The 288,358-nt window shown below is 47.5% G+C and overlaps 9 protein-coding genes, 5 long non-coding RNA genes and 1 pseudogene across 22 annotated transcripts in view; 9 read left to right on the top strand and 6 right to left on the bottom strand.

Moving 5' to 3' along the window:
• The first annotated feature begins 16,036 nt into the window (after positions 1 to 16,036).
• Positions 16,037 to 21,841, top strand: LOC140420096 (uncharacterized). Its single transcript, XR_011946185.1, has 2 exons — positions 16,037 to 16,356; positions 20,632 to 21,841. It is a non-coding gene; the product is annotated as an uncharacterized lncRNA (long non-coding RNA).
• A 13,890-nt stretch (positions 21,842 to 35,731) lies between these two features.
• On the top strand, positions 35,732 to 39,917 carry LOC140422062 (uncharacterized). The gene is made up of 2 exons (XM_072507054.1): positions 35,732 to 35,786; positions 36,324 to 39,917. The coding sequence occupies exon 2, from the start codon at positions 36,668 to 36,670 to the stop codon at positions 37,676 to 37,678; it is 1,011 nt and encodes a 336-aa protein (XP_072363155.1). The 5' UTR covers positions 35,732 to 35,786; positions 36,324 to 36,667; the 3' UTR covers positions 37,679 to 39,917.
• An 8,913-nt stretch (positions 39,918 to 48,830) lies between these two features.
• Positions 48,831 to 54,948, top strand: LOC140422092 (uncharacterized). Of its 2 annotated transcripts, none has more exons than XM_072507109.1 (2): positions 48,831 to 49,397; positions 52,908 to 54,948. In XM_072507109.1, the coding sequence occupies exon 2, from the start codon at positions 53,259 to 53,261 to the stop codon at positions 53,931 to 53,933; it is 675 nt and encodes a 224-aa protein (XP_072363210.1). In that variant the 5' UTR covers positions 48,831 to 49,397; positions 52,908 to 53,258; the 3' UTR covers positions 53,934 to 54,948. The 2 variants fall into 2 exon arrangements, with proteins under 2 accessions (XP_072363210.1, XP_072363211.1); XM_072507110.1 differs by lacking the exon at positions 48,831 to 49,397 and adding an exon at positions 51,427 to 51,462.
• A 1,606-nt stretch (positions 54,949 to 56,554) lies between these two features.
• On the bottom strand, positions 56,555 to 62,250 carry LOC140422103 (uncharacterized). The gene is made up of 2 exons (XR_011947249.1): positions 61,851 to 62,250; positions 56,555 to 61,477 (listed from the first exon to the last, which is right to left on the bottom strand). It is a non-coding gene; the product is annotated as an uncharacterized lncRNA (long non-coding RNA).
• Positions 62,251 to 72,825: 10,575 nt separating this feature from the next.
• Positions 72,826 to 85,916, top strand: LOC140422071 (uncharacterized). Of its 2 annotated transcripts, XM_072507066.1 has the most exons (3): positions 72,840 to 72,969; positions 75,747 to 77,860; positions 85,728 to 85,916. In XM_072507066.1, the coding sequence occupies exon 2, from the start codon at positions 76,099 to 76,101 to the stop codon at positions 77,032 to 77,034; it is 936 nt and encodes a 311-aa protein (XP_072363167.1). In that variant the 5' UTR covers positions 72,840 to 72,969; positions 75,747 to 76,098; the 3' UTR covers positions 77,035 to 77,860; positions 85,728 to 85,916. The 2 variants fall into 2 exon arrangements, 1 of the variants encoding a protein (XP_072363167.1); XR_011947242.1 differs by lacking the exon at positions 75,747 to 77,860 and having other exon boundaries at positions 72,826 to 72,969.
• Positions 85,917 to 91,034: 5,118 nt separating this feature from the next.
• Positions 91,035 to 246,007, top strand: LOC140417977 (uncharacterized). The gene is made up of 5 exons (XM_072501408.1): positions 91,035 to 91,128; positions 93,408 to 97,325; positions 197,700 to 197,998; positions 201,007 to 201,064; positions 243,996 to 246,007. The coding sequence occupies exons 2-5, from the start codon at positions 96,078 to 96,080 to the stop codon at positions 244,974 to 244,976; spliced, it is 2,586 nt and encodes an 861-aa protein (XP_072357509.1). The 5' UTR covers positions 91,035 to 91,128; positions 93,408 to 96,077; the 3' UTR covers positions 244,977 to 246,007.
• On the bottom strand, positions 143,068 to 151,286 carry LOC140422113 (uncharacterized). The gene is made up of 2 exons (XR_011947261.1): positions 150,469 to 151,286; positions 143,068 to 148,251 (listed from the first exon to the last, which is right to left on the bottom strand). It is a non-coding gene; the product is annotated as an uncharacterized lncRNA (long non-coding RNA).
• On the top strand, positions 152,416 to 157,429 carry LOC140422067 (uncharacterized). Its single transcript, XM_072507062.1, has 2 exons — positions 152,416 to 152,921; positions 155,875 to 157,429. Exon 2 carries the CDS (start codon positions 156,232 to 156,234, stop codon positions 157,183 to 157,185), a length of 954 nt encoding a protein of 317 aa, XP_072363163.1. The 5' UTR covers positions 152,416 to 152,921; positions 155,875 to 156,231; the 3' UTR covers positions 157,186 to 157,429.
• On the bottom strand, positions 160,065 to 163,274 carry LOC140422109 (uncharacterized). Its single transcript, XR_011947257.1, has 2 exons — positions 163,162 to 163,274; positions 160,065 to 161,798 (listed from the first exon to the last, which is right to left on the bottom strand). It is a non-coding gene; the product is annotated as an uncharacterized lncRNA (long non-coding RNA).
• LOC140422079 (uncharacterized) lies at positions 217,012 to 225,770 on the top strand. The gene is made up of 2 exons (XM_072507081.1): positions 217,012 to 217,085; positions 224,296 to 225,770. Exon 2 carries the CDS (start codon positions 224,654 to 224,656, stop codon positions 225,578 to 225,580), a length of 927 nt encoding a protein of 308 aa, XP_072363182.1. The 5' UTR covers positions 217,012 to 217,085; positions 224,296 to 224,653; the 3' UTR covers positions 225,581 to 225,770.
• Positions 236,762 to 242,327, bottom strand: LOC140422105 (uncharacterized). Of its 2 annotated transcripts, XR_011947252.1 has the most exons (3): positions 242,063 to 242,327; positions 241,482 to 241,863; positions 236,762 to 239,359 (listed from the first exon to the last, which is right to left on the bottom strand). It is a non-coding gene; the product is annotated as an uncharacterized lncRNA (long non-coding RNA). The 2 variants fall into 2 exon arrangements; XR_011947251.1 differs by lacking the exon at positions 242,063 to 242,327 and having other exon boundaries at positions 241,482 to 242,056.
• Positions 246,008 to 255,299: 9,292 nt separating the features above from the next.
• Positions 255,300 to 257,967, bottom strand: LOC140422094 (josephin-2 pseudogene; annotated as a pseudogene).
• A 3,896-nt stretch (positions 257,968 to 261,863) lies between these two features.
• LOC140422090 (uncharacterized) lies at positions 261,864 to 273,908 on the top strand. Of its 2 annotated transcripts, none has more exons than XM_072507107.1 (2): positions 261,864 to 262,101; positions 267,828 to 273,908. In XM_072507107.1, the coding sequence occupies exon 2, from the start codon at positions 268,156 to 268,158 to the stop codon at positions 268,912 to 268,914; it is 759 nt and encodes a 252-aa protein (XP_072363208.1). In that variant the 5' UTR covers positions 261,864 to 262,101; positions 267,828 to 268,155; the 3' UTR covers positions 268,915 to 273,908. The 2 variants fall into 2 exon arrangements, with proteins under 2 accessions (XP_072363208.1, XP_072363207.1); XM_072507106.1 differs by having other exon boundaries at positions 267,823 to 273,908.
• An 8,591-nt stretch (positions 273,909 to 282,499) lies between these two features.
• The window catches only part of LOC140422076 (uncharacterized), a 329,884-nt gene continuing 324,025 nt past the window's right edge, over positions 282,500 to 288,358 (bottom strand). For 2 of the 5 annotated variants that reach the window (XR_011947246.1, XR_011947247.1), the window contains one exon: positions 282,500 to 282,866. The gene's annotated coding sequence lies outside the window, so the exon portion shown is untranslated. Of the gene's footprint in view, positions 282,867 to 284,447; positions 284,556 to 284,577; positions 284,984 to 288,358 lie in introns of those variants that run through there. The other 3 variants (XR_011947243.1, XR_011947244.1, XR_011947245.1) reach the window with 3 other exon arrangements.
• Positions 287,537 to 288,358, top strand: part of LOC140417976 (uncharacterized) — a 7,866-nt gene continuing 7,044 nt past the window's right edge. Inside the window, exons 1-2 of the mRNA XM_072501407.1 lie at positions 287,537 to 287,559; positions 288,245 to 288,358. The exon at positions 288,245 to 288,358 is cut by the window's right edge and continues 7,044 nt beyond it. Coding sequence (XP_072357508.1) covers positions 287,537 to 287,559; positions 288,245 to 288,358 — 137 coding nt within the window. The remainder of the gene's footprint in view (positions 287,560 to 288,244) is intronic.

Here is a 288,358-nt window from a genome sequence, read left to right as displayed (position 1 = left end):
CACGATGAACAAGGCCTCCGGGTATTCTGCTTCATTGTTATTTATAGTGGTGTACAATTCATCAAGCGGAGTCTTCACTTCCGCCTGGGGTGGGATGCAGACCGCTGTGATGATGGCAGAGGTGAACTCCGTGGAAGGTAGTATGGACGGTACTTCACAGTCGGGTATTCCAGGTCCGGGCAGCAGTAGTTCATCAGGGTCGCCACATCCGAGCACCAGGAGTTGACGAGGAGACAAACCCATCCACCCACTCCAGGTTCAGTCCTGGATGTGATGAACAGCAGGAATAACAGCAGAATCCAACCCGTCATCACTTGTGAACCCTTTGGTGTCTCAGCCTGTTGGACGACTGAGTGAATCCCTCCCCACAGTGAGAGCAGGTGAATGTCTTCTTTCCAGCGTGAACTCGCTGGTGTCTCCGCAATGTGGATGATCTTTGAAATCTCTTTGTGCAGTGAGAGCAGCTGAAGTTTCTCCTCAGTGTGAATGCGCTGGTGTTCCATCAGTACCTGAGAGCTTTTAAACCCACTCCCACAGTCGGAGCATTTAAAGGGTCTCTCATTGGTGTGAGTGACATTGTGGCTCAGCAAGTGATGACCGAGTGAATCTTTTCCCAGTCGGAGAGGTGAACGGGCTCTCCCCGGTGTGACCTCGCTCGTGTTTCATCAGGTTGGATGAGGTTCTAAAGCGCTTTGTGCAGTGAGAGCAGCTGAACGGCCTCTCCTCAGTGTGAACGCGCTGGTGGGACATCAGTAGCGGAGAGCTTTTGAAACCCCTCCAGCAGTCAGAGCATTTAAAGGGCCTGTTCTTGGTGTGAGTGACATAGTGTTTCAGCAGGCTGGATAACTGAGCAAATCCCTTATCACACACAGTGCAAGTGAACGGCCTCTCCCCAGTGTGAACTCGTTCGTGTTTCCGCAGGCTGCTAATGTCAGTGAATCCCTTTTCACACTGAGAGCAGGTGAAAGGCCTCTCTCCAGTGTGAACTCGTTCGTGTTTCCGCAGGTTGCCAATGTCATTGAATCGCTTTTCACACTGAAAGCAGGTGAAAGGCCTCTCCCCAGTGTGAACTCGTTCGTGTTGCCGCAGGTTGCCAATGTCATTGAATCTCTTTTCACACTGAGAGCAGGTGAAAGGCCTCTCCCCAGTGTGAACTCGTTCGTGTCTCCACAGGTTGCTAATGTTAGTGAATCCCTTTTCACACTGAGAGCAGGTGAAAGGCCTCTCCCCAGTGTGAACTCGTTCGTGTTTCCGCAGGTTGCCAATGTCATTGAATCTCTTTTCACACTGAGAGCAGGTGAAAGGCCTCTCCCCAGTGTGAACTCGTTCGTGTTTCCGCAGGTTGCCAATATCATTGAATTTCTTTACACACTGAGGGCAGGTGAAAGGCCTCTCTCCAGTGTGAACTCGTTCGTGTCTCCGCAGGTTGCTAATGTTAGTGAATCCCTTTTCACACTGAGAGCAGGTGAACGGCCTCTCTCCAGTGTGACTGCGTTGATGCTTTTCCAACCCGTACGGGCCTTTGAACCCCTTCCCATAATCCTCACATTTCCATGGTTTCTCCATGGTCCGGGTGCTCTTGCGTCTCACCGATTTGGACGGTCAGTTGAAGCCTCGTCCACACATAGAACACCTATACAGTCTCTCCCTGCTGTGAATGGTGTAGTATTTTTTCAGGCTGTGTCGCCGGTTAAAGCTCTTTCCACAGTCAGTGCTCTGTAACAGTCTCACACGGGTGTGTGTGTGTGTGTCTCAGTGCTTTTCCAGACACACTGATGTTTAAAATCTCTTGAAGCAGACAGAAAAGACAAACATTTCTCCTTCTAGATTCAAAGGCCAATGATCCCAAGAATTGAGTGACTCAGTCAGTTCTTGACGTGATATTTAGTTTGAGATCTCAGCCTCAAACTCCTCTTGTTTGAACTTCCTGCAAACAGATTTTACAATAGTAATCATTGTTAGTACAGGATAGAAACTCAGAACAGACAATTCTAGTTTCTATCGAACATGCTTTCCTCTCTCTTTCCCTGAAATGCTCTAAATCTCAATCCCACACACTCCCTCCATTCTCACTCTGCTGTATCTAATGTTCCCCCTCCCAATTCTCCTGAAGGTAGCTGATTCAGGCTGATTGACAAATTCAAGCTCACTGCTTCCTGCCCTGGACAGAGAGATCTATATTCACTTACTTTCCCTCCCAATTTTCCTGAAGGTGCTGATCAACAAATCTAAATTCACTAAAACCTGTACAAGAGTACAGAATCTACATACTCCATACATTTATTGATTAGAGATAGGAAAATTCTGAGGAAGAACTTTATTTAGTCATGGAGTGGTCACGACAGGGAACTCACTGCCCACAAGCGTGGTGGAAGTCGAGATGATCAATAATATATGAAGAAAATAAGCTTTCAGGGGAACAGGGATATCGAGGGGGAATGGGACTGACTGGATTGCCGTACAGAGAGTCAGCATTGACTTGAGTTCCCAAATGGATTCTGTCATTGCTGCAATGACTGTATGACTGGAAATATACACTGTAGGTAGAACTAATAATACATGTATTTCATGCCAGAACCATCAATAATATATCTAATACATTCCATACAACACTAGATGTATCTCTATCCGATATAAAAAAAATTTAAATTCATTTACAGGATGTGAGCGTCGCTGGTTCAGCCAGCATTTATTGCCCATCCCTAGTTGCCCTTCAGAAGGTGGTGATGAGTTGCCTTCTTGAACCGCTGCAGTCCTTCAGTTGTAGGTACATCCCCTGTGCTGTCAGGGAAGGTGTTCCTGGATGTTGCCCCAGCAACAATGAAGGAAGGGCGATATATTTCCAAGTCTGTCTGTTGAGTGACTTGGTAGTGGGATTCCCAACTATCTGCTGCTCTTGTCCTTCTAGATAGTAATGGTTGTGGGTTTGGAAGGTGCTGTCGGAGGAAGCTTTGTGAGTTACTGCAATGCACATTGTAGATGGTATACACGGTTGCCATTGTTCGTCGGTGGTGGAGTGTTTGAATATTCGTGGAATGGGGAGCAGTCAAGCAGGCTGCTTTGTTCGGGATGGTGTAGAGCAGCATCTTGAGTGTTATTGGAGCTGCACTCAACCAGGCAAGTGGTAATTATTCTATTACACGCCTGACTTGTGCCTTGTATATGGTGGACAGGCTTTGGGGGTCAGGAGGTGCATTATTCACTGTAGTCTTTGGCCTGCCTTGATGGCCACCGTATTAATATGGCTAGTCCAGTTCAGTTTCTGATCAATGGTAACCCTCATGATGTTGGCCGTGGAGGATTCAACAATGCTAATGCCACTGAATGTCAAGGGGCGGTGGTTAGATCCTCCTTTATAGGAGATGGTCATTGCCTGCCACTTGTGTAGCACAAATGTAACTTGCCACTTATCAGCCAACATCTCGATACTGTGCAGGACATGCTGCATTTGGACATGGACTGCTTCATTATCTGAGGAGTCACGAATGGTGTTGAACATTTTGTGGATGACTGCACACATTCCCACTTCTAGCCTTGTGATGAAAGGGAGGTTATTGATGAAGCAGCTAGAGATGATTGGGCCCAGAAGTGTGCCCTGAGGAACTCCTGGAGCTGAGATGATTGACCTCCAACCACCACAGCCATCTTCCTTTGTGCCAGGTATGACTCCAATCACCGGAGAGTTTTCCCCGATTCCCATTGACTCCAGTTTAGCTGGGGCTCCTTGATGCCATACTCAGTCAAATGCTGCCTTGATACTAAGGGCAGTCACTCTCACCTCACCTCTGGCATTCAGGTCTTTTGGCCATGACTGAACCAAGGCTGTAATGAGGTCAGGAGCTGAGTGACCCTGGTTGGACCCAAACTGAACGCCCGTGAGCAGGTTTTGCTGAGTAAGTACCACTTGATAGCGCTATTAATGACTTCTTCCATCACTTTACTGATGGTGGAGAGTATTCTGACAGGGAAGTAATTGGTTGGGTTTGATTGTCCTGTTTACTGTTCCCTTTAATGTCAGCCATCTCCTGGGGAAACCAGCCCTTTAAATGTGAACATTAGGAAAGAGACCATCATTCTAGCCAGACAAATAAATGTGTCAAGTTGAGGGAGCAAAGGATGTCAATGTCTTTAAGAGAGAGAGAGAGAGAGAGAGAGACCTGGGCCAAGCATTGCAGAGTCTGCACCCTCCCTGGATTCACTTCCTGTCCCTTCAGTTGCTGCAAGTTACCGATTGAAGGTCAGAATGAGACAATAAATGGAAAGAGGGAGAAAAGAAAGTGTTTTACTCACAGATGTTGGAGACAGGAGTCTGTGTGCAGCTCAAGCTCATTCAGGGTTGGAGGAACAACAGCTTTGCTCGGCAGAAACCTCCACGTCCAGCTTCCGCATTGAGACAATGGAGGAGCTCTGATTGGTAGAGCAGCAGAATCCTTCCGGTCCTCCAATCATCCTATTGGTCAACACCTCAGCAGTAAGGTCAGCGGAAGTGAGCTCCCCTGCACATGCGCAGCCTCCCCTTCCCTGAGACATGCGCATCCCGGGTCAGGGGACGGGTAGATCACCGACGGCCGGAACTGTCAGCCGGTTGCCTGGCAACCTCTTCTGGAGAGTATGTGGGGGAAGGGGAACAATTGGGGGGGGGGTGGGGGAAGGGGAACAATTGGGGGGGGGGGGTTGCCGCGTCTGCGCGTTGGGCAGCGACGTCACCGCGGAGCGGACTTATTCTTATTGGTTGATTTTGAGGACGAGCTCCTTTGTGATGTCACAATGTGGAGGTTGGACAATGAGTTTCAGACTAAAACATCCTCCTCTGGGCAACATCTGGGAGCAAATCAGTGTCTCCCCCTTTCAATAGTTCAAAAGATACAGGAGCCGAATTAAGCCATTTGGCCCATCGAGTATAACCCTTCAACCCGATTAAAAATCTGTCTAACCCCTCCCTAAATGTACTCACTGTCCCAGCTCCACCACACTCTGGGGTAGTGAATTCCACAGATTCACAGCCCTTTGGGAGAAGCAGTTTCTCTTCATCTCTTTCGAATTTGCTACCTCTTTTGAAAAATAATCTTTATTGTCACAAGTAGGCTTACGTGAACACTGCAATGAAGTTACTCTGTAAAGCCCCTACGCTCCACATTTTGACGCCTGTTCGGGCACACAGAGGGAGAATTCAGAATGTCCAAATTATCTAACAGCACGTCTTTCGGGGCTTGTGGGAGGAAACCGAAGCACCCGGTGGAATCATAGAATTTACAGTGCAGAAGGAGGGCATTCAGCCCGTCGAGTTTGCACCAGCCCCTGGAAAGAGCACCCCACCCCAGCCCACGCCCCAACCCACGTCTCCACCCCATCCCCGCAACCCAGGAAACCTACCTAACCCTTCTGAACACAAAGGGCAATTTATCATGGCCAATCCACCTAACCTGCACATCTTTGAATGTGGGAGGAAACCGGAGCACCGGTACAAAATCTACAGAGACATGGGGAGAACATGCAGACTCCACACAGCCAGTGACCCAAACCGGAATTGAACCTGGGACCCTGGAGATATGGAGCAACTGTGCTAACCACTGTGCTACCATGCTGCCCATCTTATCCTAAGACTAATCCCTCTCGTTCTAGAATGCCTGAAAGACGTGCTGTTAGGTGAATTGACATTCTGAATTCTCCTTCAGTGTACCGTAACAGGCGCCAGAATGTTTGGGGAGTTTCACAGTAACTTCATTGCCGTGTTTTTTTTTAATTTAAAGTACCCAATTCATTTTTTCCAATTCAGGGGCAATTTAGCGTGGCCAATCCACCTCGGCTGCACATCTTTGGGTTGAGGGGGCGAACCCACTCAAACCGGGGAGAATGTGCAAACTGCGCACAGACAGTGACCCAGATCTGGTATCGAACCTGGTACCTCGGCGCTGTGAGGCAGCAGTGCTAACCACTGCACCACCAAGCGGCCCCATTGCGGTGTTAATGTAAGCCTACTTGTGACAAAAATAAAGATTATTATTATTAAGTGGGAGTAGCGTCTCCAAGGCGGCCTTCAGGACGCACGACAACGCAGAATCGCCGAGCACAAACTTATAGCCAGGTTCTGCACACATGAGTACGGCCTCAACCGGGACCTTGGATTCATGTTGCATTACATTCCCCCCCCCCCCCCCCAACCATCTGGCCTGGGCTTGCGAAATCCTACCAACTGTCCTGGCTTGAGACAATTCACACCTCTTTAAACTGTAATTATCCCTCTCTCCAGTCACTCTGTCTGGACCTGTAAAGACTTAATTATCTGCAAAGACTCACATTCAAAAGTATCGTCTTGCATCATTGACTTTGTCTATGTATATGTTTCTGGAACCCACCTCTTCATTCACCTGAGGAAGGAGCTGTGCTCCGAAAGCTAGGGATTCGAAACAAACCTGTTGGACTTTATCCTGGTGTTGTAAGACTTCTTACTGTGCTCACCCCAGTCCAACGCCGGCATTACCACATTAAAGTAAAAGGGCAAAGTGGCAGCACGGTAGAGCAGTGGTTAGTACTGCTGCCTCACAGAGCCGAGGTCCCAGATTCGATCCCGGCTCTGGATCACTGTCCGTATGGAGTTTGCACATTCTCCCCGTGTTTGCGTGGGTTTCACTCCCACAACCCAAAGATCTGCAGGGTAGGTGAACTGGTAATGCTAAATTGCCCCTTAATTGGAAAAGATAAATTGGGTACTCTAAAATTGAAAAAAAAAGTAAAAGGGCAAAGACTATTTATAGTTTAAGAGATACATTCCTAATAAAAAGAGTGTTCAGGCATTGTTACTTCTAGTTTTTTGTAGAAAAAGTCATCAAACTTGAGGTTTTTGCCTTACGACTCTTTAATTTGTTCACTGGGTTTAGAATTTATCTTTCAAAGTTACTGATCTTTTCAGAAATCTTACACAGTTGATTTAGAGCTACAAGTTTCAACTTCCTATATTCAGCATCAGGCAACTTCTGTCTCTCTATTGCTCATGTCAATGACAGCTCAGCAACAGAGCTGAGTGCTGGAGATGCCGTCACTCCTTTTCGGAGCTGAAATCAGTAGAAAGATGAACCACAGTATCTGGTTGAGCTTTGTGTGAGCTGTCCGACCATAATGATATATACAATAGCTAACCAGGTAATATGTTGTGATGAGGGTTTAGAAACAGACCCTGGGTAGACGAGTTCACTGAAGTTGTGGGCTTGTCAGCTGTACAATTAAACTAGGCATCCAACAGCCACAGAGACCTCTAATATTGGACACTGGGTTTAACCCTGTTCTGTATTGAACAGACCTATCTAATACTGGAGGTGATATAGTTAATCTGACCCTTAATTCATTCAATTCCAAAAGTGAATAACATTTATTCAAGTACAGTGATTACTCTGTTAATCTGTGAACAAAGTGGTGTCAATTCATGCAGATCCGTGTCTGAACTCAATTTCATGACTTATTTTTGTTACTGACTAGGGTGCCTCTCTCTCTCTCTCTTCTCTCCTCTATATTTCTCCTGCCTCTCAGTCTCTGGTGCTCCCCTCTCCCTCTGGTGCCTCTCTCTCCCTCTGGTGCCTCTCTCTCCCTCTGGTGCCTCTCTCTCCCTCTGGTGCCTCTCTCTCCCTCTGTCACTCTCAGCTGCCTCTCACTCTCTGTTATCAGTGCTTAGGAAGGCAGGTGGGATAGTTTCCTTTGGTAGCTGATGGCCAAGAATATAAGAGCAGGGAGATTGTGCTGGAACTGGATCAAACACCAGTTAGACCACAGCCGGAGCACTGTGGACATTTCTGATCACCACGAGAGAGGCTGCAGAAGGATGTGATCACACGAGAGAGGCTGCAGAGGGGATTTATGATGATGTTACCCAGGAGGGAGAATTTGAACTATGAGGAAAGATTGGAAAGGCTGGGGTTGTTCTCCTTGGAACAGAGGAGGCTGAGGGGAGATTGAATTGAGTTGTGTGTAATTCTGAGGGGCTCAGATAGAGTGAATATTCACCTCAGCAGAGTCCAACCCCTGCAGTCAAATATGAAGTCACTCGTGTGTCAGGAGGTGGGATGAGTGAGTGACTCTCTATCCGCACAGAGAACATGGAAACAGCAGCTCCCCAGTTTGAACTCGCTGGTGTCAACAGGCTGGAGGATTGGCTGAATTCCATCCCACTCCTGGAACATTTTTCAATGTCCTCTCCCCAGTGCCAGCAGGCTGCCTGAGAGAAGCTCTGTCCACAGACAGAGCAGATGAATGGCCTGTCGTTAATATGTTGATGCTGGTGTCATATTGATATTGTTCATTCCGGGGACTTCCGGTGACAACATGTCGGTGGATGTCGCACGTTTGGTGGCTCCTGCGAGAGTCTCGGATCTTTGGACGTTTATGCCCAGTTTTGGGAGAGTTTTTGGATGAGTTGTTGAGGGAAGTCATAAGGAGACCGACGAATGTTTAAGTCCCAGAGGAAAGGTGTTGGAAAGAAGAGGGCGAGCGAAGGTCGACCAGCGAGTGCTGCTGTGAGTCCTGCAGGAAGGAAGATGACGGGGGCTGGGTCGTCCGGGGGGGGGGGGGGGGGGGGGGGGGGGTGCTCCCCTCACCGGGGAAACTCTGACCACGGTGATGTCAGAGCTTCGGACACAAGTAGAAATTACCCCTTTGAACTGAATTGGCCACATTCTGTTCTATTCTCTGAGCCATCACCCATTTGATCCTCGGTCGTCGCTGAAACGGAATCTTCGAGGCTTGGTTCTTATTCTCCTTCTGACCCGTGTCCCAGACAGGTCAAATTTACTCTACTTTGAACTGTCGAATGACATCTTTCTTCCAACCACAGATCCATTCTTCAGACATTGTGGTTCAAGGTGTCAACTCAGGTTCTGCTTGGCATTTTATTGGTGGTTTGGGAGTCTCTGAAAGCAGTCGTAAGGGGGCAGGTGATTCTGTTTAAGGCCAAGGTGGACAGGAAGGCGAGGGAGGAACGCCAACAACTGATAGAAGAGATTTGGGAGATGGATGGGAGGTAGGTGGGGGACCTGGACCCAGGGCTCCTCGCAAAGAGGACGGAGTTGCAGGCGAGGTTTAACCTATTGTCCACAGGAAAGTGGTGCATCTGCTGAGAAGGGCGAGTGGGGCTGTCTGAATCTCGGGGGAAGGCAGAGTGTGGGTCAGCTACATAGGGAGGCCGCAGCAAGGGAGATAGTTCGGGTGCGGCACAGGATGGAGGAGTTGGTGGTGGCTCCGGAACAGATTAATAAGGTGTTCGAGGAGCTCTATAGGGACTTGTATAAGTCGGAGCCACCAGAGGAGCAGCGGGAGATGATGGAGTTTCTGGGTGGGTTAGAGTGCCTGAGGTTGAGGGGGTGGAGAGGGCAGGATTAGAGGAGCCGATAGGGGTGGAGAAGGTGAAGGTGGCGATTGGCAGGATACAGGCAGGGAAGACAGCGGGGCCAGATGGGTTCCCAGTTGAATTTTATAAAAGATTTAAGGGTAGGCTGGGGCCTTTGATGGTTAATGTTCAAGGACGCAATGGACAGTGGTGCCTTGCCGCAAACGATGGGGCAGGCGTCCATCTTCTTGTTGCTTCAGAAGGGCAAAGATGACTTCAGGTTGCGGCCATGGAGAGGTCGCTTATTTGGCAGCTCCGGCTCGTGGTGGACCTTTTCCCCTGACTTATTGGGGATTTGATCGGTAAAATTGGAGACTGGTGAGGTAGAGAAGAATCTCCCACCAGTTTATGGAGACGTGGATCAGAAGTGGTCTGGAAAGGAGAGATTGTTGGGCAAAGAAGGGAGTGAAGACTGCACAGGAAAACATGGCGGAGGCTCGGGGACTGGGATTGCCGGCCCAGTGGTCAACGGAGCAGCTGGTGAAATTCCTTCAGCAGAGCTTCGCCAAGTAAAGACAAGAGTACCTGGACCCGATTAAGACAGGGATTGACCAGGTGGGGCAAAGATTGGAAGCCCAGGGACAGGCGATCCAGAAGGTGGAAGAGGCGGTGGCTGAGCACGAGGACCAGCTAACCGCGATGGCAGTGGAGCTGATGAGGGACCATCAGAATAGGCTGCAAGAGAAAGTGGAGGATCTGGAGACAGGTCACACAGGCAGAACCGGAGGATCGTTGGCCTCTGAGGGCAGTGAGGGTTCGGGTGCAGGGGCACATGTAGCGCGTATGTTCGAGAATCTGCTGGGGGAAGGTTTACTCGACCCTTGGAGGTGGGCAGGGCGCACAGAGCACTTGCAAGGAAGCCAGGCTGATCACATGGAATGTGAGAGGGCTGAATGGGCCGGTCAAGAGGGCTCGTGTGTTCGCGCATTTGAAGAGATTGAAGGTGGACGTGGCAATGTTACAAGAGACACACCTGAGGATAGTGGATCAGACTAGGCTGAGGAACGGGTGGGTCGGGCAGATATTTCATTTGGGGCTAGACTCTAAAACTAGGGGGGGTTGCAATCTTTTTTTTTTTTTTTAATATAAATTTTGAGTACCCAATTAATTTTTCTCCAATTAAGGGGCAATTTAGCGTGGCCAATCCACCTGACCTGCACATCTTTAGGTTGTGGGGGTGAAACCCACGCAGACATGGGGAGAAAGAGCAAACCCCACACGGACAGTGAACCAGGGCCGGGATTCGAACCCGGGTCCTCAGCGCTGCAGTCCCAGTGCTAACCACTGCGCCACATGCCGCCCCTCAGGGGGTTGCGATCTTGATTAATAAGCAGGTGTCATTTGAGGTAGGGAACATCGTGGCGGACTCAGGGGGAAGGTATATCAACACGTCCTCGTGCCAGGGTCAGCCTGATACAATTCAAGGTGGTTCATCGGACACACATGAAGGTGTCCCGGATGAGCAAGTTTTTTGGGATAGAGGACAGGTGTGTGAAGTGCGCGGGAGGGCCTGCAAACCATGTCCACATGTTTTGGGCATGCCCGAAGCTTAGGAGACAGTGGCAGGGATTTGCGGACGTCATGTTCATTGTGCTAAAAACAAGGGTGGCGCCGAGTCCAGAGGTGGTGATTTTTGGAGTTTCGGAAGATCCCGGAGTTCAGGGGGCGAGAGAGGCTGACGTCTTGGCCTTTGTCTCCTTGGTAGCCCGGAGACGGATATTGTTAGTGTAGCGCACAAAGACTCACGAGAGACGAATAGAGATGAAGTCGATGAGGCTTCATTAAGCGTGACTTGTTCCCCGCAGTTCAGCAACAGACTGGCCTGCGGGGGAGAACTCCTGGTTCTTATACTCCGCCTTCAGGGCGGAGCTAGAGATCAGCAGCCAACCAGGACCCGGGATCTGTCAGTCAATGACATCACGGCTTCACAGTCCCACATGACCCCTAATGCATACTACCACAGTTAGCATGGAGGGACTCGAAGCCCCCAAAATCAGGGGTTTGAGTTAGCGACATGCCTGGGTTTCTTAAGACTTGAGAAAATTAAGTTCACCCTGAGAGGATCAACGTCAGGGTACGTTCGGAGGTGGCAGCCGTTTATCGACTTCTTCAGAGAAAACTAAACTGTCAGCCGAGGCAATAAAGGGAGGGGGGGGGTGATGGGATCGGGGGGAGTTAGGCTATTTTGTGTCTAGAGTAGGCGGGAGCTGTGGGAGATGGAGGGATGTTTACGCACTGAACTATGTTTACATTTGTCTTTGTATCGCTTATTGTTATAAAAGCATAAATGCCTTAATAAATGTTTAAAAAAACATTGCACCTCACGCCTTAAACCTATGTCACCTGGTTATTGACTTTTCCAACCTGGGAAAGAGCTTCTGACTATCCACTCTGTCCGTACCACTCAGAATTTTGTAAACATTTATCAGGTCGTCCCTCAATCTCCGTCGCTCGCGTGAAATAAATCCGAATTTATCCAACCTCTCCTGACAGCTAATACCCTCCAGGCCAGGCAACATCCTGGTGAATCTACTCTGTACTCTCTCCAAAGCCTCCACATCCTTCTGGTAATGTGGTGACCAGAATTGTAGGCAATATTCCAGATGTGGCCGATTTAAGGTTCTGTACAGCTGCAGCATGACTTGACAATTTTTATACTCAATGCCCCGACCAATGAAGACAAGCATGCCGTCTGCCTTCTTAGCTCCTTATCACTGAATGTGGCAACGCAGGTCGATATGTTTATTGTAATTTCCCAATCTACCACAGACAACTTGCCCCTCATACCATGACAGTTTCCTTCTGTGAGAAACACCCAGATAAATGAGACAAAAGAACCCTGTAACCACCACAGCCCATCTTCATGGCAACGTGGCTGCTTTGGGAACTAAATATCTTCCGACGTGCAAACACCTTTTCATTCTGTGCTCCTCGTCAAACTTGGAACCAGGTAATCGCAACAAGGCTCAAAAATGGTCAGCCCACTGGAGGCAGAGGTGTTAGACCGGCCAGTCCAGCAGAAAGAAACCCTCCAATCATCACCATTCACCAGATGTCAGAATGAACAAAATGCAGTCCTGGATGTCAGTGAGAGCAGAAACAATAACAACGGAGCCAACATCTGTAAGTTGTGAACTTGTTGGAGTCACAACAGGTGGGATGAATCACAAAACCTCTCCCCACATTGAGAGCAGATGAATGGTCTCTCCCCAGAATTAACTCGCTAGTGTCTCCGTAGTTGGGACGGATCATTGAATGTCTCCCCTGCTCAGAGCAGGTGAATGGCTTCTTCCAGGTGTGAACTCGTTAGGTGTTCCCACACGGTGTATGGATATCTGAATCACTTCTCTCACTAAGAGCAGGTTAACGCCTTCTCCCCAGTGTGAACTCGCTGGTGTCTGCAGGTTGGATAACTGAGTGAATCCCTTCCCACACTGAGAGCAAGTGAATGGCCTCTCCCCAGTGTGAACTCGCTGGTGTATGCACAGGCTGGATAAGTCAGTGAATCTCTTCCCACACACAGAGCAGGTGAACGGCCTCTTCCCAGTGTGAACTCGCTGGTGTTTCTGTGGTGTTTCTGCAGGTGGGATAACTGAGTGAAGCCCTTCTCACACTGAGAGCAGGTGAACAGCCTCTCCCCAGTGTGAACTCGCTGGTGTACACTCGCTGGTGTATCCGCAGGGTGGATAATTGAGTGAATTCCTTCTCACACTGAGAGCAGGTGAACAGCCTCTCCCCGAACTCGCTGGTGTGTCTGCAGGGCGCATAACAGTGAATCCCTTCTCACACACAGAGCAGGTGAACGGCCTCTCCCCATTGTGACTGCGTCGATGAACTTCCACCTGAGACGGGGCCCTGAATCCCTTCCCACAGTCCCCGCATTTCCACGGTTTCTCCAGGGTGCGAGTGTCCTCGTGTCTCTCCAGGTTTGATGATCAGTTGAAGCCTCGTCCACACACAGAACACGTGTACGGCCTCTCTCGTCTGTGAATGGTGTGATGTTTTTTCAGGCAATGTAACTGGTTGAAGCTCCTTCCACAGTCAGTGCTCTGGAACACACTCACTCGGGTGTGTGAGTCTCGGTACTTTTCCAGTCACACTGATGGTTAAAATCTTTTGAAGCCAACAGAAAAGCCAAACATTTCTCCTTCTAGATTCAAAGGCCGGTGATATTCAGTTCCAAGGAATTGAGAGACTCAGTTAGATTGAGACGTGATATTTGTGATTTCTGTCTGTAATTCCTCCTCTTCTAATATCCTGTAAAAACAATTTACAAAAGACATCACTGTCAGTACAGGATAGAAATTCAGAACAGACAATTCTAGTTCCTAGAGAACATTCTTTCCTCGCTCATTCCCCAAAAGCTGTAAACCTCCGTCCAACACACACTCCCCTCCATTCTCACACTGCTGTATCTAATATTCACCCTCCCAATTCTCCTGAAGGTGCTGATTCAGGCTGATTGACAGATCCATGGTCACTGCTTCCTGTTCTGGGCACAGAGACCATAACAAATAGGAGCTGCAGTTGGCTATTCGGCCCATCGATCCTGCTCGTCTATTCTGTGGGATCATTGGCCGATCTATGTCAGCGACATTCTCCGTGTTATTGACCAGAGGCTGAGTGCGCTGACTCAATATCTGTGAGCTCATGAGGCCGAGCTGTAAAACACCAAGGAAAGGATTGACAATCCTGAGGAGAGAATCCAGAATGTTGAGCAAGATGCCTCCTCGGCAGAGGCAAGAATTTAATCCTTGGAAACCCGGCTGAGTGGTGTGGTGGACTCCTGGAGAACTTGGAGAAGTGAGGGTCAGAGAATGAACATCTGAGTCTAAGGCCTGCCAGAAGGTGTGGAGGGTAAGGATCCCGTTAGGTTCTTCAAGGACTAGCTGCCACGATTTCTCAAGCTGGATGTGAAGCCTGGGTGTTTCAAATTAGAAAGGGCATCGGATCCTGTCTTGAAGGGCGAGGGATAGTTTCCATCCCAGGCCTGTAATCACTCACTCCACAACTTGAAAGATCACCAGAGGGTCCTGGAGACGGGCAAGGTTCCCACCTCACAATGAATTATGTTGCTTTATCCTGTGACCCTGAAAATTGTATCTGACAACTCTCAGGTCTTTCAATAATCCAACTACTGCCTTGGTCTTCACTAAATCCTTGAAGGGCAAGGATTGGAGCGATGATTTGCAGCTCAGACTAACTCAGGCTCTAATCTGAACTCTTTCCCTATCATGGTGTTGTTGTCTGAATTGTTATCTTTTATCCTGTTGAAGGGAGTTGTTATTCTGTGAGCACCGATTGAATGTCTTCTCCTCGAGTGTTCCAGGGACTCGTATTATCTTATCTCAGTTATGGTAGATGTGCCGTGAGCTTATTATCCATCATCTTTCTTCTATTATCCGAACGTTAATTATGGCAGAACCAAGTGGTGCCATTGCCGAAAGGGTGGTTCCACTGTGCTAAAGTGGATTGGTCACACTAAATTGCCTCTTAAGTGTCCAAGAAGTTTAGGTTAGGGGGCTTGACCATGATCAATGCATCGGGTTACGAGGATAGGATGGGGAGTGGGCTTCAGTGAAGTGTTCTTTCTGAGGCTCACTGCAGACTTGAGGGGTGAATGGCCTTCTGCACTATAGGAGTTCCATGTCATCTATGTTGTGTTAATCATTTTAATTTGTATATGCTGTTAGTCTTTTTGTAATATTTTACAAACTGAATTGTTATTCTCTGTTTTTATATAATCTTACCTCTTTCCCCACTCACTATTTTAACCTGTTAACTGGTTGTTCAATTGATCTGGCATTTCATCTTGAGGCTCTGGTCCCTCAAATATCCTGTTCCAAATTAATTCTGCAATGTGTTGCTCGGATTTATGTTGGCAATATCTCTTGTTCCGCTTTGTGCCCATTTTCCACCATTTTTTCTGTCGCACATTGTTTAAAAAATGATTTTAAAAATAACAATTCATTAAAAATCTGTCCAACTCATCCGTGAATATATTCAATGACCCCCACACCCCACTGGTCCCTGTGGAAGAGAAATCCAGAGATTAATAACCCTCTGGAAATATATAACATAACTACAGTACAATATTACAGGGCTGGAAATAAAAATAAATGTACTTTATTACAACCATAAATAATATCTCTAATCTGTACCATACAACACGAGACATGTCTCTGTCTGGTATTCATTTACTGGCTCCTTAAATGTCAGCAATCGCCTGGAGAAACCAGCCCATTAATTGTGAACATTTAGGAAATTAGCCAGACAAATAAATGTGTCAAGTTGAGGGAGCAAAGGATGTCAATGTCTTTAAGAGAGAGAGAGAGAGAGACCTGGGCCAAGCTTTGCAGAGTCTGCACCCTCCCTGGATTCACTTCCTTTCCCTTCAGTTGCTGCAAGTGACCAATTGAAGGTCAGAATGAAAAAAGAAATGGAAAGGTGGAGAAAAGAAAATGTTTTACTCACAGATGTTGGAGACAGGAGGAGGTTTCAGTCTGTGTGAATCTCAAATCTCCGTTCACACAAAGCTCGCGCTGATTGGCTGAAGGACAAGAGTCCTTCCGGTCCTAACTCTTCTCATTGGTCAACACCTCACAGGACGGTCAGGGGGTGGGCTTTGCCATGCGCGTGGGCAGCCGCTCCTCTCTCTTGGACATGCGCAGTCTCGACACGGAGGGATAGGAAATCACCGAGCTGTCAGCCGGTTGCCTGGAAACCTTGTCTGGAGGAAGGGGAACAAGGAGTGGCGCGGAGCTGCCGTGTCAGCGCGCCGGGCCTGCGCACTGGAACCCTGGGACGTCACCGCGGATTCCTATGCGTCCGCCGGAAAGTTGTTGACCAATGGGAAGAGGTGGTGAACCGGAAGGACTCTCGTCCTTCATCCAATCAGCACCTCGGTTGTCTGAATGCGGAAGCTGTACAATGAGGAAACCTGGGGCTTCAAACAAACTGAAAACCTCCTGTCTCCAACATCTGTGAGTAAAACACTTTATTTTCTCCCCCTTTCCGTTTATTTTCTCATTCTCACCTTCAATTGGTCACTTGGGAAAGGGAGTGAATCCAGGGAGGGTGCAGACTCTGCAAAGGTTGGCCCAGGTCTCTCTCTCTCTTAAAGACATTGACATCCTTTGTTCCCTCAGTTTGACACATTTATTTGTCTGGCTGAAAAGATGGTCTCTTTCCCAATGTTCACAATTAAAGGGTTGGTTTCTCCAGGAGATGGCTGACATTTAAGGGGACAGTAAATTAATATCAGACCGAGACGTGTCTCGTGTTGTTATATGGTACAAATTAGATATATTATTTATGGTTCTGTATTATTATTTCTAGCCTTGTAATATTGTACTGTAGCTTTATTATATATTTCCAGTTATCTCTTCCCTCAGAGGGTCATTAGACTCTGGATTTCTCTTCCACACGGACCAGTGGGGTGTGGGGGTCATTGAATATATTCACGCATGAGGAGGACAGATTTTTAATAAATTGTTATTTTTTAAATCATTTTTTAACCAATGAGTGCAACAGAAAAAATGGTGGCAAATGGGCACAGAGCGGAACACGAGATATTGCCAACATAAATCCGAGCAACACATTGCAGAATTAATTTGGAACAGGATATTTGAGGGACGAGAGCCTCGAGATGAAATGCCAGATCAATTGAACAACCAGTTAACAGGTTAAAATAATGAGTGGAGAAAGAGGGTAAGATTATATAAAAACAGAGGATAACAATTCAGTTTGTAAAATATTACAAACAGACTTAACAGCATATACAAATTAAAATTAATAACACAACATAGATGACATAGAACTCCTATAGTGCAGAAGGCCATTCACCCCTCAAGTCTGCACTGAGCCTCGGAAAGAACACTTCACTGAAGCCCACTCCCCATCCTATTCTCGTAATGCGGTGCATTGATCATGGTCAAGCCACCTAACCTAGACATCTTGGACACTAAGGGGCAATTTAGTGTGACCAATCCACCTTTGCTGCACATCTTTGGACAGTAGTAGGAAACTGGAGCAACCGGAGGAAACCCACAAAGACACAAGGAGAATGTGTAAACTCCACACAGACAGCCATCCAAGGCTTGAATTGAACCTGGGTCCCAGGCACTGAGGTAGCAGCATTAACCACTGTGCCCTACTCCCGGCTTAAGTTAAATTAAATTCACTCATGGAAAGCTCAGGAGGTGCAAGTCAGTCAAATTGGAGCCTATGTATTTGAGATAGGAATCCCATACTTTACCCAATGCATCAGACTTGGAATGAATTACAGACATTAAAAATTGCATGGAGATACATTCCGTAATCAGCCTATGCCAGTTTTGGATAGAGGGAGACCTGACTGGTCTGCTTCAGTATTGAGCCAGGTAAATGTTGGGTCCATCCTACCCCAATCCCTTATGAACCTAAGACGAGAGGCCAATTGATGAAGCCTGATTTTCAGGAGATCATACCCTCCCATAGCTCCTGGTGATTGTAGCTTAACAGACCTCAGGCGAGGTTTCTTTGTGTTCCAGATAGAGTCATAGATATTTTCAGCATGGAAACAGGCCCTTCGGCCCAGCTTGTCCATGTCACCCAGTTTCTATCACTAAGCTAGTCCCACTTGCCAGGATTTAGCCCATATCCCTCTACCCACTTTGCCCCTGTAACTGTCTAACTGCTTTTTAAAGGACAAAATTGTACCTGCCTCTACCACTGCCTCTGCCAGCCATTCCAGATGCTCACCACCTTCTGTCTGAAGAAATTTCCCCTCTAGTCTCTTTTGTATCTCTTTCCTCTCACCTTAAACCTATGCCCTTTAGTTCTAGACTCCTCTATCTTAGGGAAAAGGTGTTGACTGTATACCTTATCTATACTTCTCATTATTTTATAGACCTCTATAAGATTATACCTAAGCCTCCTACGCTCCAGGGAAAAAAGTCCTAGCCGATCCAGCTTCTCCTTATAGCTCAGACCATCAGGTCCTGGCAGCATTCTCGTAAATCTTTTCTGCACTCTTTCTAGTTTAACAATATCCTTCCTATAATAGGCTGACCAGAATTGTTCCTCATCACCCAGATGAGTTTTCTGCACTAAGGTTATCTCGACTTTCTCCTTAAGAAAGGAGAGGATCTTTTTCCTTCTGATAGGGTGATGGATGCCCCGTACATTCCCTGGGAAAATTTGAAGATCACCTGCCGCCATTAGTTAGACGACAAAGAACAGGAACAGATTTTCACACCACAATCGGGCGTGCACCATTACCCCCTCCTCCAACTCACTTTACACCAGAGGCACCAAAGTCTCCCCAAACTGCGCCTTTCACAGATAAAAGCCCCGTCTGTACCAGAGTAGGATAAAGTCAACAACACATAAACCCTCCCATAATAACAAAAATACAAAAGAATCACCACCACAATAGATCCAAGGGGACATTCCTCAATAAGACTGAGGACCCGGAGGATTAACCCCACGGCCAGACTGTCGTTTCCCTCAGGATACCTTCTCCAAAATGAGGAGAAGAAAAGAAGGGCCAACAAGGGAATGGGGATCGAATGTCCCTCCCACATTTTAGACCCACCCGTGAAGACCTGCATCCACCGCCCACCCTTCGGCAATGGCCCCACTCTGTTCTGCCATGATTAACGCTCGGATAATAGAAGAAAGACGACGGATAATAAGCACACGGCACATCTACCATAATTGAGATAAGATAATACGAGTCCCTGGAACACTCGAGGAGAAGAAGAAGAATTGGCGCTCACAGAATAACAACTCCCTTCAACAGGATAAAAGATAACAAATTCAGACAACAACACCACGATAGGGAAAGCGTACCGATTAGAGCCTGAGTTAGTCCGAGCTGCAAGCCATCCCTCCAAATCCTTGTCCTTTATGGATTTAATGAAGGCCGAGGCAGTAGTCGGATTATTGAAAGACTTGACGGAGTTGCCAGACACAATTTTCAGGATCTCAGGATAAAGCGACATAATTCACTCATTCAGCCTTGAGTTCCCTTCAAACTTCATCGAAGCCTCGATGCTTCGTTTGTGTGGCTGCCGAAAAGTCCTGGAAGCAGGAAATCCTCACTCCCTCATGGAGCCAGGTCCCACCTCACCTGACCCGTCTCCAGGACGCTCTGGTGATCTTTCAAATTGTGGAAGCGAATGATTACAGGCCTGGGATGAAAACTATCCCTCAGCCTCAAAGACAGGATCCAATGCCCTTTCTAATGGGGCAGCACGGTAGCATTGTGGATAGCACAATTGCTTCACAGCTGCAGGGTCCCAGGTTTGATTCCGGCTTGGGTCCCTGTCTGTGCGGAGTCTGCACTTCCTCCCCGTGTGTGCGTGGGTTTTCTCCGGGTGCTCCGGTTTCCTCCCACAATCCAAAGATGTGCAGGTTAGGTGGATTGGCCATGATAAATTGCCCTTAGTGTCCAAAAATTGTCCTTCGCGTTAGGTGGGGTTACTGGGTTATGGGGATAGGGTGGCGGTGTTGACCTTGGGTAGGGTGCTCTTTCCAAGAGCCGGTACAGACTCGATGGGCCGAATGGCCTCCTTCTGCACTGTAAATTCTATGATAATTTGAAACACCCAGGCTGCACATCCAGCTGGAGAAAACGTGGCAGCCGGTCCTCGAAGAACCTAACGGGAACCTTACCATCCACACCTTCTGGCAGGCCGATGACGTGGATATTCTTTCTCTGACCCTTGGTTCTCCCAAGTTCTCCAGGGGTCAACCATATCACTCAGCCAGTTTTCCAAGGATTTAATTCTTGCCTCCACCGAGGAGGCGCCTTGCTCAACATTCAGGATTCTCTCCTCGGAATCGCGATCCTTTCCTTGGTGTTTTACAGCTCAGCCTCATGAGCTCACAGCTATTGAGTCAGCGCACTCAGCCTCTGGTCAATAACACGGAGAATGTCGCTGACATAGATCGGCCAATGATCCCACAGAATAAATGAGCATGCTCGATGGGCTGAATGGCCAATTCCAGCTCCTATTTGTTATGATCTCTGTGACCAGGACAGGAAGCAGTGGGCATGGATATGTCAATCAGCCTGAATCAACACCTTCAGGAGAATTGGGAGGGTGAATATTAGATACAGCAGAGTGAGAATGGAGGGAGAGTGTGTGGGATGGAGATTTACAGCTTTTGGGGAATGAGAGAGGAAAGAATGTTCTCTGGGAATTAGAATTGTCTGTTCTGAATTTCTATCCTGTACTGACAGTGATGTCTTTTGTCAATTGTTTTTACAGGATATTAGAAGAGGAGGAATTACAGACAGAAATCTCAAACATCACGTCTCAATCTGGCTGAGTCTCTCAATTCCTTGGAACTGGATATCACCGGACATTGAATCTAGAAGGAGAAACGTTTGTCTGTTCTGTCGGCTTCAAAAACATCACTGTGACTTGAAAAGCACAGAGACACACTCACCCGAGTGAGAGTGTTCCAGAGCACTGACTATGGAAAGAGTTTTAACCAATTACACAGCCTGAAAAAACCTCACACCATTCACAGCGGGGCGAGACCGTACACGTGTTCTTTGTGTGGACGAGGCTTCAACTTATTGTCAAACCTGGAGAGGCACGAGGAGACCCAAAACATGGAGAAACCGTGGAAATGTGGGGACTGTGGGAAGGGATTCAGGGCCCCACCTCAGCTGGAAGCTCATCGACGCATTCACACTGGGGAGAGGCCATTCACCTACTCTGTGTGTGAGAAGGGATTCACTACTTCATCGAGCCTGCGGACACACCAGCAAGTTCACATTGGGGAGAGGCTGTTCACTTGCTCTCAGTGTGAGAAGGGATTCACTACTTTAAAGAGCCTGCAGAAACATCAGCAACTTCACGCTGGGGCGAGGCCATTCACCTGCTCTCAGTGTGAGAAGAGATTCACTACTTCGTCGAACCTGCAGATACATCATCGAGTTCACACTGGGGAGAGGCCGTTCACCTGCTCTCAGTGTGAGAAGGGATTCACTACTTCATCGAACCTGCGGAAACACCAGCAAATTCACACTGGGGAGAGGCCATTCATCTGCTCTCAGTGTGAGAAGGGATTCACTACTTCATCGAACCTGCAGATACACCAGCGAGTTCACACTGGGGAGAGGCCGTTCACCTGCTCTCAGTGTGAGAAGGGATTCACTCAGTTATCCAACCTCCAGAGACACCAGCGAGTTCACAGAGGAGACGGTGTTAACCTGTTCTTAGTGAGAGAAGGGATTCAGATATCCATACACCCTGCAGGAACACTAGCGAGTTCACACCTGGAGGAAGCCATTCACCTGCTCTGAGCAGGGGAGACATTCAATGATCCGTCCCAACTACAGAGACACTAGCGAGTTAATTCTGGGGAGGGACCATTCATCTGCTCTCAATGTGGGGAGGGGTTTTGTGATTCATCACACCTTTTCTGACTACAACAAGTTCACAATAAATTACAGATGTTGGCTCCGTTGTTATTAGTTCTGCTCTCACTGACATCCAGGGCTGCATTTTGTTCATTCTGATATCTGGTGAATGGTGATGATTGGAGGGTTTCTTTCTGCTGGACTGGTCAGTCTAGCACCTCTGCCTCCGGTGGGCTGATCATTTTTGAGGCTAGTTGCGATTTCCTGGTTCCAACTTTGACGAGGAGCACAGAATGAAAAGGTGTTTGCATGTTGGAAGATATTTCGTTCCCAAAGCAGCCATGTTGCCATTAAGATGGGCTATGGTGGTTACATGCTTCTCTTGTCTAATTTATCTGGATGTTTCTCGCAGAAGGAAACTGTCATGGTATGAGGGGCAAGTTGTCTGGTAGATTGGGAAATTACAATAAACATATCACTGAAAGTGGCCACCCAGGTGGATAAGGTAGCTGAGAAGGCAGACGGTCTTCATTGGTCGGGACATTGAGTATAAAAATTGGCAAGTCATGCTGCAGCTGTACAGAACCTTAGGCCACACGTGGAATATTGCCTACAATTCTGGTCATCACATTAGCAAAAGGATATGTCACCCAAGTCACATCCAAGGCTGGAATCGAACCTGTGTCTGTGGTATTGTGAGCAGCTGTACCACTCTGCCGCTGAACTGTATTGCTTGATTAAAGATGGGTGTACGGGAAAAACTTTATTTCGGAGTGAGTTGTCAGGAATTCTAACTTCCTGCCTATAAGGTTGATGGAAGCTACAATGATTATTGATTTCAAAATGAAATAGCTTGGGAGCATGAAGGAACTAAACCTGCAGGGGAACATGGATATAGAGGTACAATTGTACTGACTAGTTTGCTCAACAGATTCGGTATGGTTTCAAATTAATGAATGGACTCCTTCTGTGCTATAATCACTCTATGACTGGAAAAATATCACAAAACTAGAAATAATAATAAATATATTTTATTACTGAACCATCAATAATATATCTAATCTGTACCATATGACAACAGTAGACATATCTCTTTCTGATAATTTACTGCCCCCTCAATTGTCAGCCATCTCCCGGGGAAACCAGCCCTTTAATTGTGAACATTAGGAAAGCGACCATCCTTTTAGCCAGAAAAATAAATGTATCAAGCTGAGGGAGCAAAGAATGTCAATGCCTTTAAGAGAGAGGGAGAAACCTGGGCCAACTATTCCAGAGTCTGCACCCTCCCTGGATTCAGTTCCTTTCCCTTCAGTTGCTGCAAGTGACCAATTGAAGGTGAGAATGAGAAAATAAATGGAAAGGGGAGAAAATAAAGTGTTTTAATCACAGATGTTGGAGACGGGAGGAAGTTTCAGTCTGTGTGGGGCTAAATCAGTCACAGAAAGCCCGCACTGTGATTGGCTGGATGTCACCTCTTTCTATTGGTCAAAACCTGAGTGGAACGGTCAGAGGTGGGCACTCCACTGCACATGCGCTGTTTCTCCTCCCCCTTGAACATGCGCAGTCCTGGGCCGCCTGCCACATGGCGGATGGAGCGATTTGTGGGAGCAGCGGACGCCATTACTCATCCAGAGCCCAGTCTCCAAAAACTTGGGACCGTGTTCAAAATGGGGCAGGGCGCGGTGACCCCATCCTGATACAAAGTACATCTGGGTGGTCACTGGATTTGATTGTGACACCCCCTTACGGAAGGGGAGGGGCAGCATGGTAGCACAAGTGGATAGCACTGTGGCTTCACAGCGCCAGGGTCCCAGGTTCGATTCCCCACTGGGTCACTGTCTGTGCGGAGTCTGCACGTTCTCCCTGTGTCTGCGCGGGTTTCCTCCGGGTGCTCCGGCTTCCTCCCACAGTCCAAAGACGTGCAGGTTAGGTGGATTGGCCAACATAAACCACCAAAAAGGTTAGGAGAGGTTATTGGGTTACGGGGATAGGGTGGAAGTGAGGGCTTAAGTGGGTCTGTGCAGACTCGATGGGACGAATGGCCTCCTTCTGCACTGTATGTTCTATATTCTATGTTAATAAAACAATTCGTAAAGATTTAGACACCTGGGTGACATATTGGGGAGGACAATAGGTGAGGGTGAAACTTAACCCGAGACTCAGCATCTTCAGGGGAGGAGAACTGGGCATTGGAGGGTGGGGATAGGGTGGATGGGGTGAGGGTGAGGAACTGGGTGAGTATCTGCGTTTCCTTTGCTGTTTTGGAAATAAACCTGTTCAAGGTACAAGTCCGCTTTAGACCGATTCTTCCTCTGCAGACACGATTTTGAATGATGTGGAGATGCCGGCGTTGGACTGGGGTGAGCACAGTAAGAAGTCTTACAACACCAGGTTAAAGTCCAACAGGTTTGTTTCGAATCACTAGCTTTCGGAGTCACCTGATGAAATGATGTGGAACAAACCTGTTGGACTTTAACCTGTTGTTGTAAGACTCCTTACTATTTTGAATAACATGGTAGCAGAGTATCAACACTAAACTTTAGCGCTTTGTTGGTGTGTAAGAAGTTTTATTCTCTCTCTCTCTGAGAAGAAGCACATTGCTGCTGACATTTTAGTTACAGAATGGCAGAAGGACAGGTTTTAATTATCCATGAATTTTCTCGGAGGGAGAACAATATCAGGAATGGAACCGTGAAGCTGAGATGTGGACACGGGTCACTTCCTTCCCCTGAAAGAGGCTGGATAGGGCTTTGGCTTCATCATTAACAGCAAAATACAAGGTTATGAGGAAAGTATTTTCGGAATTCGTTGAGGATGATTTGGATACTGAAAACTGATTGGATATTCCATTACCGTTTTGGATAAGTCGTATAAAAACGATGAGTTGTTGGAAGCATATGAAGCATTGTTAACCTTTGATAGATTTCAGGAAATTGGTGGTCATCCATGGAGAAATATATTACGGACTCTGATAAGTCATGTAAGAGATGAAGGGGTTTCATCATGAAATCCCAGGGTCTGTATTCTCAGTTAAGTTGCTCGATTGTGGAGGCATTTTTCATGCCGATTGCATTTTGTTGCTGATGTGAATTTCAATTCCATGGGAGAGACTCTCTCCTCGTCATGCTGCTCTGTAAAAGCACGTGTTGTGGAAAATACTCATTTTCCAAGTACTTTCGTATTAAATACACAAGACTCACAATAAGGCAAAGGATGGAGGATTCCATTGTGGCCGTGTTTCAAGATCGACAAAATACTAGTCACAGATTCCAGAGGAAAGGTGTGTTTGCTGATAGGTGATGTGAAAATAGTCAAACTGGTCATCAGTTTGAAAGTTGAAACAAAATATGGGTCTTGGATGGTAACCGGGGGTGTTTGAACCCGGGAAATGCACTGGGGATGATTAATCAGTGTTTTCATCATTGATTCTCAGTATCATTATGTAATGAATTGTCTTCAGCGAAAGAATCGTGTTTTTGAGTAACTCATGAAACAGAAACTTCTGAGTCTGAGAATGACGATGGCGACCGTTGTGGGACAACCCAGTCCCCACCAGGAGATACTCAGAATCAGGTTTTAAAGCTTTATTCCGGTGTATGAAGGAAGAGACCAATTTTATATAATCTAAGACTGACTTTCACCATCCACATTAAAGACACCTCTTTTAGTCGCCTTCACATTCTATGAAGTTATTACTTACAATCATGTGTGAATCATCTGTCTCAAATTTCATTATTGTTTCTTATAAGTAAATGCATCAGACGTTGTTCATATAATTTACTATGAAGGGTGCTGATATTGCCACATTAAGAGATCAGAATGTGCTAATGGAAGAACAAAGGCACATTCTGATCTCTTAATGTGCCACTGTCAACACCCTTCTTGATTTGGAGATGCTGGCGTTGGACCTTTCTTAGTCATTATCACCACCTTTGTCTTTTTGTCCACTACGTCTTTGTCAATCCCCACCTGTCACTGGCCCTCTAACCAGCCCCACTGCTCCACGCCACCACCCCTCACAACAGGAGAAATCTCATCTTATTTCCAGTTCCCTCCAGCTTTAACAAAGAGACATCCAGACTCGGAACGGTAGCTCCATTCTCTCTCCACCGATGCTGGCAGACCGGTGGGGATGTCCAGCATTTTCTGTTTTGTTTCTGATTGAGCATCTGCAGTAATTTGCTTTTATCATAGGTGCATTTAAGGGTTCCCTGTGTGTGAAGAGATTCACCCAGTTTTCCAATCTGTTGATGCCCTGGTGAGTTCACTCCAGGGAGAGGCTGTTTAAATGTTGTGTGCGTGGTGCCATGCGAGTGTCCCTTGAAGAAAGATTATTGTCTTATCACATGGCTTCAGTGATGTCATTTTGTGTATGGAGCTGGGCTGTCGCTGCCAGGTGATTGGTCTCAGTTTCATTTTGGAGTGCAGAGGAGGAAATAAGTGTTTTTTGCCTATCTCTCTCTATTTTCATTTTAAATATCTTCCAGTAAAAAAAACATTGGTTGTTGGTACCTGCTTTGGTAACTTAAAATATATAGCATAATTTCCAGAAGGAGTTTGAATCTGCTAGTTGAAACTGGCTCAAAATTTCAGGAAAAAGACCAGTCCCATTCAAGTGAGAATGCAGTGTGCTGTGCCACGCCCTTGAGTAGGGCTCTTTGGTTTATTGGATTTTGTTATTGAATTGGAACAGTTAAAGGTGGAATTCATTAAGTGTTATACATAGATCACTGTAGCTGTGTGGTGTCTTTATGTTTGATCATTATTGCTGTGTGTTTATATATGTGTGTGTATATATATATATATATATATATATATATATATATGTGTGTGTGTGTGTTAACTGTATTCTTAGAATAAACCTTGTTTTGATTAAGGTGTCTAGGGAGTCTGTTGAATCACACCTGAGGCGAAGGCTTTTGTGCTCATCCTAGCCAAAGTCAACATAAAGGTTGTAGATCAGGTGAACTCCATAATGCACTTTGGAGTTTCGGAAGCTCTGGCCCATAACAGTGGGAAGGGAGTCACTCACTCCCTGACAATGTCCTGACACACCAGTGAGTTTCTGTTTGAATGTAGGGGTTGGATTCTGCTGCTATTGCTGCTGTTGTTCACATCCAGGACTGAACCATGTTCATTCTGACAGTTGAGGTATTTTCAGTTGTTGTTAATAATCCCTGTAACTGGGCTGGGAATTTAATATTCTGGATGAATTTCAAATAAATTATCTCCCGTGAATTTTTCAAGTCCTTGAAGTCAACGAAAGGAAAAAGTAGGTTTTAAGCAGAGTGTTGAAGGAGGAGAGAGAAGTGGAGGGGTCAAGGGAGGGAATTCCAGAGTTAGGAACCTGGCAGCTGAAGACTGAAAGAGAATCAGCCCTGGAGTATGGGGGAGTCGAGTCTCCGGAGAGGGGACTTGAACCCACGACATTCAGCCTCAGAGGTGAGAGTGTGAGACTGACTGAGCCATGGTGTTCGGGGAAGTGATGTGAAGTCTCAGTCTCATCCTTTCCCTGTCCCCACTTCAGGAACAGCAAATAGAGCTGAGAAACTGGGCAGTAAATAAAAGGGAAAAGACAAAGGTTACAAAAATAATCCTCTTACCAGCGAAGTGTAATTGTGGAACTCACTACCACGGGTAGTGGATGAGGTGGATAATATTGATGTATATCAGGGGAGACTGGATGAACAGATGAAGGAGAAGAGTGGTGAGAATGTGGAGTTCGCTGCAACACAGAGTGGTTGAGATGAACAGTACAGATGTATGTCAGGGGGAGCTGGGTAAACCCATGAGGGAGAAAGCTGGAGCTTGATGAAGTAAAGTGGGAGGAGTCTCGTGTACAGTATAAATGACAGGGACTGAATAGCCTGGTTCGGGTGCTGTACATTGAGTGAAGAACTTGTATCACACAAGATTCCCACCTCTTCAGCCAATTAAATACTGATTAAAAAAACATTTTGGCATTTGATGTGTTCAAAACTTTGTTTGAGATGCAGTGTTTTAACATAGAAACCATGCTCAAGTTTAGGGTGGGGATCTTAATGTTGAAACAGCACCACACTTATAAATGTACAAATAGCGAGGATCAGAGCATAGGGGCTAAGAATCAGGAAATAGCCAAGTTAAAACCTGCCCAGAATGCAGCAGAATAGGCTGAGCAAGCTGATACTGAGCTGAAAGGGACCAGGGTCTGGACAGACTCTGAGCTAAAGAGGTTTGTGTACACACAGATATTGATGTGAAGGACTTTTATATTCACAGACCCTGAAGCAGATAATTCCAAGTCGCCCTGAGGGAATTTCAGGTGGTGCTGTTCCCATGTGTTTGCTGCCTTTGTCCTTCATGACAGTCAAGGTTATGGGTTTAGAAGGTGATGTCGAAGGAGCCACAGGTCACTGAAAGGTGCAACACAGGTGGAGAAGGTAGTCAAGAAGGCATACGGCATGCTTGCCTTCATTGGTCGGGGCATTGAGTATAAGAATTGGCAAGTCATGTTGCAGCTGTATAGAACCTTAGTTAGGCCACACTTGGAGTATAGTGTTCAATTCTGGTCGCCACACTACCAGAAGGATGTGGAGGCTTTAGAGAGGGTGCAGAAGAGATTTACCAGGATGTTGCATGGTATGGAGGGCATTAGCTATGAGGAGCGGTTGAATAAACTCGGTTTGTTCTCACTGGAACGAAGGAGGTTGAGGGGCGACCTGATAGAGTTCTACAAAATTATGAGGGGCATAGACAGAGTGGATAGTCAGAGGCTTTTCCTCGGGGTAGAGGGGTCAATTACTAGGGGGCTTGCGTTTAAGGTGCGAGGGGCAAGGTTTAGTGTAGATGTACAAGGCGTTTTTTACACAGAGGGTAGTGGGTGCCTAGAACTCGCTGCCAGAGGAGGTGGTGGAAGCAGGGACAATAGTGACATTTAAGGGGCATCTTTACAAATATATGAATAGGATGGGAATAGAGAGATACAGACCCAGGAAGTGTAGAAGATTGTAGTTTAGTCGGGCAGCTTGGTCGGCATGGGCTTGGAGGGCCGAACGGCCTGTTCCTGTGCTGTACTTTTCTTTGTTCTTTGTTTGTTCTTTGAGCCCTGGTGAGCTCATAGATCATATAATTTACAGTGCAGAAGGAGCCCATTCAGCCCAGCGAGTCTGCACCGGTCCTTGGAAAGAACACCCCACTTAAGCCCACGCCTCCACCCTATCCCCGTAACCCCACCTAACGTTTTTGGACACTAAGGACAATTTACTTTGGCCAATCTACCTAACCTGCACATTTTTGGACTGTGGGAGGAAACCAGAGCACCCAGAGGTAACCCACGCAGACACTGGGAGAACGTGCAGACTCCGCACAAACAATGACCCAAGCCGGGAATCGAACCTGGGACCCTGGAGCTGTGAAACAACTGTGCTAACCACTGTGCTACCGTGCTGCTCCTCCCACTGTGCTACCGAGTTGCCCTGTCACTGTGCTAACATCCTGCCCTATCACTGCTACCGTGAAATATCTTGTAGATGGTACACTCACTGCCACCATTGTGCTCTGGAGAGTCCCTGTTTCGGGTGGTGGATGGGGTACTGAACAAGCAGATGCATTGTCCTGTATAAAACATGATGTGAAGATGCCGGCGTTGGACTGGGGTGGGTGTAGTAAAAAGTTTCACAACACCAGGATAAAGTCCAACAGCTTTATTTAAAATCACAAGCTTTCGGAGCACTGCTCCTTCATCAGGTCTCACTTCACCTGATGAAGGAGCAGTGCTCCGAAAACTTTTGATTTCAAATAAACCTGTTGGACTTTAACCTGGTGTTGTGAAACTTTTTACTGTATAAAACAGATTCCATAATTTAAATAAGACTGACCGATTAATAATAATTGTTGCCGAAAGGACTGTGACCGAGAAAATATAACCAATTCAGTCCACTTGAAAAATGATCTGCTCTTCAAAGATATATCAGAAGAAATCCCATTTGGTGTTTGTAGTTGAATTTATTTCCTCAGCAGCTCACTCAGACACCAAACTGACAAAGGCATTGACTGGACAATAGTGGAAACAATGATCTGAAATGTTCTGTGAGCGAAACTTCTCTCTTTAACCCGGAATGGACTATGTCAGAGTTAAAGGCAATACCAGGCTAAATTACATTGAATATAAAGCACAGAAACAGGCCATTCAGCCCAACCAATCTCTGCCAGTATTTCTACTTCACCTCATCCTCCTCCCATGCTTTCTCATCTGACTCTATCAGTGTATCCGTCTGTTTATTTCTCCCTCATGTGTTCATCCAGCTTCCTCTTCAATGTATCGATGTTATTCACCTCCACCACTCACTGTGGTAGTGAGTTCCACATTCTCACTACTCTCTGGATAGAAGATTCTCCTGAATTCAGTTTTGCTCTTATCCCTACAAGTGGGAAACACCCTCTGTTTATCAAAACCTTTGATAATTTTAATGACCTCAATTAGCCCCTCGACCCTGTATTTTGAAAAGAGAAAAGCCTATTCATTGTGAACATTGAGAATAGATGATTCACTGAGAATGGGTGGGCTGGTCTAGAACAAACAAAGAACAAAGAAATGTACAGCACAGGAATATGCCCTTCGGCCCTCCACGCCCGTGCCGACCATGCTGCCCGACTAAACTACAATCTTCTACACTTCCTGAGTCCGTATCCCTCTATTCCCATCCTATTCATGTATTTGTCAAGATGCCCCTTAAATGTCACTATCGTCCCTGCTTCCACCACCTCCTCCGGTAGCGAGTTCCAGGCACCCACTACCCTCTGCGTAAAAAACTTGCCTCGTACATCTACTCTAAACCTTGCCCCTCTCACCTTAAACCTATGCCCCCTAGTAATTGACCCCTCTACCCTGGGGAAAAGCCTCTGACTATCCACTCTGTCTATGCCCCTCATAATTTTGTAGACCTCTATCAGGTCTCCCCTCAACCTCCTTTGTTCCAGTGAGAACAAACCGAGTTTATTCAACCGCTCCTCATAGCTAATGCCCTCCATACCAGGCAACATTCTGGTAAATCTCTTCTGCACCCTCTCTAAAGCCTCCACATCCTTCTGGTAGTGTGGCGACCATAATTGAACACTATACTCGAAGTGTGGCCTAACTAAGGTTCTATACAGCTGCAACATGACTTGCCAATTCTTATACTCAATGCCCCGGCCAATGAAGGCAAGCATGCCGTATGCCTTCTTGACTACCTTCTCCACCTGTGTTGCCCCTTTCAATGACCTGTGGACCTGTACTCCTAGATCTCTTTGACTTTCAATACGCTTGAGGGTTCTACCATTCACTGTATATTCCCTACCTGCATTAGACCTTCCAAAATGCATTACCTCACATTTGTCCGGATTAAACTCCATCTGCCATCTCTCCGCCCAAGTCTCCAAACAATCTAAATCTTGCTGTATCCTCCAACAGTCCTCATCGCTATCCGCAATTCCACCAACCTTTGTGTTGTCTGCAAACTTACTAATCAGACCAGTTACATTTTCCTCCAAATCATTTATATATACTACAAAGAGCAAAGGTCCCAGCACTGATCCCTGTGGAACACCACTGGTCACAGCCCTCCAATTAGAAAAGCATCCTTCCATTGCTACTCTCTGCCTTCTATGGCCTAGCCAGTTCTGTATCCACCTTGCCAGCTCACCCCTGATCCCGTGTGACTTCACCTTTTGTACTAGTCTACCATGAGGGACCTTGTCAAAGGCCTTACTGAAGTCCATATAGACAACATCCACTGCCCTACCTGCATCAATCATCTTAGTGACCTCCTTGAAAAACTCTATCATAGATTATCATAGAATTTACAGTGCAGAAGGAGGCCACCCGGCCCATCGAGTCTGCACCAGCTCTTGGAAAGAGCAACCTACCCAAGGTCAACACCCCCACCCTATCCCCACAACCCAGCAACCCCACCCAACACTAAGGGCAATTTTGGACACACTAAGGGCAATTTATCATAGCCAATCCACCTAACCTGCACATTTTTGGACTGTGGGAGGAAACCGGAGCACCCGGAGGAAACCCACGCACACACGGGGAGGATGTGCAGACTCCGCACAGACAGTGACCCAAGCCGGAATCGAACCTGGGACCGTGGAGCTGTGAAGCAATTGTGCTATCCACAATGCTACCGTGCTGCCCCATTTTTATGTCATTTTTATAAATGACCTGGAGGGCGTAGAAGGATGGGCGAGTAAATTTGCAGATGACACTAAAGTCGGTGGAGTTAGGGACAGTGCGGGAGGATGTTACAAGTTACAGAGGGACATAGATAAGCTGCAGCGCCGGGCTGAGAGTTGGCAAATGGAGTTTAATGCAGAAAAGTGTGAGGTGATTCATTTTGGAAGGAATAACAGGAAGACAGAGTACTGGGCTAATGGTAAGATTCTTGGCAGCGTGGATGAGCAGAGAGATCTCGGTGTCCATGTACATAGATCCCTGAAAGTTGCCACCCAGATTGAGAGGGTTGTTAAGAAAGCGTACGGTGTGTTAGCTTTTATTGGTAGAGGGATTGAGTTCCGGAGCCATGAGGTCATGTTGCAGCTGTACAAAACTCTGGTGCGGCCGCATTTGGAGTATTGGGTGCAATTCTGGTCGCCGCATTATAGGAAGGATGTGGAAGCATTGGAAAGGGTGCAGAAGAGATTTACCAGAATGTTGCCTTGTATGGAGGGAAGATCTCATGAGGAAAGGCTGAGGGACTTGAGGGTGTTTTCGTTAGAGAGAAGGTTAAGAGGTGACTTAATTGAGGCATACAAGATGATCAGAGGATTAGATAGGGTGGACAGTGAGAGCCTTTTTCCTCGGATGGTGATGTCCAGCACGAGGGGACATAGCTTTAAATTGAGGGGAGATAGATATAAGACAGATGTCAGAAGTAGGTTCTTTACTCAGAGAGTAGTAAGGGCGTGGAATGCCCTGCCTGCAATAGTAGTGGACTCGCCAACACTAAGGGCATTCAAATGGTCATTGGATAGACATATGGACGATAAGGGAATAGTGTAGATGGGCTTTAGAGTGGTTTCACAGGTCGGTGCAACATCGAGGGCCGAAGGGCCTGTACTGCGCTGTAATGTTCTATGTTCTAAAGTACAGACCGTTTGCCAAAACTCTCTTCATAAGACAGAACCGCCATCCCTTGAACAAGAGTGGTGAACCTTTATTGCACTCTCTCTATGGCAATAATATCCTCTCTCAAGTAAGGGGACCAAAACTGCACACAGTATTCCAGGTGTGGTCTAACCAAACTCCTATACAATTGAAACAAGACCTCACTACTCTTGTACTCAAATGTACAAATATAAGGTGGTCAAGTTAGTGAGACACGACCTTCCCTTCACAAAACCGTGCTGCCTCTCACTAATACGTCCATTTGCTTCCAAATGGGAGTAGATCCTGTCTCGAAGAATTCTCTTCAGTAATTTCCCTACCACTGAAGTAAGGCTCACCGGCCTGTAGTTCCCGGGATTATCCTTGCTACCCTTCTTAAACAGAGGAACAACATTGGCTATTCTCCAGTCCTCCGGGACATCCCCTGAAGACAGCGAGGATCCAAAGATTTCTGTCAAGGCCTCAGCAATTTCCTCTCCAGCCTCCTTCAGTATTCTGGGGTAGATCCCATCAGGCCCTGGCGACTTATTTACCTTAATATTTTTTAAGACACCCAACACCTCGTCTTTTTGGATCTCAATGTGACCCAGGCTATCTACACACCCTTCTCCAGACTCAACATCTACCAATTTCTTCTCTTTGGTGAATACTGATGCAAAGTATTCATTTAGTACCTCGCCCATTTCCTCTGGCTCCACACATAGATTCCCTTGCCTATCCTTCAGTGGCCCAACCCTTTCCCTGGCTACCCTCTTGCTTTTTATGTACATGTAAAAAGCCTTGGGATTTTCCTTAACCCTATTTGCCAATGACTTTTCGTGACCTCTTCTAGCCCTCCTGACTTCTTGCTTAAGTTCCTTCCTACTTTCCTTATATTCCACGCAGGCTTCGTCTGTTCCCAGCCTTTTAGCCCTGACAAATGCCTCCTTTTTCTTTTTGACGAGGCCTACAATATCTCTCGTCATCCAAGGTTCCCGAAAATTGCCGTATTTATCCTTCTTCCACGCAGGAACATGCCGGTCCTGAATTCCTTTCAACTGCCACTTGAAAGCCTCCCACATGTCAGATGTTGATTTGCCCTCAGACATCCGCCCCCAATCTATGTTCTTCAGTTCCCGCCTAATATTGTTATAATTAGCCTTCCCCCAATTTAGCACATTCATCCTAGGACCACTCTTACCCTTGTCCACCAGTACTTTAAAACTTACTGAATTGTGGTCACTGTTACCGAAATGCTCCCCTACTGAAACATCTACCACCTGGCCGGGCTCATTCCCCAATACCAGGTCCAGTACCGCCCCTTCCCTAGTTGGACTGTCCACATATTGTTTTAAGAAGCCCTCCTGGATGCTCCTTACAAACTCCGCCCCGTCTAAGCCCCTGGCACTAAGTGAGTCCCAGTCAATATTGGGGAAGTTGAAGTCTCCCATCACCACAACCCTGTTGTTTTTACTCTTTTCCAAAATCTGTCTACGTATCTGCTCCTCTATCTCCCGCTGGCTGTTGGGAGGCCTGTAGTAAACCCCCAACATTGTGACTGCACCCTTCTTATTCCTGATCTCTACCCATATAGCCTCACTGCCCTCTGAGGTGTCCTCCCGCAGTACAGCTGTGATATTCTCCCAAACCAGTAGCGCAACTCCGCCTCCCCTTTTACATCCCCCTCTATCCCGCCTGAAACATCTAAATCCTGGAACATTTAGCTGCCAATCCTGCCCTTCCCTCAACCAGGTCTCTGTAATGGCAACAACATCATAGTTCCAAGTACTAATCCAAGCTCTAAGTTCATCTGCCTTACCCGTAATACTTCTTGCGTCTGTATAATACGTCTGTATAAATTAGATAGATAATCAGATTGTTCATGAACAGATACTTGGTATTTGGGAGTTGTCGAGCAGTTCAAGTGGCCATCTTCAATAAAGCATTAATTTTCATTTGGACAGCAGATTTAAATAAAAAATTAGAGTACCTAATTATTTTTTTCCAATTAAGGGGCAATTTAATGTGGCCAATTCACCTAACCGGCACATCTTTGGATTGTGGGGGTGAAACCCACGCAGACACAGGGAGAATATGAAAACTCCACACAAACAGTCAACTGGGGCTGGGATCGAACCAAGGTCCTCAGTGCCATAGGCAGCAGGGTTAACCACTGTGCCACCATGCCGCCCTATTGGTTAGCACATTTGACTTAATAAGAAATGCCAAGGATTTTCCAGGAACATTGTAAAACAAAGTTTCAGGAAGGTTGACGAAGATCGGGATGTGACACAAAATACTGCTCTCTCAGAAATTCTACATCTCATTCCCCCACATATTCTCTCCTTCCCATTCACTGCAACACTAATTTATCCCACTATCCTGCTTTTCTCCAAAATCTCATCCCCTGAAGGCGCTGACTCTCGAGTTCTGTTTCACACTAATCTATTGCCCTCCCCAATATTTCACCCAGGTGTCTAAATCTTTACACCTTAACAAACTGTTTTGCGAAGGGGGTGCCACATTCAAATCCACTGACTACCCATATGTACTGTCTCAGAGTGGGACTTCTTCTTCTTCTTCTCTCTCTCACTCTCTCCCCCCTCTTCTCTCCTCTTCTCCCCCCCCCCCCCCCCCCCCATTTCATCCCAGTACAAGGGGTTTGGAGACTGGAGTCCGGATGAATAATGGCGGCCACAGCACCCACAATCCCCCGCGGTAACGAAACCACTCTATTCACCGGGCGGGTTGCCCGGACTGCGCATGTCCCTGGGGGGCGATGGAAAGCTGCGCATGTGCAGGAAGAACCCACCCCCTGACCTTTCTGCTGAGGTGTTGACCAATGGGAGCAGTTGTAGGACCGGAAGGACTCTCGTTCTGAAGGGAAAGGAAGTGAATCCAAGGAGGGTGCAGACTCTGGAAAGGTTGGCTCAGGTCTCTCGGTGAGTGCACGGATTGTGCGAAAATTGGTGGTGGTAAATAGTGAGGAGGATAGTCTTTGGTTACAGGAGGACAATAATAATCTTTAATATTGACAAAAGTAACCCTGCAGCGTCCATCCAATTCAGTTAGAAATTATTGATCATCTCTGCTTGAGAACCTTCATCGGCAGAAAGTTCCAGATCATGATCAATCACTACCTCCTGTATCTGAACCAACTGATACAATCCTATACATTAAACACAATTTTAGTCCTGTTACATATTTCCGTTAGGCTGGCAGTCTGCATGAAGATTTCCAGGGCCCTCTGTCCACGATTGTAAGCAGTGAGCTTGGATCTGTCAATCAGCACCTTCAGGAGAATTGGGAGGGTGAATATTAGATACAGCAGAGTGAGAATGGAGGGAGAGTGTGTGGGACGGAGATTTACAGCTTTTGGGAAATAAGAGAGGACAGAATGTTCCATAGAAACTAGAAATGTCTATTCTGAATTCCGATCCTGTACTGATAATGATGGTTTTTGTAAACTCCTTTCACAGGATATCAGAAGAGGAAGAATTACAGACAGAAATCTCAAACCAAACCTCACGTCTCGATTTGACAGATTCACTCAATTCATGGGGACCTGAATATCATCAGCCTTTGAATCGAGAAGGAAAAAGGTTTGTCTATTCTGCCTCCTTCAGATCGTTTTAACCATCAGTGTGACTGGAAAATCACCGAGACACACAGACCTGAGTGAGAGTGTTCCAGAGCACTGACTGGAAAGAGCTTTAACCAGTTACACAAACTGAAAATAAACAGCAGGGAGAGACCGTACACGAGTTCTGTGTGAGCCTTCAACTGATTGTCCAACCTGGAGAGACACAAGGACACCAGCACCATGGAGAAACCATGGAAATGTGGGGACTGTGGGAAGAGATTCAGATTCCCATCTGTACTGGAAACTCATCGACGCAGTCACACTGGGGAGAGGCCGTTCACCTGCTCTCAGTGTGGGAAGGGATTCACTAAGTTATCCCACCTGAAGACACACCAGCCAGTCCATGTCGGGGAGAAGCCATTCACCTGCTCCACGTGTAGGAAGGGGTTCAGTACTTCATACGAACTGCGTACACACCAACAAATTCACACTGGGGAGAGACCATTCACCCACAGTGAGTGTGGGAAGGGATTTACTCAGGTATCCAATTTGCTGGGCCACACTGTCACTCACAGCAATGAGAGACCCTTTAAATCCTCTGACTGTGGGAGCAGCTTCAAAAGGTCTCACCAACTGATGAACCATCAGTGCATTCACACCAGGCAGAGACCGTTCAGCTGTTCTCACTGCACAAAGAGGTTTCAAAACTCATCCCATCTGCTGACACACCAGATCCTGCACACCGGAGAGAGGCCATTCACCTGCTGTCAGTGTGGAAAGGGATTCACTCAAATAAGCAACCTGCGGAGACACGAGCGAATTCACACTGGGAAGAGGCCGTTCACCTGCTCTGATTGTGGGAAGGGATTCACTCGGTTATCCCACCTACAGACACACCAGCGAATTCACACTGGGGAGAGGCCATTCACCTGCTCTGACTGTGGGACAGGATTCACCCGGTTATCCTACCTGCAGGCACACCAGCGAATTCACACTGGGGAGAGGCCGTTCACCTGCTCTGACTGTGGGAAGAGATTCACTCAGTTACCCAATCTGCAAGCACACCAGCGAGTTCACACTGGGGAGAGGCCATTCATCTGCTCTGAATGTGGGAAGGGATTCACTCTTTTAGCCACGTTGCAGGCACACCAGCGTCTTCACACTGGGGAGAGGCCATTCACCTGCACCGTGTGTAGGAAGGGATTCACTCGGTCAACACTTCTGCTGAGACACCAACAAGTTCACGAGTGATGACAGGGGTTGGATTCTGCTGTTATTGCTGCTGTTCATCACATCCAGGACTGAACCATGTTCATTCTGACACTTGGTGAAGTGGGAGGGTCGGAGAGTTTCTTTCTGCTGGACTGGCCGGTCTCACGACTTTGCCTCCAGTGGGCTGATACGCTTTGAGCTTGGGAGAGCACATTTCCACTGAAGTGATCCACAAAAGCTGATGAAGGACATTTTTTTCCCCCCATTACAGGTAGATCTAAAATAAATACAGAAAGAACTGGAAAAACGCAGCAGGTCTGGCAGCATCTGTGAGCGAGAAACAGAGTTAATGTTTCACGTCCAATGTGCCACAAGGTGCAATGATCCGAGAGGTGTAAAATACATGAATAGGATGGGAATAGAGGGATACGGACCCAAGAAGTGTAGAAGATTGTAGTTTAGTCGGGCAGCATGGTCGGCACGGGCTTGGAGGGCCGAAGGGCCTGTTCCTGTGCTGTACATTTCTTTGTTCTTTGTAACTCTACCTCAGAACTAAACAGAGGGGGAGAAATGTGATGGGTGTGATGCTGGTGAGAAAGGGGGAGGGTCAGGGATTGGTGAGATTAAATGACAAAAATGTTCTGAAATGACATCCAGTGGAGGCCATGAGTTTATCGGCTGCACACAAGGTGGCTCCTGCTTGGAAGCTTGGGTTTCTGGCCCTTTCTGCCCGGTTAATGGGGACTTGTTTGTAAAAAGTGCAGAATAAGTGGAGGGAGTTGGTTTCTCCTCCAAAGTGGAATATCAGCAGGTTACAACACCCGGAAAAAGTCGAGTAAAGCCTTGGCTTGAGATGGAGGATCTGTGTGGTGCAGCAACTGAGAGTATGACGGAGTTGGAGGGTGTTTCGGCAGCATCGGAAAGAAATGCAAAAGGACTGGTCCAGGGTGATTGAGGAAGCAGTAGCCCCTCTTCGTGGGGCTTTGGAGCGAGTGGAGGAGCGCCTGGAGTCACAAGGTGCAATGATCCGAGAGGTGGAAAGGACGGTGTTGGATCGCAGTGTTAAATCGTGTTGCTGGAGGCAGAGATGGTGATGCTGGGAGAAGCGTGCAAGGTGCTGAGGGCGAAGGTGGACGGCCAGGAGAATCAATCCAGGCGATAGAATCCGCGAATTGTAGACCTGAGGAAGGGGTGGAGGGAACAAGTGCCATGGGCTATGTATTGAAAATGTTCACGAAGCTGGTTGAGGCGGGGGTCTTCGATAAGGCCCCAGAGGTGGATCGGTCCCCCCGATCATTACAATGGGGAGCCGCCATGGGCAGTGATCGGCCGGATGCACAAGTTCCAGGAGAAGGAGAGGATTCTGAGGTGGCTGAAGATGACGTGAGACTGTAACTAGGATGGGAATCTGATCCGGATCTACCAGGACGTTGGGGCCGACCTGTCCAAATGGAAGGTGGGTTTTAACAGGGCCCAGGCGGCGCTCTTTCAGCCAAGGGGTGTTGTCCCTGGACAAACTCTGGGTGACTTTCACAAGGGCAAAGGACATTATTTTACGATGCCAGAGGAAACGGATGACTATGTCAAGGAGCATGGGTTGGGGGAGGACTAGTGGTGGGATCTGTTCTGTCTCGACGTGTATATACAAGTTTTGTAAATATTATGTTTTTTGCATGTTATGACTCGGGCTGGTATGGATGGGTTCTTCCCTGAGGTTGAGGACAGATGTGAGAGATACAGGAGGGGGCCTGTCAATCATGTTCACATGTTTTCGGTGTGCCCGAAGTTGGGGGATTCTGGCCTTTGATTTCCGAGACCCTGCCGCAATTGTGGAGGTGACGATGGCGCCGTGATCTTTGGTGGGGCTTTCTGGTGTTTCGGATCTGCCAGAGCTGCTGGAGGGGAAGGGGGTCTTCACCACTCTGATTGCCCGGTGGCGAATCTCACTGGGTTGGAGGTCAGTCACCCCACCGAAAGTATCGGCATGGTTGGGGGATTTGATGGAATTTCTACAGTTCGAGAAGTACGTTCTCCGAGGGTGAAGAGGTTCTACGTAAGACGGAGTGTCTTTCTGTCTGTATTTGAGGATCTGTTTGTTGCCCGGGGAAGGGGGGGTGGTCAGTTGGGAAAGGGATGTTGGGGTAGTTTAGGGAAGAAAAGAGGGAAAATTATAAATCGTTTGAAAGCCAATGTTATTTGATTGTTGTTTATTTGTATAATTGATTGTGTTTGGAATAAAATACATATATTAAAAACGCGAACTAAAAGTCTAATGATCTTGTCCATTGTTGGTAGAAAAAACCCATCTGGTTTACAAATTCCCGTTCGGGAAGGAAATCTGCCTCCTTACCTGGTCTGGACTACATGTGATTCCAGATCCACAGCAATGTGGTTGACTCTTAAATGGCCCAGCACAAAGCTGTAAGAATCTGCAAGGATGTTTATTCCATAGAATGGAATTCTACAGTGCAGAAGGGGACCATTCGGCCCATTGAGGCTGCACCAACCGTACCAAGAGCAGCTACCTCAGTCTATTCCCCCGCCATAGCCCCATAAACCCACTTAACCAGTATATCTTTGGACTGTGGGAGGACTCTAGAGCGATGGAGGAAACTCATGCAAACACGGGGAGAATGTGCAAACTCCACACAGATAGTCACCCAAGGCTGGAATTGAATCCGGGTCACTGGCACTGCGAGGCAGGAGTGATATTTGAATGAAACCAGACTATTTGTGTGCCAAACATCAAAAGCAGCAATCAATAGACAGAGCTAAACGATCCAACAATCAATGGATCAGATCTGAGCTCTGCAGTCCTGCAAGTATCTTTGAGCCACACAAATGCCAGGCAATGACCACCTCCCTCATGAGAGAATCTAACCACCTCCCCATGACATTCAATGGCATTACCATTGCTAAATACCCCACTATCAACATCTTGGGGGTTACCATTGTCCAGAAACTGAACTGAACTAGCCATATAAATACTGTGGCTACAAGAATGGGTCAGAGGCTGGGAATCCTGCTGTGAGTCACTCACCTCCTCATTCCTGAAAGCCTGTCCATTATCTAGAGGTCAAGAGTATGATGGATCACTCTCCAGTTACCTGGATGAGTGCATCTCCAAATTAAAGAAGCTCGGCACCTTGCAGGACAATGCAGCTTGTTTCATTTGCACCCCGCCCACAATCATTCACTCCCACCACCACCAAGGCACAGTAGCACAGTGTGTGTACCATCTACAAGATGCACAGCAGGAATTCACCGAAGCTCCTCAGGCAGTACCTTCAAAACCCCTGAACTACTATATACAAGGACAGCAGACAGACAGGAACACCACCACCTGGATGTTCCTCTCCACACACCATCCTGATTTGTAAATGTATCACTGTTCCTTCAGTCGCTAATAGCAGTGGATGTATCAACACCACATGGACTGCAGTGGTTCAAGAAGGCAGCTCACCAGTACCTTCTCTAAGGCAACTAGGGATGGTCTAAATGCTGGGTCTAGCCAACAAAGCCCACATCCCGTAACTATATGTATTTTTTTATTTAAAAATTCGATTGGGCCAATAATGAACTTGGGAGAAATAATACTGAGTAAGAACTGTCCACAAGTTGGACGGGGGTAAAGAGGGAGCTGGAGAATATTTTACATCCATGTTTGATCTGTGGCTTAAAGCATCTGTCCTTATGTACCAGCAACTTAGAACTCACGGCGTTCCTTCAGGAGAAAAGGTCGAGTAGATGTTACCCCAGGCGAGGCCAGAACAGAACTGGAAGACAACGGAGTGAAATTGAGTGAGGGGTTGGAGAGAGAGTTCTCGTCCCCCTCAAGGTGTGGACTGTAAGAATCCTGGGGGACTCCGTGCTTCGGGTTTTCTTGCTAATTAGTGAACATTAAATTAAATTAAATTCTATGACTGGCTGTGGATTTATTTTGAATTTGATTGGAACACTTCTTCTGTTTTTATTCCTGTTGTGATTACGCTCTGGGTAAGGATGGTCGACAGATGACAGGATGGGAAATTGTGGTTTGGGTCTTCACTGACCAAATGTTTTATTGATCCGAAAGGTGTAAAAGGGACCAAACTCCAACAGAAATCGAGCAGAGCTGAGAACAGACGACTTGCTGTGTGGGAACAGGGAGATAAACAGCTCCCAGAGGACAGAGAAAACAAGAGTGCCTGGAATCCTAGACAACACCTGGGTGTCAAGGCCACCATGTTTTCACTGCTTGGCATGGGAATGCTGACTCCCTGTACCGGGGACGGAGCGTGGGGAAGACAATTGTTTGACAGTTTGATGTGGCTTGGGCGGGGTCAGATGGTTCAATGACAGGTTTTGTAATTGGTCCATTCAAATGTTATCTCAGCAATGATTGGGTGAAATCAGTCTCCATAGACTTTGTGATGTAATAAAGTATAAGAAGGGATTCCCCGAGCACAGAGATTTGTTGAGGTTTTACATATTCCACTGACTGGGACCATGACATCTGGGGCAGAGCAGGGAGCATTTACCTGGAGATGGTGCGTCTACCCAGAGTGTAATGGGAATGCTGCTGCACTTTGATATTACTGCTCAGACATCGGGGCATGAGCAGGCCATTCGGCCCCTCGAGCCCACTCCACCATTCAATAAGATCAGGGCTGATCTGATTGTGGTCTTAACTCCACTTTCCTTCCTCCACTCTTTCACTCACTCGTCAATCAAAAATCTATCAAATTCAATCTGAAAACATATTCACTGACCCTGCCTCCAGCACCCTCTGGGGAAAGAGATTCACAGACCCACGGCCCTCAGGAGAAAAACAACATTCTCATCCACGTCTTAAATGGAAGACCCCTAATTTTTGAGCAGTGTCCCCTAATTCTAGTCTCTGCCACAAGGGGAAACATTCTCTCAGCAATCTCTCTGTCAATTCCACTCATGATCTTATTGAAACACATCAGATCATCTCTCATTCTTCTAAACTGCAATGGATACAGGCCCAACCTGTCAAACCTTTCCTCCGAGGATAACCCCCTCATTCCAGGAATCCGGGGGTCAACCTCCTCTGAACTGCTTCTAATGCTATTACCTCATTTCTGAAATAAGGAGACCCAAACTGTACCCAGTGCTCTAAATATGGTCTCACCAAGGCCCTTCACAACTGCAGCAAAACATCCCGACTTTTATATTCCAGTCCCTTTGCAACAAACAACAATATTCCATTGTGCTTCCCAAGCGATTTCAACTCACTCGATAAAGCCTGATTAAACTGTTCAAGGACTCGATTGAGCCACTTGCTGTACCTGCAAACTAACTTATTGTGACTCCTGTACATGGACACCCAGATCCCTCTGTACCTCATTGTTCTGCAATGTCTCACCATTTAAATAATATTGTTTAATTTAATCCTTCCTGCCAAAGTGGGCAATTCATATTTTCTCATGTTATCCTCCATCCGTCGAGTTTTGTCCATTCACTTGATGCCCTTTGCAGACTTATGTCCACTTCACAAATTACTTTCCAAACTAACTTTGCGTCATCAGAAAATTTAGCCGCCATACATTCAATCCCATCACCCAACTGATTAATATAGATTGTAAATAGTTGAGGGCCCTGCACTGATCCTTGTGACACTCCACTTGTCACATCTTACCAACCCAGAATTGACCCATTTATATCTACTCTCTGCTTCCTGTAAGCTAACTAATCCTCTATCCATGCTGATATGTTAACCCCCTACACCATGAGCTCCTATTTTGTGCAGTGACCTTTGATGTGGCCTCTTGGAAAATACCTTCTGGAAATCTAGATAAACCACATCTCCAGGTTTCCCTTTATTGACATTCCTTGTTACTTCCTCAAAGAGCCTGGATAAATGAGTTCATCCCTGAATATAATTTTGAAACATTGTGTGTCAAAATAAAAATCTAATCTCCTCCACCCCCTGGCTCCTTTGCTAATTACCTCAGAGGGGCTCACTCTTTGTTAAAGAGACTGCCAACCCCACTCACCCACTTTCCCCAAAGTGAATGAATTTAATCAGAAAAAGACCCAAAAAAACAAATATTTTTAATGAAACAAGTTTATTAATGAAACAGAACATGGGTTTAAAAATAAATCAGAAAATGACTTGAGGATCAAAGACAACCAGAGTAAAAGAATAACCAGAATAAAAACATGTTCACAATGTTCGAGACCTAAATGTTTCTCTTCAGCTCCGTGTATCCTGCTCCCGTGACTCCCCACATTGGACATGGGCACTGAACCTGGGGGTCACGTCCCCATTAACCCGTTACCCCACCGCCGAACCCGGATTGGTTGGGGGTCCATTTTCCAGTCAGTTCTCCAGCACCTTCCTGTCTCTTTATTAATGTCACACCCGTGGCAATTTCCCAACTGGGGCACTGGCTCCGTTATTCCCAGCAAAATTCAGTCCTCAGCTCCATTGCCTGGCTGTCATTGACACGAGCAACAGAGAGACAGAAAGGTGCCCAAGGCCCAAATGGGAAGTCCAAACTTGTGGATTAGGATCTCCGTAAAGATCAGTAACTAATATGAGAAAATCAAATTCCCTGTCAACAAATTAAAGGATCACATGACAAAACTTCTTTATGACTTTTGCTGCAACAAACAAAATAGAAGCAACATTAACTAAACATCATTTTTGAAGGAAACCTACACATTAAAGTGTAAAATATAACTTTTCCCTTTTACACAATCTAAAATTCCACTCCACAATTATTCTCTATTCTCAAATATACATCAGATAATCCAAAGGGACCTGATAGTAAAAAGATCAAAGATTGTGGGAGAATCTAGAAATTGAAGTCACTTTAAAAGTAATAACTTGCACATTTAAGGCAGAGGAGAAATTTTTCTCTCTGAGGGGCGTGAGTCTTTGGAACTCTCTTCCTCAAAGGGCAGTGGAAGCAGAATCTTTGAATATTTTGAAGGCACAGCTGGAAAGATTCCTGATAAGCAAGGGGGTGTAAGGTTTTTGGGAGGTCAGTGGGAATGTCGAGTTGACGTTACAATCAGATCAGCTGTGAACCTATTGAATGGTGGAGCAGCCTCGGGGGGCTGGGTGGCCTACTCCTGCTCCTAATTTGTATGTTATCACATCCTTTATAATAGATTGTAGCATTTTCCCTCCTACTGATGTCAGGTTAATGGGTCTGTGGTTCCTGTTTTCTCTCTCCCTCCTTAAATAGTGGGGTTACATTTACCACCTTCCAATCTGCAGGAACCATTCCAGAATCTATAGAATTTTGAAAGATGATCACCAATGTATCCACTATCTCTACAGCCACCTCTTTCAACACTCTGGGATGTAGAGCAGCAGCTTTTGGGGATTTATTAACTTTCACTCCCATTATTTACTCCAGTACTACTTTTTCACTCACACTAATCTCTTGCAGTTCCTCGTGCTCACTAGTCCCTTGGTTCTCTCGTGTTTTTGGGACAATTTCTGTATCTTCCTCTGTGAAACAGACTCACATTGTTTAGTTTCTCTGCCAAGATGATCAGAGGATTGGATAGGGTGGACCTTTTTCCTCGGATGGTGATGTCTAGCACAAGGGGCCATAGCCTTAAATTGAGGGGAGATAAATATAGGACAGATGTCAGAGGTAGGTTCTTTACTCAGAGAGTAGTAAGGGTGTGGAATGCCCTGCCTGCAACAGTAGTGGACTCACCAACACTAAGGGCATTCAAATGGTCTTTGGATAGACATATGGATGATAAGGGAATAGTGTAGATGGGCTTTAGAGTGGTTTCACAGGTCGGCGCAATATCGAGGGCCGAAAGGCCTGTACTGCGCTGTAATGTTCTATGTTATATTTCCTTATCCCCCATTATAAACTCTCCTGTCTCTGTCTGGAATGGACCCACATTGGTCTTTGCTAATCTTTTCCTTTTCACATTCCTATAGGAGCTTTTCCCATCGGTTTTTATGTTTTTCACCAGTTTGCTCTCATATTCTATTTTCTCTTTATCAGTTTCTTGGTCCTTTGCTGAATTCTAAAACAAGTTCCCAATCCTCAGGCTTACTACTATTTTGGCCACTTTATGAGCCTCTTCCTTTGATCTAATGTAATCTTTAACTTTTCTTGTTAGCCACGGGTTGCATCACTTTTCCTGTTGGATTTTTGCTCCTTAAAGGAATCTATGTTTGTTGTTTGTGTGTGAAATAAGAGTCGCCAAAGTCCCAGAGGACCAGAGTCTGCTTTGCCCTCTGAGAGAGAGAGAGAGCTGACTGGTGGTGATTGAATCTGACGGTCACCACACCTCAGGCGAGTGGCAATTTTGAAAAGGTGGGGCCTTCATGGATAACCTCAGTCAGTACGGGAGTTGAACCCCTGATGTTGGAGTCGCTGCGCATCACGAACCAGCCATCCAGCCAACTGAGCTAACGCTTCTTGTTGTGAACTCGCTGGTGCCTCCGCAGGCTGGATAACGTAGTGAATCCCTTAACACATCGAGAACAGGTGAACGGCCTCTCCCCAGTGTGAACTCGCTGGTGGCTCTGCAGGTGGGATAACTGAGTGAATTCCTTCTGACATTGAGAGCAGATGAAAGGCTTCTCCCCAGTGTGAACTCGCTGGTGTCTCTGCAGGTTGGATAATTGATTGAATCCCTTCCCACATGAGCATGTGAAAGGCTTCTCCCCAGTGTGAACTTGGTGGTGTGTCCGCAGGTTGGATAAATCACGGAATCTCTTCTCACACTGAGAGCAGCTGAATGGCCTCCCCCCAGTGTGAATGCACTGGTGTGTCTGCAGGGCAGATGGATCACTGAATCCCTTCCCACACTGAGAGCAGGTGAACGGCTTCTCCCCAGTGTGAACTCGCTGGTGTCTCTGCAGGCTGGATAACTGAGTGAATTCCTTCTCACACTGAGAGCATGTGAATGGCCTCTCCCCAGAGTGAACTTGATGGTGATCCTTCAGATAGGATAAATGATTGAATCCCTTCCCATACTGGGAGCAGCTAAATGGCCTCTCCCTTGTGTGAACCCGGTGGTGTGTCCGCAGGGTGGATGAATCACTGAATCTCTTCTCGCACTGAGAGCAGGTGAACGGCCTCTCCCCAGTGTGACTGCGTCGATGAATCTCCAGCTCTGATGGGGTTCTGTATCCCTTCCCGCAGTCCCCACATATCCATGGTTTCTCCATGTTTTGTGTCTCCTCGAGTCTCTCCTGATCAGAAAATCAGTTGAAGCCTCGTCCACACACAGAACACGTGTACGGTCTCTCCCCGCTGTGAATGGTGAGATGTTTTTTCTGGCTGTGTACCTGGTTAAAGCTCTTTCCACAGTCAGTGTTCTGGAACACTCTCACTCGGGTGTGTCCGTCTCGGTGCTTTTCCAGTCACACTGATGTTTAAAATCATTTGATGCTGACAGATTGGGCAAACATTTTTTCTTCCCCTTTTAGATTCAAAGGCCAATGATATTCAGGTCACAAGGAATCTGGTGACTCTGTCAGATTGAGACATTACGTTTGAGATTTCTGTCTGTAATTCCTCCTCTTCTCATATCCTGTAAAAGGAGTTTACAAAAGACTGTCAGTCCAGGATAGAAATTCAGAACAGAGAATTCTTGTTTCTAGAGAACATTTTGTCCTCTCACATTTCCCAATACCTAGTCTCTAATACCTATTTCGCCATACCTAGTCTCCAGGGAGTGGACTCGGAGGGCGGAGTGCCAGAGCAGTAAGTACAAAACCCTGACCTCGTGAATTCGAGGCCTAGTCTCCAAGGAGAGGATTTGAAGAGGCCGAGCATCAGAGTTGTAAATATAAAGACCTTTCCTAGTTTCCAGAGTGTGGATGGAGAGGTCCAGATTTTCGGAGCCAAGTAAAATAGCTTTCCCTGGGGATTCGCGGTCTACTCGCCAAGGACAGGACTTGGAGGGCCGGAATATTAATTCCTTACCTCGGGGATCTGTGGGCCAGTCTCCAGGGAGCAGACATGGAGGGGTGGGGTATCAGAGTTGGGCGTATAAACACCTTACCTCGGGGACTCCAGGGAACGGACTCGGAGAGCAGAGTATCGGAGATGTGAGTATAAAAACCTTACCTCAGGGACTTGCGGCCTAGTCTCCAGGGAACGGACTCGAAGGGGCAGAGTATTGCAGTGTTTTTCAAACTTTTTTGCTCGGGACCCATTTTTACCAACTGGCCATCCTTTGTGGCCCAGTTCGGCTGACCTTTGCTACGCATGCCGGCTGACCTTTGTGACCCTCGCCGGCTGACCTTCGCGACCCACCATTTTCACTGACCTTTAATGTGACAGGTGAGCCTGCTTGGTCCTCACGATCTCACTTTCTTTGTTATTCAATGTTACATTCCTGACAATGACTTCAGCTGATTTAAAATCTCACTGCAGCCGTTGAAAAAAAAGGTTTGTCCTCAAACTCGCCATGTTTCATCTTCAAATATCTTTGAAGTTTTGAGGGTTTTAAACTTTAATTTCCCAGTGCTTCCCTGCATATAACTCACATGAACTTTGAATCCTGATTTGCAGAGGCACAATGAATAACGCACACCTCAAGTAATCTTCTATATGCTGCTTTGTTCCTGTTTTCAGCTTCTTCTTCATGGGTTGTTCACCAGAGGCCCTGGAGTTCACACCAGCACTGCTAGCAGCTGCAAAATGGAGGAATTGCTCTCACACCCAGGACACGGACGGCACCGGACAGGGCACGTGATCTGCTCTCTGCCGCTGCTTCCGGTGGAAGGACTCCGTTGTTTGCTGAAAAAGACAGGCCCTGGACAGCACGCTGACATCAGGAGAAGGAGATCCACCCCACTGGGCTCCGGACCAGCCCACTGCTTAATAATAATCTTTATTAGTGTCACAAGCAAGCTTACATTAACACTACAATGAAGTTACTGTGAAAATCCCCTACTCGCCACACTACAGTGCTTGCTCGGATACACTGAGGGAGAATTCAGAATGTCCTCATCACCTAACCAGCATGTCTTTCGGGACTTGTGGGAAGAAACTGGAGCATAGAATCATGACAGTACAGAAGGAGGCCATTCAGTCCATTGAGTCTGCATCGACCCTCTGAAAGAGCACCCTACCTAGACCCATGCCCCCATACTGGTTATCCAGTAACCCCACCAAACCCAGAGGAAACCCACGCAGACACGGGGAGAACCTGCAGACTCTGCACAGACAGTGACCCAAGGCGGGAATCGAATCTGGGATTCTGGTGCTGTGAAGCAACAGTGCTAACCACTGTGTTATCGTGATCTGGCACACATCTGTGGGATGACCGGCAATCTCAAAGGTCCGTTGCAGCCAGCATTTTTAAATGCCGGTCACAACAGTTGGGCGTTCCGCTCACAATCGGAAATGCCGGGACCGAATGCCACGATCCTCCCGAAACCTGCCCACAACCTACCCGTGGGTTGCGACCCTGAGTTTGTAAACCCCTTCAGTATTGGAGCTGTAAGTACAAAACCTTACCTGGGGTATTGGAGGCCTAGTCTCCAGGGAGAGGACTCGGAGAAGCGGAGTACTGAAGCTGAATGTAAAAACCTTACCTCGGGGATTCGCAGCCTCGTCTCCAGGGAGCGGACTCGGAGGGAGGCGTATCGGAGATATGAGTATAAAAATCTTACCTCGGGGATTCGCAGCCTCATCTCCAGGGAGCGGACTCGGAGGGAGGCGTATCGGAGATATGAGTATAAAAACCTTACCTCGGGGATTTGCGGCCCAGTCTCCAGGGCGCAGACTCGGAGGGGCAGAGTATCGGAACTGTGAGTATAAAAACCTTACCTCGTTGATTTACAGCCCAGTCTCCAGCGGGTGCCTGGTCTCCAGGGAATGCACTTGGAGGGGCACAGTTTCGGAGCTGTGAGTATAAATTTGTACTGGTTGGAGACTTTAAACCAAGGGGACATAGTCTAAAAATTAGAGCTAAACTGTTCAGGAGCGATGTTCGGAAGAACATCTTCACACAAAGGGTGGTAGGGGTTCAGAATTCTTTCACACAAACAGCAGTTGATGTTCGATCAGTTGTTAATTTGAAATGTGATTTATAGATTTTTGTTAAACAAAGATTTGATGGGACATGGGCCAACGGCAGGTATATGGAGTTAGGCACATTCTCCCCCAGTCTGCATGGGTCTAACCCCCTCAATCCAAAGATGTGCAGGATAAGTGAATTGGCCACACTAAATTGCCCCTTATCATAAAACAAAAATTGGGTACTCTGAATTTATAGAAAAAAAGAAAAAAAAGATACACTGAGTTACGTCACAGATCAGTCATGGTCTCCTTGAATGATGGGATAGGCTCAAGGGACTGAATGACCTACTCTGTTCCTATGTTCCTAAAAGCTGTAAATCTCCATCCCACGCACTCTCCCTCCAATCTCACTCTGCTGTATCTAATATTCACCCTCCCAATTCTCCTGAAGGTGCTGATTCAGGCTGATTGAAGATCCATGCTCACTGCTTCCTGTCCTGGGCACAGAGATCATAACAAACAGGAGCTGGGTTCTATGTTCTACCTCAGCGCCATTTTCCCACAGTATCCCGCATCTCCCTTGACATCTTCAAAATCTAGAAACCTGATAATCTCGGTCTTGAAAGTACTTGATGACTGAGGCTCCACAGTCTTTGGGATAGAGAATTCCAAAGCCTCACCACATCCTCGGGTGAAGAAATCCCTCCTCATCTCAGCTTTCTCTCCATTTTCCTGCCGGTTCCCCATAATCCAAGACTCCCTCGTCAATCAGAAATCTGTCCAACTCAGCCGTGAAGGGCAGCATGGTAGCACAGTGGTTAGCACTGCTGCCTCACAGCCCCAGGGTCCCGGTTCAATTCCGGCCTCGGGTGACTGGCTGTGTGGAGTTTGCACATTCTCCCCATGTCTGCGTGAGTTTCCTCCGGTTGCTCCAGTTTCCTCCCACAGTCCAAAAGATGTGCAGGTTAGGTGGATTGGCTATGCTAACTTGCCCCTTAGTGTCCGAAATGTTAGGTGGATTTACTGGATAACGGGGATGGGGTGGAGGCAGACTCGATGGGCCAAATGGCCTCCTTCTGCACTGTAAATTCTATGATTCTATGACTCCCAGACTCCACTGGTCCCTGTGAAAGAGAATTCCAGAGACTAACAACTGTCTGAGGGAATCGATAACTGGAAATACATTACATAGCTACAGCACAATTCGACAACTAGAAATAATAATAAATATACTTCATTACAGAACAATAAATAATATATCTAATATGTACCATATAACAACTAGACATATCTCTGTCCGATATTAATTTACTATCCCCTTAAATGTCTGCCATCTCCTGTGGAATGTGTCAAACTGAGGGAGCAAAGGATGTCAAAGTGTTAGAGAGAGAGACCTGGGCCAAGCTTTCCAGAGTCTGCACCCTCCCTGGATTCACTTCCTTTCCCTTCAGTTGCTGCAAGTGACCAATTGAAGGTGAGAATGAGAAAAGAAATGGAAAGGGGGAGAAAAGAAAGTGTTTTACTCACAGATGTTGGAGACAGGAGGAGGTTTCAGTCTGCATGAAGCTCAATCTTCGTTCACACAAAGCCAGCGCTCTGATTGGCTGGAGCAACAGAGTCCTTCCCGTCCTGTACCTCTTCCCATTGGTCACTAAATCAACAGGAAGGTCAGGGGGTGGGCTCTCCTCCGCACATGCGCAGCTTCCCCTCTCCCTTGGACATGCGCAGTCCCGGGTCTGGGGGAAGGGGGAGATCACCGAGCGGCTTCTCGCTCAAACCAAAGCCATCAGCCAGTTACCTAAAAACCTTGTCTGGAGGAGGTTCTGTTGTCGGGTTTTTCTCCCTCAACCGACAGTAAATTAATATCAGAGAAATGTCCAGTGTTGTTAAATGGTGCAGATTAGATATATTATTGATGGTTATGTAATTAGGGCAGCACGGTAGCATTGTGGATAGCACAATTGCTTCACAGCTCCAGGGTCCCAGGTTCGATTCCGGCTTGGGTCTCTGTGCGGAGTCTCCACATCCTCCCCGTGTGTGCGTGGGTTTCCTCCGGGTGCTCCGGTTTCCTCCCACAGCCCAAAGATGTGCAGGTTAGGTGGATTGGCCATGCTAAATTGCCCTTAGTGTCCAAAATTGCCCTTAGTGTTGGGTGGGGTTACTGGGTTATGGGGATAGGGTGGAGGTGTTGACCTTGGGTAGGGTGCTCTTTCCAAGAGCTGGTGCAGACTCGATGGGCCGAATGGCCTCCTTCTGCACTGTAAATTCTATGAAACCTATAATGAAGTACATTTATTATAATTTATAGCTGTGTAATATTGTGCTGTAGCTACGTTATATTTTTCCAGTCATCTCCTCCCTCAGAGGGTTGTTAGTCTCTGGAATTCTCTTCCACAGGGACCAGTGGAGTCTGGGGGCCACTGAATATATTCACCGCTGAGTTGGACAGATTTCTGATTGAGAGGGAGTCGAGGGTTATGGGGAACAGGCAGGAAAATGGAGAGAAAGCTGAGATGAGGAGGGATTTCCTCACTTGAGGATGTGGTGAAACTTTGGAATTCTCTCCCCCCAAAGACCGTGGAGCCTCAGTCATCAAATAAAAATCCAGGATGGCACCGGAGCGAGGCAACGTCTTGCAAGCTGTGCCCAGCATACCCTCTAATTCTATCTTTTACTCTCGTTCTATGCTTCCAAAACTTAATTCTAACTGTTTTAAACTCTCTAACAATGTTCTAATTCAATTACTTACATCCCAGTTATGACTGTACCATTACATTCTGTAGTCTCTCTTTCCTTCCCTATGTACGGTTTGCGTTGTCTGTATAGCATGCAAGAAACAACACTTTTCACTGTATACTAATACATGTGACAACAATAAATCAAATCAAAGTATTTTCAAGACCGAGATTGATAGGTTTCTAGATATTGAAGATATCGAGGGATATGGAGGAAAGTGTGAGAAAATGGTGCTGAGGTAGATCGACTGATGATCCCACTGAATGATTGAGCAAACTCAATGGTCAAATGGTGCACTGCAGCTCCTGTTTGTTATGATCTTTGTCCAGAACTGGAAGCAGTGAGCATGGATCAGTCTATCAACTTTAATCAGCACCGGGAGAATTGCGAGAGTGAATATTAGATACAGCAGAGTGAGACAGGGGGGGGGGTTGTGTGTGGGATGGAGATTTACAGCTTTTGGGGAACTAGAGAGGAAAGAATGTTCCAGTGAAAGGAGAATTGTCTGTTCTGAATTTCTATCCTGTACTGACAGTGATGACTTTTGTAAATTGTTTTTACAGGATATTAGAAGAGGAGGAATTACAGACAGAAATCTCAAACGTCACATCTCGATCTAACTGAGTCTGGGGATTCATTGGGACCTGAATATCATTGACCTTTGAATCTAGAAGGAGAAATGTTTGCCCGTTCTATTTCAAAAGATTTTAAACATCAGACTGGAAAAGCACCGAGACACACACACCTGAGTGAGAGTGTTCCAGAGCACTGACTGTGGAAAGAACTTCAACCAGTTACGCAGCCTGAAAAAACATTGCATAATTCACAGCGGGGAGAGACTGTACACGTTCTCGCAGTGTCATCAAGGCTCAAACTGATTGTCCGACCTGTAGAGTCAAAAGGAGTCTCAAAACATGGAAAAACCGTGGAAATGTAGGGACTGTGGGAAGGGATTCAAAGCCCCATCTGAGCTGGAAGCTCATCGACGCATTCACACTGGGGAGAGGCCATTCACCTGCTTTCAGTGTGGGAAGGGATTCACTCAGCTATCCCACCTGCAGTTACACCAGCGAATTCACACTGGGGAGAGACCATTCACCTGCTCTCAGTGTGGGAAGGGATTCTCTCAGTTATCCCAGCTGCTGAAACACCAGCGAGTTCACACTGGGGAGAGGCCATTCACCTGCTCTCAGTGTGGGAAGGGATTCTCTGATTCATACACCCTTCAAATACACCAGCGAATTCACACGGGGGAGAGACCATTCACCTGCTCACAGTGTGGGAAGGGATTCCGTGTTTCATCGCACTTGCAGTCACACCTGCAAGTTCACACTGGGGAGAAGCCATTCACCTGCTCTCAGTGTGGGAAGGGATTTAGTGTTTCTTCCACCCTGCGGGTACACCAGAGGCTTCATACTGGGGAGCGGCCATTCACGTGTTCTCAGTGTGGGAAGGCATTTAGTGATCCCTCCCATATGCGGAGACACCAGCGTGTTCACACTGGAGAGAGGCCATTCATCTGCTCTCAATGTGGGAAGGGATTTCATGATTCATCGCACCTACTGGGACACCAACAAGTTCACAAGTGATTACAGAGATTGCATTCTGCTGTTATTGATCCTGCTCTCAATTAACATCCAGGACTGCATTTTGTTCATTCTGACAGTTGATGGTGAGTTTCTGCTGGTCTGACCAGCCTCACGACTTTGCCTGTAGTGGCATTGAGGCTTTTTGTGAATACTTGGTTTCAGATTTCACAAGGATCACAGAGTGAAAGGGTGTTTGGAAGTTGGAAGATCTTTAGTTTCCATTTCTGTTTGGTACCCCTCGAAAGCATGCCATGTTGCCATGAAGATGGCCTATGGTGTTTACATGGTTAATTTGTTTAATTTATCTGAGTGTGTTTCACAGAAGGAAACTCAAGGTTTCAGGGGCAAATTGCCTGGGGTAGATTGGGAACTTACAATAAAAGGTAAGACAGTAGGTAGGCAATTGCTAATAGTTAAGGAATTGTTACATATTTACATCAAATACAGATTCCTTTAAGGAACAATAATCCAACAGGAAAAATTGTGCAGCCGTGGTTAACAAGTAAAGGTAAAGATTCCATTAGATCAAAGGAACTAAGAAACCGATAAAGGGAAAATGGAATATGAGAGAAAACTGGAGGCAAACATAAAGAACGACTGGAAAAGTTCCTGTAGAAACGTGAAAAGGAAAAGATTAGCAAAGACCAATGTGGGTCCATTCCAGGCAGAGACAGGAGAGTTTATAATGGGGAATAAGGAAATGGCAGAGAAACTAAACAATGTGTGTCTGTCTTCACCTCGGAAGAGACAAAAATAATCCCAAAAATACTATAGAACCAAGGGACTAGAGAGCAGGAGGAACTGAAAGAGATTAGTATTAGTGAAGACACTGAGACACACACACATCCGAGTGAGAGTGTTCCAGTGCACTGACTGGAAAGAGTTTTAACCAGTTACACAGCCTGACAAGAACACTGCATTCACAGTGGGGAGAGACAGTAGGTATATTTGATGTGATCAAGGCTCTAACAGAATATCCAGATTGGAGAGATACAAGGAGACGAAAAACATGGCGAAAGTGTGGAACTGTGTGGACTGTGGGAAGAGACCGTTCACCTGCTCTCAGTGTGACATGCTATTCACCACTTTATCCATCCTGCAGAGCCATCAGCGCATTCACACTGGGGAGAGGCTGTTCAGCTGCTCAGTGTGGGCAGGGATTCACTTGGCTATCCCACCTTCGGAGACACCAACGAGTTCTCACTGGGGAGAGGACGTTCACCTCTCAGTGTGGGAATGGATTTGTTCAGTTATCCAGTCTGAAGTCACACTGGCACATTCACACTGGGGAGCCAGTCACCTGCTCTCAGTGTGGGAAGGAATTCAGATATTCATCTAGCCTCCGGGAACATCAGCAAATTCACACTGGGGAGAAGCCATTGTAGAATTGGGCCCAGGTACCTGTAATATATGTCTATATAAATATTAAACATATAATATTTGGACTATGTATTATTTTCTACATACCCATTAACAATATATAAACCTAAATTAAAATGTTGTGTAGCAGCCTGTTAAATTAAAATCCAGTAACCAAATTTTTAAAAAAGAATTTAGAGTACCTAATTCATTTTTTCCAAGGGGCACTTTAGCTTAGCCAATCAACCTCCCCTGCACATCTTTTGGTTGTGGGGCAAAACCCACACAAACACGGGGAGAATGTGCAAACTCCACACGGACAGTGACCCAGAGCCAGGATCGAACCTGGGACCTCGGTGCCGTGAGGCAGCAGGGCTAACCCACTGCGCCATTGTGCTGCCCATCCAGTGACCAAATTGACAAATGGTCATGTTACAACAGGCCCAACTCTGACGTGAGGTAATGGTCACTTTTGGGATAAAAGTAGAGGTTCTGAACTGCTGGCCAAGTACTGAAGACTCCCGAGGCCGAGTTCCAAGGAAATTACTGTCAAAGAAGGAGCCAGACTCCCGAGGCTGAATTCCACAAGAATTACTGTCAAAGAAGGAGCCAGAAAGGGTTACACTTCTACAGACTGATCACCCGCATGAAGTTGTAAAAGTCAATGTCTTAAAGTTGTTCAGAAAACTTTTCATTTAATAAACTTATTTTTAAATTTACTATCCAGAAGGTTCTGCCTTTGTCTTAATTGGTTAAAATCTTATCTGAACCAAAGTCAATTTATTCAATGGTAAGTTGGGGGTGGCTGAAATCAATTAAGTTCCAGATAACAAGTACGATATTACTTATTGATTTTATTGTTATTTTATCACTGCACACAGAAACAAATGATAAAATAGTTAGAATTGAGGGCAGCACAGTGGGTTAGCCCTGCTGCCTCACGGCGCCGAGGTCCCAGGTTCAATCCCGGCTCTGGGTCACTGTCCGTGTGGAGTTTGCACATTCTCCCCGTGTTTGTGTGGGTTTCGCCCCACAACCCAAAAAGATGTGCAGACTAGGTGGTATGGCCACGCTAAATTGCCCCTTAATTGGAAAAAATGAATTGGGTACTCTAATTTTTTTTTTAAATAGTTCGAATTGTCCACAGCAATCATCGACATTGTTGACAGAGATATAAAGTAAACAATATAACAAAGACACTTATAGTTTTGAGAATCAAGTTACACGTAGAGACAAGTGTTGACACAGCAGATAAACAAGAATTTGATGATGAAAATCGTTTATTGTCACAAGTAGGCTTCAAATGAAGTTACTGTGAAAAGCCCCTAGTCGCCACATTCCAGCGCCTGTTCGGGGAGGTTTGTACGGGAATTGAACCATGCTGCTGGCTTGTCTTGGTCTGCTTTCAAAGCCAGCGACTTAGCCCTGTGCTAAACCAGCCCCTACCAGATGATAACTGGCCCGTATAAATGTTGCTTCCTTACATAGAGCACCAGTGAAAAATGACCACAGAAATATATGGGAAAACACGGTTTAAAAAAAAAGGCAAAGATAATCTATATAATGAGTGGGGTTGGGTTGGGGGCGGGAGTGCTCTCTGTCGTTCATGTGAACAATATTCCTGTTACTGGGAGCCACCTTTGAAATAATTTTTTGCCCTATAAGCGGGATGCATGTGGGACTTTTTCCATCTCAAATCGCTCTCTGACTTTGGATAATCACGTTTCATAGTTTGGGCAGATGGGTTTCAGCTAATTGAAGGTGACACCTTAGTGACAGCTATCAGCAAAATTTGTTTAAAAATTGTATTGCTTCTTTCCATCCCTTCTGGAATTGTCCCTCACAGAGCAGCTGGAGGGGTGTCTGTGGGATGTCCATGTGCAACACCTCAGCCAATGTTTCGAATATCATATCCCAATACTCCCTCCACTTTGACCACGACCAGAATATATGTAAATAATGACCAATTGATTCCCCACAGTCTTTCCAGTAACTACTTGCAGAGGAACCAATTCTTACAGTAATATGTGGTGTTCTGAAGTAGCTCGGAATGAGCTTCCATTTATATTCCCTCAGTATATTTGGGTAGATGACGAGATCGGTCTCAGGACAAGTTTTATTCCATTCTTCCATTGGTATCTCCTGTTGCAGTTCAACCTCCCATTTCCTTTTAATGTGTAAGGAATTTCCGGACACCATGGAGAGCAACGTCTGATATGTACAGGATATTACGTTTCCCCCAGTGACACCTCGCTGAATGTTGACAAAGTATAACTCTATTGGAAATGGGACTTATTACTTTGTTTAAGACTTCGGATGCAAACAAGCAGCTGTAAAATCTTACGAGCGGCCAACGCTCATTACGTCTCACGAGATCTCGCTAGGCATTCCAATCTGGATCCCGTCCTCAATGGGCGGGATCCAGATTAACATATTCAATTGAGTAGTTAGTCTCACTTGAATATGCCTGTGCCGGAGTTACCCAATGCGTGGGATCGAAAGCCGCAGGGTGGTACCCTGGTGCTCCTGATGCCACCCACGCACCGTGGCACTGCCAGCCTAGCTTTGCCACCTGGCCACTCTGGATGGGGTGCAGGGGGCTGGAGGACCCCTTAATTGGTAAGTTGTGACATTGGGGGGAGGGAGATGTCCAGAGGCCATGGTGGGGGGGGTTCAGAGATCAGGGTGCCATTTAAAAATGGCGAGTTTAGCTCGATAGTGCAGGAAATGATTCTAAATGAGGGCTCGGTGAGGCATTCCTTGCCGAGGCCCAAAAAAGAAGCAGTTCTGTTCAATAGCAGAGTTGTTCTTGGTGCTGCAAGCCCTGGAAACCATCTTTTTTTTTAAAAAATATTTTATTGAGGCATTTATAATTTTAACATTTTAAACAGCAGAGAGACACAGGAAACACCTGCTAAACGTGTCCAAAATGGGAGTCTGTCTCTTCTCCATGAAATTGTGCCCTTCATGTTTGCAAAGAAAATGTCTGATCTGTAGGTATGCTAAAAGTGTCAGTATTTGGCAGGGCAAATTCCCCTCTGATCTGCTCAAATGATTTTGATCTGCTGAAATATCTGGTGAAGGAAGGTGAGACCATATTGAGACCATTTCTTAAAAAGTTCTTATCGTGCATGGAGAGTATTAAATATTTTATAGACCCAATAGTGGTCAGAGCCGAGATTGAACCAGGTAAATGGAATGATTTCTGAATTTCTTTCCAAATATTGTTAGTCAATCTGGCATTCATTCTGCAATCCTTTATGCTGTTACCCAGAAATGGCAGTGCTGTTAATGGAAGTTGGGACACAGGTTTCTCCAGGTTCAGCCACCGTGTGTCTCCTCTGTCTGTTAACCAAGCTGTCACAGATTATAGTTGAGCTGCTCAAAAACCGGATTTAAAATTGGGAAGTGCGGAACCTCCTTCCAACTTGGTGAGCGGTAATGTTTGAAAATCGCACTCTGGTCATTTTCTCACCGCGTGAAACGGGAGATCAGACGATGCAGCAAATTGAATGTAGATTCTGGAATCTGAACAGTGAACATCTGGAACAGGGACAACAATCTGGGGAGGTCATTCATCCGAATAACTTCAATCCGCCCTTACAGAAAGAGGGGTCGGCTCAGCCACCCATCCAGATCACTCTTCATAATGTTAATGATGCAAATGTAATTTGCTCCATATTCTATTGATTGATGGTGGGCCAAGAATACTGAGATGGGTTCGATCCCGACCCTGGGTCACTGTCCATGTGGAGTTTGCACATTCTCCCCGTGTCTGCTTGGGGCTCGCTCCCATAAAGATGTGCAGGTAGGTGAATTGGCCAAGCTAAATTGGCCGTTAATCAGGAAAAAAATAATTTGGTGCTCTATATTTAAAAAAAATTAATGCTAAGATATTTAGTGGCCTGACTGAGTAATTTAAAGGCACTTTGTAACATCCAAGTTAAAGAGTCTGCAACTTAAACAGTTTCATTTCATTCCCACTGATATCTGAGACATTCCCACTGATATCTGAGACAATCTCACCACTGCTTTAACACCGCCCTCCCTCATCATGTCTCTGAAGCAGACCCTCTACATCACAAACCTCGGGCAGCTAAGTAGGGAATCGCATGGTCGGCAGTGTGCCACCCGATACGGGATATGTCTCTCTCCATCCGCTCATCCGCCGAGAGGCTTGCGGTGATGCCCAGTCCCTCTGCAGCCTCCCATGCCAATGTAAAGGTCTTGCTTCCATCCTCAAGATGGACTCTCAGCATCGGCGGGTAAGGTGTTTGGAATCTTCTGTCCTTCTCCTTCAGCTGCTTCTTCATATCCGCATATCTGTGTCTTTTCCGCTGCTAATCCGGTGAGTAGTCCTGATCCAACCTGACTCGCCTTCCTTTCAATTGGAGATTTTTCTAGCCCCCCTCCCCCCCACCCCCAAGCCTGGATGAGAACAAACTGTTTCATCTGGAGCTGAGAAATTTCACCACAAATGATCTTGGGGTGAATTAGCATGATGACTTTTGTTGCAGTGATCTGTGAGCCCACTCTAGTTGTAGTGGGAAATCGACCGGGAGTTTAAGCAGGACCTTGAGAAAGCTTTCGACCCAGTGGATAATGTCCCACCTACTGAGTTTCTGGCAACCCATAAATTTGCAGGTTGTTCCGTCTCCTGAAATATTTGAGGTTCTGACATCTGTCCTCTAACTGCCTGTCTCTCCGGAGTAAATAGGAAAGGAACCTGAATCTGTGAATGTTCCTATCATTAACCGTACTAATTCTGTTCTCAGGCTGCACTACCCTCTTTCCCAAACTGCTGACAGCTTGTTCCAGTTCTGAGACTGAATTTTTCATTGTTCCAAGGGCGTCATTAATGTCTTTTCTGAATTTTCTCAGCTCAGTCAGGATAGTCTAAGCTCAGACTTCTCCAGACCTGAATGAGGTGTTGGGACGGGCCCATTGCTGCCATGTGGTGAGGGGCTGAGGCTTCTTAATTCATTATTTCTGTCTTCCTTAAGCAGTTTCCATTCATCTCTCTTCCATCTTGTACTTTGTCTCATTTTGTGTCTATATCTACACTCGATAAGTATTTATGGGTGCGTTAATTAGTGGATGGAGGTGGATACTTGTTGGGGGTGAATGGAACAGCATTCAACAGGCAGCCATTGGGTTCTCTAGCTCCCTCTGGTCTGTAATCACTTGTGAACTCGCTGGTGTGTCAGCAGATGGGATGACTGAGTGAATCCCTTGTCACACTCAGAGCAGATAAACGGCTTCTCACCGGTGTGAACTCGCTGGTGTCTCTGCAGGTTGCATAACTGACTGAATCCCTTCCCACACTCAGAGCAGATGAATGGCCTCTCCGCAGTGTGTACTCGCTGGTGCTTCCGCAAGTGAGATGAATTAATGAATGCTTTCCCACACTCAGTGCAGGTGAACAGTCTCTCCCCAGTGTGAATCCGTCGGTGTATCAGTATATTGGATGAATGACTGAATCCCGTCCCACACTCAGGACAGGTGAACGGCCTCTCCCCAGTGTGAACTCGTCGGTGTGTCAGCAAGCCAGATGAATTAATGAATCCCTTACCACACTCAGGACAGGTGAATGGCCTCTCCCCAGTGTGAACGTGTTGGTGTGTCAGTAAGTTGGATGAATGACTGAATGCCTTCCCACACTCAGAGCAGGTGAACGGCCTTCTCCTCGTGTGAAGTTGCAAGTGCTTCAGGAAGCTGGATGAATTAGTGAAACCCTTCCAACATTCAGAGCAGGTGAACGGTCTCTCCCCAGTGTGACTGCGTTGATGAATTTCCAGCACAGAGGGGGATCTGAATCTTTTCCCACAGTCACCACATTTCCACGGCTTCTCCATGGTGTGGGTCCGATTGTGTCTCTCCAGGTTGGACAATCAAATGAAGCCTCATGCACACACAGAAAACATGTACTCTCCCTGCTGTGATTGGGTTGCTGTTTTTTCTGGCGGTGTAACTGGTAAAATCTCGTTCTACGGACAGTGCATTGGAACACAGTCACTTTGGGTGTGTGCGGCTTGGTGCTTTTCCAGTTATACTGATGTTTAAAATATTTTGAAACGCTTAGAATGCACAAACATTTCTCTTTCTAGATTCAAAGGCCGATGATATTCAGGTCCTGATGCAACGATGACTCTGGCAGATCTTGACTCAACATCCAATCTAATGTCCTGTAACAGATTACAAAAGTCATCACTGTCAGTTGTGGATAGAAATTCAAACACACAATTCTAGCTTGTAATAATAATAATCTTTATTGTCACAAGTAGGCATACATTAACACTGCAATGAAGTTGATGTGAAAAGCCCCTAGTCACCACATTCCGGCGCTTGGTCGGGTACACGGAGGGAGAATTCAGAATGTCCAAATTACCTAACAGCACGTCTTTCGGGAGTTGTGGGAGAAAACCAGAGCACCCGGACAAAACCCGCGCAGACACAGGGAGAATGTGCAGACTGCACAGACAGTGACTCATGCTGGGAATCGAACCTGGGACCCTGATGCTGTGAAGCAACAGTGCAAACGCTATGGAATATTCTTACCTCTCTTATTCCCCAAAGTCTGTAAATCTCCATCCCACACACTCTCCCTCCATTCTCACTCTGCTGTATCTAATCTTCACCCTCTCAATTCTACTGAAGGTGCTGATTCAGGCTGATTGACAGATCCATGCTCACTGCTTCCTGTCATGGACACAGTGACCTGAAAATCTTCATGCAGGCGGCCAGACAGATATATGTCAATATTACGAGGCACAAAATGTGTTTAATATGCAGACCGTATTCACTTCCTTTCCATTCAGTTGCTCCAAGTCGCCAATGTCCCCCCAGAATGAGAAAAGAAATGGAAAGGGAGAATCATTGATTTCCTCGCACAGAGGAAGAAGCTCAGTGTCCAGCTTCCGGGATGTGACGTCACAATATAGCCCTGCCAAAATCAGCCAATAGGAATCATACCGCTCCAGAAGACGTCATCAGGTTCCAGCGCGCAGGCGCAGGACCCCCGGCAACAACCCATTGTTCTCCCTCCGTTTGCCCCTCCTCGAGACAAGGTTTCCAGGCAACCGTCTGACGGCACCGGCTGGAGCGAGAAGCCGCTCCATGATCTCCTCTTCCCCCGTCCAGGACTGCGCATGTCCAAGGAAGAGGGGAAGATGAGGTGGGGTGCTGGGTGGAAATGTCATGCTGACGCGTTGACCAATGGAACGCCTGGGCGACCGGAAGGACTCTGGTGCCTCAGCCAATCTTAGCGGGCTTTGTGTGAGTGAAAATTGAGCTCACACAGACTGAAACCTCCTCTTGTCTCCAACATTTGTGAGTAAAACACTTTCTTTTCTGCCCCTTTCCATTTCTTTTCTCATTGTGACCTTCAATTGGTCACTTGCAGCAACTGAAGGGAAAGGAGGTGAATAATGAATACATTTTATTACAGAGCCAATAATAATATCTAATCTATACCAGATAATAACACGAGATTTCTCTGTCTGATATCACTTTACTGTCCCCTTAAATGTCAGCCATCTCCTGGGGAAACCAGCCCTTTCATTGTGAACATTCGGAAATAGACCATCTTTTTAGCCAGATAAATAAATGTGTCAAGCTGAGGGAGCAAAGGATGTCAAGGTCTATAAGCGACGGAGAGAGAGACCTGGGCCAACCTTTCCAGAGTCAGCACCTGCCCTGGATTCACTTCCCTTCCCTTCAATTGCTGCAAGTTGCCAATTAAAGGTCAGAATGAGCAAATAAATAGAAAGGGGGAGAAAAGAAAGTGTTTTACTCCCAGATTTTGGAGACAGGAGGAAGTTTCTGTCTGTGTGAAGCTCACCTTTTATTCATACAGATTCCCGCTCTGATTGGCTGGAGTACGGGTCCTTCCGGTCTTCCAATTCTTTCCATTGGACAACGCCGCAGTAGGACGGTCAGGTTGTTGGCTTTTTCCTGCACAGGCGCAGCTGCCGCTCTCCCTTGGACATGCGCAGTCCCGTGCCGCTCGTGCGGCGGATGGAGCGTTTCCCCACAGCGGGGGGCTGTGGGACCGCAGATGCCATTACTCATCCGGAGCCCAGTCTCCAAACTCCTGGGACTGGAATGATGGGGTTGGGGGGGCAATGACCTCACAAAGTACATGTGGGTAGTCACCGGATTTGTCTGTGACGCTCTCCTTAACAAAACAGTTTGTTAACTTCAGGTGTGAAGATTTTAGACACCCGGGTGACATATTGGGGAGGGCAATAGGTGAGAGTGAAACAACCCGAGAGTCAACACCTTCAGGGGAGGAGAATTGCTGGATATTGGCATGAATTAGTGTATATTGGTTGGGGCTGGTTTAGCACACTGGGCTAAATAGCTGGCTATTAAAGCAGACAAAGGCAGACCGGCAGCACGGTTCAATTCCCGTACCAGCCTCCCCGAACAGGCGCCGGAATGTGGCAATAACCTCTATTTGTGACAAAAAGCGATTTTCATTTCATTTCATTGAGAGTGTGTTGGGGACAGAGATTTATTGTTTGAGGGAGATGAATGTTTTATGACAGCTTGAATTGACAGTTTTAGGTTTCTACACTTTACTTGGTGATTTAATGGCGTGCATATTGTAATTGATAATATGGAAAGATGTGTCATTTGAAACATGGAAGTCTGGCAATATCTGGTCTGAGAGAAACATGAAATGAAAAAATGAAAATCGCTTATTGTCACAAGTAGGGTTCAATGAAGTTACTGTGAAAAGCCCCTAGTCGCCACATTCCGGCGCCTGTTCGGGGAGGCTGGTACGGGAATTGAACCGTGCTGCTGGCCTGCCTTGGTCTGCTTTAAAAGCCAGCTATTTAGCCCAGTGTGCTAAACCAGTTAAACATGAGAGAATGTAGGGAAATATCCCACAAAGGGTTCACAGCAGCTGCAAAGAGCAGGATTATAAAATGTAGATTCTCCCAAGCAGGTTTAGCAAACACACAGGATTTTTGTATGAAGCTAAAAACAGTGGCTCATACCTTCATTAAAGGTAACTATCTTAGTAAGCATCTGGAAAAGCATGGATGAGAGTTTCAGTTGAGCTAGGTGATAAATGTAAACCTTTCACCTTATAACCAAGTGGATTTTTAGCATACAGCTAAAAGCAATGTTTCACACCTTCATTGAAATTAACTATCTTAATAAGCAGCTAGAAAGGAAAGGATGAGGTTCAGTTGAATTTGGTGACAATTCTAGGTGTGAAAGTCTGCTAACACCAGGTAAATTAAAAGAAAACTGGAGACTATCAGTCTATGAGAAACATAATTTAGAGCCAAAATCAAAGTCAAAATTATGAGCTGAGGACACAATTGGAAAATAAAACTAATGAAATGACAGGAACCAAACCAAATTCACACCCCTATTGAAACCAAAGCATTTTTGAATATCACAAAGGAACTTTGAACATCACAAAGGACAATGTAATCAGATCTGAGGGCTGAGGCCATGCCCAAAATGAATACTTAGTCGTGTTAGAAAAATTCAGATTAAAGGTACCTTTTACAATCCAAGGGAAATAAGAATTACTTTACAATGAAGTCTTAAAAACTTAAATAACTGTTAGAAAAATATATAAACCCGAAGAAAGGGTACAGTCAGCAGAGCCAGCTCTCACAGCTCGGTACATGGGAAAGATAGGACGTAGCAACCGAGCTCACCAGCGAATACATCTAAAGAAGACCAGATTTTAAAAAGAAGACTGATTGACAAGTTGGGCCTGAAGGTCCCTTCAACCAACCAGAAGGATCCAGAAGCAAGATCTTTTTACTTTTCTGTAAAGACAATGATTGCATCTTTTAAAAAGAAAAAAATAAATAAATAAAATAACATAGAAGTTTTAACCTGAAACAGTGGTTATTAGCCTACTTTACTTACTTAGCAATGCAGGACCCAGGATATCAATGCTACTAAGGGGTAAGTAGGTAAAATTCTTCGGTGAAGGTATGGGTTATACCGGAGGATAACTTGAAAATATAGTTTGACCTGAATAGAACATAGAACATTACAGTACAGTACAGGCCCTTCGGTCCTCGATGTTGCGCCGACCTGTGAAACCACTCTAAAGCCCATCTACACTATTCCCTTATCGCCCATATGTCTATCCAATGACTATTTGAATGCCCTTAGTGTTGGCGAGTCCACTACTGTTGCAGGCAGGGCATTCCACGCCCTTACTACTCTCTGAGTAAAGAACCTACCTCTGACATCTGCCCTATATCTATCTCCGCTCAATTTAAAGCTATGTCCCCTCGTGCTGGACATCACCATCCGAGGAAAAAGGCCCTCACTGTCCACCCTATCCAATCCTCTGATCATCTTGTATGCCTCAATTAAGTCACCTCTTAACCTTCTCTCTAACGAAAACAGCCTCAAGTCCCTCAGCCTTTCCTCATAAGATCTTTCCTCCATACCAGGCAACATTCTGGTAAATCTCCTCTGCATCCTTTCCAATGCTTCCACATCCTTCCTATAATGCGGCGACCAGAATTGCATGCAATACTCCAAATGCGGCTGCACCAGAGTTTTGCACAGCTGCAACATGACCTCATGGCTCCGAAACTGAATCCCTCTACCAATAAAAGCTAACACACCGTACGCAACCCTCTCAACCTGGGTGGCAACTTTCAGGGATCTATGTACATGGACACCGAGATCTCTCTGCTCAAGCCTGCATCGGAGTCAGGGAGTGAGTCAGGAGATACTTTGAGTGGATAGGAGATATGCGGAGGCCCCGGACACTGGACTCCTGAGGTACTGTCGGAAATTCAAGGCAGAGTTGGTGAGTTGTTGACCACAGGGAGGGCGGTGGAGCAGTTGAGGGCAAGTGGGTCTACGAATATGGGGAAAAGGCGAGCAGGATGTTGGTGCACCAGCTTAGGAAGAGAGAAGTGGCCAGGGAGATTGGGGGAGTAAGGAATAGAGAGGGCGACATGGTGTTGGACCCAGGGGGGGTGAACAACGTTTTTAAAGAATTTTATAGTAAATGATATGAGTCGGAACCTCGCCTGGTATAGAAGGGATGAGGCGATTCCTAGATCAGTTGAGGTTCCCAAGGGTGGAGGAGGACCTGGTGGAGGGGCTGGGGGCCCCGTTTGAGGCAGAGGAAATTGTTAAAGGACAGGAGGGTATGCAGTCGGGCAAGGCTCTGGGGCCGGACGGTTACCCGGTAGAATTCTATAAGAAGTTCTCAGAGGTGTTGTGCCTACTGCTGATGAGAACCTTTAATGAGGCGAAAGAGAGGGGAATCCTCCCCCCAACGATGTCACAGGCCTCGATTTCACTCATCCTTAAACGAGAAAAGGACCAAGAGCAATGTGGGTCATAGAGGCCGACCTCGCTTTTGAACGTAGATGCCAAGCTGCTGGCTAAGATTTTGGCCACTAGGATAGAAGACTGTGTCCCGGGGGTGATAGGGGGGGACCATAACGGATTTGTTAAGGGGAGACAGCTCAATGCTAACGTTCGGAGACCTTTGAATGTAATTATGTTGCCCTCAGAATGAGAGGAGGCAGAGGTGGTGGTTGCGATGGACGCGGAGAAGGCTTTTGATCGGGTAGAGCGTGAGTATCTTTGGGAGACGCTGGGAAGGTTTTGGGAGGGCTTCATCGACTGGGTGCGATTGCTGTATCAGGCGCCGGTAGCGAGTGTGTGCACGAACCGGCTGAGGTTGGGGTACTTTAAGCTACACCGAGGGACGAGGCAGGGGTGCCTCCTCTCCCCGTTCGCTCTGGCTATAGAGCCGTCGGCCATGGCGCTCAGAGCATCAAGGAAGTGGCAAGTGGCAGGGGCTGGTTCGGGGGGTGGGGGGGGTGGAGAGGTTTCGCTGTACATGGACGATCTGCTCTTGTACATCTCGGACCCGGTGGAGGGGATGGAGGAGGTTGTGCAGATCTTGGGGGAATTTGGCAGTTTCTCGGGGTACAAATCAAATGTGGGAAAAAGTGAATTGCTCGTGATCCAGGCAAGGGGGCAGGAGAGGAGACTGAAGGGGCTGCCACTCAGGATGGTAGAGAGGAGCTTTCGCTACCTGGGAACACAGGTGGCTCAGAAATGGGAGGCATTACACAGGCTCAAGCTAACCCTGCTGGTGGAGCAAATGGAGGGGGACTTTAAAAGATGGGATATGCTCCCGCTATTGCTGGCGGGGAGGATGCAGACCCTAAAAATGACGGTGCTCCCCAGATTTTTGTTTGTCTGCCAGTGCCTCCCCGTCTTCATCCCTAAGGCCTTTTTCAAGCGGGTAAACAAGATTATTTTGGGCTTTGTATGGGCGAATAAAACCCCGCGGGTGAAGAAAATGTTGTTGGAGCGCAGTTGGGGGGAGGGTGGGTTGGCGCTGCCGAACCTCTGCAACTACTACTGGGTGGCGAATATAGCGATGATTAGGAAGTGGGTAATGGGGGAGGGGTCGACATGGGAGCGGATGGAGGCGGCGTCATGCAAAGGCACCAGTTTGGGAGCACTGGTAACGGCACCTCTGCCGTTCTCGCCGGCCCGGTACTCCATTAGCCCGGTGGTGGTGGCGGCATTGAGGATCTGGGGGCAATGGAGGAGGTAGAAGAAGGTGGAGTGTGCGTCAGTAGGACCCCGATTTGCAACAACCACAGGTTCGCGCCGGGCATGATTAATGGCGGGTTCCGAAGTTGGCAGACAGTATGAATTAGGAGGATGGGAGATCTATTCATAGATGGGAGTTTTCCCAGTATGAAGGTGCTGGAGGACAAGTTCAAGCTGCCGCCGGGGAATGGTTTCAGATATTTACAAGTCCGGGACTTTCTGAGGAAACAGGTGTTGGTTTTCTCGCTGATCCCGCTACGGGGGATACAGGACAGAGTAGTGTTCGGTACCTGGGTGAGGGAGGGGCAAGTGTCGGATACCTATCAGGAGTTGTTGGAGGCAGAGGAGACCCCAGTGGAGGAACTGAAGGGCAAGTGGGAGGAGGAGCTAGGTGGGGAGTTAGAGGCGGGTCTGTGGGCGGACGCCCTAAGCAGGGTTAATTCCTCCTCATCATGTGCCAGGCTCAGTCTAATACAGTTTAAGGTGGTACACCGGGCACACATGACGGCGGCGAGGATGAGCAAGTTTTTCGGAGTAGAAGATAGATGTGCGGGAAGCTGAGCAAACCATGTCCACATGTTTTGGGCGGGGGTGCAGAGTCCAGAGATAGCGATCTTTGGAGTATCAGAAGACCCGGGAGTTCAGGGAGTGAAAGAGGCCAACGTTTTGGCCTTTGCCTCCCTGGTAGCCCGGAGATGGATCCTCTTACTGTGGAGGGACTCGAAGCCCCCGAGTGTGGAGACTTGGGTCAGTGACATGGCTGGGTTTCTCAAGCTGGAGAAAATAAAGTTTGCCTTGAGGGGGTCAATGCTGGAGTTCTCTCACACACAGCAATGTGATAAAGGGCAGATGATCTGTTTTTAGTGATATTGACCAGGACACCGGGGATAACTCCCCTGCTTTTCTTCAAAATAGTGGCTGTGGGAACTTTTACACCCACCTGAGAGGGGCAGACAAGGCCTCAGTTTAACATCTTATTTGAAAGAAGGCTGTTCTGACAGTGCAGCACTCCCTCAGTGCTGGGACGAGGAATGTTGGATGTGATTTTTGTCCTCAGGTTCCTGGTGTGGGATTTGAACCCACAACCTTCTGACTCAGAGAGCTGCCCACTGAGCCATGGCTGACACTATAAACAATACAAAGTTAGAAAGGAAAGTTATCCTTTAAAAACCCCACCCTTTGCCTCCAGTGCCTAAATCTAATAATAAAAACTCCAGTATAAATAACATGGATTTGACTGACAAATGTTAACGTGTTGGTTTAGAACCACAAATTTCGACTTCCCATTTGAGCCTCGGGCACCTTTCTGTCTCTGTTGCTCGTGTCACTGACAGGCAGTGACGGAGCAGAGGCTGAATTTAGCTGAGAATAACGGGGCCTGTGCACCAGATGGGTGTCGCCCTAATAGAGAGACAGGAAGGTACTGGAGGGCTGACTGGGAAATGGGCCTCCGACCGATTGTTATATCGGTCACTCAGTTAAAGCGAAACCTGTCTCTTTAAATACATATACAGGGAAGAGGCTGCAATGAAATCTGTCCCTTTTAACCTGCACAAAAGCAGGAGGCTCAGATTCACAGGTTGCAGGAGGAGACCATTTGGCCCATTGTGTCCCTGCTATCTCTTTGAGAGGACTCTCCCATTCATCCAACTGCTCTGCTCTTTCCCCACAGCCCTGCAAATTCTTCCCATTGAAGTATTCACCCTTTGGAAAGATACCATTGAATCTGCTTTCAAACAGATCAGAACAACTCACTGTGTCAAATAAAATAAAATCTCATCTCCCCCTCTGGCTTCTTTGCCAATTACCTGAGAGGGACTCACTTTCTGTTAAAGAGCCTGTCAACCTCTCACCCACATTCCCTGAAGTGCATCAATCCAATCATGAAAAGTCCAGAAAAATCAAATGTTTTTACTGATAAAAGTTTATTAATGAAGCAGAAGGCGGGAAATAAAAGACAAGAAAATGCCTTGAGGATCAAAGACAACCAGAGTAAAATGATATTCACAATGTTCTGGACACAAATGGTTTCTCTTTAATTCATCCTGTTCCCTGCCCTCTTTGTGGAACACCTCCGCTCAGTCCTCAAGCATGACCCTGACCTTCCGCTTGATGCCATTAGAATTCACCACCTTGCTCTCAGGCTCGCATTTCTGTGCTCGGCCTGCTGCAATGTTCCGGAGAAGCCCAATGCATATCTGTTTGCAAGGAACAGCTTGCAACGAGCTGAGCAAGTGCAACATTTCTATTGAAGGTTAGGTTGACATTAGAGTTCATATAAGCCTTCCATTGTCCGACAGAAGGAATCATAAGACAAAGCGCAGACCAGTGCAATGATAAGAACAGATTTTGCATACCAACACACACTAAAGAATTTGAAGATGCATCATGACTGATAATGTTGCATATTGAAGATTGACAACCCAATCATCGAACCAAATGTATTGAAGACCCATCCAAACCAATCAGCATATTACAGGGGCAGGAATAGATTGGCTTAGACTGATAACAAATTCCTTAAAGGTAATAGTTTTAGGGTATTATTTCTATTCTAGAATCATCCTATACATTTTGCCTAAGAAGCTATCTATTATCTTTCTTTCATATTTTCTATCTCTAGTTCTAACCTAGGCAGCTGTTTGCTTTGAGCAAAGAAACCATTACTGCTATTGTATTTTGAATTCAAGTCGTTCTGTAAGTTACTAAGGATAATCTGATTCTCAAAACAGTTTTTTGCAGGCAAGGGCTGAACTGAGAACCTTGTAAATTCTGTAACAAGAATTTCTGTTATAATCGATCAATAGATACCAAATAAAATTACTTGGCACCCGAAACGGATAGACAAGATTCTGCATTGTTAGTTGCATGGTCGGCGTTACTTAATATATGCAATAACAGGAAAGTGTAGATCTTACACCCTCCCCCCTTTCTCACCAGCTTCAAACTCATCACATTTCTCCCTCTCTTTAGTTCTGAAGTAGAGTTACATTAGACATGAAACATTAACTCTGTTTCTCTCTCCACAGATGCTGTCAGACCTGCTGTGTTTTTCCAGTTCTTCATGTATTTATTTTAGATCTACCTGTAATGGGGGAAAAACGCTATTTACTATCCATGATAAAATACATGTCCTGCATCAGCTTTTGTGGATCATTTCAGTGGAAATGTGCTCTCCCAGGCTCAAAGAGCATCAGCCCACTGGAAGCAAAGTTGTGAGACCGACCAGTCCAGCAGAAAGAAACCCTCCGACACTCCCACTTCACCAAGTGTCAGAATAAAGATGGTTCAGTCCTGGATGTGATTAACAGCAGCAAAAACAGCAGAATCTAACCTTTGTAATGACTTGTGAACACGTTGATGTGTCTGCAGATGCGGTAACTGAGTGAATCCCTTTCCACACTCAGAGCAGGTGAATGGCCTCTCCCCAGTGTGAACACACTGGTGTCTCAGCACGTGTGCAGACCGAGTGAATCCTTTCCCACACTCAGAACAGGAGACTAACATGGCGCCGAGGTACCAGGTTCGATCCCGGATCTGGGTTACTGTCCATGCGGAGTTTGCACATTCTCCCCGTGTTTGCGTGGGTTTCGCCCCCATAACCCAAAGATGTGCAGCCTAGGTGGACTGGCCACGCTAAATTGCCCCTTAATTGGAAAAAATGAATTGGGTACTTTAAATTTTTTTAAAACACGGCAATGAAGTTACTGTGAATCTCCCCTCATCGCCATATTCCGGCGCCTGTTAGGGTACACAGAAGGTGAATTCAGAATGTTCAATTCACCTAACAGCACATCTTTCAGGCATTCTAGAATAAGAGGTAATAGTCTTAGGAAAAGATGGCAAGCATGGTACCACAGTGGTTAGCACAGTTGCTTCACATCTCCAGGGTCCCAGGTTCGATTCCAGCTTGGGTCACTGGCTGTGTGGAGTCTGCATGTTCTCCCCGTGTCTTCGTAGGTTTTGTACGGGTGCTCCGGTTTCCTCCCAGTCCAAAGATGTGCAGGTTATGTGGATTGGCCATGATAAAATGTAGATTGGCCATGATAAATTGCCCTTGGTGTCCAAAAAGGTTAGGTGGGTTTACTGGGTTACGGGGCTGGGGTTAGGGCGTGGGCTGGGGTGGGGTGCTCTTTCCAGGGATTGGTGCAGACTCGATGGGCTGAATGCCCTCCTTCTGAACTGTAAATTCTATGATTCCACCGGGTGCTTCGGTTTCCTCCCACAAGCCCCGAAAGACGTGCTGTTCGATAATTTGGACATTCTGAATTCTTCCTCAGTGTGCCCGAAGGCTTTTCAGAGTAACTTCATTGCAGTGTTAATGTAAGCCTACTTGCGACAATAAAGATTATTTAAAGAAAGAGGTAACAAATTCTAAAGAGTTGAGGAGAAGCTGCTTCTCCCAAATGGCTGTGAATGTGTGGAATTCACTATCCCAGAGTGCGGTGGAGCTGGGACAATGAGTACATTTAGGGAGGAGTTAGACAGATTTTTAATCGGGTTGAAGAATTATACTCGATGGGCCAAATGGCCTAATTCTGCTTCTGTATCTTATGACCTTATGAAAGGGGAGACATTGATTTGTTCCCAGATGTTGCCCAGAGGAGGAAGTTTTAGTCTGAAACTCATTGTCCAACCGCCACATTGTGACATCACAAAGGAGCTTGTCCTCTGAATCAACCAATCGGAATAAATCCGCTCCGCGGTGACGTCACTGTCCAGCGCGCAGACGCGAAAGCCCCGCCCCCACCCATTGTTCCCCTTCCGCCACATATTCTCGAGACAAGTTTTCCAGGCAACCGGCTGACAGTTCCGGCCGTCGGTGATCGACCCCACCCCATCCCGGGACTGCGCATGTCTAAGGGAAGGGGAATCTGCGCATGTGCAGAGGAGCTCACTTCCGCTGACCTTACTGCTCAGGTGTTGACCAATAGGATGATTGGAGGACCGGAAGGATTCTGCTTCTCCGCCAATCAGAGTTCCCCCATTGTCTCAATGCGGAAGTTGGACATGGAGGTTTCTACCGAGCAAAGCTGTTGTTCCTCCAACCCTGCTTGAGCTGGACACAGACTGAACCTTCCTCCTGTCTCCAGTATCTGTGAGTAAAACACTTTCTTTTCTCCCTCTTTCCATTTATTGTCTCATTCTGACCTTCAATTGGTCACTTGCAGCAACTTGAAGGGAAAGGAAGTGAATCCAGGGAGGGTGCAGACTCTGCAAAGGTTGGTCCAGGTCTCTCTCTGGCTGACTGAAAGACATTGACGTTCTTTGCTCCCTCAGCTTGACACATTTATTTGTCTGGCTAAAAGGATGGTCTCTTTCCTAATGTTCACAATTAAAGGGCTGGTTTCCCCAGGAGATGGCTGACATTAAAGGGAGCAGTAAACAGGACAAATCAAACCCAACTAATTACTTCCCTTTCGGAATACTCTCCATCATCAGCAAAGTGATGGAAGGAGTCATTAATAGTGCTATCAAGTGGTACTTCGTCAGCAAAACCTGCTCACGGATGCTCAGTTTGGGTCCCACCAGGGTCACTCAGCTCCTGACCTCATTATAGCCTTGGTACAGTCATGGCCAAAAGAGCTGAATGGCAGAGGTGAGGTGAGAGTGACTGCCCTTGGTATCAAGGCAGCATTTGACCGAGTATGGCATCAAGGAGCCCCAGCTAAACTGGAGTCAATGGGAATCGGCTGATTGAGTCATACATGGCACAAAGGAAGATGGTTGTGGTGGTTGGAGGTCAATCATCTCGATTCCAGGAGATCCTCCGGGCACACTCCTAGGCCCAACCATCCTTAGCTGCTTCATCGATTACCTCCCTTTCACATAAGGCGAGAAGTGGGGATGTTTATGGATGACTGCACAATGTTCTGCACTATTCGTGACTCTTCAGATAATGAAACAGTCTATGTCCAAATGCAGCATGACCTGGACAGTATCCAGATGTGGGCTGATAAGTAGCAAGTTACATTTGTGCTACACAAGTGCCAGGCAATGACCATCTACAAAGGAGGATCTAACTACCGCCCCTTGACATTCAATGGCATTAGCATCGCTGAATCCTCCACAATCAACATCCTGCGGGTTACCATTGATCAGAAACTGAACTGGACTAGCCATATTAATACGGTGGTCACCAGGGCAGGCCAAATACTACAGTGAGTAACGGACCTTCTGACCCCCAAAGCCTGTCCACCATATACAAGGCACAAGTCAGGCGTGTAATAGAATAATCACCACTTGCCTGGTTGAGTGCAGCTCCAACAACACTCAAGATGCTTCTCTACACCATCCAGAACAAAGCAGCCTGCTTGACTGCTCCCCATTCCACAAATATTCACACTCTCTGAAACTGATGAACAATGGCAGCCGTGTATACCATCTACACTGTGCACTACAGTAACTCACCAAGGTTCCTCCGATAGCACCTTCCAAACCCACAACCACTACTATCTAGACGGACAAGAGCAGCAGATGCCTGGGTATCCCACTACCTGCAGGTTCACCTCCAAGTCACTCACCAGACGGACTTGGAAATATATCTCCCTTCCTTCATTGTTGCTGGGGCGACATCCTGGAACTCCTTCCCTGACAGCACAGGGGATGTACCTACAACTCAAGGACTGCAGCGGTTCAAGAAGGCAACTCATCACTACTTCGGAAGGGCAACTAGGAATTGGCAATAAATGCTGGCCTCATCATCGACATCCACACCCTGTAAATGAATTTTAAAAAAATTTATATTGGACAGAGATATATCTAGTGTTATATTATTGATGGTTCTGTAATAAAATACATATTATTAGTTCTAGTTTTGTAATATAGTACTGTACCTACATTATATATTTCCAGTCATACAGTCATTGCAGCACTGACAGAATCCATTTGGGAACTCAAGTCAATGCTGACTCTCTGTACAGCAATCCAGTCAGTCCCATTCCCCCTCGATATCCCTGTTCATCTGAAAGCTTATTTTCTTTATATTTTGATTTATTGATCATCTCGATTTCCACAACCCTTGTGGGCAGTGGGTTCCTGCTCATGCCCACTCCATGACTAAATAAAATTCTTCCTCAGGATCACCCCATCTCTAATCAGTAAATATACTTAGATGGAGAGTCTCTACTCTTGTACAGGTTGTCGTGAGTTTAGATTTGTTGATCAGCATCAACATAAGAATTGGGAGGGGAAGGAAGTGAATCCAGTCTGTATATTACACACATTTATCATCCAGTAATATAGACATATATCTGTCTGGCAGCCTCTGTGTCCAGGACAGGAAGCAGTGAGCATGGGTCTGTCAATCAGCCTGAATCAGCACCTTCAGGAGAGTTGGGAGGGTGAATATTAGATACAGCAGAGTGAGAATGGAGGGCGAGTGTGTGGAATGGAGATTTAGAGCATTTACAGATCATAGATCATAGAGTTTACAATGCAGAGGGAGGCCATTCGGCCCATCGAGTCTGCATCGGCTCTTGGAAAGAGCACCCTACCAAAGGTCCACACCTCCACCCTATCTCCATAACCCAGTAACCCCATCCAACACTAAGGGCAATTTTGGACACTAAGGGCAATTTAGCATGGCCAATCCACCTAACCAGCACATCTTTGTACTGTGGGAGGAAACCGGAGCACCCAGAGGAAACCCACGGACACACGGGGAGGATGTGCAGACTCCGCACAGACAGTGACCCAAGCCGGAATCGAACCTGGGACCCTGGAGCTGGGAAGCAATTGTGCTAATCACAATGCTACCGTGCTGCCCTATGTTTTTACATTTGAGGGAATGAGAGTCAGCTAGAAACTAGAATTGTCTGTTCAGAATTTCTATCCTGTACTGACAGTGATGATTTTTGTAAAATCTTTTTGCAGGAAGTTCGAACGAGAGGGGTTTGAGGTGGATATCTCAAACTAAATATCACGTCAAGAACTGACTGAGTCACTCAATTCTTGGGAACCGAATATCATTGGCCTTTGAATCTAGAAGGAGAAATGTTTGTCTATTCTGTCTGCTTCAAGAGATTTTAAACATCAGTGTGTCTGGAAAAACCACCGAGACACACACACCCGAGTGAGAGTGTTCCAGAGCACTGACTGTGGAAAGAGCTTTAATCAGTTACACAGCCTGAAAAAATACTACACCATTCACATCAGGAATAGACTGCACACGTGTTCTGTGTGTGGACGATCGTCCAACGCGGTGATACACAAGATCACCCAGACCATGGAGAAACCATGGAAATGTGAGGACTGTGAGAAGGGATTCAAAGACCGACATGAGCTGGAAAGGCATCAACGCAGTCACACTGGGGAGAGGCCTTTCACCTGCACTCAGTGTGAAAAGGGATTCACTATCATTGGCAACCTGCGGAGACACGAACGAGTTCACACTGGGGAGAGGCCATTCACCTGCTCTGACTGTGGGAAGGGATTCACTCGGTTATGTAACCTGCAGAGCCACCAGAAAGTTCACACCAGGGAGGGGCCATTCATCTGCACTGTGTGTGGGAAGGGATTCACTCAGTTACACTACCTGCAGAACCACCAGCGAGTTCACACCGGGGAGAAGCCATTCATCTGCCCTGTGTGTGATAAGCGATTCGCTCAGTTATCCTACCTGCAGAACCACCAGCGAGTTCACACCGGGGAGAGGCCATTCGTCTGCACTGTGTGTGATAAGGGATTCACTCGGTTATCCCACCTGAAGATACACCAGAGCGCTCACACCGGGGAGAGGCCATTCATCTGCTCTGTGTGTGATAAGGGATTCACTCAGGCTTCCCACCTGCAGGCACACCAGCGACTTCACACGGGGGAGAAGCCGTTCATCTGCACTGTGTGTGATAAGGGATTCACTCAATTATCCGGCCTGCGTAGCCACAATGTCACTCACACCAAGAGCAGGCCCTTTAAATGCTCTGACTGCAGGAGGGGTTTCAAAAGCTCACAGCGACTGATGTCCCACCGGCGCATTCACACTGAGGAGAGACCGTTCAGTTGCTCTCACTGCACAAAGAGCTTTAGAACTTCATCCAACCTGATGAAACACGAGCGAGGTCACACTGGGGAGAGCCCGTTCACCTCTCCAACTGGGAAAAGGTTTACTCGGTCATCACTTGCTGAGCCACAATCTCACTCACACCAATCAGAGACCCTTTAAATGCTCCGACTGTGGGAGTGGGTTTAAAAGCTCTACGGTACTGATGTCCCATCAGCGCATTCATACTGAGGAGAGACCGTTCAACTGCTCTCACTGCACAAAGACGTTTAGAACATCATTGCGGAGACACCAGCGAGTCCACACTGGGGAGAGTTGATTCACCTGCTCTGATTGTGGGAAGAGATTTAGTGATTCATCTGCCCTGTTGACACACCAGCGAGTTCACACTGGAAAGAAGCCATTCACCTGCTGTCATGTGGGGAGGGATTAACTCAGTCGTCCAACATGCTGAGACACCAAAGAGTTCACAAGTGATGACGGGTTAGATTCTGCTGTTATTCCTGCTGTTAATTACATCCAGGACTGAACCTGGAGTGGGTGGAGGGATTTGCTGTCTCATCACATCCTCCTGGTGCTCGGATGTGGCGACTCTGGCAAACTACTGCTCCCCGGACCTGGAATACCCGACTGTGAAGTGCCGCCTATACTACCTTCCATGGAGTTCACCTCTGCCATCATCACGGCGGTCTACATCCCACCCCAGGCGGAAGTGAAGAAGGCGCTTGATGAATTGTAACCGCTATAAATAACAATGAAACAGAATACCCGGAGGCCTTGTTCATCGTGGCCGGGGACATCAACCAAGCCAACCTCAAGAGTGTACTGCCAAAATTCCACCAACACATCTCCTGTTCCAATAGGGGCCCCAACAACCTTGACCACTGCTACACAAACATCAAGGGCGCCTGATGATCCATCCCCGGACCACACTTCGGAAAATCGGACCACAAGACGGTGCTCCTTCTCCCCGCAAAGAAGCAGAAACGTAAGTGGAAGAATCCGGTTAAGAAGGTCATGCAGGGCAGCATGGTGGTCCCAGGTTCGATCCCGGCTCTGGGTCACTGTCCGTGTGGAGTTAGCACATTCTCCCCGTGTTTGTGGGGGTTTCACCCCCACAAACCAAAAGGATGTGCAGGGGAGGTGGATTGGCCATTCCAAATTGCCCCTTAACTGGACAAAATGAATTGTGTACTCTAAATTTATTTTGCAAAAAGGTCATGCAAATACTGGTCCGAGGCAATGGACGAGCTCCTACGTGACTATTTGGAGTCACTGGACTGGTCCATATTCAAGAACTCAGCAGCCAACCTAAACAAGGCACCACATCATAGACTTGATCAGTAAATGTGTAGAAGATTGTGTGTCAAAGAAGGTAGTATGTATGTTATCCAACCAGAAACCATGGTTTAATCGGGAGACTCACTCCCTGCTGAAGGCCAGGTCTGAGGAGTTCAGACAGGCAACCCTGACCTATACAAGAAATCTAGGTTTGACCACCTCTGCAAAGCCATCAGGGACTCACAAGAGACAATACCAGACTAAGCTAGAGTCACAGACGAACGACATGGACTGTTGTCGATTGTGGCGAGGCTTAAACAACATAATGGGCTAAAAATCAAAGCCGAGTAAATTGTTTAGCAACAGCGCACCCCTTCCTGACAAACTCAATGCATTCCATGCTTATTTTGAGCAGGAAACCAACAAATCGTTGTCAACTGCCCCATCAGTCTTGGGCACACCCATACCCACCGTCACAGCAGCACGGTAGCCTTGTGGATAGCACAATTGCTTCACAGCTCCAGGGTCCCAGGTTCGATTCCGGCTTGGGTCACTGTCTGTGCGGAGTCTGCACATTCTCCCCGTGTGTGCGTGGGTTTCCTCCGGGTGCTCCGGTTTCCTCCCACAGTCCAAAGATGTGCAGGTTAGGTGAATTGTCCATGATAAATTGCCCTTAGTGTCCAAAATTGCCCTTGGTGTTGGTTGGGGTTTCTGGGTTATGGGGATAGGGTGGCGATGTTGGCCTTGGGTAGGGTGCTCTTTCCAAGAGCCGGTGCAGACCCGATGGGCCGAATAGCCTCCTTCTGCACTGTAAATTCTATGAAAAAAAATTCTATGTCACAGCCTCTAAATTCAGAATGGCCTTTTTGAAAGTGAACCCTCGGAAAGCGACGGGTCCTGATGGAGTCCCTGGTCGTGCACTCAGATCCTCCACGGACCAACTGGCAGGTGTGTTCGCGGACATCCTCAACCTCTCCCTACTCCGTTCTGAGGTACCCACCTGCTTCAAGAAGACCACCATCATACCGGTGCCAAAGAAGAACCAGGCAACGTGCCTCAATGAATACCGTCCGGTGGCCTTGTCATTGATCATTATGAAATGCTTAGACCACAGCTGGAGTAATGTGTGCAGTTTTACTCCCCTTACCTTAGGAAAGGTATTGCCTCAGAGGAACAGCAACAAAGTTTCACCAGACTTGTTCCAGGTTTGGTAGGACTGTCCTATGAAGAGAGATTGGGGAAACGAGGCCTCTTTTCTCCAGAGTTTCAAGGAATGAGAGGGAATTTCATTGAAACTTACAAAATCCATAAAGGGTGGGTGCAGGTGAGATGTTTCTCCTATTTGGAGAGTCTAGACCCTGAGGCATAATTTCAAAATAAGGGGGAAGCCACTTAGGACCAGTCTCGGAGGAGGCATTTCTTTACTCAGAGGGTTGTGAATCTTTGGAATTCTCTACCCCAGAGGGCTGTGGAAGCTCAGTCACTGACTGTGTTTAATGCAGAGACTGGCAGATCTCTGTTTTTTTGTTCAATAAATTTCAGAGTACCCAATTTTCTTTTTCCAATTAAGGGGCAGTGTAGCGAGGCCAATTCATTTCTGCTGCACATCGTTTTGGGTTGTGGGTCTGAGACCCACAAGAGACCAGGAGAATGTGCAAACTCCACACGTGCAGTTCTTGGTGCCGTGAGGTAGAACATAGACCATAGAATATTACAGCGCAGTACAGGCCCTTCGGCCCTCAAAATTGCGCCAACCTGTGAAACCACTCTAAAGCCCATCTACACTATTCCCTTATTGTCCATATGTCTATCCAATGACTATTTGAATGCCCTTCGTGTTAGCGAGTCAACTACTGTTGCAGGCAGGGCATTCCACGCCCTTACTACTCTCTGAGTAAAGAACCTACCTCTGACGTCTGTCTTATATCTATCTCCCCTCAATTTAAAGCTTTGTCCCCTCATGCTAGACATCACCATCCGAGGAAAAAGGCCCTCACTGTCCACCCTATCCAATCCTCTGATCATCTTGTATGCCTCAATTAAGTCACCTTTTAACCATCTTCTCTCTAACAAAAACATCCTCAAGTCCCTCAGCCTTTCCTCATAAGATCTTCCCTCCATACCAGGCAACATTCTGGTAAATCTCCTCTGCACCCTTTCCAATGCTTCCACATCCTTCCTATAATGCGGCGACCAGAATTGCACGCAATACTCCAAATGCGGCCGCGTCAGAGTTTTGTACAGCTGCAACATGACCTCATGGCTCCGAAACTCAATCCCTTTACCAATAAAAGCTAACACACCGTACGCCTTCTTAACAACCCTCTCAACCTGGGTGACAACTTTCAGGGATCTATGTACATGGACACCGAGATCTCTCTGCTCATCCACACTGCCAAGAATCTTACCATTAGCCCAGTACTCTGTCTTCCTGTTATTCCTTCCAAAATGAGTCACCTCACACTTTTCTGCATTAAACTCAATTTGCCACCTCTCAGCCCAGTGCTGCAGCTTATCTATGTCGCTCTGTAACTTGTAACATCCTTCTGCACTGTCCACAACTCCACCAACTTTAGTGTCATCTGCAAATTTACTCACCCATCCTTCTACGCCCTCCTCCAGGTCATTTATAAAAATGACCAACAGCAGTGGCCCCAAAACCAATCCTTGTGGTACACCACTAATAACTGGACTCCAGTCTGAACATTTCCCATCAACCACCACCCTTTGTCTTCTTCCAGCTAGCCAATCTCTGATCCAAACTTCTAAATCACCCTGAATCCCATGCCTCTGTATTTTCTGTAGTAGCCTACCGTGGGGAACCTTATCAAACGCTTTACTGAAATCCATATACACCACATCAACTGCTTTACCCTCATCCACCTGTTTGGTCACCTTCTCAAAGAACTCAATAAGGTTTGTGAGGCACAACCTACCCTTCACAAAACCGTGTTGACTATCTCTAATCAAATTATTCCTTTCCAGATGATTATACATCCTATCTCTTATAAACCTTGTCCCCTCCTGGCAGCAGTGCTAACCACTGGGCCACTGTGCCACCGAACTGACAGGTTTCTAAATACATAGAACATAGAACAGTACAGCACAGAACAGGCCCTTCGGCCCTCGATGTGTCGAGCTTTGTCCGAAACCAAGATCAAGCTATCCCACTCCCTGTCATTCTGGTGTGCTCCATGTGCTTATCCAATAACCGCTTGAAAGTTCCTAAAGTGTTCGACCCCACTATCACAGCAGGCAGTCTATTCCACACCCTAACCACTCTCTGAAAAAACCCCGAACCTCATAGTTATGCCTCCTTGTAACACCTACATCCACCCAAGGAAATAGTCTCTGAATGTCCACTTTATCTATTCCCCTCATCATCTTATAGACCTCTATTAAGTTGCCTCTCATCCTCCTTCGCTCCAATGAGAAAAGCCCTAGCTCCCTCAACCTTTCCTCATAAGACCTACCCTCAATCCAGGCAGCATCCTGGTAAATCTCCTTTGCACCTTTCCAGTGCTTCCACATCCTTCATATAAGGTGACCAGAACTGCACACAATACTCCAAATGTGGTCTCACCAGTTGCAGCATAACCCCACGGCTTTTAAACTCGAGCCCCCTTCTTCACGGCTCTATCCACTTGAGTGGCAACCTTCAGAGATTACCTAACATTATTGCTGCTGTTAATCACATCCAGGACTGAACCATGTTCATTCTGACACTTGATGAAGTGGGAGGGTCGGAGGGTTTCTTTCTGCTGGACTGGGCGGTCTCACGACTTTGCTTCCAGTGGGTTGATGCTCTTTGAGCCTGGGGGAGAGCACATTTCCACTGAAATAATCCACAAAAACTGATGAAGGACATTTATTTTAACCTGGATAGTAAATAGTGTTTTCCCCCCACTACAGGTAGATCTAAAAGAAACACATTTGTCTCTGTTCCATTGAGTCTACAGCACAGGGCCAGGCCAGTCGGCTCAATTGGTCTCTGTCAGTATTTATGCTCCACATGAGCCTCCACTCACCCCTCTTCATCTCCCCCATCAGCATATCCTTCTATTCCTTTCTCCCTCATGTATGTATCTAGCTTCTCCTTCAATATATTCATGTTGTTCACCTCAACCACTCGCTGTGGGAGTGAGTTCCACATTCTCACTGTCGCTGGGTAAAGAGGTTTCTCATCAAATCCCTATTGGATTATTGAACCCCTTCAACATCTTAAAGATTTCCATCAGGTCACCCTTCAGTCTTCTCTTTTCTAGAGAAAAGCAGCCCCAGCCTTTCCTGAGGGTGAAATGCTCTCAGTTCTGGTATTATTCTTGCAAATCTTTGCTGCACCTTCTCCAGTGCCTCGATTTCCTTTTTCTAAATGGAGATCACAAATGTTGACAGTCCTCCCAGTGTAGTCTAACCCTGGGTCTAAGCAAGTTGAACATAACCTCCCTGCTTTACAATTCTATCCCTCTAGAATGGAACCCTATATATGGGCCCCACACTTTAGGAAAGATGTGAAGTTCTCTGAGACGGTGCAGAGGAGATTTACGAGAATGGCACCAGGGATGAGGAATTTCAATTATTCAGAGAGACTGGAGCAGCTGAAATTTCTCTTTTTAGATCAGACAGGAATTAGGGTCAGAATGGGGCCATTCGGCCCATTGAGACCATTGCCGCTAAACCATTGCCCAGTTCTATTCCCGTATCTCTGTCAGTTTATTTCCCTCAAGTGACCATCCAATTTCCTTTGGGAGACATTCCATCATAGGGGCAGCACGGTAGCATTGTGGATAGCACAATTGCTTCACAGCTCCAGGGTCCCAGGTTCGATTCCGGCTTGGGTCACTGTCTGTGCGGAGTCTGCACATCCTCCCCGTGTATGCGTGGGTTTCTTCCGGGTGCTCCGGTTTCCTCCCACAGTCCAAAGATGTGCAGGTTAGGTGGATTGGCCATGATAAATTGCCCTTAGTGTCCAAAATTGGCCTTAAGTGTTGGGTGGGGTTACTGGGTTATGGGGATAGCGTGGAGGTGTTGACCTTGGGTAGGGTGCTCTTTCCAAGAGCCGGTGCAGACTCGATGGGCCGAATGGTGGCCTCCTGCACTGTAAATTCTATGGTTCTATGATCTCTGCTTCTACTCCCCTTGTAGGAAGGGGGTTCCAGCTATTCACCACTTGCTTTAAATGTAAACGAAACTCGGACAGCACAGAAGGAGGCCATTTCACCCATCGTTCCCATGCTGGCTCTGGGAACGAACAATTAATCACTCTTCAAATTTATTTTCTTTTTCAGAATCTGTCCAGTTCTCTTTAGAAAGTATTGTTTAATTTGAATCCTGCACCATTTTCAAGCTGCTGGGATGAGTCTAGAGACGGCACGGTGGCACAGTGCTTAGCTCTGCAACCTCACAGCGCCAGGGATCCCGGTTCAGTTCAAGCCTTGGGTCACTGTGTGGAGTTTGTACGTTCTCTCCATGTCTGTGTGGGTTTCCTCCGGGTGCTCTGGTTTCCTCCCACAGTCCAAGATGTGCGGTTTGGCGGATTGGCCATGCTAAATTGCTGCTTAGTGTCCGGGATGTGCAGGTTAGGTTATGGGGTTACGGGGATAGAACAAGGTGGACAGGTGAGTGGAAAGAATGCTCTTTCAAAGGGTTGGTGCACACTCAATGGGCTGAATGGCTTCCTTCTGCACTGTCGGAATTCTATAATCCCAATATTATAGCACAGCACTTGGAAAACAGTGGTAGGATCAGACAGAGTCAGCGTGGATTTATGAAAGGGAAATCATGCTTGACAAATCGACTGGAATTCTTCAAGGATGTAACTAGTAGAGTTGAAGAGGGGAAGCCAGTGGATGTGGTTTATTTGGACTTTCAGAAGGCTTTCGACAAAGTGCCATTTAAAAGATTAGTGTGTAATATTAAAGTTAATGGGATTAGGCGTAGTTACTGAGATGGATAGAAAACTGATTGGGCAGACAGGAAACAAAGAATAGAAATTAACGGGTCTTTTTCTGAACTGTGGGCAGTGACTGATGGGGTACTGCAGGGATTGCTGCTGGGACCACATCTATTTACAATGTATATTCATGATTTAGATGAGGAAGTTAAATACAACAGCTCAAAATTTGCAGATGACACAAAGCTTGGTGGGAGGGTGGGCTGTGAGGAGGTTACAGAGATGCTTCATGTGTGATTTGGACAAGCTGAGTGAGTGGGAAAATGCATGGCAGATACAATATAATTTGGATAAATGTTATGTTATCCGCTTTGATAGCAAAAATAGGAAGAAAGATTATTTATTTGTTTTTTTTTGTGAAAGATTTAGAGTACTCAATTCATTTTTTAATTTTCCAATTAAGGGGCAACTTAGCGTAGGCAATCCACCTAGCCTGCACATCTTTGGGTTGTGGGGGTGAAACCCACACAATCAGGGAGAATGTGCAAACTCCACACGGACAGTGACCCAGAGCCGGTATCGAACCTGGGAACTCAGTGCCATGAGGCAGCAGTGCTAGTCACTGCGCCACTGTGCTGCCCTGGGAAGGACAATGATTAAATGAATGGCTGTAAATTGAGAGATGGGAATGTGGAGCGAGACCTGTGTCCTCATACACCAGTCACTGAAGGTAAGCATGCAGGTGCAGCAGGCGGTAAAGAAGGCAAATGGCATGTTGGCCTTCATAGAGAGAAGATTCGAGTACAGAAGCAGTGATGTCTTGCTGCAATTGTACAGGGCCTTGGTGAGGCTAAACCTGGAATATTGTGTGCAGTTTTGATCTCTTTATCTGAGGAAGAATGTTCTTGCTATAGAAGGTTAACCAACTGATTCCTGGGATGGCGGGACTGATGTATAAGAGGTTGTGTCGTTTACAATTGTATTTGCTGTAGTTCAGAAGAATGAGGGGGATCTCATAGAAATCTATAGAATTCTAACAGGACTAGACAGGGTAGATGCAGGCAGGATATCCGCAATGGTGAAAGTGACCACACCCAGAGTCATAGTCTAAGGATACGGCGTAAACCTTTTAGGACTAAGGTGAAGAGAAATGTCTTCATCCAGTGAGTGGCGGGATGAGGCTATTAGGTTGGATGATCAGCCATGTTCGCAGAGCAGGCTTGAAGGGCCGAATGGCCTACACCTTCTACTTTCTATGTTTCTATTAATCACAACAACTCATTTTGAAACAGATAATTTCCCGATATACTGTGTTTGGATTTTCACTGGGGACTTGGAAATGGAATGAAACACATTGTTGTTACACAAAATCACAAAGACACCGTCTTTATTCCTAATATTCATCAGCATATCGAGTGTGATCTATCCAAGTTTGGGGACTTTTCTAAAAATAAATTAAATTTCTGTAGCACCTTACATGACCACAGGATCTCCTGAAGCATTTTACATTCAGTGAAGTACTTTTGAAATGTAGTCACTGTTGCAATGTCAGAAACTCTGGCTATGCTTCTGACATAAGATTTAGTTTTAAAATCAATCACTTGTCGATCTTCACTGTTGGAAATAAGAAGGTCAAAGAAGCCATGTTAAACTCTAACATGTGACTCGATCTTTATTTCAGAAATTAATACTGTATAAACGTGAATCTTCAACACTGCTGAGTGAGCATTAATTGTTGAAACCAAGAAATTCTTCCATAATTTTGACAAGAAAGAGAACACTAAATTGTGCCAATGTCTGGCTCAACCACAAGGCTGATTGTTCAATCCAATCAAGATGAGTAAGAAATAAAGCTATTGTCTTTCACAAACTGTCTTTTTGAATCAGTGTACCTTGGAGTAACCAAATATATTAATTAAAGATTACTGTTTTATTTATCCACCAATCAGTAACAGATGATTGATCCTTAATTCAGTTACAATGAATGAATCAATAATGAATCCGTAGTCCTCGTAAAAGACTGATTTCTATTTGCTGTAAAAATGTAAAAGCAGGACAGCAGAATGGTGCAGTGGTTAGCACTGCTGCCTCACGGTGCCAAGGTCCCAGGTTCAATCCTGGCTCTGGGTCTCTGTCCGTGTGGAGTTTGCACATTTCCCCCATGTTCGCATGGGTTTCGCCCCCACAACCCAAAGATGTGCTGGATAGGTGGATTGGCCACGCTAAATTGCTCCTTTATTGGAAAAAAATGAATTGGGTACTCTAAATTTATTAAAAAGCTTAATTGCTGTAATTGTAAACAATGTTTTGGGTGGCATGGTGGTGCAGTGGTTAGCACTGCTGCCTCACAGCGCCGAGAACCCGGGTTAGATCCCGGCCCAGGGTCACTGTCCGTGCGGAGTTTACACATTCTCCCCGTGTCTGCGTGTGTCACACTTCCACAACCCAAAAAGATGTGCAGGATAGGTGGATTGGCCATGCTAAATTGCCCCTTAATTGGAGAAAAATAATTGTGTAGTATACATTTTTAAAAAAGGAATGTGTAATGAAGATAAATGTACTGGCAAGAGAGACCTCCAAGCTCAGACTGACCTCATCATTTGAAGTTGTAAAATAAGGAATTCTGCAGAAGCACATAAATGAAAATGAAATGAAATGAAATGAAAATCGCTTATTATCACAAGTAGGCTTCAATGAAGTTACTGTGAAAAGCCCCTAGTCGCCACATTCCGCACCTGTTCGGGGAGGCTGTTACGGGAATTGAACCGTGCTGCTGGCCTGCCTTGGTCTGTTTTTCAAAGCCAGCGATTTAGCCCTGTGCTAAAAGGGATAATATGAAACAGTTCTATTGTATTCCTGCCTAAGATAATGAGAGAAGGTGGTGTCAGTAATTGGGGATCCAATTCAATTAATCTAGTGACCAAATTGACCAATTGTCATGTTATAACATCCTCTGACGTGAGGTAAGGGTCACTTTGGGGATAAAAGTAGATGTTCTGAAGGTCTTCCTTACTGGACAAGTACTGGAGATTCCCGAGGCCGGGTTCCAAGGAAATTACTGTCAAAGAAGGAGCCAGACTCGCGAGGCTGAATTTCACAAGAATTACTGTCAAAGGAGCCAGAGAGGGTTACGCTTCTACAGACTGATCACCCACATGAAGTTGGAAAAGTCATTAAACCTTTTTCTTTTCATAAACTTATTTTTGAATTTACTATCCAGAGAATTCTGCCTTTGTCTTAATTGGTTAAAGTCCTGTCTTTATTAAATGGTAAGTTGGGGGTGGCTGAAATCAATTATGTTCTCGATAACAAGATCAGTATCTTCAATTAAAAACCTTGCATTTCTATACCACGTTTCACAACCACAGGGCGTCCTAAAGTGCTTTACAGCCAATGAAGTACTTTTGAAGTGTAGTCACTGTTGTAATGTAGGAAACACAGCAGCCAATTTACACACAGCAAGATCCCACACACAGCAATGTGATAATGAGCAGATGATGTGTTTTTAGTGATATTGATTGAGGGATAAATATTGACCAGGACACCGGGGATAACTCCCCTGCTCTTCTTCAAAATAGTGGCTGTGGGATCTCTATCATCCACCTGATGGGGACAGACAGGGCCTCAGTTGAGCATCTTATTTGAAAGAAGGTTGTTCTGACAGTGCAGCACTTCCTCAGTGCTGGGACCAGGAATGTTGGATGTGATTTTTGTCCTCAGGTCCCTGGACTGGGATTTGAACCCACAACCGTCTGACTCAGAGGTGAGAACTGCCCACTATAGACAATGCAAAGTTAGAAAGTGAAAGTTACCTTGAAAACCCCCACCCTTTGCCTCCAGTGCCTAAATATAATAAAAACCCCAGTATAAATAATATGGATTTGACTGACAAATGTTGAGGTGTTGGTTTCGAGTCGCAAGTTTTGACTTCCCATTTGAGCCTCGGGCACCTTTCTGTCTCTGTTGCTCATGTCAATGACAGGCAGGAGACGGCTGAATTTAGCTGTGAATAACGGTCCTTGAATCACACAATTTATGTAAAGGGCCAAATTGAAATTTAGAGAAGACAGATTTTTAATTGGTAATGGGTTGAAGGGTTATGGAGAACTGGCAGGATGGTGGAGTTGAAGCCAGGATGAGATCAGCCATGATGGAATGGTGCAGCAGACTCGATGAGTTAAATGGCCTAACTCTGCTCCTATATCTTATGAGTTTATGATGTGGAGATGCCGTCGTTGGACTGGGGTGAGCACAGTACGAAGTCTTACAACACCAGGTTAAAGTCCAACAGGTTTGTTTCGATGTCACTAGCTTTCGGAGCGCTGCTCCTTCCTCAGGTGAATGAAGAGGTATGTTCCAGAAACACATATATAGCCAGATTCAAAGATGCCTTAGACTCGACATGTATGCTCAAGCTGTCAGGAGTCGCGTCAATGCCAGATTCATCAGTCGCATTCACAAGACAGCCCCGAACGTCACCCAAGCACCACGCAATGCCATCCGCGCTCTCAAGACCAACCGCAGCATCGTCATCAAACCAGCAGACAAAGGAGGGGCCACTGTCGTACTGAACAGAACGGACTACTGCAAAGAAGTATACCGACAACTGAACAACCAAGAACACTACAGACAGTTACCCGCAGATCCGACCAAGGAACACATCCGCCAACTTAACAGACTGATCAAGACCTTGGATCCAGATCTTCAGAGCACCCTACGTGCTCTCATCCCACGCACTCCCCGCATCGGAGATCTCTACTGCCTCCCGAAAATACATAAGGCCAACACACCAGGCCACCCTATCGTTTCAGGCAATGGGACCTTGTGTGAGAACCTCTCTGGCTACCTCGAGGGCATCTTGAAACCCATCGTACAAGGTACGCCCAGCTTCTGTCGCGACACTACGGACTTCCTGCAGAAACTCAGCACCCATGGACCAGTTGAACCAGGAACATTCCTCGTCACAATGGACGTCTCGGCACTCTACACCAGCATCCCCCATGACGACGGCATTGCTGCAACAGCCTCAGTACTCAACACCGACAACTGCCAATCTCCAGACGCAATTCTGCAACTCACCCGCTTCATTCTGGATCACAATGTCTTCACCTTCGACAACAGGTTCGTCATCCAGACGCACGGAACAGCCATGGGGACCAAATTCGCACCCCAATACGCCAACATCTTCATGCACAAGTTTGAACAGGACCTACTCACCGCACAGGGTCTTCAACCGACGTTATACACCAGATACATCGATGACATTTTTTTCCTTTGGACCCACGGCGAAGGATCACTGAAACGACTACACAATGACATTAATAAGTTCCATCCAACCATCAGACTCACCATGGACTACTCTCCAAAATCAGTTGCATTCTTGGACACACTCGTCTCCATCAAGGACGGTCACCTCAGCACTTCGCTTTACCGCAAACCCACGGATAACCTCACGATGCTCCACTTCTCCAGCTTCCACCCTAAACACATTAAAGAAGCCATCCCCTATGGACAAGCGCTCCGTATACACCGGATTTGCTCAGACGAGGAGGAGCGTAACAGACATCTACAGACGTTGAAAGATGCCCTCGTACGAACGGGATATGACACTCGACTCATCGATCAACAGTTCCAACGCGCCACAGTGAAAAACCGCACCAACCTCCTCAGAAGACAAACATGGGACACAACCGACAGAATACCCTTCGTCGTCCAGTACTTCCCCGGAGCGGAGAAACTATGTCATCTTCTTCACAGCCTTCAACACGTCATTGATGACGATGAACATCTTGCCAAGGTCATCCCCACACCCCCTCTACTTGCCTTCAAACAACCGCGCAACCTCAAACAAACCATTGTTTGCAGCAAACTACCCAGTCTTCAGAACAGTGACCACGACACCACACAACCCTGCCATGGCAATCTCTGCAAGACGTGCCAGATCATCGACATCGATACCACTATTACACGTGAGAACACCACCCACCAGGTAAGCGGTACATACTCGTGCGACTCTGCCAACGTTGTCTACCTCATACGCTGCAGGAAAGGATGTCCCGAAGCGTGGTACATTGGCGAGACCATGCAGACGCTGCAACAGCGAATGAACGGACATCGTGTGACAATCACCAGGCAAGTTCTCCAAGGCGGACTTCAGGACGCGCGACAACGCAGAATCGCCGAGCAGAAGCTTATAGCCAAGTTCCGCACACATGAGTGCGGCCTCAACCGGGACCTGGGATTCATGTCACATTACATTCATCCCCCACCATCTGGCCTGCGAAATCCTACCAACTGTCCTGGCTTGGTACAATTCACACCTCTTTAACCTGGGGTTACCCCATCTCTGGATCTGTAAAGATTTAATCACCTGCTAATGCTCGCATTCCAAGCATTGTCTGGCAACTTTGAATCTGACTATATATATGTTTCTGGAACATACCTCTTCATTCACCTGAGGAAGGAGCAGCGCTCCGAAAGCTAGTGACATCGAAACAAACCTGTTGGTCTTTAACCTGGTCTTGTAAGACTTCGTACTGTTATGAGTTTATGAAAAGGGGAGACATTGAGTTGCTCCCAGACGTTGCCCAGAGGAGGAAGTTTTAGTCTGAAACTCATTGTTCAACATCCGCATTATGACATCACAAAGGAGCTCGTCCTCTAAATCAGCCAATAGGAATAAATCCGTTCTGCGGTGACGTCACTGCATTTGAGCGCACCCGCCCAGCGCGAGGACACTGGAGCCCCGCCCCCACCCTTTGTTCCTCCTTCTGCAGCACATCTTCAAGACGGTTTCCAGGCAACCCGGCTGACAGTTGCGGCCAGAGCGAAAAGCCCCTCCCCCAGCTCAGGACTGCGCATGTCTCAGGGAGAGGGGCATCTGCGCATGAGCAGAGTGAGCTCAATACCACTGACTTTACCGCTGATTTGTGCCCAATGGGAAGATAGGAGGACCGGAAGGACTCTGTCTCTGCGCCAACCAGAGCTCCCCCATTGTCTCAATGGTTTCTGCCGAGCAAAGCTGTTGTTCGTCCGACCCTGAATGAGCTTGAGCTGCACACAGACTCCTGTCTCCAACATCTGTGAGTAAAACACTTTCTTTTCTCCCTCTTTCCATTTATTTTCTCATTCTGACCTTCAATTGGTCACTTGCAGCAACTGAAGGGAAAGGAAGTGAATCCAGGGAGGGTGCAGACCCTGCAAAGCTTGGCCCAGGTCTCTCTCTCTTAAAGACATTGACATCCTTTGCTCCCTCAGGTTCACACATTTATTTGTCTGTCTAAAAGGATGGTCTCTTTCCTAATGTTCACAATTAAAGGGCTGGTTTCCCCAGGAGATGACTGACATTTAAGGGGACAGTAAACAGGGCAAATCCAACTCAGCCAATTACTTGTCTGTAGGTCCACTGTCCATCATCAGCAAAGTGATGGAAGGAGTCAAAGTTGCTATTAAGTGGCACTTATTCTGCAATAACCTGCTCCTGGACGCTCAGTTTGGGTTCCGCCAGGGTCACTCAGCTCCTGACCTCTTTACAGCCTTATAGAATAGAATCATAGAAGTTTACAGCATGGAAACAGGCCCTTCGGCCCAACCAGTCCATGCTGCCCAGTTTTTACCATTAAGCTAGTCCCAGTTGCCCGCACTTGGCCCATAACCCTCAATACCCATCTTACCCATGTAACTATCTAAATGCTTTTTAAAAGACACAATTGTACCCGCCCCTATTACTACCTCTGGCAGCACATTCCAGACACTCACTACCCTCTGAGTGAAGAAATTGCCCCTCTGGGCCCTTCTGAATCTCTCCCCTCTCACCTTAAACCTATGCCCTCTAGTTTTAGACTCCCCTATCTTTGGGAAAAGATGTTGACGATCTACCTTATCTATGCCCCTCATTATTTTATAGACCTCTATAAGATCACCCCTAAGCCTCCTACGCTCCAGGGAAAAAAGTCCCAGTCTATCCAGCCTCTCCTTATAACTCAAACCATCAAGTCCCGGTAACATCCTAGTAAATCTTTTCTGCACTCTTTCTAGTTTAATAATATCCTTTCTATAATAGGGTGACCAGAACTGCACACAGTATTCCAAGTGTGGCCGTACCAATGTCTTGTACAACTTCAACAAGACGTCCCAACTCCTGTATTCAATGTTCTGACCAATGAAACCAAGCATGCCGAATGCCTTCTTCACCACCCTGTCCACCTGCGACTCCACCTTCAAAGAGCTATGAACCTGTACTCCTAGATCTCTTTGTTCTATAACTCTCCCCAACGCCATACCATTAACTGAGTAGGTCCTGGCCTGATTCGATCTGCCAAAATGCATCACCTCACATTTATCTAAATTAAACTCCATCTGCCATTCGTCGGCCCACTGGCCTAATTGATCAAGATCCCATTGCAATCCTAGATAACCTTCTTCACTATCCACTGTGCCACCAATCTTGGTGTCATCTGCAAACTTACTAACCATGCCTCCTAAATTCTCATCCAAATCATTAATGTAAATCACAAATAAAAGTGGACCCAGCACCGATCCCTGAGGCACACCACTGGTCACAGGCCTCCAGTTTGAAAAACAACCCTCGACAACCACCCTCTGTCTTCTGTCGTCCAGCCAATTTTGAATCCAATTGGCAACCTCACCCTGGATCCCGTGAGCTTTAACCTTCTGCAACAACCTACCATGCGGTACCTTGTCAAAGGCTTTGCTAAAGTCCATGTAGACAACATCTACTGCACTGCCCTCATCTACCTTCTTGGTCACCCCCTCAAAAAACTCAATCAAATTTGTGAGACATGATTTTCCACGCACAAAGCCATGCTGACTGCCCCGAATCAGTCCTTGCCTCTCTAAATGCTTGTAGATCCTGTCTCTCAGAATACCTTCGAGCAACTTACCTACTACAGACGTTAGGCTCACCGGTCTGTAGATCCCAGGCTTTTCCCTGCTGCCCTTCTTAAACAAGGGCACAACATTCGCTACTCTCCAATCTTCAGGCACCTCACCTGTGGCTGCCGATGATTCAAATATGTCTGTTAGGGGACCCGCAATTTCCTCCCTAGCCTCCCACAACATCCTGGGATACATTTCATCAGGTCCCGGGGATTTATCTACCTTGATGCGCTTTAAGACTTCCAGCACCTCCTCCTCTGTAATATGGACACTTCTCAAGACATCACTATTTATTTCCCTTAGTTTCCTAACATCCATGCCTTTCTCCACCGTGAATACCGATGAGAAATATTCATTCAGGATCTCACCCAACTCTTGTGGCTCTGCACATAGATGTCTTTGTTGATCCTTAAGAGGCCCTACTCTGTCCCTAGTTACTCTTTTTCCCTTTATGTATCTGTAGAAGCCTTAGTTGAAACTTGGACGAAAGAGCTGAATGCCAGAAGTGAGGTGAGAGTGACTGCCCTTGACATCAAGGCAGCATTTGATCGAGTATGGCATCAAGGAGCCCCAGCTAAACTGGAGTCAATGGGAATCAGGGGATAATTCTTCACTGGTTGGATTTATACCTGGTACAAAGGAAGATGGTTGTGGTGATTGGAGGTTAATTATCTCGGCTCCCGGACATCACTGCAGGAGTTCCTCAGGGCAGTATCCTAGGCCCAACCATCTTCAGCTGCTTCATCAATGATCTCCCTTCCATCATAAGGTGAGAAGTGGTCATGTTTGCAGGTGACTGCACAATGTTCAGCACCATTCTGAACTCCTCAGATAATGAAGTCGTCCATGTCCAAATTCAGTAAGATCTGGACAATATCCAGGCTTGGCCTAATAAGTGGCAAGTTACATTCGGCTACACAAGTGCCAGGCAATGACCATCTCCTACAAGAGAGAATCTAACCACTACCCCTTGACATTCAGTGGCATTACCATCGTTGAAACCCGCATAACCAACATCCCGGGGGTTACCATTGATCAGAAACTGAGCTGGACGAGCCATATTAACACTGTAGCTACCAGGGCAGGTCAAAGGCTGGGAATCCTACGGCAAGTAACACACTACCTGATGCCCCAAAGCTTGTGCACCAGACATCTACAAACACAAGTCAGGAGAGTAATGGAATACGCTCCACTTTGCTGGATGCGTGCAGCTCCAACAACACGCAAGAAGCTGGACACTATCCAGGACAAAGCAGCCTGATTGATTGCGCCGCCTTCCACTAATATTCAAACCTTCCACCACCGACAAACAGTAGCAGCTATGTATACCATCTACAAGATACACTGCAGTAACTCATAAAGGTTCCTCAGACAGCACCTTCCAAACCCACAACCACTACCATCTAGAAGGACAAGAGCAGCAGATACGTAGGAACCTCACAACCTGGAGGTTCCCCTTCAAGTTACTCACCACCTTGACTTGGAAATATATTGCCGTTCCTTAACTGTCCCTGGGGCAACATCCTGGAATTCCCTCCCTAACAGCACAGGGGATGTAGGGCAGCATGGTGGAGCAGTGGTTAGCGCTGCTGCCTCAAGGCGCCGAGGTCCCAGGCTCAATCTCGGCTCTGGGTCACTGTCCGTATGGAGTTTGCACACACTCCCCGTTTTGTGCGTGTTTCACCCTCACAGCCCAAAGATGTGCAGGGAGGTGGATTGGCCACGCTACGTTCCCCTTAATTGGAAAAAATGAATTGGGTACTTTAAATTTATAAAAAGCAAATTGTGAAAAAAAAACAGCACAGCGGATATACCTGCACCTCAAGGACTGCAGCAGTTCAAGAAGGCAGCTCACCACTACTTCAGAAGGGCAACTGGGGATGGGCAATAAATGCCGGCCTGACCAGCATTGTCCACATCCCCTAAATTAATTTTTAAAAATTTAATATCAGACAGAGATATGTCTAGTGTTGTTATGTGGTATGTATTATATATATTATTGATGGTTCTGTAATAAAATACATATTATATAATATATATTATTATTTCTAGTTTTGTAATATAGTACTGTACCTACATTATATATTTCCAGTCATACAGTCATTGCAGCACTGACAGAATCCATTTGGGAACTCAAGTCAATGCTGACTCTCTGTACAGCGATCCAGTCAGTCCCATTCCCCCTCGATATCCCTGTTCACCTGAAAGCTTATTTTCTTCAAGTGACCATCCTATTTTATTTTCAATTATTGATCATCTGGACTTCCACAACCCTTGTGGGCAGTGAGTTCCCTGTCATGACCACTCCATGACTAAAGAAAATTCTTACTCAGAATCTCCCTATCTCTAATCAGTAAATGTACTTATATGGAGATTCTCTACTCTTGTGCAGGTTTTAGTGAGTTTAGATTTGTTGATCAGCACCTTCAGGAAAATTGGGAGGTAAAATAAGTGAATACAGTCTGTATATTACACACATTTTTCATCCAGTAATGTAGACATATATCTGTCTGGCAGCCTGCATGAAGATTTTCAGGTCTCTGTGCCCAGGACAGGAAGCAGTGAGCTTGGATCTGTCTTTCAGCCTGAATCAGCACCTTCAGGAGAATTGGGAGGGTGAATATTAGATACAGCAGAGTGAGAATGGAGGGAGAGTGTGTGGGATTGAGATTTAGAGCATTTCAGGGAACGAGAGGAAAGAATGTTCGATAGAAACTAGGATTGTCTGTTCTGAATTTCTATCCTGTACTGACAATGATTACGACTGTAAAATCTGATTGCAGGAAGTTTGAACGAGAGGAGTTTGAGGCCGACATCTCAAACTAAATATCACATCAAGAACTGACTGAGTCACTCAATACTCAGCCTTTGAATCCAGAAGGAGAAATGTTTGTCTATTCTGTCTGCTTCAAGAGATTTTAAACATCAGTGTGTCTGGAAAAGCACTGAGACACACACAGACACCCGTGTGAGACTGTTACAGAGCACTGACTGTGGAAAGAGCTTTAACCAGTGACACAGCCTGAAAAAATACTACACCATTCACAGCAGGGAGAGACTGTATAGGTGTTCTGTGTGTGGACGAGGCTTCAACTGATCGTCCAACGCGGTGAGACGCAAGATCACCCGGACCATGGAGAAACCATGGAAATGTGAGGACTGTGGGAAGGGATTCAAAGGCGCGTATGGGCTGGAAAGGCATCAATGCAGTCACACTGTAGAGAAGCCGTTCATCTGTTCTGTTTGTGGGATGGGATTCACAGCCCCGTGCGAGCTGGCAAGGCATCAACGTAGTCACACTGGGGAGAGGCCTTTCCCCTGCTCTCAGTGTGAAAAGGGATTCACTGACATTGGCAACCCGCGGAAACACGAACGAGTTCACACCGGGGAAAGGCTGTTCACCTGCTCTGACTGTGGGAATGGATTCACTCGGTTATCCAGCCTGCAGAGCCACCAGAGAGTTCACACTGGAGAGAGGCCTTTCACCTGCTCTCAGTGTGAAAAGGGATTCATTTATATTGCCACCCTGCGGAGACACGAACGAGTTCACACTGGAGAGAGGCCTTTCACCTGCTCTCAGTGTGAAAAGGGATTCACTGACATTGGCAGCCTGCGGAGACACAAACGAGTTCACACTGGTGAGAGGCCTTTCATCTGCTCTCAGTGTGAAAAGGGATTCACTGACATTGGCAGCCTGCGGAGACACGAACGAGTTCACACTGGGGAGAAGCCTTTCACCTGCTCTCAGTGTGAAATGGGATTCACTCAAATTGGCAACCTGCGGAAACACGAACGAGTTCACACTGGAGAGAGGCCTTTCACCTGCTTTCAGTGTGACAAGGGATTCACTGACATTAGCAACCTGCGGAGACACGAACGGGTTCACACTGGGGAGAGGCCTTTCACCTGCTCTCAGTGTGAAAAAGGATTCACTGATATTGGCACCCTGCGGAAACACGAACGAGTTCACACCGGGGAGAGGCCATTCAACTGCTCTGACTGTGGGAAGGGATTCACTCAGTTATCCAACCTGCAGAGACACCAGCGAGTTCACACCGGGGAGAAGCCGTTCATCTGCACTGTTTGTGATATGGGATTCACTGAATTATCCAGCCTGCTGAAACACAATGTCACTCACACCAAGAGCAGGCCCTTTAAATGCTCTGACTGCAGGAAGGGTTTCAAAAGCTCTCAGCTACTGATGTCCCACCAGCGCGTTCACTCTGAGGAGAGACCGTTCAGCTGCTCTCACTGCACAAAGAGCTTTAGAACCTCATCCAACCTGATGAAACACGCGCGAGGTCACACCGGGGAGAGCCCGTTCACCTCTCCGACTGGGAAAAGATTCACTCAGTCATCACTTGCTGAGCCACAATTTCACTCTCACGAATGAGAGACACTTGAAATGCTCAGACTGTGGGAGTGGGTTTAAAAGCTCTTGGGTACTGATGGAACACCAGCACATTCATACTGAGGAGAGACCGTTCAGCTGCTCTCGCTGCACAAAGAGGTTTCAAACGTCATCCACATTGCGGAGACACCAGCGAGTTCACACTGGAAAGAATCCATTCACCTGCTCTCACAGTGTGGAGGGATTCACTCAGTCGTCCAACATGCTGAGACACCAAAGGCTTCACAAGTGATGACGGGTTAGATTCTGCTGTTATTTCTGCTGTTAATCACATCCAGGACTGAACCTGGAGTGGGTGGAGGGGTTTTCCTCCTCGTCAACTCCTGGTGCTCGGATGTGGCGACCCTGGTGAACTACTGCTGCCCGGACCTGGAATACCCGACTGTGAAGTACCGTCCAGACTACCTTCCACCGAGTTCACTTCTGCCATCATCACGGCGGTCTACATCCCACCCCAGGCGGAAGTAAAGAAGGCATTTGATGAATTGTAACCGCTATAAATAACAATTAAGCAGAATACCTGGAGGCCTTGTTCATCATGGCCGGGGACTTCAACCAGGCCAACCTCGAGTGTACTGCCAAAATTCCACCAACACATCTCATGTCCCAACAGGGGCCCCAACAACCTTGACCAGATGATCCATCCCGACTACACTTGGGAAAGTCGGACCACAAGATGGCGCTCCTTCTCCCGGCATACAAGCAGAAACTTAAGCGGGAGAATCTGGTTAAGAAGGTTGTGCAAATGCTGGTCTGAGGCAACAGAAGAGCTCCTACGCGACTGGTCCGTATTCAAGAACTCGACAGCTAACCTAAACGAGTATGCCAGCACCATCACAGATTTCATCAGCAAGTGTGTAGAAGTTTGTGTGTCAAAGAAAGTAGTACGTACGTTACCCAACCAGAAACCATGGTTTAATCGGGAGATTCACTCCCGACTGAAGGCCACGTCTGAGGCATTCAAGTCAGGCAACCTTGACCGATACAAAAAAAATCTAGGTACAACCTTTGCAAAGCCAACAGGGATGCCAAGAGACAACAGAAGAGTTGTCCAGACTAAGCTAGAATCATGGACTCGCATCGATTGTGACGAGGCTTAAACAACATAATGCGCTAAAAAGCAAAGCCGAGTAGAATCTTTAGCAACAGCGCACCCCTTCCTGACAAACTCAATGCATTCTATGCTTATTTCGAGCAGGAAACCAACAAACCTCTGTCATCTGCCCCAGCAGCCTTGGGCACACCCGTGCCCACCGTCACAGCCTCCAAAGTCAGATTGGCCTTCTTGAAAGTGAACCATTGGAAAGCGACAGCCCTGACGGGATCCCTGCCATGCACCCAGATCCTGCGCGGACCAACTGGCGGGTGTGTTCGCGGACATCCTCAACCTCTCCCTACTCCATTCTGAGATTCCCACCTGCTTCAAGAAGACCACCATCATACCGGTGCCAAAGAAGAACCAGGCAACGTGCCTCAGTGAATACCGTCCGGTGGCCTTGACATCGATCATTATGAAATGCTTAGACCACAGCTGGAGTAATGTGTGCAGTTTTACTCCCCTTACCTTAGGAAAGGTATTGCCACAGAGGAACAGCAACAAAGTTTCACCAGACTTGTTCCGGGTTTGGCAGGACTGTCCTATGAAGAGAGATTGGGGAAACGAGGCCTCTTTTCTCTGGAGTTCCAAGGAATGAGAGGGGATTTCATTGAAACTTACAAAATACATAAAGGAATAAACAGGGTGGGTGCAGGTGAGAGGTTTCCCCTGGTTGGAGAGTCTGGAACCAGGGGACACAATTTCAAACTAAGGGAGAAGCCACTTAAGACCGGTCTCGGAGGAGACATTTCTTTACTCCTCGGGTTGTGAATCTTTGGAATTCTCTACCCCAGAGGGCTGTGGAAGCTCAGTCACTGAGTGTGTTTAAAGCAGAGACTGACAGATTTTTGTTTCTTTGTTTAATAAATTATTTTTTTCTAATTAAGGGGCAGTGGAGTGTGGCCAATTCATCAATGCTGCACAACAAGTTCGGTTGTGGATCTGAGACCCACAAGACACGAGGAGAATGTGCAAACTCCACATGGACAGTGATCCGGGGCCAGGATCAAACTCAGGTTCTTGGTGCTGTGAGGCAACAGTGCTAACCACTGGGCCACCATGCCACCCAACTGACAGATTTCTAAATATCAATAACACAAATGGATATGGAGATAGTGTGGGGAAAAAGACATTGAATCATAGAATCATAGAATTTACAATGTAGAAGGAGGCCATTCGGCCCATTGAGTCTGCACCGGCCCTTGGAAAGAGCACCCTACTTAAGTCCACACCCCCACCGTATACCCGTAACCCAGTGACCCCACCCAAACCTTTTGGACACTGAGGGCAATTTGGAATGGCCAATTCACCTAACCTGCACATTTTTGGACTGTGGGAGGAAACCAGAGCACCCGGAGGAAACCCACGCAGGCACAGGGAGAAAGTGCAAACTCCGCACAGACAGTGACCCAAGCAGGGAATCGAACCTGGGACCCTGGAGCTGTGAAGCAACTGTGCTAACCACTTTGCTACCGTGAAGTGGATGATCAGCCACGATCGTATTGAATGGCGGCGCAGGCTCAATGGGCTGAATGGCCAACTCCTGCTCCGATGGTTTGAAGATAGGTAGGAAAGTAAATTGTGAAGAGGACATAAGGAGACAACAATGGATAGAGATAGGTTACGTGAGTGGGAAAAGATCTGCCAAATGGAGAATAATGTGAGAAAATGTGAAATTGTCCACGTTGCCAGAAGAATTAAGTTTCTGATCTGTATAGTGAGAGATTGTAGAGCTCTGAGACTCAGAGGGATCTGGATGTCCAAGATCATGAGTCACAAAAAGGGAATTGAATACAAAAGTAGGGAGGTTGTGCTTCAGTTATGCAGGACATTGGTGAGACCACATCTGGAGCACTGTGTACAGTATTGCTCTCATTTAAGGAATGATGTAAATGTGTTGGAAACAGTTCAGAGAAGGTTTACTGGACTCATATCTGGAATTGGAGGCTGGGCTTATGAGGAATGATTGGACAGGCTGGGCTTGTGTCAGATGGACTTTTGATGACTTGATTGAACCGTATAAGATGCTGAGGGACCTTGACAGGGTGGATGTGGAAAGGATGTTTCCTCTTGTGGGAGAATCTAGAAATTGGAGTCACTTTAAAAGTAACAACTTGCCCATTTAAGGCAGAGAACTTCTTTCTCTCAGGGTTGTGAGTCTTTGGAACTCTCTTCCTCAAAGGGCAGTGGAAGCAGAGTCTTTGAATATTTTGAAGACTGAGTTGAATAGATTCTTGATAAGCAAGGGGGTGAAAGGTTATCGGGGGGAATGTGGAGTTGAAGTTACAATCAGATCAACTTATTAAATGGTGGAGCAGGCTCGAGGGGCCCTCTCCTGCTCCTAATTTGTATGTTATCACATCCTTTATAATAGATTGTAGCAATTTCCCTCCAACTGATGTCAGGTTAATGGGTCTGTAGTTCCCGTTTTCTCTCTTCCCTCCTTAAATAGTGGGGTTACATTTACCACCTTCCAATCTGCAGGAACCATTCCAGAATCTATAGAATTTTGAAAGATGATCATCAATGTATCCACCATCTCTACAGCCACCTCTTTCAACACTCTGGGATGTAGAGCAGCAGCTTTTGGGGATTTATTAACTTTCAACCACATTAATTTCTCCAGTACTGCTTTTTCACTAATAGTAATCTCTTTCAGTTCCTCGTGCTCACTGGTCCCTTGGTTCTCTCATGTTTTGGGGACAATTTCCCGTATCTTCCTCTGTGAAGACAGACACACATTGTTTAGTTTTGCTGTCATTTCCTTATTCCCCATTATAAACTCTCCTGTATCTGCCTGGAATGGACCCACATTGGTCTTTGCAAATCTTTTCCTTTTCACATTTTACAGTAACTTTTCCAGTCGTTTTTTTATGTTTCTAGCCAGTTTGCTCTCATATTCTATTTTCTTTTTATGAGTTTCTTGATCCTCCTTTGCTGAATTCTAAAACAAGTTTCCAATCCTCGGGGTTACACATATTTTGGCAACTATATGAGTGATAAGATCTTTTATTTTATCTTCAAAAATGAGCCCAAGATCTGGTTGATTGGAGGTGTCCAAATATGCAACTTTATTGCTAATTGTCCACCTTGATTCTCTTACTTAAAAATAAATCAAAATTCAGATCAAATAATACATCAAAACATAAAGAGAGTTAAACAAAGACATAAGAAAATATTAGGAAATGAATAGATGATTCAGAATTTCTTAAAGCAGGAATACAGAACAAACTTTAGTCATGAAACTTTATTCTTAAAGAAATTCAGATTCATTAATGTCTATCAAATTAATTAAATGTCTACATGCTCCCGCCACGTGTACCAATCCTCTGAAGATAAGGTGTTCTGCATTAACCTTGCTTGTTGCTAAGGTTTTGCTACATTTTGTAAATTTTTCTGTTGCTCAGGCTGCGATACTTTTTCATTACTAGATGTATTTGTAGAACAATGGTTTATTCACTGAGGGTTTTTATGCAACTTTTCTTAAAACCCTGTTAGACTATGACACATATTAAGTTGCTGTACAGCAGTACTCATATTTTTATCTGAAACAATGACTTTGCCTTGTGGATATTCCATTTTCTGTCTGTATGTATCCTGAATTTAAGAATTATACTGCATTGATTCTTCAAGGTACCAATAAATCAGTGAAGCAATAAATCTGTAATCGATTAATGAGCCTCTTCCTTTGACCTGATGACATCTTTAATTTTTCTTGTTAACCACGGTTGCGTCACTTTTCCAGTTGGATTTTGTTTCTTAAAGGAATCTATATTTTATGTAAATATGTGATAATTCCTTAAATGTGACTGCCTGTGTATCATTACACGTTTTATTGTAAGTTCCCAATCAACTTGCCCTCATAGCTTGACAGTTTCCTTCTGAGACAGAACCATGTAACCACCAAAGCCTATCTTCATCAAACCCGCATGCTTTGGGGTTCCAAACAGAAACAGGAACTATCTGTCATCTACCTTCCAAACACCCTTTCACTCTGTGATCCTTGTGAAATTTGAAGCCAAGTATTTGCCACAAGGCTCAAGAGCATCAGCCCACTGGAGGCAAAGTCGTGAGACCGGCCAGTCCAGCAGAAAGAAACCCTCCGACCCTCCCCATTGACAACTGACAGAATGAACACAATGCTGTTCTGGGTGTAATTGAGAGTAGCAACAATAACAGCAGAATCCAACCCCTGTAATCACTTGTGACCTTGTTGGTGTCTCAGCAGGTACAAGGAAACACAGAATCCCTTCCCACATTGAGTGCAGGTGAATGCTCACTCCCCGGGGTGAACTGGCTGATGTCTCCGCAGGGTGGATAAATGTCTGAATCCCTTCCCACACTGAGAGCAGCTGAATGGCCTCTCCCAGTGTGAATGCGCCGATGAGCTTCCAGTGCAGGTGGGGCTTTGAATCCCTTCCCACAGTCCCGGCGTTTCCACTGTTTCTCCATGTTTTGGGTCTCCTTGTGTCTCTCCAGGTTAGACAATTGAAGCCTTACTCGTACAGAGAACACGTGTACAGTCCCTCCCCGCTGTGAAGCTCTGTAACTGGTTGAAGCTCTTTCCACAGTCAGTGCTCTGGAACACTCTCACTCGGGTGTGTGTGTGTCCCAAAGAATCAAGTGACTGTCAGATCAAGATGTGATGTTTGGGATTTCTGACCGTCATACCTCCTTTTCTAATATCCTGGAAAAACAATTTACAAAATACATCACTGTCAATACAGGATAGAAACTCAGAACAGACAGTTCTAGTTTCTCTGGAACATTCTTCCCTCCCTTATTCCCCAAAAGCTGTAAATCTCCATCCCACACACTCTCCCTCCATTCACTGTATCTAATATTCACCCTCCCAATTCTCCAGAAGGTGCTGATTCAGGCTGATTGACAGATCCCTGCTCACTGCTTCCTGTCCTGGACACAGAGATCATAACAAATAGGAGCTGCAGTCGACCATTTGGCCCATTAAACTTGCTCAACACTTTATTTGTCGTATGAGGAACGGTTGAGGACTCTGGGTCTGTACTCGTTGGAGTTTAGAAGGATCAGGGGGGGATCTTATTGAATCTTACAGGATACTGCGAGGCCTGGATAGAGTGGACATGGGGAGGATGTTTCCACTTGTAGGAAAAACTGGAACCAGAAGACACAATCTCAGACTAAAGGGAGGATCCTTTAAAACAAATGTGAGGAGGAATTTTTTCAGCCACAGGGTGGTGAATCTGTGGAACTCTTTGCCGCATTTGAGTTTTCCTCATTTGGGAAGGCCCACGTGCCTCGGACACCAACGACATGGTCGGTTGCGACAAGCCCCACTATCAAGGTAACGGATTTAATTGGACATTATCGATCAAGGCCAAATCACTGAGTGTCTTTAGGACAGAGATAGATAGATTCTTGATTAATAAGGGGATCCAAGGTTATGGGGAGAAGGCAGGAGAATGGGGATGAGAAAATATCAGCCATGATTGAATGGCGGAGCAGACTCGATGGGCCGAGTGGCCTAATTCAGCACCTGTGTCTTATTAGTGTCACAAGTAGGCTTACATTAACGTTGCAATGAAGTTACTGTGAAAATTAAGGCTGAATCTATCCAACCTTGGCTCCCTTACACAATTGAAATCCGCACCACCCCCTCCCATAATCAGCTGGTGAGATTTGACCATTTTGAAGGCAGTGCTGGATAGATTCTTGAGAAGCAAGGGAGTGAAAGGTTATCGGGGGATCGATGGGAATGTGGAGTTGAGGTTACAATCAGATCAGCTGTGAACTTATTGAGGGAGCTGCTCCACAGTTTGGTTGTGGGATGCAGAATGTATTTATCCCAAAACCCGACTCATTCCACTTCCCTTTCTCTTTCCTCTTTTTGGAGGTCATGTTTGGCTGATCCCACATGCTATTTACACTTCTGAACCTTTTGGTGTTTGCTGCTACACGAAATCGGGCTGCCCTAAAATTTGGCCCCTTCAGTGAACCTCTGAGCACCCGGGACAAAACCGAATAGAACCGACCCCGCTAAAATTCGGCCGGTTAAGAAAGCCTCAATCACTGTATTAAGTTGATCTTTTCTCTACACCTTGCTACAACGTAACATTATATTCTGCAGTCTCTCCTTCCTTCCCTATTTACGGTATGCATTGTTTGTACTGCATGCAAGAAACAATACTTTTCACTGTATCCTAATACACGTGACAATAATAAATCAAATCAAATCAAAAAAACTACATTTACAGCATGATCAAAACATATACACAAAAACAGGCAAAGAATTATACAGTCAATAGGAAAGACAATCGGGCGGGTGTCTATTCTGCACTGGTTGCCTGCTCACTTAAGGGATTTGGTTCTTCTTGACCTTGGATGTCCTCCCCGGGTCTTCAGAAGATGTCTCTCCCCTGGAAGGTGTTATAGTCTCTTTTGCAGAAGATTAGGAGCAGCAAGGGGTTCTTCAGCAATCTCGGTTTCTGCAGATTGACCAGAAGTCGCAGTCACATGATCGGGTAGTATGGATGGTGGTTCATCCTGAGGTAGTTCTAGCACACACGGTACTGGCACATTGATGGATGTCTCTAACAACTGATCTGTGTCGTCTCCACACTCACTGATCTTCAGTTTGCACAATGTGGGAGACAGGGCCAGTTTCAGACAACACAGTTACAGGGACCCTCTTCTCGCTGGTGGAGCAGCTGCAGACCAAAATCTGCTCTCCTAGTCCAAAAAAGCATCTTTTGGGATTCCCTTCTCCTCTTCAGGTTTGTGACTGCTGATTGTGTTCCACTGTCTCAGAACGTCTCCAGGGGAAATGTTGGTCAGATGTCGTTCTCAGCTTCGAGGTGCGACGATGCGTTTCCAGCACAGATAGAGATCTGAATCCCTTCCCAGCCACCACATTCTACGGTTTCTTCATGGTGTGGGTGCATTTGTGACTCTGCAGGTTGGACAATCAGTTCAAATGTCATCCACACACAGAGCACATGTACGGTCTCTCCCTGCTGTGAAGGATGTGATAAATTTCTTCTGCTTTTTAATTAGTAAAAGCTCTTTCCACAGTCAGCGCTCTGGAACACTCTCACTCGGGTGTGTGTGTCTTGGTGCTTTTCCAGTCACACTGATGATTAAAATCTTTTGAAGCCGACAGAACAGAAAACATTTCTCCTTCCAGATTCAAAGGCCGATGATATTCCGGTCACAAGGAAACGAGTGAATCTATCAGATCGAGACACATTTGAGATTTCTGTCTGTAATTCCTCCTCTTCTAATATCCTGGAAAAACAATTTACAAAAGACATCACTGTCAGTGCAGGATAGAGATTCAGAACAGACAATTCTAGTTTCTCTGGAACATTCTTTCCTCTCTAATTCCCCAAAAGCTGTAAATCTCCATCCCACACACTCTCCCTCCATTCTCACTCTGCTGTATCTAATATTCACCCTCCCAATTCTCCTGAAGGTGCTGATTCAGGCTGAGTGACAGATCCCTGCTCACTGCTTCCTGTTCTAGACACAGAAACATGAAAATTTAAATGCAGGCTGCCAGACAGATATATGTTTATAATTACTGGACTAAAAACTATAGAATCTACCGTGCAGGAGGCCATTCAGCCCACCGAGTCTGCACCGGCCCTTACAAAGAGCACCCTACTCAAGCCCACGTCTCTACCCTATCCCCGTAATCCATAACCGAGTAACCCCCACTTAATCTTTTTGGACACTAAGGGCAATTTAGCATGGCCAATCCGCCTAACCCACACATCTTTGGACTGTGGGAGGAAATCGGAGCACCCAGAGGAAACCCACGCAGACACGGTGAGAACGTGCAGACTCCGCACAGACAGCGTTTGGTTCATTGATCTGAAAAGGAAAGTCACCTAAAGTCAGCACAATTGGGCACAGTTGGGAATGTTTGCAATCAATCCCTTTGCAAACAAACAGAGAAGTTAACCCTTTCCACTGACAGCACGGTGACAATTTGCCTTTTAAAGATTTGGCTTTATCCCATTTCTTATCTTTCAAAACAGGGTGTTTGAGAACGGGAGATATGGGAGTTATCTCCAAACTGATTTCAAATACTTGTGTCTCTGATATACAAAGACAATATTGTGTGAATGCAATTACTATTGGACAGTAAAGTTTCTCCAGGACTCCTGAATGAGACTGATAATAATTAATAGGATGGCCCACTTAGAATAAGATATAGAGAAAATCACATCACCCAATGGGAAATGGGATAACTCACCCTGGGGAGAGTTCAATAGAATAGAACGATGTTATATCGATGTACATTCTAGTGAAAATCAGTGTAGATCAGACAAATAAATTGATAACTTTCTCTTGGAGATAAATATGTCCCTGCCTCTTAACTTTAAAAGATAAACTGAATTGATTGGCCATTGACTGAGGCATTGGAGCCATGCAGGGAGAGAGAAGTACAGATCCTCCAACAGAGATCCCCCCGCCAGATTTTTCGGTGAGATCACCTGAAAGTCCAAGAGTGACGTGTATGGCACATGGAGCCTGATACTGGGATTCCAGTGTGGGTGTGCTGATGTGGAAATGCATGGTGAAGCTGCACTGAAGAACGGGTCCCAGACATACTCAGCTATTCGATAACAGAACATCGAGTGATTAATGTGGTCAGTAGAATGAGACAACATTTTAAATCATTATGATATTGACACATACTCCACTGAAAAACTGACTTTAAAACAATCAGAATATAATTATACACACTTGTATCTGTCAGTGGGAGTGAAATTAAAGTGAAAAGGGATCTAGAATCTGGATTCAGAAAATATCCACAAGGTGGAGGTAGGTGAACAGAGAGCTGGAGAATCTTTAAAGTCCGTGCATGAACTTCTGTTTGAAGCTGATGTATTTTCAACATGCCAATAATTTGGAATGGTGTGAGATGCTCTGCAGCTGGGAAAGATGAATCTAAGTGAACAGTTATCACATTTTACTGGAAAGGTTTTTACTTTTATTCTTGGCGGCAGCTCAAGCATTTGTGTTGCTGATTCTGATAACTTTAGCAGTTTTAGTATGTTATCGAAATGTGTTATCGATGTAATCAAGAAATTATGAAAACAAGCTTGTCGTGTAGAAATAGGTGGGTTGATCAGAAATCAGTTGAGAGAAGTCAATAAGGATATTCACTTCTCAAGACGAGAAGATTTGTAAGAAATAAATGATGAAACATGAAGGCATTTATTGAATATTATAGGAATAGCTCACTTCCTTTCTCGCCTGTGAAGAAATCTTCCACAGCAGCTTGCTGGGTGACAAACACAGGACAGACCTGTTCTTTCTGCCCAGGACTGTTCTCCAACACAGGCTCTTAAATTGACATTTCTAATCCTGATATGATTGGATCTCAGGATCCATCCGCAAACCATTTGTCTGTGTAAAGGTTAAAACAGGAAGAGATTTATAAAAAGGTCCAGACTGGCTTCACCCAACACCCACACTGGCTCACAGCAGTGAACCATCCAGAGGAGACTGCAGCCACTAGTAATGGAGACCAGTACTCATTCTGCATCATCCGTCTGTCCTCTGGGACTGGGAAATCATTCTCAGGCTGTATGATTTTTTTGTGTCCATTATGCATCATTTTTAAACTCTTGTTTCTCAATAAACCAGCGTAAAATCACATATTGGCTTGGTCCCATTTTTGGGGTTATCTGTGACTCCTGGATCAAGTATCTCACCGATCACTGCATGCTGTTCTGGTCACGATATTATAAAATGATACCGAGGCACTGAAGAGGGTGCAAAGAAGATTTATAATGGTGAAACCAGAAATGTGTAGGTACATATAAAGTATCAGGAAAGGATTGACAGGCTGGGTCTCCTCTCTCCTTCGAAATGAAGGCAGAGGGGATAACCTAATAGAAATCTTTAAAATAATGGAAGGTTTTGTGAGAGAGGATATGGAGAGAATGTGGGGAAGAGCATAACTAGAGAACATCAATATTTTATACACATGATATGGAGACACCAATCCCTATCTACATGTGTTCCAGATTTTAATGTAATTGTCCAATACAGAAAACACAGTATTTTGTGTCTGTGTGGGTCTCACCCCCAAACCCAAGGAAGTAATAAAGTATGAGAAATTAAATAATCTAGAGTTAGAAAGGAGAAAAGTCCCCAAAATGGAGCAATCTGTGACAGGACACAAATTAGTTGCCTCTTATCCTGGAGAAATTAAGGTCCCAACAAAGTGTGTGTCTGAAGCATTAATTAATTTGACAAATATCAAAATATTGAGCTCCAACTGGTTACAGGGATCATTATCAGCAGAAACAAACTCCAGCTGTCAGAATGAACATGGTTCAGTCCTGGATGTGATTAACAGCAGCAATAACAGCAGAATCCAACCCCTGCAGTCACTCGTGAAGTCTCTGGTGTCTCAGCATGTGGGATGACCAAGTGAATCTCTTCCACACACACAGAGCAGATAAACGGCCTCTCCCCAGTGTGAGTGCGTTGGTGTTTCAGCAGATCAGATGTAGTTTTATAGCTCTTCTCACAGTCAGAACATTTAAAAGGTTTCTGATAGATAGTTTTTTGAAGAATAAAGGGATTAAGGGTTATGGTGTTCGGGCCGGAAAGTGGAGCTGAGTCCACAAAAGATCAGCCATGATCTCATTGAATGGCGGAGCAGGCTCGAGGGGCCAGATGGCCGACTACTGCTCCTAGTTCTTATGATCACTGAACAAGTTGATGTGTAGCAAGGTTCCATAAGTGAAGGAATCTCTTCCCACACTTGGAGCAGGTGAACGACCTCTCTCCAGTGTGAACTGTCTGGTGTCTCTGCAGGTTAGATCAATGATTAAGTCTTTCCCCACACACAGAGCAAGGGAACAGCCTCTCCCCAGGGTGAACTTGCTGGTGTGTGAGCAGGTTGGCTGACTGAGTGAATCCCTTCCCACACTCGGAGCAGGTGAATGGCCTCTTTCCGGTGTGAACTCGCTGGTGTCTCAGCAGATCCATTTCACGTTTGAAGCTCTTCTCACAGTCAGAACAGTTAAAAGATCTCTTATTACTGTGCACAAGTTGATATTTCATAAGGTGTGCTGACTGAGTAAATCCCTTTCCACACAGGGAGCAGGTGAATGGTCTCTCCCCAGTGTGACTGCGTTGATGAGCTTCCGGCAGGGATGGAGATTTGAACCCCTTCCCACAGTCTCCACATTTCCACCGTTTCTCCATGGTGCCGATGACCTTGTGTCTCTCCAGATTGGAGCCTCATTCACACACAGAACATCGTGTACAGTTTCTCTCTGCTGTGAATGATGTGATGTTTTTTCAGGCTGTGTAACTGGTTAAGGCTCTTTTCACAGTCAGCTCACTGGAACACATTCACTTGCGTATGTATGTGTCTCGGTGCTTTTTCCAGTCACACTGACCTTCCCAGAGATAGAAGACAAACATTTCTCCTTCCACATTCAGGGGCCGATGATATTCATATCCTGACAAATCAAAAGGCTCTCAAACCTTGAGTTTGCTGCCTGTAAGTCTTTCCATTCCATACCCTGTAAAAAGAATCAAAGTAGAATGAAACTCAATGGACAGCACAAAAACAGGTCATTGTATCCAGTGTCAGTGTATATATTCCCCATGAGCCTACCACTTCTCTCTGTCTGTAGGTCTTTCTATTCCTTTCTCTCTTGTGTCTGCAACTTGCTAAGTGCATTCATGCTGTTTTCCTCAACCAGTCCCTGTGGCAGCAAGTTCCACACCCTCTGGATAAAGACATTGAATCTAACCAGTACTATCCTGTGTGGCCGAAGAGCGATGCTGCCTCTTTTCTCAATTTCCTGCAGAGGCTGAATCATTGTTGATGAAAAAGCGTTGAGCCCAGCAGCATGACTCTTGTCTGATCATCTCTGGAAAGCAGGCGTACCAGCAAAGTCAGCTCAGCCTTCACAACACTCAGAATAAAGCCGATACCTTGTCAAGGAACTGCAATGAACCACAAACAACTATTTGTAGGAATACCTAACTGCCTATCCTCCGGTAAAACATCTTGAGATGTTAGTGGCGATATGTGAATAAGATGCGGCGTTTCTTCATTCAAGTTTGTGAATTGGAATTCTACACCCTTGAAGGCTGTTGATGCTCAGTCGCTGAGTATATTCAAGACTGAATTCAAGAGATTATTGGATACAGAGGGAAAGAAGGAAAATTGCGACAAGAAGAAAAAGTGGAGCAGGCTCTATGTCCTCCAACTGCTCCTGTTTATTCTGCTCTTAAGTTGCTCTTGATGGACAGTGTACTCTTTACATTTAGTAAAATGACCAATAACGATTTCGGATGTTATTTTGGTTCCATTCAGGTTCCGAGAATCGTAGAGATGCATTGCACAAGAGGGGGCGATGGGGGTTGTTCAGCCCATCTTTCCTGTGCTGACTTTTAGAAAGAATGGACTTGTTCAGTCCCTCAGTCCAGTTTCATGTCCCTCGCCTTGCACCTTCTCATACTCAGGTAACTATCCACCTCTTTTTTAAAATTAATTAGTGAATCGTATCGCTGCCTTTTCAGGCAGATCCTGGAACTCACTGAGTTTTGCTCAACTGCCATTGTGATACAGGTAGTTCAATGAAGGTTTTGCAGTGGGCAGTACGAGAGTATTTCAAAAATATCAACAGAAAAATATGTTTAAATATTAAAATTATTGGATGGGAGGGTAGAGCTGGTCCAGGGTTCAGAATGATTTTTCTCCTGGTCACTGGGACCCTGAAGCCTCCACTTCCTGTTCCCTCACCAAAATGGCCGCACATGCGCCATTTCTACCAAGTTTCTACTTTGTTTCTACCAAGATGGCGGCCGGTCACCCTGGGTCAGTGGGCCTACACTAGACTCTGGACACTTTGGGAGCAGAGGGGGACAAATAGAAGTGGAGAGGCAGGAGGTAAAGGAGACAAATTTTATACAACGACAACTTGAACAATAACTTTGACAGAATCTCAAACCCCCAACTTCCCCAAAGTAAGAGGTGTACATGAAAACCACCACCTCCAATTCACACATCGTCCTGACTTGTCTGACATCCAGAATTGGGTGAACAGACATTTCCTCCAATTAAACATTGGAAATAGTGAAGTCATTGAGTTTGCACATTCTCCCAGTGTCTGCGTGGGTGTCATCCCCACAACCCAAAGATGTGCAGCGTAGGTGGATTGGCCACGCTAAATTGGAAAATAATAATTGGGAACTCTAAATTTATTTTAAAAAAGAAATAGTGAAGCCATTGTCTTATGGCCCTGCTACAAACTCCATTCTCTAGTCACCATCCACCTCCCTGGCAACTGTGTTTATTTTATCCTTTCACAGGGAGTGGATATTGCTGGGGAAAATCATTGCCCACTCCTAATTGCCCTCGAGAAGATGGTGGTCAGTTGTCTTCTCAAACCGCTGAAACACATGATCTGTAGGTTGGGCCACAGTGTGGCCAGGGTGGGAGTTCCAGGATTTTCACCCAACAACAGTGAAGGAACAGGGACATAGTTCCAAGTCAGGATGTTGTGTGGCTTGGAGGGGAACCTGCAGGTGATGGTGTTCTCATGTGTCTGCTGTGCTTGTCGTATGAGGTGGTCAAGGGTTGAAAAGTACTGTCCAAAGAGCCTTGATGAGTTGCTGCAGTGCATCTTGTAGGTGGTATGCGCACTGTGTGTGACTAATGCAGATTTCAATGTCATATTTGACCAGATGAGCTTTTGACTACATATTTGCACCATCACTAAGACTGTTTATATCCAGCTCAATAATATTGCCCGCCCTAGCCCTCACCTCAGTGTGTCTGCTCTGAAACCAACATCTATGCAACTGTTATCTTTAAACTTGATAATTGCAACATACTCCTGACCAGCATCCCAACTTTTATCATCTATAAACTTGAAGATAATTTGCTGCCCATTTTCTCACTCTTACCAATTCACTTTTCACTTGGCGCAGTCTTATCAACTGGTCGAACTGTTGATTACCAGAGGCAGCAGCAACACATCCAGCTCTACCTGGCCCTGCTCGCCTCTGCCTAAACTGATCACTATTTCTGGATTGTTCCTGGAAGCAAGGACAACCCAGATTCTGTTCTTCATGATCATCTTCTTAAATCTCTCTCCTGACTTCAAAAAAGTGCAAGGAGCTCATTGATTTCTTTGTCACTGACACTGAGATCATCCGTTCAGCTGAATCTACTCCCAAAAGTTATTTGTGAACTCGCCTGTGTCTCATTAGGTTTTGTGACTGCGTGAATCTCTTCCCACACATGGAGCAGTTGAAAGGCCTCTCCCCGGTGTGAACTCGCTGGTGTGTTAGAAGGTCAGGTGAATTAGTAAATCTCTTCCCACACTTGAAGCAGATGAATGGTGTTTCCCCAGTGTGACCACGTTTGTGTTTCAGCAGGTGTGATGAACTGCTGAATCCCTTCATACACACAGAGCAGATGAATGGCCGCTCTCCAGTGTGAATTCGCTGGTGTGTGCGAAGGTTGAACAATCGATTAATTTATTTCCCACACATGGAGCAGGTGAAAGGTCTCTCCCCTGAGTGACGACGCAGATGAGTTTCCAGTTGGGATGGAGATATGAATGCCTTCCCACAGGCCCCACATTTCCATGGTTTGTCTATGGTGTGGATGTCCTTGTGTCTCTCCAGATTCGACGATTTCACACCTGTAAATTTCAAATTTCCCATAAAAAGAGTTTATAAACATCATCATTGTCAATACCGAATAAAAATGAAGGAAAGACAATTCTCGTTTGTATGGAACAGATTTTCTGCACTTCTTTCTGCGAAACAGTAAATCCTCATCACATACGTTCTCCCTCCTCCCTATGCTGGAATCCAAACCCCAGGGTGACAAACCAGCCCACATTTTATGGGCCATATTTGAATCCACTGAGATTTGCTGCTTGGGTGTCTGACTCGTCAACTGGACCTATGTAGAACTCTGTTCCAACCGTTCTGGCAGCCAACCACCCCCTCCCTGGCCTCACATTTCTGTCAGCAGCCCACCCAACACCGCCCACCTCTTCACGCAGACCCATGCAGGCTTACCTTTAATTTTCACCATGAGAGTTTGTCAGTCTGCCAAACCTTTCAAACCATCTTCAAAATTCCTTTCCTTACAGTTTACCCGCTCCCTCCACTCTGGCTGGGTTCAGTTCTCAAGTCCCTCGGTGTAGAGTGAGAATAAATCGGTAATTTTCTCTCCTGGTCACTGGAATCCTGATGCCCCGCCCACTCTGTTGTTTCACCAAGACGGCCACAGCTGAAGCAAACAAGCCCCGGGAGCTGCAAAATCAGGATCTGTGGGTTCTTTTTGGCGGTTTGGGGCCTCCAGCGGGTGTTTGCAAATCCTCCCCGCCCATCTCCCAGGGTTTCCTTCCTTTCCAGAGATCAGAGTTCTCATTGATTTGAGTGCAAAGTGTCAGCTCTTATTTATTGTCTTCCTCCCCCATCCTCTGATGTGAACCATCCTCCAGTCACTGAAGCAGGATGGTGACCGTTAACCTGGGCCTGTTCCTAGGAGGGAGAAGCCCCGCAGCTGCAAACCAGAGAAGTGACAATGATTGTGTAGGGTTTGCGGATCCTCCCTCCCACCGCCTGACGCTAACTTCACTCCCCCGGGACAAAGGACTCTCCTCCAGACGAACAATAGCATTGCACCTGCGCGCTAGTGTCTCGCCTCATCAACCGCACTGCGCATGCTCCAGATCACAATGCCTAGGGGAATGATTGACGGCGGCTCCGGACCACTAGTAAGAGGGGGCGGGACTGGAGGACCGAACGGTTGCGGCTGGTCCAACAACCAATCGGAGCAAATGAGGGGCAGTGAATGAAGCATGCGCAGTGCGGGAAATGGCGAGGGGTGGATGCTTTTTTTCTCGGATCTGTAATTTGTAAGCGGAAAATCGCAGATCAGAGCGTATGGTGGAACCGGCGTGTGGATGGGAAGATTTCTATACAGGTTCTGTCATCTACAAACTCCCTCAAAAACTCATCAATCCCATTTGTACTGAGCGGGGCCAAAGATCCCTTAAATCGTCCTGGTTAATGATCACCATCTTTATTGGGGGCAATGTGCAGCACTGAGCATGTGCGGCCGCCATCACGTTGGGGGCAATATTTTCATAGCTGAGTGGAGCTTGTCCCCCATTGTTTCGAATAGAGACAACCTGTCCATCAAACTGGGTCACCCTTTGAGTCCCAATGACTTAACGATGAGGCAGGGTGGAAGCAGGGAAGGAAAGAAAAGGATGTAAATCCTGCTCTCTGGATCCTACTACCTCAAGGGACGTCCTGCCTTATGTGCCCAAATATCTGTGGCAAAGGTACCCTAAAACATATGGAATTATGCTCACTACTCCCAAAATGTTCCCCTACTGAAACCTCAACCACTTGTCCAAGCTCATTCCCCAATACCAGATCCAGTACTGCCCCTTCCCGCGTTGGACTATCTACATATTGCACCAAGAAGGGATTGCCGACAATGACAAGGGGTAAAGTTAAGTTCAATAGGGCACACGAGTGGTCATCCTAAGTTAGAATAATATTCACAGCCAAAGATGTGCTGGTTGGGTGGATTGGCCACGCTAAATTGTCTGATAATTGGAAAAGAAATATAATTGGCTACTCTAAAATATTTTTAAAAAGTTAGAATTATAGAATCCCTGGGCGGGATTCTCTCCTACCCGGCGGTGCGGTGGGTCCCGGCGGGATGGAGTGGCGGGAACCACTCCGCCGTCGGTCCTCCCCAAAGGTGCGGATTTCTTCCCATCTTTAGGGACCAAGTCCTCACCTTGAGGGGCTAGCCCCATGCCGGAGTGGTTGGCGTGCCGCCAGCCTGCGGGAAAGGCCTTTGGCGCCTCGCCAGCCAGGGCCGAAAGGACTTTGCCGGGCGGCGGAAGTCCGTGCGTGCGCGGGACCGTCAGCGGCTGTTGACAGCATCCCCGCGCATGCGCAAGGGGTGATGTCTCTACCGCGTCGGCCATGGTGAAGACTGTGGCTGACGCGGAGGGAAAAGAGTGACCCCATGGCACAGGCCCTCCCGCGGATCGGTGTGCCCCGATCGCGGGCCAGGGCACCATGGGGGCACCCCCCGGGGCCATATCGCCCCCCCCATCAGGACCCCGGAGCCCGCCCGTGCCGCCTAGTCCTGCCGGGAAGAGAGGTGGTTTGATCCTCGCCGGCGGGACAGGCATTCCAGCAGCAGGACTTCGGTCCATCGCGGGATGGAGAATTGCCGGGGGGCTCGCCGACCGGCGTGCCGTGATTCCCGCCCTGCCGAATATCCGGTGCCGGAGAATTTGGCAAACGGCGGGGGCGGAATTCACGCCAGCCCCCGGCGATTCTCCAACCCGGTGGGGGGGTCGGAGAATCCCGCCCCTGTTTCTGGGAGGGCAGTTTACGAGTTTTGAGGGGCTGACTGATATGTTTGGATTGGCGTGGGGAGAATGTTTCAGGTATATGCGGGTGCTGGACTTTGCAAGGAAGGTCTTCCCGACCGTCCCAATAGTGCCTGTCTCCTCGCTGTTGGAGGCTGTGCTGTCAGCGGACGCGGGTGGAGGGTTGTGGAGAGGGGTTCGTCTCGGTGATTTACAGGAGTGTTTTGGAGGAGGATGGCGTGTCCATGGAGGGGTTAAGGCAAAGTGGGAGGAAAAGCGCTGGAGGAGGGAGTTTGCTTTGAGGTGCTTCGGAGGCTAAATGCCTCGACTTTGTGTGCGAGGCTGGGGCTGATTCCACTGAAGGTGGTGTACAAGGTGCACCTTACAAAGTCTTGTGGTCTTGGCACCTTCAGGTGATGCCACCTAAGACAGAGTAAATAAAATCAGGAATACTCAGGAAGTATCAATTCGAGGAGCATAGATCTCTCAGAGGTAACAAAGGAATAGATCAGAGTTTTAGCAACAGATGCTCTGAGCCTTGGGTGGAGTCAGGCAATGTTACTGAGGTGGAATCCAGTCTTCAAGATGATGGAAATATGTGGTTGGGAGCAAGTCACAGGGTCAAATATCACACCAACCATTTGGACAATCTCTTTCAGACTCAATACAGTTGCCAGGATGAGGTTTGAAGTCAGTGGCTAATAAATGGAGTTTGTTACAGGGGCTGAACGCAATGTCTTCCCAATACTGAAGTGGAGAAAGTTTCTGCTCACCCATTACTTACTGTCAGAACTGTGTGTGCCTTGGAGGGGAATCGAGATGTGATGGTGTTCACAGACCCTATACCCTGGTCCTTCAAGGAGGCGGAGGTTGAGGGTTTGGGAGATTCTGTCAATGTTCTGGTTAGATTTTGGAAATATAAATTCCCTCTCCTTCTCCACCTCTGCTCTCAATCTTTTCTCACTCTCCTCCCCCCACAGAGGCCTGAAACTTTTCTGGCCCAGACGTGTGGAAGGTTCCCTTCCCTGAACGACATCAGTGAATCGGTTGTTCTTTTGTGAAAATCTGGCAGTTTTCAAGGTCACCTTTTCCTAGTGCCAGCCTCACAAATGACCAGATTTCAGCTCAATTTCACAATCCACCTTTGTGTTCTTCTGGATTTTCTCTCACTCCTTTTTTCTGTCCAAACTGATTTCACAGGATATTGGAAGGGGAAGGTTTGCATTCGGGAAACATCACATCAGGATCTGACAGAGTCGCTTATGTTATCGTTACTGAATATCAGCAGGTTTTGAACATAATATAAGAACATAAGAACTGGAAGCAGGAGTAGGCCATCTGGACCTTCGAGCCTGCTCCGCCATTCAATGAGATCTTGGCTGATCTATTGTCGACTCAGCTCCACTTTCGAGCCAGAACACCATAATCCTTTATTCTTCAAAAAACTATCTATCTTTATCTTGAAAACATTTAATGAAGGAGCTTCAACTGCTTCACTGGGCAGGGAATTCCATCGATTCACATGGAAGGAAAAAACACCGTTCACAGTGGAGAGAAACCATACATGTGTTGTGTGTGTGGACGAGGTTTCAGCCAATCTTCTGGCCTGTCAAGACACAAGCGCATTCACACTGGCGCAAAACCGTGGAAATGTGGGGATTGTGAGGTGGCATTTGGTTTCCCGTCTGAGCTGGAAACTCATTGATGCACTCACACTGGGGAGAGACCATTCATCTGCTCCGTGAGTGGGAAGGGATCTACTTGGTCATCAAACCTGCTGACGCAACAGCGGGTTCACACTGGGAGAAGCTGTTCACCTGCTGTGTGTGTGGAAAAGGATTCACTGATTCATCCAAGCGACTGAAACAGCAGCGAGTTCACACCGGGGGAGACCATTTGCCTGCACTGAGTGTGGGAAGGGATTCACTCATATATCCACCCTGCTGAGACACCAGCGAGTTCACTTTTACTGCAACAAACAAACGAGAAGCAACAATGCCTAAACACTATTTTTATAGGGAACGTATCCCTTAAACTATAAATAGAATGTTGCCCTTTTACTTTTCACACAATCAAACATGGTTACATCGCTGAAGTTGTCACTCAATTCTCCTGGAACCAGCCCAATGTGATTCTTTGTTCCTATGTTTACTTCTATTCTATTCCTTTGCCTGACTGGCAAACCTTCATCCCAGAAGTGTCTTTTGCAGTGATGGTTCTCCTGATGATATTCAGGTCCCGATAAACCAAATGACTCTTCCAAATAGGGGCTAGGAGCTGGTTTAGCACACTGGGCTAAATAGCTGGCTTTTAAAGCAGACCCACGCTTGCCAGCAGCATGGTTCATAACCGTACCAGCCTTCCCGAACAGGCGCCGGAATGTGGCGACTTGGGGCTTTTCACAGTAACTTCATTTGAAGCCTACTTCTGACAATAAGTGATTTTCATTTCATTTAATTTCAAATCCTGAAGTGGCGTTAGGTTTCTTTCTGCAAATCTTCATCTAATATCCTGTAAAAGGAATTGACAAACGAAAATTGAGAACAGGCAATTCTAGTTTCCATCCAACACACTCTCCCTCCATTCTCACTCTGCTGTATGTAATATTCATCCTCCTAATTATCTAAAGGTGCTGATTCCGGCTGACTGACAGATCCCTGCTCACTGCTTCCCATCTTGGAGAGGCCTGAAAATCTCCATGCAGACTGCCAGACATAAATGTATCTATATTACTGAACTCTAAATGTGTGGAAAATACAGACTAGATTCACTTCCTTTCTCTACAGTTGCTGCAAGTTACCAATGACTCCTCAGGCCGGGATCGAACCCAGGTCCAGAATCGAACCCAGATCCTCAGCACCATATAGACAGCAGTGCTAACCACTGAGCCACAGTGCTGCCCTATTCAAAACAGAGTTGAGGAAAAACTGCTTCTCCCAAGGACTGTGAATCTGTGGAATTCACTACCCCAGAGTGTGGTGGAGCTGGGACAGTGAGTAAATTTAGGGAGGAGTTGGACAGATTGTTAATTGGGTTGAAGGGTTCTGAAGAACTTTCAGGACCGGGAAGAAAAGGCCAGGATGAGATCAGCCATGATAGAATGGCAGAGCAGATCAATGGGCCAAATGGCCTAATTCTGCTCCTATACCTTATGAACTTCTGAAAGGGGGAGACATTCATTTGCTCCCAGATGTTGGTAGAAGAGGAAGTTTTAGTCTGAAACCCATTGTTCAACCTCCACATTGTGACATCACAAAGGCCCTCATTCTCTAAATCAGCCAATACGAATCAATCCGCTCCACGGTGACGTCATTGCATTAGAGCGCACACGCCGGCGCGCAGACACGTGAGCCCAGTCCCCACCCTCTGTTTCCTCGCCCCCAAAACTTCCTCGAGACGGTTTCCAGGCAACCGCCTGACAGTTCCGGCCGTCGGTGGTTTTCCCATCCCCTGACCCGGGATTGCGCATGTCTCAGGGAGTGGGGATGCTGCGCATGCGCATGTGAGCTCTCTTCCGCTGACCTTACCGCTCAGATGTTGACCAATGGGAAAACTTGGAGGACCGGAAAGACTCTGCCCCTCCGCCAATCAGAGCTCCACCATTGTCTCAATGCGGAAGCTGGACATGGAGGTTTTTGCCGAGCAAAGCTGTTGTTCCCCCAACCTTGAATGAGCTTGAGCTTCACACAGACTCCTGTCTCCAACATCTGTGAGTAAAACACTTTCTTTTCTCCCCCTTTCCATTTCTTTTCTCATTCTCACCTTCAATTGGTCACTTGCAGCAACTGAAGGGAACGGAAGTGAATCCAGGGAGGGTCAGACTCTGGAAAGGTTGGCCCAGGCCTCTCTCTCTCTTAAAGACATTGACATCCTTTGCTCCCTCAGCTTGACACATTTATTTGTCTGGCTAAAAGGATGGTCTGTTCCTAATGTTCACAATTAAAGGGCTGGTTTCCCCACGAGATAGCTGACATTTAAGGGGTCAGTAAACAGGCCAAATCAAACCCAGCCAATTACTTCCCTGTCGGAATACTCTCCATCATCAGCATAGTGATGGAAGGAATCATCAAAGGCCCTATTAAGTGGCACTTATTCTGCAATAACCTGCTCCTGGACGCTCAGTTTGGGTTCCGCCAGTGTCACTCAGCTCCTGACCTCATTACAGCCTTGGTTCAAACTTGGACGAAAGAGCTGAATGCCAGAAGTGAGGTGAGAGTGACTCCCCTTGACATCAAGGCAGCATTTGACTGAGTATTGCATCAAGGAGCCCCAGCTAAACTGGAGTCAATGGGAATCGGGGGATAATTCTTCACTGGTTGGATTTATACCTGGCACAAAGGAAGATGGTTGTGGTGATTGGAGGTCAATCATCTCAGCTCCAGGACTTCACTGCAGGATTTCCTCAGGGCAGTATCAGAGGCCCAACCATCTTCAGCTGCTTCATTAATGATCTCCTTTCCATCATAAGGTGAGAAGTGGTGATATTTGCGGATGACTGCACAATGTTCAGCACCATTCTCAACTCCTCAGATAATGAAGCAGTCCATGTCCAAATTCAGTAAGACTTGGACAATATCCAGACTTGGGCTGATAAGTGACAAGTTACATCCGTTGCTACACAAGTGCCAGGCAATGACCATCTCCGACAAGAGAGGATCTAACCAGCACTCCTTGACATTCAGTGGCATTCCCATCACTGAAACCCGCACAACCAACATCCTGGGGGTTACCATTGATCAGAAACTGAACTGGACTAGCCATATTAATACTGTGGTTACCATGGCAGATCAAGGGCTGGGAATCTTATGGCGAGTAACACGCTTCCTGATGCCCCAAAGCCTGTCCACCAGACATCTACAAGCACATGTTAGGAGTGTAATGGAATACACTCCACTTTGTTGGATGAGTGCAGCTCCAACAACACGCAAGAAGCTCGAATCTATCCAGGACAAAGCAGCCTGATTGTTTGCGCCGCCTTCCGCAAACATTCAAACCTTCCACCACCGACAAACAGTAGCAGCCATGTATACCATGTCCAAGATATACTGCAGTAACTCATAAAGGTTCCTCAGACAGCACCTTCCAAACCCACAACCATCTAGAAGGACAAGAGCAGCAGATACCTGGGAACCTCACCACCTGGAGGTTTGCTTCCAAGTTACACACCACCCTGACTTGGAAATATATTGCCGTTCCTTCACTGTCCCTGGGGCAACATCCTGGAATTCCCTCCAGAACAGCACAGGGGATGTAGGGCACCATGGTGGAGCAGTGGTTAACGCTGCTGCCTCACGGCGCCGATGTCCCAGGTTCGATCCCGGCTCTGGGACCATGTGTAGTTTGTACACTCTCCCCCCGTGTTTGCGTGGGGTTTCACCCCCACAACCCAAAGATGTGCAGGTAAGGTGGATTGGCCATGCTAAATTGCCCCTTAATTGGAAAAAAATGAATTGGGTAATTCAAATTTATAAAAAACAATTTTTTAAAAAAACAGCACAGGGGATGTACCTACACCTCAAGGACTGCAGCAGTTCAAGAAGGCAGCTCACCACTACTTCGGAAGGGCAACTGGGGATGGGCAATAAATGTTGGCCTGACCAGCATTGTCCACATGCCGTAAATTAATTTTTAAACATTTAATATTGGACAGAGATATGTCTAATGTTGTTATATGGTACGTATTATATATATTATTGGTGGTTCTGTAATAAAATACATGTATTATTATTTCTAGTTTTGTAAATAGTACTGTACCTACATTATATATTTCCAGTCATACAGTCATTGCAGCACTGACAGAATCCATTTGGGAACTCAAGTCAATGCTGACTCTCTGTACAGCAATCCAGTCAGTCCCATTCCCCCTCGATATCCCTGTTCCCCTGCAAGTTTATTTTCTTCAAGTGACCATCCTATTTTATTTTAAATTATGAATCATCTGAATAACTTCCACAACCCTTGTGGGCAGTGAGTTCCCTGTCATGACCACTCCATGACTAAATAAAATTCTTCCTCAAGAATTTCCCCATCTCTAATCAGTAAATGTACTTATCTGGAGATTTTCTACTCTTGTACAGGTTTTAGTGAGTTTAGATTTGTTGATCAGCACTTTCAGGAAAATTGGGAGGGAAAGTAAGTGAATACAGTCTGTATATTACACACACTTTCAACAAAAGAACAAAGAACAAAGAAATGTACAGTACAGGAACAGGCCCTTTGGCCCTCCAAGCCCGTGCCGACCATTCTGCCCGACTAAACTACAATCTTCTTCACTTCCTGGGTCCGTATCCCTCTATTCCCATCCTATTCATGTATTTGTCAAGATGCCCCTTAAATGTCACTATCGTCCCTGCTTCCACCACCTCCTCCGGTAGTGAGTTCCAGGCACCCACTACCCTCTGCGTAAAAAACTTGCCTCGTACATCTACTCTAAACCTTGCCCCACTCACCTTAAACCTATACCCCCTAGAAATTGACCCCTCTACCCTGGGGGAAAGCCTCTGACTATCCACTCTGTCTATGCCCCTCATAATTTTGTATACCTCTATCAGGTCTCCCCTCAACCTCCTTCATTCCAGTGAGAACAAACCGAGTTTATTCAACCGCTCCTCATAGCTAATGCCCTCTATACCAGGCAACATTCTGGTAAATCTCTTCTACACCCTCTCTAAAGCCTCCACATCCTTCTGGTAGTGTGGCGACCAGAATTGAACACCATGCTACAAGTGTGGCCTAACTAAGGTTCTATACAGCTGCAACATGACTTGCCAATTCTTATACTCAATGCCCCGGCCAATGAAGGCAAGCATGCCGTATGCCTTCTTGACTACCTTCTCCACCTGTGTTGCCCCTTTCAATGACCTGTGGACCTGTACTCCTAGATCTCTTTGACTTTCATCCAGTAACATAGACATATATCTGTCTGGCAGCCTGCATGAAGATTTTCAGATCTCTGTGTCCAGGACAGGAAGTTTGGATCTGTCAAACAGCCTGAATCAGCACCTTCAGGAGAATTGGGAGGGTGAATATTAGATACAGCAGAGTGAGAATGGAGGGAGTGTGTGTGGGATAGAGATTTTGAGCATTTCAGGGAAAGAGAGAGGAAAGAATGTTCGATATAAACTAGAATTGTCTGTTCTGAGTTTCTATCCTGTACTGACAATGATTACTATTGTAAAATCTGTTTGCAGGAAGTTAGAACGAGAGGAGTTTGAGGCCGAGATCTCAAACTAAATATCACGTCAAGAACTGACTGAGTCACTCAATTCTTGGGAACTAAAGATCATCGGCATTTGAATCTAGAAGGAGAAATGCTTGTCTATTCTGTCTGCTTCAAGATATTTTAAACATCAGTGTGTCTGGAAAAGCACTGAGACACACACACACACCCATGTGAGACTGTTACAGAGCACTGACTGTGGAAAGAGCTTTAACCAGTGACACAGCCTGAAAAAATACTACACCATTCACAGCAGGGAGAGACTGTATAGGTGTTCTGTGTGTGGATGAGGCTTCAACTGATCGTCCAACGTGGTGAGACGCAAGATCACCCGGACCATGGAGAAACCATGGAAATGTGAGAATTGTGGGAAGGGATTCAAAGGCCCGAACGAGCTGGAAAGGCATCAATGCAGTCTCACTGGAGAGAAGCCGTTCACCTGCTCTGACTGTGGGAAGGGATTCACTCAGTTATCCAGACTGCAGAGACACCAGAGAGTTCACACTGGAGAGAGGCCGTTCACCTGCTCTGACTGTGGGACGGGATTCACTCAGTTATCCAGACTGCAGAGACACCAGAGAGTTCACACTGGAGAGAAGCCTTTCACCTGCTCTCAGTGTGAAAAGAGATTCACTCACATTGGCAACCTGCGGAGACACAAACGAATTCACACTGGGGAGAGGCCGTTCACCTGCTCTGACTGTGGGAAGGGATTCACTCAGTTATCCAGACTGCAGAGCCACCAGAGAGTTCACACTGGGGAGAGGCCTTTCACCTGCTCTCAGTGTACAAAGGGATTCACTGACATTGGCAACCTGCGGAGACACGAACGAGTTCACACTGGAGAGAGACCGTTCACCTGCTCTCACTGTGAAACGGATTTCATTGATGGTGTCAGGCTGCGGAGACACGAACGAATTCACACTGGAGGGAGGCCTTTCACCTGCTCTCAGTGTGAAAAGGGATTCACTGACATTGGCAACCTGCGGAAACACGAACGAGTTCACACTGGAGAGAGACCTTTCACCTGCTTTCAGTGTGAAAAGGGATTCAATGTCATTGGCAACCTGCGGAGACACGAACGAATTCACACTGGGGAGAGGCCATTCATCTGCACTCTGTGTGATAAGCGATTCATTCAGTTATGCAGACTGCAGAGCCACCAGAGAGTTCACACCGGGGAGAAGCCGTTCATCTGTCCTGTGTGTGATAAGGGATTCACTGAATTATCCAGCCTGCAGAAACACAATGTCACTCACACCAAGAGCAGGCCCTTTGAATGCTCTGACTGCAGGAAGGGTTTCAAAAGCTCACAGCTACTGATGTCCCACCAGCGCATTCACTCTGAGGAGAGATCGTTCAGCTGCTCTCATTGCACAAAGAGGTTTAGAACATCATCCAACCTGATGAAACACGAGCGAGGTCACACCGGGGAGAGCCTGTTCACCTCTCCGACTGGGAAAAGATTCACTCGGTCATCACTTGCTGAGCCACAATGTCACTCACACCAATGAGAGACCCTTTAAATGCTCCGACTGTGGGAGTGGGTTTAAAAGCTCTCTGGTACTGATGTCCCACCAGCGCATTCACACTGAGGAGAAACTGTTCAGCTGCTCTCTCTGCACAAAGAGGTTTCAAACATCATCCACATTGCGGAGACACCAGTGAGGTCACACTGGAAAGAAGCCATTCACCTGCTCTCACTGCGGGGAGGGATTCACTCAGTCGTCCAACATGCTGAGACACCAAAGGGTTCACAAGTGATGATGGGTTAAATTCTGCTGTTATTCCTGCTGTTAATCACACCCAGGACTGAAGTGGGTGGAGGGATTTGTCTTCTCATCAACTCATCCTGCTGCTAGGATGTGGCGATCCTGGCGAACTACTGCTCCCCGGACCTGGAATACCCAACTGTGAAGTGCCGTCCATACTACCTTCCATGGGAATTCTCTTCTGCGATCATCACGGCGGTCTACATCCCACCCCAGGCGGAAGTGAAGAAGGCGCTTGATGAATTGTAACCGCTATAAATAACAATGAAGCAGAATACCCGGAGGCCTTGTTCATTGTGGCCGGGGACTTTAACCAGGCCAACCTCCAGTGTACTGCCAAAATTCCGCCAATACATCTCCTGTCCCGACAGGGGCCCCAACATCCTTGACCACTGCTACACAAACATCAAGGGCGCCTCTCGATCCGTCCCCTGACTGCACTTCGGAAAATCGGAGCACAAGACGGTGCTCCTTCTCCCGGCATACAAGCAGAAACTGAAGCGGAGAATCCAGTTAAGAAGGTCGTGCAATGCTGGTCCGAGGCAACAGAAGAGCTCCCACGTGACTGCTTGGAGTCAGTGGACTGGTCCATATTCAAGAACTCAGCAGCCAACCTAAACAAGTATACCAGCACCGTCACAGACTTCATCAGCAAGTGTGTAGAAGATTGTGTGTCAAAGAAGGTAGTATGTACGTTACCCAACCAGAAACCATGGTTTAATCGGGAGATTCACTCCCTATGGAAGGGCACGTCTGAGGCATTCAAGACAGGCGACCCTGACCTAATCAAAAGATCTCGGTATGACCTCCGCAAAGCCATCACAGACTCCAAGAGACAATACCAGGTCTCCCAAGAGACAATACCAGACTAAGCTCGAATCACAGATTAACGACAGGGACTCTCGATGATTGTGGCAAGGCTTAAATAACATAATGGGTGCAAAGTAAAGCCGAGTAGAGTCTTCAGCAGCAGCGCAGCCCTCCCCGACAAACTCAATGCGTTCGATGCTTACTTCGAGCAGGAAACCAACAAACCTTGGACACACCCATGCCCACCGTCATAGCCTCCAAAGCCAGATTGGCCTTCTTGAAAGTGAACCCTCGGTAAGCGACAGGTCCTGACGGGATCCCTGCCATGCACTCAGATCCTGCGTGGACCAACTGGCGAGTGTGTTTGCGGACATCCTCAACCTCTCCCGACTCAGTTCCGAGGTTCCCACCTGCTTCAAGAAGACCACCATCATACCGGTGCCAAAGAAGAGCCAGGCAACGTGCCTCAATGAATACCATCCGGTGGCCTTGACATCGATCATTATGAAATGCTTAGACCACAGCTGGAGTAATGTGTGCAGTTTTACTCCCCTTACCTTAGGAAAGGTATTGCCACAGAGGAACAGCAACAAAGTTTCACCAGACTTGTTCCAGGTTTGACAGGACTGTCCTATGAAGAGAGGTTGGGGATACTAGGTCTTTTTTCTCTGGAGTTTCAAGGAATGAGGGATTTAATTGAAACTTTAAAAATCCATAAAGGAATAGACAGAGGAGGTGCAGGCGAGATGTTTCCCTGGGTTGGAGAGTCTGGAACCAGGGGACACAATTTCAAAATAAGGGGGAAGCCACTTAGGACCGGTCTCGGAGGAGACATTTCTTTACTCCGAGGGTTGTGAATCTTTGGAATTCTCGACCCCAGAGGGCTGTGGGAGCTCAGTCACAGAGTGAGTTTAAAGCAGAGACTCACAGATTTCTAAATCCCAATAACACAAAGGGATATGGGGATAGTGGGGGAAAAGGCATTGAAGTGGTTGACCAGCCATGATCGTATTGAATGGTGGAGCAGGTTCAACGGGCTGAATGGCCAACTCCGGCTCCGATGATATAAAGATGGGTAGGAAAGTAAATTGTGAAGAGGACATAAGGAGACTACAAAGGGATATGGATGGGTTAAGTGAGTGGGAAAAGATCTGCCAAATGGAGAATAATGTGGGAATATGTAAATTTGTCTTGTTGGTCAGAAGAATAAAAAAGCTTATTATCTAAATGGTGCATGATTGCAGAGCTCTGAGATTCAGAGGGATCTGGGTGGCTGAGAGCATGAATCACAAAAGGCGAGGATACAGGAATAACAAGTAATTAGGAAAGCTATTAGAATGTTATTGTTTATTGTGAGGGGAATTGAATACAAAAGTAGGTTATGCTTCAGTTATACAGGACATTGGTGAGCCCACATCTGGAGCACTGTGTACAGTATTGCTCTCATTTAAGGAATGATGTCAATGTGTTGGAAGCAGTTCAGGGAAGGTTTACTGGACTCATACCTGGAATTGGAGGCTGGTCTTATGAGGAATGATTGGACAGGCTGGGCTTGTGTCCGTTGGAGTTTTGGTGACTTGATTGAACCACATAAGATCCTGAGGGGCCTTGACAGGGTGGATGTGGAAAGGATGTTTCCTATTGTGGGAGAGTCTAGAAATTGGAGTCACTTTAAAAGTAATAACTTGCCCATTTAAGGCAGAGGAGAAATTTTTTCTCTCAGAGTGTTGGGAGTCTTTGGAACTCTCTTCCTCAAAGGGCAGTGGAAGCAGAATCTTTGAATATTTTGAAACTGAGTTGAATAGATTCTTGATGAGCAAGGGTGTGAAAGATTATCGGGGGGTCGGTGGGAATGTGGAGTTGACGTTACAATCAGATCAGCCGTGAATGTATTGAATGGTGGAGCAGGCTCGAGGGGCCGAGTGGCCTACTCCTGCTCCTAATTTGTATGTTATCACATCCTTTATAATAGATTTTAGCATTTTCCCTCCTACTGATGTCAGGCTAATGGGTCTGTGGTTCCCCGTTTTCTCTCTCCCACCTTAAATATTGGGGTTACATTTACCACCTTCCAATCTGCAGGAACCATTCCAGAATCTATAGAATTTTGAAAGATGATCACCAATGTATCCACTATCTCTCCAGCCGCCTCTTTCAACACTCTGGGATGGAGAGCAGCAGCTTTTGGGGATTTATTAACTTTCAACCACATTAATTTCTCCAGTACTACTTTTTCACTAATACTAATCTCTTTCAGTTCCTCGTGCTCACTGGTCCCTTGGGTCTCTCATGTTTTTGGGACGATTTCTGTATCCTCCTCCATGAGACAGACACACATTGTTTAGTTTCTCTGTCATTTCCTTATTCCCCATTATAAACTCTCCTGTCTCTGCCTGGAATGGACCCACAATGGTCTTTGCTAATCTTTTCCTTTTCGCATTCCTATTGGAGCTTTTCCAGTTCTCCCCAGTTTGCTCTCATATTCTATTTACTCTTTATGAGTTTTTTTGATCCTCCTTTGCTGAATTCTAAAACAAGTTTCCAATCCTCAGGGTTACACTTAATTTGGCAATTATATGAGTGATAAGATCTCTTATTTTATCTTCAAAAATGATCCCAAGATCTGGTTGATTGGAGGTGTCCAAAAATACAACTTTATTGCTAATTATCCACCTTGAGTCTCTTGCATAAAAATAAATCAAAACGTAGATCAAATAATACATCAAAACATATCAAAGAGAGTTAAACAAAAACATAAGACAATATTAGGAAATCAATAGATGATTCAGAATTTCTTAAAGCAGGAATACAGAACAAACTTTAGTCATGAAACTTTATTCTTAAAGAAATTCTTATCAATGGTCTAACCCCTTATTGGTTTCAAATTCTCAGCTGAGGCTTCATGATTTATTCAAAAAACTCTCTGTCACTTGGAGCATGATTTGTTATCCAGGCGTTGGTCATTACTTAAGATTCATTAATGTCTATCAAATTAATTAAATGTCTACATGTTCCCGCCACGTGTACCAATCCTTTGAAGATAAGATGTTCTGCATTAACCTTGCTTGTTGCTACATTTGCTACATTTTGTAAATGTTTCTGTTGCTAAGGCTGCGATACTTTTTCATTACTAGATGTATTTGTAGAACAATGGTTTATTTGTTAAGAACGAAATGAAATGAATGTGTCAGAATCTAATACGGTTTCAAGAAAAGTTACATAAAAGCCCTCGTAATGAATAAACAATTGTTCTTTTCTTGAAACCGTATGAGATTCTGACACATATTAAGTTGCTGTACAGCAATTCTCATATCTTTATCTGAAACAATGACTTTGCCTTGTGGATATTCCTTTTTCTGTCTGTATGTATACTGAATTTAAGAATTATACTGCATTGATTCTTCAAGGTACCAATAAATCAGTGAAGCAATAAATTTGTAATCGATTAATGAGCCTCTTCCTTTAACCAGTGGAATCTTTAATTTTTCTTGTTAACCACAGTTGCGTCACTTTTCCTGTTGGATTTTGTTTCTTAAAGGAATCTATATTTTATGTAAATATGTGATAATTCCTTAAATGCGATTGCCTGTGTATCATTACACATTTTATTGTAAGTTCCCAATCAACTTGCCCCTCCTAGCTTGACAGTTTCCTTCTGTGACAGAACCATGTAACCACCAAAGCCGATCTTCATCAAACCTGCATTCTTTGGGGTTCCAAACAGAAACAGGAACTATCTGTCATCTACCTTCCAAACACCCTTTCACTCTGTGATCCTTGTGAAATTTGAAGCCAAGTATTTGCCACAAGGCTCAAGAGCATCAGCCCACTGGAGGCAAAGTCGTGAGACCGGCCAGTCCAGCAGAACGAAACCCTCCGACCCTCCCCATTGACCAACTGACAGAATGAACACAATGCTGTTCTGGGTGTAATTGAGAGTAGCAACAATAACAGCAGAATCCAACCCCTGTAATCACTTGTGACCTTGTTGGTGTCTCAGCAGGTACAAGGAAACACAGAATCCCTTCCCACATTGAGTGCAGGTGAATGCTCACTCCCCGGGGTGAACTGGCTGATGTCTCCGCAGGGTGGATAAATGTCTGAATCCCTTCCCACACTGAGAGCAGGTGAACGGCTTCTCCTCCGTGTGAACTCACCGGTGGGACGTCAGGCTGGCTGATTGATTGAATCTCTTCCCACACTGAGAGCAGTTCAATGGCCTCTCCCCAGTGTGAACCCTCTGGTGTGTTACAGGGTGAATGACTGACTGAATCCTTCCCCCACACTGAGAGAAGCTGAATGGCCTCTCCCAGTGTGAATGCGCCGATGAGCTTCCAGTGCAGATGGGGCTTTGAATCCCTTCCCACAGTCCTGGCATTTCCACTGTTTCTCCATGTTTTGGGTCTCCTTGTGTCTCTCCAGGTTAGACAATTGAAGCCTTACTCATACAGAGAACACGTGTACAGTCCCTCCCCGCTGTGAAGCTCCGTAACTGGTTGAAGCTCTTTCCACAGTCAGTGCTCTGGAACACTCACTCAGGTGTGTGTCCCAAAGAATCAAGTAACTGTCAGATCAAGATGTGATGTTTGGGATTTCTGTCTAATTCCTCCTTTTCTAATAACCTGGAAAAACAATTTACAAAATACATCACTGTCAGTACAGGTTAGAAACTCAGAACAGACAGTTCTAGTCTCTCTGGAACATACTTTCCTTCCCCATTCCCCAAAAGCTGTAAATCCTGAAGGTGCTGATTCAGGCTGATTGACAGATCCCTGCTCACTGCTTCGTGTCCTGGACACCGAGACCATAACAAATAGGAGCTGCAGTCGGCCATTTGGCCCATTAAACTTGCTCAACCCTTTATTTGTCGTATGAGGAACGGTTGAGGACTCTGGGACTGTACTCGTTGGAGTTTAGAAGGATCGGGGGGGATCTTATTGAAACTTACAGGATACTGCGAGGCCTGGATAGAGTGGACATGGGGAGGATGTTTTGACTTGGAGCAAAAACTAGAACCAGAGGACACAATTTCAGACTAAAGGGACGATCCTTTAAAACAAATGTGAGGAGGAATTCTTTTAGCTAGAGGGTGGTGAATCTGTGGAACTCTTTGCCGCATTTGAGTTTTCCTCATTTGGGAAGGCCCACGTGCCTCGGACACCAACGACATGGCCGGTAGGGACAAGCCCCGTCATCAAGGTACCGGATTTAATTGGACATTATCGACCTAGGCCAAATCACTGAGTGTCTTTAAGACAGAGATAGATAGGTTCTTGATTAATAGGGGGGTCAGGGTTATGGGGAGAAGGCAGGAGAATGGGGATGAGAAAATATCAGCCATGATTGAATGGCGGAGCAGACTCAATGGGCCGTGTGGCCTAATTCGGCTCCGATGTCTTATTAGTGTCACAAGTAGGCAGACATTAACGCTACAATGAAGTTTCTGTGAAAATTAAGGCTGAACCTATCCAACCTTGGCTCCCTTACACAATTGAAATCCGCACCACCCCCTCCCATAATCAGCTGGTGAGAATCCAAATCCTAGATTTGACCATTTTGAAGGCAGTGCTGGATAGATTCTTGATAAGCAAGGGAGTGAAAGGTTATCGGGGGGTCGATGGGAATGTGGAGTTGAGGTTACAATCAGATCAGCTGTGAACTTATTGAGGGAGCTGCTCCACAGTTTGGTTGTGGGATGCAGAATGTATTTATCCCAGAACCCCACTCATTCCACTTCCCTTTCTCTTTCCTCTTTTTCGGAGATCATGTTTGGCTGATCCCACATGCTATTTACACTTCTGAACCTTTTGGTGTTTGCTGCTACACAAAATCGTGCTGCCCTAAAATTCGGCCCCTTCAGTGAACCTCTGAGCACCCGGGACAAAACTGAATAGAACCGACCCCCCTAAAATTCGGCCGGTTCAGAAAGCCTCAATCACTGTATTAAGTTGATCTTTTCTCTACACCTTGCTATAACGTAACGTATTCTGCAGTCTCCTTCCTTCTGTGTGTATGGTATGCATTGTTTGTACAGCATGCAAGAAACAATACTTTTCACTGTATCCTAATACATGTGACAATAATAAATCAAATCAAATCAAAAAAAGTACATTTACATCATCATCAAAACATATACACAAGGGCAGGCAAAGAATTATGCAGTCAATAGGAAAGACAATCTGGCGGGTGTCTATTCTGCACTGGTTCCCTGCTCACTTAAGGGATTTGGTTTTGCTTGACCTTGGATGCCCTCTCCGGGTCTTCAGAAGATGTCTCTCCCCTGGAAGGTGTTATAGTCTCTTTTGCAGACAGAAGATTAGGAGCAGCAAGGGGTTCTTCAGCAATCTCGGTTTCTGCGGATCGACCAGTAGTCGCAGTCACATGATCGGGTAGAATGGATGGCGGTTCATCCTGAGGTAGTTCTAGCACACACAGTACTGGCACATTGATGGGTGTCACTAACAACTGATCTGTGTCGTCTCCACACTCGCTCACCTTCAGTTTGCACAGTGTAGGAGACAGGGCCAGTTTCAGACAACACAGTTACAGGGACCCTCTTCTCGCTGGTGGAGCAGCTGCAGACCAAAACCTGCTCTCCTTGTCCAAAAAAGCATCTTTTGGGATTCCCTTCTCTTCTTCAGGTTTGTGACTGCTGATTGTGTTCCACTGTCTCAGACGTCTCCAGGGGAAATGTTGATCAGATGTCGTTCTCAGTTTCCTCTTCAGTAGTAGTATAGCTGGGGAACTCTGAGTGGTCGTCTGTGTGGTGTTGCGAGACGTCGCCAAGAAACTGTTTAGACGCCAATTTAATGAACCTTGGTCCTTGAAGGTTTTCAGTGCATCTTCAAGGACTGGACAAACCTTTCGGCTCAACCATTTGTGGATGGGTGGTAAGGTGCTGATTTTATGTGTTGGATACCACTCATCTTTAGATAGTTCTCAAACTCCTGAGCTGTGAATTGTGGACCGTTATCACTCACAATTTGTTCTGGTTTCCCAAATCTGGCAGGAAAATCGCATTGAGATTTTTGATGATTTGTTCCGCAGTTGTTGATTTCATTAGGACCACCTCAGGCCATTTGGAGTGTGTATCTAGGACAACCATCAACATGTGCCCCTCGTATGGCCCTGCAAAGTCAATGTGTAACACCATGGTTGAAGTCTCCCTGCTGCCAATGAAGGAAAACCTTTTGTGGCCCAAAATAGTTAAGGGCCTGTGGGCCGTTAGCAATGTGAAGTGACGACCACAGAGATATTGGTGAAATCTTCTCGCACCATAAATAATACTCAGTGCCTCCTTCTCCAACTGGGCCTAATCTGATTCAGCACTTGTTAAGGTATGTGACAAAAGCTATTGGTCTTTCTTCCCCTGACGGTGGTATGTGTGACACCACCATCCCAACACCGTACGGCGAGACATCATTGGTAAGTTGTGGTGGTAACTTTGGGTTGAAATGGACCAACACTCCTGAATTCTTCAGTGTTTCTTTAACTGACTGATGTGCTTTTTCACTCTCTGGTGTCCATTGCTATGCCTGTTTTATGCACAACAAATTAGGTCATGGTTTAAGCAGGGTTTTGAATCAAATTTCTCATATTGGTTAATTAACCCGAGGAATGATCTTAACTGTGTTACATTCATTGATCGTGGATCCTCCATGATAGCCTCCATCTTCTTAGCTGCCTTCTGTTAGAATGGTGAGCAAATGTGGAGATTCAGCCTCAACATTCATTCGCAGATAAGCCTGCGATAGGTCAATTTTACTGAATTTCTGTCCTCCTGCTAGGCCGGTGAACAAAACCTCAATCAACAGTAGCAGGTATTGATCCACACATAAAACCAGATTGATGGTTGTTTTAAAATCTCCATAAATGTGTATAGTCTCGTCCTGCTTCATTACAGGCACAATAGAGGCTGCACAGCCACGAGCGGTGATGAGTTGACCAGTGGTTAATTAATACACTAATCTTCAATTAACACATTTGGTTAATATAAGATCCGATGTTTCAAAAAGACAACTTGTGGGAAACAATAGCTTTCTTTCTTACTAATTCAGCAATGAGCCTTATTCTTGACACAGACTTTGACAGAAAATGATGTCATGCAGTTTATTAAAATTAGGAAATATTCTTAGTTCAAATAATGTCTGGTGGCCCTGCTGTTTCTAAGAACATTTAGGTACAATGTTATTTTTAAAAATACATACATCTGTGTTATCTTCCTTGACCTTGTTATTTATGACAGGGAATACGTTATTAAAGTGATTGATTTTTAAAACTAAAATTGATTACCGAAGCCTACAGACAGTTTGCTAAATAACAACGGTGATTACCCTTCATTGGCTGTGAAACATTTTCGGACGTCCTGTGCAAAATTTTAATTTGTCCACGAATTAGATATATTACACTCAATTCCTTCATCAAGATGATAAATAAAAATTCAATCTTCAATTTCAATTTCTGTGATACCCATATATTTGTCACCATTTTGAAAACTCTTGTGAAAATCCAAACACTGTGTCCTGAATGATTTGATTCAAAACACAGCGAGTTGTTGTGATTTGGAATGTGTGCCTGAAAACAGCGCAAGAAGCAGTTTCAACTGTTGTCTTTCAAAAGGGAACTGGACAGATTCTTGAAAGGACAGGAAAATTGCAGGGTGATGGTTTTAATTGGATAGCTCGGCCAAAGCATGAGCCGGTTGGGCAGAATGGCCTCCTGTGCACTCTTGAGCTTTGTGTGCATTTAAACCGAGTGGTAATGAGCTGGAACCCATTTACTATGAGGCCGGGAGAAGCCTAGATGACGGGATGGTTGTAAATGGAATTTGGATCAATACTTTAGGGAAATAAACCTGCAAGGTTCTGAGTGGCTCCATTCTCTGCCCTCATAAACCTATGATGTGGAGATGCCGGCGTTGGACTGGGGTAAGCACAGTACGAAGTCTTACAACACCAGGTTAAAGTCCAACAGGTTTGTTTCGATGTCACTAGCTTTCGGAGCGCTGCTCCTTCCTCAGGTGAATGAAGAGGTCTGTTCCAGAAACACATATATAGACAAATTCAAAGATGCCAAACAATGCTTGGAATGCGACCATTAGCAGGTGATTAAATCTTTACAGATCCAGAGATGGGGTAACCCCAGGTTAAAGAGGTGTGAATTGTTTTGTTTTTGTTTTTAAAATTTTTTTTATTCTCCTCCATTTTCACATTTTCTCCCACATTTACATCCATCAACGATAAACAATAATCAGCAAGATATGTCAGTCCCCATAATAACAACAACGATCCCATCTACCCACCAACCCCCAAACCTCAACCCGCATGTTTACATAAACAAATGACAAAAAGGAATCAGGGATTACCCGTAGTCACCCTTAATCTTACACAGCTACCCCCCCACCCCCCCCGCCCCACCCCAGGTCTCCAGCTCCTCCCGTCCACTGCCTCTTGTAAAACTCCTCCCCCTACCCTCGGTTCCTTCCCCCCCCCCGCAAACATTCCACCCCGGCTAGACCACTCGGACCCTGTTCTGCCAGGCTCCGATGGCCGCAGCCCCTCCCCCCACCTCACTCCCGTTCACTGGCCAGCGTGGAGGCCCCCGCCCGGGTCCCTTTCCCACTTGCCTGGCCATAGCAAAGCCCAAAGATCCCCTTTTAGCACACAAACCTCGCATATCCACCTACACCCCAAAGAACTCTCATTTTGAGTGAAAGTCCCGTCCCTTCCCTTGTCCAACTATATACCACCTTGGCTCCTTTAATCTCTACACCCGTGCGCAGTGATACAAAAAAGAAGAAAATACAGTCATGAGGTTACATCGGCACATGGCCATTCCTCAATTTGTCAGTTCTGCCACAGTCCTTCTGCTTTCACAAACTCCTCCACTGCTTCCGCCGTTCCAAAATAAAAGTCGCTGAGCTTGTAAGTCACCCTCAGCTTCGGTGGATCTACAATGCCGCACCGCACCTTGCTAATGTACAGTGCCCTCTTCACCCGGTTGAAGGCAGCCCGCCTCCTTGCCAGCTCCACCGTAAAGTCCTGGTATACATGTATACCAGCTCCAGCCCACTGCACCACCCGCTTCAGCTTGGCCCAGCTCAGGACCTTCTCCTTCACCCTGTACCTACGGAAGCACAGAGTCACTGCCCTTGGAGGCTCACTCGCCTTTTGTACAGGCCTCCACGACCAATGAGCCCGATCCAGTTCATATCGGGAGGGGTCCTCCCCCAATAGTTTTGCCAGCATCGCGGCAAAATACTCAGTCGGCTTCGGTCCTTTAACTCCTTCGGGCAGCCCCACAATCCTAAAGTTCTGTCACCTGGATCTATTTTCCAGGTCTTCCATTTTTCCTCGCAGATCCTTGTTAGTATCCATCACCTTCCGCATCTCTTTCCCCATCGAGGCAAGCTGATCACCATGCTGCAATAATGTCTCCTCCACTTCCTTCAGCGCCTCCCCTTGCTCTCGCACCTCCGCCACTGCGCTCGCCACCTCCGTCCTCACCGGGGAAACCGCCTCCTCCACCAGCACACTCAAAACCTCCCTCATCTCCTTCCTCACCGTCTCCATGCATTTCGCAATCTGCGCCAACTGCTTTTCAAATTCCGCAGCCATCACGTTGGTTATTTCTTCAGCCGTAAGCAGTGCGGCATTCCCTCGTGCTCCAGCCTCCATTTTTCCTGGTGACCCCGCGGTGACCTTTCCACTCCCCGACGGACCTCCCGCTGGTTTTTCTCCGGCCGTTTTTTTGCTCACCCTCGACATTTTTCTTTGGGGTTTTTTTTCCCGCCCTCCTGTGTCTTCTCAGTGCCTCCTCCGTGCCTTCACCCTGCTTCTGCCGCCTCCGTGGACCCTGGGACCGGGCTTAAAGCCCCAAAATTGCCGTTCCCGAGCGGGGGCTCTCCATTGTGCCACCGCCTCCCACCCGCTGTCACCGGTCGTCCTCAAAGTGGTGTGAATTGTATCAAGCCAGGACAGTTGGTAGGAGTTTGCAGGCCAGATGGTGGGGGATGAATGTAATGTGGCATGAATCCCAGGTCCCGGTTGAGGCCGCACTCGTGTGCGGAACTTGGCTATAAGTTTCTGCTCGGCGATTTTGCGTTGTCGCGCGTCCTGAAGGCCGCCTTGGAGAACGCTTACCCGGAGATCAGAGGCTGAATGCCCTTGACTGCTGAAGTGTTCCCCGACTGGAAGGGAACATTCCTGCCTGGTGATTGTTGCGCCATGTCCGTTCATTTGTCGTCGCAGCGTCTGCATGGTCTCGCCAATGTACCACGCTTCAGGACATCCTTTCCTGCAGCGTATGAGGTAGACAACGTTGGCCGAGTCGCACGAGGATGTACCGCGTACCTGGTGGGTGGTGTTCTCACGTGTAATAGTGGTATCCATGTCGATGATCTGGCACATCTTGCAGAGATTGCCATGGCAGGATTGTGTGGTGTCGTGGTCACTGTTCTGAAGACTGGGTAGTTTGCTGCAAACAATGGTTTGTTTGAGGTTGCGCGGTTGTTTGAAGGCAAGTAGTGGGGGTGTGGGGATGACCTTGGCAAGATGTTCATCGTCATCAATGACGTGTTGAAGGCTGTGAAGAAGATGACGTAGTTTCTCCGCTCCGGGGAAGTACTGGATGACGAAGGGTATTCTGGCGGTTGTGTCCCATGTTTGTCTTCTGAGGAGGTCGGTGCGGTTTTTCGCTGTGGCGCGTTGGAACTGTCGATCGGTGAGTCGAGTGCCATATCCCGTTCGTACGAGGGCATCTTTCAACGTCTGTAGATGTCTGTTACGCTCCTCCTCGTCTGAGCAGATCCTGTGTATACGGAGAGCTTGTCCATAGGGGATGGCTTCTTTAATGTGTTTAGGGTGGAAGCTGGAGAAGTGGAGCATCGTGAGGTTATCAGTGGGTTTGCGGTAAAGCGAAGTGCTGAGGTGACCGTCCTTGATGGAGACGAGTGTGTCCAAGAATGCAACTGATTTTGGAGAGTAGTCCGTGGTGAGTCTGATGGTTGGATGGAACTTAATGTCATTGTGTAGTCGTTTCAGTGATTCTTCGCCGTGGGTCCAAAGGAAAACAATGTCATCGATGTATCTGGTGTATAGACCATAAGACCATAAGACATAGGAGCGGAAGTAAGGCCATTCGGCCCATCGAGTCCACTCCACCATTCAATCATGGCTGATTTCAACTCCATTTACCCGCTCTCTCTCCATAGCCCTTAATTCCTCGAGAAATCAAGTATAATGTCGGTTGAAGGTCCTGTGCGATGACTAGGTCCTGTTCAAACTTGTGCATGAAGATGTTGGCGCATTGGGGTGCGAATCACTACACAATGACATTAATAAGTTCCATCCATCAGACTTACCATGGACTACTCTCCAAAATCAGTTGCATTCTTGGACACACTCGTCTCCATCAAGGGCGGTCACCTCAGCACTTTGCTTTACCGCAAACCCACGGATAACCTCACGATTCTCCACTTCTCCAGCTTTCACCCTAAACACATTCAAGAAGCCATCCCCTATGGACAAGCGCTCCATATACACAGGATCTGCTCAGACGAGGAGGAGCGTAACAGACATCTACAGACGTTGAAAGATGCCCCCGTACGAACAGGATATGGCACTCGACTCATCGATCGACAGTTCCAACGCGCCACAGCGAAAAACCGCACCGACCTCCTCAGAAGACAAACATGGGACACAACCGACAGAATACCCTTCGTCGTCCAGTACTTCCCCGGAGCGGAGAAACTACGTCATCTTCACAGCCTTCAACACGTCATTGATGACGATGAACATCTTGCCAAGGTCATCCCCATACCCCCACTACTTGCCTTCAAACAACTGCGCAATCTCAAACAAACCATTGTTTGCAGCAAACTACCCAGTCTTCAGAACAGTGACCACGACATCACACAACCCTGCCATGGAATCTCTGCAAGACGTGCCAGATCATCGACATGGATACCACCATTACACATGAGAACACCACCCACCAGGTACGCGGTACATACTCGTGCGACTCGGCCAACGTTGTCTACCTCATACGCTGCAGGAAAGGATGTCCCGAAGCGTGGTACATTGGCGAGACCATGCAGACGCTGCGACAACGAATGAACGGACATCGCGCAACAATCACCAGGCAGGAATGTTCCCTTCCAGTCGGGGAACACTTCAGCAGTCAAGGGCATTCAGCCTCTGATCTCCGGGTAAGCGTTCTCCAAGGCGGCCTTCAGGACGCGCGACAACGCAGAATCGCCGAGCAGAAACTTAGAGCCAAGTTCCGCACACATGAGTGCGGCCTCAACCGGGACCTGGGATTCATGTCGCATTACATTCAACCCCCACCATCTGGCCTGTGAAGTCCTACCAACTGTCCTGGCTTGATACAATTCACACCTCTTTAACCTGGGGTTACCCCATCTCTGGATCTGTAAAGATTTAATCACCTGCTAATGCTCGCATTCCAAGCATTGTTTGGCATCTTTGAATCTGTCTATATATGTTTCTGGAACATACCTCTTCATTCACCTGAGGAAGGAGCAGCGCTCCGAAAGCTAGTGACATCGAAACAAACCTGTTGGACTTTAACCTGGTGTTGTAAGACTTCGTACTGTGCTCATAAACCTACACACTAAATAGAGAAATTTCATGAACTCCAGTCTCTCCAATTAAAAGCAGAAGCGCATCTGAATCCAACCATTGTCATCTCTTGTGAACTCGCTGGTGTCTCAGCAGGTGGTGTGAGTGAGTGAATCCCTTCCCACACTCAGTGCAGGTGAACAGGCTCTCCCCGGTGTGAACTCGCCGATGTCTCAGAATGCCGGACGACATTTTCAATCTCTTTGCGCCGTGAGAGCAGCTAAACGGTTTGTTCTCGGTGTGAATACGCTGGTGGACCCTCAGAACCGCAGCATTTTTCAAGCCCTTCCCACATTCCGAGCATTTAAAGGGTCTTTCGTTCGTGTGAGTGACCTGGTGTACAAGCGGGCTGGATGACTGAGTGAATCACTGCCTACACATGGAGCAGGTGAATGGCCCCTCCCCAGTGTGAACTCACTGGTGTCCACAGGGCCGGTGCATCACTGAATCTCTTCCCACACAGAGCAGACAAATGGCCTCCCCCAGTGTGTACCCGCTGATGTGTCACGAAGTTGGAAGAATTCCTAAATCTCTTCCCACAACTGGAGCAGGTGAATGGCCTCGCATCGGTGTGAACTCGCTTGTGTATCTGTAGATAAGTTGACCGAGTGAATTCATTTCCGCACTCAATGCAGGTGAAGAGCCTCTCCCCAATATGAACTCGTCAGTGTGTCGGTAAGTTGGATGAATGACTGATCCCTTCCCACATTCAGGACAGGTGAACGGCCTTTCCCCAGTGTGACTGCGGCAAAGAATCTCCAGCTTAGATGGGGCTGTGAATCCCTTCCCACATAGAGAGCAGGTGAACGGCCTCTCTCCGGTGCGAATGCGATGATGCATTTCCAGCACAGATGGAGATCTGAATCCCTTCCCAGCCACCACATTTGCACGGTTTCTTCATGGTGCGGTTGCATTTGTATCTCTGCAGGTTGGACAATCAGTTCAAATGTCATCCACACACAGAACACATGTACGGTCTCTCCCCACTGTGAATAGTGCAATGTTTTTTCAGGCTGTGTAACTGGTTAAAGCTCTTTCCACAGTCAGCGCTCAGGAACACTCTCACTCGGGTGTGTGTGTCTTGGTGCTTTTCCAGTCACACTGATGATTAAAATCTTTTGAAGCCGACAGAACAGAAAACATTTCTCCTTCCAGATTCAAAGGCCAATGATATTCCGGCCTCAAGGAAACGAGTGAATCTATCAGATCGAGACACATTTGACATTTCTGTCTGTAATTCTTCCTCTTCTAATATCCTGGATAAACAATACACAAAAGTTATCACTTTCAGTACAGGATATAGATTCAGAACAGACAATTCTAGTTTCTCTGGAACTTTCTTTCCTCTTTCATTCCCCGAAAGCTGTAAATCTCCATCCCACACACTCTCGATCCATTCTCACTCTGCTGTATCTAATATTCACCCTCCCAATTCTCCTGGAGGTGCTGATTCAGGCTGATTGACAGATCCCTGCTCACTGCTTCCTGTCCTGGACACACAAACATGAGAATTTAAATGCAGGCTGCCAGACAGATATATGTCTATATTGTGGTTTTAAAGTTAATAATGATGCAGGAGTATTAAGCAGCTGTTGAAATGCATTGTACTTCGCATGGGTCGTGCAGTGGTTAACACTGCTGCCTCACAGCTCCAGGGATCCGGTTTGATTCCTGCCTTGGGTCACTTTCTGTGTTAGGTGGATTGGCCATGCTAAAATTGCCCTTAGTGTCCAAAATTGCCCTTAGTGTTGGGTGGGGTTACGGGGATAGGGTGGAGGTGTGCGGTTGGGTAGGATGCTCTTTCAGAGAGCTGGAGCAGACTCGATGGGCCGAATGGCCTCCTTCTGCACTGTAAATTCTATCTATCTATCTACTGGACTAAAAATCATAGAATCTACCGTGCAGAAGGAGGCCATTCAGCCCATCGAGTCTGCACCAGCCCTTACAAAGAGCACCCTACTCAAGCCCACGTTTCTACCCTATCCCCATAACCGGTAACTGAGTAACCCCCACTTAATCTTTTTGGACCTAAGGGCAATTTATCATGGCCAATCCACCTAACCCACACATCTTTGGACTGTGGGAGGAAACCGGAGCACCCAGAGGAAACCCACACAGACACGGGGAGAACGTGCAGACTCTGCACAGACAGCGACCCAAGCCAGGAATCGAACCTGGGACCCTGGAGCTGTGAAGCAACTGTGCTAACACTATGCTACCGTGCCCCTAAAATGTGTTCTGCCCCTAAAAATGTGTTCAACATACAGACTTGATTCCCTTTCTTTCCCTTCAATTGCTGCAAATCACCAAATGAAGGTCAGAATAAGAAAATTAATGGAAAGGGGAGGAAATAAAGTCTTTTACTCACAGATGTTGGCGGCAGAAGGAGGTTTCAGTCTGTGTGAAGGTCAATCTTCGTTGAAACAAAGCCCGCGCTCTGATTGGCTGGAGGACCAGAGTCCTTCCGGTCCTCCAATATTTTCCATTGGTTGCCGGCTGCTTGAAAGGCGATGTCACGTGGCACTGGGAGACATTTTGACTCATGGAACGCAGACAATTTGGCCAATGGGATTAGCACCATCCTGCACATGCGCAGCTGCCCCTCTCCCTTGGACGTGCGGTCCTGGGCTGCCCGCCCGTGCGGCGGATAGAGCGGTTTTCCCATCGTGGGCCATTGTGGGAGGCACGGTCGTCATTGCTCACCTCGGGCCCAGTCTCCCGGGGCTGGAATGAAAAGCGTCACTCTGACACAACGGACATGTGGCTGGTCACTGTATTTGATTGATTTCAGCCATCCCAACTTATCATTTAATAAATTCACTTTAGTTCAGACAAGACTTTAACCAATTAAGGCAAAGGCAAAATTCTCTGGATAGTAAATTTAAAAAGAAGTTTATTAAATCAAAAAAGTTTACTGATCAACTTTAAGACATTGACTATTTACAACTTCATGTGGGTGATCGGTCTGTGGAAGTGTAACCCTCTCTGGCTCCTTGTTTGACAGTAATTCTTGTGGAATTCAGCCTCGGGAGTCCGGCTTCTTCTTTGACAGTAATTTCCTTGGAACTCGGCCTCGGGAGTCTTCAGTACTTGGCCAGCAAGACCTTCAGAACCTCTACTTTTATCCCCAAAGTGACCAGGACCTCACGCCTGTTGTAACATGACTATTGGTCAATTTGGCCATTAGATTAGTTTAATTGGGATCCCCAATTACTTACACCACCTTCTTTCAGTATCGTAGACAGGGGCGGCACAGTGGTAAGCACTGCTGCCTCACAGCGTCAGGGACCCAAGTTCAATTCCATCCTTGGGTGACTGTGTGGAGTTTGTACTTTCTCCACATGTCTGCGTGTGTTTCCTCAGGTGCTCTGGTTTCCTCTCACAGTCCGAATATGAGTGGGTTAAGTGGGGTTAAGGGGTAATGAGGATAGGGTGGGAGAGTGGGCCAAGGTAGGGTGCTCATTCTGTGGGTCGGTGCAGACTCAATGGAATGAATCGCCTCCTTCTGCACTGCAGGAATTCTATGATCCTATGAATACATTGGAACAGGCAGCACGGTGGCGCAGTGGGTTAGCCCTGCTGCCTCACGGCGCCGAGGTCCCAGGTTCGATCCCGGCTCTGGGTCACTGTCCATGTGGAGTTTCCACATTCTCCCCGTGTTTGCGTGGGTTTCGCCCCCACAACCCAAAGATGTGCAGGGTAGGTGGATTGGCCACGCCAAATTGCCCCTTAATTGGAAAAAATGATTTGGGTACTCTAAATTTTAAAAAAAATGAATACATCGGAACTGTTTCATACTATCCCTTTATCTGATTTAAACAATCCGTTATTCATACAGTTTCAAATGTTGAGGCTAATAAGCTTGAACGTCTCTCTTGCCAGTACATTTCTCTTCTTGCACATTCTTTACATACACAGCAATTAAGCTTTTACATTTTTACAGCAAATAAAACTCAGTCTTTCACTATAACTACTAATTAATTATTGATTCATTAATCCAAACTCAATTAGCTCATTACTTATTCAGTCATTTGTTACTGACTGGTAGCTGATCAATATTGTTGATTAACATAAGATACATTGGTTCAAAGAGCTTGTTTTGTAGAAGGCCATTCCTTTCTTTCTTATGAACCTTGATTGGATTGAACAATGGGACTTAGACTTGAGCCAGATTTTAACAACATATTATGTCCTGTAAGTTTACAAAATTCTGGAACAATGTTAGTTTAAACAATTTCCATGAGTTCAGTCGTTTATGGAAAAAGTTTGGTTGAAAAACTATTAATTTTAAAAATAACGGTCCAGTCACATGCTGGAGTTTAACATGGCTTCCTTGACCTTGTTACACACAACAATGATGCAGACGGACGATAATGTAATAATAATAATCGCTTATTCTCACAAGTAGGCTTCAATGAAGTTACTGTGAAAAGCCTCTAATCGCCACATTCCGCCGCCTGTTCGGGGAGGCTGGTGCAGGAATTGAACCCGCGCTGCTGGCACTGTTCTGCATTACAAGCCAGCTGTTTAGCCCACTGTGCTAAACCAGACCCTATAGTGATTGATTTGAACTAAATATAATTTTATTATTACGTTCATGGGATGTGGGCATTGCAGGTTGTGCCAGCATTTATTGCCCATCTGTAACTGCCCTTGAGGGGGCAGTTCAGAGTCATCCACATTGCTATGGGTCTGAAGTCACATGTAGGCCAGACCAGGTAAGGATAACAGATGTTATTATGAAATTATGAATGCTAATAGAATAGAATGTAATTTTTGATTGCGAGGGGAAATGAATACAAAAGTAGGGACGTTATGCTTCAGTTATACAGGACATCGGTGGTGAGACCACATCTGGAGCACTGTGTACAGTATTGCTCTCATTTAAGGAATGATATAAATGTGTTGGAAGCAGTTCAGAGAAGGTTGACTGGACTCATGCCTGGAATTGGAGTCTGGTCTTATGAGGAATGATTGGGCAGGCTGGGCTTGTGTCCGATGGAGTTTAGATGACTTGATTGAACCGTACAAGATCCTGAGGGGCCTTGACAGGGTGGATATGGAAAGGATATTTCCTCTTGTGTGAGAATCTAGAAATTGGAGTCACTTTAAAGTAATAACTTGCACATTCAAGGCAGAGGAGAACTTTTTTCTCTCTGAGGGTTGTGAATCTTTGGAACTCTCTTCCTCAAAGGGCAGTGGAAACAGAGTCTTTGAATATTTTGAAGGCAGTGCTGGATAGATTCCTGTTCATCAAGGGAGTGAAAGGTTATCGGATGGGGGTGGGGCAGCAGGAATACCACAAGAAATAAGAACAGGAGTAGACCATTCAGCCCTTTGAGCCTGCCCCACCATTCAATCATGGATGATCCAACATTTCTCTTTGCCACTTTCCTGCCCTTTTCCTGTAATGCTTGATTCTCTCACTGATCAAGAATCTATCTCAGCCTTAAATATAGACAAGGACTCTGACCCCACAGCTCTCAGTTCCAACGACTCAAGCATCAGAGAAGAAATGTCTCCTCATCTCAGTCTTAATAGGCACCTCTTTATTCTGAGACGGGTCCCTCTGGTCCACAGCTGCAGCAAGACTTCCCGACTCTTATACTCCAACCCTCTTGGAATCAGGACCAACGTTCCAGTAGTCTTCCTGATTACCTGCTGCCTTTCTGTGTTTCGTGCACAAGTTCCCCCAAGTCCCTTTGTTTTGCAGCTTTCTGCAGTTTTCCAGCATTTAAATAATACTGTCTTTTGTTTTCCCTTCCAAAATGAACAACTTCACATTTTCCCACATTATGCTCCATTTTCCAACTTTTTGTCCACTTGCTTAACCTCTCAATATCTCATTGCAAACTGTTTGTATCCCCCTCGCAACTTGTCTTTGCACCTATTTTTGTGTCATCTGCACTTTGGGCACAGTATGTTCGCTTCGACCACCAAATCATTATGAGACATTATAAACCGTTGTGGTCCCAGAACTGATCCCTGTGGAGCCCCACTGGTTACAGTTCGCTGTTTCCTGCCCATCAGTCAACTCTCTATCCTTCCCAACATACGAGCGCCAACACCATGAGCTCTTATCTTATAACTTAACCTTTTGTGAAGTACCTTGTCGAATGCCTTTTGCAAGTACAAATACAACACATCTACCGGTTCCCCTCTATCCACTCAAGTTGTGATAAATTAACCAGACACGGTTTCCCTTTCATGAAGCCATGCTGACTCTGCTTATTATGATTTTCCAAATGTGTTGGTATTACTTCCTTAATAATTGATTCCAAAATGTTTCCAACAATAAAGGTTAGGCTAATCGGTCTATATTTACCCACTTTTTGTATAGGGATGTCACATTGCCAGTTCTCCAAAGCCAGTTCCTTCTCCAGAATAAAATAATTTTTGGAAAATCATAACCAATGCATCCACTGTCTCTGTAGCCATTTCTTTTAGGATCTTAAGATGCAAGCAACAGGGCCAGGGCACTTACCTGCCTTTAGCCCCATTAGTTTGTCTAACATGGTTTGTCCAGTGATTTAATTCCTCCCCCCTATTCTTTATCATTAATGGAATGTTCAATGCCTCTTCAACCATAAAGATTGATGCAAAATATCTGTTTAACTCCTCTGCCATTTCTTTGTTCCCCATAACTGTCTCCCAGATTTATTTTCTAAAGGGCCTCTGTGGAGTTGCAGTTACAATCAGTTCAGCTGGGAACTTACTGAATGGTGGAGCAGGCTCGAGGGGTTGAGTGGCCTACTCCTGCTCCTAATTCGTATGTTATCACATCCTTTATAATAGATTGTAGCATTTTCTCTCCTACTGAAGTCAGGCTAATGGGTTTGTGGTTCCCTGTTTTCTTTCTCCCTCCTTAAATAGTGGGGTTACATTTACTGCCTTCCAATCTGCAGCAACCATTCCAGAATCGATAGAATTTTGAAAGATGATCACCAATGTATCCACTATCTCGACAGCCGCCTCTTTCAACACTCTGGGATGTAGAGCATCAGCTTTTGGGGATTTATTAACTTTTAATCCAAAAAATTCTCCAGTACTACTTTTTCACTCATGCTCACAATTGTGAGAACCCCTTGGTTCTCTTGTGTTTTTGGGACAATTTCTGTATCTTCCTCCATGAAGACTGACACCCATTGTTTAGTTTCTCTGTCATTTCCTTATTCCCCATTATAAACTCTCCTGTCTCTGTCTGGAATGGACCCACATTGGTCTTTGCCAATCTTTTCCTTTTCACATTCCTATAGGAGCTTTTCCAGTCATTTTTTTATGTTTCTCGCCAGTTTGCTCTCATATTCTATTTTCTCTTTATCAGTTTCTTGGTCCTCCTTTGCTGAATTCTAAAACATGTTCCCAATCATCAGGGTTACTACTATTTTGGCCACTTTATGAGCCTCTTCCTTGGATCTAATGGAATCTGTACCTTTTCTTGTTAGCTACGGTTGCATAACCTTTCCTGTTGGATTTTTGTTTGTTAAAGGAATCTATATCTGAGGAGCTGTGAAAATGAACGAAATGCAGTGCTGGATATAATTGAGAGTAGAAACAATAACAGAAGTCAACTCCTGCAATCAATTGTGAACCTTTGGGTGTCTCAGTAGGTGGGAAGAATTACTGCATCACTTTTCCTGTGGATTTTTGTTCCTGAAAGGAATGTGTATTTGTTGCAAATATGTAATAAATCCTTAAATGCTAGCAGATGTCTGTTTATTGTCTAACCTTTTATTGCAATTTCCCAATCTACCATAGACAACCTGTCCCTCATACCTCAACAGTTTCCTTCTTTGAGAAACACCCAGAAAAATTAAACAAAGAACCATGTAACCACCATAGCCCATCTTCATGGCAACGTGGCATGCTTTAAGAGGTTCCAAACAGAAATGGGAACTAAATATCTTCTAACTTCCAGCACATTTTCACTCTGTGACCCTTGTGAAATTGGAAACCACGTATTTGCAACAAAGCTCAAAGAGTATCAGCCCACTGGAGGAAACGTTGCGAGACCAGTCTTTCCAGCAGAAAGAAACGCCGACCATCAGGCTGGATAACTGAGCGAATCTCTCCCCACACTGAGAGCAGGTGAACAGCCTCTCCCCAGTGTGAATTCGCTGGTGTGTCCTCAGGGTGGATAAATCTCCGAATTCCTTCCCACACTGAGAGCAGGTGAACGGTCTCTCCCCACTGTGAACGCGCTGGTGTGCCTGCAGGTGGGGTGACTTGAGTAAATCCTTTCCCACACTGAGAGCAGGTGAATGGCTTCTCCCCAGTGTGAACCCGCTGGTGTGACTTCAGGCTAGATAATGCAGTGAATCCCTTCTCACACTGAGAGCAGATGAACGGTCTCTCCCCAGTATGAATTCGCTGATGTGACTTCAGGGTGGATGAATGTCTGAATCCCTTCCCACACTGAGAGCAGCTAAACGGCTTCTCCACAGTGTGAACTCATTCATGTGACTTCAGGCTGGATAATTCAGTGAATCCCTTCCCACACACAGAGCAGGTAAATGGCCTCTCCCCAGTGCGACTGTGTCGATGAATCTCCAGCTTAGATCGGACTCTGAATCTCTTCCCACAGACTTCACATTTCCACGGTTTCTCCATGTTTTGGGTCTCGTCGTAACTCTCCAGGTCAGACTATTAGTTGAAGCCTTGACCACATACAGAACACGTGTACGGTCTCTCCCCGCTGTGAATGGTGTGATGTGTTTTCAGGCTGTGTAGTTGGTTAAAGCTCTTTCCACAGTCAGTGCTCTGGAACACTCTCACTCGAGTGGATGTGTCTCGGTGCTTTTCCAGTCACAATAATCTTTAAAATCGTCTGAAGCAAACAGAACAGACAAACATTTCTCCTTCTCGATTCAAAAGCCGATGATATTCAGGCCTCGATGAACCGAGCGACTCTGGCAGATCGAGATGTGACTTTTGAGATTTCTGTCTGTAATTCCTCCTCTTCTAATATCCTATAAAAACAATTTACAAAAGACATCATTGTCAGTACAGGATAGAAACTCAGAACAGACAATTTTAATTCCTCTGGAACATTTTATCCTTTCTCACTCCGCAAAAGCTGTAAATCTCCATCTCACACACCTCCATTTTCACCCTGCTCCACAACGAGTGAAGAAATCCCTCCTCATCTCAGCTTTCTCTCCATTTTCCTGCCTGTTATCCATAACCCTCGACTCCCTCGTCATCAGAAATCTGTCTGTTGGTGGGAACCATGTGATGCGGGGCAGGAGTAGCTGCTTTTCCGCAGGTTCTGATGCCACTTGCCTAGAATCCGTAATTTATCCTGATTGCCCGGCACTCATCTACCTGATCCTTGAATTCATATTTGTTCTCATGTATCTGGAAGACATCGGGATTAGGAAAGGTAAGATTCAGAAATCTGTCGATAAAGGAGCGCAGGCGGATTCAGTGGAAACGGAGCCGCCTTTTGAACATGGCGGCCTGACCCTCAGGAGTTCTCTCGACCCCGCGCTCTCCGGGACTCTCTCGGAGGTGGTGAAGATGATGACTGCCAACATTCTCCGTGTTATTGACCAGAGGCTGAGTGTGCTGATTCAATACCTGTGAGCTCAGCCCGAGGCTGTGAGGGAGACCGGGAAAGTGAAGGACGTGGGAGGGAATATGATCTTGGACCCGACGGGTGAGAATGGGGATTTTCGGGACTTCTGTAGCAAGCTGTACGAGTCGGAACACCCTGCCGGGGCGGAGGTGATGAGGCAGACTTTAGAGGGGTTGGAATTCCCAAAGATGGAAGAGGAGCAGGTGGAGGCCCTGGGGGCCCCAATTGTGCTGGTAGAAGCATCCTTCACTTTCCCGGTCTCCCTTGCAGTCTCCTGCTTCCTCAACTGGTGCACTAGCATCCTGCTCGCCTCCCCCCCCCTACTCATACACCACCCTTCTTACCCTTCTCAACTGCCCCACTGCCTTTCCCGTAGATAGAAGCCTGATGGATCTCTCTATCTATTCGGAACCCTGGATATCCGTTATCCTTTCTTAGTTCCCAAATAACAGAGGTCAAGTCTGTGCTTTTTGGCAAAGTTCAGTTGAACTTTGTCAGCTTGTGCCACTGGTAAACTTTGTTTGTCAACACAAGATTAGGTCAGATTGATTGTCTTTAGCGAATACAGTAGTTGAGTTTTCATTCAATTACAAATTGTGGTAATTCTTCAAATTATAATACACAGTATAAAATGACTGAGTGATTTAAAGAAAAGAAAGATGGCGATTTAGCAAAAGCAAATAAAGGAAATAGGGTTCAGAAAGAGATAGATAGAGGGACTGGAGGTGATGCAACTGGGCAAGGCCCCTGGTCCGGAGGGGTACCTGGTGAAATTTTATAAGAAATTCTCTGGGGTATTGGGGCCGGTGCTGGTAAGGGATTTTAACGAGGCAAGGGAGCTGGGAGTGCTCTCCCAACGTTGTCGCAGGCTTCGATCTCCCTCATTTTGAAGCGGGAAAAGGACCTCGAACAATGCGAGTCATACAGACCGATCTCCCTGCTAAATGTAGATGCCAAACTATTGGCTAAGATCTTGGCCTCGAGAATAGAGGATTGTGACCCAGGGGTGATAGGGGATAACTAGAGGGGTTTGTGAAGGGGAGGCATCTGGCGGCCACCATCAGGAGGCTACTCAATGTGATCACGATACCTCCAGAGGGACGAGAGGTAGAGGTGGTGGTCGACATGGATGCAGAGGTCTTTGATCGAGTGGAGTGGGACTATTTGTGGGAGGTCCTGGGGCGGTTTGGATTTGGACAGTGTTTTGTGGACTGCGTCCGGTTGTTATACCAGGCACCGGTGTCGTGTGTATCGACAAACCAATTGAGTTCAGATTATTTCAGGCTGCACGAGGCAGGGGCGCCCGCTCTCCCTACTGCTGTTTGCCCTGGCTATAGAACCATTTGCGATGGCACTGACAGTATCAGGAGATATTGGGATGGTGGACAGTATGAAAGAGACCATTCTTTTAGCCAGACAAATAAATGTGTCAAGCTGAGGGAGCAAACGGTGTAAATGTGTTAGAGAGAGAGAGACCTGGGCCAACCTTTCCGGAGTCTGCATCCTCCCTGTAATCACTTCCTTTCCCTTCAGTTGCTGCAAGTCACCAATTGAGGGTGAGAATGAGAAAAGAAATGGAAAGGGGGAGAAAAGAAAGTGTTTTACTCACAGATGTTGGAGACATGAGGGCATTTTAGTCTGTGTGAAGCTCAATCTCCATTCACACATACGCGCGCTGATTGGCTGGAGAACAAGAGTCCTTCCGGTCCTAACTCTATCCATTAGCCAACACCTCACAGGAAGGTCAGGGGCTGGGCTTTCCTCCACACATGCGCAGCTTTCCCTCACCCTTGGACATGCACAGTACCTGATCACCCGCCCGTGCGGCGGATAGAGCGGGTTCCCCAGCGCGGGGGATTGTGGGAGCTACGGCCGACAGTGTCCAAACTCCTGGGGTGAAAAGTGGAGGAGGCTTGGGTGGTTGTGTGCGAGCTTGGTGTCTGCCCCCGGGCCGATTCGAAAGGCAGGCCGCCTCTGGGAGCTTCCTGGATGGGGTGAAACAGCAACTCGGCGCCCGTTGCTCCTGGTCCCCGAGGGAAGGGGAGAAGACCGGTTTCGGAGTACTGCGACCAGTCGTGTTTCAAGTCAGCGGTTGAGCTGCGGAGACGCTGCTTCGGACTGCGAGGTTTACTGTCGGCGGTTTTGAGTTCGCCCAATGGAGGACGAAGGAATGGAGGAAGGATGGCAGCTGGATAGGCTGCTGGAAGCGGTGGGTCGGAACCGGGAGTGGATACCCGATGGGCGGCCCACGGCCTGCAGCCCGGGGTGGGTTGCTGCCGTTCCTGGGGTCTCCGGGGGTTCGGCCCCCCTGGACGCCCTGTGGGCGGTTGGGACTGACTCTGGGACTTTCTTCCCCGTTGTCGACTGTTGCCAACATTGGAGTGACTCTGGCCGCTGCCATTGGAGGACTTTGAGGACATGTTGTTCCTTGTGAAATTTCGGCTGGAGCGTCGGGGTCATGATGTGGAACGTGCAAAATTAATGGACTCTTTTTTTATGGACTTTTCTATGAGTACTAAGGGATTTTGTTTTCATGTTTTCTTTGCTTTCGTTTTCTTTAGCAGCCTATGACATTCAACTCATTTCGGGTTTTTTACCGAAATGTTATTTAGTATTTGTGGTGGAACGCTGGTTGGTGCGAAACTGCTCTCCCTCCGAATGGTCCCGTGCCTTTGGGCGGGGTCCAGGAGGGGGGAACCCTCCCTCCTCCGCCGCGCCTGGGTCTGGCTCTCCGGAGGTCTGTGCTCTTAGCGAGGAGGGGCCTTTCCCCCGGGGTGTCGGCTGCAGGGCGGGGTGAACGGGGGTGGGTGAGCAGGGATTAGTGTTCGGTGATGGATTCTATCCTGTTAAATCTTTTCTGGGGTGAATTAAGGCCTGGTGCCTGGTGATTGGGTTTTTGATATGATACTGTTAAAATGAGTCGAGGCCCTGTGGGTCATATTTGTACTGGAGCGGCCGTATTGTATCGGGGCCTTGTGCCTCGCGACTGCTTGTCTTATGTGTTTAGAGTCGTCACCTTGAAATGTGCCTGTGTCTTGTGTTGTACTTTTGGGTTTTGTTTCTTTTCTTTTCTTCTGTTTCTTTTGGAGTGGTCGTATGGTTTCGAGGCCTTGTGCCTCGCGACTGCTTGTTTATATGTTTAGAGGTTGTTGCCTCGATGTACTTGTGTTTTGTGGTTTTCTGTTCCTTCTTGCTTTTGGAACGGTCGTTTGGTTCCGTGGCCTTGTGCCTCACGACTGTTCGTGTTATGTGACTGTCCGATTGTTACTTGAACTATGCGTAGGGCCTGTGCCTTGCGGCTGGTTGTGATAAGTGACTGGTTAATAGGTATTTGGAAACGTATTTCGGCCCTGTGCCTTGCAGCTGTTTGTGTTCAATGACTGTTACAACGTTACTGTGAAATGTAATTGGGCCTTGTGCCTTGCAGCTGTTTCGTGTTCAGTGACTGTTTAATTGTCAATTTGAAGTGTGTTTAATCGTCAATTTGAAGGGCAATGAGGCCTGGAGCCTTGTAAATTGGTTTCTGTAATAATTGTGACGACAATAAAAGAGTTACTCACAGATGTTGGAGACATGAGGGCATTTTAGTCTGTGTGAAGCTCAATCTCCATTCACACACGCGCGCTGATTGGCTGGAGAACAAGAGTCCTTCCGGTTCTAATTCTTCCCATTGGTCAATACCGCAGCAGGAAGGTCAGGGGTGGGCCTTCTCTTGCACATGCGCAGCCTCTCCTCTCCCTTGGACATGCGCAGTCCCGTGCAGGGGGGAGGGGAAATCATCCAGAGGCTTCTCGCTCTGGCCGGAGCCGTCAGCCGGTTGCCTCGAAACCTTGTCCGGAGGAGTGGGAGCTGCTGCGTCCGCGCGCCGGACCTGCGCACTGGAACCGTGAGACGTCACCGCGGATTCCTCTGAGTGCGCCGGAAGAGTTGGTGAACCGAAGGAATCTCTTCCCCCCCCCCCCATCCAATCAGCTCCCTCTTTGTCTGAAGGCGGACGCTGGACACTGAGCAAAACTGGGACCTCACAGACGAAAAACGTCCTCCTGTCTCCAACATCTGCGAGTAAAACACTTTCTTTTCTCCCCCTTTCCATTTCTTTTCTCATTCTGACCTTCAATTGGTCACTTGCAGCAACTGAAGGGAAAGGAAGTGAATTCAGGGAGGGTGCAGACTCTGCAAAGCTTGGCCCAGGTCTCTCTCTCTCTCTCTCTCTCAAAGACATTGACATCCTTTGCTCCCTCAGCTTGACACATTTATTTGTCTGGCTAAAAGGATGGTCTCTTTCCCAATGTTCACAATTAAAGGGCTGGTTTCTCCAGGAAATGGCTGACATTTAAGGGGACAGTAAATTAATACCAGAGACATGTCTCGTGTTGTTATATGGTACAGATTAGATATATTATTTAAAGTTCTGTAATAACGTACATTTATTATTATTTCTAGCCTTGTAATATTGTACTGTAGCTATGTAATATATTTCCTGTCATCTCTTCCCTCAGAGGGTTATTAGTCTCTGGATTTCTCTTCCATGGGGACCAGTGGGTGTGGGAGTCATTGAATATATTCACGGATGAGTTGGACAGATTTTTAATAAATTGTTATGTTTTAAATCGTTTTGAAACAATGAATGCAACAGAGTAACAGAAAAAATAGTGGGAAATGGGCACAGTGCGGAACAAGAGATATTGCCAACATAAATCCAAGCAACACATTGCAGAATTAATTTGGAACAAGATATTTGAGTGATGAAATGCCGGATCAATTGAACAACCAGTTGACAGGTTAAAGTAGTGAGTGGGGAAAGAACGTAAGATTATATCACAATTCAGTTTGTAAATCCAAAAATATTACAAACAGACTAACAGCATAATCAAATTAATATGAATCACACAACATAGATGACATAGAACTCCTGTAGTGCAGAAGGCCATTTGCCCCTTCAAGTCTGCAGTGAGCCTCAGAAAGAGCATTTCACTGAAGCCCACTCCCCATCCTATCCTCGTAACCCGGTGCATTGATCATGGTCTACCCACCGAACCTATACATCTTGGACACTAAGGGGCAAATTAGCGTGATCAATCCACTTTCACTGCACATCTTTGGACAGTGGGAGGAAACCAGAGCACCCGGAGGAAACACACATAAAGACGAGGAGAATATGCAAACTCCACACAGACAGCCCCCCCAAGGCTGGAATTAAACCTGGGTCCCAGGTGCTGAGGTAGCAGTACTAACCACTGTGCCCTACTCCCGGCCTAAGTTAAATTGAATTCACTTATGGAAAGCCCAGGAGGAACAAGTCAGTCAAATTGGGGCCTATGTATTTGAGATAGATTAACTGCCGCCATTAGTTAGGCGACAGAGAGAACAAGAACTGATTTTCACGCCACAATCGGGCGTGCTCCATTACCCCCTCCTCCAACTCACTTTACACCACAGGCACCAAAGTCTCCTCAAACTGCTCCTTTCACTGATGAAAGCCCTGTCTGTACCAGAGTAGAATAAAGTCAACAACACACAAACCCTCCCATAATAACAAAAATACAAAAGAATCACGACCACAATAGATCCAAGGGGATCTTGGAGGATTAACCCCACGGCCAGACTGTCATTACCCTCAGGACACCTTCTCCAAAATTAGAAGAAAAGAAGGGCCAACAAGGGAATGGGGATCGAATATCCCACCCACATTTTAGACCCAACGGTGAAGACCTGCATCCACCACCATCCACCCTTCAGCAATGGCGCCACTCGGTTTTGCCATGATTAACGCTCGGATAATAAGCACACGGCACATCTACCATAACTGAGATGAGATAATCCGAGTCTCTGCAACACTCGAGGACAAGAAGACATTCAATCGGCCCTCACAGAATAACAACTCCCTTCAACAGGATAAAAGATAACAAATGCAGACAACAAAACAGCGATAAGGAAAGAGTCCAGATTGGAGCCTGAGTTAGTCTGAGCTGCAAACCATCCCTCCAAATCCTTGCGCTTCATGGATTTAATGAAGGCCAAGGCAGTCGTTGGATTATTGAAAGACTTGACGGAGTTGTCAATATAATTTTCAGGGTCTCCGGATAAAGCAACATAATTCACTCCCGCAGCCTTCAGTTCCCTTCAAACTTCATCAAAGTCTCGATGCTTCGTTTGCGTAGCTGTTGAAAAATCCTGGAATAAGGAAAATCCTCATTCCTTATGGAGCCACGTCCCACCTCACCTTACCCGTCTCCAGGACCCTCTGGTGATCTTTCAAGTTGTGGAAGTGAATGGTTACAGGCCTGGGATGAAAACTATCCCTCGGCCTCAAAGACAGGATCCAATACCCTTTCTAATTTGAAACACCCAGGCTTCACATCCAGCTTGGGGAAAACATGGCAGCCGGTCCTTGAAGAACCTAATGGGAGCCTCACCCTCCACACCTTCTGGCAGGCCGACGACTCGGATATTCTTTCTCTGACCCTCCGTTCTCCAAGTCCGCCAGGCTTCTCCCACGCCACTCAGCTGGTTCTCCAAGGATTGAATTCTTGCCTCCGCCGAGGAGGCATCTTGCTCAATGTTCAGGATTTTCTCCTCCGCATCATCGAGCCTCTTCATGGTGTTGTTCAGCTCGGCCTCCTGAGCTCACAGATATTGAGTCAGCACACTCAGCCTCTGGTCAATAACACGGATAATGTCGCTGACATAGTTCGACCAATGATCCCACAGAATAAATGAGCAGGTTCGATGGGCCGAATGGCCAACTGCAGCTCCTATTTGTTATGATCTCTGTGCCCAGGACAGGCATCAGTGAGCATGGATCTGTCAATCAGCCTGAATCAGCACCGTCAGGAGAATTGGGAGGGTGAATATTAGATACAGCAGAGTGAGAATGGAGGGAGAGTGTGTGGGATGGAGATTTACAGCTTTTGAGGAATGAGAGAGGAAAGAATGTTCTCGAGGAACTAGAATTGCCTGTTCTGAATTTCTACCCAGTGCTGACAGTGATGTCTTTTGTGAATTGTTTTGACAGGATATTAGAAGAGGAGGAATTACAGACAGAAATCTCAAGCGTCACGTCTCGATCTGGCTGAGTCTCTCAATTCCTTGGAACTGGATATCACTGGACTTTGAATCTAGAAGGAGAAATGTTTGCCCAATCTGTCGGCTTCAAAAGGTTTTAACCATCATTGTGACTGGAAAAGCACCGAGACACACACACCCGGGTGAGAGTGTTCCAGAGCACTGACTGTGGAAAGAGCTTTAACCAGTTACACAGCCTGAAAAGACATCACACATTTACAGCGGGGAGAGACCGTACACGTGTTCTGTGTGTGGACGAGGCTTCAACTGATTGTTAAACCTGGAGAGTCACAAGGACACCCAAAACATGGAGAAACCGTGGAAATGTGGGGACTGTGGGAAGGGATTCAGAGTCCCATCTCAGCTGGAAGCTCATCGACGCAGTCACACTGGGGAGAGGCCGTTCACCTGCTCTGTGTGTTGGAAGGGATTCATTCAGTTATCCGCCCTGAAGTCACACCAGCGAGTTCACTCCGGGGAGAGGCCGTTCACCTGCTCTCAATGTGGGAAGGGATTCACTGAGTTATCCAACCTGCGGAAACACCAGCAAGTTCACATTGGGAAGAGGTTGCTCACCTGCTCTCAGTGTGGGAAGAGATTCACTCAATTATCCAGCCTGCAGAGACACCAGCGAGTTCACACTGGGGAGAGGCCGTTCACCTGCTCTCAGTGTGAGAAGGGATTCACTACTTCATCGAACCTGCTGACACATCAGCGAGTTCACACTGGGGTGAAGCCGTTCACCTGCTCTCAGTGTGAGAAGGGATTCACTCAGTTATCCAACCTGCAGAGACACCAGCGATTTCACACTGGGGAGAAGCCGTTCACCTGCTCTCAGTGTGAGAAGGGATTCACTCAGTTATCCAACCTGCAGAGACACCAGCGATTTCACACTGGGGAGAAGCTGTTCACCTGCTCTCAGTGTGAGAGGGGATTCACTACTTCATCACACCTGCTGACACACCAGCGAGTGCACACTGGGGAGAGGCCGTTCACCTGCTCTTTGTGTGAGAAGGGATTCACTCAGTTTTCCAGCCTGCAGAGACACAAGCAAATTCACACTGGGGAGAGGCCGTTCACCTGCTCTCAGTGTGAGAAGGGATTCACTCAGTTATCCAGCCTGCAGACACACCAGCGAATTCACACTAGGGAGAGGCCGTTCACCTGCTCTCAGTGTGAGAAGGGATTCACTTGGTTATCCAACCTGCAGAGACACCAGCGAGTTCACACAGGGGAGAAGGCGTTAACCTGCTCTGAGTGAGAGAAGGGATTCAGATATCCATACACCCTGCGGGAACACGAGTGAGTTCACACCTGCAAGAGGCCATTCACCTGCTCTGAGCAGGGGAGACATTCAATGAACCGTCCCAACTCCGGAGACACTAGCGAGTTAATTCTGGGGCGAGACCATTCATCTGCTCTCAATGTGGGGAGGGGTTTTGTGATTCATCACACCTGTTGTGACTCCAACAAGTTCACAATAAATTACAGATGTTGGCTCTGTTGTTATTGTTTCTGCTCTCACTGACATCCAGGACTGCATTTTGTTCATTCTGACATCTGGTGAATGGTGATGATTGGAGGGTTTCTTTCTGCTGGACTGGCCGGTCTAACACCTCTGCCTCCGGTGGGCTGACCATTTTTGAGGCTAGTTGCGATTACCTGGTTCCAAGTTTGACGAGGAGCACAGAATGAAAAGGTGTTTGCACGTTGCAAGATATTTAATTCCCAAAGCAACCATGTTGCCATGAAGATGGGCTATGGTGGTTACATGGTGCTTTTGCCTAATTTAACTGGGTGTTTCTAGCAGAAGGAAACTATCATGGTATGAGGGGCAAGTTGTCTGTGGTAGATTGGGAAATTACAATAAACATATCACTGAAAGTGGCAACGCAGGTGGATAAGGAGCTAAGAAGGCAGGCGGCATGCTTGTCTTCATTGGTCGGGGCATTGAGTATAAAAATTGGCAAGTCATGCTGCAGCTGTACAGAACCTTAGTTAGGCCACACGTGGAATATTGCCTATAATTCTGGTCACCACATTACCAAAAGGATGTGGAGGCTTTGGAGAGAGTACAGAGGAGGTTTACCAGGATGTTGCCTGGCCTGGAGGCTATTAGCTATGAGGAGAGGTTGGATAAACTCGGATTGTTTTAACTAGAGCGACGGAGTTGAGGGACGGCCTGATAAAAATTTACAAAATTCTGAGTGGCATGGACAGAGTGGACAGTCAGAAGCTTTTTCCCAGGTTGGAAAAGTCAATTACCAGGTGACAGAGGTTTAGGTGTGAGGGGCAAAGTTTAGAGGAGATGTGTGAGGGAGGTTTTTTTTACACAGAGGGTGTTGAGTGCCTGGAACTCGCTGCCGGAGGAGGTGGTGGAAGCAGGTACGATAGTGATGTTTAAGAGGCATCTTGACGAATACATGAATAGGATGGGAATAGACGGATACAGACCCTGGAAGCACAGAAGGTTTTAGTTTAGACAAACATCATGATCCGAGCAGGCTTGGTGGGCCGAAGGGCCTGTTCCTGTGCTGTACTGTCCTTTGTTCTTTGTTCATCTTTGTATGACGATAGACAATAGACAGGCAACCACTCGCATTTTATTTACATAAAATATAGATTCCTTTAAGAAGCAAAAATTAAACAGCAAAATGAAGCGATTGTGGCTAACAAGAAAAGTTAGATTCTATTAGATCAATGGAGGAGACTCAAAGTGGCTAAAATATTAGTGAGCCTGAGGATTGGGAACTTGGTTTAGAATTCAGCAAAGGACCAAGAAATTGATAAACAGAAAATAGAATACGAGAGCAAACTGGGGAAAAACATAAAAACTCACTGGAAATGCTCCTATCGGAATGTGAACAGGAAAAGATTAGCAAAGAACAATGTGGGTCCATTCCAGGCAGAGACAGGAGAGTTTATAATGGGGAATAAGGAAATGGCAGAGAAACTAAACAATGTGAATCTGTCTTCACGGAGGAAGATACAGAAATCATCCTAAAAACACGAGAGAACCAAGGGACCAGTGAGCACGAGGAACTGAAAGAGATTAGTATTAGTGAAAAAGTAGTACTGGAGAAATTAATGGGATTGAAAGTTAATAAATCCCCAAAAGCTGATGCTCTACATCCCAGAGTGTTGAAAGAGGCGGCTGTAGAGATAGTGGATACATTGGTGATCACCTTTCAAAATTCTATACATTCTGGAATGGTTCCTGCAGATTGGAAAGTGGTAAATGTCACCTCACTATTTAAGGAGGGAGAGAGAAAACGGGAACCACAGACCCATTAGCCTGACATCAGTAGGAGGGAAAATGCTACAATCTATTATAATGGATGTGATAACATACGAATTAGGAGCAGGAGTAGGCCACTCGGCCCCTCGAGCCTGCTCCACCATTCAATAAGTTCACAGCTGATCTGATTGTAACCTCAACTCCACAGAGGCCCCTTAGAAAATACATCTGAGGAGATAGTAATAATATTCTTTATTATTATAATCTTTATTATTGTTGCAAATAGGCTTACATTAACACTGCAATGAAGTTACTGTGAAAATCCGCCAGTCGCCACACTCCGGCACCTGTTTGGGTACACAGAGGGAGAATTCAGAATGTCCAATTCACCTAACAAGCACGTCTTTTGGGACTTGTGGGAGGAAACCCACGCAGTTTTGGGAGAACGTGGAGACTCCGCACAGACAGTGATCCAAGCCGGGAATTGAACCCGGGTCCCTGGAGGTGTGAAGCAACAGTGCTAACCACCATGTGCCTCCATGCCGCTGTGTCAGTTATGGGGAACAAGGAAATGGCAGAGGAGTTAAACAGATTTTTTTGCATCAGTCTTTATGGTGGAAGATACTTTGACTATCCCATTTAATACTAAAGAATACGAATGGAGCAATTAAATACCATCACTGGAGAAGTCATTTTGGACAAACTTATGGGGATAAGATATGTCCCCTGGATGGCTGCATCCTCGGATCCTAAAAGAAATGGCTACAGAGATAGTGGATGCATTGATTGTAATTTTCCAAAAATCCTTGGATTCTGGAGAAGTACCAGAGGATTGGAAAACTGCCAATGTAACAACCCCCGATTCAGAATGGGAGGGAGGAAAAAAACAAGACACTATAGGATGATTAGACTAACATTTATTGTTGAAAAAAATGTTGGAATCAATTATGAGGAAGTAATAGGAGCACATTGAGAAAATCATAATCTAATCAAGCAGAGTCAGCATGGCTTTGTGAAAGGGAAACCGTGTCTGACTAATTTATCAGAGTGTTTCGAGGAAGTCTCAACCAGAGTGGATAGACTGGATGTGATTAACAGCAGAACATGTAGCAGAATCTAACTCCTCCAATGAATCATAGCATCAGATAGTGACCCAAGCCGGGAATCGAACCTGAGACCCTGGAGCTGTGAAGCAACTGTGCTAACCACTCTGCTACTGTGCTGCCTGGTTCACAATGACTTGTGAACTTGCTGGTGTCTCAGCAGGCTGGATAACTGGGTGAATCCCTTCCCACACTGAGAGCAGGTGAATGGTCTGTCCCCAGTGTGAACTCGCTGATATGTCCTCAGGCTGGATAACTGAGTGAATCTCTTCCCACACTGAGAGCAGGTAAATGGCCTCTCCCCAGTGTGAACTCGCTGGTATACCCGCAGTGTGGATGGTGTTCTAAACCTCTTTGTGCAGTGAGAGCAGCTGAAGGGTCTCTCCTCAGTGTGAATGCGCTGGTGGGCCATCAGTTCCCAAGAGCTTCTGAAGCCACTCCCACAGTCAGAGCATTTAAAGGGTCTCTCAGTGGTGTGGGTGACATTGTGGGTCTGCAGGTGGGATAACTGAGTGGGTCTGCAGTTGGGATAACTGAGTGAATCCTTTCCCACACTGAGAGCAGGTGAACGGCCTCTCCCCAGTGTGAACTCGGCAATGTCTCTGCAGTTGGGACGAATCACTGAATCCCTTACCACAGAAAGGCAGGTCAATGGCCTCTGCCCAGTATGGACTTGCTGATGTATGTGCAGGTTTGATGATGTTTTAAACCTCTTGGTGCAGTGAGAGCAGCTGAAAGGTCTCTCCTCAGTGTGAATGCACTGGTGAATCATCAGATCTGCAGCACTTTTGAACCCACACCCACAGTCAGAGCATTTAAAGCATCTCTCATTGGTGTGAGTGGCATTGTGTCTCTGCAGGCTGGATGACTGAGTTAGTCTCTTCTCACACACGGTGCAGATGAATGTCTTCTCACCGGTATGAACTCGCTGATGTCTCAGCAGGCTAGATGACTGAGTGAATCCCTTCCCACACAGAGCAGATGAACGGCCTCTCCCCAGAGTGAACTCGCTGGTGTGTCAGCAGTTGGGATGAATGACTGAATCCCTTCCCACACACAGAGCAGGTGAACGGTCTCTCCCCAGTGTGAATATGTCGATGTGTTTCCAGCACCGATGGGGAGCAGAATCCCTTCCCACAGTCCCCACATTTCCACGGTTTCTTCATGGTGGCTCTCCAGGTTCGGTGATCAGCTGAGTTATCCACACTGAACGCGAGTACGGTTTCTCCCCACTGTGAATGGTGCAATGTTTTTTCAGGCTGTGTAACTGGTTGAAGCTCTTTCCACAGTCAGTGAACTGGAACACTCTCACTCAGATGCCTGGGTCTTCTATTTTTTTCTGGTCAGACTGATGTTTAAAGCCTTTTGAAGAAGACAGAACAGTAAAAACATTTTTCCTTCTCGATTGAAAGGCCGATGATAATCATGTCCTGATGAATCAAGTGACTGCAGGTCTTCATCTGAGATTTAATTTGAGATTTCTGTCCGCAAATCCTCACTGTCTGATGTAAAATGAGTTTACAAACATCATCACTACAGGATAGAAATAAAGAACAGATCATTCTAGTTTTGATGGGATATTTTTTCCTCTCTTGTTCCCAAAAAGCTGTAAATCTCCATCCCACACACTCTCCCTCAATTCTCACTGTATCTAATATTCACCCTCCCAATTCTCCGGAAGGTGCTGATACAGGCTGAAAGGCAAATCCATGTTTGCCGCTTCCTGTCCTGAAAACGGGGACCTGAAAGTCTTTCTGCAGCTGCTAGCCGTATATATGACCATATTACTGGACTAAATATTTGGGTAATGTACAGAACTGTATTGTTTGATTACAGATTTAGAGATGTGGAGAGTGGGGTTGATCCAAGCAGGAGCTTCATTTCGGAGGCAGTGCCCTCAAGCCTCCGCCTCTGAAGTTGGTGGTAGCAGTGATTTAAAAATAAAAACCATTTAGAGTATCCAATTCTTTTTTTCAATTAAGGGGCAAATTAGCGTGGCCAATTTACCTACCCTGCATATTTTTTTGGGTGTGGGGATGAGACACACACACAAATGGGGAGAATGTGCAAACTCCATATGGACAATGATCCGGGTCCTTGGCGCAGTGAAGCAGCAGTGCTAACAACTATGCCACTGTGCTGCCCTGATGGTAGCAGAGATGATGAACAATTTCAAAAGGAAATTGGATGAAGGAAATAAACTTTCTGGGAACAGAGATATTGAGGGGAAATGGGACTAATTGTATCGGTCTACAGAGTCAGAATGGACAAGTTACTGAATGGACCTGTTCTGTGCCGTAATGACTCTGGGCGGGGATCCTATGTTTTGCCTTCAGCGCACTCATGCCTGCGGATTACCCAATGGCGTGGGGGTGCCCACAACGGGAAACCCCATTGGCCGTCTGCCGGGACGGAGCATCCCGCTGCCAGCGGGGGTGCACCACAGCAGAAAACGGGTGTAGCGGAACAGAGAATTCAGATTCTATGTCTGGAAATATATAACATAGCTACAGTACTATATTACAATACTAGAAATATTAATAAATATACTTTATTCCAGAATCCAAAAAGAATCTGTACCATAACAACACGAGACATATCTCTGTCCGACATTAATTTACTGCCCCTTAAATGTCAACTATCTCTTGGGGAAAGCAGCCCTTTAATTGTGAACATTGGGAAAGAGACCATGCTTTTAGCCAGACAAATAAATGTGTCAAGCTGAGGGAGCAAAGGATGTCAATGTCTTTAAGAGAGAGAGACCTGGGCCAAGCTTTGCAGAGTCTGCACCCTCCCTGGATTCACTTCCTTTCCCTTCAGTTGCTGCAAGTGACCAATTGAAGGTGAGAATGAGAAAAAAAATGGAAAGGGGGAGAAAAGAAAGTGTTTTACTCACAGATGTTTGATACAGGAGGAGATTTCAGTCTGTGTGGAGGTCAACATTTCAGTCGGAACAGTACGAAGTCTTACACGCATCTCCACATCATTTCAGTCGGAAGTCAGAGGGCGGGTTCTTTTTGCACATGCGCAGTTTCCCTCTCCTTTGAACATGCGCAGTACCAGGCCACAGGCCCGCGCAGCCGATAGAGCGGTTTCCGGGGCGCGGCAGATTGTGGGAGCGCCGGGCGCCATTACTCATCCAGAGCCCAGTCTCCAAACGCCTGGGACTGGGATGGAACAGGAACGGGGGCGGGGCGCAGTAACATGTGGATAGTCCCCTCACCCCCCCCATCCATTTCCTCTTGCAAACACTTCACCCAGTGTCGATCCCCTCCCCCCACCATTCACACTTCCCAGGTCCATTGAAACCTGTTTGACCAGGCTCCAATGTCTACGGCCCTTCCCCATCACACTCCCGTTCACTAATCACTCTACATTTCCTTCTTGCGGTAATCCCTGCCAGAGCCCCTCCTCCTCACCACCCACTCCTCATTAACCCAGCCCCACGTGCCCAAAACCCACCTCCCTGAAACCAAGAAACAATACAGAACCGCACCCATAAGGAAAAAACCACAACCCCCCCCCACTCCATTTAAGAGTCAGAAACCAAACCCCAATCAAATCGAAAACCCTCAACAACAGAACACAATCCCCGCCCCACCAACCAAGCCCAAATCCCAACTCTTATCTCAGTCTCAGTCCTTCAGCCTTAACGAATGCCTCTACCGCCTCAAAATAAAAGTCCTTCGAGTTATGAGTGACTCTCAGCTTTGCTAGGTAGACAACTCCAAATCTCACTCTGCTGCCGTACAATGCCCCCTTCACCCGTCCAAAGGCCACCCCCTTCCCGTCAACTACTCCGTCAGATCTTGGTATCTGCATCTACCAACACCTTCTCACTTCATATCCGCTAACTAATGGCATTCTGCTCTTTTACTGCTCTGGTGGGGAATGCCACCCGAGGCTGCACTTAACATGATATTGGGATGCCATATCTAAATGGTGTCCCGAGCTCTTGACCACCTGACTCGACTCCCGGACCCCTCAATGTTCAAGAGATTTTAAACATCAGTGTATCTGGAAAAGCACTGAGACACACACACACACACTCTTGTGAGACTGTTACAGAGCACTGACTGTGGAAAGAGCTTTAACCAGTTACACAACCTGAAAAAACAATACACCATTCATATCAGGGAGTGACTGTACACGTGTTCTGTGTGTGGACGAGGCTTCAACTGATCGTCCAATGTGGTGAGACGCAAGATCTCCCGGACCATGGAGAAACCATGGAAATGTGAAGTCTGTGGGAAGGGATTCAAAGGCCCGTACGAGCTGGAAAGGCATCAACGCAGTCACACTGGAGAGAGGCCGTTCACCTGCTCTGTGTGTGGGAAAGGATTCACAGCCCCATGCAAGCTGGAAAGGCATCAACGCAGTCACACTGGAGAGAAGCCTTTCATCTGCTCTCAGTGTGAAAAGGGATTTACTGACATTGGCAACCTGCGGAGACACGAACGGGTTCACACAGGGGGAGGCCGTTCACCTGCTCAGAATGTGGGAAGGGATTCACTTGGTTATCCCACCTGCAGAGACACCAGAGAGTTCACACCGGGGAGAGGCCATTCACCTGCACTGTGTGTGCGAAGGGATTCACTCGGTTATCCCACCTGCAGACACACCAGCGAGTTCACACTGGGGAGAGGCCATTCATCTACACTGTGTGTGATATGGGATTCACTCAATTATCCAACCTGCTGAACCACAATGTCACTCACACGAAGAGCAGGCCCTTTAAATGCTCTGACTGCAGGAGGGGTTTCAAAAGCTCTCAGCTACTGATGACCCACCAGCGCGATCACACTGAGGAGAGACCGTTCAGCTGCTCTCAGTGCACCAAGAGGTTTAGAACCTCATCCAACCTGATGAAACACGAGCGAGGTCACACCGGGGAGAGCACGTTCACTCGATCATCACTTGCTGAGCCACAATGTCACTCACACCAATGAGAGACCCTTTAAATGCTCCAACTGTGGGAGTGGGTGTAAAGGCTCTCAGGTATTGATGTCCCACCAGCGCATTCACACTGAGGAGAAACTGTTCAACTGCTCTCACTGCACAAAGAGGTTTCAAACATCATCCACACTGCGGAGACACCAGCGAGTTCACACTGTAAAGAAGCCATTCACCTGCTCTCACTGTGGGGAGGGATTCACTCAGTCGTCCAACATGCTGGGATACCAAAGGGTTCACAAGTGGTGTTGGGTTGGATTCTGCTGTTATTCCTGCTGTTAATCACATCCAGGGCTGAACCTGGAGTGTGTGGAGGGGTTTGCCCCCTCATCAACTCCTGGTGCTCGGACGTGGCGACGCTGGGGAGCTACTGCTGCCCGGACCTGGAATACCCGACTGTGAAGTCCCGTCCATACTACCTTCCACGGAGTTCACTTCTGCCATCTTGACGGCGGTCTACATCCACCCCAGGCGGAAGTGAAGAAGGCCCTTGATGAATTGTAACCGCTATAAATAACAATGAAGCAGAATACCTGGCGGCCTTGTTCATCATGGCCGGGGACTTTAACCAGGCCAACCCGAAGAGTGTACTGCCAAGGTTCCACCAACACATGTCCTATCCCAACAGGGACCCCAACATCCTTGACCACTGCTACACAAACATCAAGGACGCCTGATCCATCCCATGACCGCACTTCGGAAAATCGGACCACAATACGGTGCTCCTTCTCCCCGCATTCAAGCAGAATCTTAACGGGAGAATCCGGTTAAGAAGGTCGCTGCAACGGAAGAGCTCCTACCCGACTGCTTGGAGTCAGTGGACTGGTCCATATTCAAGAACAAGGGCAGCACGGTAGCACAAGTGGATAGCACTGTGGCTTCACAGCGCCAGGGTCCCAGGTTCGATTCCCTGCTGGATCACTGTCTGTGCGGAGTCTGCACGTTCTCCCTGTTTCTGCGTGGGTTTCCTCTGGGTGGTCCGGTTTCCTCCCACAGTCCAAAGACGTGCAGGTTAGGTGGATTGGCCATGTTAAATTGCCTTAGTGACCAAAAAAGGTTAGGAGGGGTTATTGGGTTACAGGGATAGGGTGGAAGTGAGGGCTTAAGTGGGAAGGTGTAGATTCGATGGGCCGAATGGCCTCCTTCTGCACTATGTTCTATGTTAACTCAGCAGCCAACCTAAATGAGTATGCCAGCACCGTCACAGACTTCATCAGTAAATGTGTAGAAGATTGCGAGCAAAAGAAGGTAGTCTGTACGTTACCCAACCAAAATCCATGGTTTAATTCGGAGATTCACTCCCAACTGAAGGTGTTCAAGGCAGGCAACACTGACGTTTTCAAGAAATCTATATATGACCTCCGCAAAGCCAACAGGGACTCCCAAGTGACGATATCAAACTAATCGAGAGTCGCAGAGTAACGACAGGGACTCTCGTCGATTGTGGCAAGGGTTAAACAACATAATGGGCTACAAAGCAAAGCCGAGTAGAATCTTCAGCAACAGTGCACCCCTTTCCGACAAACTCAATGCATTCAATGCTTGTTTCGAGCAGGAAACCAACAAACCGTTGTCAACTGTCTCAACAGCCTTGGACACACCCATACCCACCGTCACAGCCTCTGAAGTCAGATCGGCCTTCTTGAAAGTGAACCCTCGGAAAGCGACAGGTCCTGACGGGGTCCCAGGTCATGCACCCAGATCCTGCGCGGACCAACTGGCAGGTGTGTTTGCGGACATCCTCAACCTCCTCTGTTCCAAGGTTCCCATCTGCTTCAAGAAGACCAACATCATAGTGCCAAAGAAGAATCAGGCAATGTGCCTCAATGACTATCATCCAGTGGCCTTGACATCGATCATTATGAATTGCTTCGAGATGTTGGACACATCAACTCCATACTCGCAGCATTCCTTGATCCACTGCAATTCACATACCGTCACAACCGGTCCACTGCAGAAGCCATCTCCCTGACCCTATACTCGCCCCTGGAGCATCTCAACAACAAGGACTCCTACGTCAGACTCCTATTCATTAACTACAGCTCCGCTTTCAACACCAAAATCCCAGCCAAGCTCATATCAAAACTCCAAAATTTAGGACTAGTCTCCTCTCTCTGCAGCTGCATCCTCGACTTTCTGACCCATAGACCACAATCAGTAAGGATAAACAACAACACCTCCTCCACGATAGTTCTCAATTCAGGAGCTCCGCAAGGCTGCACTCCCTATACACACACACGACTGCATGGCAAAATTTGGTTCCAAATCCATCCACATGTTTGCTGATGACACGACCGTAGTGGTTCGGATCTCAAACATCTCCACGATAATCCTCAATACCGGGGCCCACAAGGCTGCGTACGTAGCCCCCTACTATACTCGTTATATACACACGACTGTGTGGCAAAACCTGCTCCCGCTCCATCTACAAGTTTGCTGATGACATGACCTAATGGGTCGGATATCAAACAACGATGAGTCAGAGTCCAGGGGGGAGATAGAGAACCTAGTGGCGTGGTGTAACGACAACAATCTCTCCCTAAATGTCAGCAAAACTAAGGAGCTGGTCATTGACTTCAGGAAGCGAAGTATCATAAACACCCATGTCTGCATTAATGGGGCTGAGGTGGAGATGGTTAGCAGCTTCAAATTCCGAGGTGTGCACATCACCAGCATTCTGTCCTCGTCCACCCACATCAACGCTATGACCAAGAAACATATACTTAGGAAACTAATGAAATTCAGCATGCCCACATTGATTGCCACATGGGCGGCACGGTAACACAGTGGTTAGCATTGTTGCTTAACAGCGCCAGTGTCCCAGGTTTGATTCCCGCTTGGGTCACTGTCTGTGCGGAGTATGCATGTTCTCCCCGTGTCTGCATGGGTTTCCTCCGGGTGCTCTGTTTTCCTCCCACAAGTCCCGAAGGACGTGCTTGTTAGGTGAATTGGACATTCTGAATTCTCCCTCCGTGAACCCAAACAGGCGCCAGAGTGTGGCGACTAGAGGATTTTCACAGTAACTTCATTACAGTGTTAATGTAAGCCTACTTGTGACAATTATAAAGATTATTATCATTGACTTTTACCAATTTTTACAGGAGGACCAATTTTTACAGCAGCACCATAGAAAACATCTTATCTGGCTGCATCACAGCTTGTGTTGTGGGCCAGAGTTTAGAAAACTCCAAAGTATATCATGGAGTTCACCTGACCTACAATTGTTTATTGATTTTGGTTCCGATGAGCACAAGGGCTGCCTTTCAGGTGATATTCAACAGAGGCCTCAAGCACTTTTAATCAAAACAAGCTTTATTCGATGAATTTAGTTAACATTTTTATAAACACACACAGTAAGCATTTTTATAAATTACAAAGATAAATACCCCACACAGCTACAGTAATCTATGTATAACCCTTAATAAATTCCCCCCTTTAACTGTTCCAATTTAATAACAAAATCCCATAAACCAGTACCTCCTTTTCAAAGGTGTGGCCCAGCACACAGCACTCAAGACCTGTTATGGATGCTCTTGTTTCCTTTCCAAAACAGCAGGTTTGAATTCCTTCCAGAAAGCAATTATTTCTTTTCAGGTTATCAAGCAGTCTGGAAACAGCTTTTAAAATGAAGGTAGAGAGATAGGCCAAAATACTCCTCTTTCTGAGTACAGCAGCCAAAAATGTGAAAGCGAAAGCAAAAAACTCAGAGCCACAAAACAGCCCCAAACCAAAGCAGAAGTAAAACCAACTCCCAGAGCCACAGCCCAGCTCCACCCACACAATGACATCACTGAAGCCATGTGATAAGACAAAAACATTTCTTAAAGGGACACTCCCATGACACTTGGTATGGCAACTGCTCAGCCCAAGACTGTAAGAAACTACAGAGAGTTGTGAACACCGCCCAGTCCCTCACACAAACCCGCCTCCCATCCATTGACTCTGTCTACACCTCCCGCTGCTTTGGGAAAGCGGGCAGCAAAATCAAAGACCCTTTCACCGAGGTTATTCTCTTTTCCAATCTCTTCCATTGGGCAGGTGATACAAAAGTCTGAGAACACGTAATAACAGATTCAAAACAGCTTCTTTCCGCTGTTACCAGACTCCTGAATGACCCGTATGCTTCACCCGATGTCTACATATTTAAATTGTGTATTTATCATATGTCCCATGTTTTTTCTTGTATAAAATGATCTGTCTGTATTGTACACAGAACAATACGTTTCACTGTACCTCGGTGCATGTGAATAAATTTAATCAAATCAAACTTTGTTCATTCTGACACTTGGTGAAGTGGGAGGGTCGGAGGGTTTCTTTCTGCTGGATTGGCCGGTCTCACGATTTTGCCTCCAGTGGGCTGATGCTCTTTGAGTATCAGCCCACTGAAATGATCCACAAAAGCTGAAGTACATTTATTTTATCCTGGAGAGTAAATAGTGTTATTCCCCCACCACAGGTGGATCTAAAAGAAACCAGATGGGTTTTTACAACTATCGACAATCCTTTCATGGTCATCGATGACTTTTAATTCCAGATTTTTAATTAATTTAAAATTCACCATCTGCCGAACCTGGATCCCGATAGCATTACCCTGGGTCTCTGGATTACTAGTCTGGCTACTGTTTTCCGAGATGTGTTTTGTGAGACATGAAGTCACTATAGCCAATAAGTGAGCTGTTTTCGAGTTGTTTCCTTGACGTCCTGTACTTTCCCACTAACCTGCAGACAAAACAGCTGTAACTGTACTGTGTATAAACGTGTGTTATTGTAACTACTCCCAGAGATGCTTCGGTTCGCTGAAGCATTCCCTGCATGTTTGTAATAAAGATTCCCAAACTTTCTTTGACATCCATTCATTGTAATTTCAATAACTGGAACATTTCAGGCAGGGAATTGTCGGTTTTACACCAAAGATATGTTTGGGGGGGATGCTTAAGCCCCCGTGACTGAGAGGGTTATGTAGCTGCCGAAAAATGAGGGGATAAAGGGGTATGGGAGGCTAAACAGCAAGATTTGGCAGTTGGACAGAGTTTGGCGTATGTTCAGAGGTCCCAGATAGGGGTCAGCCAGCATCATCACATCAATGGATCTGCACAGAAAAGGTCCAACCGGATGGCGCTGATAAGGCCCAAGGTGAGGTTAGTGGCGTGGGGATTTGAAGAAGCTTTGGGAGATAAAGAGGTCAGAGTGGACTCGCCCACAGTGGGAAAGGTAATTTTGAAATTCCTTTGGCCCTTTTCGTGACATTTTCCTGGAACTTTCAGTCAAGAAACATAAAAGCTGCATTTGCGCTGGGGGGTCACCTCCAGAGGGCAGTGTTTCTGCAACCTTCTAAGGTGCCAGATGAATGGGAGACTTTAGAAGGTCAATAAGTTTGTCGATGTTTTGAACAATGTTTCAGAGTGTATGGCACTTCTCAGTTAGATCAGTTTTGTTCAAGTCGGGTTGTCTCTACCTGAAGGCAGAAGCTGCCGTGCTTTATTGGTACCATGGCAGGAAACTCTTGGGCATCTTTATGATGCATATTGATGGCTGCCTATGTGGTGGTACTAGTGAGTTCCAAAACAATGTTACTGACAGGATCAGAACAACACTTAAGGTTAGAGTCAGGCTCCTGGAACCTTTAAATAAATTGGATTGGAAATCGGGCAGTGTGGGTCTGATGTGACTTTACATCAACAATCTCACGGAGACAGTATGAACCCTGTCACAGTCAATGGGGTCGGGGCCTCACAGAAAGATGAAGATGTTTCCAAAGCTGGGACTGAGCTGCTGCAAAGTTGAATTGACGAATGGGGCACACAGACAAGGCCGGATACAAGTTTTGATGTCTTCGAGCTGAGTTCTGTAATGAAACGTCCAGAGGTCGAGGATATTTAACGGGCAAACAAAACATTAATAAATACAAGGTGGAGAAATGTGTGCTGAAATTTCCATCTTTGGGTGAGCTGCAAAATATAAAATGGATTTTTTTAGTGATGCCTCACTCGGATGAGCCTGGCTCAGTGTCTGTACACTGAGTGATGTTTAAAAATCTCTTTCAGCAGAAGAACAGACAAACATTTCTCATTCTAGATTCAAAAGTCGATGATATTCAGCTCCCATGAATCGAGTGACTCTGTCATATCTTGTTGTGATGTTTGGTGTGAAATTTCTGTCTGTAACTCCTCCCCTTCAAATATCCTGTAAAAGGAGTTTACAAAAGCCATCACTGTTAGTGCAGGATACCCAAACAGAATGTGAAATTCAATCCTATTGTAACATCTGGGTTTGGCTTCAATCTCAATTTTAACACTCGAATCAATCACACGTCAGAATGTATTGTGAAAGTTACCTGCAGCTCCTGACTAGTTGCATTCTTGTACCCATTCCGGGTACAAGAATGTTGTCACAGAATTTATTAAGTTGTGATTTTGTACTTATTACAATTAACAAAAGCAGTGGATTAGTCCGTTCACTCTGGATCACCGGCTCTCAGCTTCCAGGTGACTATGGAGCTGTCTCTTGTTCTGTTGACTGAGGTCTATCCTCTTACTTCATGTTGTGTTGGGCACCGAGCTCCAGCGAATTGTAGCTCATTAACCCTTTCTATTACCTACCTCTACGCATGGCTGGTAGTTTTCTGTGGTTCTGATTGGCCCAAGCAGCCCATGATCAGTCCCTGATTGGTTAAATGGGGCACGATCAATGTCTGATTGGTCTCTGAAGGATATCGGTCACCTTGCTGATGTGTGATGTCAGTTTCTCATTGTGATGTCACTTCCTCATGATTAATATTCGTCAGGCTCATCGTCCTAACTAATACCTAAAGTCACCCATGATTATTGTGGTACATGAATTACAAGCCTTATTTAATACTTCCTGTACACTCTACCTACAATGTAACTACTGTTAGGAGGCCCATTATTGACTCACACAAGAGACATAGAACGATACAGCGCAGTACAGGCCCTTCGGCCCACGATGTTGCACCGAAACAAAAGCCATCTAACCTACACTATGCCATTATCATCCATATGCTTATCCAATAAACTTTTAAATGCCCTCAATGTTGGCGAGTTCACTACTGTTGCAGGTAGGGCATTCCACGGCCTCACCACTCTTTGCGTAAAGAACCTACCTCTGACCTCTGTCCTATATCTATTACCCCTCAGTTTAAAGCTATCTCCCCTTGTGCTAGCCATTTCCATCCGCGGGAGAAGGCTCTCACTGTCCACCCTATCTAACCCCCTGATCATTTTGTATGCCTCGATGAAGTCTCCTCTTAACCTTCTTCTCTCTAACGAAAACAACCTCAAGTCTATCAGCCTTTCCTCATAAGATTTTCCCTCCATACCAGGCAATATCCTGGTAAATCTCCTCTGCACCCGCTCCAAAGCTTCCATGTCCTTCCTATAATGAGGTGACCAGAACTGTACGCAATACTCCAAATGCGGCCGTACCAGAGTTTTGTACAGCTGCAACATGACCTCATGACTCCGGAACTCAATCCCTCTACCAATAAAGGCCAACACTCCATAGGCCTTCTTCATAACCCTATCAACCTGTGTGGCAACTTTCAGGGATCTATGTACATGGACACCGAGATCCCTCTGCTCATCCACACTTCCAAGAACTTTACCATTAGCCAAATATTCCGCATTCCTGATATTCCTGCCAAAGTGAATCACCTCACACTTCTCTACATTAAACTCCATTTGCCATGTCTCAGCCCAGCTCTGCAGCTTATCTATGTCCCTCTGTAACCTGGAGGCCCATTAACTACTCACATGAGACCTTGTAACTTATTATTTCTTATCTCGAGCAAAGCTGATTCCACACCCTGAACTTTCAGGCTAAGTTGAGCTCTCAGTACTGAACTAATGTAATCCTTAATGAACAGGAGCAATCCCGTCATCTTTTCCGAGCTTCATGCATTCCAATATGTCAAATACCCTTCAACATTTAGATCCAATCTGTTACAAATGCTGCGTGCATTTTCAATCCATTTTCAGGGGTTCAATAATCCAATATGGATTTCAAGTGAAACCTCTTTATCCAGTGAGTGGTGAGAATGTGGAACTCGCTACCACAGTGAGTGGTTGAGATGAACAACATGAATACTCCAGTATCTTGACAAAGGAGAAAGGAATAGAAGGATATGTTGATGGGGGAGATGAAGAGGGCTGGGTGGAGGCTCATGTGGAGCATTAATACTGACAGAGACCAATTGAGCTGACTGGCCTGGCCCTGTGCTGTAGCCTCAATGGAACCGAGACAAATGTATTTATTTTGGATCTACCTGTAGTAGTATGATAAAACTTTTTCTTGGGATGTAGGCATCACTGGCTGGGTCAGCATTTGTTACCCATTCATAATTGCCCTTGAACTGAGTGGCTTGCTAGGTCATTACAGTGGGGGACAGTTAAGAGTCAACCACATTCAAATCCTGTCCACATTCACCATCTGTCCTGGTGGGATTCGAACCCCAGAATAATACCTGGGTCTCTGGATTACTAGTCCAGCGGCAATACCACTAGGCCACCGCCTCCCCCATACTATCCAGGATAAAATAAATGCAAAGTCATGAGACTGTCCAGAATGTACCTGTTGTATAGAACCTTGGTCAGACCGCAGCTGGAGGACTGTGTGCAGTTTTACTGCCCTTGTCGCCAGAGGGAAAGGGCAACAAAGGTTCACCAGACTTGTTCCGGGGGTGGCAGGACTGCCCTTTGAGGAGAGATTGAGGCAACCTGACCTGTGTTCTCTAGACTGTCAAATAATGAGAAGTGATCGCAATGAAACCTACAAAATCCATAAAGGAATAGACAGGGTGGGTGCAGGTGAGATGTTTCCCCTGGTTGGGGAGTCTAGAACCAGGGGACACAATTTCAAAATAAGGGGGAAGCCACTTAGGACTGGTCTCGGAGGAGACATTTCTTTACTCAGAGGGTTGTGAATCTTTGGAATTCTCTACCCAGAGGGCTGTGGGAGCTCAGTCATTGAATGTGTTTAAAGCAGAGACTGACAGATTTCTAAATACCAATAACACAAAGGGATATGGGGATAGTGTGGGGGAAAAGGCATTGAAGTGGTTAATCAGCCATGATCGTATTGAATGGTGGAGCAGGCTCGACGGGCTGAATGACATAAGGAGACTACAAAGGGATGTGGATAGGTTAAGTGAGTGGAAAAAGATCTGGCAAATGTAGAATATTGTGGGAAAATGTGGAATTGTCCATGTTGGCCATAACAATAAAAAAGCTTACTATCTAAATGGTGAGAGATTGCAGAGCTCTGAAACTCAGAGGGATCTGGGTGTCCAAGAGCATGAATCACAAAAGGCGAGTATACAGGTACAGCAAGTAATTAGGAAAGCTAATAGAATGTTCCTGTTTATTGTGGGGGAATTGAATACAAAAGTAGGTTATGCTTCTGTGAGCGGGAATGAATCCAAAAGAATCCCTCGACATTCAGGTCTGCTTCAAACACCAAACAGTTTATTGTTGTAACACCGGCGGGGAGTAAGCCTCTGGGCAAAGGCAGATACCTCTCCACTGAACAAAGGGAATCATCATCATTTATACAATTTCAAATAGTTAGTCAGCCCAACTCAGCCGGACACGATCCAATCACAATGATTATAGATTGCACACATTGACTGGTAGATCCAATGAAAGTGGTTACTGGGCAGCAGGGAACTGAGTGATCTGCTCATGGACAGCTAGGGGGTTACTCATGAACTCATGTGCCTTCCAGACCCCCTCATCGACCGTCCTTGGGTCTCGTGTATACATAACTCCCTTATCTTAACCTTGTTACTGGCTGGTACCATTGTCAGAATTCCATAAGAGCATCCCCCTTTGTGAGAAAGCGAGAGAGAGCTGACTGGTGGTGATTTAATCTGAGGGTCACCACACCTCAGACGAGGGACAATGTTGAGGAGGCAGGGCCTTCATGGATGATCTCAGCCGGTACGGCAGTTGAACCCACGCTGTTGGTGTCGCTCAGTATCACAAACCAGCCATCCAGCCAACTGAGCTAACCAATCCCCTGAAATATTAGTTATTGCCTGTCTCCCATCACACCATTTAATGTTGTTTCTCAGTCCATGTCAGACAACCTGCCCCCATACCTTGATCATTTTCTTCTGCGAGAAACACAGAGATAAATTAAACAAAAGAACCATGTTACCTCCATGGCCCATCTCCATGGCAAGACTTTAGGGGGATCCAAACAGAAATGGGAAGGAGACAGCTTCCAACTTCCAAACCAACTTTCAATCTGTGATCCTTGTGAACTGCAAAACCAGGTATTCGCAACAAGGCTCGAAGAGCAACAGCCCACTGGAGTCAAAGTCGTGAGACCGGCCAGTCCAGCAGAGGAAACTCTCCAACCATCCCCATTGACCAACTGTCAGAATGAACAAAATGTAGTCCAATCACTTGTGAACTTGTTGGTGTCTCAGCAGGTGCGATGAATCACTGAATCCCTTCCCACATTCAGAGCAGGTGAACAAACTCTCCCAGTGTGAACTCGCTGATGTGCCTGCAGATGGGATAACTGAGTGAATCCCTTCCCACATGGAGAGCAGGTGAATGGCTTCTCCCCAGTGTGAACCCGCTGGTGTCTCTGTAGGTTGGATAACCGAGTGAATCCCTTCCCACACTGAGAGCAGGGGAATGGCTTCTCCCCAGTGTGAACGCGACCGTGTGCCCGCAGGTTGGGTAACAAAGTGAATCTATTCCCACACTGAGAACATGTGAATGGTCTCTCCCCAGTGTGAACTCGCTGGTGTGACTGCAGGCTGGACATATGAGTGAATCTCTTCCCACACTGGGAGCAGGTGAACGGCCTCTCCCCAGTGTGAACTCGCTGGTGTATCTGCAGGTTGGATGAGGAAATTAATCCCTTCCCACACTGAGAGCAGGTGAACGGCCACTTGCCGGTATGAACTCGCTCGTGTATCTGCAGGCTGATCAACTGAATGAATCCCTCCCCACACTGAGAGAGGGTGAATGGCCTCTCTCCAGTGTGAACTCGCTGGTGTGTCCGCAGAGGGGATAACTGAATGAATCCTTTCTCACACTGAGAGCAGGTGAACGGCCTCTCCCCGGTGTGAACTCGCTGATGTGTCTGCAGGTCAGATGCTGAGTGAATCCCTTCTCACACTGAGAGTAGGTGAAGGGCCTCTCCTCAGTGTGACTGCGTCGATTAATCTCCAGCGCAGATGGGACTCTGAATCCCTTCCCACAGTCCCCACATTTCCATCGTTTCTTCATATTTTGGGTCTCCTCGTGTCTCTCCAGGGCGGACAATCAGTTGACGCCTTGTTCACACACAGAACACGTGTACGGTCTCTCCCCACTGTGAATGGTGTGGTGTTTTTTTCAGGCTGTGTAACTGGTTAAAGCTCTTTCCACAGTCAGTGCTCTGGAACACTCTCAGTCGGGTGTGTGTGTCTTGGTGCTTTTCCAGTCACACTGATGTTCAAAATCTTCTCAAGCTGACAGACGAGGCAAACATTTCTCCTTCTAGATTCAAAGTCCGATGATGTTCAGGCGCCGATGAATTGAGTGACCCAGTCTGATCGAGACATTTAGTTTGAGATATCTGTCTGTAATTCCTACTTTTCTAATATCCTGTAAAAACAATTTACAAAAGACATCAGTGTCAGTACAGCAGAAATTAAGAACAGACGGGGACTTCGGTTGCGACATGTCGGGAGCAGCCGCATATGAGGCAGCTCTCATCCGGGGACTTTGTTTTCCATCTTTTTCACTCTGTATTTGAGGGGGTTTGGGGATATTTCAAATTCGTCAGTGGGATAAAGCTTCCATACTGTGGCAATGTCCAAGAAACCAAGTTTGAAGAAGCCAGCGAGCAAAGAATCGTCATCTGTTTCAGATTCTTTTCCAGGCTCATTGGAAACAAAATAGCGGCGCCCCCTGCCGAAGCGAAAGTTATAGTGTCTTCAGTTGAGATGCTCATGGGCATCTTAGCAACAGCCGACTATCACCGAGGATCTCCCTATATCAATCGAGGAGCCCCCAGCTCCTATTCGATTGATATTGGTAAAAATGGACAAAATCGTAAAGGGGTGCAGGGCACGGGGCAGCTCTTTCGATGAAGTGTGGAGTGAGACTGTACAGGGTCAACACAATCTCCTCGTGTGTTAGGTGGAGCTTGACTCAGTTCAAGGTGGTACACAGGGCACATCTGACTAGGACTAGGTTGTGTGGTTATGTTCTCGGGGGTGGCAGACAGGTGAGCTTGGTGTTCTCGGGGCTCGGCGAATCATAAAAGGTACCATCCTTTTAGCCAGACAAATAAATGTCAAGCTGAGGGAGCAAAGGATGAAATGAAGTGAAAATCGCTTATTGTCACAAGTAGGCTTCAATGAAGTTACTGTGAAAAGCCCCTAGTCGCCACATTCCGGCGCCTGTTCGGGGAGGCTGTTACGGGAATGTAACAGGGGATGTCAATGTCTTTAAGAGAGAGACCTGGGCCAACCTTTCCAGAGTCTGCACCTTTCCTGGATTCACTTCCTTTCCCTTCAGTTGCTGCAAGTCACCAATTGAAGGTCAGAATGCGAAAATAAATGGAAAGGGGGAGAAAATAAAGTGTTTTACTCACAGATGTTGGAGACAAGAGGACGTTTCAGTCTGGGTAAAGCTCAATATTCATTCACACAAAGCCCGCGCTCTGAATTGCTGGAGGGCGAAAGTCCTTCCGGTGGCCCACTCTTTCCATTGGTCAACATTGCAGCGGAAGTCAGTGGGTGTGCTCTTCTCTGCACATGCGCATTACCGGTTGACGGATTCGGCATTGTCGGTGTTTGGAGCATGCGCATTCGGATTAATGGGCCTGTTCGTTTTGGAAACCCGAGCAAAACTAAGGAGGTGGGTGGGAGGATTTGGAAATACTCTGTGGAGCCGCAAAACCCTGATGAATAGTTGTCAGCTCCCTGATTCTGGTTCGGGAAATTCTTTCCCAGGTCCAGGCTCAAGTTAATACCCAAAATATTTGTTGAGTGAGTGGAGGATGGGGAGGGGAAAACAATAAGGTCAGACCCCGCCCCTCATTCTCTCTGATTGACTGGAGGACCGAGCGTCTGTCTCAGTCTTCCAGCCGCGCCCCTCATTCACTCTGACTGGCTGGAGGCTCGAGCGCCCGTCTCCGTCCTCCAGCCCCGCCCCTTCTTCTCTCTGATTGTTTGGAGGACCAGGCGGCTTTCTGAGTCCTCCAGTACCGCCCTTCATTCACTCTGCGTGCTGGAGCACCAGACGGCTGTCTCAGTCCTTCAGTCCCGCCCCTCATTCACTCAAATGGCTGGAGGACCAATCGTCTGACTTAGTCCTCCAGTCCCGCCCCTCATTAACTCTGACTGCCTGGAGGACCAGGCGGCTCTCAGTCCTCCAGTCTCGCCCCTCATTCACTCTGATTGGCTGGAGGGCCAAGCGGCTGTTTCAGTCCTCCAGCCCTGCCCCTCATTCACTCTGATTGGCTGGATGACCAGGCGGCTCTTTGAGTCCTCCAGCCCCTGCCCTTCATTCACTGCGTGCTGGAGGACCAGGCGGCTCTCAGTCCTCCAGTCCCGCCCTTCATTCACTCTGATTGGCTGGAGGACCAGGCGGCTCTCAGTCCTCCAGATCCGATTCCGTTACCTGGAGACTCGGCCTCAGATCCCCGAGGTAAGGTCTTAAAATTCAGGCTCCAAAATCACAGCCTGGCGAGTAGGCCGTGAATCCCCAAGGAAAGGTTTTTTCATTCAGCTCCGAAAATCCGGACCTCTCAGTCCACTTCCTGGAAACTAGGCCGTGAATCCCCGAGGAAAGGTCTTTATACTGACTGCTCCGAGACTCTGCCCCTCCAAGTCCGCTCCCTGAAGACAGGGAGAAAGAGGCGTTAGAGACTCGGTATTGGGGAATGAGAGAGGAAAGAATGTTCTCCCGGAACTAGAATTGTCTGTTCTGAATTTCTATCCTGTGCTGACAGTGATGTCTTTTGTAAACTCCTTTTACAGGATATGAGAAGAGGAGGAATTACAGAGAGAAATCTCAAACGTAACGTCTCGATCTGACAAAGTCACCAGATTCCTTGGGATCTGACTATCATCAGCCTTTGAATCTAGAAGGGAAGAAGAACTGTTTGTCCAATCTGTCAGCATCAAAAGATTTTAAACATGATTGTGACTGGAAAAGCACTGAGACCCCCCCCCCACCCCCCGAATGAATCAACATTGCGCCATTCACAGCGGGGAGTGACAGTGTGAACGAGACTTCCAACTAATTTTCTGACCTGGAGAGACACAAAACATGGAGAAACCGTGGATATGTGGGGAATGTGGGAAGGGATTCAATGCACCATCTCAACTTGAGATTCATCAACGCAGTCACACCGGGGAGAGGCCGTTCACATGTGCTCAGTGTGGGAAGGGATTCACTCAGTTCTCCCACTTGCGGAGACATCAGCGAGTTCACACTGGGGAGAGGCTGTTCACCTGCTCTCAGTGTGGGAAGGGATTCACTCAGTTATCCCACCTGTGGAGACATCAGCAAGTTCACACTGGGAAGAGACTGTTCACCTGCTCTCAGTGTGGAAATAAATCGTCTGAGTTATCCAGCCTGCAGACACACCAGTGAGTTCATACTGGGGAGAGGCCATTCACCTGCTCTCAGTGTGAGAGGGCCATCACCACGTTATCCAACATGCGGAAACACCAATGAGTTCACACCAGAGAGAGTTAGCTCAGTTGGCTGGATGGCTGGTTTGTGATGCAAAGCGACTCCAACATCAGGGGGTTCAACTCCCGTACCGCCTGCGGTTATCCATGAAGGCCCCACCTTTTCAACATTGCCCCTCGCCTAAGGTGTGATGACCGTCAGATTCAATCACCGCCAGTCAACTCTCTCTCTCAGAGGGCAAAGCAGACTCTGGTCCTCTGGCACTTTGGCGACTCTTATTTCACATAAATACAACAAACAGATTCCTTTAAGGAGCAAAAATCCAACAGGAAAAGTGATGCAACCGTGGCTAACAAGAAATGTTAAAGATTCTGTTAAATCAATGGAGGAGACTCATAAAGTGGCCAAAATAGTCGTAAGCCTGAGGATTGAGAACTTGTTTGAGAATTCAGCAAAGGAGGATCAAGAAACTGATAAAGAGAAAATAGAATATGAGAGCAAACTGACGATAAACATAAAAAACGACTGGAAAAGCTCCTATAGGTGTGTGAAAAGGAAAAGATTAGCAAAGACCAATGTGGGTTCATTCCAGGCAGAGACGGGAGTGTTTTTAAAAAAAAATTTAGAGTACCCAATTCATTCTTTCCAATTAAGAGGCAATGTAGAGTGGCCAATTCACCTACCCTGGACTTCCGGTAGCGGCGATAAAGGAGTAAGTCGCACATTTGGTGGCTCCCGCTCTGGTCGGCCATTTGGACCTTTCCCCCGGACTTTTCTCTGGTTTTAAACAGTAAATTCGAAGGCTGAGGCAATTGGGCACTGTTTCCACGTATTAGTGTATGGAGCAAAGAACCAGAAGTGCACGAAAAGGCAGAAATAAAAAGTTAGCCAAGAGCTGTGTTGAAGCTGCAGCAGGAGACAGCATGGCCGAGGACCGGACGCTTGGGGTGGCGGCGCTGTGACTATCGGAACAGTTAATGCAGGTCATCCAGAATGGTTTCGGGATATAAGCTCAATATGGGGAAGAGCGAGATGTTTGTGGTCCAGGCGAGAGGTCAGGAGAGGCGACTGGGGGATCTGCCGTTCAGAGTGGCAGGGGACAGTTTCGGGTACCTGGGTCTCCAAGTGGCGAGGGATTGCGACAACTTCATTAATTGAATTTGGCCCGGCTGGTGGATCAGATGAAGGAGGATTTCCGGAGATGGGATGCGCTCCCGTTGTCTCTGGCGGGCAGAGTTTAAACAGTAAAAATGATGGTCCTCCCAAGATTTATATTCATTTTTCAATGCCTTCCTTTTTTAAGCGGGTCAATAAAGTTATTGTGGGCTTTGTGTGGAGGGGGCAATTCCCCGCAGGTGAAGAGGACAATGCTCGAGTGGAGTCGGGCGGATGGTGGGCTGGTGCTGCCGAATTTCAGCAATTATTACTGGGTGGCTAACATAGCCATGGTTAGGAGGTGGCTGGTGGGGGGGGGGAGCTGGCGTGGGTGCGCATGGAGGCGGCTTCTTGCAAAGGAACAAGTCTAGGGGCATTGGTAACAGCGCCTCTGCCGTTCCCGCTGGCGCAGTACTCCACCGGTCCAGTGGTGGTGGCGGCCCTGAGAGTCTGGGGGCAGTGGAGGGGACATGTGGGAGCAGAGGGGGCATCGGTATGGTCCCCAATCTGCGATAACCATCGGATTGCCCCAGGGAGGATGGACGGGGCGGGGGGGGGGTTCCGAATTTTGTGGAGATCAGGGATCGAGAGGATGGGGGACTTGTTTATAGAAGGAAGCTTCCCGAGTATGAGGGCGCTGGAGGAGAAGTTTGCATTGGCTGGGGGAAATTAATTTCGATATCTGCAGGTGGAGACTTTTTGCGGAAGCAGGTACCAACCTTCCCACTCCTGCCATTAAGGGGGATTCAGGATAGGGTGGTCTCTAGAGGATGGATAGGGGAGGGGAGCGTCTCGGACATATATAAAGAGCTTATGGGATCGGAGGAGACGCAGACCGAGGAACGAAGCAAAAGTGGGAGGAGGAGCTGGGGAGGGGAGAGTTAGAGGAGGGCCTCTGGGCAGACGCGCTGAGTACAGTCAACGCGACCGCAACATAAGAACTAGGAGCAGGAGTAGGCCATCTGGCCCCTCGAGCCTGCTCCACCATTCAATGAGATCATGGCTGATCTTTTGTGGATTCAGCTCCACTTTCCAGCCCGAACACCATAACCCTTAATCCCTTTATTCTTCAAAAAACTATCTACCTTTATCTTAAAAACATTTAATGAAGGAGCCTCTACTGCTTCACTGGGCAAGGAATTCCATAGATTCACAACCCTTTGGGTGAAGAAGTTTCTCCTAAACTCAGTCCTAAATCTACTTCCCCTTATTTTGAGGCTATGCCCCCTAGTTCTGCTTTCACCCGCCAGTGGAAACAACCTGCCCGCATCTATCCTGTCTATTCCCTTCATAATCTTATATGTTTCTATAAGATCCCCCCTCATCTTTCTAAATTCCAACGAGTACAGTCCCAGTCTACTCAATCTCTCCTCGTAATCCAACCCCTTCAGCTCTGGGATTAACCTAGTGAATCTCCTCTGCACACCCTCCAGTGCCAGTACGTCCTTTCTCAAGTAAGGAGACCAAAACTGAACACAATACTCCAGGTGTGGCCTCACTAACACCTTATACAATTGCAGCAGAACCTCCCTAGTCTTAAACTCCATCCCTCTAGCAATGAAGGACAAAATTCCATTTGCCTTCTTAATCACCTGTTGCACCTGTAAACCAACTTTTTGCGACTCATGCACTAGCACACCCAGGTCTCTCTGCACAGCAGCATGTTTTAATATTTTATCATTTAAATAATAATCCCTTTTGCTGTTATTCCGACCAAAATGGATAACCTCACATTTGTCAACATTGTATTCCATCTGCCAGACCCTAGCCCATTCACTTAGCCTATCCAAATCCCTCTGCAGACTTCCAGTATCCTCTGCACTTTTTGCTTTACCACTTATCTTAGTGTCGTCTGCAAACTTGGACACATTGCCCTTGATCCCCAACTCCAAATCATCTATGGAAATTGTGAACAGTTGTGGGCCCAACACTGATCCCTGAGGGACACCACTAGCTACTGATTGCCAACCAGAGAAACACCCATTAATCCCCACTCTTTGCTTTCTATTAATTAACCAATCCTCTATCTATGCTACTACTTTCCCCTTAATGCCATGCATCTTTATCTTATGCAGCAACCTTTTGTGTGGCACCTTATCAAAGGCTTTCTGGAAATCCAGATATACCACATCCATTGGCTCCCCGTTATCTACCGCGCTGTTAATGTCCTCAAAAAATTCCACTAAATTAGTTAGGCATGACCTGCCCTTTATGAACCCATGCTGCGTCTGCCCAATGGGACAATTTCCATCCAGATGCCTCGCTATTTCTTCCTTTATGATAGATTCCAGCATCTTCCCTACTACCGAAGTTAAGCTCACTGGCCTATAATTACCCGCTTTCTGCCTACCTCCTTTTTTAAACAGTGGTGTCACGTTTGCTAATTTTCAATCCGCCGGGACCACCCCAGAGTCGAGTGAATTTTGGTAAATTATCACTAGTGCATTTGCAATTTCCCTAGCCATTTCTTTTAGCACTCTGGGATGCATTCCATCAGGTCCAGGAGACTTGTCTACCTTTAGCCCCATTAGCTTGCTCATCACTGCCTCCTTGGTGATAACAATCCTCTCAAGGTCCTCACCTGTCATAGCCTCATTTCCATCAGTCACTGGCATGTTATTTGTGTCTTCCACTGTGAAGACCGACCCAAAAAACCTGTTCAGTTCCTCAGCCATTTCCTCATCTCCCATTATTAAATCTCCCCTCTCATCCTCTAAAGGACCAATATTTACCTTAGCCACTCTTTGTTGTTTTATGTATTTGTAGAAACTTTTACTATCTGTTTTTATATTCTGAGCAAGTTTACTCTCATAATCTATCTTACTCTTCTTTATAGCTTTTTTAGTAGCTTTCTGTTGCCCCCTAAAGATTTCCCAGTCCTCTAGTCTCCCACTAATCTTTGCTACTTTGTATGTTTTTTCCTTCAATTTGATACTCTCCCTTATTTCCTTAGATATCCACGGTCGATTTTCGCTCTTTTTACCGTCTTTCCTTTTTGTTGGTATAAACCTTTGCTGAGCACTGTGAAAAATCACTTGGAAGGTTCTCCACTGTTCCTCAACTGTTTCACCATAAAGTATTTGCTCCCAGTCTACCTTAGCTAGTTCTTCTCTCATCCCATTGTAATCTCCTTTGTTTAAGCACAAAACACGAGTGCTTGATTTTACCTTCTCACCCTCCATCTGTATTTTAAATTCCACCATATTGTGATCGCGCCTTCCGGGAGGATCCCTAACAATGAGATCCTGAATCAATCCTGTCTCATTACACAGGACCAGATCTAGGACCACTTGTTCCCTTGTAGGTTCCATTACATACTGTTCTAGGAAACTATCGCGGATACATTCTATAAACTGCTCCTCAAGGCTGCCTTGACTGACCTGGTTAAACCAATCGACGTGTAGATTAAAATCCCCCATGATAACTATGTACCATTTCTACATGCATCAGTTATTTCTTTGTTTATTGCTTGCCCCACCATAATGTTACTATTTGGTGGCCTATAGATTACTCCTATCAGTGACTTTTTCGCCTTACTATTCCTCATTTCCACCCAAATGGATTCAACCTTATCCTCCATAGCACCGATGTCATCCCTTACTGTTGCCCGGATGTCATCCTTAAATAACAGAGCTACACCACCTCCCTTACTATCCACTCTGTCCTTCCGAAAAGTTCGATACCCTCGGATATTTAACTCCCAGTCGTGACCATCCTTTAACCATGTTTCAGTAATGGCCACTAAATCATAGTCATTCACGATGATTTGCGCCATCAACTCATTTACCTTATTCCGAATACTACGAGCATTCAGGTAAAGTACACTTATGTTGACTTTTTAACCTCTGTTCTGAATCTTAACACCTCGATCCGTAACCTCTCCTAAGTTATATTTCCTCTTAACCTTTCTCCTAATTTTCCTTGTCGTTGAACCCATATCTTCATGTAACAACCTGCCGTGTCGCTTACCATTAATGTTTTCACTTCCCGTTTTATTTCTTTTAGTATTCCTGGTCCTATTCACTGAGCTCCCCTCAGTCACTGTACCCTGTACTGTCGTCCTTTTTGATTTTTGACTATGGCTTCTCTGCCTTACACTTTCCCCCTTACTGCCTTTTATTTCTGTCCCTGTTTTACTACCTTCCAACTTCCTGCATCGGTTCCCATCCCCCTGCCACATTAGTTTAAACTCTCCCCAACAGCTCTGGCAAACACCCCCCCCCCCCCCCCCCCCCCCCATGGACATCGGTTCCAGTCCTGCCCAGGTGCAGACCATCCGGTTTGTACTGGTCCCCCCCCCCCCCACCAGAACCGGTTCCAATGTCCCAGGAATTTGAATCCCTCCCTCTTGCACCATCTCTCGAGCCACGCATTCATCCTCTCTATCCTGACATTCCTACTCTGACTAGCTCGTGGCACTGGTAGCAATCCTGAGATTACTACCTTTGAGGTCCTACTTTTTAGTTTAACTCCTAGCTCCCTAAATTCAGCTTGTAGGACCTCGTCCCGTTTTTTACCTATATCGTTGGTGCCTATGTGCACCACGACAGCTGGCTGTTCACCCTCCTCCCCCAGAATATCCTGCAGCCGCTCCGAGACATCCTTGACCCTTGCACCAGGGAGGCAACATACCATCCTGGAGTCTCGATTGCGTCCGCAGAACCGCCTGTCTATTCCCCTTACAATTGAGTCCCCTATCACTATAGCCCTGCCATTCTTCTTCCTGCCCAGCTGCGCAGCAGAGCCAACCACGGTGCCATGAACCTGGCTGCTGCTGCCTTCCCCTGGTGAGCCATCTCCTTCAACAGTATCCAAAGCGGTAAGGAGCTGCCTTACTGATTTAATTCAATTCCCTAGATTCAAATTCCCAAACTCACTCTTAGCTGTGTCTCACTCCTGGCTCTGTCTTCTCTGGCTCACGGGAGAACTCACTGGGAGTGAGTTTACAAGTTGCTCTTTTTAAACTGTCCTGAATTGACTCCTCTCGCCCACCTGCTTTTAGATCAAGGTAGATTTAAGTGACTGACACTTAACTGCCAACCAGTTATGTGAGTGGGTGGGGCAGCCCTTGTTAACCCACACTGCACAATACTAGCTTAATTTAAATTAATTTAAACTCCTGAAATTTAAAAGGAGCTGCCTTACTGATTTAATTCAATTCCCACCTAGATCCAAATTCCCAAACTCACTCTTACCTGTGTCTCACTCCTGGCTCTGTCTTCTCTGGCTCACTGGGAGAACTCACTGCCATGATATAGAGAACATGTGCCAGGTTCAGCCTGATCCAATTTAAGGTCGTTCACCGGGCTCACATGACAGTGGCCCGGATGAGCAGATTCTTTGGGGTGGAAGACAGGTGTGTGAAATGTGTGCGGGGGCCAGTGAACTATGTCCACATGTTCTGGGCATGTCCAAGGCTGAGGGGATTTTGGCAGGGGTTTGCCGACATCATGTCCAAGGTATTAAATACGAGGGTGGCAATGAGTCCAGAGGTGGCGATTTTCGGGTTGTCGCCGGATCCGGGAATCCAGGAGGAGAAAGAGGCAGATGTTCTGGCCTTTGCTTCCCTGGTAGCCCGGAGACGGATATTACTGGCATGGAGGGACTCAAAGCCCCTGAAATCGGAGACCTGGCTTTCGGACATGGCTGGCTTCCTCTGCCTGGAGAAAATTAAGTTCACCAAGAGAGGGTCTCTGTTAGGGTTCGCCCGAAGGTGGCAACCATTCGTCGACTTCGCGGAGAATTAATCATCAGCAGAAAGGGGGGGGGGGGGGGGGGGAGGGGGTTTGGCTAACGTAGATTAGGGGGGTAAGTAATTGTAGGACCTGTGGGTGTGGGAAGGCAGTATTTGCACTAGGTTAATATTTTCCTTGTTATGTACATTGTTTATTTTGTTGCTGTTGCAATGCCAAAGAAATACCTTAATAAAATGTTTATTAAAAGAAAAGCTGGGGGGGTGAAGGGGGGAGGGTGGCATCAAGTTGGGGTGGGTGATGGGGCGGTAAGGATGCTGTGGCTGTTCGCTGTTGCCATGGTTATTTTTTGTTTTTCTTCTTTGTTAAGTATATATTTGAAAATGCCTCCAATAAAATATTTCAACAAAAAGAATCCCGCCGCCGGCGAATGGCACGCCACCGAGAACCACGCGGCTGGGGAACCGCAGAACCCCACGCCCTATCTCTCTCGGTACATCCAGACCATCTAACTCTCCCTATCTCTGTTACCAATTCCAATCTCTGCAACGATCCCCATCAATCTCACATTTTCCTCCCACTGGAACCCTCCAGTTCTCTTTACGATCCACTAAACCTTCGCCCCTTCCGATCTGAGTTTGTCATTCAGAGGCTACATCCTATATCCTCCAGCTCCTACAACCCTTCCTATCTCTGTGACCTCCTCCAATCCCAAAACTATCCCTATTTCTCCAACCTCATTAAGAGGTATAACCCTGTTTATCGTTGTAACATTCTACAGTTCCTACATCCCCTCCACCCTCCATAACACCCGTTAGCTCAACTCTTAGATAGCACATCAAATCACAGCAATCTCCTCCAGATGCTGCACCCCTACAGCCCCTGTGACCCTCCCTTATCCCAGTAACCTCTTCAAGCCCCTCCAACCTCTTTTTTTCTGTTAAATCCTCGATGCCCCCACAATGCACACAGTGCTGTAATCTTCCCCAGCCTCCAAAAATACTCACTATTGCTGTATCTCCTCAATTGCTCCCTTGTCAGACAATCCAATAGCCATAAAACTCTCTCCATCCCAGTTACTGTGTTGAGACTCTTAATACCACCCCATGCCTGTTACCTTCTCTCAACTGTACAATTCTCCCTGTCTCTGTAACATCCTCCCATCCCTACAACTCTCTCTATCTCTGGAGCTTCCTCCCATCCCTACAACGCTTCCTATCTTTGAAACCTCCTCTAGATGTTACACCCCACCTGAACTTTCATACATCATACAGCCCCAACAACCTTCCCTATCTCTATAATAGTTCCCTCCCCTACAGTAAAGTAAGTAAGTCGCAATGTTTGCAGATGACCACAGGCTGCTTTCCCCTTTGAGGGGGAGAGCTAACTTGTGGTGAGTTAACCTGAGGATCACCATACCTCAGGTGAGGGGCAACATTGAGAAGGAGGGACCTTCATGCACAACCCTACATCCCCCACAGGCCTCCCTCTGTCCCCGGCATCCTGCTATCCACATAGGTTTCCCTCTCTGTGTAAAAATTATTTTAGCCCCGACGACCCTCTCTATCTCTGTAACATTGTCTACCCCTACAACACTCCTGAATTCTGCAACCTCCTTCAGCCCCTGTGACCCTCCCTATCTCTGTAACCTCTGCTGTTCTCCTGCTGTGTTCTTCTCCTTTGTAGTTAATATAAACTCCGTATCCTTAAATCTGTCTCATCCGGTTCTGGTAACTTACCGATTTTCAGTAAATTCAGCCGATCAAATACCTCACTGTCAACGTTTAACCCATCAGTGTCTCGACTACCTCCTTTTTCACTCTGGCTTGGACACCAAGTTCTTTGTTTAAATAAATTTAGAGTAGCCAATTATTTTTTTACAATTAAGGGCCAATTTAGCATGGCCAATCCAACTACCCTGCACATCTTTTTTTGGGTTGTTGGGGTGGGACCCACACAGTCACTGCGAGAATGTGCAAACTCCACACGGACAGTGACCCGGGGCCGGGATCGAACCAGGGTCCTCGGTGCCGTGAGTCAGCAATGCCTTGGACACCAAGTTCTGTGGTAAAGGCAGATACTCATTCGGTACCAGTCTCCCTCCCTTCATGTCTAAATCCCCTTTCAGTTCCATATTCAGCTCCATGCTCCTTTTACAGCTTTGGGAGCAAAAATAGTGAAGCAGATTATTATTTGAATGGGTGTAAATTGTGAGAGGTGGGTACTCAGCGAGAACTTGGTGTCCTCGTGCATCAGTCGCTGAAAGTAAGCGCACAGATACAGAAGGCAGTAAAGAAGGCAAATAGTATGTTGGCCTTCATAGCGAGAGGATTTAATTATTGGAATCGAGATGTTTTACTGCAATTGTATAGGGCATTGCTGAGGCCACACCTGGAATATTGTGCGCAGTTTTAGTATCTTATCTGAGGAAAGATGTTCTTGCTGTGGAGAGAGTGCAGCGAAGATTTACCAGGCTGATCCCAGGGATGGCGGGACTGTCATATGAGGAGAGACTAAATCGGTTAGGATTAAATTCATTGGCGTTTAAAAGAATGAGAGAGGATCCCAAAGAAATTACAAAATTTTAACAGGATTAGACAGGGTAGATTCAGAAAGAATGTTCTCAATGGTGGGCGAGTCCAGAACTCGGGGTCATAGTTTGAGGATAAGGGGTAAACCTTTTAGGACTGAGGTGAGGAGAAATTTCTTCACCCAGAAAGTGGGGAATCTGTGGAATTCGCCAACACAAAAAGTAGTTGAGGCCAAAAGGTAGTTGTGTAATTCAAGAGGAATTAGATATCGCTCTTGGGACTAAAGGGATAAAGGGATATGGGGAAGGCGGGATCAGAGTATTGAACTTGATGATCAGCCATGAGCATAATGAAGGGTGGAGCAGGCTCGAAGAGCTGAATGGCCTCCTCCTGCTTCTATTTTCTATGTTTCCACCCTGTCACTTTTTAGACGGCAATTGAAGTCTGTTGTGTTGATTTGCATGCTAACTGGCAGTCTCCACCCACAGTATTTTGGCCTCGGAGAAGGCAGTGCTGTGAGCAGAATGTTCTCAGACCGAGGCAGTGGGTGGTGCGGTCACAGAGGCTCAGGCCCCAAACAGTAGTGACTGAGGCCGAGGCCATGAGCGGCTCAGTAATGGGATGGGGGGATGGGAGCAGTGCAGTCACAGAGGCCGTGGCCCTGAGCCGAGTGGTGACAGAGGCCGAGGCTGTGAGTGGCTCAGTAATGGGATGGGGGGATGGGAGCAGTGCAGTCACAGAGGCTGTGGCCCTGAGCCGAATGGTGACGGACGCTGAGGCCGTGAGCGGCTCAGTGGGGGGATGGGAGCAGTGCAGCCACAGAGGCCGTGGCCCTGAGCCGAGTGGTGACGGAGGCTGAGGCCGTGAGCGGCTCAGTGGGGGGATGGGAGCAGTGGAGCCACAGAGGCTGTGGCCCTGAGCCGAGTGGTGATGGAGGCTGATGCAGTGAGCAGAGCATTCATAAAATCTGAGTCTGTGAGCAGTGTGAACAAAGAACAGAGAAAAGTACAGCACAGGAACAGGCCCTCCAAGCCTGTGCCGAACATGCTGCCCGTCTAAACTAAAATCTTCTATACTTCCGGAGTCCGTATCCCTCTATTCCCATCCTATTCATATATTTGTCAAGATGTCCCTTAAACATCACGATCGCCCCTGCTTCCACCACCTCCTCCGGCAGCGAGTTCCAGGCATCCACTACCCTCTGTGTAAAACACTTGCCTCGTACATCTCCTCTAAACTTTGCCCCTCGCACCTTAAACCTATGCCCCCTAGTAATTGCCCCCTTTTTGTGAGGGCCAAGAAGAATCCAGCACGAGTTTCAAGGATACAAAGAAATAACATTTATTTACAATAACATAAATACACAACAGCAGCAACCTCACTTGCTGCTTACTCCATCCTGCTAGGTCCAAACTGGCCAGCTTTATTTATACAGGGAGTCTGCTAATGATTTCTCCACCCCCCTCAATGGGGAAGCTCATACTCCCACAGGATTGTGGGATTGTCATTAGTCTCCAGCCAATGGTAAGCAGGCAGGTTATAACATCCCCCCCCCCACCCCCCCTGCCGAAGTCCAAGGAATCCACCGAAGACCCTGGCGAAGGAGGGCGTCGGACTCGTTTTGCCGCAGGCCGGACACCATTCGAACGAGGCGCTGGATCGGGTGGCGTGTAACGAGACGGAGACCGGCGCTTCCGTGATGAACGGCGTAACGGTTGTACATCCACGGCCCGTGTGCCCGAGGATTCCCCCTCTGATGCGTCCTGTGTCTCCATCTCGGAGTCAGAGTCTGCTGTCTCTGTCATCTCGGCGTCTCTATCTCCATGCGGTTCTGTAACGACCTGCGCAGCCTTTGAGTGAGGCACCAGAGGAAGATTGTGAGGACCATTGTCTCTGGTCTCTGCGGCTGTAGAAATGAGCTCCGGGGGCGGGGAATCTTTGGAAGGGATAGTCTTCTGGACCGAACGTGGTCTACATGTTTGCGCTGGAGACGACCCTGGGCTTGCACCTGGTAAGATATAGGGCCCGTTTGGCGAAAGATTACGCCAGGGATCACTGGGCACCACCAGCAAAATTGCGAACAAACGCTGGGTCACCGGATGCAAACTGCCGAATTGGCCGATGCCGAGAAAAACCCTGTCCCTGCCGTTCTTGTGTGCGGCGTACTTTTGGGCCAATGTCTGGGAAAACCATACTAAGGCGGGTGCGAAGTCTCCGGCCCATTAGGAGTTCTGCGGGAGCTACCCCAGTCATCGCATGGGGGGTGGTTCTATACGAAAACAAAAAGCGAGCCAGTCTCGTGTCCATTGACCCGGAAGACTGCTCCTTTAGGCCTCGTTTGAATGTCTGCACTGCGCGCTCTGCCAACCCATTTGAAGCCGGGTGGTAAGGGGCAGTGTGGATATGGCGTATGCCGTTCATCTTAATGAACCTCGCAAACTCCTCACTGGTGAATGGAGTGCCGTTATCCATGACCAGCACCTCGGGGAGGCCATGTGTACTAAAAGACAAACGCATCTTCTCAATTGTTGCGCAGGACGTTGTCCCCTGCATCTTATGCACCTCTAGCCATTTAGACTGGGCGTCGATTAATAGAAGGAACATGGATCCTTGAAAAGGGCCTGCAAAATCTGCATGCAAGCGTGCCCAAGGCCGCCCTGGCCATTCCCAGTGATGTAGGGGCACGGCCGGCTGAAGCTCCTGGCAAATGGAGCAGTTTTGGGCCACCTTCTCAATGTCGGTGTCGATGCCTGGCTACCAAACATAACTCCGGGCCAACATTTTCATTTTGGTCACACCTGGATGCCCATTGTGCAAGTCTCTTAGTATCAGTTCCTGTCCTTTTTCCGGCACAATCACACGCGTCCCCCACAAGAGGATGCCGTCTTCCACGCTGAATTCTGACAGCTTGGAGGAAAATGCCTGCAACTCACCTGGGAGCTGTCTCTGCTGCCCACCATACAGGACTATGTGTCGAACCTTTGACAGGACTGACTCCGTCTGGGTCTACTCACGGATTTGTGATGCCGTGATAGGCAAGGTGTCCATAAAATTTAGGGTTGCAACCACCTCACCGGTCGTGGGGGTCGACATGGGGCCGGTCGATAAAGGCAATCGGCTCAGTGCGTCGGCATTCGCTATCTGCGTTCCTGGTTTGTGCTCCAGAGAATACTCGTATGCAGCAAGCAACAAAGCCCAGCGCTGGATCCGTGCGGAAGCAATGGGCGGTATTGGCTTATCCTCTCTGAAAAGTCCCAGCAGAGGCTTATGATCAGTCACGAAAGTGAAGTGGCGGCCATACACGTACTGGCGGAAACGTTTCACCGCAAAGACCACTGCAAGGCCCTTCTTCTCGATCTGCGCATACTTTTTTTCCGCTGCAGTCAATGTGCGGGAGGCGAAAGCTATCGGCCGCTCGGCCCCGTTCTCCATCTTGTGGGACAGGATGACTCCAATACCATACGGGGATGCATCACATGTGACAAGCAAAGGCTTTCCAGGATCATAGTGGGTTAGTAACCCGGACGACGACAATTGTTGTTTTACCCGCCGGAAAGCAGTTTCTTGCGGCTGACCCCAAACCCAGGTGTGATTTGTCTTTAGCAGAAGATGCAACGGGGCCAGCGTAGTTGCCAGATTGGGGAGGAACTTCCCGTAATAGTTTACGAGGCCAAGAAAAGAACAAAGATGCGAAGTGTCAGTCGGGGCGGGGGCCTGTTGAATTGCGCGCACCTTCTCTGCGACGGGGTGCAAACCTTCGTGTTCCACCCAATAACCCAGGTAGACTACTTCCTTTGCCTGAAAGACGCACTTTGAGCGACGTAAACAGACGCCAGCCTCCGAAAAGAGTCTTAACGACAGCCTCCAGATTTTCCAAATGCTCCTGCTCCAGCGTCCCTGTGATCGAAACGTCATCTAAGTAGACAGCGCCACACGGTAAACCTCTCAAATGCCCTCCATAACGCGTTGAAAAATAGCGCAGGCAGAGGATACTCCAAAGGGCAAACGTGTACATTCATACAGGCCCCGGTGTGTATTAATCATTACATATGGTCGGGAGGCAGGGTCCAGCTCCAACTGTAGGTAGGCGTGACTCATCTCATTTTGTGAACGAGAGTCCACCTGCAAGCTTTGCGTAGAGATCCACTATGCGAGGCATTGGATATCGGTCGAGTAGGGAAGCCGTGTATTCACTGTAAGTTTATAGTCGCTGCACAAGCGAACTGTGGCATCTGGCTTCATTACAGGTACAATTGGTGCTGCCCAGTCAGCGAAACGGACGGGCCTGATAATACCCAAAGTTTCCAAATGAGTGAGCTCCCCTTCTACCTTCTCGAGCAAGGCGTAAGGCACCGGGCGCGCCCGGAAATAGCGCGGCGTGGCTCCTGGTTCGACTTGGATACGGGCTACGGCCCCTTTTATTTTCCCCAAACCGGGCTGGAATACATCTGGGTATCGTCCTAGCACCTCAGTCAACCCTCCAGAAACTGTTTGGAGGATGTGCTGCCACTGCAAGCGCAAATGGCGCAACCAGTCCCGACCCAACAGGCTGGGCCCATGGCCGCGCACCACGATAAATGGGAAACGCTCCTCCTGGCGTCTATAAACAACAGGGGTCATCGTAGTTCCTGCGCTGTCCAATGGTTCCCCCGTGTAGGTGGCCAACCTGGCCTGTGTGTCGGTTCATGTAAGGGTCTGTATACCCTGCTTGATGCGGTCGAATGTCCTCTGGGCGATCACGGAGACCGCTACGCCAGTGTCCAACTCCATCTCAAGCGGGTGACCATTGACCTGTACTGTCACCTTAATGGGGGCCACACGGGGAGCTGCCACACAATGGAGCTGCAGGCAGTCGTCCTCCGTCTCCACGTCCTCAGGAGTAGTCGCCGCAGGTTCATCCACATGGAAGGTACGGCCCCTGGGCTGGTCCCTGTTTCGGTCGGAACGACGGCGCCTCTGGTGCCCCCAGGACCGGCGTCCGCGACGGGGTCGGCGCCTACAAGTCTGACACGGACATGGCTCATCCATTGGTTCTGGAGAAGGCTCCCTTCGGGGAGGAATGTCCGACGGCCACTGGCGTCGATCCGGACGTCGTCTCGCCCAAGGTGCCGCAGGAGTGCGGGGGGGACGTTTTCGGACAGAAGTGGTCGCGCCCCAAGGCATGCACTTCCATTCCCTGTATCTCCTGCACTCCTCGTTCTGCACTCTCTCGGGACAATACTATTTGAATGGCCTGTTGAAAAGTCAATGTTGGCTGAGATAACAACTTTCTCTGGGTGGCCGCATTATTAATACCGCAAACCAAACGGTCGCGTAACATTTCTGACAAGGTCTCACCATAGTCACAGTACTCCTCAATCCTGCGTGGCCTGGATAGAAAGTCGGCAAGGGATTCTCCAGGGGTCCTCTCAGCGGTATTAAACCGGTAATGTTGGACTATCGTGGATGGGGCTGGGTTAAAATGCTGCCCCACTAAATTCGCAAGTTCCTCAAGCGTTTTGGTGTCCGGCAAAGTTGGGTACGTAAGGCTCCTAATCACCCCAAACGTATGCTGGCCAAAGGCGGTGAGCAATATGACCACCTGGCGCTCATTTTAGGTGATATTGTTTGCCCGGAAATAGTAACGCATCCGTTGTGCATACTGGTTCCAGCTTTCCAGCGCAGCATCAAAAACACCCAAATGTCCGTACAGAGGCATGGTGTAATAGAAAACTACTTCCAAACTGTATCCAACAAAAATCCAGGGAGGTGGCTTCAGTAGTGTAGACAGCTATTCACTTTAATTCTCGTCGCCAGTTTTGTGAGGGCCACGAAGAATCCAGCACGAGTTTCAAGGATACAAAGAAATAACATTTATTTACAATAACATATATATACACTACAGCAGCAACCTCACTTGCTGCTTACTCCTTCCTGCTAGTTCCAAACTGGCCAGCTTTATTTATACAGGGAGTCTGCTAATGATTTCTCCGCCCCCCTCATTGGGGAAGCTCATACTCCCACAGGATTGTGGGATTGTCATTAGTCCCCAGCCAATGGTAAGCAGGCAGGTTATAACGCCCATCTACCCTGGGACAAAGTGTAGTGACAGTGGGTGAGACTTTGAGCAGAGCTGGCACTGAAACAGAGGCCATGAGGGAGCAGACACTGAGCAGGCTGTGAGCAGAGTTCTGTCAACAGGGCCCGAGGCCTTCAGTCTTTCTCCCACACTCTCACTCTTTCTCCCTCTCTTTGTCATTTTTCCCTCTCTGTGAATGTGTGATTGGAGCTGGAAGAAACATTCACATCGATCATCACAACACAAGGAGGCGTGTAGGGTTAAATCTGTAAACATTGAATTTAATATAAGTACCTCTAATGCAAGCTAGATCAATTAATTAATTTAAAACCAATAAGTAAACCTAATTAAAAAGTAAACTTAATTAAATACATGACATTAAAATTTCTATTTTACACATTGTATATCTATGAACAAAGGCAAATTATATCAGTAAACATTTTAAGTTTGTCTACATACAACTACATTTGAATGAAGAAATTGGATTAAACACAAGTTGAATTTGAGCAAATAATCTGTTTCAGTGGAGCGTTTATCCATGCTGCTGGTCTCCCGCTCGCTGTCTCACTGCTCCATTACCTCCTCGCTGATCGAGCGATCGCTGCTCTCACCGCTCCGTTATCCTCCTCGCTGATCTGGCGATCGCTGCTCTCATTGCTCCGTTATCCTCCTCGCTGATCTAGCGATCGCTGCTCTCACTGCTCCGTTATCCTCCTCGCTGATCGAGCGATCGCTGCTCTCACCGCTCCGTTATCCTCCTCGCTGATCTAGCGATCGCTGCTCTCACCGTTCCGTTATCCCCCTCGCTGATCTAGCGATCGCTGCTCTCACCGCACCGTTATCCTCCTCGCTGATCCAGCGATCACTGCTCTCACTGCTCCGTTATCCTCCTCGCTCATCTAGCGATCGCTGCTCTCACCGCTCCATTATCCTCGCTGATTTAGCGATCGCTGCTCTCACTGCTCCGTTATCCTCCTCGCTGATCTAGTGATCGCTGCTCTCCCCGCTCCGTTATCCTCCCCGCTGATCTCGCGATCGCTGCTCTCACTGCTCCGTTATCCTCCTCGCTGATCTAGCGATCGCTGCTCTCACGGCTCCGTTATCCTCCTCGCTGATCTAGCGATCGCTGCTCTCACTGCTCCGTTATCCTCCTCGCTGATCTAGCGATCGCTGCTCTCGCCACATTTTCCTGCTTACTGCTGGTCTCCGCAACGTTTAGGGAAAAGGGAAAATAAGAACATACAAGAATTAGATAAGCTCTGGAAAAGAACAGGAAAGAATCGAGAATAAAAACACTTGGGACCAATTTCAAGGGATTTAGAACCTATTCCAGATTAATTGCAACCAACGATTGGCAGCAAAATTGTAACAGAACAGTGGTCCCCTTCTCGAGATTAAATACTTCAGGTACCGTCAGTGTTTATTCGTACAAGAAGGAAAAGCAGGACAACTCGTTGAGCTCCCAGGATGATAAAAGAACTGAAGTGTAAGATGAAGCAGAAATAGGGTGGCTAACGTCAGCTTAATAATCAGGTGAAAAGCAAGATCATTGCTGATCTGATTGTAACCTCCACATTCCCAGCTGCCCCCAACAACCATTCACGTTGCTACTTGTCGAGAATCTATCCAGTTAGCTGTAAATATATTCACCGACTCTGCTTCCACTGCCTTTTGAGGAAGAGTGTTCCAATGACACATCCCGCTCGGAGAGAAAATACTTCTTCTCAAATCTGCCTTAAATGGGCAACCCCTAAAGTTACTTGGATCCTTTCTCATGAACAATGATACAATTCTGTTCAATTCATCAGCCAGCTCCTTATTTTCCATTATCAATTCTTCACTCATTTTCTAGAGGACAAAAGCTCACGACGTTCACACATTTCACAGAGCAAACCCCAGACAGCACACAGCCATGCGGCCAAGGAGACCCGCACAGTGATTCAGGCGTGCCGACCTCACCAGACTGTTGAATACGGTGGAGTCCACACGGGATAAATTGTTCCTCCAAGTGGTTGGAGGGTCAGCCACAGGTCGGCCAGTGCCGCCTGGGAGGCAGTGGCAGCGGCCATCAACTCGGGGGGTGTCACCAGGAGGACCGACACCCAGTGCCGCAAGAAGATCAATGACCTCCATCGGGCAGCAGGGGTGAGTTAGCATCCGCCACCTCGCACCAGTCTCACACGCCACCGCGGCTGCACCCCCTTATTCTCATGGCCCTGTGGTTTGCACAGCACCCCCACCCCCAGTACACCTTGGCACCAACCTGCACACCCCACCCATCATCAGCAGCGGTGCCCATGCCTGTCACCCGCCACAGCTCCCCCTTCCGCTGCCACTGAAGCTTTTATGTGGCTCACATTGCCCTCTCTGTCCCACAGGAGAAGTTGGCCCATAACAGGCGAGAAAGGGCCCAGATGTTCAACCATCTTGTGGATTTAGTAAAGAAACATTACGACCCTAAACTGTCCGTAAACCTGCAGCGTTACCGATTCTACACTGCTGGGACGATCCCTGGGAATACCAGGACAGAATTCCCAATGAAAGCTCTCATGTGCCACACTCACCATCAACTCGACATTCAGCAAGGACATTCTGGCATCTCGAGACAGACACAAAACCCTAGAAGTACTGGGCAAACCTTCCGGGAGGACGAACAAATGTCAGCCGCAAGATTGCTGTAAGTGTGGCCAAAAAACATGAGCCAGTCAGAGCTGTCAGAATGAGCAATACTAAACTGCATCATCATCCCTATGGTGTCCCTGATAAAGATAACACTCTTGGTCAATGGCCATTCCCGAGAAATAGAGGCGGATACGGGAGCTGACGTCTCCACCGTCAGGGAATAAACATTCCGGCATCTCCGGATGGGCATCTTGCCCCGAGCCCTGCGAGACTCCAGGGCCACGTTGGCCATATATACAGGGGAACCTTTGAAGGTTATGGGGATCACAATGACTCCGGTTACCTGTGAGCAGCAGACAGCCTCGATACTACGATCCTCGCCCCGGCCCCAACAGTGTCTAGGAAACTGGACCAAAACCCAATATTTTAGTTTATTTTGTAAGAGTGTGCAGAAAGAATGATTCACTCCAGGAGTGACATCATAAAAACTACGGCTTGGCTATTGTTAAACAAAACTTTATTCTGAATCAGAATATTAAACTAGTTTGACTTTAAACCCAAACTGAACAAGGTGCTGGGATGGCACTGCCGAGCCAGCAGGAGCACTGCCTGGTTGCCAGGGTTGCAGTGCAAGGATGCCAGCTGGACAGTGCAAAGTTGACCGCATACCAGGGATAAGGCCAGAGGGCGACCCTGCAGCTACCCTGACCACCCTGGAGTCTCTGATGACCCCCCTGGGTGCCGTTCCGCCTGGTCCACCCCAGGTTGTCTCTTCCAAGGGGCGAGGGGGAGCTTGCCCATAATATGAGGGTGGAGGGAGGGTTTGAAGGGAGGGGGAGTACAGGGCCCGTAAGTAGGGAGTCGGTGATGGGTGGGGGTCCTGAAAGGGAGACAGTGCTCTTCAAAATGGCAGCCCGATCTCTGAGTTCAGCTCCCCAGTGCCAACAGAAATTCTGGGCATGATCTTCTGGCCTCATTACACCTGTGCTCAAGCGTAACGAGGCCGGGAAATAGTGGGAGAGGCCAAAAACAGTAACCGCGCCAGGTGCCAAACAGTTTGCGATGCAACCGGCCTGCTCCCGTCGGTGAATTCGGAATCCCGCCGTAGCGTGGCAGAAACCAACTATCACCGATTTAAGGCCCATTTTCCATACAATTAACGAGAGCCACCTGTCATCCAACGGCCTCCTGTCATTTCCCGGCCTCCCCAGCAAGTGGTCACGCCGGCGCCCATTGATACTCCTTTTTCAAAACGTGCACCTGGCGGAAAGGTTTCCGTGGGGAGCCGAGAAGGGGAGAAGCAATCTTTGTGCACAGGAAAGAGACCGGGGATGGGGGGGCTGGTCTTGCCACCCCAGTACTCGGCGGGGGTTGGGGAACCCTCGGCTGGGGGTGGGCCACCATGGGAGGGTGGAGGGGAAACGCTGGGGGGGCAATCCCTTGCAGCGCCACCATGCCAACCCTTGAATCCCAATCCCATGTGTCGTGCCAAGTGGGACCATGTAGCATGTGGGAGTCATTGCCTCACATTCCAATCGAACCTTGATGCCTGGAGACTGTGTGGGGGTCAACACCACACACGCAGCAGCCAACATCCGAACACCCAGGGGCTGGGACACAGCTCCCGGGAGATGATCACGGCCGGAGGGTGGGTTGGTGCCAGGGGGAGGGGGGATTGTCTGGAGAGACAGGCAAAGTGTCCGGGGGTCAGCCCGCATTGCGGAGGAAAGTGACAGAGGCATCAAAATGTTTGTGCAGAGAGTTGTTTAATGTGCTGCACAATATGCCATTTCCAAGAGAGCCCCCCCCCCCAACCTTCCCGACCCCCGACCCCACTCCCTCATCACCCTCTACCTGGCCCCTCCCCCCTACCCCAGTGCCCTCTGATCCTCAACGTGCCTGGCCCTCCGAGCTCTACCTCGGCGAATCAACTGGCGAGCCGGCATTCGGGGCGGAAAGCACTATTGGGAATGGGATATTGTCCAGGGCCTCTGCGGATCTTCTCTTCAACTTCGGCTTTCCAACTTCTGACGCGAACTGCCGAGCGTTCAACGATGTTCCTGGTGTCTGAAGCGACTTGACTTTTTTTCAGTCCTTTCTTCACTGCATTCTCTCAACAGAATGTGTCAGTAATGGTCTCCGAATAGACTGCTCACTCTCAGTGTCACTCGGGAACTGCAAGAGTAAACGTCCGGTGAAATTGTAGGTCTCTGAGTCCAACAGCGATTCCAGGTCGATGTCATCCATTCCTCTCGCTGTGGTATTGTCCATTATGTCTCCCTCAATGTTGCTCAGCAGTGAGTCATTCTCACCGCTGCTCGGGAATTGCACGAATAAAAATCCGGAGGACCTGAAGCTCCTAGCGTCCGACGCGGATTCTAGATCGATACTGTCCATTTCTTCATCATCTATGAAGAAGATGGGGTATTGTCCACAGTGGCTCCCTCAGTGTTGCTGAGCAGTGAGGTTTGGTCCTCTGGATGATGATCGATGGCAACAGAGGAGACCTCACCGGCAGATCTGTCTTCCACATCACTACTGCCATTGACGCTATTTTCCTGCAGTTCAATTTGGCATTCAATGTCATCAAGATTAACAGCTGGAGTAAGAGATTCAACCATTGGTTCAGGTGCGCTGCTTGTCCACGTCGATCATTTTACAGTCTCTCACACCTTCGCTGATCTCCAGGGAAACTTCCAGATCCTGCTGGTCACTCTGGCCGCTCGGTACCAGGATCACCCTCCTCCACAACAGCTGACCTTTGATCTCTGACATGAGGGCCTGGAGGTTCAGCTCCTCTTCTGGCTGTTCGGTTCCAACTTCGATCTCCTGTCCAGACACAACAGCAGCTGAGGTATTTTGACTGTTGACACGTTGTGCCTGATCTCCACTGGGGATAATTTCTACAGTATTCACTTCATCAATCTTTGTGATAGAAACGGAACAAACTGCTCCGTGTATCTTACCATTTGCCCAACAATATATAATCCACGTAGTCACGATCATTGTTCTGAGTGCTTGGATAAAATGTTCACTCTTAGCAATCGTTTTCTGTGTGAGCAGTTGGCAGGTAGAACACCAAATCAATGGTAAAGATTCTGTCAACAGCGAGTTAAACTGGGTAACTATGGAAACAGGTGATGCGGGATGACGTAAACAAACATGGTGGGTACCGTGACATCACAGAACTCTGTCACAATAGCATCATACCCGACAGTGTGATGTCACAGGGACCACAATTCCCCAATTTAGAGAATCAAGTCAGGAAGCAAAGAACAAGGGGCAGAATTCTCTGTTTGAGAGGCTAAGTGTAGACACCAGGACTGAATGGGAGGGGTTCCCCGGTCCTGATGGGGGCGTGACTGCCGGAGCCATTTAGGACATGCTAATGCGGCAGCATTCACACCACGTGGCACTAATGCAATTCCAAAGCAGGCCCCGAGATTCACGGATACAGAGCTCGAGCTTTTACTGGATGCCATGGAGGAGACGTGGGGCACACTGTTCCCCGAGGTGGGAAGGAGGTTGTCACCCACAGATGTCAACCGGGCCTGGGCGGAGGTTGCAGAGGCCAGGATCGGATCATGGTCAGTAACTCGGGACCGAGTGGTTAGTGTCTACCTATATTTTCCAGTTATGGACACAGCGTACTCCCTATCGCCCCCCAAACTCCCCATCCCCCCCCCCCATACTCCCCATCTCCATACTCCCCATCCCCCATATTCTCCATCCCCCCATAGTCCCCAGTCCCCTCCGTACGCCCCCCCCCCCCCAAGCCCCGGCGATGAATGAACGAAGCACGCAGCTCACAATGCCTCCTCTGTATGAGGCAGGAGAAGTTGGCCCACAACAGATGGGAGAATTCCCAGACAGGCGGTGGGGTGCCGGATATCAGAGTCCTCACCCCCTACGAGGAACAGGCCCTGGAGGTTGCGGGGGATGACCTGTCACCCGTGAGTTGTTAATGCCATACAGCCTGACCCGTTTGGAACTACCTCTGGCAGCCCATTCCAGACACTCACTACCCTCTGAGTGAAGAAATTGCCCCTCTGGGTCCTTCTGAATCTCTCCCCTCTCACCTTAAACCTATGCCCTCTAGTTTTAGACTCCCCTACCTTTGGGAAAAGATGTTGAATATCTACCTTATCTATGCCCCTCATTATTTTATAGACCTCTATAAGATCACCCCTAAGCCTCCTACGCTCCAAGGAAAAAAGTCCCAGTCTATCCAGCCTCTCCTTATAACTCAAACCATCAAGTCCCGGCAACATCCTAGTAAATCTTTTCAGCACTCTTTCCAGTTTAATAATATCCTTCCTATAATAGGGTGACCAGAACTGCACACAGTATTCCAAGTGTGGCCGTACCAATGTCTTGTACAACTTCAACAAGACGTCCCAACTCCTGTATTCAATGTTCTGACCAATGAAACCAAGCATGCCGAATGCTTTCTTCACCACCCTGTCCACCTGCGACTCCACCTTCAAGGAGCTATGAACCTGTACTCCTAGATCTCTTTGTTCTATAACTCTCCCCAACGCCATGCCATTAACTGAGTAGGTCCTGGCCTGATTCGATCTGCCAAAATGCATCACCTCACATTTATCTAAATTAAACTCCATAATTCTTATAAACCTCTATCAAGTCGTCCCTCATCTTTCTCCGTTCTAATGAGAAAAGGCCTAACACCCTCAACCTTTCCTCGTAACACCTACTCTCCATTCCAGGCAACATCCTGGTAAATCTCCTTTGCACCTTTTCCAAAGCTTCCACATCCTTCCTAAAATGAGGTGACCAGAACTGCACACAGTACTCCAAATGTGGCCTTACCAACGTTTTGTACAGCTGCATCATCATCTCACGGCTTTTAAATTCAATCCCTCTGCTAATGAACACTAGCACATCATAGGCCTTCTTCACAGCTCTATCCACTTGAGTGGCAACTTTCAAAGATCTATGACCATAGACCCCAAGATCTCTCTGCTCCTCCGCATTGCCAAGAACCCTACCATTAACCCTGTATTCCGCATTCATATTTGTCCTTCCAAAATGGACAACCTCACACTTTTCAGGGTTAAACTCCATCTGCCACTTCTCAGCCCAGCTCTGCATCTTATCTATGTCTCTTTGCAGCCGACAACAGCCCTCCTCACTATCCACAACTCCACCAATCTTCGTATCGTCTGCAAATTTACTGACCCACCCTTCAACTCCCTCATCCAAGTCATTAATGAAAATCACAAACAGCAGAGGACCCAAAACTGATCCCTGCGGTACGCCACTGGTAACTGGGCTCCAGGCTGAATATTTGCCATCCACCACCACTCTCTGACTTCTATCAGTTAACCAGTTTGTTATCCAACTGGCCAAATTTCCCACTATCCCATGCCTCCTTACTTTCTGCATAAGCCTCCCATGGGAAACCTTATCAAATGCCTTATAAAATCCATGTACACTGCATCCACTGCTTTATCTTCATCCACGTTCTTGGTCACCTTCTCAAAGAATTCAATAAGACTTGTGAGGCAAGACCTACTCCTCACAAATCCGTGCTGACTATCCCTAATGAAGCAGTGTCCAGATGCTCAGAAATCCTATCCCTCCGTACCCTTTCCATTACTTTGCCTACCGCCAAAGTACGACTAACTGGCCTGTAATTCCCAGGGTTATCCCTATTCCCTTTTTTGAACAGGGGCACGACATTCGCCACTCTCCAATCCCCTGGTACCACCCCTGTTGACAGTGAGGACGAAAAGATCATTGCCAACGGCTCTGCAATTTCATCTCTTGCTTCCCATAGAATCCTTGGATATATCCCGTCAGGCCCAGGGGACTTGTCTATCCTCAAGTTTTTCAAAATGCCCAACACATCTTCCTTCCTAACAAGTATCTCCTCTCCAACAATATGGCCCCTCTCATTTGTAAATACTGAAGAAAAGTACTCGTTCAAGACCTCTCCTATCTCTTCAGACTCCATACACAATCTCCCGCTACTGTCCTTGATCGGACCTACCCTCGCTCTAGTCATTCTCATATTTCTCACATATGTGTAAAAGGCCTTGGGGTTTTCCTTGATCCTACCCGCCAAAGATTTTTCATGCCCTCTCTTAGCTCTCCTAATCCCTTTCTTCAGTTCTCTCCTGGCTATCTTGTATCCTTCCAGCGCCCTGTCTGAACCTTGTTTCCTCAGCCTTAAATAAGTATACTTCTTCCTCTTAACAAGACATTCAACCTCTCTTGTCAACCATGGTTCCCTCACACGACCATCTCTTCCCTGCCTGACAGGGACATACATATCAAGGACACGTAGTATCTGTTCCTTGAACAAGTTCCACATTTCAATTGTCTGCTTCCCTGACAGCCCATGTTCCCAACTTATGCACTTCAGTTCTTGTTTGACAGCATCGTATTTACCCTTCCCACAATTGTAAACCTTGCCCTGTTGCACACACCTATCCCTCTCCATTATTAAAGTGAAAGTCACAGAATTGTGGCCACTATCGCCAAAATGCTCCCCCACTAACAAATCTATCACTTGCCCTGGTTCATTACAAAGTACCAAATCCAATATGGCCTCTCCTCTGGTCGGACAATCTACATACTGTGTGAGAAAAGCTTCCTGGACACACTGCATAATCACCACCCCATCCAAACTATTTGATCTAAAGAATTTCCACTCAATTTTTTGGAAGTTGAAGTCACCCATGACTACTACCCTGTGACTTCTGCATCTTTCCAAAATCTGTTTCCCAATCTGTTCCTCCACATCTCTGCTGCTATTGGGGGGCCTATAGAAAACTCCCAACAAGGTGACTGCTCCTTTCCTATTTCTGACTTCAACCCATACTACCTCAGTAGGCAGATCCTCCTCCAACTGCCTTTCTGCAGCTGTTATATTATCTCTAATTAACAATGCCACCCCCCTAATCTTATTGAAACATCTATAACCAGGAACCTCCAACAACCATATCTGCCCCTCTTCTATCCAGGTTTCCGTGATGGCCACCACATCGTAGTCCCAAGTACCGATCCATGCCTTAAGTTCACCCACCTTATTCCTGATGCTCCTTGCATTGAAGTATACACACTTCAACCCATCTCCGTGCCTGCAAGTACTCTCCTTTGTCAGTGTTACCTTTCCCACTGCCTCACTACATGCTTTGGCGTCCTGAACATCGGCTACCTTAGTTGCTGGACTACAAATCCGGTTCCCATTCCCCAGCCAAATTAGTTTAAACCCTCCCGAAGAGTACTAGAAAACCTCCATCCCAGGATATTGGTGCCCCTCTGGTTCAGATGCAACCCGTCCTGCTTGTACAGGTCCCACCTTCCCCAGAATGTACTCCAATTATCCAAATACCTGAAGCCCTCCCTCTTACACCATTCCTGCAGCCACATGTTCAACTGCACTCTCTCCCTATTCCTAGCCTCGCTATCACGTGGCACCGGCAACAAACCAGAGATGACAACTCTGTCTGTCCTGGCTTTTAACTTCCAGCCTAACTCCCTAAACTCGTTTGTTACATCCACACCCCTTTTCCTACCTTCGTCGTTGGTACCAATGTGCACCACGACTTCTGGCTGCTCCCCCTCCCCCTTAAGGATCCTGAAGGCACGATCCGAGACGTCATGGACCCTGGCACCCGGGAGGCAACAAACCATCCGAGAGTCTCTCCCGTGCCCACAGAACCACCTGTCTGTACCTCTAACTATTGAGTCCCCTATAACTACTGCTCTCCTAATCTCTCCCCTTCCCTTCTGAGCCCCAGAACCGGACCTCGTGCCAGAGACCCGGTCACTGCAGCCTACCCCTGCTAGGTAATACCCCCCAACTGTATCCAAAGCGGTATACTTATTGTTGAGAGGAACGACCACAGGGGATCCCTGCACTGACTGCTTCCTCCTCTTCCCACCTCGAACTGTTACCCAGCTACCTTTGTTCTCAGGTGTAACTATGTCCCTGTTGCTTCTATCTATCATCCCCTCAGCTTCCCGAATGACCCTCAGTTCATCCAGCTCCAGTTCCCTAACACTGGTCTGTGAGGAGCTGGAGATGGCTGCACTTCCCGCAGGTGAAGTCAGCAAGGACACCGGTGGTCTCCCTTACCTCGGACATTCTGCAGGAGGAACATTCCACTGCCCTCGCTGCTATCAACTCTACTTAGTCTCCCAGTAAAAATGAAAGAAAAAATAGCTTACCTGCTCACAGCACTGAGTCTTTTTTTTTTAGGTTAGAGGAGGCGGGAGGGTGGGAGACACTACACATGTAATGTCTCTGGTTTCCTCACCTTTCAAATTTATTGGGTAATACAACCTTCCCAGGTCTCCCCACGGCCGACTTCCGGTTTCCTGCTCCGAAAAAGTAAGTTAAAAATCAAAAACTGAGCTTAGCTTCCAGCTCTCCCCTCCAAAAATCGCTCCCCTCTCTGCCCGCTCCGCTGGAAGAATGAGCTTCCAGCTCATTCAAGTCCATAATTCTCTGAAGGTGGCAAGGCAGGTTGAAACAGGTGTCAAGAAGGCTTATAGCTGGTGCGGCGCATGGGCTAGAGGCGGGCCCAAGAAAGGGGATGGCTGACCAGCCCCGTTGCCCCTTTTTGGGGGGGGGGCCCTTTGCCCCCCAACTAGGCTGGTCACCTGGAATGTCCGGGGGCTAAATGGGCCGGTAAAGAGGGCACGTGTGTTTGCGCACCTGAGGAGACTGAAGGTGGACGTGGTGATGCTGCAGGAGACACATCTTAAAGTAGTAGATCAGGTCAGGTTGAGGAAAGGTTGGGTTATCAGGTTTTCCACTCGGGGCTGGATTCAAAGACAAGAGGGGCTACGATTCTGATTAACAAGCGGGTGGTATTTGAGGTGGGGAGGATAGTCTCGGATGTGGGAGGCCGATATATCATGGTTAGTGGCAAGCTGCACGGGATGAAGGTAGTACTGGTCAACGTATACGCGCCACATTGGGATGATGGGGATTTTATAAAGAGGGTGCTGGGGAAGATTCCAGACCTGGAATCGCACAGGCTGATTATGGGTGGGGATTTCAACACGGTTATTGATCCAGGCCTGGATCGGTCATGCTCGAGAACGGGCAAGGTGCCAGCAATGGCAAAGGAGCTGAAAGGGTTCATGGAGCAGATGGCGGGGGGGGGGGGGGGGGGGGATCCATGGAGATTTAGGCAGCCGAGGGCCAAGGAATTTTCTTCTTTCTCCCACGTACACGGGGTGTATTCCCGAATAGATTTCTTTGTTGTGGGCAGGGCTCTGATGGAGGGGGTGGTGGACACAGGTTATTCGGCGATTACGATCTCAGACCATGCTCCGCACTGGATGGACAGGTCACTATGGATAGCAAGCAGCACGCGCAATGGAGGTTGGATGTGGGGCTGTTGGTGTGCGAGAGGTTGAGGAAGTGCATGCTGAACTACCTGCAGGTAAACGACACGGGGGAGGTCTCAGCAGCGGTGGTCTGGGAAGCGCTGAAGGCAGTGGTGAGCTGATCTCGATCCGGGCTCACAGGGACAGGACGGATAGGGCAGAAACGGACCGACTGGTAAAAGAGATTCTGCGAGTGGATAGGAGGCATGCGGAGGCTCCAGAGGTAGGGTTGTTAAGGGAACGCCGGAGGCTGCAGGCGGAATTTGGTTTGTTCACCACAGGAAGGGCAGTGGAGCAGCTCAGAAAGGTGAAGGGGGTGATTTACAAGCATAGGAAGGCCAGTAGGATGCTTGCACAGCAGCTCAGAAAGAGAGAGGCAGCTAGGGAAATAGGGAAAGTTGTTGACGGGGATGGGAACTCGGGGACTCGGCAGGAGTGAGCAAGACCTTTTGTGACTTTTATAGTAGGTTGTATAGGTCGGAACCCCCTGCGGGGCCGGATGGGATGAGGCACTTTTTGGATGGGTTGACTTCCCCGAAGGTGGATGGGGAGCTGGTAGAAGGGCTGGGGGCCCCGATCGGGCTGGAGGAGATAGTGCAGTGTTTGAAGGGCATGCAGTCGGGTAAGGCCCCGGGACCGGATGGGTACCCAATCGAGTTCTATAAAAAGTTCTCCAGAATATTGGGGTCTGTACTGTTGAAGGTCTTTAATGAGGCCAAGGAAAGAGGGGTTTTACCCCAGACAATGTCACAGGCCATGATCTCGCTCATTCTGAAAAGGGACAAAGACCGGAGCTGTGTGATTCTTATAGGCCAATCGCCTTGCTGAACGTGGATGCCAAACTTCTGGCCTCTAGGATTGAGGACTGTGTACCGGACGTTATAGGGGAGGACCAGACAGGGATCGTTAAGGGTAGGCAGCTGGGGGCCAAAGTAAGAAGGTTGCTAAACGTGATCATGATGCCCCTGGAAGGTAGGGAAGTTGAAGTGGTGGTTGCGATGGACGCGGAAAAAACCTTCGACCGGGTCGAGTGGGATTACTTATGGGAGGTGCTGGAGCGGTTCGGGTTTGGAAGGGGCTTTGTTGACTGGGTTAGATTGCTGTACCAGGCTCCGGTAGCTCGTGTATGGACAAACAGGACGACTTCAGAATATTTCAGGCTACACCGGGGGAAGAGACCGGGATGTCCCCTCTCCCCACTGCTGTTTGTGCTGCCGATAGAGCCGCTGGCAATTGCTCTGAGGGCCTCAAGGGGCTGGAAGGGGTTGGTCCGGGGTGGGTGGAGCACAGAGCCTCGCTGTATGCGGATGACCTACTGATGTATGTCTCAGACCCAATGGAGGGGATGGGGGAAATTATGGGAATCTTAGGGGAATTCGGCCGGTTTTCGGGGTACAAGCTAATATGGGAAAGAGCGAGTTGTTTGTGGTTCAGGCGAGAGGTCAGGAGAGGCGACTGGGGGAACTGCCGTTTAGAGTGGTAGGGGACAGTTTTAGGTACTTGGGTATTCAGGTGGCGAGGGATTGGGACAGGCTACATAAATTGAACCTGGCCCGGTGGGTGGACCAGATGAAGGAGGATTTCCGAAGATGGGACACGCTCCCGTTGTCTCTGGTGGTCGGTCAAAATGATGGTCCTCCCGAAGTTCCTTTTCGTTTTCCAGTGCCTCCCCATCTTCATCCCGCGGTCCTTTTTTAAGTGGATCAATATGCTTATGGTGGGCTTTGTGTGGGGGTGGCAAGCCGCCGCGGGTGAAGAGGGCAATGCTCGAGCGGAGTCGGGTGATGGTGGGCTGGCGCTGCCGAATTTCAGCAATTACTACTGGGTGGCTAACATAGCCATGGTTCGGAGGTGGTAGGTTGGGGGGGGGGGGGGGGTGAGCCGGCGTTGGTGCGCATGGAGGCGGCTTCATATAAGGGCACAAGTTTAGGGGCATTGGTGATGGCGCCGCTGCCGTTCCCGCCGGCGCGGTACTCCACCAGTCCAGCGGTGGTGGCAGCCCTGAGAGTCTGGGGGCAGTGGAGGAGACATGTGGGAGCAGAGGGGGCATTGGTGTGATCCCCAATCTGCAACAACCATCGGTTTGCCCCGGGGAGGATGGACACGGGGTTCTGAATTTGGCGGAGAGCGGGGATTGAGAGGATGGGTGACTGGTTCTTGGAAGGTAGCTTCCCAAGTATGAGGGCACTGGAGGAGAAGTTTGCAATGGCTGGGGGTAATGAATTCCGATTTTACAGATACGGGACATTTTGCGGAAGCAGGTACCAACCTTCCCACTCCTGCCGCTAAGGGGGATTCAGGATCGGGTGGTCTCTAGAGGATGGATAGGGGAGGGGAGCGTCTCGGACATATATAGAGAGCTTATGGGTTCGGAGGAGACGCAAACTGAGGAGCTGAAGCAAAAGTGGGAGGAGGAGCTAGGGGGAGAGATAGAGGAGGGCCTCTGGGTGGACGCGTTAGGAAGGGTCAATACTACCGCAACGTGTGCCAGGCTCAGCCTTATCCAATTTAAGGTTGTTCACCGGGCTCACATGACAGCAGCCCGGATGGGTTGGAGGACAGGTGTGCGAAATGCGCGGGGGGTGGGGGGGGGGGCAGCGAATTATGTCCATATGTTCTGGGCATGTCCAAAACTGAGGGGATTTTGGCTGGGGTTTGCCGATGCCATGTCCACAGTATTAAATACGAGGGTGGCAATGAGTACGGAGGTGGCGATTTTTGGGGTGTCGCTGGATCCGGGAATCCAGGGGGAGAGAGAGGCGGATGTTCTGTCCTTTGCTTCCCTGGTAGTCCGGAGGCGGATATTGTTGGCATGGAGGGACTCAAAGCCTCCGAAATCGGAGACCTGGCTTTCGGACATGGCTGGCTTCCTCTGACTGGAGAAAATTAAGTTTGCCATGAGAGGGTCTCTGCTGGGGTTCGCCCGGAGGTGGCAACCATTCATCGACTTCCTCGCAGAGAACTAATCGTCAGCAGAAAGGGGGGGAGGGGGAGGGAGGGGGTTAGGTTCGCGTAGGTTCGGGGGGTAGGTAATGGCAAGACCTGTGGGAGAGGAAGGTGGAATTTGCACCATGTTTATATTTTTCTTGTTATGTATATTGTTGATTTTGTTGTTGTTGAAATGCAAAAAAAAAACCTCAATTAAACGTTTGTAAAAAAAAAAGTTTTTTTTAAACTTTGTATTGGATGTGAGTTGTCAAGTCTTTGACATCTTCTGGATTATGCGCAAAAGCTTGTTGAAAGGGTTAATTTTCCTGCAGAAACAAAAATGGGCGTATAATGGGTGGATACCTTGGAATTATGCCATTTGCATCTCAACGTTTTTTAAAAATGTCACTCAAATGGACTGGGAGTAAAAGTTGGATTGCTGCCAAATTCCCTTATCAAGTGTCTTCGAACAATGTGTTCTCTCCATGGATTTGTTTTTAATCAGAGTTACTTTCCTTAAAAACACCTTCCACATTGTCTGAAGTTTTAATTTTCAAGCTAATTTTAAACATTTATTTTAAAATATCAAACACAATTTATTGAACATATGACTGAACCAATCTTGCGATGAATGAACTTGGTTTTCTGTATATCAATTCATCGATTCTGTTAAAGGGAGTACTGCTAACAAGATTTGTTAATTTCCTAAAATTAACAAAGCAACATTCAAAATAATGACAGTTTTCTCAAGTTAACAGTTCTTGGCAACTTTTACGATACGTGACTTGGGGCGTATCCCTGTAGCCAGGGGGCGGGCCTTCATCATAGGAGACCAGTTTGTAATCATGAAATCTGAAACTCGCAAAATGGCCGTCTTCAACACGAGAAAGGAATTTCATATCTCTTATGGACAGATTTGTCGGTAACGGAGGAGGAGAGGCGGTTTCTGACTGAGGTCTGGGTAGGATCAAGTTTAAAGCTGCAGACAGTTCTGGTTTTAAACCAGTGACAAAATGGGTTTTTGATAGATCTTTTAAATGGTTTACAACCTAGGTTGTTGTCTTTATCACTTCAACTCCAAGTTGTTTGGTGCTTAATGGGTTAAGTTGTATTACACTTTGTTTGCCATGAGGCTCGTTGCTTAACCGAATAGGCTTTTCTTGTTTAAAAATCTCACAGTCTATTAAAGCTGCCATGAGAAGCTTTTGGATTGGTGCCAGCAGCATTTTGTGGTCGGTCTCAAGAGTAAGAATTAGGTTTGTTCTGGGGTAAAAGTGTCCTTGACAGATAGTTCATTTTGCCAGACTCCCCCTGTGGAACTTCGATCAGTGTATTCATTGTTTTCATGTCAGTAGCAGCTTGCAATAATATAGGATTTGGTTTAGATATCACTGGTATATCTTGGACCTTAGTTAAAATCATTTCAACTCTTCCCGTTGGTGGCGCTGTTTGCTTTGGAGAGTTCAGCTGATTTATTAAAGACAGATTTGAAGGCTTTTGAGCTGTTAATTTGTCTGTCAGTAATTTGTTCTGACATTTCATGGTGTCCTTGTCATTTTCCAACATACATTTTTCCTCAAATAACTGGCAATTTTGACTTTTAAGACCATCATTTTCTGATATTAACTGTTGAAGTTTGGATTCTGATTCAGTATCTTTCTTTTGGAGTTCATCAATTTGAAATGATTGTTGTTGAACTTTAAAGGTTTCATTTTCCAATAATGTTTTAATCTGATCACATTGTTCAAGTTTAGATTTTGCATCGCGTAATTCTTCAACAACTGCTGCTAGTTGGTCTTTAGTGAACTTAAGGTCATGATCGAATTTAGCTTTTGCGATTGTCTCTTGATGTTTTTGGAGTTGTGCCATTACTGCAAAAGACCATTTCATACGTTTTCCTCCATTTAAACGTGTGGTTTTTCCCCATGCCTTCTTGATATTATCAAGGACCACTGTCCTATGGGGATATCATATTTTGATTCAATCTTTCTTGCAACTTCAGACAGTCCATATTATCGACAAATCAAAGATCTAAGATCACCCAATATATCGTCAATAGAGACATCCGGTACAGCGCGACCTCCCTTGGACATTGTGGGAACTTGTTCTCTACCATTTGAAGGTCCTGAATCTATTTTAGGAGTCATGTCTGCCATAAACTCAGCCTTACTTTTTGGTCGCCAACTATGTTTGTGTATCTGTGTACACTAGACCGACTATTCTTTCAGTCCTGTTTTATTTTAGTTTCAACGACCAGCACCCGATTGAATTAACACAGTCTATAAAACGGTCCTTTCTAGGGATCGAAGCACTGCTTGAGGCGGCTTTAAGACTTTTAATGGGTGAAAAAGATATTTCTTACCGCAGTCTAGACGTTTTTATTTGGGTCTTCCGTCCTTCTGGTCTTTCTTCAGTCTTCTGATTTCATCCTGGCTGGCTCCTCCCCTTTTTCCAAACGACGCCAGTTGTAGAGATTTAGTGGCACTTGCGACACTAAAACTCAGTAGAAATTTGAGTTAAAATTTATTGGGTGCAAACAAGAATCGTTTATTGCCTCTATTTGTTTACAATTGAGAACCACTTAAATCTTATTCTCTAATAAGTCCGGCTAGCAAAAAGGACTTAAAAAGAAGCAACTTGTACACAATTTAACTTTGAAATAATACAGAAATGGTTTCTTGCTTACGGCAAATCAGATTGCATTTACTTCAACAGTTAGAGTGGAAAAGTGAAAGTATAGAGACAGCGAATAATTTAGATCAAAGTATCGATGATTCATGAATAAAGATGGCCATACGGACCCGCACGGTTATACAAAATCATATCAGTCTTTAGCCATCTACACCCCTATGTAATCCCAATTGGTTTAGGTTAGAATCAAATGAGTTTGATTTGACGATTAGCTGTCAATCTTCAATGTGCAACATTAGCTTTAAATGTTTCATATCTGAATACTTGTGTATGTTATGGAATGCGATTCTGTGCGATTATCACAACCAGTTTAAACTAGACTTAGAATAATAGAATTTACAGTGCAGAAGGAGGCTATTCGGCCCATCGAGTCTGCACCGGCTCTTGGAAAGAGCACCCAACCCAAGGTCATCACCTCCACCCTATCCCCATAACCCAGAAACCCCACCCAACACTAAGGGCAATTTTGGACACTAAGGGCATTTTATCATGGCCAATCCACCTAACCTGCACATCTTTGGACTGTGGGAGGAAACCGGAGCACCCGGAGGAAACCCACGCACACCGGGGAGGATGTGCAGACTCCGCACAGACAGTGACCCAAGCCGGAATCGAACCTGGGACTCTGGAGCTCTGAAGTAATTGTGCTGTTCGCAATGCTACCGTGCTGCCCTCGCTATTTTGCACATTGTGGACACTAGTGTCAGACTTCTGCTGACTTTGCTATTTTGCACATTGTGGACACTAGTGTCCGACTTCTGCTGACTTTGCTATTTTGCACATTGTGGACACTAGTGTCCGACTTCTGCTGACTTCGCTATTTTGCACATTGTGGACACTAGTGCCTGTCCTGTCCTTGGAATGATATCTGGTACGGCTTGTGTTTTAATGTCACACTGTCTTACAAATGTATTTGTTAGAACAATGGAGCTCAGTAAAAGTGCTGTTTTGATCTATAATGGAATTATGCTGTGTCGTGCTGTTTTGTGTGTCTGTTCTGTTGAAGCTATATGTTTTGAGATGACCTGAGGTTATGAGTGTTGAAATCCTTAATTTAAAATGGGTATTTAAAACTGGGGCTTAATATTAACGTTAAATAGCCATCTTTTAACTATCAGGTGTATTAGAAAATAGTTGGTTTCTACAGAAGCCATGTTAAACTCTAACGTGTGACGAGATCTTTATTTCAGAAATTAATACTGTATAAACGTGAATGCTTCGACGCTGCTGAGTGAGCATTAATTGTTGAAATAAATAAATTCTTCAATAATTTTGACAAGAAAGAGAACATTAAATTGTGCCAATGTCTGGCTCAACCACAAGGCTATTTGTTGAATCCAATCAAGATGAGTAAGAAATAAAGCTATTGTCTTTCACAAACTGTCTTTTTGAATCAGTGTACCTTGGAGTGACCAAATATATTAATTAAAGATTACTGTTTTACTTCGCCACCAATCAGTAACAGATGATTGATCCTTAATTCAGTTACAATGAATGAATCAATAATGAATCAGCAGTTCTCGTAAAAGACTGATTTTTATTTGCTGTAAAAATGCAAAAGCAGGGCAGCAGAGTAGCACAGCGGTTAGCACTGCTGCCTCACAATGCCAAGGTCCCAGGTTCGATCCAAGCTCTGGATCACTGTCCATGTGGAGTTTGCACATTCTCCCCGTGTTCGCATGGGTTTCACCCCCACAACTCAAAGATGTGCAGGGTAGGTGGATTGGCCACGCTAAATTGCCCCTTTGTTGGAAAAAAATGAATTGGGTACTCTAAATTTCTTAAAAAGCTTAATTGCTGTATATGTAAAGAATGTTTTGGGCTGCATGGTGGTGCAGTGGTTAGCACTGCTGCCTCACGGTGCCGAGAACGGGTTAGATCCCGGCCCAGGATCACTGTCCATGTGGAGTTTACACATTCTCCCCGCGTCTGCGTGGGTCACACCCCCACAGTCCAAAACGATTGTGCAGGATAGGTGGATTGGCCACGCAAAATTGCCCTTAATTGGAGAAAAATAGTTGGGTAGTTTAAATTTATAAATTTTTTAAAAAGGAATGTGTAATGAAGGTAAAAGTACTGGCAAGAGATAGCTTCAAGGTCAGATTAACCTCATCATATGATATTGTAAAATAAGGGATTCTATAGAAGCAGATAAAAGGACAGTATGAAACAGTTCTATTGTATTTCTGCCTAAGTTAATGAGAGAAGGAGGTGTCAGTAATTGGGGATCCAATTCAATTAATCTAGTGACCAAATTGACCAATTGTCATGTTATGAGGTAATGGTCACTTTGGTGATAAAAGTAGAGGTTCTGAACGCCTTCCTTGCTGGCCAAGTACTGAAGACTCCTGAGGCCGAGTTCCAAGGAAATTACTGTCAAAGAAGGAGCCAGACTTCCGAGGTTGAATTCCACAAGAATTACTGTCAAAGGAGTCAGAGAGGGTTACGCTTCCACAGACTGATCCCCCACATGAAGTTGGAAAAGTCAATGCCTTAAAGTTCAGTAAACCTTTTTCTTTTCATAAACTTATTTTTGTATTTACTATCCAGAAAATTCTGCCTTTGTCTTAATTGATTTAAATGCTGTCCAAACTAAAGTGAATTTATTCAATGGTAAGTTGGGGGTGGCTGAAATTAATTATGTTCTCGATAACAAGATCAGTATCTTCAATTAAAAACCTTGCATTTCTATAGCACCTTTCACAACCATAGGGCGCCCCAAAGTGCTTCACAGCCAATTAAGTACTTTGAAGTGTCATCACTTTTTGTAATGTAGGAATCGTGGCAATCAATTTACACACAGCAAGATCCCACACACAGCAATGTGATAATGAGCAGGTGATCTGTTTTTAGTGATGTTGATTGAGGGATAAATATTGACCAGGACACTGGGATAACTCCCCTGCTCTTCTTCAAAATAGTGGCCGTGGGATCTCTAACATCCATCTGATAGGGATAGACAGGGCCTCAGTTGAACATCTTATTTGAAAGAAGGCTGTTCTGACAGTGCAGCACTCCCTCAGTGCTGCGAGGAGGAATGTTGGATGTAATTTTTGTCCTCCAGTCCCTGGACTGGGACTTGAATCTACAGCCTTCTGACTCAGAGGTGAGAAAACTGCCCACTTAGCCACGGCTGATACTATAGACAATACAAAGTTAGAAAGTTAAAGCTACCCTTTAAAGCCCCCATCCTTTGCCTCCAGTGCCTAAATGTAATAATAAAAACCCCAGTATAAATAACATGGATTTGACTGACAAATGTTGAGGTGTTGGTTTCGAGTCACAAGGTTTGACTTCCCATTTGAGCCTCGGGCACCTTTCTGTCTCCCTATTGCTCATGTCAATGACAGACAGCGATAGAGCTGAGGGCTGAATTTAACTGAGAATAACGCTCCAGTTGGCAAACTTCCATGAATGTCACACAATTTATGTAAAGGGCTAAATCCAGATTTAGAGAAGACAGATTTTTAATGGGTTGAAGGGTAATGGAGAACTGGCAGTACGGTGGAATTAAAGCCAGGATGAGCACAGCCATGATAGAATGGCAGAGCAAACTGGTTGGGCCAAATGGCCTAATTCTGCTCCTATATCTTATAACTTATGAAAGGGGGAGACATTGATTTGCTCCCAGATGTTGCCCAGAGGAGGAAGTTTTCGTCTGACACTCATTGTCGAACCTCCACATTATGACATCACAAAGGAGCTCGTCCTCTAAACCAGCCAATAGGAATAAATCCGTTCCGCAGTGGCGTCACTGCATTTGAGCGCACAAGCCCGGCGCGCGGCCACCACCCGGGGTGCCGATTCCCCCACCGTCTGTTCCCTCTTCCCCCAGCGCATCGTCGAGACGGTTTCCAGGCAACCAGCTGACAGCTCCGGCCAGAGCGAGAAGCCCCTCCCCCAACCCAGGACTGCGCATGTCTCGGGGAGAGGGAAATCTGCGCATGTGCAGGGTGAGCTCAATCCCGCTGACTTTACCGCTGACTTGTGCCCAATGGGAAGATAGGAGGACCGGAAGGACTCTGTTTCTCCGCCAATCAGAGCTCCCCCATTGTCTCAATGCGGAAGCTGGACATGGAGGTTTCTGCCGAGCAAAGCCGTTGTTCCTCCAACCCTGAATGAGCTGGAGCTGCACAGACTCCTGTCCAACATCTGTGAGTAAAACACTTTCTTTTCTACCCCTTTCCATTTCTTTTCTCATTCTCACCTTCAGTTGGTCACTTGCAGCAACTGAAGAAAAAAAAGTGAATCCAGGGAGGGTGCAGACTCTGCAAAGCTTGGCCCAGGTCTCTCTCTCTCTCTTAAAGACATTCACATCCTTTGCTCCCTCAGCTTGACACATTTATTTGTCTGGCTAAAAGGATGGTCTCTTTCCTAATGTTCACAATTAAAGGGCTGGTTTCCCCAGGAGATGGCTGACATTTAAGGGGACAGTAAGCAGGGCAAATCCAACTCAGCCAATTACTTGTCTGTGGGTCTACTGTCTATCATCAGCAAAGTGATGGAAGGAGTAATCAAAGGCCCTATTAAGTGGCACTTGTTCTGCAATAACCTGCTCCTGGACGCTCAGTTTGGGTTCCGCCAGGGTCACTCAGCTCCTGACCTCATTACAGCCTTGGTTCAAACTTGGACGAAAGAGCTGAATGCTGGAAGTGAGGCGAGAGTGACTCCCCTTGACATCAAGGCAGCATTTGACTGAGTATGGCATCAAGGAGCCCCAGCTAAACTGGAGTCAATGGGAATCAGGGGATAACTCTCCACTGGTTGGAGTCATACCTGGCACAAAGGAAGATGGTTGTGGTGATTGGAGGTCAATCATCTCAGCCCCAGGACTTCACTGTAGGAGTTGCTCAGGACAGTTTTCACGGCCCAACCATCTTCAGCTGCTTCATCAATGACCTCCCTTCCATCATAAGGTGAGAAGTGATGATGTTTGTCGATGACTGCACAGTGATGTTTGTCGATGACTGCACAATGGTCAGCACCATTCTCAACTCCTCAGATAATGAAGCATTCCATGTCCAAATTCAGTAAGACCTGGACAATATCCAAGCTTGGCCTAATAAGTGGCAAGGTACATTCGTGCTACACAAGTGCCAGGCAATGACCATCTCCTACAAGAGAGGATCTAACCACCACCCCTTGGCATTGAGTGGCATTTTCATTGCTGAATCCCCCACAACCAACATCCTGGGGGTTACCATTGATCAAAAACTGAACTGGACTAGTCGTATTAATACTGTAGCTCCCAGGGCAGGTCAAAGGCTGGGAATCCTACGGCGAGTAACACCACCTGATGCCCAAAGCTTGTCTACCAGACATCTACAAGCACAAGTCAGGAGTGTAATGGAATACGCTCCACTTTGCTGGATGAGTGCAGCTCCAACAACACTCCAGAAGCTGGACACTATCCAGGACAAAGCCGCCTGATTGATTGCGTCGCCTTCCACAAACATTCAAACCGTCCACCACCGACAAACAGTAGCAGCTGTGTATACCATCTACAAGATATACTGCAGTAACTCATAAAGGTTCCTCAGACAGCACCTTCCAAACCCACAACCACTCCCATCTAGAAGGACAAGAGCAGCAGATTCCTGGGAACCTCACCACCTGGAGGTTCGTTTCCAAGTTAGACACCACCCTGACTTGGAAATATATTGCCGTTCCTTCACTGTCCCTGGGGCAACATCCTGGAATTCCCTCCCTAACAGCACAGGGATGTAGGGCAGCATGGTGGAGCAGTGGTTAGCGCTGCTGCCTCACGGCGCCGAGGTCCCAGGTTCGATCCCGACTCTGGGTCACTGTCCGTGTGTAGTTTGCACACTCTCAAAGAACAAGAACAAAGAAAAGTACAGCACAGGAACAGGCCCTTCGGCCCTCCAAGCCTGTGCCGACCATGCTGCCCGACTAAACTAGAATCTTCTACTTCCTTGGTCCGTATCCCTCTATTCCCATCCTATTCATATATTTGTCAAGATGCCCCTTAAATGTCACTATCGTCCCTGCTTCCACCACCTCCTCCGGCAGCGAGTCCCAGGCACCCACTACCCTCTGTGTAAAAAAGCTTGCCTAGTACATCTACTCTAAACCTTGCCCCTCACACCTTAAACCTATGCCCCCTAGTAATTGACCCTCTACCCTGGGGAAAAGCCTCTGACTATCCACTCTGTCTATGCCCCTCACAATTTTGTAGATCTCTATCAGGTCGCCCCGCAACCTCCTTTGTTCCAGTGAGAACAAACCGAGTTTATTCAACCGCTCCTCATAGCTAATGCCCTCCAGACCAGTCAACATTCTGGTAAATCTCTTCTGCACCCTCTCTAAAGCCTCCACGTCCTTCTGGTAGTGTGGCGACCAGAATTGAACACTATACTCCAAGTGTGGCCTAACTAAGGTTCTATACAGCTGCAACATGACTTGCCAATCCTTATACTCAATGCCCCGGCCAATGAAGGCAAGTATGCCGTATGCCTTCTTGACTAACTTCTCCACCTGTGTTACCCCTTTCAGTGACCTGTGGACCTGTACACCTAGATCTCTCTGACTTTCAATACTCTTGAGGGTTCTACCATTCACTGTATATTCCCTACCTGCATTAGATCTTCCAAAATGCATTACCTCACATTTGTCCGGATTAAACTCCATCTGCCATCTCTCCGCCCAAGTCTCCAAACAATCTAAATCCTACTGTATCCTCTGACAGTCCTCATCGCTATCCGCAATTTCACCAACCTTTGTGTCGTCTGCAAACGTACTAATCAGACCAGTTACATTTTCCTCAAAATCATTTACATATACTACAAACAGCAAAGGTCCCAGCACTGATCCCTGATGAACACCACTAGTCACAGCCCTCCAATTAGAAAAGCATCCTTCCATTGTTACTCTCTGCCTTCTATGACCTAGCCAGTTCTGTATCGACCTTGCCAGCTCACCCCTGATCCCGTGTGACTTCACCTTTTGTACTAGTCTACCATGAGGGACCTTGTCAAAGGCCTTACTGAAGTCCATATAGACAACATCCACTGCCCTACCTGCATCAATCATCTTTGTGACCTCTTCGAAAAACTCTATCAAGTTAGTGAGACACGACCTCCCTTTCACAAAACCATGCTGCCTCTCACTAATACGTCCATTTGCTTCCAAACGGGAGTAGATCCTGTCTCGAAGAATTCTCTCCAGTAATTTCCCTACCACTGACATGAGGCTCACTGGCCTGTAGTTCCCTGGATTATCCTTGCTACCCTTCTTAAACAAAGGAACAACATTGGCTATTCTCCAGTCCTCCGGGACATCACCTGAAGACAGTGAGGATCCAAAGATTTCTGTCAAGGCCTCAGCAATTTCCTCTCTAACCTCCTTCAGTATTCTGCGGTTGATCCCATCAGGCCCTGGGGACTTATCTACCTTAATATTTCTCAAGATGCCCAACACCTCGTCTTTTTGGATCTCAATGTGACCCAGGCTATCTGCACACCCTTCTCCAGACTCAACATCCACCAATTCCTTCTCTTTGGTGAATACTGATGCAAAGTATTCATTTAGTACCTCGCCCATTTCCTCTGGCTCCACACATAGATTCCCTTGCCTATCCTTCAGTGGGCCAACCCTTTCCATGGCTACCCTCTTGCTTTTTATGTACGTGTATAAAGCCTTGGGATTTTCCTTAACCCTATTTGCCAATGACTTTCCGTGACCCCTTCTAGCCCACCTGACTCCTTGCTTAAGTTCCATCCTACTTTCCTTATATTCCACACAGGCTTTGTCTGTTCCCAGCCTTTTAGCCCTGACAAATGCCTCCTTTTTCTTTTTGCCGAGGCCTACAATATCTCTCGTCAACCAAGGTTCCCGAAAATTGCTGTATTTATCCTTCTTCCTCACAGGAACATGCCGGTCCTGAATTCCTTTCAACTGACACTTGAAAGCCTCCCACATGTCAGATGTTGATTTACCCTCAAACATCCGCCCCCAATCTAGGTTCTTCAGTTCCCGCTTAATATTGTTATAATTAGTCTTCCCCCAATTTAGCACATTCACCCTAGGACCACTCTTATCCTTGTCCACCAGCACTTTAAAACTTACTGAATTGTGGTCACTGTTCCCAAAATGCTCCGCTACTGAAATGTCTACCACCTGGCCGGGCTCATTCCCCAATACCAGGTCCAGTACAGCCCCTTCCCTAGTTGGACTGTCTACATATTCTTTTAAGAAGCCCTCCTGGATGCTCCTTACAAACTCTGCCCCGTCTAAGCCCCTGGAACTAAGTGAGTCCCAGTCAATTTTGGGGAAGTTGAAGTCTCCCATCACAACAACCCTGTTGTTTTTACTCTTTTCCAAAATCTGTCTACCTCTCTGCTCCTCTATCTCCCACTGGCTGTTGGGAGGCCTGTAGTAAACCCCCAACATTGTGACTGTACCCTTCTTATTCCTGATCTCTACCCATATAGCCTCACTGCCCTCTGAGATGTCCTCCCGTAATACAGCTGTGATATTCTCCCTCACCAGCAGCGCAACTCCGCCACCCCTTTTACATCCCCCCTATCCCGCCTGAAACATCTAAATCTATTAAGCACCGGGGATGTACCTACACCTCAAGGACTGCAGCAGTTCAAGAAGGCAGCTCACCGCTACTTCGGAAGGGCAACTGCGGATGGGCAATAAATGCCGGCCTGACCAGCATTGTCCACATCCCGTAAATTAATTTTTTAAAATTTAATATCGGACAGAGATATGTCTAGTGTTGTTATGTGGTATGTATTATATATATTATTGGTTCTGTAATAAAATACATGTATTATTATTTCTATTTTTGTAATATAGTACTGTACCTACATTATATATTTCCAGTCATACAGTCATTGCAGCACTGACAGAATCCATTTGGGAACTCAAGTCAATGCTGACTCTCTGTACAGCAATCCAGTCAGTCCCATTCCCCCTCGATATCCCTGTTCCCCTGCAAGTTTATTTTCTTCAAGTGACCATCCTATTTTATTTTTAAATTATGAATCATCTCAATAACTTCCACAACCCCTGTGGGCAGTGAGTTCCCTGTCATGACCACTCCATGACTAAATAAAATTCTTCCTCAGAATTTCCCCATCTCTAATCAGTAAATGTACTTATATGGAGATTCTCTACTCTTATATAAATCAAAAGAGTGGCTAAGGTAAATATTGGTCCTTTCGATGATGAGAAGCGAGATTTAATAATGGGAGATGAGGAAATGGCTGAGGAACTGAACAGGTTTTTTGGGTCGGCCTTCACAGTGGAAGACACAAATAACATGCCAGTGACTGATGGAAATGAGGCTATGACAGGTGAGGACCTTGAGAGGATTGTTATCACCAAGGAGGTAGCGATGGGCAAGCTAATGGGGCTAAAGGTAGACCAGTCTCCTGGCCCTGATGGAATGCATCCCAGAGTGCTAAAAGAGATGGCTAGGGAAATTGCAAATGCACTAGTGATAATTTACCAAAATTCACCAGACTCTGGGGTGGTCCTGGCAGATTGGAAATTCGCAAACGTGACACCACTGTTTAAAAAAGGACGTAGGCAGAAAGCGGGTAATTATAGGCCAGTGAGCTTAACTTCGGTAGTAGGGAAGATGCTGGAATCTATCATCAAGGAAGAAATAGCGAGACATCTGGATGGAAATTGTCCCATTGGGCAGACGCAGCATGGGTTCATAAAGGGCAGGTCGTGCCTAACTAATTTCGTGGAATTTTTTGAGGACTTTACCAGTGCGGTAGATAACGGGGAGCCAATGGATGTGGTATATCTGGATTTCCAGAAAGCCTTTGACAAGGTGCCACACAAAAGGTTGCTGCATAAGATAAAGATGCATGGCATTAAGCATGGATAGAGGATTGGTTAATTAATAGAAAGCAAAGAGTGGGGATTAATGGGTGGTTCTCTGGTTGGAAATCAGTAACTAGTGGTGTCCCTCAGGGATCAGTGTTGGGCCCACAACTGTTCACAATTTACATAGATAATTTGGAGTTGGGGACCAAGGGCAATGTGTCCAAGTTTGCAGACGACACTAAGATAAGTGGTAAAGCAAAAAGTGCAGAGGATACTGGAAGTCTGCAGAGTGATTTGGATAGGCTAAATTAATGGGCTAGGGTCTGGCAGATGGAATACAATGTTGACAAATGTGAGGTTATCCATTTTGGTAGGAATAAAAGCAAAAGGGATTATTATTTAAATGATAAAATATTAAAACATGCTGCTATGCAGAGAGACCTGGGTGTGCTAGTGCATGAGTCGCAAAAAGTTGGTTTACAGGTGCAACAGGTGATTAAGAAGGCAAATGGAATTTTGTCCTTCATTGCTAGAGGGATGGAGTTTAAGACTAGGGAGGTTCTGCTGCAATTGTATAAGGTGTTAGTGAGACCACACCTGGAGTATTGTGTTGAGTTTTGGTCTCCTTACTTGAGAAAGAACGTACTGGCACTGGAGGGCGTGCAGAGGAGATTCACTAGGTTAATCCCAAAGCTGAAGGGGTTGGATTACGAGGAGAGGTTGAGTAGACTGGGACTGTACTTGTTGGAATTTAGAAGGATGAGGGGGGAATCTTATAGAAACATATAAAATTATGAAGGGAATAGATAGGATAGATGCGGGCAGGTTGTTTCCACTGGCGGGTGAAAGCAGAACTAGGGGGCATACCCTCAAAATAAGGGGAAGTAGATTTAGGACTGAGTTTAGGAGGAACTTCTTCACCCAAAGGGTTGTTAATCTATGGAATTCCTTGCCCAGTGAAGCAGTAGAGGCTCCTTCATTAAATGTTTTTAAGATAAAGATAGATAGTTTTTTGAAGAATAAAGGGATTAAGGGTTATGGTGTTCGGGCTGGAAAGTGGAGCTGAATCCACAAAAGATCAGCCATGATCTCATTGAATGGTGGAGCAGGCTCGAGGGGCCAGATGGCCTACTCCTGCTCCTAGTTCTTATGTTCTTATGTTCTTGTACAGATTTTAGTGAGTTTAGATTTGTTGATCAGCACCTTCAGCAAAATTGGGAGAGAAAGTAAGTGTCTGTATATTACACACGTTTTCCATCCAGTAATATCGACATATATCTATGTGGCAGCCTGCATGAATATTTTCAGGTCTCTGTGTCCAGGACAGGAAGCAGTGAGCGTGAATCTGTCAATCAGCCTGAATCAGCACCTTCAGGAGAATTGGGAGGGTGAATATTAGATACAGCAGAGTGAGAATGGAGGGAGAGTGTGTGGGATTGAAATTTGGAGCATTTCATTGAAAGAGAGAGGAAAGAATGTTCGATAGAAACTAGAATTGTCTGTTCTGAGTTTCTATCCTGTACTGACAATGATTACTATTGTCAAATTTGTTTGCAGGCAGTTCGAACGAGAGGAGTTTGGGCCGATATCTCAAACTAAATATCACGTCAAGAACTGACTGAGTCACTCAATTCTTGGGATCATCGGCCTTTGAATCAAGAAGGAGATATGTTTGTCTATTCTGTCTGCTTCAAGAGATTTTAAACAACAGTGTGTCTGGAAAAGCACTGAGACACACATACACACCCATGTGAGACTGTTACAGAGCACTGACTGTGCAAAGAGCTTTAACCAGTGACACAGCCTGAAAAAATACTTCACCATTCACAGCAGGGAGAGACTGTACAGGTGTTCTGTGTGTGGACGAGGCTTCAACTGATCGTCCAACGTGGTGAGACGCAAGATCACCCGGACCATGGAGAAACCATGGAAATGTGAGGATTGTGGGAAGGGATTCACAGCCCCACACGAGCTGGCAAGGCATCAACACAGTCACACTGGAGAGAGGCCGTTCACCTGCTCTCAGTGTGAAAAGGGATTCACTGACTTTTACAGCCTACGGAGACACGAACGAGTTCACACTGGGGAGAGACCGTTCACCTGCTCTGACTGTGGGAAGGGATTCACTCAGTTATCCAACCTGCAGACACACCAGCGAGTTCACACTGGAGAGAGGCCTTTCACCTGCTCCCAGTGTGAAAAGGGATTCATTGACATTGGCAGACTGCGGAGACACGAACGAGTTCACACTGGAGAGAGACCTTTCACCTGCTCTCAGTGTGAAAAGGGATTCACTAACATTGGCAGACTGCGGAGACACGAAAGAGTTCATACCGGGGAGAGGCCATTCATCTGCACTGTGTGTGATATGGGATTCACTCGGTTACACCACCTGCAGACACACCAGCGAGTTCACACCGGGGAGAGGCCGTACATCTGCACTGTGTGTGATAAGGGATTCACTCAATTATCCAGCCTGCAGAGACACCAGCGAGTTCACACGGGGGAGAGGCCGTACATCTGCTCTGTGTGTGATAAGGGATTCACTCAATTATCCGGCCTGCGTAGCCACAATGTCACTCACACCAAGAGCAGGCCCTTTAAATGCTCTGACTGCAGGAGGGGTTTCAAAAGCTCTTGGCTACTGATGTCCCACCAGCGCATTCACACTGAGGAGAGACCGTTCAGCTGCTCTCTCTGCACAAAGAGGTTTCAAACATCATCCACATTGCGGAGACACCAGCGAGTTCACACTGGAAAGAAGCCATTCACCTGCTCTCACTGTGGGGAGGGATTCACTCTGTCGTCCAACATGCTGAGACACCAAAGGGTTCACAAGTGATGTCGGGTTAGATTCTGCTGTTATTCCTGCTGTTAATCACATCCAGGACTGAACCTGGAGTGGGTGAAAGTGTTTGTCTCCTCACCAACTCCTGGTGCTCGGACGTGGTGACCCTGGCGAACTACTGCTCCCCGGACCTGGAATACCCGACTGTGAAGTGCCGTCCATACTACCTTCCACGGAGTTCACTTCTGCCATCATCACAGTGGTCTACGCCCCACCCCAGGCGGAAGTGAAGACGCCGCTTGATGAATTGTAACCGCTATAAATAACAATGAAGCAGAATACCCGGAGGCCTTGTTCATCGTGGCCGGGGACTTTAACCAGGCCAACCTCGAGTGTACTGCCAAAATTCCACCAACATATCTCCTGTCCCAACAGGGGCCCCAACATCCTTGACCACTACTACACAAACATCAAGGGCGCCTGATGATCCATCCCCTGACTGCAATCGGACCACAAGACGGTGCTCCTTCTCCCGGCATACAAGTAGAAACTTTTTAAAAAAAATGTTATTAAGAATTTATAAACAAAATTTTCAACCATACAAACAAACCCCCCCCCCCCCCCTGTAACAAAAAGAAAAGAAAGCTCGCATAGCAAGACATAAACATGGCAAGTCAATATGATACAGAACCTTGTACATTGGATTCCTTCCGTACATATCAGTTTTCCGGATCCTTTATGTATTTTCTTGCTCAGATACCCCCCAGAAACCCCCCCCCCCCCCCCCCCGGGTTGCTGCTGCTGACCGAACTCCATCTAATGCTCCGCGAGATAGTCTAGGAACGGTTGCCACCGCCTGTAGAACCCCTGCGCAGACCCTCTCAAGGCAAACTTTATCCTCTCCAACTTGATAAACCCTGCCTTGTAATTTATCCAGGCTTCCACACTGGGGGCTTCGCATCTTTCCACACTAACAAGATCCTCCGCCGGGCTACCAGGGACGCAAAGGCCAGAATGCCGGCCTCTTTCGCCTCCTGCACTCCCGGCTCATCCGCTGCTCCAAATAATGCTAGCCCCCAAATTGGCTTGACCTGGACTTTCACCACCTTGGATATAGTTCTCGCAACTCCCCTCCAGAACCCATCCAGTGCCGGGCACGACCAAAACATATGGACATGATTCGTCGGGCTTCCTGAGCACCCCCCACAACTGTCCTCCATCCCAAAGAACCTACTCAGCCTCGCCCCCATCATGTGCGCTCTGTGAACAACCTTAAATTGTATTAGGCTAAGCCTGGCACACGAGGAAGAGGAATTAACCCTACTTAGGGCTTCAGCCCACAGACCCTCCTCAATCTCCTCCCCCAGCTCCTCTTCCCATTTACCCTTCAGCTCCTCTACCAAAGCCTCCCCCTCTTCTTTCATCTCCTGGTATATCGCCGACACCTTGCCTTCTCTGACCCATACGCCCGAAATCACCCTGTCTTGAATCCCCTGTGCCGGGAGCAGCGGGAATTCCCTCACCTGCCGCCTCACAAACGCCCTCACTTGCATGCACCTGAAAGCATTTCCCAGGGGTAGTCCAAACTTCTCCTCCGGTGCCCATAAGCTCGCAAACGTCCCATCGATGAACAGGTCCCCCATTCTTCTAATCTCTGCCCGATGCCAGCTCTGAAACCCCCCGTCCATCCTTCTTGGGACAAACCGATGGTTATCTCTGATCGGGGACCACACCGAGGCTCCCATTGCACCCCTGTACCATCTCCACTGCCCCCTGATCTTTAGCGTTGCCGCCACCACCGGACTCGTGGTGTACCTTGTCGGCGAGAGCGGCAGCGGTGCCGTTACCAGCGCCCCCAGGCTCGTTCCTTTGCAGGACGCCATCTCCAGCCTCTTCCATGCCGCCCCCTCTCCCTCCATCACCCACTTACGGATCATTGCCACGTTGGCTGCCCAGTAGTAGCCACCCAGATTCGGCCACGCCAGCCCTACTCTATCTCTACTACGCTCCAGGAACCCCCTCCTTACCCTCGGGGTCTTACTCGTCCCCACAAAACCAATAATGCTCCTGCCTACCCTCTTAAAAAAGGCCTTGGTGATCACAATTGGAAGGCATTGGAATACAAAAAGAAACCTCGGGAGGACCACCATTTTAATCGACTGGACCCTGCCCTCTAGCGAGAGTGGCAACATGTCCCACCGTTTAAAGTCCTCCTCCATCTGCTCCACCAGCCACGTCAAATTAAGTTTGTGCAGGGTCCCCCAGCTCCTAGCTACCTGGATCCCCAAGTATCGAAAGCTCCTTTCCGCCCTCCTCAACGGTAGGTCGTCTATCCCTCTTCCCTGATCCCCCGAATGCACCACAAAGAGCTCACTCTTCCCTACATTGGGCTTGTAGCCCGAGAAGTCCCCAAACTCCCTTAGGATCTGCATGACCTCCACCATCCCCTCCACTGGGTCCGCCACATACAGCAACAGGTCGTCTGCGTACAGCGACACTCGATGCTCCTCTCCCCCTCGAACCACCCCCCTCCATTTCATGGACTCCCTTAATACCACGGCCAAAGGTTCAATTGCTAATGCAAACATCAGGGGGGACATGGGGCACCCCTGCCTCGTCCCTCGATACAGCCGAAAATACTCCGACCTCCGCCGATTCGTAACCACACTCGCCACCGGGGCTCTGCATAGGAGCTTAACCCAACTGATAAACCCCGCCCCAAACCTCCGCAGCACTTCCCAGAGATACTCCCACTCTACTCGGTCAAAGGCCTTCTCCGCGTCCATAGCTGCCACTATCTCCGCCTCTCCCTCCACCGATGGCATCATTATCACATTTAGGAGCCTCCGCACATTGGTATTTAACTGCCTGCCTTTTACAAATCCCGTCTGGTCCTCGTGAATCACCCCCGGGACACAGTCCTCAATCCTCGTAGCCAACATTTTTGCTAGCAACTTAGCACCTCCGTTGAGGAGCGAGATCGGCCTATACGACCCGCATTGCAGTGGGTCCTTATCCCGCTTCAGGATCAAAGAGATCGTCGCCTCCGACATTGTCGGGGGCAGGGTCACCCCCTCCCTTGCCTCATTGAAGGTCCTTACCAGCAACGGGGCTAACAGGTCTACATACTTCCTATAGAACTCCACCGGGAACCCATCCGGTCCCTTCCCTGCCTGAATGCTCCCCAGTCCTTTAACCAGCTCCGCCATCCCAATTGGCGCCCCCAAACCAGCCACCTCCTGCTCCTCCACCCTCGGGAACCCCAGCTGGTCCAAGAATCGTCGCATCCCCTCTTTTCCCCCTGGGGGCTGGGACCTATACAGGTCCTCGTAGAAGGCCTTGAATGCCTCATTCACTTTCACCGCACTCCGCACCGTAGTTCCCTTTCCATCCTTGACTCCACCTATTTCCCTCGCTGCCATCTTACGGAGCTGATGTGCCAGCATCCGGCTCGCCTTCTCCCCATACTCATACATCGCCCCCTGTGCTTTCCTCCACTGTGCCTCTGCCTTCCCTGTGGTCAACAGGTCGAACTCCGTCTGGAGACTTCGTCTCTCCCTGAGTAGTCCCTCATCAGGGGCCTCTGCATATCTCCTGTCCACTCTTAAGATCTCCCCCACTAACCTCTCCCTTTCCCTGCCCTCTCTCTTCTCCCTATGAGCCCTGATGGAGATTAACTCTCCCCTGACCACCGCCTTCAGCGCCTCCCGTACTACTCCCACCTGCACCTCCCCGTTGTCGTTGGCCTCCAGATACCTTTCGATGCACCCCCGCACCCTTCCGCACACTTCCTCGTCTGCCAGCAGTCCCACATCCAACCGCCACAGCGGGCGTTGGTCCCTCTCCTCCCCCAGCTCCAGTTCCACCCAGTGCGGGGCGTGGTCTGAAATGGCTATGGTCGAATACTCCGTTCCCTCCACTTTCGGGATCAATGCCCTGCCCAGAACAAAAAAATCTATCCGGGAGTAGGCCTTGTGTACATGGGAGAAAAAAGAAAATTCTCTGGCCAAAGGCCTGGCAAATCTCCACGGATCTACTCCCCCCATCTGATCCATGAACCCCCTGAGCACCTTGGCTGCAGCCGGCCTCTTTCCGGTCCTAGATCTGGAGCGATCCAGTGCTGGGTCCAACACCGTGTTGAAATCCCCACCCATTATCAAGCTTCCTACCTCCAAGTCCGGAATACGGCCCAACATCCGTTTCATGAATCCAGCATCGTCCCAATTCGGGGCGTATACATTTACCAATACCACCCCCGTCCCCTGCAACCTACCGCTCACCATCACATATTGGCCTCCATTGTCCGCTACTATGTTCTTGACCTCAAACAACACCTACTTCCCCACCAGTATTGCCACCTCTCTATTCTTCGCATCCAGCCCCGAATGGAACACCTGTCCTACCCATCCCTTCCTTAACCTGACCTGATCTGCCACCTTCAGATGTGTCTCCTGAAGCATGACCACGTCTGCCTTCAGTCCCTTTAAGTGCGTGAACACTCGGGCCCTCTTAACCGGCCCACTGCCTCCTGCTGACCCCGGCTTCCCCCGCCTTCCCGTTGACCCCCCCGTGTGGAAATCCCTCCTCCTCCTTACGCTCCTCCATCCCCCCCCCTCCCTAACGCGGGAAAAAGCCATCGCTTTCCTGAGCCAGCCCCGCCCCCTGTGGCGCAGCTCCTGTTGCGGCCTTATCCAAATTCCCCCATCCCCGAGTCTCACCTCCCTCCAGCACCGACGCCCACATTCCTCATTGTCCCCCCATCAAGAACTCTTCCCCCATCCCCATCCATCGTCCCACCCGTGAAACATTCTTTACCCATATTTACAACCCTGTATAGTCAACATCTCCCCCACATCCACAGTCCCTCAGTTCGAGTCCAATTTTTCCGTTTGGATAAAGGTCCAAGCCTCTTCTGGCATTTCAAAATAGTGGTGTCGGTCCTGATAAGTGACCCACAGTCGTCCTAGCTGCAGCATTCCGAATCTCACCCTTTTTTTATGCAGCACCGCCTTGGCCCGGTTGAAGCCAGCTGTCCTCTTTGCCACCTCCGCGCTCCAGTCCTGGTATACTCGGATCACCGCATTCTCCCATCTGCTGCTCCGCTCCTTCTTGGCCCATCTCAGGACACTCTCTCTGTCCGCGAAGCGATGGAACCTCGCCACTATCGCCCTTGGCGGCTCGCCAGCCTTGGGTCTCCTTGCCAGGACCCGGTGAGCCCCTTCTAGCTCCAGGGGGCTCGGAAAGGCCTCTGCACCCACCAGCGAATGGAGCATCATGCTCACATACGCCCCGGCATCAGCCCCCTCCACTCCTTCGGGGAGACCCAGAATCTGGAGATTCTTCCTCCTCGACCTGTTCTCCAGGACCTCGAGTCTCTCGGCCCACCTCTTGTGCAGCGCCTCGTGCGCCTCCATCTTCACCGCCAGGCCCAAGATCTCGTCCTCGTTCTCGTTAGTTTTGTCCTTCACCTCTCTGAGCACTATGGCCTGGGCCTTCTGGGTCTCCTTCAGCCCCTTGATCGCCAACAGCATTGGCGCCAGCGCCTCCTTTTTAAGCTCCTCCATGCAGCGCCTGAGAAACTCCTGCTGGTCCGGCCCCCATGCTGCTCGATCTCCGACCTCCGCCATCTTGATTTTCCCCCCTCGTTTCTGCCGCTGCTCCAGAGCTTGTTTTTTGGTCGTTCACTGCTAATCCCCTCCATGCGACGGAAGGGGGACCTTACTTCACCTTCCCACACGGGATTTAGTCAAAAAAAATTCCGTTGGGGCTCCTCCGGAGAGCCCAAAAGTCCGTTGTAGCGGGAGCTGCCGAAATGTGCGGCTTAGCTCCGCATCGCCGCAATTGGAAGTCCTACAAGCAGAAACTTAACAGGAGAATCCGGTTAAGAAGGGTGATGCAACAGAAGGTCGATGCAACGCGACTGCTTGGAGTCAGTGGACTGGTCCATATACAATAACAAGGGCAGCATGGTAGCACAAGTGGATAGCACTATGACTTCACAGCACTAGGGTCCCAGGTTCGATTCCCTGCTGGGTCGCTAGCGGTCTGTGCGGAGTCTGCACGTTCTCCCTGTCTCTGCGTGGGTTTCCTTCGGGTGCTCCGGTTTCCTCCCACAGTCCAAAGACTTGCAGGTTAGGTGGATTGGCCATGATAAATTGCCTTCGTGACCAAAAAAGGTTAGGAGGGGTTATTGGGTTACAGGGATAGGGTGAGGGCTTAAGTGGGTCGGTGTAGACCCGATGGGCCGAATGGCCTCCTTCTGCACTGTATGTTCTATGTTAACTCTGCAGCCAATCTAGACGAGTATGCCAGCACCGTCACAGACTTCATCAGTAAATGTGTAGAAGATTGCGTGTAAAAGAAGGTAGTCTGTACGTCACCCAACCAGAATCCATGGTTTAATTGGGAGATTCGCTCCCGACTGAAGGTGTTCAAGGCAGGCAACCCTGATCTATTCAAGAAATCTATATATGACCTCCACAAAGCCAACAGGGACTCCCAAGTGACGATACCAAACTAATCTAGACCCGCAGACTAACGACAGGGACTCTCATTGGTTGTGCCAGGTCATGCACCCAGATCCTGCGCTGACCCACTGGCAGGTGTGTTTCCAGACATCCTCAATCTCTCCCTCCTCCGTTCCAAGGTTCCCATTGGCTTCAAGAAGACCACCATCATACCGGTGCCAAAGGAGAACCAGGCAACGTGCCTCAATGGCTACCATCCGGTGGCCTTGACATCAATCATTATGAATTGCTTCGAGATGTTGGACACATCAACTCCATACTCGCAGCATTCCTTGATCCACTGCAATTCACATACCGCCACAACCGGTCCACAGCAGATGCCATCTCCCTGGCCCTATACTCGCCCCAGAAGCATCTCGACAACAAGGACTCCTACGTCAGACTCCTATTCATTGACTACAGCTCTGCCTTCAACACCATAATCCCAACCAAGCTCATATAAAAACTCCAAAACTTCGGACTAGGCTCCTCCCTCTGCAACTGGATCCTCGACTTTCTGACCCACAGACCACAATCAGTAAAGATAAACAACAACACCACCTCCGTGATAGTTCTCAATTCAGGAGCACAGCAAGGCTGCACTGCCTATACACACACACACACGACTGCATGGCAAAATTTGGCTCCAAATCCATCCACATGTTTGCTGATGACACGACTGTAGTGGTTCGGATCACTAACATCCCCACGATAGTCCTCAATACCGGGGCCCCACAAGGCTGCGTACTTAGCCCCCTACTACACTCGTTATACACACACGACTGTGTGGCAAAATCTGCTCCCGCTCCATCTACAGGTTTGCTGATGACATGACGTAATGGGTCGGATGTCAAACAACGATGAGTCAGAGTCCAGGAGGGAGATAGAGAACCTAGTGGCATGGTGTAATGACAACAATCTCTCCCTCAATGTCAGCAAAACTAAGAAGCTGGTCATTGACTTCAGGAAGTGAAGTATCGTACACACCCCTGTCTGCATTAATGGGGCTGAGGTGGAGATGGTTAGCAGCTTCAAATTCCGAGGTGTGCACATCACCAGCATTCTGTCCTGGTCCACCCACATCAGCGTTACAACCAAGAAACATATACTTCCTCAGGAAACTAAGGAAATTCAGCATGTCCACACCGATTGCCACATGGGCGGCACGGTAACACTGTGGTTAGCATTGTTGCTTCACAGCGCCAGCGTCCCAGGTTTGATTCCCGCTTGGGTCATTGTCTGTGCAGAGTATGCATGTTCTCCCCGTGTCTGCGTGGGTTTCCTCCGGGTGCTCCGGTTTCCTCCCACAAGTCCCGAAGGACGTGCTTGTTAGGTGAATTGGACATTCTGAATTCTCCCTCAGTGAACCCAAACAGGCGCCAGAGTGTGACGACTAAGAGATTTTCACAGTAACTTCATTGCAGCATTAACGTAAGCAATTATGAAGATTATCATTGACTTTTACCAATTATTACAGGTGCACCAACCTTTACAGGAGCACCATAGAAAACATCTTATCTGGCTGCATCACAGCTTATGTTATGGGCCAGGGTTCAGAAAACTCCAAAGTATATCATGGAGTTCACCTGACCTACAATTGTTTATTGATTTTGGTTCCGATGAGCACAAGGGCTGCCTTTCAGGTGTTATTCAACAGAGGCCTTCACCACTTTTAATCAAAACAAGCTTTATTCTACGAATTTAGTTAACATTTTTATAAACACACGCAGTAAGCATTTTTATAAATTACAAACATAAATACCCCACACAGCTACAGTAATCTATGTATAACCCTGAATACATTCCCCCCTTTAACTGTTCCAATTTAATAACAAGATCCCATAAACCAGTACCTCCTTTTCAAAGGTGTGGCCCAGCACACAGCACTCAAGACCTGGTTTGGATGCGCTTGTTTCCTTTCCAAAACAGCAGGTTTGAATTCCTTCCAGGAAGCAATTATTTCTTTTCAAGTTATCAAGCAGTCTGGAAACAGCTTTTAAAATGAAGATCGAGAGACAGGCCAAAATACTCCTCTTTCTGAGTACAGCAGCCAAAAATGTGAGAACGAAAGCAAAAAACTCAGCCACAAAACTGCCCCAAACCAAAGCGAAAGTAAAGCCAACACCCAGAGCCACAGCCCAGCTCCACCCACACAATGACATCACTGAAGCCATGTGATAAGACAAAACATTTCTTAAAGGGACACTCCCATGACACTCAGTATGGCAACTGCTCAGCCCAAGACTAAGAAACTACAGAGTTGTGAACACAGCCCAGTCCCTCACACAAACCCGCCTCCCATCCATTGACTCTGTCCACACCTCCCGCTGCTTTGGGAAAGCCGGCAGCAAAATCAAACACCCTCCCACCAAGGTTATTCTCTTTTCCAATCTCTTCCATTGGGCAGGTGATACAAAAGTTTGAGATCTCGCAATAACAGATTCTAAACAGCTTCTTCCCCGCTGTCACCAGACTGCTGAATGACCCTCTTATGGACTGAACTGATCTCTCCACACATCTTCTCTACTGAGTAGCACTACACTCCGTATGCTTCACCCGATGTCTATGTATTTAAATTGTGTATTTATCATATGTCCTATGTTTTTTCATGTCTAAAATGATCTGTCTGTATTGTACACAGAACAATACGTTTCACTGTACCTCGGTGCATGTAAATAAATTTAATCAGATCAAACTTTGTTCATTCTGACACTTGGTGAAGTGGGAGGGTCGGAGGGTTTCTTTCTGCTGGATTGGCCGGTCTCACGATTTTGCTTCCAGTGGACCGACGCTCTTTGAGTCTGGGGGAGAGCACATTTCCACTGGAATGATCCACAAAGGCTGAAGTACATTTATTTTATCCTGGATAGTAAATAGTGTTATTCCCCCACTACAGGTGGATCTAAAAGAAACCAGATGGGTTTTTACAACTATCGACAATGCTTTCATGGTCAGCGATGACTTTTAATTCCAGATTTTTAATTAATTAAAATTTCACCATCTGCATTATCCTGGGTCTCTGGGTTACTGGTCTGGCTATTGTTTTCCGAGATGTGTTTTGTGAGAGATGAAGTCACTATAGCCAATAAGTGAGCTATTTTCGAGTTGTTTCCTTTACGTCCTGTACTTTCCCACCAAATTGCAGACAAAACAGCTGCAACTGTACTGTGTATAAACGTGTGTTATTGTAACTACTCCTAGAGATGCTTCGGTTCGCTGAAGCATTCCCTGCATGTTTGTAATAAAGATTCCTAAACTTTACCCAACTCTAGACTGCGAGTGACATTTGTCCCAAAACAGCCTGGCATCAGGAACAGGATCCACTGACGACTCTGGGGATGAAGCCGTATGGGAGGTGAAACAGAAAGAGTTAGGCAGTTGGACAGAGTTTGGCGTGTGTTCAGAGGTCCCAGATAGGGGTCAGCCAGCATCATCACATCGATGGATCTGCACAGAAAAGGTCCAACCAGATGGAACTTATAAGACCAAGGTGAGGTTAGTGACGCGGGAATTTGAAGAAGTCTTAGGAGAGAAAGAGGTCAGAGTGGACTCGCCCATAGCGGGAAAGGTAATTTTGAAATTTCTTTTGCCCTTTTCGTGACATTTTCTCAGAACTTTCAGTCAAGAAACATAAAAGCTGCATTTGCGCTGGGGGATCGCCTCCAGAGGGCAGTGTTTCTACAACCTACGGTGCCAGATGTAGATGGAAGACTTTGGAAATTCAATAAGTTTGTCTATGTTTTGAACAATGTTTCAAGTGTATGGCACTTCTCAGTTAGATTAGTTTTGTCCAAGTCGGGTTGTCTCTACCTGAAGGCAGAAGCTGCCGTGCTTTATTGGTTCCAAGGCAGGAAACTCTCGGGCATCTTTATGATGCATGTTGATGACTGCCTATGTGGTGATACTAGTGAGTTCCAAAACAATGTTACTGACAGGATCAGAACAACATTTAAGGTTGGAGTCAGGCTTCTGGGACCTTTAAATAAATTGGATTGGAAATTGGGCAGTGTGCGTCTGATGTGACTTTACATCAACAATCTCAGGGAGACAGTATGAACCCTGTCATAGTCAATGGGGCCCGGGGCCTCACAGAAAGATGAAGGTGTTTCCAAAGCTGGGACTGAGCTGCTGCAAAGTTGAATTGACGAATGGGGCACACAGGCAAGGCCGGATACAAGTCTTGATGTCTTCGAGCTGAGTTCTGTAATGAAACATCCAGAGGGCAAGGATATTTAACAGGCAAACAAAACAAAAAATACAAGATGGAGAAATGTGTGCTGAAATTTCCATCTTTGGGTGAGCTGCAAAATATAAAATGGATTTTTTTAGTGATGCCTCACTCGGATGAGCCTGGCTCAGTGTCTGTACACTGAGTGATGTATAAGAATCTCTTTCAGCAGAAGAACAGACAAACATTTCTCATTTTAAATTCAAAGGTCGATGATATTCAGCTCCCATGAATCAAGTGACTCTGTCACATCTTGATGTGATATTTGGTGTGAAATTTCTGTCTGTAACTCCTCCCCTTCTAATATCCTGGAAAAGGAATTTACAAAAGCCATCACTGTTAGTGCAGGATACCCAAATGGAATGTGAAATTCGATCCTATTGTAAGGTCCGGGTTTGGCTCCAATCTGAATTGTAACACTCAAATCAATTACATGTCAGACTATGTTGTGAAAGTTACCTGCAGCTCCTGACTAGTTACAGACCATTCCAGGTACAAGAATATTGTCACAGAATTTATTAAGTTAATTGTAATAAGTACAAAATCACAATAATTAACAAAGGCAGTGGATCAGTCCGTTCACTCTGGATCACCAGCTCTCAGCTTCCAGGTGACTGTGGAGCTGTCTCTTGTTCTGTTGACTGAAGTCTATCCTCTTTCTTCATGTTGTGTTGTGCAACGAGCTCGAGAATTGTAGCTCATTAACCCTTTCTAGTATCTACCTCTACGCATGGCTGGTAGTTTTCTGTGGTTCTGATTGGCCCAAGCAGCCCATGATCAGTCCCTGATTGGTTAAATGGGGCACGATCAATGTCTGATTGGTCTCTGAAGGATATCGGTCACCTTGCTGATGTGTGATGTCAGTTTCTCATTGTGGTGTCACTTCCTCATGATTAATATTCGTCAGGCTCATCGTCCTAACTGATGCCTAAAGTCACCCATGATTATTGTGGTACATTAATTACAAGCCTTATTTAATACTTCCTGTATACTCTACCTACAATGTAACTACTGTTAGGAGGCCCATTAACTACTCACACAAGAGACCTTGTAACTTATTATTTCTTATCTCGAGCAAAGCTGATTCCACACCCTGAACTTTCAGGCTAAGTTGATCTCTCTGTACTGAACTAATGTAATCCTTAATGAACAGGGGCAATCCCATCATCTTTTCCGAGCTTCATGCATTCCAATATGTCAAATACCCTTCAACATTTAGATTCCAGCCTTGGTCACCTTTCAAACAAATCTCTGTCATGTCTATCAGGCCACACATTTATCTCTATCCATGCTGACAATTCTTTTTTTTAAATTTCGAGTACCCAATTCATTTTTCCAATTAAGGGGCAATTTAGCGTGGCCAATCCACCTAGCCTGCACATCTTTCAATTGTGGGAATGAAACCCACGCAAACACGGGGAGAATGTGCAAACTCCACATGACAGTGACCCAGAGCCAGGATTGAACCTGGGACCTCGGCGCCGTGAGGCAGCACTGCTAACCACTGCGCCACCGTGCTGCCCCATCTGCGCTGACAATTCAGCCAATCTCTGTCAAATGCTGCGTGCATTTTCAATCCATTTTCAGGGCTTCAATAATCCAATAGGGATTTCAAGTGAAACCTCTTTATCCAGCGAGTGGTGAGAATGTGGAACTCGCTACCACAGTGAGTGGTTGAGGTGAACAGCATGAATACTGCATGAACAGCTGTATCTTGACAAGGGAGAAAGGAATAGAAGGAGATTCTGATGGGGGGAGATGAAGAGGGGTGGGTGGAGGCTCATGTGGAGCATGAACACTGACAGAGACCAATTGAGCCGACTGGCCTGGCCCTGTGCTGTAGACTCAATGGAACAGAGACAAATGTATTTATTTTAGATCCACCTGATAAAACTTTTTCTTGGGATGTAGGCATCACTGGCTGGGTCAGCATTTGTTACCCATTCATAATTGCCTTTGAACTGAGTGGCTTGCTAGGTCATTACAGTGGGGGACAGCTAAGAGTCAACCACATCTGTGTGGGTCTGGAGTCACATGTGGGCCAGACCCGGTAAGGATGGCAAATTTGAAATGAAATGAAAATCGCTTATTGTCACAAGTAGGCTTCAAATGAAGTTACTGTGAAAAGCCCCTAGTCGCCACATTCCGGCACCTGTTCGGGGAGGCAGTTACGGGAATGCAGTCCTGGATGAAATTGAGAGCAGAAACAATAACAGTATCCAACCCACATTATTAATTGTGAACTTGTTGGTGTCTCAGCAGGTGCGATGAATTACAAAATCCCTTCCCACATTCAGAGCAGAGGAATGGCCTCTCCCCAGTGTGAACATGTTGATGTTTTCGCAGGCTGGATGAATGTCTGAATTCCTTCCCACACTGAGAGCAGATGAATGGCTTCTCCCGAGAATGAACTCACTGGTATGACTTCAGGCTGTATAACTCAGTGAATCGCTTCTCACACTGAGAGCAGGTGAACGGCCTTTTCCCAGTGTGAAGTCGCTGATGTTTCTGCAGGGTGGTTGAACGACTGAATCCCTTTCCACACTGAGAGCAGGTGAACGGCCTCTCCCCAGTGTGAACTCGCTGGTGTGTTTGCAGGTTGGATAGACAAGTGAATTCCTTCCCACACTGAGAGCAGGTGAACGGCCTCTCTCCAGTGTGAATTTGTCGATGAGCTTCCAGCTGAGATGGGGCTCTGAAATCCCTTCCCACAGTCACTACATTTCCACGTTTTTTCCATGTTCTGGGTCTCCTCATGTGTCTCTCGGTTGGATAATCAGTTGAAGCCTCGTCCACACACAGAACACGTGTACGGTCTCTCCCCGCTGTGAATGGTGTGATGTTTTTTCAGGCTGTGTCACTGGTTAAAGCTCTTTCCACAGTCAGTGCTCTGGAACACTCTCACTCGGGTGTGTGTGTCTCGGTGCTTTTCCAGTCACACTGATGTTTCAAATCTTCTTAAATAGACAGAGCAGGCAAACATTTTGCCCCCTAGATTTAAACGCTGATGATAGTCGGGGCCTGATGAACCTAGTTGCTCAGTCAGGTCGGGATGTGACGTTTGAGGTTGCTGTCTATAATTCCTCTTCTTCTAATATCCTGTAAAAACAATTTAGAAACAACATCACTGTCAGTACGGGATAGGAATTCAGATCAGACAAATTTAGTTTCTCTGGAACATTCTTTCCTCTGTCATTTCCCAAAAGGTGTAAATCTCCATCCCACACACTTTCTCTCCATTCTCTCTCTGTTGTATCTAATATCCACCCTCCCAATTCTCCTAAAGGTGCTGATTCAGGCTGATTGACAGATCCCTGCTCACTGCTTCCTGTCCTGGACACAGAGACCATAACAAATGGCAGCTGCAGTTGGCCATTCGGCCCATTGAGCCTGCTCAACCATTCGGTTAGACCATTGGCCGATCTACCTCAACATCATTTTCTCACACCATTCCCCATATCCCTCAATATCTTTAATATCGAGAATCCTAAATTACCTTGCTAAATTACCCTTAGTGTCTAAAACAAAAGGTTAGGTGGGGTTACTGAGATAAGTGGAGGTGTATCAATCTCTGGCTTGAAAATACTTGATGACTGAGGCTCCACGGCCTCTGGGGTAGAGAATTCCAAAGCTTCACCACATCCTCGAGTGAAGAAATCCCTCTTCATCTTGCCTTTCCCTTAATTTTATGATCTATTCCCCATAACCCTTGACTCCCTCGTCAAATATAAATCTGTCCAACTCATCCATGAATATATTCAATGACCCCCCCCAGACTCCACTGGTCCCTGTGGAAGAGAAATCCAGAGACTAACAACCCTCAGAGAAGGGATGACTCGAAATATATAACGTAGCTACAGCACAATATTACACAACTGGAAATAATAAATGTACTTTATTACTGAACCATAAATAATATATCTAATCTGCATAATATAACAATACTGGATATTTCTCTGGTCTGATATTAATTGACTGTCCCCTTAAATGTCAGCCATCTCCTGGGGAAACCAGCCCTTTAATTGTGAACATTAGGAAAGAGACCATCCTTTTAGCCAGACAAATAAATGTGTCAAGCTGAGGGAGCAAAGGATGTCAATGTCTTTCAGAATCATAGAATTTACAGTGCAGAAGGAGGCCATTCGGACCATCAAATCTGCACCGGCCCTTGGAAAGAGAACACTATCTAAGCCCACACCTCCACCCTATCTCAGCAACCCCACCTAACCTTTTTTTTTTTGGACACTAAGGGTAATTGAGCATGGCCAATCCACCTTACCTGCACATCTTTGAACTGTGGGAGGAAACCGGAGCACCCGGAGGAAACCCACACAGACACAGGGAGAACGTGCAGACTCCACACAGACAGTGACCCAAGCTGGAATGGAACCTGGGACCCTGGAGCTGTGAAGCAACTGTGCTAACCACTGTGCTACCATGCTGCCCCTAAAAGAGAGAGAGAGAGACCTGGGCCAACCTTTCCAGAGTCTGCACCCTCCCTGAATTCACTTCCTTTCATTTCAGTTGCTGCAAGTCACCAACTCAAAGCCAGAATAAGAAAACAAATGGAACGGGGGAATCATTGATTTCTTCCCAGATGTTGCACAGAGGATAAAGTTTTACATCTTTTTTTTCTGAACAATTCCACAATGCAAAAGGACAAAGCTGAATGCAGAACAATCAGCAATACACTAAAAATACACCCACAATACACGCAAAACAGAAACTAATGAATAATCAATCCAAAACAGAAACCAATGAATAATCAATCCAAAACAGAAACTAATAAATAATCAAACCAAAACAGAAATGAATGAATAATCAATCCAAAACAGAAACCAATGAATAATCAATGCAAAATAGAAACTAATGAATAATCAATCCAAAACAGAAACGAATGAATAATCAATCCAAAACAGAAACAAATGAATAATCAACCCAAAGCAGAAACTAATAAATAATCAATCCAAAGCAGAAACTAATGAATAATCAATGCAAAACAGAAACTAATTAATAATCAATCCAAAACAGAAACGAATGAATATTCAATCCAAAACAGAAACGAATGAATAACCAATAAAAAAACAAAACCTGGAGCATTCAAGCCAGTGCAATCCCGCCCCCCCCCCTCTCCCGAGCAGTCGCCCCACATAGGTGAAGGGTGTCCAACACATGTATGGGAAAGTATGCGTGTGAAAAGCAGAGGACCAAGCAGGCACACCTGTCACATTAGAGGTAAGCGAAAAGCTGGGTCGTGAAGGATGGTCGGTTGGTAAAAATGGGTACCGGGCAAAAAAGTTTGAAAAACACTGACTGTGAATCCCTTCTGCACACGGAACAGGTGAATGGTCTCTCCCCAGTGTGACCACATTGATGAATTTCCAGCTGAGATGAACCTTTGAATCCCTTCCCACAGTCCCCACATTTCAACGTATTTTCTATAGTGCGGGTATCCTCATGTTTCTCCAGGTTGGATAATCTATTGAAGCCTCCTCCAAATGGTACAGTCCTGCTGTTCAATGATTTTCAGGCGGCCATCTGTCAGATCTTCTCGTGACATCAGGTTTCAGATTTCTGGCTGTGAATCCTCCTCACCTAATATCCTGTAAAAGGAGTTTGCAAAATTCATCACTGTCTGTACGGATAGAAATTCAGGAGAAAAATCCTGGGCCAACATTTCCAGAGTCTCCACCCTCTCTTCCTGGATTCATTTCCTTTCCCTTCAGTTGTTGCAAGTCACCAATTCAAGACCAGAATGGGTAAAGAAATGGAAAGGGGGAGAAAAGAAAGTGTTTTACTCACAGATGTTGGAGACAGGAGGACGTTTCCGTCTGTGTGAACCTCAATCTTCACTCACAAATTGGCTGGAGAAGAGTCCTTCCGGTCGCCCCGGTTTCCCATTGGTCAATCCCTTCTGACAGACGATGAGGGGCGGAACACCACGTGGGGGTGGGAGAGACTTTTCCCTCCAGCCGCGCTGAGCTGGTGTCCAATGGGAAAGGCTGGAAGACCCGGACACACAATGGTCAGTGCGCCGCTTTGTTCCGGTCCCCGCCTCAGTCCCGCACATGCGCACTCCTCATACGAAAATCAGCACATGCGTACCACGTCTCTTCCGGCTCACATACGCAGTCTCTCTGCCCCGCACATGCGCAGCAACTGAAGGGAAAGGAAGTGAATCCAGGGAGAGTGCAGACTCTGGAAAGGCCGGCTCAGGTTTCTCTCTCTCTTAAAGACATTGACATCCTTTGCTACCTCAGCTTGACACATTTATTTGTCTGGCTAAAAGGATGGCCTCTTTCCAAATGTTCACAATTAAAGGGCTGCTTTCCCCAGGAGATGGCTGACATTTAAGGGGACAGTCAATTAATATCAGAGAAATGTCCAGTGCTGTTATTTGGTACAGATTAGATATATTATTGATGGTTCTGTAACAAAGTACATTTATTATTATTTGTAGTTGTGTAATATTGTGCTGTAGATGTGTTATATATTTCCAGTCATCTCTTCCCTCAGAGGTTTGTTAGTCTTTGGATTTCTCTTCCACAGGGACCAGTGGAGTCTGGGGGTCACTGAATATATTCACCGCTGAGTTGGACCGATTTCTGGTTGACCAGTGAGTCGAGGGTTATGGGGAACCGGCAGGAAAATAGAGAGAAAGCTGCGATGAGGAGGGAGTTCTTCACTTGAGGATGGAATTCTCTACCTCAGAGGACTGTGGAGCCTCAGTCATCAAGTATTTTCAAGATCAAGATCAAGATTGATCCGTTTCTCGATATTGAAGATATCTAGGGATATGGGGGATAGTGTGGGAAAATGGTGCTGAGGTAGATCGGTAAATGAGCTCATTGAATGGTTGAGCAGGCTCGATGGGCCAAATGAACAACTGTAGCTCCGATTTGTTATAATCTGTGTCCTGGACAAGAAGCGGAGAGCAAGGATCTGTTGAGAGAGTGTGCGAGACAGAGATTTACAGCTCTTGGGGAATGGGCGACACAGTAGCACAGTTAGCACTGTTGCTTCACAGCTCCAAGGTCTCCGGTTCGATTCCCGGCCTGAGTCACTGATTGTGCGAGTCTGCACATTCTCCCCATGTCTTAGTGGGTTTCCTCTGGGTGCTCCGGTTTCCTCTCACCGCTAAAAGATTTGCAGATTAGGTTGATTGGCCATGCTCAATTGCCCTGAATGTCCAAAAAGGTTAGGTGGGGGTCACTGGGTTACGGGGGTAGAGTGGAGATGTGGGTTTAAGTAGGGTGCTCTTTCCGCAGGCCAGTGCAGACTCGATGGGCTGAATGGCCTCCTTCTGCACTGTAAATTATATGACAGCGGAAAGAATGTTCCATACAAACTAGAATTGTCTGTTCTGAATTTTTATCCTGTATTGACAGTGATGACTTTGTAAATTGTATTTCCAGGATATTAGAAGAGGAGGATTGATAGCCAGAAAACTTACTCATACCGAGATCTGATGGAGTCACTCGATTCATTGGAACCTGAAAATTAGCAGCCTTTGAATCAAGAAGGAGAAATTTTTGCCTAATCTGTCACCTTCGAAAAATTGTAAACATCAATGTGACTGGAAAAGCATCGAGACCCGCCCCCAAGTGAGAGTGTTCCAGAGCACTGACTGTGGAAAGAGCTTGAACCAATTACACAGCCTGAAAAATATCACACCATTCACAGCGGGGAGAGACTATTCACTGTGTGTGGTCAAGGCTTCAATTGATTGTCCAATCTGGAGAGACACAAGGACATTGTCACCATGAAGAAACCGTGGAAATGTGTGGACTGTGGGAAGGGATACAGAGCCCCATCTGTGCTGGAAGCTCATCGACGCAGTCACACTGGGGATAGACCATTCACTTGCCCTCGCTGTGAGAAGGGGTTCACTTGCTTGTCCCACTTGCAGTCACACATGCGCGTTCACACAGGGGAAAGGCTGTTCACCTGCTCTCAGTGTGGTAAAGGATTCAGTGATTCAACCACCCTGCAGACACATCAGCGAGTTCACACTGGGGAGAGGCCATTCGCCTGCTGTCAATGTGGGAAGGGATTTATTCAGCCATCCAGCCTGCAGAGACATCAGCGAGTTCACACTGGGGAGAGGCCATTCGCCTGCTCTCAGTGTGGGAAGGGCTTTACTCAGTTATCCACCCTGCAAACACACCAGCGAGTTCACACTGGGGAGAAGCCATTCACCTGCTCTCAGTGTAGGAAGGGATTCACTCAATTATCAAGCCTGCAGAGACATCAGAGGGTTCACACTGGGGAGAAGCCATTTACTTGCTCTCAGTGTGGGATGGGATTCGCTCAGTCAAGCAGCCTACAGACACACCAGCGAGTTCACACTGGGGAGAGGCCATTCACCTGCTCTCAGTGTGGGAAGGGATTCATTAACTTATCCAACCTGCAGGTACATAAGCGAGTTCACACTGGGGAGAGGCCATTTACCTGCGTTCAGTGTGGGAAGGGATTCAGTGATCCATCTACCCTGCGGACACACCGGCGAGTTCACACTGGGGAGAGACCATTCACCTGCTCTCAGTGTGGGAAGGGATTCACTCAGTTATCCAACCTACAGACACACCAGCGAGTTCACACTGGGGAGAGGCCATTCAGCTGCTCTCAGTGTGGGAAGGGATTCAGTCGCTTGTCCAACCTACGGGCGCACCAGCGAGCCCGCACCGGGGAGAAGCCATTCTCTTGCTCTGAATAGGGGACGGCATGCGGTGATCCATCCCAGCTGCAGGGACACCAGCGCGTTCATACTGGGCAGAGGCCATTCACAAGAGCTCAAAGTCGAAAGGGATTTTGTAATTCATTGTGCTGAGACATCAAGTTCACAATTGATCACAGGGGTTGGATTCTGTTATTGTTTCTGTTCTCGGTTACATTCGGGGCTGCATTTTGTTCATTCTGACAGTGGTCAATGGGGAGGGTCGGAATGTTTCTTTCTGCTGTACTGGCCGGTCTCACAACTTTGCTTCCAGTGGGCTGATGTTCTTTGAGCCTTGTTGCAATTACCTGGTTTCAAATTTCACAAAGATCACAGAGTGAAAGTGCATTTAAAGTAAGAAAATATTTCGTTTGCATTTCTGTTTGGAACCTTCACCCCCCCTCCAAAGCAGCCATGTTGCTATGCAGGTGGGCTATGGTGGTTACATGGTTCTTTTCTTTTCTTTATCAAGAAGAAAACTAACAGGGTATGAGGGGCAAGTTGTCTTGAGGTGGACTGGGAAACTACATGGGAGACAGGGAATAGCTAATATTTCAGGAATTATTAAATCTATACCAGGGGTCAGTTAGCTCAGTTGGCTAGATGGCTGGTTCATGATGCAGAGCGACGCCAGCAGCGCGGCTTCAACTCCTGTACTGGCTGAGGTTATTCAGGAAGGCCCCGCCTTCTCAACATTGCCCCTCATCTGAGGTGCGGTGACCCTCAAATTAAATCACCACCAGTCAGCTCGCTCCCAGAATATGGTCCTCCGAGACTTTGGCAACTTTCATTTCACATTTTACAAAATATTCCATAATTATATCAAGGGGAAGCGGATAACCAGGGCAGGGACTGGACCTAGTGGGGACCGAGGGTGTAATCTGTGCATCGAGCCGGATGACAATGGTAGGTTGTAAAGTGAGTACTTCAGATCTGTCATCCCTTTGGAGAAGGAAGATGTGGGTGAAGAATTCAGTCAGAGGGAGTGTGAGGTTCTTGAGCAGTTTGACATGGGGGGCGGGATTCTCCGATAATGGGGGGGCGGGCGGGATTCTCCGATAATGGGGCTAAGTGTTGACGCCGTCGTAAACGCCGGTGAGTTTTACGATGGCATCATCTGGCCACTAGCACGATCGTATTCCATCTGCCAGGCCCTGGCCCATTCACTTAACCTTTCCAAATCCCTCTGCAGACTTCCAGTATTACAGACCAGTGAAGTAGGGAAACTATTGGGTAAAATTCTGAAGAACGGAATCTATCTCCACTTGGAGAGGCAAAGTTTGATCAGGATAGTCAGCATGGCTTTGTCACAGGGAGGTCATGGATAACAAATTTGATTGAATTTTCTGAGGAGGTGACCAGGTGTGCAGATGAGGGAAGTGTAGTTGATGTAGTTCATATGAATTCCAGCAAAGCTTTTGACAAGGTCCCGCATGGTAGGCTGATAAAGACAGTAAAAGCACATGGGATACAGGGTAATGTGGCAAATTGAATCCAAAATTGTCTTTGTGATAGGAGACAGACGGTGGAGGTAGAAGGCTGTGTGACTGGAGGCCTGTGTCTAGTGGCGTACCACAGCGATCAGTGCTGGGACCCTTATTGTTTGTGCTCTATATACAATACAGAAGAAAATGTGCGGTGATGACAAATAAGTTTGTAGATGTCATGAAGATTGGTCGCGTGGTTGACAATGAAGAAGGAGGTCAGGTTGCAGGAGGATAAAGACACATTGGGCAGATCAATGGCAGATGGAATTTAACCCTGACAAGTGCAAGGTGATGCACTTTGGAGGGAGTAACACAACAAGGGAGCAGTCAATGAATAGCAGGAGACGAGGAAGCTCGGAGGAACAGAGGGATCTTGGGGTGCATGTCCACAAATCCCTGAAGGCAGCAGGATAGGTTAATGGGGTAGTTCAGAAGACATACGGCCCACTTGCCTTTATCAGACGTGGCATAGGTTATATGAGCAGGGAGATTATGTTGGCGATGTACCGGACTTTGGTTAAGTAATAGCTGGAATACTGTGTGCAGTTCTGGTCACCGCACAATAGGAAGGATGTAATTGCACTGGAGAGGTGCAGTGGAAATTCACCAGGCAGCACAGTGGTTAGCACTGTTGCTTCACAGCTCCAGGAACCCGGGTTCGATTCCTGGCTTGGGTCTTTGTCTGTGCGGAGTCTGCACGTTCTCCCTGTATCTGCGTGGGTTTCCTCCGGGTGCTCCGGTTTCCCCCCACAAGTCCTGAAAGACGTGGTGTTGGGTGAATTGACCATTCTGAATTCTCCCTCAGTGTACCCAGACAGGCGCCGGAATGTGTGACTGGGGGATTTTCACAGTAACTTATTTGCAGTGATAATGTAAACCTACTTGTGACACTAATAAAGATTATTAAAGGCTGTTGCCTGGGATGGAATATTTTACCTATGCAGAGAGTCTGGATAAGTTTGGGTTGTTTTCTAGAGCACAGAAGGCTGAGAGGGACCTGATCGACGTGTATAAAATTGAGGCTCAGTGACGGTGGATAGAAAGCAGCTGCTCTCATTAGTTGAAGTGTCAATAACAAGAGGACATGGAAATGAGGAAGAAAGTTTTCACCCAGAGGGTCTCAAACCGGCTGTGGTTAATTGTGCCAATGCAATTCAGTATGCAAAGTGAAATACTGGCGAATGAAAGTTTAAAACCCTCAAAACAACAAAGGCATTTGAATACTAACCTGGACCAGAGAAAGACGTTTGCCCAATTAAGGGGCAATTTAGCGTGGCCAATCCACCTACCCTGCACATCTTTGGGTTGTGGGGCGAAACCCATGCAAACACGGGGAGAATGTGCAAACTCCACACGGACAGTGACCCAGAGCCAGGATCGAACCTGGGACCTCGGCGGCGTGAGGCAACAGGGCTAACCCACTGTGCCACCGTGCTGCCCTTACAGAGTTCAGGATTGTAGATAATTGTGTAACCAGGTGTACGTTCTCTACAAATTGCGGTGTTTAGTAATTCGCACATCTGAATTGTGTGAGAGTGACGTCATCCTGTCTGTGTGTATTTGTCTTTCTTTACTTTAATAAATAGTCTTTAATAATTGTTACACGATGACTGGGCTATTTATTCTCACTGGGGTCTCGTTTGTCTCCTCACACCAAAACAAAATAAATCTATACACCGCCATGAACCGGTGTTCCAAGTTGGGATACCCAACAGATAACATTAGCATGCTTCATGACACCCTTCAGGATGTTCATCCACTTCAATGTCTTTTTCCCCACACTATCCCCATATCCCTTTGTGTTATTGGTGTTTAGAAATCTGTCAGTCTCTGCTGCTTTAAACACACTCAGTGACTGAGCTCCCACAGCCCTCTGGGGTAGAGGATTCCAAAGATTCACAACCCTCTGAGTAAAGAAATGTCTCCTCCGAGACCGGTCCTAAGTGGCTTCCCCCTTATTTTGAAATTGTGTCCCCTGGTTCCAGACTCCCCAACCAGGGGAAGCATCTCACCTGCACCCACCCTGTCTATTCCTTTCAGTATTTTATAAGTTTCTATGAGATCACCTCAGCTATGATTGAATGGCGGAGCAGATTCGATGAGCTGAGTGGCCTAATTCTGCTCCTATGTCTTATGGCCACCTCTCATTCTACGAAACTGTAGAAAATACAGGCCCAGTTTCCCCAAACTCTCTTCATAGGACAGTCCTGCCATCCCCGGAACAAGTCTGGTGAACCTTCATTGCCCTCGCTCTGTGGAAATAATATCTTTCCGAAGGTGAGGGGAGTAAAACTGCACACAGTACTCCAACTGTGGTCTAACCAAGGTTCTGTACAGTGGGTCTATTCTGGCCGGTCTCACGACTTTGCTTCCAGTGGGCTGATGCTCATTGACCCTGGGAGAGCACATTTCCACTGAAATGATTCACAAAAGCCGATGAAGGACATTTATTTTATCCTTGATAGTAAATCGTGTTCTTCCCCCACGACAGGTAGATCTAAAATAAATACATTTGTCTCTGATCTGTTAGAGTGTGTTAATGCAGAGATACCTACAATATATGGATATTGTGTGTGAAAATATGTATTATGTTAACTAGATGGAGCATCACAAACTAAAGTAAGGGGCATGATGGGTTTTGCTGACTTGAGCACATTAATCAGAGACACAGACAATGAGCTGCTGAGCCGGGCCTTTCATCAGTGGCACAGGCAGCAACGTGGAGTCCCTGTTAATTGAATTACTGAGTTAGAACCATACAGCGCAGAAGGAGGCCATTCGGCCCATTATGTCTGCACCAAACAAAGAACAAATGAGGAAATGAACAAAAGGGGATGGCACTGAAGCATGGTGGGTAGCTAGGCCAAGTCAGGAGTATTATGGTGAGGGGGATGGGTGATCACAGGGGCCTCAGGCAAAAGGAATGTGAAGGTAGCCTATTGGGACCAGTAATTGCTAAGATTACCTTATATGGCTAGGTTAAGGAATGTTAGAGAACCTATGGGAAACCCTACAATTGCCAAGTTACCTTATTTGGTCGTGTGTGTAACCTCATTTTTTTATACCAATGTATATGAGACAAAGTCTTTGTTCTATACCTCACTCACTCTGGGGATTCGACAAGACTCTGGCAGAGTGAGTCAGCTTGCAAGCTGCACAAATAAAGTAAATTGTTTTACCTACAATCCGACTCGTCTATTTAGTGAGACCAGACTGAGGGCAAAAATTCTCATTTGGTGTCAGAAGTGGGATCTCAACAGACGATCACCGGTCATCTGCGAAATCAGAACTAAACTAGTCTTGGACGGAGAGGAAATGGGCCCACGATGTGAGTGGTTGGAAAATGACCATGTCGGTTTTCCTCTGTCTCGTAGTCTGATAAAAGTTTGATCACTCGCCCATGGTCAAGTAAGATTGTCTCGACGAGATCAAAGGTCAGTCTGGCGGATTAGAAAAATTAAATTTCAGTTGATGTAGGTACGACTGAGGGTCGATGAGAACCCGAGGGAATATCCTAGCGATAATTCAGTTAGAAACTGAGGGAATATCCTAGTGATAGTTCAGTTAAAAGCCGATTAGAGAACTGAGGGAATATCAGGGATAATTCAATTCCGTGTGTGTTGAAACTAGAATTGATTAAGTTAAATTGCATTCTTGGACTGTAGTGGCGAACAACGCAGTCTGAGGAATAGTTCGAGATTAGGGGGAATTGTTTAGATAACACCCAGGTAGTCCGTTACAAGCATCATGTGGTAAATACCCAGACCAAGGAAGAGACTTTAGGCAGTTTTCCGCAGCTCTAAATAAGAAATTGGGAGATGAATAGCTACTAGGGGGAACCAAAGATTTGGAAATCGTTAAGAAAATTCAGGAGAAAATCTGAAAAATGAATAGGGAATGAAGGCCAAAGAGTTAAATGGATTATGGAGGCAATATTGCCAAGAGGAGAAAGATAAAACCCTGTTATCAAATTGGCAAGAAAATGCCCCTAAAATGGCAATATCAATTAGTGAAGGGGGAACCAGAAGACTCTGGAAATCCTGAAAAAGGAGTATGCATTCAAAAAACGCGCACAGAAAATGAAATGAAAATCGCTTATTGTCACAAGTAGGCTTCAAATGAAGTTATTGTGAAAGGCCCATAGTCGCCACATTCTGGTGCCTGTTCGGGGAGGCTGGTACGGGAATTGAACCGTGCTGCTGACCTGCCTTGGTCTGTTTTAAAAGCCAGCAATTTAGCCCAGTGTGCTAAACCAGCCCCATCACAGAAGGAAAGGGAGATACCTAAAAGGGCAGACTCGAGTGAGAAGAGTGGACTACGTAGTTCAATGGCTGGCCTTGCATTGACAGAGGTAGATGACGACCTAGAGAATTGGACCATGTCCGGTAGGGTCCCGACGGCACTAGAGGCATTGCCTTCACCACCTCCAGCGCCACCAGGGTATCATAATTTATATCCAGTCGCTGTTCCCCAGATTCAATTCATGTTGGCCACTCCAGTCCCTTTAGACTCAGTCTCACAGGCCCAGACGATTATCCCTCCCCCTCTGGCCGATCGTCTAGTAGCTCCGGAGGCACCGCTGCCAGCTCCTTCAATTGATAGTTCAGGTCCTACTTCCTCACCCCGACACCCGTTAGAAAAGGGAAACCCCGTTATACAAGCCCAGTTGGGTGGAGGACCCGATCTCGGACTATGAAAAAGGCATCTTGAGACCATCCGGAAACAATTACGCCTACGACCTAGATCCTTTAAGGCCAAGATGACAGGACAGAAAATTCTGTTACCACGTGACGAGGACCGGGACGGTTCTGAAGAACCGGAGCCCCCCATATCGGAAGGGGAGGACTCAGATGCTTCTGAAGAGGAATCTCCCCTACCTACACCACCTTTGACGCCCCCTAGCGAGACTCCGAGACAGTTACCGATTAGGAAAATGCCCAACCCTGATGTCGCTACATCGGCAGCTCAGCCCACGATCGATGTTTACTTTCCGTGGAGACCCAGTGAGATGATGGCTATTCTACCTGCAATCACAGACAGGAAGAAATTCCATGATGCTTTTGTGGACTATCTGAGAATCACCATCTCAGTTTACCAAGCAGACTCTAGGGACCTCTGGGCCCTAGTCCAACAGGTCTTAACCCCAGCCGAATACCGCAGTCATCTCAACCATTTGAATTATGCCGACCACGCGGCACTTCAACAGGCCCATGCCCTGGACGATGATAGACCGGCACAAATCCTGAAGGCACTAAGTGCCACGTTTCAAAAGCCCATAAACATCTCTGCCATCCTAGATATCAAACCCAAAAAGACTGAGGAGCCAGAGGAATTTCTGGAACGCTTTAATGAAATCTACCGTGGGCAATCAGGCAACTTACCGTATCAAAATGGTCAGAATTCCCCTCAATATTGTGCTATGTTAATGCATTGCCTACCACCTTCCGTGGCCACCGCTGTGAAATGGAATAACATGAATTGGACAGAGAACGACCCTTCCCAGATGGCCCAGGCAGTTAGATTTTACTGGAAGGAGGGCGGAGTACAAGAAGGGGGCCCAGTTACAAAAAAAGAGAGTATGTAATGAAAAAGGATGATCCGAGACCCCAACCGAGCGCAGGTATGGTGGCTTACCAGCTGGAACCCCAATATTGTGACCTCGGGTGGGTGGATCAACACGGGGGAGGATATCAAACCCACCCAAATGGATCTTCAGCCCCTCTCCATGGCCCGCCGTATGCACCAGCAATCTTGCAACTGCCACTCCCTCTGCGGGGCCATAGGTCCACCGGAAGAAGGCCGGGATATAGAGGGAATAATTCATGTTTCAACTGTGGCCACGCAGATCACTGGCATCAGGAATGTCCATTTAGAAGACAGGTGGCAGGAGGAGGATACCCGACGCAAAGGAGGGGGTACCCACCAAGGGGAGAGCAGACGAGGTACACCGACTTCTCCCAAACAAACCCCTTCCCATCACAAGACTCTGGCGAGCCAATTTAGTCATACGGACTCTCCATTCGGACAGAGAACCCATCGTTTCTCTGCAGATAGGAGATCAACATTACCCATCTATGATCGACACCGGAGCAGCCATGTCTTCAGTGCAATCGGAACTCCAGCTACCACTATCCGACCACACCCAGCATTTGTTGGGGTTCCAAGGCCAGGTGCGTCAGTATCCCATTTCGGAACCGGTGAAGGCAACTTATGAGAATGAGTCGACAGATCATCAATTTGTGGTCACCACCGGATTGGACTGCAATTTGTTGGCCCGAGATCTACTGTGTATCTTTCAGCTGCGGCTGGAATGCGGGGACAAGGGGATAATGGTTCAATCATGGAGGCCGAGACAACAGTGTTATGTCTCTACTACACCCCAGTGGTGGACGTTGGACATAGAACATTCGCTGTCCCACGTTACCCTGGCTTATGACAGAACCGGACAGAGCCGGGAATTAGAGGACAAATATCGGTCGTTAGTTGGGACCAGATGGCCAATCACGATTACAGCCACAGTCACGGGACAAGAAGGTACAGCCGTCTTTGTTACACTACCACCACATTTATGGCAACAATCCGCCTCCGTGGCCCCCCATATTACACGCCACAACCCATACCATGCCAAGGATCTGGGGCTTATGGTAAGGAGGGCGGTGGACCAATCGGATCTGACAGAATATGCACTCCAGGTACTGCCAGACGGCACTTCCATACGGTACTCCGAGGCCCGAGACGGTTAACACCCGACTCCAGCATCATCTGGGGCGCGACGTTTTGGAATATGTTAACCCTCAGGTTTGGGCGGATCACCCGTCACAGGTGGGACAGGCGGAGGTTACACCCATTAAGGACCATGTGACTCCGCCCTCCATTCGACAAAGCCCCTGAAACCCCAAGCCATCCCGTCTATAGCCAGATTAATCCAAGGACTGTTGCAACAGGGGATCCTTGTCCCGTGCCTATCAGAATGTAACACACCCATACTTTGCGGTGTCCAAACCAGGCAAACCGGACCAGTACCGGCTAGTACAGGACTTGCGTTCAATTAATGCCATCGCGCAGCCATTACATGCCCTCGTCCCTAATCCCGCCCACATACTGGCTCAAATCCCAGCCTGAGCCCGGGTCTTCGCCATAGTCAAACTCCAACACGCTTTCTTTGCTCTCCCACTCGCGCTTGAAAGCCAGTATTTGTTTGCCTTCACCTACAATGGACAGCAGTATAACTGGACCCGACTTCCACAGGGATTTGTTAACTCACCCATTCTCTTCTCCAGATGTCTGCAGACTCAACTCCAGACTCTGAATTTGAAACATGGTTCCACTCTCGTACAGTACGTAGATGACCTGTTGATAGTCAGCCCCGATGAGCCCAGTAACAGGGAAGATGTGATACAATTATTAAATCACCTATCCTCACTGGGCTATGTTGTTTCACAATCCCAGGTACTGGTGGCCCAGACAAAAGTCAAGTTCCTGGGAATCCTACTCACAGCCACAGAAAGAAGTCTCGAAACCAGTTGAATTGAACCTATGTGCCAACTCCCCGCCCCTACCACAGCCAAGGAGGTCCGTCACTGGCTGGGCATGGTAAATTATTGCGGGCAGTGGATACCAAACATCGCTGTCTATACTAAGCTGCTGATGCCTTACACCAGCAAGGAATGGACTTTTACTCTCGCCACCGAGGCCCTCGAAGCCTTCCGTCTCTTAAAACAGGCCTTATTACAAGCCCCAACCCTGGACAGGCCCTTATATGATCGACCGTTCCAGTTGTACTGCACTATTACTGAGACCAGACTGAGGGCAAAAGGAACGTAAATTCTCACAGAAACCTCCACGGGTCCACCCCTCCCATTTCCACCATTAGCCCAGCCAACGCCTTCACCCCCCCCCCCCCCACTGATGGGACCAGAGAGCGCAGCCGTGACCTGTCTAACCTTGGCTCCTGCACCAAGTTCCAACCCCACTTAGTTTGTGTGTGTCCAAGTCGGGGACAGCCCCAAACACCTTCTTTGCGAATGCCACATCGTCCCAATTGGGACCGTATACACTTACTAGCGCCACTAACCTCCCCTCCAGTGCCCCTGTCACAATCACATACCTACCTCCCTGATCTGCAACCACCTTCTCCATCTGGAAGCGTACTCTTTTGCTGACCATTACCGCTATCCCTCGAGCCCTTCCGTCAAATCCAGAGTGAAACATCTGACTAACCCAGCCCTTTTTAAGTCTCACCTGGTCCTTCACCCTCAAGTGAGTCTTCTGCAGCATTGCTACATCAGCTTTCAAACCTTTAAGATGCGCAAGCACCCTTGACCTCTTGACTGGACCTCCCAACCCCCTCACGTTCCACATGACTATCCTAACTGAGGGTCTCTCACTCCCCCCCCTTCTTAACCACCATCATCATACCACCAGGCTCTGCCCCATGAGCCTTACCCACCCCTATCCATTATTAACATCGAACCCCCCCCCCCCCCTCCCAGAATCCCCCCCCTGCACTTCCTCTCGAAAAAAAGTCTCCCTGTATCGATCCCCCCCCCCCCCTCTGCTCGGCTCGTAGGCCCATCAAAACTTGCCAACCAGGCTCCAATGTCCGCAGCCCTCCTCTCACCTCACCTCCGTTCACTAGCCAACTTTAGTTAGCTTGCACAGGTTCCTCCCCCCAAGGTATACTGTCACCTCCCACCCAGCCCCAGAGAAAAACAACAATCCATCCCATACAATTCATTGAAATAACATATAACCATCGCAACACAGAATGCCAATGAACCCAAACAATAAAAACTCTGTAACAATGTGAAGTAAAGAAAATTACAATACACGACAATGAAAAGAAAGTTATAGCATTTATACATTTTCCAGCTCCCCGTCCACAGTCCACAGTCTCTCTTCCAGCTCCGCTCCTCACGTCTGTCCCAAGCCTTCTGCCTGCACGAACGCCTCAACCGCCTCCACTGTTATACGTCACCCTCAGCTTCGCCGGGTATACCACACCATGTCGCACCCCCTTGTTGTAAATGTTGCCTTTACTCGGCCGAATGGTGCTCGTCTCTTTGCCAACTCCACCATCAAGTCCTGGTAAACCCAAACTCCACACCATCCCACTGCACCTCGGGCTTCTGCTTCGCCCAGCTTAACACCTTCTCCTTCATGTGGTATTTATGGAAGCAGATAATTACTGCTCCTGGCGGTTCATTTACTTTGGGCTTTGGCCTTAACGACCGATGAGCTCGGTCCAGCTCAAACCGGGAGGGTTCTCACTCTCCCCCATCAACTCCGTCAGCCCCTTAGCAAAGTACTCTGTTGGCCTTGAGCCCTCTGTCCCTTCAGGCAAGCCCACAATTCTCAGATGGTGCCGCCTCGAGCGGTTCTCCAAGTCCTCGAGCTTTGCTCGGAGTCCTCTGTTAGCCTCCACCACCCTCCGCATCTCGTCCCACATCGAGGTGAGCTGGTCGCTGTGCTGCGACATGGCCTCCTCCACTTCCTTCATCTTCTCGCCCTGCTCGCTCACCTCGGCCGATGTCTTTTTGCCACAGCTACCCTCACCGGGGCAATTTCCTCCTCCACCAATGATCTCAGTGCAACCGCCATCTCCTTCCTCAAAGCCTCCATGTGCCTCGCAAACTGCTTCTCCAGCTCCACAGCCATCACCTCGGTCATCTGTTCCACCGTAAGCAGTGCGGCCCCACCTTGCGGTCCGGCATCTGCCATCTTGTCAGTGCTTTTGCTGGTCCTCTCATTCGACGGCGAACCCACGTTTCCTCCCTTCTTCGCCGCTGCTTTTTGCATCTTTTTTTTCCCCCCAGTGATTGGTGTCATTCTTTTATTTAATGATGTGATATTCCCAATGAGAGAGTGACCTCGAGGAATTGAGCTGAGTTCTAACTGTACCATCAAGCAACATTGCATAATATTATGTATTAAAACCCCATTCCCGTTTGTTTCAGTCAGGTCAATGAACTTAAACTATGTGACGATGGAGCAATATAGGAAATGATAGAGGCAATGATTCAATAACAGTCCTGCTGATATTGTCTCTTTAAACATTTCAAATTCTTTTTTAAAATAAATTTAGAGTTTCCAATTATTTTTTCCACCTCCCCAGCGCGCTGGCTTCATCCGTCACAGCTGGAGGTCTGAGTCAGCCCGCCATCGGCGGCGAGACCTTCCCCCCCTCACCGCTCCCGCTGTCCGATCTCCCGTGTCTCGCGTTCAGGGAGCGAGCAGCCAGCTTCCGTCCTCCTCCACCTCCCTCGGCACCACCAGCAGCAGCTCACAGGGATCCTGGGTGATCTGATCCTGCAGGAACTTCCTCAGTTCCTCCTCATTCCCGATTGGAACCGGGGCCTTTAACTTGGAGTCCAGGTTGTAGTAGGCCCCGTTGATTTGCCTGACTGCCACCCAGTGCTTGCGCTGGATGGGGAGCGAGACAAAGCCCAGCGTCATGTTGGAGGGAATGTTGAGGATGAAGCCATGGACCCGGCTCAGCACCAAGCTGCTGAGCGACTTGCGTTTATCCCACCAAATCGCAGCAAGACCTTGAGTTAGCAAGGCGGCCATGAGGACGTTGACATCATAGTTCCCGGTTCCTAACAAACTGCGATGTGGATTCACCAGTGAGTCGGGAGCCAGCTGGCCGCTCAGCCCGTCCAGCAGCTGCTGGGTGAAGAGCGGCTGCTGCAGGAGGTTGTTGAGGGTGTGGAGGGCGCAGAGCTCCAGACGCTGCCGCTCGTGGTACAGCGGAGGGGGGGGCTCCGACATCCCCACACCTGGGGGGGGCTCCGACATCCCCACACCCGGAGAGTGAGGACAGGCCGCTGGGTGAGTCACTGCCAACCCCGAGGATGAGCCATTCCCGCCCAGGCCCGGACGGAGAGCCCTTTTTTATCTTTTAACGACTTATTGTTTTTCTTTTTCTTCCTTCAATCTAAAAAAAGAAATGTCTTCAAAAATATTTTTTTTAAATATTCCTCAAAACGTCTCCTGGGACCGGATTTCCGACTTCTTAAAAAAACACACTCTAGGCGGGAGCCACCCGGTGTGGAACATCTCCACTACGTTGCGCCCTGGCTTCGGGCCTGCTGCCTCATCCTCAGTTTGGCTCCACCCCCGTTGCTCCAAATGCGTGTGTCCCGGGCCCGACACCTCAGCTCCGGCCGCCAGACACTCGCGTGGGGTTCCTCGCCGGTTATAAAACCGGCCCGGCTGGACGCCCGGGACAGCTCCAAAGGCCGCCGAAAATCGGAGGTGGTGGGGGGGGGGGGGCCACCGGCGGGAGCTCCTCGAGGACAGAGACTTGGACTCTTTCCACAGTCAGTCCCCTGGAACACACTCACTCGGGTGTGTGTGTCTCGGTGCTTTTGATGCCGACAGATCGGGCAAACGTTTCTCCTTCGAGGTTCAAAGTCTGATGATACTCAGATCCCAAGGTATTGAGTGACTCTGTAAGACCGAGACGTGATAATTGAGATTTCTGTCTGTAATTCCTCCTCTTGTAATATCTGTAAAAGGAGTTTACAAAAGTCAACACAGTACAGGATAGAAATTCAGAACAGAGAATTCTAGTTTCTATGGAACATTCCTTCCTCTCATTCCCCAGTACCTCAACTCCAATATCTATTCCCCAGACCTAGTCTCCAGGGAGCGGACGCAGAGATATGGAGTTTCGGAGCTGTGAGTACAGAAACCTTATCTCGAGGATTTGCAGCCGAGTCTCCAGGGAGCGGGCCCCGAGGGACAGGGTATCGGAGCAGTGACTGTAGGAAGGATGAGCTATCTGACCATTGCACCCTGGTACAGGAGGCCATCCAAGCGGGGAGACAAAGTGGTAGTTGTCAGGAATTCTATAATTAGGGGAACTGATAACATCGTTTGTAGGCAGGACCGAGAGTCCCACATGGTATGTTGCCTGCCCGGTGCCAGTGTGAAGGGCATTTCTAACCGGCTTGAAAGGATATTGGAGAGGGAGGGGGAGGATCCCGTTGTTGGGGTCCACGTTGGGACAAACAACATCAGCAAGAGTAGGAAAGAGGACCTGTTTGGGGAAAATCAGGAACTAGGAACAAAATTAAAGTACAGGTCCTCAAAGGATATAATCTCTGGATTATTACACGAGCCACATGCAAATTTGGCACAGGGATGAGAAAATTAGGGAAGTAAACGCGAGGCTAAAGGAGTGGTGCAGGAAAGAGGGGTTCCATTTCACGGGGCACTGGCATCAGTATTGGGACAGGAGGGATCTACCATTGGGACGGTCTCCACCTGAGCCGATCTGGGACCAGTGTCCTTGTGGAAAGGATAAATAGAGAGGTCAGAAGGACTTTAAACTAATAAGTGGAGGGGGAGGTCTCAGGGGAACTCAACACAGTCCAAAAACAAGTAGTAGGATGGTCTGGACTGGACAAATACACCGGTTATAAAGTTTACAGGAGGGACAGAGAATACGGCAGAGGGGGTGGAGTAGCCTTACTGATTAGAAATACTATCACCTCAATGGTGAGGATTGGATTTGTTAATTGTCACGTGTACCGGGATACAGTGAAAAGTATTGTTCTGCGTACAGTTCAGACAGATCATTCCATACATGAGAACAATACATAGGGCAAACATCAATACACAAGGCGCCTTCTCCTCCTCCAAAATAGCCCCGTAAACCACCAATACTACCCCTTCCCCAGTCCCCCTGCCGCCCCGGCTCTACTGGGAAGCTCTGTATCTCCTTTCTGGCAAAGTCTCGAACCTGCATATATCTAAATATTTCCCCCTGCTCCAGCCCATACTTCGCTCCCAGCTCCTTCAATCCTGCAAAACGACCCCCAAGAAATAAATCTTTTAGTGTCCTAATTCCTTTCCAATCCCATCTCTGAAAATTTCCAATCCCACTTCCCTGGCTCAAATCTATGGTTACCCTCTCCTTTTTTAAGGAGAAAGTCGACATAGCATTATTACAGGAAACTCATCTGGATGATAAGGAACACTTTACATTGAGGCGGAATTGGGTGGGGCAGGATTTTTCATCAAGTAGCAGGGATGTGGCAATCCTTATTAATCAAAATACCCCTTTGAAGGTTGAAACCTGCACCAAGTACAAAGGAGGTAGATATGTGATCATTAGAGGTTCGGTGCATGGAGATGTTGCTTCCATAATGAATGTTCATGGATCCCTGAATTACTCCCTGGAGTTCATTACTAAGGCCATTGTGCATTTTGCAGAGTTAGCTTCAACTAACTCTTTTGTGATTGGTGACTTCAACTGCCCCTTAAATCCGCTGGTAGATAAGCTCCCGGTTACCAGCCTCCCCCCCGCCCTCCCCTCCCCTCCCCTCCCCTCCCCTCCCCTCCCCTCCCCTCCCCTCCCCTCCCCCCTCCTCCTCCTCCTCCTCCCCCTCCCCCTCCCCCCCGCAAGCTAGGGCGTCGGCCTTTACTTGTGAGGAGGTGGGTTATGTAGATGTTTGGAGAACTTTGCACCTGAGGGGTGGAGATTTTACCTTCTTTCCAGCCCTAATCAATGTCATACTAGAATCAACAACATTTTTATGTCAAGGATGATCCTACACCTGGTGTCCTCTTGCACCGTCATGACCATTGATTGTGGACCATCCCCTTGTTTCTCTGGAATTCTACTCGAGGGTTCACCCCCAGGTCGAGAATGTGGAGGTTTGCTGCCTTTCTGATAAGAGATACTTCATTTACTAAGCATTTTAATAACGAGTTGGAGTTCTTCCTTTGGGTTAATCCGACCCCTAGTATTCCCCCCTCCATTTTATGGGAGACATGTAAAGTTTATGCTCGGATGCTGAAGAACCAGCAACGTCTGGGGTTTGTTTCACGAAGGCCGAGCAGAATTATAAGGAGATCTCGAATAAGCTATTGCTGGAGGAGGTTAATGCGGCAAAAGTGGCTTTGGACTCCCTATTGATGCAGCAGGTCGAGAAAGGTTTGCGAGGCAGACATTGTACGAGTTTGAATAAACCGAGCAAATACTTGACCTGTTTGACAAAGAAAAAGGCCGACATTGGAACAATTCGCTCTGTGCGACTTGGAGGAGAGAAAAGGGTTTTGAGGACAGAGGAGATAAACAGGGATTTGGGGAATTCTATGCAGGATTATAAAGTCTCTGAAGTCTGGTGAAGTGTTGCTGGATATGGAGCATTTATTCTTTTCCCTGAAGCTTACGGAGGCCTCAGAAAGCCAGTGTGAGCCTCTTAATGCTCCCCTTTCTAGGGAAGAGGTCTCAAAGGCCATGAAGGAGCTGCAGCTGGGTAAAGCACCAGGAGCGGATGGCTGTGGGTGTGAGTTTTATAGGGGGCTTGAGGATTTGTTGTTGGACCCATTGATGGGTATGTATTGTCACTCTTTTGACTCAGGGATGCTGCCATCGACTCTTCGGGAGGCTACTATCTCTGATTCTGAAGGACCCAGAGCAGTGTGCGTCTTATTGGCCAATATCTCTTTTGAATTTTGACTTCAAATTATGATCTAATGTTTTGGCGAGAAGGCTGGAGGACATCCTTCCAACAATCATGCGGGGCGGTGTTTATAAGGGGGAAGACTTTCCAGTTGGTTGCTGAATGTGATTCAGGCTTTTCCGAAATACACAGTGGATGGGCTGGTGATCTCCTTCGATGCAGAGAAAGCTTTTGCTCGAGTCGATTATCTGGTGCATACGGTTCAAGGCTTCAAATTGGGTGAGGATTGTATCGAGTGGATTCAATTGTTAGATTAAAGGTAAAGTCGCCAAGGTCCCAAATGACCATAGGCTGCTTTCCCCTTTGAGGGGTAGAGCTGACTGGTGGTGATTTAACCTGAGGGTCAACACACCTCAGGCAAGAGACAAGGTTGAGAAGGTGGTGCCTTCATGAATAACCTCAGCCGGGAATTGAAGCCTCGCTCTGCATCACAAACCAGCTGTCCAAACAACTGAGCTGAACCGGCCCCTGTGATATTACAGGCTGGTCAGGGGCAGGGCTCATGGATGGTTTATAGTTGTCGTATTTGAGCTTCAGAGAGGGTCTCGACAAATAAATGAGTCAAGCTGAGGGAGCAAAGGATGTCAATGTCTTTAAGAGAGAGAGGGACCTGGACCAAGCTTTCCAGAGTCTGTACCCTCCCTGGATTCTCTTCCATTCCCTTCAGTTGCTGCAAGTGACCAATTGAAGGTGAGAATGAGAAAATAAATGGAAAGGGAGAGAAAAGAACGTGTTTTACTCACAGATGTTGGAGACAGGAGGACGCTTCAGTCTGTGTGAAGCTCAATAACCACTCACACAAAGCCCGCGCTGATTGGCTGGAGGACCAGGGTACTTCCGGTCATCCAACCCTTCCCATTGGTCAACGCCTCAGCAGGAAGCTCAGGGTTGAGCTTTCCCTTGCACATGCGCAATCTCTCCTCTTCCGCGGACATGCTCAGTCCCGGGCCGGGGGGAGGGGAAATCACAAGGAGGATTCTTGTTCTGGCCGCAGCTGGTTGCCTGGAAACCTTGTCTCGAGGAGGGGGAACAATGAGTGGGGCGGAGGAAGGTTGTTGACCAATGGGAAGAGTTGGTGAACCGGAAGGACTCTTTTCCACCATCCAGTGAGCAAAACTGGGGCCTCACACAGCTGAAAACTTCCTCCTGTCTCCAACATCTGTGAGTAAAACACTTTATTTTCTCCCCCTTTCCATTTCTTTTCTCATTCTCACCTTCAATTGGTCACTTGCAGCAACTGAAGGGAAAGGAAGTGAATCCAGGGAGGGTGCAGACTCTGCAAAGCTTGGCCCAGGTCTCTCTCTCTCTCTCTCTCTTAAAGACATTGACATCCTTTGCTCCCTCAGCTTGACACATTTATTTGCCTGGCTAAAAGGTTGGTCTCTTTCCCAATGTTCACAATTAAAGGGCTGGTTTCTCCAGGTGATGGCTGACATTTAAGGGGACAGTAAATTAATATCAGACTGAGATATGTCTCGTGTTGTTATATGGTACAGATTAGATATATTATTTATGGTTCTGTAAGAAAGTAAATCCAGTCATCTCTTCCCTTGGAGGGTTATTAGCCTCTATTTCTCTTCCACAGGGACCAGTGGGGTGTGGGGGGTCATTGAATATATTCACGGATGAGTTGGACAGATTTTTAATAAATTGTTACTTTTTAAATAATTTTCAAACAATGAATGCAACAGAGTAACAGAAAAAAATTGTGGCAAATGGGCACAAAGCGGAATAGGAGATATTGCCAACATAAATCCAAGCAACACATTGCAGAATTAATTTGGAACAGGATATTTGAGGGACCAGAGCCTCGAGATGAAATGCCAGATCAATTGAAGAACCAGTTAACGGGTTAGAGTAGTGAGTGGGGAAAGAGGGTAAGATTATATAACAATTCAGTTTGTAAACCCAAAAATATCACCAACAGACAAACAGCATAATAAAATTAAAATGAATAACACAACATAGATGACATAGAACTCCTGTAGTGCAGAAGGCTATTCGCCCCTTCGCATCTGTACTGAGCCTCAGAAAGAGCATTTCACTGAAGCCCACTCCCCATCCAATCCTCTTAACCCGGTGCATTGAACATGGTCAACTCACCTAACATACACATCTTGGATACTAAGGGGCAAATTAGCATGACCAATCCACTTTTGCTGCACATCTTTGGACAGTGGGAGGAAACTAGAGCACCCGGAGGAAACACACAAAGACACAAGGAGAATACACAAACTCCATACAGACAGCTACCCAAGGCTGGATTTGAACCTGGGTCCCTGGCACTGAGGTAGCAGTACTAACGACTGTGCCCTACTCCCGGCCTAAGTTAAATTGAATTCACTCATGGGAAGTCCAGGAGGAGCAAGTCAGTCAAATTGGAGCCTATATATTTGAGATAGGAGTCCCATACTTTATCCAATGCATCAGACTCAGAATGAATTACAGACATTAAAAATTGCATGGAGATGCATTCCATAATCAGCCTATGCCAGTTTTGGATCGAGGGAGACCTGACTGGTCTGCTTCTGTATTGAGCCAGATGAATGTTGGTTCCATCCTAACCCAATCCCTTAAAAACCTAAGACGAGAGGCCAATTGATGAAGCTTGATTTTCAGGAGACCATACCCTCCCTGAGCTCCTGGTGATTGGAGCTCAACAAACTTGAGGCGCGATTTCTTTTTGTTCCAGGTAGAGTCATAGATATTTACAGCATGGAAACAGGCCTTTCGGCCCCGCTTGTCCATGCCGCCCAGTTTCTATCACTAAACTAGTCCCACTTGCCAGCATTTGGCCCATATCCCTCTATACCAAGCCTGCCCATGTAACTGTCTAACTGCTTGTTAAAGGACAAAATTGTACCCGCCTCTACCACTGACTCTGGCAGCCCATTCAAGATGTTCACCACCCTCTGTGTGAAGAAACTTCTCCTCTGGTCTCTTTTGTATCTCTCTTCTCTCATCTTAAACCCATGCCCTCTAGTTCTAGACTCCTCTACATTAGGGAAAAGATGTTGACTATATACCTTATTTATGTCCCAGCCTATCCATGTGCGGTCTTACCAATGTCTTGTCCAACTTCAATAAGACATCCCAACTCCTGTATTCAATATTCTAACCAATAAAACTGAGCATACTGAATGCCTTCTTCACCATCCTGTCCACCTGCGACTCCACCTACAAGGAGCTATGAACCTGTACTCCTGGATATCTTTGTTCTGTGACTCTCCCCAACTCCCTACCATTAACTGAGTAGGTGCTGCCCTGATTTGTTTAATTCCCCTAACGACTCTGGTCGACAGCAGTATAGGCAGCATCTGCAGAGGGTACAACAGTCTGGGCAACACATTCATTTTAATGAAGGCGATCCTCGCCATGAAATCGGAAGAGCCGACCACCGGGCAAGGTCCCACCTAATAGTCACCATCAGCTGTGGAAAGTTGGCCCCACATAGCTGTCTGAAAGAGGGGGGGGGGCCATTGACATTCCCTGGATTTTAAATGTCGTGGGGGAGCATCTGAGGGGAAGATAGCCAGAGGAGGGAGCTGACCCCTCAACCCCTCCCACCGGCATGGGCTCAGACTCAGTAAAATTGATCTCGATACGAGAGAAGTCACTAAATCTATCCACTACTCCAATAATGTCTGGGACTGAAACACTGGGTTCAACACAAACAGCAGTCCGTCATCTGCACACAGAGTGATATTGTTCTGCCTCACTCCACCCCTCAGAGGATCTGATCTAATATCCTCCGGCAAGGGCTCAATGGCCAACGCAAACAGCAAGGGGGACAGAGGGCAGCCCAGTCTAGTCCCTCTCTGAAGCTCAAAATTCAACATCTTATACCATTGGTAAGCACCGCCGCTGCCAGTCTGTGATGTAACAATTGAATCCACTCAATATAATCCTCACCCAACCCGAAGCCTCACAGCGGATACACCAGATAATTCCACTCAACTCAAGCAAAAACTTTCTCTGCATTGAAGGAGATCACCAGCCCATCCAATGCATATTTATGAAAAGCCTGAATCACATTCAGCAACCTTCCAACATTGTTACTGGAATATCTTCCCCTTATAAACCCAGTCTGGTCCTCCCGCACGATTGTCGGAAGGATGTCCGCCAGCCTTATCGCCAAAACTTTAGATCGCAGTTTCAAGTCCACATTCAAAAGAGAGATTGGCCAATAAGAGGCCCACTCCTCTGAGTCCTTGCCCACCTTCAGAATCCAAGAGATATTCACCTCACGAAGAGTCGGTGGCAGCATCCCCGAGTCAAAAGAGTAACAACACATATCTACCAATGGGTCCAACACAAATCCTCAGACCACTGATAAAAGTCACACCCACAGCCATCATCGGTCCCGGGGCTTTACCCGGCTGCATCTCCTTCTTGGCCTTTGATACCTGTTCCCTAGAAATAATATAATAATCTTTTATTGTCACAAGTAGGCTTGCATTAACACTGCAATTAAAAGCCCCAAGTCGCCACATTCAGGCGCCTGTTTGGGTCACAGAGGGAGAATTCAGAATTCTCAGCCGGTACAGGAATTGAACCCGCGCTGCTGGCCTTGTTCTGCATTACAAACCAGCTGTCTCATGAAGATTTTCTGAGGCCTCCAGAAGCTTCAGGGAAGAGAAAGAATGTTCCACACCCACCAACACATCACCAGACTGCTCAGACTTGTATAATCCTGCATGGAATTCCTCAAATCCCTGTTTGTCGCCTCCGTCTTCATGACCCTTTTCCATCCCCCAAGCCACACAGAGGGATTCGCTCTAAAGTCGGCCTTTTTCTTTGTCAAACAGGCAAGTATTTGCTCGGCTTATTCCCAAACTCGAAAACTTCGACCTCACAAACGTTCAACTTTTCTCGGCCTGCTGAGTAAACAGGGAGCCCAAAGCCACTCTTGCTGCGTTAACCTCCTTCAGCAATAGCTTACTAGGAAGCTTCTTATAATTCTCCTCATCTTCGCCAAACAAACCTCCAGACGCCGCTGGTTCTCCAGCATCCTGCACCTTTTATTAGCAGTGTAAGAAATGACCAGCCCTGAGCATAAACTTTACACGTATCCCACAAAATGGAGCGGGGAAATCCCAGGGGTCGAGTTAACCAAAAGGAGGAACTCAAACTCTTCCCGAAAGTGCAGAAAAATGAACTCGGGGAGGCTCCAAACCTCCACATTCTCAACCTGGGGGTGAGCCCTTGAGCAGAAACTCCAGACAAACTGGGGAAGGTCTGCGATTACGATGCTCCCTGTGGTGCAAGTGGACACAAGGTGTAGGATCGTCCTCGGCACAAAAAGGTTGTTGATTCTAGTCTGACATTGCTGTGGGGCTGGATAGAAGGTAAAATCTCTGCTCCTCGGGTACGAAGTTCGCTAAACATCCACATAACCCACCTCCTCACTGTTATGACCCCAGACTAGACCCCAACAGTGGCTCGGATACTGGACACAAACCCCAATATTTTATTTGTGTTTTGTAAGATTGTGAGGAAAGGATACCTGACTCCAGGAGTGATTTCACAAAAAATAGGGCTGTGCTATATGAAAACAAACTTTATTACTGGCACAATATTAAAATAAGTTTAAGATCCCACCAGAAAACAGCTGACAATTAGCCCTTAAACAATGCTAATCAATACAGTGAATACAGTAACCCTTAACTGCTACCTTTATTCCCACGCAAACAACAAAAACACCATCTCAGCTCTCAATCCACCGTTAAACACAGTTAGCCCTCAGCAACACATGCTTTACACAGATGTTCTTTGAAAAAGAGAGATCTTGTGCCACCACTTTAAAGACAAGATCTGAATCCTGTCAGAACCATGAAGAAACCTGGGAAGCTGTTTCAGCTTGTTTCAGCTCGCCTTCGAATGACACTCTTTTGAACTGCTTGGAAAGAACCTGCCAATCTAGCTGCAAACATATATTTCAACTGAGCTTAGATGCTTGACCTCTGCTCACATCTTGAACTAATTCTCAACTAAAACACTGCTTTGCTGCAAAAAGCCTGAAACAGTGGCTCCTCCCAGTACTGACACCATCTTACCAAGCTGAAATCGAATTAACTCCACAGGGAATCCCCTTCATCCAAACAACATTCCATTAGCCCACACTTTTTACGATGCTTTAATTACACCTCTGGCTGCAAAACTTGGTTGTCCTTCAAAAAGAATAAAGTTAGAGTACCCAATTCTTTTTTTTCCAATTAAGGGGCAACGTAGCGTGGCCAATTCACCGACCCTGCACATTGTTTTACATTGTGGGGTGAGACCCATGCAGACACAGGGAGAATGTGCAGACTCCACATGGACAGTGACCCGGGGCCAGGATCGAACCCAGGTCCTCGGCACTGAGGGGCAGCAGTGCTAATCACCGCCACCATGCTGCCCCCGGTAATGAATTCAAAGACAATGTGGTGAAGCTTTGGAATTCTCTACCCCAGAGGACTGTGGAGCCTCAGCATCAAGTATTTTTAGACCGAGAGTGATAGGTTTCTCGATATTGAAGATATCGAGGGATATGGGGGATAGTGTGGGAAAATGGTGCTGAGGTAGATCGGCCAATGATCTCATTCAATGGTCGAGTAGGCTTGATGGGCTGAATGGCCAACTGCAGCTCCTATTTGTTGTGGTCTCTGTGTCCAGGACAGGAAGCAGTGAGCATGGATCTGTCAATCAGCCTGAATCAGCACCTTCAGGAGAATTGGAAGGGTGAATATTAGATACAGCAGCGTGAGAATGGAGGGAGAGTGCGTGGGATGGAGATTTACAGCTTTTGGGGAATGAGAGAGGAAAGAATGTTTCATAGAAATTAAAATAATCTGTTCTGAATTTCTATCCTGGACTGACTGATGTCTTTTGTAAACTCCAAAGGAAAGGATTTACAGACAGAAATCTCAAACACCACGTCTGGATCTGACAGAGTCACTCGGTTCATCGGCCATTACATCGGGAAGGAGGAATGTTTGCCCGACCTGTTGACTTCAACAAAGTTTAAACAGCAGTGTGACTGGAAAAGCACCGAGACACACACACACCCGAGTGAGAGTGTTCCAGACCACTGACTGTGGAAAGAGCTTTAACTAGTTACACAGCCTGAAAAATCATCTCACAATTTGCAGCGGGGAGAGACCGTACATGTGTTCTGTGTGTGAACAAGGCTTCAAGTGATTGTCCGACCTGGAGAGACACGAGGAGACCCAAAACATGGAGAAACCGTGGAAATGTGGGGACTGTGGGAAGGGATACAGATCCCCATCTGTGCTGGAAGTTCACCGACACAGTCACACTGGAGAGAGGCCATTCACCTGCTCTCAGTGTGGGAAGGGATTCACTGAGTTATCCAATTTGAGGAAACACCAGCGAGTTCACACTGGGGGGTGGCCATTCACTTGCTCTCAGTGTGGGAAGGTATTCACTCGGTTGGACAGCCTGAAGTCACACCAGCGAATTCACACCGGGGAGAGACCGTTCACCTGCTCTCAGTGTGGGAGAGAATTCACTGCGTTATCCAATCTGAAGAAACACCAGCGAATTCACACTGGGGAGAGGCCATTCACCTGCTCCCAGTGTGGGAAGGGATTCACTCAGTCAAGCAGCCTGCAGACACACCAGCGAATTCACACTGGGCAGAGGCCGTTCACCTGCTCCCAGTGTGGGAAGGGATTCATTCAGTCAAGCAGCCTGCAGACACACCAGCGAGTTCACACTGGGGAGAAGCCGTTCACCTGCTCTCAGTGTGGGAAGGGATTCACTACTTCATCGAGCCTGCTGAAACACCTGCGAGTTCACACTGGGGAGAAGCCGTTCAACTGCTCTCAGTGTGGGAAGGGATTCACTTACTTCTCCAACCTGCGGAGACACCAGCGAGTTCACACTGGAGAGAAGCCGTTCACCTGCTCTCAGTGTGGGAAGGGATTCTGTGTTTCCTCGTCCCTGCTGAGACACCAACAAGTTCACAATTGATTACAGTGATGGATTTTGCTGTTATTGTTTCTGCTTCAATTACATCCAGGGCTGCATTTCGTTCTCTCTTCTCTTTCTCTCTCGGGGATTCTGAGACGGGGAAAGTGATGCAACCGTGGCGAACAAGAAATATTAACAATTCCATTAGATCAAAGGAAGAGGATCATAAAGTGGCCCAAATAGTAGTAAGCCTGAGGATTGGGAACTTGTTTTAGAATTCAGCAAAGGAGGACCAAGAAACTGATAAAAGAGAAAATAGAACCTGGACTTGCACAAACTGATCATGGGAGGGGACTTTAATACAGTTATTGATCCCGGCCTGGATCGATCATGCTTGAAAACGGTCAGGGTGCCAGCAATGGCAAAGGAACTGAAAGGGTTCATGGAGCAGATGGGGTGGGGTGGATCCATGGAGATTTAGGCAGCCGAGGGTTAAGGAGTTTCCTTTCTACTCCCACGTACATAAGGTATACTCTCAGATCGATTTCTTTGTTTTGGGTAGGGCCTTGCTGGCAGGGGTGGTGGACACTGGGTATTCGGTGATTACGATCTCGGACCATGCTCCACACTGGGTTGACCTGCAGATGAGTAAAGATAGCAATTAGCGCCCGCAATGGAGGTTGGATGTCGGGCTGTTGGCGGACGAAGCTGTGTGCGAGAGGCTGAGGAAATGCATGCTGCATTACCCGCAGGTAAATGATTCAGGGGAGGTCTCAGCAGCGGTGGTCTGGGAAGCGCTGAAGGCAGTGGTGAGAGGAGAGCTGATCTCGATCCGGGCTCACAGGGACAGGGCAGAGACGGACCGACTAGTAAAAGAGATTCTACAAGTCGACAGGAGGTACGCGGAGACTCCAGAGAGAGGGCATTTAAGGGAACGGCGGAGGCTACAGGCGGAGTTTGGCTTGTTAACCACAGGGAGGGCAGTGGAATAGCTCAAAGGCGAGGGGGGCGATATACGAGCATGGTGGGAAGGCCAGCAGGATGCTTGCACAGCAGCTTAGAAAGCGGGAGGCAGGTAGGGAAATAGGGAAAGTTAGCGTCGGGGATGGAAACTTAGTTGGGGACTCGGTAGGGGTTGTAAGACGCTTCGGGATTTTTACAGCAGGTTGTACAGGTCAGAACCCCCTGCGGGGCCGGAGGGGATGAGGCACTTCCTGGAGGGGCTGACTTTCCCGAAGGTGGACCGGGTGCTGGTAGTAGGACAGGGAACCCCGATCAGGTTGGAAGAGATAGTGGAGGGTCTGAAGGCCATGCTGCCGGGTAAGGCCCGGGATCGGACGGGTACCCAGCGGAGTTCTATAAAATGTTCTCCGGGATATTGGGACCGGTGCTGATGAAGGTGTTTATCGAGGCAACGGAGAGGGAGGTTCTGCCCCAGATGGTGTCACAGGCCACAATTTCGCTTATCCTGAATCGGGACAAGGACCCGGAACTATGTGGGTCCTACGGGCTGATTTCCCTGTTGAACGTAGATGCCAAACTGCTGGCCAAAATGTTGTCCTCCTGGATTGAGGATTGTGTACCGGACATCATTGTGGAGGATCAGACGGGGTTCGTTAAGGGCAGGCAGCTGGTGGCCAATGTAAGAAAGCTGTTAAATGTGATCACGGTGCCCTCGGAAAGTAGGGAGGTGGAGGTAGTGGTCGCAATGGATGTGGAGAAAGCTTTTGACGGGTTGAGTGGGATTATTTTTGGGAGGTCCTGGGGCGGTTTGGATTTGGGAGGGGCTTTATTGACTGGGTCAGGTTGCTGTACCAGGCTCCTGTGGCCAGTGTATGGACAAACAGGACAACTTCAGAATATTTCAGGCTACACCGGGGGACGAGACCGGCATGTCCCCTCTCCCCACTGCTGTTTGCACTGGCTATAGAGCCACTGGCAATTGCTCTGAGGGCTTCAAGCGGCTGGAAGGGGCTCGTCCAGGGGAGGGGGGAGCACAGAGTCTCGCTGTATGCGGACGACCTGCTTTTGTATGTTTCGAATCCAATTGAGGGGATGGAAGAAATTATGGGAATTTTAGGGGAATTCGGCTGCTTTTCGGGGTACAAACTTAATATGGGGAAGAGCGAGATGTTTGTAGTCCAGGAGAGGCGACTGGGGGAACTGCCGTTTAGAGTGGCAGGGGACAGTTTCAGGTACCTAGGTATCCAGGTGGCGAGGGATTGGGACCGGCTACACAAATTGAACTTGGCCGGTTGGTGGATCAGATGAAAGATGACTTCCGGAGATGGTATGCGCTCCAGTTGTCTCTGGTGGGCAGAGTCCAAGCGGTGAAAATGACGGTCCTCCCGAGATTCCTGTTTGTTTTTCAATGTCTCCCCATCTTCATCCCGCGGTCCTTTTTTAAGTGTGTCAATATAGTTAGAGCGGGCTTTGTATGGGGGGACAAGTCCCTGCGAGTGAGGAGGGTAATGCTGGAGTGGAGTCGGGGTCAGGGCGGGCTGGCGCTGCTGAACTTTAGCAACTATTACTGGGCGGCTAACATAGCCATGATTAGGAAGTGGCTGGTGGAAGGTGGGGGGGTCGGCATGGGTGCGTATGGAGGCGGCTTCTTGCATGTGCACATGTCTGGGGGCGCTGGTAACTGCGCCTCTGCTGTTCACGCCGGCATGGTACTCCACCAGCCCCGTGGTGGTGGCGGCCTTGAGAGTCTGGGGGCAGTGGAGGGGACGTGTGGGAGCAGTGGCAGAATCGGTCTTGTCCCCAATCTGTGATAATCACCGGTTTGCCCCGGGGAGGATGGACGGGGGGTTCCGAATTTGGCAGAGAGCGGGGATTGAGAGGATGGGGGACTTGTTTATAGAGGGGAGCTTTCCGAATATGAGGGCGCTGGAGGAGAAGTTTGCATTGGCGGGGGGTAATGAATTTCGATATCTGCAGGTGCGGGACTTTTTGCGGAAGCAGGTACCAACCTTCCCACTCCTGCCGCTAAGGGGGATTCAGGATAGGGTGGTTTCTAGAGGATGGATAGGTGAGGGGAGTGTTTCTTACATTTATAAGGAGCTTATGGGATTAGAGGCGATGCAGACCAAGGAGCTGAAGCGAAAGTGGGAGGAGGAGCTGGGGGGAGAGATCGAGGAGGGCCTTTGGGCGAATGCATTGAGTAGAGTCAACGCAACCGCAACTTGTGCCAGACTCAGCCTGATTCAATTCAAGGTTGTGCACCGGGCTCATATGACAGTGATTCTTTGGGGTGGAGGACAGGTGTGCGAAGTGCGCGGGGGGGCCAGTGAACCATGTCCACATGTTCTGGGCATGTCCAAGGCTATGGGGATTTTGGCAGGGGTTTGCCGACGTCATGTCCAAAGTATTAAATACGAGGGTGGCAATGAGTCCAGAGGTGGCGATTCTTGGGGTGTCGCAGGATCCAGGAATCCAGGAGGAGAAAGAGGCAGACGTTCTGGCCTTTGCTTCCCTGGTGGCCCAGAGGCGGAAAGTACTAGCATGGAGGGACTCGAGGCCCCCGAAGTCAGAGACCTGGCAATCATAGAACATAGAACATTACAATGCAGTACAGGCCCTTCGGCCCTCGATGTTGCGCCGACCTGTGAAACCAATCTAAAGCCTATCTACACTATTCCCTTATCATCCATATTTTTATCCAATTACTTTTTGAATGCCCTTAATATTGGCGAGTCCACGACTGTTGCAGGCAGGGCATTCCACGCCCCTACTACTCTCTGAGTAACGAACCTACCTCTGACATCTGTCCTATATCTATCTCCCCTCAATTTAAAGCTATGTCCCCTCGTGCAAGCCATCACCATCCGAGGAAAAAGGCTCTCGCTGTCCACCCTTTATAATCCTCTGATCATCTTCTATGCCTCAATTACGTCACCTCTTAACCTTCTTCTCTCTAACGAAAATAGCCTTAAGTCGCTCAGCCTTTCCTCATAAGATCTTCCCTCCATACCAGGCAACATTCTGGTAAATCTCCTCTGCACCCTTTCCAATGCTTCCACATCCTTCCTACAATGCGGCGACCAGAACTGCACGCAATACTCCAAATGCGGACACACCAGAGTTTTGTAGAGCTGCAAAATTACCTCATGGCTCCGAAACTCAATTCCTCTACCAATAAAAGCTAACGCCTTCTTGACAACCCTATCAACCTGGGTGGCAACTTTCAGGGATCTATGTACATGGACACCGAGATCTCTCTGCTCATCCACACTGCCAAGAATCTTACCATTAGCCCATTACTTTGTATTCCTGTTACTCCTTCCAAAATGAATCACCTCACACTTTTCTGCACTAAACTCCATTTGTCACCTCTCAGCCCAGCTCTGCAGCTTATCTATGTCTCTCTGTAACCTGCAACATCCTTCCGCACTGTCCACAACTCCACTGACTTTAGTGTCATCTGCAAATTTACTCACCCATCCTTCTACGCCCTCCTCCAGGTCATTTATAAAAATGAAAAACAGCAGTGACCCCAAAACAGATCCTTGTGGTACACCACTAGTAACTGGACTCCAGGCTGAACATTTCCTATCAACCACCACCCTCTGTCTTCTTACGGCTAGCCAATTTCTGATCCAAACTGCTAAATCACCCTGAATCCCATGCCTACCGTGGGGAACCTTATCAAACGCTTTACTGAAATCCATATACACCACATCAACTGCTTTACCCTCGTCCACCTGTTTGGTCGCCTTCTCAAAGAACTCAATAAGGTTTGTGAGGCACCACCTACCCTTCACAAAACCGTGTTGACTATCCCTAATCAACTTATTCCTTTCTAGATGATTATAAATCCTATCTCTTATAAACCTTTCCAAGACTTTGCCCACAAATGAAGTAAGGCTCATTGGTCTAGTTACCGGGGTTGTCTCTACTCCCCTTCTTGAACAAGGGGACAACATTTGCTATCCTCCAGTCTTCTGGCACTATTCCTGTAGACAGTGACGACATAAAGATCAAAGCCAGCCAGGTGAGGGGTATGGATGGAGAGTCGGGCGGGGGTGCCGCCGGGGGGAGAGCTGGAGGAGGGAGACTGGGGCACGCGGCTGGCCGAAAAAGGGCGATGGCTAGTCGGCGGGATGGGGGGGGGTGGTTAACCCGCTGACCAGGCTGATCATGTGGAACGTGAGGGGCCTGTATGGGCTGGTCAAGCGGTCCCGCGTGCTCTCGCATTTGAAGGGGTTGAAGGCGGACGTGGCCATGTTGCAAGCGACGCACTTAAAGCTCGCAGACCAGACGAGGCGAAGGAAAGGATGGGTGTTTCACTCGGGGTTAGACTCCAAGACCAGAGGGGTGGCCATTTTGGTCAGTAAACGAGTGGCGTTTGAGGCGGGGAGCATCGTGGCGGACAAGGGAGGCAGGTATATAATGGTGAGTGGCAAGCTGCAGGGGGCCCGGGTGGTGTTAGTGAATGTATATGCCCCGAACTGGGACGATGCGGACTTTATGAGGCGCGTGTTGGGTAGGATCCTGGACATGGAGATAAGTCACCTGATTATGGGAGGGGACTTTAATATGGTCTTGGATCATTCCAAGTCCAGAACGCGAAAGAGGCTGGCGGCGGCCAGGGCCTTGTGGGAGTTCATGGGCCAGGTGGGGGGAGTGGACCCCTGGAGGTTTACGAGGCCAAGGCCGAAGGAGTTTTCCTTTTTCTCCCATGTCCATAAAGTCTATTCGCGAATAGACCTCTTTGTGTTGAGTAGGGCGTTAATCCCGAGCCTGGAGGGGTAGAATACTCGGCCATTGCGGTCTCGGACCATGCCCCGCACTGGGTGGACCTACGACTGGGGGTGGAACGGGGTCAGCGCCCTCTCTGGCGACTGAATGTGGGGCTGCTGGCGGACGAAGAGATGTGCGGGTGGATAAGGAGGAGTATTGAGAATTATGTGGGAGCGAATGACACCGGAGACGTGAAGGTGGCAGTGGTTTGGGAGGCTCTGAAGGCGGTCATTAGGGGAGAGTTAATCTCCATTAGGTCCCATAGAGAGAAGAAGGAGAGGGTGGAGAGGGAGAGACTGGTGGGAGAGATACTCCGCGTAGATGGGAGGTACGCGGAGGCCCCAGAGGGGGGGCTGTTGATCGAGCGCCGGACATTATAGGTGGAGTTTGACTTGCTGACCACTGGGAAGGCGGAGGCGCAGCTGAGGAAAGCGAAGGGGGCAGTTTATGAGTATGGGGAGAAGGCGAGTAGGATGCTGGCGCACCAGCTGCGCAGGAGGGACGCGGCCAGAGAGATTGGGGGAGTGCGGGATAGGGAAGGCAACATGGTGCTGAGCCCAGAGAGGGTTAATGAAGTCTTCAGGGAGTTCCACGGGAAATTATACGAGTCGGTACCCCCCGGGGAGGGGGCAGGGATGAGGCAGTTCATGGACCGGTTGAGGTTCCCAAGGGTGGAAGCAGAGCGGGTGGAGGGACTGGGGGCCCCGATTGAGTTGGAGGAGGTAGTCAGGGTGCTGGCAAGCATGCAGTCGGGCAAGGCCCCGGGCCCGGACGTCTTCCCTGTAGAATTTTATAAAAGTTCTCGGAGCTGCTGAGCCCGCTCCTGCTGAGAACCTTCAATGAGGCAAAGGAGAACGGGACCCTCCCTCCGACAATGTCGCAGGCATTGACCTTGCTCATCCTGAAGAAGGAGAAGGATCCGCTTCAGTGTGGGTCCCACAGGCCGATATCACTCCTGAATGTAGATGCCAAGCTGTTGGCAAAAGTTCTGGCCACCAGAATAGAGGACGGTGTCCCGGGAGTGATTGGGGAGGACCAGATGGGTTTTGTTAAGGGCAGGCAGCTGAACACGAACGTGAGGAGGCTCCTGAATATCATCATGATGCCCTTGGATGGGGGGGGGGGGGGGAAGGTGGAGGTGATGGCTGCGATGGACGCGGAGAAGGCCTTTGACAGAGTGGAGTGGGAGTATCTGTGGGAGGCGCTAGGCAGGTTTGGATTTGGGGAGGGATTTATAGGGTGGGTCAAGCTGCTGTACCAGGCCCCTGTAGCGAGTGTGTCCACAAACCGGCTAAGGTCGGAATATTTCAGGCTGCACCGGGGGACGAGACAGGGGTGTCCCCTGTCCCCGTTGCTGTTTGCCCTGGCAATTGAGCCGTTGGTCATTGCGCTCAGGACTTCGAGGGATTGGAGGGGGCTGATGCGGGGAGGGGAGGAGCACCGGGTCTCCCTCTACGCGGATGACCTACTGTTGTATATTTCGGACCCGTTAGAGGGGATGGGGGAGGTCATGCGGATCCTGGGGGACTTCGGGAGGTTCTCGGGGTATAAGTTGAACGTGGGGAAGAGTGAGCTGTTCGTGGTCCACGGTAGGGGTCATGAGGAGAGATTGAGGGAGCTCCCGCTCAGGATAGTGGAGAGGAGCCTTTGGTACTTGGGGATACAAGTGGCCAGCAACTGGGATGCCCTGCACAGGCTCAACTTAACCCGGCGAATGGAGCAGATGAAGGGAGAGTTTAAGAGGTGGGATATGCTCCTGCTTTCCCTGGCGGGACGGGTGCAGACTGTGAAGGTGACGGCTCTCCCCAGGTTCCTCTTCGTATTCAGTGCCTCCCCATTTTCATCCCCAAGTCCTTCTTTCAGCGGGTGAATAAGATTGTTACCGGATTTGTGTGGGTGAATAAAACCCCGTGAGTCAAAAGGGTATTCTTGGAGCATAGTGGCCATGATTAGGAAATGGATGATGGAGGAGGGGGCGGCTCGAGGCGGCGTCGTGTAGAGACACCAGTCTAGGGGCAGTTGTCACGGCTCCCCTGCCGTTCTCGCCGGCGCGATACACCACAAGTCCGGTGGTGACGGCGGCACTGAGGACCTGGGGGCAGTGGATGAGACACAGGGGAGAAGAGGGGGCCTCTGTGTGGACCCCGATACGGAATAACCACAGATTTGCTCCGGGTAGGATGGATGGGGGGGTACCAAGGCTGGTATAGGGCAGGTATTAGGAGGATGGGGGACCTGTTTATAGACGGGGCATTCCCCAGCATGCAGGCGCTGGAGGAGAGGTTTGGCCTGCCCCCGGGGAATGCGTTCAGGTACCTTCAGGTTCGGAAATTCCTTAGAAAACAGGTGGGGACATTCCCGCTGCTGCCCCCACGTAGGATCCAGGATAGGGTGGTGTCTGGCATCTGGGTAGGGAAGGGGAAGGTGTCGGACATATATCAGGAGCTGCAGGAGGTAGAGGAAGCCTCAGTGGGGGAGTTGAAGGATAAGTTAGGGCAGCACGGTAGCATTGTGGATAGCACAATTGCTTCACAGCTCCAGGGTCCCAGGTTCGATCCCGGCTTGTCCCTGTCTGTGCAGAGTCTGCACATCCTCCCCGTGTGTGCGTGGGTTTCCTCCGGGTGCTCCGGTTTCCTCCCACAGTCCAAAGATGTGCAGGTTAGGTGGATTGGCCATGATAAATTGCCTTTAGTGTCCAAAATTGCCCTTAGTGTTGGGTGGGGTTACTGGGTTATGGGGATAGGGATAGGGTGGAGGTGTTGACCTTGGGTAGGGTGCTCTTTCCAAGAGCCGGTGCAGACACGATGGGCCAAATGGCCTCCTTCTGCACTGTAAATTCTATGATAAAAATTCTATGAAAATGGGATGAGGAGCTGGATGAGGGCCGATGCCCTGGGCAGGGTGAACTCCTCCTCATCATGTGCCAGGCTTGGTTTAATCCAGTTTAAGGTGGTGCATCGGGCGCATATAACGGCGGCAAGAATGAGTAAGTTTTTTGGGGTGGAGGACAGGTGCCCGAGGTGTGCATGGAGACTGGCGAATCATGCCCATATGTTTTGGGCATGCCCGACGCTTAAAGGATTCTGGCAGGGGTTTGCAAGGGTAATGTCTAGGGTTTTGGATGCCTGGGTGAAGGCGAGTCCAACGGTAGCGATATTTGGGGTGGCGGAGGATCCGGGAGTGCAGGAAGCGAAAGAGGCCGAGGTACTGGCCTTTGCCTCCCTGGTAGCCCGGAGACGGATTCTGTTGATGTGGAGGGACTCGAAACCCCCGAGCGTGGAGACTTGGGTTAGCGATATGGCGAGGGTCTTCAGCCTGGAGCGAATAAAGTTCGCCTTGAGAGGGTCCTTGATGGGGTTCTCCCGGCGGTGGCAACCTTTCCTTGGACTTTCTCGGGGAGCAATATGTGTCAGCAGCAGCATCCGGGGGGAGGGGGGGTGGGGGTTCAGGCAGGGGGGGTACTGTTGATATAATGTGAGTTGGGCATGAAGACAAAACCCACCTTGTTCTGTTCAAAAAAACTTTTTTTCTGTTTTGTAAGTAATTTTATTGTAAGCTTTGGGCTATGTTTATTGTTATTTTTTATTACCATCTGTATTTCTATTTTTGTTATGTAAAAACGCTGATTGGAAAAACTTTAATAAAACATTTATTTTTTTTTAAAATTTCAGTCAGAAGTTAGACGGCGGGTTCTTTCTGCACTTGCGCAGTTTCCTTCTCCTTTGGACATGCGCAGTCCTGGGCCACAGGCCCGTGCGGCCGATAGAGCGGTTTCCCGGGCGCGGCGGATTGTGGAAGCTCTGGGCGCCATTACTCATCCGGAGCCCAGTCTCCAAACGCCTGGGACTGGGATGGAACGGGGGGGGGGGGGGGGGGGGGGGGGCGCAGTAGCATGTATGTAGTCCCCTCACCCCCCTCCTAGAATTCCCCCCATCCACTTCCTCTTGCAAACGCCTCACCCAGTATCGATCCCCTCCCCCCACCATTCACACCTCCCAGGTCCATTGAAACCTGTTTGACCAGGCTCCAATGTCTGCGGCTCTTCCCCATCACACACCCGTTCTCCAATCACCCGGCGTTTCCTCGTGTGGTGACCCCTGCCAGAGCCCCCCCCTCCTCGCCCCCCCCTCCTCGCCACCCCCTCCTCAGTAACCCAGCCCCACGTGCTCAAAACCCACCTCCCTGAAACCAAGAAACAATATAGAACCGCACCCATAAGGAAAAAAAACACAACACACGTAGATAAACCCCCCCGCCATTTAAGCGACAGAAACCAAACCCCAGTCAAATAGAAAACCTTCAATAAGAGAACACAATCCCCGTCCCCACCAACCAAGCCCAAATCCCAACTCTCATCTCAGTCCCAGTCCTTCAGCCTTAACAAACGCCTCCACCGCCTCAAAATAAAAGTCCTTCGAGTTATGAGTGACTCTCAGCTTTGCTGGGTAGACCACTCCAAATCTCAGTCCAAAGGCCACCTGCCTTCTCACCAACTACTCCGTCAGATCTTGGTATCTGCATCTCCCAACACCTTCCCACTTCATATCCGCTAACTAATGGCACTCTGCTCTTTTTTACTGCTCTGGTAGGGAAGGCCACCCGAGGCTGCACTTAGCATTATTCCTGCATTGAGGATCTCCTCCGTGCAGGATGAGATCGGGATGCCATTTTTAAATGGCGTCCTGAGCTCTTGACCCCCTGACTCGACCCCCGGACCAACTCACCTATAAGGGGGTCCTCGGGCCTCCCCACACCACCTCACATGGGCAGTGCACCCCCGGGCTTGATCCCCATTGCGAGCAAATTGCCAGTCTGACACCTTGGCATTGCCCAAGTGGTACCTTGGCAGTACTCCTGCCAGCCTGACAGTGCTACCAGGGCACCCCAGAAGTGCCAGGCTGGCACCGCCAGGGTGCCTACATGGCATTGCTAGGTTGCCGAGCTCAAACCTTCTCCTTCACGTGGTAGCTGTGGAAGCAGACTATAACTGCCCTTGATGGCCCATTCACTCCAGACTTCAGCCTGAGTGACCGATGTGGCCTGTCCCACTTGGAGCGAAGGGTTCTTCTCCCTCCCCCATCAACTCAGCAAAAATCTTTGCAAAGTACTCGGTCGGCCTAAGGCCCTCCACTCCTCAGGCAGGCCCACAATGCTCAAATACTGCATCCTTGACCAGTTCTGCAGGTCCCCTACCTTAGCTCTGAGCCTTTTGTTGACCTCTGTCACCCTCCACAGCTCCTCCCCCATCGAGGTGAACTGGTTGCTGTGTTGCAACAGTGTCTCCTCCACCCCCTTCAACTTCTCTCCTTGCTCCCGCACCTTGACCGACGTCTTCTTCTCTGCCGCCTTTACCAGGGCAATCGCCTCCTTCACCCACTCTAAAGTGAAGCCGCCATCTCCCTCCAAAGCACCTCCAAATGCTTGGCAAACAGCCTTTCAAACTTGACTGTAGCGGTAAGACCCTGTTTGTGCTAAAATGACTGATTGCAGGCATGATGGGAAGGTATTGGTCAACTTGAAATGAGGCCTGGTACCTTTTGACCAGTGACCAGAGGCTGCAATGCACTGATGGAAAAGATTGTGAAATGCCGAGCAGAACCTGAGTTGACACCTTTAACCCCAATGTCTGAAGAATGGATCTAGGGTTAGAAGAAAAATGTCATTAGACAGTTCAAAGTAGAGTAAATTTGTCCTGTGTGGGACACGGGTCAGAAGGAGAATAAGAACCAAGCCTCGAAGATTCCATTTCAGCGACGACCGAGGATCAACCGGGACAAATGGGTGATGGCTCAGAGAATAGAACAGACCTCCGAGAGGAATGTGGCCAATTCAGTTCAAAGGGGTAATATCTACTTATGTCTGAAGCTCTGACATCACCTCGGTCAGAGTTTCCCCGGTGAGGGGAGCGGCCCCACCCGACGACCCAGCCCCCGCCATCTTCCTTCCTGCAGGACTCACAGCAGCACTCGCCCCCTTCTTTCCAGCACCTTTCCTCTGGGACTTCAACATTCCTCAACGTCCTTATGACTTCCCTCAACAACTCCTCTAAAAACTGTCCCTAAACCGGACATAAATGTCCAAAAATCCGAGACTCTCACAGGAGCCACCTAACGTGCGACATCCACCGACATATTGTCACCGGAAGTCCCCGGAATGAACAATATCAATATGACACCAGCATCTCCATATTAACGACAGGCCATTCATCTGCTCTGTCTGTGGACAGAGCTTCTCTCAGTCAGGCAGCCTGCTGGCACTGGGGAGAGGACATTGAAAAATGTTCCAGGAGTGGGATGGAATTCAGCCAATCCCCCAGCCTGTTGACACACCAGCGAGTTCAAACTGGGGAGCTGCTGTTTCCGTGTTCTCTGTGCGGATAGAGAGTCACTCACTCATCCCACTTCCTGACACACCAGCGACTTCATGTTTGACTGCAGGGGTTGGGCTCTGCTGAGGGAAATATTCACTCTATCTGAGCCCCTCAGAATTATACACAATTCAATTCAATCTCCCCTCAGCCTCCTCTGTTTCAGTGGGAACAACCCCAGCCTCTCCAATCTTTCCTCTTCGTTAAAATTCTCCATCCTGGGTAACATCATCATAAATCCCCTCTGCAGCCTCTCGTGTGATCACATCCTTCCTGTAATGTGATCAGAAATGTCCACAGTGCTCCGGCTGTGGTCTAACTGGTGTTTGATCCAGTTCCAGCACAATCTCCCTGCTCTTATATTCTTGGCCCTCGGCTCCTAAAGGAAACTATCCCACCTGCCTTCCTTTTTTTAAATATAAATGTCGAGTAACCAATTAATTTTTTCCAATTACGGGGCAATTTACTGTGGCCAATCCATCTATCCTGTGCATCTTTGGGTTGTGGGGGCAAAACCCACGCAAACAAGGGTGAATTTCATTTCATTTTCATTTCATTTTTCATTTTAATTTAATTTCATGTGCAAACTCCACACGGACAGTGACCCAGAGCTGGGATCAAACCTGGAACATCGGCGCCGTGAAGCAGCAATGCTAATCACTGTGCCATTGTGCTGCCCCTACCTGCCTTCCTAAGCATTGAAGAGAGAGAGGCAGCTGAGAGAGACGGGGAGAGAGAGGCACCAAAGAGAAGAGAGGAGCACCAGAGACTGAGACAAGGAGAGAGATAACAGAGAGACAGAGGGCAAGAGGGGCAGCAGAGGGAGAGAGAGGCACCAGAGGGAGTAGCGCCAGACACTGAGAGAGGCAGGAGAGGGAGAGAGAGAGAGAGATAGGTACCCTAGTCGGTAACAAAAATAAGTAATGAAATTGAGTTCAGACAGAGATCCGCATGAACTGACACCACTTTGTTCACAGATTAACAGAGTAATCACTGTACTTGAATCAATGTTATTCACTTTTGGAATTGAATGAATTCAGGGTCAGATTAACTATATCGCCCCCAGTATCAGATAGGTCTGTTTAATACAAAACAGGGTTAAACCCAGTGTCCAATATTACAGGTCTCTGTGGCTGTTGGATGCCTGGTTTCACTGTACAGCTGACAAGTCCACAGCTTCAGTGAACTCATCTACCCAGGGTCTGTTTCTAAACCATCATCACAACATATTACCTGGTTAGCTATTGTATATATCATCATGGTCAGACAGCTCACACAAAGCTCAACCAGAAACTATGGTTCTTCTTTCTATTGATTCCAGCTCCGACAAGGGGTCACAGCATCTCCAGCCCTCAGCTCTGTTACTAGGCTGTCATTGACACGAACAACAGAGAGACAGCAAGTTGCCTGAGGCTTAAATGGAAAGTTGAAACTTGTGACTCAAAACCAACTGTGTAAGATCTCTGAAAAGATCAGGAATTTTGAAAGATAAATTCTAAACCCAGTGAACAAATTAATGAGTCGTAAGACAAAAACTTCAGGTTTTATGACTTTACTGCAACAAACTAGAAACAACAATGCCTAAACACTATTTTTATAGGGAATGTATCCCTTGAACTATAAAGAGAATGATGCCCTTTTACTTTTAAGGCAATCAAAAATCACACTCCATGGTTACGTCGCTGAAGTTGTCACTCAATTCTCCTGGAACCAGCCCAATGTGATTCTTCATTCCTGTGTTTATTTCCATTCTGTTCCTTTGCCTGACTGGCAAACCTTCACCCCAGAAGTGTCTTTTGCAGTGATGGTTCTCCTGATGATATTCAGGTCCCGATAAACCAAGTGACTTTTCCAAATCCTGAAGTGGCGATAGGTTTTTTTCTGAAAATCTTCATCTAATATCCTGTAAAAGGAATTTACAAATGGAAATTGAGAACAGGCAATTCTAGTTTCCATCCAACACACTCTCCCTTCATTCTCACTCTGTAATATTCATCCTCCTAATTCGCTAAAGGTGCTGATTCAGACTGACTGGCAGATCCCTGCTCACTGCTTCCCGTTTTGGAGAGGCCTGAAAATCTCCATGCAGACTGCCAGGCATAAATATGTCTATATTACTGAACTCAAAATGTGTGGAACATACAGACTGGATTCACTTCCTTTCTCTTCAGCTGCTGCAAGTCACCAATGTCCCCTCAGAATGAGAAAAGAAATGGAAAGATAAAGTGGACTTGGAGCGGCTGCTGCCTCTTGTGGGGCATTCCAGAACGAGAGGTAATAGTCTTATGGTAAGCGGTAGCAAATTCAAAACAGTTTTAATTAAAAAAAAAATTTTTTTTTAAGAGTACCCAATTATTTTTTTTCCAATTGAGGGGCAATTTAGTGTGACCAATCCACCTATTCTGCACATCTTTGGGTTGTGGGGGTGAAACCTACGCAGACATGGGGAGAAAGTGCAAATTCCACACAGACAGTGACCTGGGGCCGGGATCGAACCCAGGTCCTCAGCACCGTAGACAGCAGTGCTAACCACTGGGCCACAGTGCAGCTCTATTCAAAACAGAGTTGAGGAGAAACTGCTTCTCCCAAAGGGCTGTGAATCTGTGGAATTCACTACCCCAGAGTGTGGTGGAGCTGGGACAGTGAGTAAATTTAGGGAGGAGTTGGACAGATTTTTAATCGGGTTGAAGGGTTCTGAAGAACTCTCAGGACGGTGGAGATAAGGCCAGGATGAGATCAGCCATGACTCGATGGGCCAAATGGCCTAATTCTGCTCCTATACCTATGAACTCCTCAGAAGACAAAGATGGGACACAACCGACAGAATATCCTTCGTCGTCCAGTACTTTCCCGGAGCGGAGAAACTACATCTTCTTCACAGCCTTCAACACGTCATCGATGAAGATGAACATCTTGCCAAGGTCATCCCCTACTTGCCTTCAAACAACCGCGCAACCTCAAACAAACCATTGTTTGCAGCAAACTACCCAGCCTTCAGAACAGTGACCACGACACCATCCAACCCTGCCATGGCAATCTCTGCAGGACGTGCCAGATCATCGACATGGATTCCACCATTGCACATGAGAACACCACCCACCAGGTACGCGGTACGTACTCGTGCGACTCGGCCAACGTTGTCTACCTCATACGCTGCAGGAAAGGATGTCCCGATGCGTGGTACATTGGCGAGACCATGCAGACGCTGCGACAGCGAATGAACGGACATCGCGTGACAATCACCAGGCAAGTTCTCCAAGGCGGACTTCAGGACGCACGACAACGCAGAATCGCCGAGCAGAAGCTTATAGCCAAGTTCCGCACACATGAGTGCGGCCTCAACCGGGACCTGGGATTCATGTCGCATTACATTCATCCCCCACCATCTGGCCTGCGAAATCCTACCAACTGTCCTGGCTTGACACAATTCACACCTCTTTAATCTGGGGTTAACCCATCTCTGGATCTGTAAAGATTTAATCACCTGCTAATGCTCGCATTCCAAGCATTGTCTGGCATCTTTGAATTTGTCTATATATATGTTTCTGGAACATACCTCTTCATTCACCTGAGGAAGGAGCAGCGCTCCGAAAGCTAGTGACATCGAAACAAACCTGTTGGACTTTAACCTGGTGTTGTAAGACTTCTTACTGTGCTCACCCCAGTCCAACGCCGGCATCTCCACATTATGAACTTCTGAAAGGGGAGACATTGATTTGCTCCCAGATGTTGTCCAGAGGAGGAAGTTTTAGTCTGAAACCCATTGTTCAACCTCCACATTGTGACATCACAAAGGAGCTGATCCTCTAAATCAGCCAATAGGAATCAATCCGCTCCGGGGTGACGTCACTGCATTAGTGCGCACACGCCGGCGCGCGGACACGCGAACCCCGCCCCCACCCTTTGTTCCCTCTCCTCCAACACATCCTCGAGACGGTTTCCAGGCAACCGGCTGACAGTTCCGGCCGTCGGTGATCTCCCCCTCCGCTGACCCGGGACTGCGCATATCTCAGGGGAGAGGGGAGGCTGCGCATGCGCAGTGGAGCTCACTTCCGCTGACCTTTCCACTCAGGCGTTGGCCAATGGGAATACTTGGAGGACCGGAAAGACTCTGCCCCTCCGCCAATCAGAACTCCCCCATTGTCTCAATGCGGAAGTTGGACATGGAGGTTTCTGCCGAGCAAAGCTGTTGTTCCCCCAACCCTGAATGAGTTTGAGCTGCACACAGACTCCTGTCTCCAACATCTGTGAGTAAAACACTTTCTTTTCTCCCCATTTCCATTTCTTTTCTCATTCTCACCTTCAATTGGTAACTTGCAGCAACTGAAGGGAAAGGAAGTGAATCCAGGGAGGTGCAGACTCTGCAAAGGTTGGCCCAGGTCTCTCTCTCTCAAAGACATTGACATCCTTTGCTCCCTCAGCTTGACACATTTATTTGTCTGTCTAAAAGGATGGTCTCTTTCCGAATGTTCATAATTAAAGGGCTGGTTTCTCCAGGAGATGGCTGGCATTTAAAGGGTCAGTAAACAGGCCAAATCCAACCCCGCCAATTATTTCCCTGTCAGAATACACTCCATCATCAGCAAAGTGATGGAAGGAGTCATCAAAGGTCCTATTAAGTGGCACTTATTCTGCAATAACCTGCCCCTGGATGCTCAGTTTGCGTTCCGCCAGGGTCACTCAGCTCCTGACCTCATTACAGCCTTGATTCAAACTTGGACGAAAGAGCTGAATGCCAGAAGTAAGGTGAGAGTGACTCCCCTTGACATCAAGGCAGCATTTGACAGAGTGGCATCAAGGGGCCCCAGCTAAACTGGAGTCAATGGGAATCGGGGGATAATTCTTCACTGGTTGGAGTCATACCTGGCCCAAAGGAAGATGGTTGTGGTGATTGGAGGTCAATAATCTCAGCTCCAGGACATCACTGCAGGAGTTCCTCAGGGCAGAATCCTAGGCCCAACTATCTTCAGCTGCTTCATCAATGATCTCCCTTCCATCATAAGGTGAGAAGTGGTGATTGTGCAGTCATCCGCAAACATGTTCAGCACCATTCTCAACTGCTCAGATAATGAAGCAGTCCATGTCCAAATTCAGTAAGTACGGGACAATATCCAGACTTGGGCTGATAAGTGGCAAGTTACATTTGCGCTACACAAGTGCCAGGCAATGACCATCTCCGACAAGAGAGGATCTAACCACCACCGTTTGACATTGTTGCATTCTCATCGCTGAAACCCGCACAACCAACATCCTGGGGGTACCATTGATCAGAAACTGAACTGGACTAGCCATATTAATACTGTAGCTCCCAGGTCAGGTCAAAGGCTGGGAATCCTACGGCGAGTAACACACCACCTGATGTCCCAAAGCTTGTCTACCAGACATCTACAAGCACAAGTCAGGAGTGTAATGGAATACGCTCCACTTTGCTGGTTGAGTGCAACTCCAACAACACTCAAGAAGCTCGACACTATCCAGGACAAAGCAGCCTCATTGATTGCGTCGCCTTCCACAAATATTCAAACCTTCCACCACCGACAAACCGTAGCAGCTGTGTATACCATCTACAAGATACACTGCAGTAACTCATAAAGGTTCCTCGGACAGCACCTTCCAAACCCACAACCACTACCATCTAGAAGGATAAGAGCAGCAGATACCTGGGAACCCCACCACCTGGAGGTTCGCTTCCAAGTTACACACCACCCTGACTTGGAAATATATTGTCGTTCCTTCACTGTCCCTGGGGCAACATCCTGGAATTCCCTCCCTAACAGCACAGGGGATGTAGGGCAGCATGGTGGAGCAATGGTTAGCGCTGCTGCCTCACGGCGCCGAGGTCCCAGGTTCGATCCTGGCTCTGGGTCACTGTCCGTTTGTAGTTTGCACACTCTCCCTGTGTTTGCGTGGGTTTCGCCCCCACAACCCAAAGATGTGCAGGGGACGTGGATTGGCCAACCTAAATTGCCCCTTAATTGGAAAAAAATGAATTGGGTACTTTAAATTTATAAAAAACAAATTTAAAAACAACAGCACAGGGGATGTATCTACACCTAAAGGATTGCAGCAGTTCAAGAAGGCAGCTCACCGCTACTTCAGAAGGGCAACTGGGGAAGGGCAATAAATGCCAGCCTAACCAGCATTGTCCACATCCCGTAAATACATTTTTAAAAATGTAATATCGGACAGAGATATGTCTAGTGTTATATGGTACGTATTATATATATTATTGATGGTTCTGTAATAAAATATATGTATTATTATTTCAGTTTTGTGATATAGTACTGTACCTACATTATATATATCCAGTCATACAGCCATTGCAGCACTGACGGAATCCATTTGGTAACTCAAGTCAATGCTGACTCTCCACAGCAATCCAGTCAGTCCCATTCCCCCTCGATATTCCTGTTCCCCTGCAAGTTTATTTTCTTCAAGTAACCATCTTATTTTATTTTAAATTATTGATCATCTCAACTTCCGCAACCCTTGTGGGCAGTGAGTTCCCTGTCATGACTACTCCATGACTAAATAAAATTCTTCCTCAGAATTTCCCTATCTCTAATCAGGAGAATGTATGGAGAATCTCTACTCTTGTACAGGTTTTAGTGAGTTTAGATTTGTTGATCAGCACCTTCAGGAAAATTGGAAGGGAAAGTAAGTGAATACAGGTCTCTGTGCCCAGGACAGGATACAGTGAGCTTGGATCTGTCAATCAGCCTGGATCAGCATCTTCAGGAGAATTTGGAGGGCGAATATTAGTTATAGCAGAGTGAGAATGGAGGGAGATTGTGTGGAATTGAGATTTAGAGCATTTCAGGGAAAGAGAGAGGAAAGAATGTTCGATAGAAACTAGAATTGTCTGTTCTGAGTTTCTATCCTGTACTAACAATGATTACAATTGTAAAATCTGTTTGCAGGAAGTTTGAACGAGAGGAATTTGAAGCCGATATCTCCAACTAAATATCACGTCAAGAACTGACTGAGTCACTCCATTCTTGGGATCATCGGCCTTTGAATCTAGAAGGAGAAATGTTTGTCTATTCTGTCTGCTTCAAGAGATTTTAAACATCAGTGTGACTGGAAAAGCATCGAGACACACACACCCATGTGAGACTGTTACAGAGCACTGACTGTGGAAAGAGCTTTAACCAGTGACACAGTCTGAAAAAATACGGCACCATTCACAGCAGGGAGAGATTGTATAGGTGTTCTGTGTGTGGACGAGTCTTCAACTGATGGTCCAACGCGGTGAGACGCAAGATCACCCGGACCATGAAGAAACCATGGAAATGTGAGGATTGTGGGAAGGGATACATTGCCCCACACGAGCTCGCAAGGCATCAACGCAGTCACACTGGAGAGAGGCCTTTCACCTGCTCTCCAGTGTGAAAA

The sequence above is a fragment of the Scyliorhinus torazame genome, chromosome 5 (genome assembly GCF_047496885.1).
Source record: "Scyliorhinus torazame isolate Kashiwa2021f chromosome 5, sScyTor2.1, whole genome shotgun sequence".
Classification (NCBI taxonomy): domain Eukaryota; kingdom Metazoa; phylum Chordata; class Chondrichthyes; order Carcharhiniformes; family Scyliorhinidae; genus Scyliorhinus; species Scyliorhinus torazame.
Note: the sequence above shows the minus strand (reverse complement) of the source record. Positions and strands in the feature narration are given on the sequence as shown.

Excerpts from the sequence above, each read along its gene's own strand:
- LOC140422062 (XM_072507054.1), top strand. The coding sequence starts at position 36,668 with ATGGAGAAACCATGGAAATGTGGGGACTGTGGGAAGAGATTCAGATTC.
- LOC140422092 (XM_072507109.1), top strand. The coding sequence starts at position 53,259 with ATGGAAAAACCGTGGAAATGTAGGGACTGTGGGAAGGGATTCAAAGCC.
- LOC140422071 (XM_072507066.1), top strand. The coding sequence starts at position 76,099 with ATGGAGAAACCATGGAAATGTGAGGACTGTGAGAAGGGATTCAAAGAC.
- LOC140417977 (XM_072501408.1), top strand. The coding sequence starts at position 96,078 with ATGGAGAAACCATGGAAATGTGAGGACTGTGGGAAGGGATTCAAAGGC. Across the intron at positions 197,999-201,006 it reads ATGTCAGCCGCAAGATTGCT|TTGGCAGGTAGAACACCAAA; the intron begins GTAAGTGTGGCC and ends CTGTGTGAGCAG. Across the intron at positions 201,065-243,995 it reads TCAACAGCGAGTTAAACTGG|CTGGAGAGACACAAGGACAT; the intron begins GTAACTATGGAA and ends TGATTGTCCAAT.
- LOC140422067 (XM_072507062.1), top strand. The coding sequence starts at position 156,232 with ATGGAGAAACCGTGGAAATGTGGGGACTGTGGGAAGGGATTCAGAGTC.
- LOC140422079 (XM_072507081.1), top strand. The coding sequence starts at position 224,654 with ATGGAGAAACCATGGAAATGTGAGGATTGTGGGAAGGGATTCACAGCC.
- LOC140422090 (XM_072507107.1), top strand. The coding sequence starts at position 268,156 with ATGGAGAAACCGTGGAAATGTGGGGACTGTGGGAAGGGATACAGATCC.